The sequence below is a fragment of the Nipponia nippon genome, unplaced genomic scaffold, assembly GCF_047370975.1.
Source record: "Nipponia nippon isolate SJK-2023a ecotype South Korea unplaced genomic scaffold, ASM4737097v1 scaffold_8, whole genome shotgun sequence".
NCBI lineage: Eukaryota > Metazoa > Chordata > Aves > Pelecaniformes > Threskiornithidae > Nipponia > Nipponia nippon.
In genome coordinates this window covers 3,090,726-3,379,083 of record NW_028262402.1, presented here as the reverse complement: position 1 = coordinate 3,379,083, position 288,358 = coordinate 3,090,726, and the positions used below count along the sequence as shown (strand labels likewise).

The 288,358-nt window shown below is 39.8% G+C and overlaps 1 protein-coding gene across 13 annotated transcripts; it reads left to right on the top strand.

The window, feature by feature from the left end:
- The first annotated feature begins 120,803 nt into the window (after window positions 1-120,803).
- On the top strand, window positions 120,804-224,027 carry ELAVL2 (ELAV like RNA binding protein 2). Of its 13 annotated transcripts, none has more exons than XM_087742282.1 (8): window positions 120,804-120,850; window positions 167,651-167,741; window positions 170,182-170,422; window positions 193,632-193,735; window positions 214,314-214,467; window positions 216,960-217,185; window positions 220,801-220,839; window positions 221,324-224,027. In XM_087742282.1, the coding sequence occupies exons 2-8, from the start codon at window positions 167,670-167,672 to the stop codon at window positions 221,652-221,654; spliced, it is 1,167 nt and encodes a 388-aa protein (XP_087598408.1). In that variant the 5' UTR covers window positions 120,804-120,850; window positions 167,651-167,669; the 3' UTR covers window positions 221,655-224,027. The 13 variants fall into 13 exon arrangements, with proteins under 13 accessions (XP_087598408.1, XP_087598417.1, XP_087598414.1 ...); XM_087742288.1 differs by lacking the exon at window positions 120,804-120,850 and adding an exon at window positions 120,976-121,614 and having other exon boundaries at window positions 170,185-170,422; window positions 221,327-224,027; XM_087742286.1 differs by lacking the exon at window positions 120,804-120,850 and adding an exon at window positions 120,976-121,614 and having other exon boundaries at window positions 170,185-170,422.
- Window positions 224,028-288,358: the final 64,331 nt, after the last annotated feature.

The following is a 288,358-nucleotide window of genomic DNA, read 5'->3' as shown; positions in this document are numbered from 1 at the left end:
GCAGTTGCTCAGGGCCCCATCCAGCCTGTCCTTGAATGTTTCCAAGGATGGGGCATCTACCACCTCTCTGGGCAACCTGGTCCAGGGTTTCACCACCCTCAGCATAAAGAATTTCTCCCTTATATCCAGTCTGAGTCTACCCTCCTTCACTTTAAAACCATTACCCCTGCTCCTATCACTACAGGCCCTGCTAAAAAGTCTGTCCCCATCTTTCTTATAAGCCCCCTTTAAGTACTGAAAGGCTGCAATAAGATCACCCTGCAGCCTTCTCTTCTCCAGGCTGAACAGCCCCAGGTCTTTCAGCCTTTCCTCATAGCAGAGGTGCTCCATCCCTCTGATCACTTTTGTGGCCCTCCTCTGGACCCGCTCCAACAGGTCCATGCCCTTCCTGTGCTGAGGACCCCAGAGCTGGATGCAGTACTGCAGTTGGGGTCTCACCAGAGCAGAGTAGAGGGGCAGAATCACCTCCCTCGACTTGCTGGCCACACTTGATGCAGCCCAGGATATGGCTGGCTTTCTGGGCTGCAAGAGCACATTGCTGGCTCATGTCCAGCTTTTCATCTATCAGTACCCCCAAGTCCTTCTCAGCAGGGTTGCACACAATCACTTCATCCCCCAGCCTGTACTGATACCAGGAATTGCCCCGACCCAGGTGCAGGACCCTGTACTTGTCCTTGTTGAACCTCATGAGGTTCACCCAGGCCCATTTCTTTACCCTGTCAGATATCACACTGAAAAGCCAAGTCCAGTCAAAAAGAAATACTGTGACATTGAACACAGGTCAGAATACCATTTATTTCCATTTAATCAATTGGCATCACATTAACAGCTTAGAACAAATATAATTATTTAGAGTGACAACTCACAGGTAAAAATTTTAACAAAAATAAAAAAAAAGGCCACCAAAATTTGGTTAAACACAGCCACTCAGGAATTCAAACCACAAGTTATATACTATCCCATTTATACTATACAGCACCTTGAAGCCTCAGCAGATATATAGTCTCAACAGACAGCCCTAACTTTTAACAGCTTTAGAATAATTTTTAAAAGAGATAGAACCAAATATCAGAACAAAGACGCTGCCAAGCATATTGCCCTGCCAGTAGTGACTTTTATTGTGATAGGAGAGAAAAATAGTACTATGTCAATGATAGTATCAAAGACAAGCCCTCAGATTCAACACTATTTAAATGTTTTATAACTCCAACCAAGCATTTAACTCTGCCCAGACATGTGGCAATAGATGAGGCAACAGAAAAAAACTGGTTGCCATCCTGACAGTTCACTAAAGAAGTTGAGTAATACGTTTAGCACCAGCTTCCGCTTCTGGATAAACTCAGGGCACACGCTCAAACAGGGCATATTAAGGTAATTTAATTTTGGGAAAGAAAAGGTCACAGCCTCCTACTCAAGCACAGATGGCCAAACAGCTGACCTTGCTGTTGAAGTAATTCAGTAATGTAAACACAAGTGATGATCTGAAGCCACTCCTAAATTCCAGATTGGGCAACTCCTTGAGTCATTGAACACTTTGATCCTCGTACAACTGTGTTGCGCAGACAGCAGGTAAACTCTGTGTCAGTACCAAAAGAGCATCTGGTTCCACTCACAGCTTAAGGCTTTTGCCTACATCATTTGACTTACATCAGGCAGTCTTGAATTTGGATATCATTTACATGCTAGACATGCTGTACTGTCTTGCCAGCCTAGAGCTTATTCAGTTGTAACAGGAAGGGCAACATGACGTAATGTGATTTCAGGCACTTTTCAGAACTGCTGGGGGTAACTGAACAATATTTGCAAGTCCCCACTATGCTGTACCACTGAAAGAAGTAAAAGACAGTCTTGCCTGCATGAACCAAGGACTGAATGGACATTCTGGATACTAAATCATTATTCATTACTTTCAAAGTGATCTTGCCACAAGTATTTTGAATAGAACTTATTTACATCATCATTGCCTCAGATGGGTTTGATTTTGTACACATGACAATTCAGTTCCCATAATATCAAATTGACACAGCATAAGATTTTATGAATGATAAAATAAATAAGCAAGAAAAATGTTCAACTTACAGTGGAAGAAAGCCACAATTTAGAGCTCACTCAAACCAGGCTCTCCATTGAGACAGGCTCAAACATATAAAAGATTAAACCCACAAACTTGTCCCTCTCCCCATGGTTGCCAAAAGCTCCCTGTTCTCACATGGTAATAAAAGGTGAAGTCTGCAGAAGTGCCCTAAAACATGCAGCTCCATCCAGTGACTTCTGAAATGAAGGGATGCCTGTTCTGGTCTTCGGTAGTTTCGAACTCAACCAATCAAGACAATTCAAACCACACCAGTATGTAAAGAGAGATGCTTAAGTCTACACAGCAGGTTTTGCAGGGTTTTGGAAGCTATCAGCAGCTTCTTTTGAGCTTGCTATTGGAGCAGGATGACAAATGTGAGGAGTTGAGAGCTTGCAGTGCTGTTCAGGTGCCAACTCTGCAAGACTGGGGTATGTAAGAAGTGAAATGTCTGAAAGTTCAGGAGCATAGCAGAAACCAGGAAAGTGCTCTCAGCAGGAGCAAAATTAGCTGAGCAGTTTTATACATTTGTTTATACCCCCAGACAGTTTTGAAAGAGTTGTAATCAGTGTAGGAAGTCATCAGACCAATGTATAGTGAGGCTGATATAATCCAACCTGCATGGGGTGAATGCACAGACTAAAATAATTTTCTGCATCATTGTTGGAGAAATAGATATTTGCATACATACACTATCTGTGTGGAAGTCTATCATGCATATTTTGGGGCCTCTGAGATACTCATGAGAGCAAACAAGAAAGTAACTCCACTCAATTCCATTTGACTGAAGTAAGCCCTTCCTTCATGAAACACAGTTCTTACCACCACTACTGTTTATGTTTGAGAAGCCCAGCAAAGGTCATGAAACTAGTTGTCAATTATTAATGTATCACTAACCGACTAAAGGTTATGTAAAGGTGCTGTTTACCAGCTAAGTATCTCGGAGAAGCCCTCCTGTTGACTGCTGCTGGCAGAAATCCATGCTAAAAGAGCGTTGCCTGCTAAAGACTATCATTGCCTTTGTACTGTGGCTGCCACCAAAAGTGACAGACTGAGCAAGCAAAAGCCGTGTTCACAAAGGACTTTCTGGAAGAAAGAAGATAGGCCATGCAAAGAGTGTGACTGAAGTGCCCTTGCCCGTGTTATATCAACCTTGTCCTTCCTTGGCCTTGGTCTTTTTCTTCTTTCCTCTTTTGTCTTCTTCAGCAAAATATGACTTGACTTCCCATCTGGGACATTCTTCTGGAAGGGAAGATTTTTTTTTTCCATAGTTATGAAGAGACAGATGTTTCTTCCACACATTTCCTCACTGGTTTTCAGAGCTCCTAGAAGAGTAATTTTTTTTTTCCTCATTATTTTTTTACTTGTCTGTGGCTTCTCATTGGCTTTCAATATTTAACACCTGCCAGTTAGCATGGGTGTTCTCTCCTTGAAATACAGGCCAAAGCATGCAGTGTCAGGAAGGTGCCATCAAGAAATGCCAACACGGCCACGTAAGTACCCTCTTGCTCAGAAAATAAATCCTGATCTGGGAGGTTCCAGTGCTACACCCAGGTGGCTTTCAAGAAGAAAGAGACCAAGCCTCTTTTCTGGCACAGCACAACCACCTGGCCTGCCACAAGCCAGTTTTCATCCTACAAATTGCATCAGAGCCCACCTGCACCTACCCACAACAAAAATGGCAGAGCAAACTGGCCACAGGCACCTGGGTCCTTAATAGGGAAGTGCACCTTCTCATTTAGTGTTTCTAATAATTATAAATAAATTCTGATATAAAAAATCTAGAGGTCCTTCAATAGTTTCCATCTGACCCAGTTTTCATAGAGGCCAGTGGTAGATGTCAGGAGCTCAGAAGCTGGATTTATCAGTATATTGTCACAGCACTAAACTAAGAAATGATCAAAACCTCACAGCCCCATTCTCAAAGTTTTTACTATTATCACAATACTTTGTTTCAGCATGCAACTCTTGTCAGTAACAATAGCACTCATAATTATTCAGCTGGCTACAAGCAAGTTCCTCAAGTTCCTAAGCATAATGACACGATTTGCACTCAAGTCAGGTGCCGTGCACTCAAATGAGATGAAGTCCATCACACCAATTTGGTACTCATAGTAAGGAAATCTAAAAGAAAGCAGCAAAGACTGTGGAACAAAAGATAAAGAACAAGTGTAATGGATCAAACCGCTTATGTCATGAAAGAAAATCACAATTGTTTAACAGGTCACATTTAAAACTGTAAACCTCAGTGTGCTACAATTCAGGCCAATTCATAGTACTCCCCTGAGAGATTATTTATAGTCAGAGCTGTCCAGTTAATAAGGTCTCACAACAGCCTTACAACCAGAGCACTACCCTATAATTTAACTTAATTACAAGGATGCAGATGGATCCTGTCCATTCTTTGGTATTTATTTATTTATTGATTTATTTATTGATTGATTGGGATTTCTGATTCAGAAACATGATGCTCAAGTAAACATCAGTAGAATCACAGTTTGATTAGTTACATTATTTGCTTGCTTAATCTGCAGTCTGGTTTCACATTTTCTTTCTAAGATTCATAATGCATATTACAAATCATAAGATTCTCCTCTGGTTACATTAAACAGATATTACAAATGCTGCTTCTCTGCTTCCCTTGTCAAATGGCCTTCAGCAAGCAGACAGGAAGCTTTAGACACGGATAAAGAGCAATTAGAGAGATGTTGGGTATAGAATTTCAGAGACTGCGTCTCTGCTAACAGCTGAAGGGGGATGGTTTTCACTTCAAATATTTCCTGTTCCAGAGAATTCTCTGGAGTCCCATTTACTCCTGATGGTTTGGAAATGGCTCAAAACCAGTAGTTAATAGTCTTCTTCCATTCCTGTGTTAGAAAGAGATTAAATTTTTGCCTTAGTGCAGAACTTTGTGTAATGCCATGTAAACAGACCCATTAGAAAGGGGCTGAGTGAGAAATAACATGCAGTTTTGACACTGCATTTGTATTCCTGCTGTTGCTGGGGATTTCACCAGTGGCTACCAGAGAGGATGCAGAAGAGGGCTGTCAACTGGCTGGCAATGCTGTGTGTCCGTCTGTGAGGCAGTATGGTAGGAAAGTCCTGGCTGGGAGGATACTGGTGACTGCTGAAAGAGGACCATAATGACACAAAGACTAGGGATGGAAACAGAGGCGTGAAACGCTGCTTTGGCAGCCCTACAGATGCATAGAGCTTCACTAAAAGTAATTAAAACCACACCAGAGACTGACAAGGTATTTAAGGAGCTGATTTGTTTCTTCTTTATCCTTTTTCACAATCTTAATGCTATGCTTTTATGACTATTTTCTCTGCGCTCTCGATCTACAACCCATTGGTACTTCCTGACATGCCATCTTTTGATTACACTTACTAAGAAACCTTGTTTTGAGACAAGATCAGATTTAATTTTGAAATAACACAGAAGATGAAGCGGGCAAGGATGCAACACTCAAAATATAATTCTGTATAAACCTCTGCAAAAAGCAGATTTTCATTTGCCTATAATGTGAAGAAAAATAAAAAGAGCAAACAATGTATATTTTTATTGCAAATAGGTCATTTAACTGTAACTATGACTACTACCTGAGTGCTACAACATGAACAGAAGGAAAATCCAGCTGGTCACAACTGCAGAAACACATTTAATCTTATTTTTGTTTCAGAGATCATAAAATCTTCTAGTGACATTACATGGTAGATTTTCAGAAGCATGTGCAGGATTTTAGATAGACAAGTCCTTTTATTTGTTGTGAAGGGAGCTCTGCATATAAGCTCCTATGCACCAGGCAGAAAATAGATCCCTTATGCTTCACAAATCATATCACTCATTTTTAACAGAGGTCACTACCCTGACTACTCATCTATTCTGTGGACCTATCTCAATCAGTTAGTTGCAACACCTGACTGTAGCCCTTTTCATATATTAAGTTTAGCTATTCCCCCTTATGTATGAGCTATTTAAAAGTACAAGAAACAAGCATTATAATGCTAAAACTTAAGAACAGAAAATTATATTTGTTATTTCATAACATCTGTTTCTTGATGTTATCCAACTGTGTCTCAAAAATTTTATCTGATGAGCTTTTGGGTGCAGGGTTTTCCATAAAGACAGTAATAAAAGAGTCCTTTTTAAAAACTGGTTATGTTGAACAGAAAGCAGCCTGAAGGCTCTCTGCTAAAAAATATGTGATTTTTTTTTTTAATCCTGGATGACGAAGAGGAAATTGTTAAAAGCTTGAACGGCAGATAAAATATCAGTTCATTTTCACACTTTGTTTTCATTGCAAAAAAATAACAGATTAGCTAACAAGCAACAATAACATGAATTTGTGACACAAGATTCTGGTGCAGTATCCTTGTCTACACCTGCAAGCCCTAGACTAGTAGCGATGGAAACTACAATGTGCCTGTCCTCAATAGAATTTGGCCTGGTGTCCACTGCCACTTTTCCAAATGAAAGAAGTGCTCAAAATGACTTGAATATCTCACTCGTCTTTGTAATTTGAGAACTAACATGGAATAGGAATGTTTTTGCCTAGAAAAAGTAGTCTTGAAGGTCAGTAAAGGATTAATAGAGAAAAATGTAGTAATTTCTAAGAAAGGCTGGAAGAGTTTGTGTTCTGAGATGCATGAAGTATTTCAATCACAGCTTTCTCAAAGAATGTAACATTTCACTCAAAGGTGAATATTTTTGCCATCTTTAAATGTAAGGTGTCATTAAGACTATAAATACAGAGGTCTTTTCAAATCTGTTCCCCCGGTCCTTCCATTAGACATCCCAGAGAATGCCAAATGACTCTCTAACTGAATCAGTGGCAATTAGATTTGACATTTTCCATTTTCCTAAAGCTAAAATGCAAGCAGTTAAATACTCTAGGGGAAAAAAAAAAAAAGAGAGAAAAACAAAACAGAAAAAAACCCTAAACCTGTATTTCAGTCCTGTATTCATCATAGAATGATGAAAAAGAAGACCTTGGTTATCTGACCATCTTTTGCAGATTGGCTGAAAATTTCATCAGTATTTTTTATTTTTACAAATAACTAGCATGGTAAACATTTTCAATTGGCAAACTTATTTGGAAGAGGAAAGAGTCCTAACAATAGTTGCCTGTTTTTTTCTATAGCAAATATTTTGTCTTCATCCCTTGCCCTTAAGCAGTTACTTAACATTTCCCTGGGGCCTTAAATGCCACTTTCTCTCTACTGTCCTGAAGAGGGATATTTGTCAGTCACAGTTGAAGAAAACCTTTCATGAAGTGTACTAGTTCTCTAAAGACCATCTAACATGTAAATTTCTGTTTTGTCTCTGCACTTAATCTTGATATTTTGATTACTAGCTTAACTGGGCCTATTTTTCCTTCTCCCAGTTAACCCATCTACCCTATTATTAGCCTCATCAGGGGCTGGCCTGTTTGCAATATAACCCCTGTAAGAAAGACACTATTTTGACCATCATTTAGCTAAAAGTTTTCCGTTGACCCTAAGTCAAGCAGCATATCAGCTCTTCCAAAAAAAAATGCAACCACTCATTCCAGCCAACTATGCAGTGTGGTTGACGTGGAACCAAGTGTTTACAGTAAGATACTCTCCTTAGCTATGAATAATTCATTTACATGGCAAACATCCACTTACATCCAGTCTGAACCTCCAAGAATTACAAGAGCAGTTCATTGGAACCATCATCAAAATTGTCTTTAGCAACATAAGCACCACCCTCAGATAATTTAGCTGATTTTTCAAACATTTTTGGATGCAGTTTAAAACTGTTAATTTTTTAAAGAACCCTAGTCCATTCTAGCACATGTCCTTTTTCCATTTCTCTTAATTTTTCACCTTCAGTCCATTGTCCTACACTGGTAATTGTTGGAGCATTGTTCTTCTTTTATAAAATCTTTACCAAATATCCTTTTTTTTTTTTTCCATTGACAGTCTCATTTTAAAAGTTACAATGGAACAGATTTCCTCTGTTCTTTCACACTTACTTATTTTGTTAGTGAGTGGAAGAAAAGATATATAATTTTTAACTCTCACTAAACAGTTTAACCCCGGAACACACAGAACCCTTGAAAATCTTTCTGTGAGTCATATGAAAAGTATTATTTTTTTTTACCATTGTTAATGCAATAAAATTCAAGAAACTATTTCAAACTCACGCATTTTTCAAGGTGAACAGCATGTCTCTGCAAGTGAAGCAAAAGACTTGGAAGAGTGCTATAGAGCTACATTTTTATTTGTCTCTATGCCATTAACATGTCATGTGATTGTGGGTAATTCTCTCATCTTTTCTGTATCTTGCAGTATGACATTTCCTTCCTTGCGTATGACCAACAAAAGAAAATAGATTAAAACAGTTCATTGTTAAATACTTGTTTTTTCTTCATAAAATTGAGAAATGTTACCTCCAATTAAAATTAAGTAGAAAAACTGAAATCACACCAACCTTGTCTATTTAAATTTTCATGAGAAATTTCAAAGTAAGTCCAGGCACATTTTATGAAAATAGAAATTCTTTGTACTGCAAAATATTCTTTATTTGAAGATTTTCACAATTTAGTTCTAGGGAAATCATTAAAAATCCTAAAGTAACTACAAGTTTTCCACAACATGCAGCTGAACATGTTCTCAAAACAAGAAATATATAAAGAGAAAAATGTTGTATGTGATGATCTTGTTATTTCAAATCAGAACTGGGAATTTAATGCAATTTTACAGTAATATGTTTTGTGGCTCTGCTCTATACGTTTTTCTACTGAAGCTAGTCCATGTTTACAACATTTGAAATTCATCATATTATTAACAGACCGCCTATAGCACAGCAATGTAATCAAAGGTGTAAGTCTTCTCATTACATAACTTTCCAGATTATGAATGAATATGAGAAAAGTATTTTATGCACCACTTGGACTTCAGAAAGGAAGACTGTTGTCTAGAAAATAGTAGTTTTTCAGTGGAACATTAAAGTTCTGAGATTCCCACTTTGAGAAGAAGTTATTATATTCCTAAAAATACAAGCAAAACCTGTTCTGTAAAAGAGTTAATTTTACATCCGGCCTTTTTTGAAACATTGAGTCCCTCATTACAAAGAGAGAAAAGGCCAATGGCAGGTGTAGGCTGGCCTTAGACCAAGCTATAAACAGCATTAGATCATCAGCATGAGGAAACCTTATCCTCCTTGGTCGTTAATCTAAATTTTATTAATCTGATTTGGTGCTGCAATTTTGTTTGTCTGTGTCTGGATGGTCAAAAACTCAGCAATAAAGAAGGCAGTAAGCAGATTTTTGAACTGAAAACTATGGAGTCATTATATGGACTTAACCCCTAATAAGGGTGTCTTTAATTAGCTCCTTTTTTCTGCAGGAAACTAAGAATGAGATAATGTTATAATCTTACTAAAAATATGGGTGAGTATAGATGGTTACTGCTTCTTTTAGCAAATACTGCTAAGGTAAAATCTCAGAGCATAGGAAGTTTTATATTTTCATTTTTCTGACACAGTTAGTTAAAAAAGTAAAAGTTATGCAACAACACAGTAAACTGATGTAAAAAGTGTTTCTGTCAATGTGGCTTATGTCATTTTGAAACTGCCACAACATACATCCTTATGAAACACCTTTTTAGTACTATGTAGTTATAGTATAAAATCAATACTAGGCCTTGCGTCAATATGCTATACCAGTAAGAAATGGCACGCTCAACCTGCATGCTTGTACAGAATATGTTTTTATTCATTTCATGAAAAATTTATAAAATCCTCAACGTTATTTTGCACAAATCTGACCACTTAAAATTCAGTGAGTCAAACTACAATAATAGTTTCATCAATGTGAATAAACACACCGCATAATCCTGTCAGAGAATTTTGTTGTTAACACTGTGTTAAATGACAAGGAGTGGAAAAAGACTAACTTACTGACACCATCTTTTTTATACCAATGAGATCAGGCCAATAGTGTTTTTGCACTGTATAATATAGTTACTTAATGTACCAGGAAGAAATCCATTATCAAAGGAGTAATTGAACATAGATGGTAATAAGTGAGTTACCTTAAAGTGTATTTCTACTCCACAAAGACTCTGCAAAAAATGGCATCGTAGTGTCTGCATGTTTACTGATTTCCAGATTTAGCCTGCCTTTGTGAGTTCCCTTGTGAAAGATTTTTTTTTTTTTTGCATTCTTCTGTTACCAGCTCATAAAACTCAAAAATTAATCAGAAAATGTTGTTAAGTGTTGTTGGCTTTGGTTTTGGTTTTTTTTGTTTGTTTCTGGGGAGAGGGGTTGTTCTGTTTCCATGGTCTCAGCACTGGTAGCAATTGTGGGCCAAACTATATTCTCAACAGTTTCATATGAATGCTAATTTGCCTTTAGAAACTGCAGTAAAATAAAAGAATGCATCAAATCCTGTTAAACCAATAAACATGACCCTATATACACAGAGTTACATATGTGTATACAGTTATTTCATTCATATACAGTGATAGCTTGACTCCCATCACAGCTACAGGCAAGGCCCTAAGATATTGAACGTGCCTGTAAGGTAACAGAAAGCTTTCTGAAAAAGCAGGCATATGCCATTGCCTTTTTCATTTCAGCAAGGTGCCAGCTCACTTACCAGTGACTGCCCAAAAGATGTCAGTTCCTATGTCTAACTTAATGGTGCTTCTTTCCATTGGGTATTACCATAACTTTTGAAAGGCTCATCTGGTCATTTTACTATCTTGAGGTTTATCCTGAACATAAGTACCAGACACTGAAAAACTCTAGATCACTACGTGTGTTGCTATAGTGTTAACCTCTCAAAACAATCTGAAGTCTTAGTTTTCTGCTTCCAACAGTTGTCTATTCCATGATATAATACCACCTCCTCTGATCCTTACTTAGATTTTTCTTAATCCACAAGCAAGTTTAACTGCTTATTTTCCTCTGTCAAGAAGGAGTGGTACCCAGTGAGTTCAAGGGAGGTCCAGGGTATGTCAAAGAATAGCTGGACTTGGGAATCTGAGAACACAGACTGCTGCAAACTTGCATTTTGAACTTGCCTAACAGGTATGAGTGACATCTTGCCTTTCTTACTCTTATGAGAAGAAATCATGAGTACCACTTTCTTTTCTGCCTTGCAACTCTGCCCTTTAACTTTCAGGTTACCCTGGTAGGCAGACCATATGGGTAGCTGTGACTGTCACCAGTGCAGCTCCATGTTAGGCTTAATTATCCAAGACTATATTATTCCCTAAATGGGTTTCTTGATTCATGAGCCCAACAAATCACAGCTAAGTTGTAAGTAAGTGAAGCATAAAGAAAAATCATCAACATCAGAAGGCAGACATATTATCTGTGGACAATTCAATGATAAAAAATTCCAGAAAGTCATTTTTGACTAAAGTGACCATGGACATGCTGCCAGATAAAAACTGAAAGCTAATGGAAATGGTAATGAGATTTAAGGACATAAAAGAATTGCAGTTTGGTTTATTCCGTCCTGTGGTCCTTTATAAACTGGACTTCCTGATGTCTCTGTTACTGCCCATCGTGCTGTGATGAAGCATAATCTTGCTTGTGGTAAAAGGAGGCAATTGCAACAAGATATTTTCCAGCCATGGTGCTGCTTGGAAGATGTAATGCAGCTGAGAAATCCAGCTTGCAGAGGGGAAACAAGCAAACAAGCAAACAAAACAACTCCTCTTAGTAGAGTATACAAGAAAACAAATCAAATGAAATTGTTTTAGTTTTCAATACCATTATTTCAGATATGGAAAGCTTGACTTCATCTGAGAAATCAAGTTTTCCTTGCAAAAGCAAACATCTTTCTAAATATTTCACTTAGACTTCAAACCAATTTTTCAGCAAAGTTATGTTCACTAGAAAATTTTCATGATCCTCAGATAACACCTCTTTTTTGCCACTGAACATATATATTTGAATTCATAGGGACTAGCATCTGTTCACTAAGGAAGTTATTTTACTTTATTTCTTAAGGTTCAAAAGAATTACTGTGTAGTCCTGAGGGCACCTCTCTTACCACAGGAAAAAATCTATTTTCTGAATCTCTGAAATGGCCAAGAGTTATATATTTTTGTAGAACAATTTGACATCCAAGGCACCAATTCAACAAGTCACTTGCAGGTACTGGAGCGCTTTTTGAGCACACGCACAATCTCCTTGTCTTTGATGGGATTTGACTGTTCATGTGTCATTTAGGAATATTACCTAGCAAACAGAAGCTTTCTTCTGTAACATTTCCCCAATTCAGGAGTACAATTATAGATTTAATCTTAGATTCATAACAAAGGTTCATAAAATAATGATGCTTACAATTTATTTTCTTTTATTAGAACAAAGTTTGTGAAAATATTAGTCCTTCACCAGTACACACAAATCCTTCGGTCCTTATGATACCCATAGTACCATGAAAGCCAGTTGTGTATAATGGGTTATAGGACTTAAGTTTTTTGCAAAAGTCAGAAAAGCAGCCAGAATTTTCCCACAGCTCTGGACAGAGCTATTTTCTTGGTGGTGATATTCAGAAAAGCAGGTGATTTACCAAAGATTAAGCATTCACACCTCCAGTGTAAAAGTTAGTAATACCCTGCTATTACTGTTATTTAGGGTTCACAGAAACTTTTAATTCTTGAAACACTTGACAGATTATATGCCCTGCTTCAGCACAGCCCAGGACTTCAGTCCCATCCCTGTCCCTGTCCCCAGGTATGTGCCCACCGCCTGGGGCTGGAGCTGCCCTGGCTACCCAGCTTCCTGGGGCAGTGGGATGGTCCTGGCTGCCAGGCCCTGCCTGGCCAGCCCTGTGGGAAGCACCTCACCCTCCTGGTCCCCAGCAGCCCACAGTGTCAAGAGTTTTGTATTTTTGTGTGAGAAATCAATACTATGCGATCATTTGTGATTAAATGGACCATGAGTGAAGACAGTATTTAACTTATTACCATCTGTAGTTCATACCTGAAGCAAAGTTCTGTTGCAGTTTTGCATCTTTCTGTTCATGTGGTCCTTTCACGCTGGAGTCGTCTGACACAAACAAAATACAGTCAAAAGGAATAATATCATCATAGAATATAGTCCCTTAAATCCATGTGGGGTCCAGGTTCAAGTCCTCAAGCAGTATTACATGGAGCTTGGTGAATCTTTCATATCTATGTATAAAGACTTCTCACTGTCTAATTATAATAATATGTGTCCGTTGCAAATTAGCTGAATGCTCTATGTGGCATTATCCTAAGGAGACTGCAAAGGCATCTTCACCTTGTAAATATGTTGAAGGATAAATTCATTGGCTCCAACTGTCTTAGCGAAACTTATGTCCCCCTAATCACCTGACTGTCTTCACAGAGAAATCTACTGTAAATATGGAGGATTCTGGTAACCCTGTAAAACCACTGATACTAACCTAATTATACAAAACAGATTATTCCAATTCGAACAGCTTTCTTTTAGACCTGCTCAGTTCCCATTGTTTGATAACTTGAAATATTATCTGCTAAGTGCAACCCTTAGAGAATGGATACAAAACCCAAAGGAAGGAAAAAAAGGTGCAATATAGTAGAAAAAGGCCCAGATTAACTGTGCATTAAAACTGTGCACCTATAAAGACATCGCGCAGCATGAACAATAGTCTTATATAAACCTGAGATTTGTGCAGCTCTGAGAAGGAGATCCATCTAAGGATTTATGGCCTTGATCAGAGGCAAATCATCATGCAGCCCACTGAATGTAGATTCCTCTGTGTTTACCCTGAGTTTACTCATGCGTGCTTTTATTGAGAACTGTGAGTGTGTTCACCTGATCTACTGCTTCCATGACATTGAAGCACATCTTCAGGTTCATGTGTAATTCATACATTCAGTATTTAGCAAGTTACATACAAGCACAAAGTTGAAAACCCAAATACTGACATCTGAAGGAAGAACATGCCTTGAAGTGAGACAATTTAAATATATATCCCTGAATTATTGTCTAAGAATGCCTTGCTGCTGTGGTGGAAGCTGAGAATGTGTAGAAGATCATGCACAAAGTGCCATCTTATGTTTGCATGTAAAATAACTCAAAGAGGACCAAATAACAATGTCAGAAATACGTCTGCTATTTGGGTCACATCTTTCATTCCACTGTTAGACCATTCGGGGTCTGTAGACATAGCAATACCCTTGTCTAGTCACTGAATAGAATCCATCTCTACTAATATCAGCAAAAGGTAACATTCATCTAGAAATCCCCAGAAATCCAAAGTTTCATGTTGATGCAATACTCTAGGAATCTCTAAATAATACATGTCAATAACTTACATAAAGTCCATTTCTCCATAAGAGAGATATGCAAAAGCCAATAGAAATGAATATATACTGCTGTCTCTTCTTCAGAAATTTTCAGCAATTTTGGGGTACTTAAACAGAAAATTATATTCATACTGCAGGATTTTATAGGCTAGCAAAAAATTAAAGAGCTAATTCTGTCCTAGCATTCCACAGAAATTGCTTTAAAACACCATTAAATTTCTCTACAACCTTTCTTTTTAATTCCCATTCAATTCTACAGAATCTTCTAGAAAGAAATACTGCTTTTGGCAATACAAGCAATGGAAAAGTTCCTGAGAAGGAACTCCTTTGGGGCCAGAGATAGAGAAAATATGTATTCATCTGAATACAAAGAATCAGAACAGAGTTATAAATGTTCAGGATTGCTGTTCCCCTTTCTCAACTGCTAGAATGGAAATGTGAACTATTTCCATAAACTTGCCAGCATCTTATGATCTAAAAAGTTATTTTTGAATTTATTTCTCACAGAAGAAAACCTACATCTTCTAATCTAAAATTAGACTGTGAGCCTATCTTATCCTGCAGCCAGTCATATGTAAGGTAGGTACTTAAGTAAAAATGAGAAATCTGAGAACTCTAAAAACATTAGAAGTAGGTCACAGGGAGCCTTAGCTATACTTAAGAGAAACTTTCAGTAACAAAGGTATTCTTGTTAATGAGCTGTAATGTAATCAGCTTTTTCATGAGGAAAAATCACCTCCACATAAACTGTAAATTGCCACATACAGAGCCAATTAATGAAGCTAGAAGTTTTTTCACATGCCCTATCCAGTGTACTTAGAGGAAAAGTCCTTGCGTGTGGAGCAGTTCCCAGGTGCACATTAGATAGTCACTTATTGCTGGTTCTGTTTAGCTGCATTAGATTTAAAGCAAGGTGTTCCACTTTCATGAGATTAGTAAAGAAACACTGGCTCAGTGAATGACCCGCTTAAGTCGTTTAGAAAAGGAAAAGAATCAGTAACTGGTGTCTTAATTGCACAAGTTTCATTTCTACAAGCCTGAGCCGGGAGACTGTGGCAGCCCGGCTTCTGCTCCCTTTTTTTTTATGAAGAACCAAGTGTGATATGGTGTCTATTTTAAAGTTAAAAGTGCCAGGAACTGCAGAGGTGTGGAGAATGCCCTGTTGGTTTGCAGTAACAGCACAGGATAATGTAACATCTTTTCTTATTCAGTATCTTTTCCAGGTTTGACGAAACAAAAGCTGCCTGCAGGAGCTGAAGAGCTGTTGCACATTCTGGGCCTTAGCAGCTGAACTTCTACATTCAGGGGTCAGTTTGGAGCTCCTATTCTAAAAATATCTGTCAAAATCTCAGGTACATTTGCAAGTACCTTGGTACTACTTCACTAGTCGTCTCTCAATAGCGGGAGATGCTACTTCTGATTCAACTCAGAAACTACAAGTCATGCAGGGACTAAAATGTACTTTTCTACAGAAGGAAAATCTAATCAAGACCTTGAGAACAATGGCTGAGCTACAGACTCATCCTTTCTAAGACATGTACAACTAGAAAAAGAAAATGTTCATGTTTAAACAAATTACACTTCCCAAAATTTTATAGACTCAGGTGAGGCATTCATTTTCTTCAGTACTTTCAAACCACTTAACTAATCTCTTCCATTAATTTCCTGAGTTCTTGGCAGTGTTTCGTAAAAGTTTTTTTAGCCTGCTTAATTCCTGATTAGATTTTTTTTTCAGTTTAAACTAATTCCTGATCTAGACATTTAGTGAACCCATGTCTAATTTGCTATTTATTTTGTCATATTATTTGAAGAACAACATGCATATCACCTATACAAAGCTTATTTTTTTTTTTTATCTAATTACCAGGTATTTTTAAAAGCTTTAATTTTTTGGCAATTCTTATTTTGCAATACGATATTTTGGCTAGTTAAACCAAGAACTTACTGCAACTCTATAAATCTAGCAAAGACCAAAGTGTATCAAGCATTCAATTGTACTTGCACTCAATTTAAAAATTTTGGTGGGACAGACATACGGGTAAAGGAGCTGTTGTATGATTAAACCAAAGTGTTGATATTTCTGTTAGGATACTATGCGGGGGCAAATCTTGCTATTTTTAAAGACTTACAGCATAATTGCATTTTCAATTACATGAACCACTAGGTAAATTTCCTATTTCCAACTGCCTTAGTCTCTTACATTGGCTTTATAAAAACATTCCTTTATTCCTCTTCTACTTTTTATTTCTACACAGTAAAGGCATTGTGCTGCATATTTCAAACACTTTCATTTAAAATTCTTTAGGTAATAATAACACATTTAATGTACAGGTGTGTTTACTGGGCCTTCATAATAGCACTGGGTAGTGCAATTGCACTTATGAAATCTCCACACACCCACTCTTTGGTCATTTCAGAATATTTCTAATAGTCATTTTCTAGCAAAAATATACAATAAATACAATATGAGTATTTCTTGAGAGTCTTTAGGCACTGAATTTCTGAAGAAAATTTCAAAAACATATTCCCTGTAGCTGATCTCTAGAGTACTTCTCATGAGAATTAATATAATGAACATACCACTGTAACCATCATGTGAATATGATAGTTATACCATTATAACCTCTTCAGATATTCATGAGGTCAACAGCTTAGCCATTTTCTTTTAAGAAATATTGAAATTACATATTTTTATAAATAAGATAGTTTAGTATTAGCAGTGATACTCCTCGAATAAGATATTTCAAAGGTTACCAAACCCACGCATTTCAGTGCCTGATAATTTAGATTTTCTATTGCATAACTGGTGAGAAGCATTAGGACAACATTCATCATCTTCACAAGCATCTAGAAAAAATAGCCAACAGAAAAACAAAAGGACACAGGATAATGTGTCCATCTCAGGCTAGGAATTCTTAAGTTCCTACACAACCCTGTCTGCTTGAGATCATAAACTTATTACCCCATTTCAGTTCCAAGAATTTTACAACATTTATCCTTGATTCCCAGTCATTTCTATTTAATTTAAAATATCTTTGAAAGATGTTTTTTCCCCATCAGTCTCCTTTGCACTTCAAATACTGCTTCATCACAGGCAATTAGTTGATGAAACCATAGTATATAGATTCATTCACAGACAGTGCTTGGTTTGTTCGCTTTTTATGTAACAACTAAGTTTCTCTTCTTTCCATCAGCTAGAACAATGGAAAATTTGCTTACAAAGAAACACGCCTCATACTTTAGATTAACCTTTGCATAATTGGATTATGGAAAAAATGGTGAAACAGAACATTTTAGTTCCTGCTGTTTTGCAGCATTAATGGAGCTGTTAGTTTTAGTTTCATGTCTTCATTCGTATTTTGTGGCTTTATCTTCGAAAATATAAAGCACTGATCTTCAGAGAAAGAGCTTAACTATTGGAACTGTCAAACAACTATTCTGTGAATGGTTAATTTTTCAAATGTGAGCATAGATACCAGATGGCACGGGGGAAAAAAAAATCAACTTGTTTCATCGTTCAGTGATAAGGATTTTTCCATCTGCTGGTTCAATACTAACTTAGTTTACATTCACTTACAGCCGACACAATTAAAAGTCTACTTTCAAGTGAAATCTTCCAGAAATGGAAGAAAACGTCTGAGTGGATATACAATGAAGAATTTCCTCTTATGTGGCCAGACCATTCCCGCTGTCTTATACATACAAACACTTATAGCCCTTTTGTAGGGGTGAAAGCCATGTGATAAATTGCACAATCAGGCGATAAATTACAGAGCCGTGTGATAAATGAATTTGTCTTGTACCTTTGACTGCCTTACCTGCCCTCTACCTACTAATCTATTTCCTGGGACTTTCTTTAGCATCCAAAGCCCTGAACAGCTTCAGATATATGCCATCTTAATTTTAAATCAGCTAGACAATGAAAAAAAGTCTTCTTACTTCTTATATCCAGAAAAATGAAACAAATCAACCAAGATTCACTGAGGTTGATGTTAACTTCTGTGGCTGTGACAAATTTTCTTAGACAAAAAAGTCCTCATTTTACAGTCAAATCTCATTTACAGAGACAAAAACATGTGTGCTCTTTTCACTAGAAAAGGGGCACATCTTCAGCTTTTTAATAGCAACCACACAGCAGCTTTCAACCCTAGAAAATTCTGATATACTCTCTAATTGCTCCTTTTTACATAAAAAAAAGCTATTATAGACCAAATTCACAAGCTTTTATGTTTCACTATTCCTGTCTTGTATTTGATAACTAAGGCATCTAATTCTACAGCTGGAAAGAAAAACCTATGTATGTGTGTCCATGTATACATATATATATATAAAACTAATTTTCCAATTTTAAAAACTTCTAAAATTATTTGTTAAAATAGGGTTTTTGTAATATATGTGATATAAACGGAGTCTCTGTTGCTATGTGATCAGTGCAAAGGAGTTATTGCTACAAATTTCAGAAGTGGAGACCTGCAAGTCATCAACACAGTACATCCCTAATGTGTCATACACTTATCCAACTCTATAGGCCCATGTGCATGCTTCCAGACTCACAACATTTCAAAGATGAACAGCTGATGGTGAAATTGGCCTGCACCCGGAAGAAATGCTACTGGAAGACAAGTACTCCTGGCTACCTTAAGATCTTCACGATCAGCTGCCAAATTCTGCAAATGACCAGACGGGCTTTAAAAGATAATTCTCACCTGGAACATTCTCACATAAATACGTAGCCTCAGATTACACTGTGATTACTTCAAATTAAAAGCTATTCTTCTCCTGTCTTTGCATTGCTCTGTAAAAACCCAAATGCAGAGGAATGCTGACATTTTCTTTAACAGCTCTGGAGAGAGACTTCCCTAATAACACACCTGCTGTCAGTGGTCTTCCGCAATTGGTATCTCATCATGTGCATATGCCACAGGGAGAATAAAAGTAATAGCCAAGGTCTTCCAAGGCCATGTTCTCTGACATGACTGATCCATCAACAAAGGCCATTGGATCTTTCTGAGAAGGTGATTGAGCTGGCACTAATGACTACCCATACACCTATCTGGGATTGCAGCTGTCCCAGTGCTTCCATTTATTTCCAGCATTGTGTTTTCTACATGACCATTTATGGACAATTAGAAATGGGTAACTGGCAACCCAGCAGGATAAATTCTAAACCAGTTGTGATGTTGCATCACACAATTCCTGAGGGCCTTGCTTTCCACATCTTCATGGTATAATAATGATAGCTAGCTGAAACAGCTAATGAACACTAACAAAATTCTTCACCTGTGGCACGAGAATAACCAGAGGGCAAGACCTCTGACATTTAATTTAGCTGTTGTTTCATTGCAGAAGGACTGAAAAGTGGGAAAGCAGCATAACACACTGAGATTATTTTATGAAATGTGATTTGCTGATACCACTTGTCTCATGGGCTAACTTTTCTAGATTCAGGAAATGCTGAAAAAAAGAAATTAAAATCCAGATGTCAAAGTTTAGGCAGAAAAAGGTTTGAAGTTTTCCATCAACCGTTGTTGGTCTTTATTATTTGATCTTGCTTTAAAGTTGCTGTATACGTGTCAGTTACTTATAGGTAACTGGCCGTGAATAATTCTCTCTTTAACACAGACTTGGCATTTGGGAAAGTACAGTTCACTGAAAACTGCAATAGTGTAACAGCAACTCATTCACTGTTTTTAGATCAGTCTTCCAAAAGTCTTATTTGCTTTACCAACAGTACAGAAAAGACAGTTTAGCTGATGAACATTCAATAAATACCCTTTTAGTATAGAACCTCCCAGCTGATGATGTTAAAGTACTTTTTAAGTGGCTTATAAAAATCTTGCAAATTTAGCCTGCCTGAACCTCTTTCTTCTGCATATAAATTCATCAGCCCTACCATAGCAATAAAGAAGTGAAGGCAGAACTCTTAAAGGTTTTCCTAAAGATCACACTAAAAGTCTGTAGCAGGAATCATTGATGCTAAATATCTTAAGTTCCATTCCTATATTGGTTTTGGGGTTTTTTGTTTTGTTTTCGTTTGTTTCTTTTCCTGTTGTAAGTCCATCCTTCTGTTGTGTGATAGGTGGAAAGTAACCAGAGAGCCAAAACAGCAGATAACAATTTCAGTGCCAACATTATTTTAATAGTGATTTTGTCGGAGTTTCTGACAAGCTAAAGAATAAGGATCTTGAAACCATTCCCTCTAATTTAAGAATAAGGACTTAGAATAAGGTATTGGGCTTAATTCCCAGTGTATACATAGGGCTGTGCATCAGTGAAGTCTGCTTTATGCCGGGAGTTTCTCAGAGAAATATGAATCAATGGTGTCATTTCTTACAACTTAAAAATGAAAGATGAACAAAAAAATTTGACCAAAAAACATTGGCACAGTATTGGTTCATCTCACCTCTTCTTAGGCTTTGATATGAAGAAGAAACGAAGGTTTTTAGCCATTTTTTATGGAAACATGGAGTACCACTAGTTTCTGTGCAAGGTTTCTTAGTTGGCAGGGGTGAAATAAGAAATCTGCAAGCAAAGGATTTGGAATGACAACTGAACTTTCTAAAATTATTTATAGAAGCCTTTAACATGCAACTCTGGTCACCTATTCCGTCCTGTGCTAGTGTGCTATTTTTTTCCTAACCACACAGTGCTAGCATGTTGAATCAGTTTTTGAATCACAAGAAAAGATTATTCAACACTTGCAATAGCAACAAGGCAAAGGTCCTCAAATTCAACTTCTATTACTTATTTTCATATGTGATGCTCTTTACCAGTTTAATAAGAAGATAATTGTGATGATCCTATCCGAAAACTCTCCATAGCTAAAGTCTATTCAGTTGGCTACTTCCCTGAATTCATTCATGATGCCAAGTCACATGCCTTCGCTTCATTGTGTACCACAGGAGACATTTTCTAAGGCACACAAGCATTTCAAAGAAGAAGCACTATGAGAAAAAGAATACTTTTTCTTCCTTAATCTCCGATACCACCTACATTCTGTCAATGCATAGTGTTATTTATACATGCCTAATGTCTAAAAATTAATTCTAAATTGACTGTAAAAAATCCTTTATTTACTAGCCAAAGCCCAGATAATATGCTTCCTGCTTTAAAAAACGAATCAGTTCAGTTTGATTCCTGGTTTTGCATTGAATTCGTGTACATAGAACACAATAAGAAATTCCATGTTTATGCTTTAAAATATAGTTGGTTCCATTCAAAGAGAATTTAAAGACAATTTATAGTGAGTTAAAACTAATGAGAGACAAATTAAGAAAACCAACTTTTTGGCAAAGCTAAATTGGCTCAAAGTAAATAAAGTACTTAGTGAAGTAAGTGGGAAAATTACACTAAATGATTAAGTGTTGAATCACCATCCTATTTATCTCACACTGTCATTTTTAAAAATACCTTTCAGCATGCATGTTTGCTATCATTCCTACTGTAGGAACACTGTGGCATATATTTTTGAAACACATTCTTTCTATTCAGCAGACAAGAAATGTCACTGTTGATCATAGTTTTGATCCATCTACAAGACTACAGTTCCTTCAACTCAAGGGCCAATAACTCATGTAGTCTCACAATCTATAAAACACTTCAGAGTGTCCCTATCAAAGTAATGTGAACTCTCAATGTATTATCTGTGCTGGACATATTTTAAGATATGGACTAGAAAGGGCTCACTTGACCACCTCTGTTCTATAATAAGTTCAAGTCAATCAATCACCCCACTTTATATGAAAAAAATATTTTTTTTATAAACAACGATTCTCCTTTTTTTTTTAACCTGACAGCTTGTCTTATAACACGTCACCATCATTTATAGAAATATCAGATTAATGCAGCCCGATACCACAGATCCTAAGGTGAGATTACAAATGTTAAATTATCTTCAGTTTATATTTTCCAGCACCACCATGGCAAAAATATTTTATGTCAGTAACACCATAGAGTTAAGTCTATAGGGAAATTTGGTCCAGTTTCTGCTCTTTTGCCTAGTCCCTAAATCATAGAAACACAGAATCACAGAATCACTAAGGTTGGAAAGGACCTCTGAGATCATCGAGTCCAACCTGTTAACCTAACTGCTTCATCCACTTCTAAACCATGCCACTAAGCACCACATCCACACACTTTTTGAATACTTCCAGGGACTGTGATTGTACCACTTCCCTGGGCAGTCTGTTCCAATGCCTAACCACTCTCTCTGTGAGGAAATTTTTCCTAATATTTAATCTAAATCTCCCCTGGCACAACTTGAGGCCGTTTCCTCTTGTCCTATCACTTGTTACTTGGGCGAAGAGACCAACGCCCACCTCACTACAACCTCCTTTCAGGTAGTTGTAGAGAGCAATAAGGTCTCCCCTCAGCTTCCTCTTCTCCAAACTGAACAACCCCAGCTCCCTCAGCCGCTCCTCAGAAGACTTGTGCTCCAGACCCTTCACCAGCCTCGTTGCCCTTCTTTGGACACGCTCCAGCATCTCAATGTCCTTCTTGTAGTGAGGGGCACAAAACTGAACACAGGACTCGAGGTGCGGCCTCACCAGTGCCGAGTACAGGGGCACTAGTACCTCTCTAGTCCTGCTGGCCACACTATTCCTGATGCAAGCCAGGATGCCATTGGCCCTCTTGGCCACCTCGGCACACTGTTGGCTCATATTCAGCTGGCTGTCGACCAACAGCCCCAGGTCCTTTTCCACCAGGCAGCTTTCCAGCCACTCTTCACCAAGCCTGTAGCATTGCATGGGGTTGTTGTGACCCAAGTGCAGGACCCGGCACTTAGCCTTGTTGAACCTCATACAGTTGGCCTTGGCCCATTGATCCAGCCTGTCCAGGTCCCTCTGTAGAGCCTTCCTAGCCTCCAGCAGATCAACACTCCCACCCAACTTGGTGTCATCTGCAGACTTACTCAGGATGTACTCAGTTGCCTCATCGAGATCATTGATAAAAATATTAAACGGGACTGGCCCCAATACTGAGCCCTGGGGAACACCACTTGTGACCGGTCGCCAACTGGATTTGACTCCAAAATGGAGGGAATGATTCATACATCTTCGGCTCAAGTCCCTTAGGCCAAATAGTTAATTTTAGACACAGTCCATCTAGAAAGACCTAACACTCTGGATCATGTTCTATTAGCACAAATGTTTCTGACTTCATGCATTTCACATTCACTCATGCAGGAGTTTTTGAAAAGGAAACATCGCAATCTCATCTAAGAAGGATCTATCATTCTTGAGCACAGGACAGAGGACTACAGAGCAATTGCAAATTAGAATAAAGACCCCTTTGGATAGTTCTTGAAATTTTTGTGTCTGCTATGGCTCTTTCAGGAATATAGAACATCCTACCATCTGTTTAAAAAAAAGTTTTATGTTCAATGAACTACACGATTCTTCATCTGTAAACATAAACTATTTAAAATCTGATATTCAAAAAAAGAAATTAACGGCTTTTTTATGCAAAATTTCTCCTTTTTAGCTAGACATCTTCAAAAGTTTAATCATAGGTAATAAGGATGCAGAGCTGTGTAAGTATCTGGTTAGCAAAAAGTCAACAGAAGTTTGAGTGATGTTATTACTATGCAAAACAAGGACAGTGAAGTGAGTACCTTTCCTATCATGGATGCTGACATTAACTAGGAAATAAATGATTTCCTCTGCTACTTCCCCAAGGGAAAGAAATTTAGAACAAGCTGTTTGCATGGAAAGAAGAGTGTTTGCCAAGAAAGATAAATTATTATGCATAGTACATCAGAAGAAATAGTTTGGTCCAAATTCATTCTAGGAGTAACTTTATTACCTACTAAGGACTCTTACCAAGAATGTATAAAGCCTGCTCACTGTTAATATTTTTAATATATACACTATTAGTATTTTTCATATAAAATAATTAGTTCCATGTGGAAATATTTGTACTTAACAGCTGACTATGAATTTTCCTGCTGCGCAAGATTCAAAATCACGTACCTTATCCCCACACATTCACTGTTGGTAAGTTTGGTTCTGTATGCACTTGCAGGTGCGGTTTTTTGCTTTGTATAAACTACTTCTTGATACTACCTGAAAACAAATGTAAAACAGCTTTTAAAGTTTTGCAATGCTGCAGTGAAAGAGCAAAGCTAATGTTATCTTTATAAAGTGCTCTGTCATTACTGTTGGCACTATCTAGGTATTTTTCAGTTTCATTTAATTTCCAGAGATCTTGTATGATTTTTATATCCGCATATTTACTTATGCTTTAATTGTAAAAAAAACAACGAAACAGAAGAAAATAGTTCACATACAGTGCAAATGGCTACAAAGTACATCAGACAACTCCTCTAGTATATTAAAGTGCTTTACTTCTCTTGCAGTCATAGATCTTGCCTCTTTTTAGGTTTAGCAAATTATAATATACAGCCATCATAACTTGTGTAGAAATTTCTCATGATCCCAGGAATTATTTAATTCAGAGTAAATGTTGTGTATACATTACAGTGACCCAGGTTTGAATCAGTAAAGACCAGTATGGAACTTTGACTTAGCAGTACAGATTGTGCAAGGATAATTTTGGAAAAGGCACTGAGAAGCCTGTTGGCATTCTGCTAGCTAGAAAGGGGACGTCAGCTTTAGCATCTCTCTAAAATATTTCTTAATTAAAACCATTCTATCTCAGAAGCACAGAATGCTTTCTATTTACTACCTGGTGCGTGATACATGAAATAGAGCCATGCACTCACAGAAACACAAGGAGACCAGTCACCCAATAGGAGGGAGGGGGAAGAACAGCTAATTGTAAAAAAATGTGTTTAATAATTAACCAAAATAGCTCATTTCACACACATAGTCAAAACAAGTAAGGGAGAGCCAAGCAGAGTTTTGAGCTCCTGTAATGTTACTCTGTCAAAAATTAAATTACTCTTTTTCAAACGAGAATAAAATCAACATTTTTCTAGCTATGGAAAGAAACAAAGCAAAACAGAGTATGCCAATTTCTGGTTAAATCTCTCTTTGAATTATAGCAACATCAGGGTATGTACCCTGGTCCAAGCCAGGATTCGATTTCCCAATGCACTTAATCAGACACACAGCATTAAGCATGTGAATGGCCCCATTGAATCCAATGGAAGTATTCATAATCTTTAAGTTATGTACATAGTTAAGTATTTTGTAGGTAGAAGTCTAAAGTCCTGCTTCTGTGTTAGGCACTCTGTAGGAGAGAAGTGCTGAGGCACAAATTTAGTATTATAAAGGTCTTCTTGTGCAATTGAGAAGCTTGCTTGACTGGTAGACTCTGTTGACTCTACTGAGGACAATACAGTTTTCCAAAAAATGATTGTTGCATAGACACTCCCCAGATGTCAGAGTTTCATTGTTATGTTAAAGGTAAAGTTTTGTTTTCTGACAAGAGAAATTACATAAATTTAAATAGGTAAGTAAAATAAAAGGTAATAAAATCAATTAAAATGAACTAAAAAAAAATTCAAATGCTAATGGCTTAGAAAACATATATAAAAAACTGAGTTCAAATCTCAGGAATTTCCAGATACATTCAAAATGAATTATTTGTAATAGCTTTAAGAGTTTAGATTTTTTTTTTTTACTTTCATACATATTTAAAGTGACATATATCTAGAAAAGATACCTTGATCTGTAATTGCTGTGTATGAAGATAGACCTATGGGATGAAGGTAAAAGGCATCTTGTATCTTCTGTTGACTAAATGAGAAAGGCAATGGTAGTGCCCATCAAAGCAGCCAAAAATTCAGCAACTGTTAAGATAACAGCATAATGAATTAGTCTTAATAGAGGCACAAAATGAAGCCCAGTGTATCCCAAGGAATTTATTATTTTCACACAAGACTTCTGGCAGAATGACTGTAGAAAGGTGGGCAGTGGTCATGGAAACAATCACTCTACCATTCCTCATTTTCATAGAAATACAAAGGGTTTTCTGCTTTATGCTCTGCCTCTTCCTCCTCCCCAAAAGGAGATCTGAGACCTGAGCTGAGTAACAGAAAGTTTATGCTATCATATGTCTTTATAGTGAATGGGTCAATAAATCTTATATACCCCCCCTTTTCCTTCTTGGAGTCCCTCTAGCCATATTGATGGGTGTTCATTTTTCTCTTGATATTATTGTGACTAACTCCCTAATCAATGCAGTGAGTAATTCCTTCAAAGCTTTGATACTGAACTGTAATTGGAGAAAAAAAGTATATTTTTTACATACATGTGTGGTCTAAAAATATTCAGCATGTCAACATAGACAGCATCAGGCATTGTATTCTACTTACAGCTCAACCTATTACACGCCACAAGTATAAAGAACTGCTGACAGGAAATCTATGACTTAAGATCCAGCATAGAAAACATTAATGCAAACAGCTAGTACCCAAAGGACCTGGCATTTATTGCACTTTCCACTGGAAGCACGAGTTTTGTATACCAAAGCTCAGGGTGGAGGGATTAACTTTTCTCACATGTTTGGGTAAACTGTCTATCATACCACAAATAAGCAACTTTAAATATAGAACAACCTCAATTAACTGTAAAATAACCATCTGCCTCTTTCTTTGTTACTCCACACTTCCATCTGCATATCACCACTACATGTAGTTAAGAATAAAATAAATAACACCACCAGACTTTTTGTAATGTGCAAAATGCAGAATTGATATTCACACCGAAGGTGCTGTAAATGTATTATTTTTCTTAGGATATCTATTGTTTGATTAGTTAGAAGTTATACCGTAATCTCACAGGGACTCTGCAATTAATGCTATTTTCAGGTCATGGGTGTGACAAGACATTTGCTCTCTGCAGAAAACCATAGGAGTGGCTGAATCTCATGGCTAGAGACAATGTCCAAGAGTTAGGATTTCTGATATCCATATCCTTCACTTCCCTTGCCCTCCTCTCCTCCCAGTTTACCTATCTGAAAAATTATCATAAAAATACAGTACATGGGTATATTAGGTTAATATCTTCAAAGTATCACTATAAAGTGTCCTTGAATGAAAGGTCATTAAAAGAGCAAGATATAATAGATATTCTTCTGAATAGGAACATGATTTCACTTGTTTAGGCATAAATCAATCATTTAAATCATACAAAGTACCAATAAACAACACAGTTAATATTTAATCTACTGTAAAAAGGCAAGATGCAGAAATAACGTGTTCAGGAAAAAAGTGAAATCAGAGGAATAAGGGAGCCTGAAAGCTCCAATTATCACCTAGTTTCCATTTTCATTTTCTGCAGAACTATTTTGTGAGTCCCTAGGAAGTATTTAATCATCAGTTGTGAATGATGTCACTCCACTTATGTGTCATCTGCTGTATCAGTACCAGGGCATATGCACTGGGGATGTACAACATCTCCCATAGGGTCAGATGAAAAGAAAAATTTTCTATTGTATTATGTATTTGAATGATGTAAAGCAGGTCATGTTCTTCAAAGATGTCTTCTGTGTAATTCAAAGCAAAAGGAAGAGTTCAAATTGAATCTTTGATAGAAACTGCTTTTTAAAGAAACCCCCTGTCTGAAAAGATTGGTATTCACAAGGCTTTCAAATATATTTTGATGTCAGCTCACCTCAGTATTGACACTGTTTTGACTGCTGCAGGAAAAGAAGAACTATTTGCAGTATTTCAGCTGGATTTTATTGACACATTTGACTGTGCTTGGAGTTTTAAAGAGAAGGAAAAATACTGGAGAGTTAAAAGCATGCTCTCTCCTTGTTGCTTCCTCTCTATATACGCTGCTGATTCACAGCTTTTCTCGTGGTAACATAGCCTATTAAAAAAAGAGGAGGGATCTACTATGTAAATCAGAGCAGCTGCAACATAAATAACTGTGGAACAGTGCAAAAGAAGATTCACTTGCTACACTTGGGTTTACAGCACAGTCTCTGATTCCTTCTACTCTGTGGGGTCTTAGTGGAGCTGAATTCTTAGTAGAGCTATATGGAAGTCTGCAGCACTGAGCGAAAGGAGTCCTGTATTTAATGCTGGCACTTTTATTTTTCACACAAATGCTGCAGTAGGTAGCCGTTTTTCGAAAGCAAGGTCTGATGCAATACAATACAGAGACTGCATTGAACTGATGCCCCTGAAGTTGTATCAATTAGATGAGAAAGCTTGAAGAAACATCAAATAGAAGTGCACTGCCTTCAGAAGCGGCATATGTTTATGTATATACAGTAGAAGAAACTAAACTAAATCGGTGTATATATCTTTTTTGAATCTGTGTTTCCAAAATTCCCAAGCTTAAAATGTGGATTTGTTACCTAATTTGACACACTCTGTGGGATCAATCTTCAGAGAATACTGAGTGCTCTGAAAATCTCTCTGGAAAATCAGGGCATTTTAAGGTACCAGCAGCCATCAACAACATGAAAAATCTATAGATTTCATATGTATCTGTATGTATGTATGCAGATATACATACAAACTGAAAAACATATATGTATGCCCATATATGTAAATACGCACACAATATTTTATGCACACAAATACATAGTTACTGAAATTGATACATGCTCAAGACCAGTATTGCGTTGTTTTCCATGGAAAGTCAGAAAAATTAGTTAACGAATAAATGCTGATATTTCACAGCTATCTACAAGAAGCAAGTACTAGTGCCAACTAATCTCTGGTAGTTAAAAAACACATTACAGAGGTTTTTCAAAGTATTTCTCCAATTTTAGACATAAGAACTTTTGTAATTTTTAATAACAAGTTCTAATTATATGGTTACATATGCATTTTCCACCAATTTATGAGAAGAGACCTGCAGATTTTTTTCAAAATGTACATAAAATTCAACAGAATCAATAGTCTGAACATTAAACACTGCTAAATGAGCAACACAGTAAAAACTGTCACCAGGACAAAAGGTAGAAGGAAATTGTTGCTTGTCATTGTGGAGAAAAAGAAAATGTGTGTGCACTCAAAGTTATTAGGAGAAAATACTGTTATTACACTTTACGTAAGATTCTACAGAGGAATATTTGCAGTAATACTTGTCATGCCAAAAATTAGCTCTTAAGGTTGTGCACATCCCCACACAAACTACAATTTTGTACAAGACCTGTCCATCTGGCCTGATATTCTGTCTCTGATGGTAGCTCATAACACCATATGCTACAGGAAAAGGTGTCATAGCCGTGCAGCAAGCAGATGTGGGATAATCTATTTCCCAGATATACAGTTATAGATCCAGAAGGGCAAACGTTACAAGAATATCTTACATAAATGATCAATTTAAAATTCAAACTTTGGGAGACTGGATGTTTGCCATTTGAATTCTGAATCTTTGCTTCTCTTCTCGTAATGCTGCTAGAAAGGACATTGCCTGATTTTGCAGTATGGCAAAATGTCATTGCATAAAGCCATAGTGAGGCAGCTACGTCACTTTTTTCTTGTGTGCTTGCTTTGGCAGCCCCTGCAGACCATACAGAGCAATGGTTTAAGGTGACTTGTATACTAACATATAAAAGAATAGTATATTTTCTCTCCCTCATCTGTCTATTTTTTCTATTTGAAATTCACCACAATTTATAATCTTCTTTTACTATGTGTATTCAGTAATTATCTGCTGAAGAGAATTTAGTGAGCCCATTCCCCTCATTCCATTTCAAACATCTGCTTTAGAATACAAAAGCCCGTCCTAATCAAGTGAAAACAATACTGTAAAGCTACGTAGTTTGATTTTTTTGCAACTTTCTTCAGACTTTAATAGCATAATTCAATAGCATTATGCAATGCTGGGCTGCAAAAGAAAAAAGAAGACACTGTAAGACTCAGACTATCTTGAAAATTATTAATATTTTTATTAATTTTTGTTAGCATAAAAATAAACAAACTAAATAAACCCAAGCTGACATTGTTCCGATAATGAACCTCACTAGTTCATGCTACTCTAAATAGGAATTCTATGTCATTACTAAGACATTTTGCTGATGTCCGAGTTGAGTCTTCCATCTTGTCCTGACTTAAAATTAAACCCTCTGCTCTTGTAATATGCATAACAAAGATAGGGGTGGGAGGTGCATCCCTTACAGAAAACATAAAAATAACATGCATCATCTGCTAACTTAAAGTGGTTGTGCTGAGAAGTGACAGGGTAATCCCAGACCACTTGCCTCTCAGCCACTCTGCTATAAAAGGGTCAATTCACTGTAAAAACAGATCTTGATTTTTGTGGTCCAGGCATGTATCTTGTAGCAAATTTAATGAAGGAAACAAGTAATAAGCACAGTTTGTGTTTTCTGAAAAAAAAAAAAAAAACAAAAAAAAACAAACCAAAAAACAACCAGGAGACTCTAACAGCTCTAAACCCAAAATGGCCTTTACAAAGAGAGGTAAGGAAAAGCAAATAGCTTTGCATAGACATAAAACTTCACTGTACAGGTGATACACCTTGTTGTAACCATGCTGTCAAGAGATTATTGAACATTCCTGAGGTAATAATGAACTAAGACATCTGTAAATCATTAAGTTATCAATTTATACTATTGTGATCTCAAAAAGATCTTGTGAAGACACACAAAGTAATCCCTGTCACTACAACATAAAGCCATATGTCATTCTCATTTTCCAGAGAATTTGCCATGTAGTTACCACAAAAAAAATTGTTTGTGGAATTCAGTGGAAACTGAGCAAACAGCAATATGAACAAGGCAAAAGAAAGAAATAGTGTGAAAGCACAGACATTTTGTAGAAGACAGTCAAACAAAAGAAAAGTATATTACAGATTCTGATATTGCTTATTCCTAAAAAAAAAGTCACTATTTTAGTATCTTTCTCCCCTTTAAGAGAGTGCCACTGAGCAGGAGTGGGGGAAGTTAAAATTAAAAGTGCATTTGTATGAAAGAATGAATCATGACAAATCTCCCATGAAAATGAAAATCCATCAGCCAGAATTTGCCCCATACACTCCACAGGTTTCACAGGAAATCAATAACTCTACCTGACAATTGTGTTTTGCATTCACTGATGCAAAGAAGACCGAAGATTTTGGCCCTTTGGCTCAGTTGTACTGAGTTGTATTAAGAATATTAAGAATACAACTTGAGTTTATTAAGAATTTTGCTAATTCTCAGGAAAACGGCAGGAGCAGAACACACAAAAACTAACAAGACTTTTAGCAAAAATTATAGGAAAGAACAATTCCTTTTTGAGCAAGCAACACATCTAAATTAATTTTCTTTGGCCCTTTCCCAAGGCAATTCTGTGTTTTTCACCTCCTTCTTCCTACTCATATTTGAATAATCCAGTTTTTCAGGGTTATTAACATATTTGCTCTTCTTTCCCCTTTCCCAGACTCTAAGTGCCTTTTATTTCCTATTTCTTTCTTTGTGGGAATAAGATGGGAAAGAAAGGAATTAATTTCTCAACTTCTAGGATGCTATAATGTAAGAAATGTTACTCTTTTCTAAGTTACAATGAATAAACGTTAGTAATACAATATTTTAAAATACAGTGTTGCTATGAGAAACACTTGCAATTGATTGAATGTTTTCAAAATATGTATATTTCAGTTGATCATGTTTATTGAATTTGGGCTAACATGCAGGCTTAAGACTTGCCAAAGGAAGTCTTTTATTTTTATATTTTAATTTCAGAGCAAATTAGGCAAGAAGTCTCCAGGTAGTAAGAAATCAAAACTCCTATCTATTTGCTCTATTCTGATGCAAAAATATATTTATCTGCCCAGAAAACTAAGATTTTTTTAGAATAATGTGGGGGCTTCTTTAATAAGCAAATATACTTTAGGACTTTTATCATAGAATCACAGAATATCTCAAGTTGGAAGGGACCCATAAGGATCATTGAGTCTAACTTGATGACTTTTGAATTCCATTCAGTGAGTTGTGGGTGTTTTATTTCTCATTTCCTGGTTGCATTACAAACTTTTCTTTATGACCATAAAATCTAGAAACTTAAGACAATAAAAAATGGGAAGCTGAGATTTTCAGACATCCACGTCTTTCCATGTACTTTGGCTAAATCACAATACTCAAAAGTTCTATGACATCTGCTAAGCTTGTGAGTTTTGGTGGTGTTGTCATATCCACTGATGTTCCCTCTGCTCCTTTCTATCCCACCACTTCTACGTGTATTAGTTAATACACATCATGTCTTCCAGGCTGCTGACTTTGGAGGGAAAGGAATGACCTTTGCTTCATACTTGCACTCTGCATATCCTACAAAGGGCTATGCTTCTAGTGTGCTCGTAAACAACAAGCATAAATTTAAACATCCATAATGGTATATAGAAAAAAAAAAGAAATCTTACAGACATTCTATCCTTTGTAACTAAGTATAGCACAAATTTGATGGGGAAAATACATTTTCTTGGCCCCTCTGTGACTGCGCTTTCTCTTTGTACTTGAGGCCTATCTCCTGAAAAGAAATATTTTCAAAAGTTTGAACGAAAATTAAATTTGTTTGAGTGAAAATAGAAGTGGTGAAATTATATACCTTCTTTAACCATATATGGGACAAGAACCTCAGGGTGTAAATGGCACAGCTATGTGGAAAAACACAACTCATGACTTTTTAGTCAGCATGAGCATCTTGAGCACCAAGGAGACAGTGTGGAAGAGCATTGTCTCCCTTGGTTTCATAAACTGTAGGCGAATCTGTTGCTTCGCAGTTTAAACTGGACCAGGCTATAGAAGGATTTTGTTATTTTTTGCCCAGGTGCTGTCGAAGGGCCAGCTTTGCCTGCTCAGCATTTTTCATGCTTTTGCAGTTAAACCACTGCCCATCACTTCATGCTAGCACCAGCTGAATTTTCTTTTTATTTCTAATTGAAAGAAAGTTTAGGTATCGTGCCTCTTTTTGTTGGGTCAGGAGAGAAACAAAAATAACACGCTCAGGTAAGAATTATACCCACAATCATCTGTAACAAGGAAATTGCAGAGGGGACACCCCCTATCTCTGCAGTGGAGAAGTGCTGGCAATTCCCTGTGGCTTACCAGTACCCAGTCTAAAGAGTGGCTTCGCTGGCAGGCCCTCTGCCCTCACAGGACAAGCAAGACAAATTAGGCTGCTTTTTGGGCAGCAGAAGCTGGAAATTGACAGGTAAGAGGGAAAGGGGCTGGGTTTTTGTGAAGGTTTACACTCTTCTATAGATACAGTTTATTACACTAAATAATTGTTTCTGGGAAGAAAAAAAGATCCATTTACACAGCCTTCATCACAACATGAGGATTAATTTAATACTTTCTCTCATATAGAGGAGCCCTGTTGCCTTCTTGCACCCAATAGAGTATCATTTTATTTTCAGCTGGTGAAAGGATGCATTGCTTTGTATAAAACGTAAAAAATCATGACCACATGTGAGAAAAGAAAAATCCTCTAAGGAATGGCTTGGGGAAGTACTTCTGGATAACCAAGCATAATTATTCCCAGGAACACGATGGAGAGCATTGTCTTGCATTAGCTCTGAGAAAGCACTGCACTGAAAATACTGTCTCTTTACCATTCATAGATTCTGCTCTGGTTCCCAAAGTAAACAAATTAAAGGGCACAGGCAACCAAAAAATGAGAGGAAAATGTAAACTTTCTAAATTCTAAAAAAAAAAAATGTGCTGTGGCTTTTGCCTGTGTTTGTTCCACTCTTCAGAGGGATGATTCCAGCTTAAAATTATTCATTGCCAATATTAATTTTGCTTCAAGCCCCCAAAATAAATAAAGCCACCTTTCTATAGGAATCTAGAGACCAGGAGAAATTTATAAGCACAATGTTTTACAAACACACTGTTCCATCTATCAGCTTCAGAAAAACAATCTTATTACATTCAAGATTAGAAACATGGTAGTCATTTACAGTGTACTCCATGATTTCCATACAAACTCTGCCTCTAAAAATTGTCACACTTAACTCAAGGGTTCTGAGCTGTCACTGTTTCTTTTTACTCCAAAGAAAGATTTGGGCTTTCAGAGACCATGGCAAACACACCATTTGGACTGAATTACCCTGCAAAAAGCATCCTGGTATTAAACTTTAGAGCTACACTACTTTCTTTTAGTCTTATGAAAGACAATAGATATCTTATGTTATCTGATTTCAAATCACAGTCAGAGAATCAGTGACATAAGAAAAATCACTGCAAGAAAATTGAAATAATGAGAAGACACATTACTCCTTAAGCCACCTAAATACACTGAGAGGTTTTAGTGAAGAAATAAACAAGTTGGAAGACTTGGAGAACGTTACCAGCAGATCAACTTTTTTACTTAATGGATTTTTCTTATTACTTGCATTAAAGTCATTACTAGTGACTTTTGGAAGTTAGTTTCATTGCATAGTTCAACTATGATAAGCTTGTTATCAACATCAACACCAGTGACAAAGCAGAAAGAAACTGGAATAGAGAAAAAATAGGTTGGACAAGGTTTAAATAAATTATGTTTACAAATTCACTGGCCCCAATGAAGAAAACATTTTCAGGTTATTTAGTGGTTTAGTGATTTTTAAGAAACCATGGAGGCCAAGTCAGATTTCAAAGGGTTGAAAAAGGGCGGATAAAGTGCCTATCATTTTTAATGAATGTAAGAGGGAAAGGCAAGCCAGAAAATTTCAGTTTTACTTTCATTCCTGGAAAATGTTTGAAAGAAATAATCAAACATAAATTTGACTTCAAACAAAGCAACTAGAAGGAAACAAAGGTATGAATAACATCCAATCTGCATTTGCTGAAAACAAATTTTCTCAAATCAGACTAATTTTCTTCTATGATAGGGGAGTATGCTTCATAGATAGAGGAGAACATATGGGTGTTAGCTGTTTAATTCACTAAAGCTCTTGACATGAGACCTTTCTAGGAACAAGCAAGAAAATCATGGTTAGCTTGAAACTATTATAGGACCACGAAAACTTTTAGGCAGACTGGAGATAACAGTCAAAAAAGGTAGGTATCAATGGTACGCTATCAAATGTGAAGGAAGAATTGAATGTTCTGCAGGTGTATATTTGATATTATTCAATTTTTTGACTAAAATGTGCTTATTAAATTCACAGAGCTTGGAAGGACTATGCGCACATTGAAGAAAACAGAATTAGAAATCAAAATGGTCTTGAAAAATTGAAGAACAGATCTGATGGAATAGGACTAACATGAAGTTTACACCTGGACAAGAATAATCAATCCTGCAGCTCCCAGACAGGGAAGAACTGATTAAGCAGATCTGCTGAAGAGGAAGATACGGGAGTTACAGTAAATTGCAAATTGAACAACAGGTCAACAATGATGTGCTGTTTCAAAAAAGGCAAATATGAAAGGAAGATATATAGAAAGACGAGCAGAGTTGACAGGAAGATATGTAAAACAATCTTTCCACTCTACTCAGAAATGGCAGGGTCTCAGCCAGAGTACAACAGAAGACGTTTGTCAAATGGAGATGATTCAGAGAAAACTAATGGCAGTTCTAGAAAACATGAGGTAGGAGAAAATACTGAAGGAAGTAGAAATATTTGGTTTACAGAAGCAAAAAGAAGGAGAGGTGTACATTTCTTAATTAAAATATACTAAAAATAGCTGTAAGAGAAAGAAAGGAAACAAACCTGCTCTCTTCTGTTATGGAGACAAGAAGTAATGGGCTTGGATTGCAATGGAAGATTAAAGTCTGACATCAGGAAAAACTTTTAGTGATAAGAGATATTAAAGCACAGTGCTAGGTGGTCTGGGGATCTGCAACATATATCAGTGGGGTCGCAAGATCCTGCCTTGGATCTGCCTTGCAGAAAAAGATGAACTAAAGCACCTCTCGAGGTCTTTTCCAAAACTATTTTTCTGATTCTATGACAAAATACACATGAAGGCTCCAGCAACAGATATATCTCAAGTAATAGGCACAGACAATTCTAAACAGATCAAACAGTGATTTGGGGAGTCTCTGATGATTTCAGGCTGCAAGCAAAGCTACATACTCTGGAGCCATATCCTTTGCCATCACAAAAAGACTGGCAAAGACCTGAGCTGATAACCATTCTCACAGAGATGGCCATGCCTCCAGCCATCCGTATCAAAGTTTGTGTCAAAAAACCTGGTTATATCTTAATGGCTGAGATTGCCTTCATGTGTATTTGTCTGGACATGTTCCTGGGATGAAGAGCAAATAATCCCACACAGGTAATGGAAGATGATAAAATGTCTATTCTCATACTGCTGGATTTGCCAGCTTCCTTAAATGCAGTTGGTTGTGAAGTACTATTCGTTTGGTTGAAAACCCTACTAGGAGTTAACATAACTGCCTTTCAGTAATTTTATTCTTGTCTCTGCACAGCCTTTCATCCAATTGCTTTTTCACCCTGAGGTCTGTATCATCTACATGAGGATTTATAGGATACCATCTTGTCCATTTCTGAGTCTGTAAGGTCAGTACTATTGTTAATGCAAAAAAAAAAAAAAAAATTGGAAAAAGACCCAAAGTGGTAAGAAACTGAAAAAATTGCTTTTGCAAATGTCCATTTCTCTGGGACACAATGGGGTTTCCATTGCCTCCTATACTTACTCTTCATTGTCTAGTATTAGCCTGAATAGAAGATCCTTAACAAGATTTAGGAAGCAACTGTTTTCCTTATAGCTAAGTTGTTACAGTATAACAGCAATTTAAATATCACTACTTAATTGTCATAGTGCCCTAAAAGCACCAGTATCTGCATCAGGACCTGATGTACTATGTGCTGTACAGAGAAGCACGTAGGAAAAAATCCCTGGTTTCATTACAGTCTGTACACTTTTAACATTCTCCACCCAAAAGTGAACATCCATTTTACAAATACAACTGGACTTAAAAAAAACCCTGTACACTCTGTGAAGCAAAGGAATAAAAATGTCATTCAGAGATGGTCTGGTGATTCAATAGGTTGACACCACTCACTACTTGCTTACAGCTTGTTGGCTTCTTTCAACACACAGCTCCTGCAGTCTTGCAGTCTTTTCACTAAGTCAACTCTCTGACTTTCATGTTTGTGAAGAAAACCTGAAAACAAATAGTAAGTCCGTCTTTCACTAAGACTCCAGGGCTCAGGAGGCAGTAAAAAAGATTTCAGCCTTTTCTTGTACTTTAAATATCATCATTTGTGTAGGTCTTAAGGTCAACAATATGTCAGATGGGAAATGAAAAGATGTCCTGGTTTCAGCTCGGATGGAGTTAATTTTCTTCTTGGTAGCTGGTATGGGGCTGTGTTTTGGGTTTAGGATGAGAACAATGTCGATAATGTTTTGGTTCTTGCTAAGTAGTGCTAAGTAGTTGCTAAGTGGCGCTCACACTGGTCAAGGACTTTTTCAGTTTCCCATGCTCTGCTGGGTGCACAAGAAGATGGGAGGGGGCACAGCCAGGACAGCTGACCCAGACTGGCCAAGGGGCTATTCCATACCACATGATGTCATGCTCAGTATATGAGCAGGGGAGTTGGCCGGGGGAGGGGCAATGATCGCTGCTTGGGGGACGTGTTGGGCATCAGTCGGCAGGTGGTGAGAAATTGTACAGTGTATTGCTTGCTTTGTGTTACTATTGTACTATTATTACTTGGTTTTATTATTATTGTTATTATTACTACTATTTTTATTTTACTTCAGCTATTAAATTGTTCTTATCTCAACCCACAAGTTTTCCCCTTTTGCCCTTCCGATTCTCTCCCCCATCCCACCAGTGGGGGAGTGAGCGAGTGGCTGCGTGGTGCTTAGTTGCTAGCTGGGGTTAAACCACAACAAAAGATTAGGAGCATTTGGAGAAAAACAAAATAAATAGAACACAATCAAGCTTGGGATAGCACCAAGATGTGAATTCTTCATCTTCTGTTTCTTTTCTAGCAATTTACAGTCTCCTGGTCTCCTCTCTGGTGGGGAGCAAAACTGAAGCCTAGTGCTCCCTCTTTTCCTCCAGCCACCACAGGCAAAGGTAATGCATCATGCAGAACCATACTGACCCAATATTTGCTTCTGAAGATACTATGCCAGACGTTTACCAAGAAAATGTACCAATTCCATTCAAACACTACCAGTGTACTAAAGGCAGGAGCACTATGCAATCCATACTTGCTGCCAGCAACCTGTATCACTGGGCAGTGCACAAAGACACAGGCCTGTGATCCCATCTCTTCCCTCCCCATGTTTCAGAGAGGTTAATAGGAACAAGGAAGTAAAAAGGACTTAGCTGTGCTCGGCACTTCTGTGGTATGGCTATATATAAAGCACAAGAAATAAAACAGCACTTTCTAAACATATAACGTGTTGACTCAATACTTTCAGGTAGGTGCCACAACCTTGCAAGTGTTGAACCATCATATATTAAAAGACAATCTAGAGCCTTTGAAGGTCAAGGGCCCAAGACATTGACTTTGTGATAAATGAATGTTACCCAAAAACCCCTGCTAACAATATGAGCAGACCAAACAGCAGCTTCCAGTCCTGCAAGATCTCTATTACAGCTTTCAGATTATTGGAAGGACCATGGAGTACCGTTATTTAAAATACTGGTTTGCAAGTTTTAAGAAACAGAATTTATTCAAACACTGACAGCAGAAAAAAATGCAGATAGGTTATTTGTGGATATCATTTGACCAGCTCTATTTCTAAGCAAGTTTTTGCCATTAAAATATCTGTTGAGTCGTAAAGCTTCTATTCATTTTTCATAAATGCACAGCCAGCTGAAGCTACAATTTCTTCAAATAAACTTGTTCTAAATATAGCTCAGTGTACAGTAGGAAACTGATTTATTCGTGATATTTGGATGCTTAGAAGTGTTGGGACACCCAGGAGTGATGTTTCTATTTAGCTAACAACCGCTGGGCACTAGCAGCATTGAGCATTCCCTAGTCACAACCATTTGCATCAATCTCAGCCAAATGTTTTAAGATACAAAACTATTATGATGTATCAATTATTAATTTTATTATGAGAATTTCACCAGTAATTTTAGGTATAAGGTTTGGAAGGCTGAGCAGTTTGGGCACCTTTCCCACAAGGAAAACATTCACGTTACCAAGCACCTTATTTTAGCTTGATTAGTGTTTTCTGCAATATTGTAAAATGCCTGCGATGGTTCTATTTTTATCAGGATTTTTACTTCTATCTGTATTTAGTTTCATATATTCTTATGAGATTCACTCTTCCTAGGAGGATGATAGTTTCTAGCCTAGGGATAACAATATCAATGCAGGGATAGCAATTTTAATTTTTATTGCTGTGTTTGGGGAAAATCATATTATTGATCCTCCCAATCAATCGAACACAGCATCCTCTGTCCTCCACTCAAACCCAGCCACCCACACGCACTCTATGCCCTCAGCACTGTTCAGCTCTCCCTACTCCCATGCCTCACAGCCTCTCATTGCAGAGCAAGGCTCAGAGCTTCTGGTCCACTGAACAAGTTCGTCTCAATGGCTCTGGAGTTCTTGTCTGGGGAACTGTTATCATCTCTGCTAGGCACATCTCTGTGCACAGGACAACACATTGCTCTGCTAGCACAGATGCCCTGAAAACGCATAAGGAGAGCTACAGCTCTTCCCGCAGCAGACCAGCCCCCCTGGAGATACCTCCCGTGTAGAAAGCCTGAGTAATTCCCTCATCTCAGCCTAACCTGCACCACTCAAGAACCCCTCCAAAACTGCCCAGAACCACTGGCCAGCTCTTATCCAGTTCAGCTTCTCCATGTCTCTGCAAAAGTTAAGGGGAAAAGGAGACTCAGCAGTAAACAACTTACTTTTCAAGAGGAAAAACAGGACTGCAGTGCTCTGTACACCAATGCTTAGCCCTGCTGTAGCTAAGGGAACAGTAAATCTCTAATTATAACATTTGGCTGGTGGCCAGTTAACCAGAAACACTGTTCAGCCAAAGCTAAATGAGAAGCTTCATATCCAATAAAACAATAAATTGCATAGTGGTGCACCTTTTCAGTTGCTTACAGTAAGAAGACAAAAAATCTGGCACTAAAAAGGCTATCTGAGAAGGGGTAGATGCAAATTAGCAACAGGACATAAACTTGTATTCCTCACAGTAAAATACTTTTCCTGAAAGATCACTGCTGTCAGCAGTGTGCCCAGGTGGCCAAAAGGGCCAACAGCATCCTGTCTTACATCAGAAATAGTGTGGCCAGCAGGACTAGGGAAGTGATCGTTCCCTTGTACTCGGCACTGGTGAGGCCGCATCTTGAATACTGTGGTCAGTTTTGGGCCCCTCAATACAAGAAGGACATTGAGGTGCTGGAGCATGTCCAACAAAGGACAAAGAAGCTGATGAAGGGTCTAGAGCACAAGTCCTGTGAGGAGTGGCTGAGGGAGCTGGGGTTGTTCAGTTTGGAGAAGAGGAGGCTGAGGGGCGACCTTATTGCTTTCTACAACTACCTGAAAGGAGGCTGTAACACGGTGGGGATCAGTATCTTCTCCCCAATAACAAGCAATAGGACAAGAGGAAACGGCTCAAGTTGCACCAGGGCAGGTTTAGGCTGGATCTTAGGAAAAGTTTCTTCACCAAAAGGGTAATCAGGCACTGGAACAGGCTGCCCAGGGAAGTGGTTGAGTCCCATCCCTGGAGGTATTTAAAAGACGGGTAGACATGGCACTTAGGGACATGGTCTAGTGGTGGACTTGGCAGTCCTAGGTTAACAGTTGGACTTGATGATCTTGAAGTTCTTTTCCAACCTAGATGATTCTATGATTCTATGATCTTTCCCTTAACATTACTATTCCAGGTTGCTGTCAAATGTTCATTTCCCCATGTTCCCTCCAGTTTCTCTCAAGTCAGATGCCACAGTGAGGGTTGGTCACTGTTGCATGACTGCAGTAACTTACATGAGTTTCTGCCTCCAGAAGGGTCATTGCTGACTTATCCTGAAGGCCTAATTAATCCTGACCCTCACTCTGGAGTCAGGGCTGTGGCATGGCCCTAATGGTGTTCTTGCAGCACTCCATTAATGCCAGCAGGGTATGCTGGTAGCTGCTCTAGTTTTCAGACAACATTTGGGGTACCAGAGTATGGATGGTACTACATTTCAAGTCCCATGATAGCTTATGCTTTTTTTTAATATCCAGCCCATGCCGTTGTGTAATCATATGAGATTCTCTGCTTTCTCTTTCAAAAAGGCAAGCTTTTAACCTTCCTGACTGTGAGGAAAACTTGAACATGTATCTCAAGTGCATCCTAATAGCTCAGAAGCAGGAAGCCTGCATTATGCAATCAATTAAGAGGCTGACCACAGTTTTGGGGCTTATGAGAGACAGGGGTGTACAGAAAATGGGGAAGAGATAAAGCCACCATTTCAAATGCACCTCCATGTTTTCTTGATGGAGCTAAACCAGGGAAGAGCCAATATATCCCCTGTCTTGTTGGCTCCTTACAGACATCATTGTCATGTCATCTAAAAGAGATTTGCAATAACTTGTAGACTCCAAGTCCTCTTGCCACAGGTTTTGTCCCATTGTTTCTTTTACATCCCTCATGACAACCATATTGGAAGACATTTCAGCAGAAAATGGCACAATAAGGCTAACACCTGTGTGCGCCCTCTTTGCCTCTGTGCTTCAGCCTGCTCAAGGGGTCTTTTACAGTTGATTCTGCTAAACAGCTGTCCTGCTTTATTTGATACTTCTGTTTAAATATAGCACACATTATCACAACAAATAATTACAGATATATTACACAATCATGTGCAGTACATAAGCAAAATTGTGTAGTTATGCACAATAATTAAATTCAATGATAAATGGCAATTTCTTAATCTAAGCTAAGCCTATGAAATAGCAATTACTATCTCTAGATTTTGCTTAAAAAATGAAAATATTTTCTATAACAAATAAGGAAGGAGAGAACATTTTTCAATTAAAGGAGTGTGACAGTATCTCCATGTCTAGCTCCTACTGTAATTAAAAGTTCACAATTCCCAATTTTAAGCAATATCAGCAGTTAAATCTATCCTGGGAAGAATGAGGGGTTTGCATTCAAAAAGTTATTTATTTTTCTTCTGAAGTATGGAGTGTGTTTAATGCATATTGGAAAGTTTAAAGACCTTACTGAAAGTGCTCTTTTGCTTACTTTATGGATCTTCCAGGTGAAGTTATTTTTTAAAAGAGTATGTTTGTGGGCCAAATCCTCAGGAGAACTTAATGACATTGTTTCAGGGAAAACAGCTGAACTACATGTAGGTAGATGAGCTGCAGGACAAGGTCCCCTCATCTTGTCATATTTGTAACTATCTCTTCAAAAGAAAGATTTCTGGCAGAAGTGAGACAGTTTAAAATTACAGAACAAAGTATCAGTCAGGAAAAAAGATGGCAGCAGGAGGGCATAAGAACTGTGCATGAACCAGAGGGAACAGTCCGTGGCCAGCTACATGGGGAGCAGTCTGCATCCCTGTCCAGCTTCCCCTTCCTCCCTGGGGCATTTCAGGACACAGCAAAGGCATTTGGGAGCAGAGCAGCTGAAGTGTTGCAGGACTTGTAGTCTGGCCTTGGGAAGGCAATTCTGCTCTGCACACTCCTGCCTCTCTGACTGCAAAGCAAAAGAAATATCAATGGCTGCTTATCTCTTACAGTCGAGCGCTCTGGGGCTGACAAGGAAAAAAACTTTTTCAGAGAACTAGTTATAAAGGCTGCATTCAAACCATGAGGTGTGTTGACTTTTGTGCATGGGTCAGGCCGTCCATAACATTTCATAAAAGAAGGGCACTGCAGCGGGACTTATTTTAAGGCACCTGATTCTATATCTAGGCAACCAAATCATCACGTGGACCTGGAGTAAATGCCACCATGTCCCAGCCTGAATCCAGTGTTGATCATCCAAATGGGAATAAAAGCACAGGATTTGATCCTATGGCCACAAACAGGAGGTGGGCTGAGGAGATGAGTCAGCATTCCCTTCAGGATAAAGTTGAAAAGCTTAAACTGAATGTATTTCCACCTTGTCTGCCAAACCTCAACAAGAGCAAAGCTGCTGGGATGATAACAAAGGGGTGTAAGGGAAGCTCTGTCTGTCAGCAGTAGTATCTTGTGCTAAGCCAGCTAGCCAGGGCTGCAATGTATACCATAAAATGTGTCTCGTTCCTCCTGCTGTGTCAGGTGGGCTAACTGGAGGTACATCTCCCTCCTTGAACTGTGCTTCTCTTGTTCTCTACATTATACTTTTCTGTAATGCCTATCACCATCACACGATCACTGGCAGCAGGCAATGGCCCCACGTATGAGGTCTCCCCTGATTTGAACTTTTTCCTCTGTGCAAGGGAGAGCGACAGGCTCAGCACTGACAGCAGCGACTTCATCCCTTGTATTCTGACAGTGCCCCCATGGAGGGAGAGGGGTACAGGAAATATTGCAGGGGTCATTGCAATATTCAAGTTCCAGATTTGAATGTTCATTTCTAAATGCAAGCCCGCCTCCACCTCTCTGCCTAAAAACTCAGTCCATCTGTCTGTCTTTCCTAATGATTGCTTATATTTTTATTTGTTTTTACTACTAATGTAGCTGGTGGTACAGAAAACAAAATATGTAATGAGAGAGTTGGGTTGGGGATTTTTTTTCTTATTTGTTTCTCCGTCTTCCTTTATGTTCTAGCTGTGAACTTGCTCTAAGGCATTTGTTGAAATTGTTGCTTTTAAGTTTGCTTTGTGGAGAAGGATTTCATGACTCCTAGCCCCCAGAGGGTTATTCTGTGCCCTACCACTTTTCTCTGCCATCTGGCATGCTTACTTGAAGTAAACGTGTAGGGTCAGAGGCCAATACGGACATGTGGAGGGACAGCTTTGTCATAAAAGCTGTAAGGAATGAGTGGGTGCTTCTGAATATAGCACTGTGCATTTCGTTCAGCTGCTGAACACAAAGAGGTGAGGTTAGTCATATGGTTGAAAGAAAATAAAGAAAACCAAATAGACAAGCAGAACAGTAGATTGTACAACACAGGACACTCAGAGCCTTTTACTTGTGTTTTTTTTTTCCCTCAGCTTTTCTGGACACATTTCTAAACAATATGGTAGAGAGGACAATAAAATCTCCCTCCCCCTATTCTTTTGGAGATCTGATTTATACAACAAGTTCAGTAGTGGCCTTGAGACCTCGAATTGCTGCAGGTGCAGATAGGCAGGCTGCAACAAATGCGGATATTTGTTCCAGCTGTCAAGCCATCATTTGTTTAAATGCACAATTCTGATTTTAGCACCTAAGGACAGGAATTAGTTTGACAGAACTTTCAGGAAGGAAGGAACTAAGTGAGAGGGTCATATAAATGTACTTTCTTAAATGAGGGTGACCTTGCAGCATTTGAAGGTTTCGAGGTAGGAGAGAGAGGGCTGGGTGAACCAGAGACTCTTCTGCTTTTTCGCTGCTAGCTTTGCCCAGAGTTGGTCACAGTTTTGTTACACCAATGTGACCATGATAACCTCAAAGACCAGTCCCTCAAAGATTTGCTGCTTTCATGCACACTTGCTTTCCAAACCTCGTAGCATCTCTGCTATGCAATCCAGAGCTGCTTTGTTGTTGCTAAGAGAGTGCCAGTACCCCAAAGACAAAACCTGCTCCACCTTGGGATCTTTTGATGTGGCATTTAATCAGCAGCTCTGAGAGAAAAAGAACTATTCATAAGTGGCCCCCTCTGAGAGGAGAAGTCTTTTCTGTCGCTGCAATGCAGGTTGATGGCAGCAGAGATGAGATGTCTCCCACTCCCAGCAGCAGCGTGGCATAGGGGTTAGATCACAAAACCGGCCCCTCACAGCCCATCCCTGGGTCTGGCACAGAGGTCCAGCCTTCACTAATTGTGGCCACCAGCCTCCTCACGACCTGATGGCAGAGGATAAGCCTGCCTCGAGATCTGCCTTCTTTCATCATGGCGTACGTGCCAGACAAGAGAATCAAAGACGTGCAAGATGGTTTATTCCCCTCCACAAACAGGAGAGCAGAGTCTGACTGTGGTGGCTCCTCTGCACAGAGCCTGTGTACTACAAATAGAGAGGAGACAATCTGTAACCACGGAGAGGATGGCACAAATTATTGCTGTCTGAGAGCAAAGGGGAGCAGGGAAGAACACCACTCAAGCACAACCATGAGCACTGCCCTTTATGGAGAGTACTGGGTGAAGAAAAATTCATGCTGCGGAATTCATTGCACAGCATAATGATAACATGTACCATAAAGGGCCTTCAAAAAGAGCAAAACCATCTGTCTAAAATTACTCCAGCCAATTTCAGATGATATCTAAATCTGACCATATAGCAAATAACACACAGGTTAATACTGACATCTTATTAATGGATCCCTTTTTGCAGCTATGAAATAATGTAATCTCTGAATCAACTTTACTACATGAAGTTCCTTTCATCCATATTTAATACATGAGCTCTATTAAAAGTTTGTGTTAAGCCCAGATGATGAATAATGGAAAATTCCATCTTAGATTCTATCAAATTTTTCTTGGAAATAAATCAACCAAATAAATAAAAAATGCAAACAAACCCAAGAACAGTATGTTTCGTCTTTATCAGCCTTGAATTCTGATTTCACTGGTGAAGAAATAGCTTTTTCTTTTGCCTCCTAGTCAAAACCCTTTGCAGGTTTCAGACTACTCGTCTCCCTGTAATTCCTTTTTCCTCTGTTTCTCAACATGGCTTGGTAACCACAAAAAAACCATGAAGGTCTCTTTTCTTTGAGGAATGATGGAATTAGAAGGGCTAAGTGATTATCCTGATACAAAAAACAGACTTGATGTTCAGACAAGCAAAAGCATGCATCTCTAGAGGCTACTCTACATCTTTGAAGATCTACCATGATGACTCCAGAGACAGATATATCTCTATCACTATAAGGATATTAAAAAAAAAAAAAAAAAGAGAAGGTACTAATATAATTACATCAAATAGGTCTAAATATCAACAAAGGTACACTAGTCCTCTCATGATAAATGTTACATGAAAATCCAGGAATAAAAATTAACAAAGTGACTGGACATTTATAGCAGAGAAAATAAACAGATATACCCCTAGACCAACAAAGTACCAAAGGACTGTTCTGTTTGTGGCTGAAAATAAAAGACTGATTTCAGAAAATTTGCTTCAATCTGATCTGTCTGGGTACTCTTATGAGAGTAATTGCCATAGAACCACCATGAGCAGAAGAAAATGGAAATATCAGTATTCTTCATAACGTAGCCTTAGACATACTACAGGGACCACAGGAGCTCCCTCAGGGAGGTCAGTTCTTAAGAAGCTCTAGGCTACACAGGAATTGCATCACGGGTCCACTCCTGTGAGCGTCATCTCACTCCAGTTATGATCCAAACAAACAATTAGGCATACCAGGACAAAGTGAGATCTGTCAGCCTAACATGCCTGAATTTGGGAATTTGAAGGACAATCCTAAAATAGAACAACTGTTCAAAGCTCCTACAGCAGGGACTTTGAGAGTAGTTTTGCTTGATGTTGGAGCATCAAATCTTGCTTACTATTTCACATGTTTTCTTCTGACATTCCTTCTGTAACCTTTTTCAAAGACTACCAGTAAAAATCTTCATCTTAAAGGTGGATCTTCAGGAATCAGCCACCAGTTTCAAGTTGGGCTAGCTTTAACCTTGCTTCGCATGGCTCCTATCAGTATATGAGCATGAGACAGAAAAAACCTTATCAAGAAGGAGGCTCCTACAGGAGCTTTGGACACCTCTGCCACTATGTCAGTAGCAGAACTGATTCAGTACCATTTGCAACTACAGACACGCATATAACTCTTGAAGTATTTATTCCATTTGCAAGTCTGCGATGAATGGAAAGCAACTGCTTCCTAATTCTATTTAGAATCCTAATTGGGTTGCACTGGCCAGGGATTCCAGTGAGCAAACTTGCACATGTGGGGAAAGAAAGCAGAGCGAATCAAAGTTACCCATCTGAAAGAGTCTCGAGGATAAGATTGTCACAACACCACACTGTATTGACAGTTACTATTTTCTCTCTTGGTGCAGACTAATCCAGATGGATTCCACCAATACAAATGCACAGCATATGCAAATACGAGAATGACTTCTTTAGATATCTACAGAAATCAAATGCACTTTGCATAAACATTCATATCAACATTATGATTTTAAAAATTTAACCCTTCCAGTCAATGACTGAAACAGTATCACAAAGTCAGTAATTGTTGTTAAGTAGTGTTTAATATGGGAAATTCATCCCATATCAACAGACAGTTAGAAATGTGTGCAATTTGTCCACAGACATGAACATAAAAAAAACCACTTAGCTCTATACAATAATTTATTTCGAATTGTTTGCTTAGTTCTGTGCACATGCTCATGTATACACTGAAACACATATGCTCTCACATACACTTACTCCTGCAGAAACAAGCAGGAACTTGCCCAATAATTTATATCAGTATTCTAGAAAGTCATTCAAATGTACAGCATAGCTACTTAGTTCTGGTTTTGAAATGTTCCCATTATCATTTATAGACACTAATGATCACTTAATGATAGTAATTTTTATGTCTTTTTTTTATGTCTTACTTACTCTCCAGTGTCTATTGTAATTTGTGGAAAAATAGGGCTGTCATAGTGCTGTGATATGAAAGAAAAGATAGATCTGGAAACAATGATAATAAAGATTATATCACTATGATAGACAAAATGCTAGATCTTGACATAAACAGGTAGTTCATCCCATTTTGCTGATAGCTTGGGCTATGCATAAGAGTCAAGATTTTCATAAACTGATTTTGGTTAAGTACCACATCTCTGCAATTGCAAAATGAAAATGTAACATGATCCTAAAGCGTGGCTTTGGTTCATTGTCATGATTAATACACACGGAAAGTTATCTACATTAGCACCATGTGGAAATCCAGGTGGCAGGCTAAAGGTACAGGACTAAATTTCTGCTGACAACGGTGTTTACTTATAGTCTTCACAGGTATGTATGCAAATCAGACTTACCCTGTAATGCTGATTCTTACTGCCTGTGATACAAAGTATACAAACTGTGAAAGATACAGACATCTACGGGGCAGAGAATTTCCATTGGAGACTCCATTTTTTAATTTCAGCTGAGCTGGCTGGACAACTCTGATGACCTTGAGCCTTGCCAATACTAAGAAGATTGAAGCAGTTTAATTTTAATTGGTTTTCTAGTCAAATTATATAAATGGATACAAGCTTCTTGGTAAAGAACCCTTTCTTAAAAAAGTTTGCTTCCATTTAGCTTAACTTAATCAGAAAATATTTTTTTGTAACAATAATAAAAAGCTTGGTTTCAACCAGCTAATTCAGCTCTACTCATTAATTAAGAACAGCGTAAAACTATATATAATGATACATTAGAAGTTGAAAGGTTTTCTAAAAATAACAAAAACCTAGTCCAAAGACAAATGCCACAATGCAGACCAAAGAAGTAGTTTACTTTCTTCTGAATCAACAGAAGTGTTTGATAGAGAAGAATACACGTTAACAAAGTTAGGGTTTTGGAACAAAAATTAAAGGCAGGGTTCTATGGAATGTAAGATGTAAACCACCACAAAGACATGCTTGTAAATGGTTATTACTGATCATCCCCTTCTCCACTGCAATTTTATGTTCAGTCCACTAAGTGCATCACAAAATAACAGAATTTTGAGGCTAAAAGACAGAATTATACCCTGTATGTCTGGTTTCTCCATACCCTTAAATGCCAAATGCCACAAGGCAGCAACACCAGCCTCAGGTCTTTACACATACATTCACAACTAGCAACACATGTGCATGAAGTTCAACATAACCATGTACGAGTGTTTTGGAGTATATTTGGTCCTCTAAGTGCCTCGTCATAAAAGTGCAGCACACTACTTTTGCATGAATACTGAGGCAGAGAATCACAGCTGTTAAACCAAAACATCACATCACAAAGCTGATAGATGGCTTTTGTCAGTACTTATTATTGACATGAATGCTAATGACCCGACCACTAAAGTAACTCACTGCAGTTGTATTTACATAAACAGAGTACTTCTCAGCAAATACTCTTCACTAAATACGTTCACAACATTTACACTCTTCCGTAAGGATGTCTCTTTTCACAGAAGGAAAGAAGGAGACAGACACAGCAAAAAATTATGCCATTCAAAAAGTACAGTGAGCCTCTTTCAATTAACAGAATAAAAATAGTTCTTTTGGAAACCTTTATTACCAACAAATCCAAGAGCTCTGTTAATTTGTAAGGGAAGCAATAAAATTACAGGACCGGGCAAGCAATGGACTGAATTATTCTGAGAACAGATTATCAGTTTTCAAATACTGAAACCAGGGATAGATGGGAAGCAAGAATCTTCAACACCAATTTCTAATGAAAAATTATGACATGCTTATTTTTATTTCCTTACATTTCTAGTTATAGTATATGCCCATTAGCTGATTCCTGGGAACATAAGCAACAGATATGCTGCTTGTGGATTAGCCAAATACACTGTTTTACACCGTAAATATGAATAAAACATATCCTGTGTCAAAACTTTCTCCTCAACATTTCACATATAACCTTCTGTCACAAGGCCTAGGAAAGCCTTCAGTGTGAGATCTTGCGGGATTACCCAAAAATCATATTTCAATAATCCCATATCTAAGAATCAGAGACTTTCATCACTCTCCCAAGGATGCCATCTGATGAAAGGCTTGTATACTTGTTTAATAAAAACAGAGAAAATTGCACCTTTTGTTTTACCTTGCTCTGCAAGCAGCTCAAGATTAAACAGATCCCTGGTCCTGGAAGTGGACAAACAAAAGAGACAGAAACTCTTAAACCTAAACAACGACCATCAGGTCTATCACATCTTCCAATTCCATTCCACCAACTAGCACAATTTTTATTTTATCAGGATTCAATTTTAATTATTTAGCTTCCACTCGAACCAGGTTTGAGTGGCCCAGGTACTGGCAAAGTCAAAAAAAACCATAGTAAGGTTAAAAAAAGTAGAGACAGGAATATAATCTTGAAAGTGTCATGGTTTAAAACAATTCTGGAGGTGATAGTGCCCCTGTACTCGGCACTGGTGAGGCCGCATCTTGAATACTGTGGTCAGTTTTGGGCCCCTCAATACAAGAAGGACATTGAGGCGCTGGAGTGTGTCCAAAGAAAGGCAACAAAGTTGGAGAAGGGTCTAGAGCACAAGTCTTATGAGGAGTGGCTGAGGGAGCTGGGGTTGTTCAGTTTGGAAAAGAGGAGGCTGAGAGGAGACCTTATCACTCTCTACAACTACCTGAAAGGAGGTTGTAGTGATGTGGGGGTCGGTCTCTTCTCCCAGGTAGCAAGAAACAGGACAAGAGGAAATGGCCTCAAGTTGTGCCAGGGGAAATTTAGATTAGATATTAGGAAAAATTTCCTCACAGACAGAGTGGTTAGGCATTGGAATAGGCTGCCCAGGGAAGTGGTGCTATCACAGCCCCTGGAAGTACTCAAAAAATGTGTGGAGGTGGTGCTTAGGGACATGGTTTAGAGGTGGACCTGGCAGTTAGGCTAACAGTTGGACTCGATGATCTCAGAGGTCCTTTCCAACCTTAGTGATTCTATGATTCTATTCTGTAATTCGTTTGGTCCCTTTTCTCAATATATACGTTGAGTGAACACATAGTGCAACAGAGTTCTGACATATCTTAGATGAGAGACTCCTTCAGGCAGACGGTCAGCTGTCTATCACTCTATCTTGTGGTCTTTCATTTTAAAAAGTCTAGCATCAGAAAAATAATTCCATCTACCTCTGTCATGATCTGCAAGTACATTCTCAGTACCTTGTAGCAGAAAAGCCTATTGCATTGTCCCTATAATAGGCATTAATGTTCCAAAAGATACGCAAAGAATTGTGCCCCAAAGAATTAATCCCATGGCCAGATACATCCAGATGGACCCTCACTCTCATCCAGACTCAATAGCAAAGACTCAGGCATAAAAGCGTAATTGCCATGATTTTATGCACAGTCACAACAAATTAAGATTGTCACCTGTCATAGTGATTTCTGGCTAAAAATGAATAAATATATTCATAGACTTGCCTTACAAATCCATCTTGTGAATGCTTTTTGCATTTCACAAAGTTCTTCTCTGATGCTAGAAACAGATAATATGAACTATGCCTAACCCGATTTTTTTTTTCAGTTTTAATGATAACTAGCTCCACCCTATTTAAAAGTCCACTGTCTAACAAAGTAAGAATCAACCTCAAAATGATATTGATCCTCTCTGAAGCCAGAACTGGAATTTTCAATGCTTTTAGATGATGTAGCAGTGAGACAGTTAAGTATATTACTCTCTTCTTTAATCTCAAGTGTTTATTAATAGCTATAAAAAAGGAAGATGATGCTTAAAAAGAGCATCAGAAATCTGTTACAGAGGCTGGACCTTCATGTTGCTACAGCTTCAGCTTTCAATAACCCCTTTTTTCTGGTGTTAGGATAAAACCACACAATTTCCTCTTTCCCTCCCCCACTATACTTTACAACCTCAGGTTCTGCATCAGAGACCTGCATTTCTGTTTTGATTCCCCTGCCACACAGGTAAACATTGTACTTTTCATTCGATATAAGTCATTAAAGTCAGTAAACAGCAAAAAAAGAATAAAACAGCAAGTTACGTATTTTTAACACCTCTGAGTTAAAAACACGTTGCAATAGGGAAGAAGAACAGATGCTCATTTCTAAATGCTAAAGCCACCAACTGGGAATATGCCAGTTGTAACTGCTGCCATCTGTTTTCAACTGTTCTTTTTACCTAGCTCTCTGAGATTCATATCTGAATTCACAGCCATACGTTTCTACTAGGAGAGGGGCAGTGGGAATAGTATAAGCAGGAATTTTCCCATGTGCTCTCACCTTCATTAAGTAAGAACTTTCAGTAATTACTGGTCTGCAAGATCTCTATGAAATGATAAATCAGGGGCAGTTTTTGCAAGGATTATATGGTGACAGCAGTTGTTTAATAACCACTTTTCATTACCACTTTCCCACATTTCATTTAACTTGTTTACTTTCCCGCTGCTGCTGTTCATCTTCCTACCCTCTCTCCAGTCAGGTAGAAGTCGAGTAGATAGCTCTAGGTTCCTATAGAGGTAACTCAGCTCCTGCTAGAAACAAAGCACCTTGTGCATACCTAAGTGTCTGCTGCTCAGGGTCAGTTGCAGTATTGAGTTGCATAATGCACTTAATGCCTATTGTGATGTAAACACATTCAGGTATCTCTTATGCCCATGTACTCATAGTTTTTGCGGTGTCTGAGACAGACTGTATAAGATGGCAGTGCTGAACTGACACAAGTACAATATGACATATATAATGTAAAAAAAAAACCTCATTAACACTAGCAAAAATCCTTCTAAATGCCCAAATCCATTTTCTTTAGTTTAGAGAAAATCCATATTTAAATCTTCCATTGACCCCCCTACATATACACTAAAAAGCAACAAAAAGTTCTCCATCCCCTCCATCCTCAACACCATTGATTATCAGATGATTATGTGGGAGATTGTAGATTATTATCTGGGCTGTTTATTGCTGATCTAGAGTGTAACACTACTGGATACTTTATATGTGAGCTTTTGCAACTAGCCTGCAAAAGATGCGTGTCTGCAACAGCCCCAGGAAGGCTTTCTTTTTTTCATGGCAACTGCTGTCTTACCCAACATATGTACTGAATCAGGCTCCTCAAGACTTAACCTCAGGAGATGCTAATAATTGAGCTAAAAAGCCAAGATCTGCAGCTGGCCTCTGTTACACATCACATCTCGGTACCTCAGGCACCTTTTCTGGGGTGTTCCCATGTACAGACAGGCCTAAGGTTCTGGCAGCATCTTCACTTCTCAATAAAGAATACTGCTACAGGACTCTCTATCAATGTTTACTGACCTATGTAGCTTTTGAAAGGTGGGCATTTCACTTTTCAAAGACATGTGAGTACTTTTCAGTAGCATTGGTGGCATGAGCAATACTGAACATTTAATTGCAATCAATCTGATTATTATCCTCCTAGTTCTCTCTCCATCATCGATTTATTGAAGTCTTACTGGTCATTTTCACAAGAAAACTTTGAGCTATAACAAATGCAGCACTCCATCTGAAGGCCTGCCATGCCATCTCTCCCTCTCCATGAATGGATGGGGATAGAGAGGGCTAAAATGGTGTAAGAACAATGGGTCAAAATAAGGCATTACTCAAAATGATCTGAATATAAAGGATGTCATCTCATTTAGTCTTCACTTTCTTATCATTATTTTTTTCCTGAATGTTAAAGACATACAATTGAGAAAAATACTACCTGACTATACTTTTACCTTCCAATATCAGGATCAGCTAAGGATAATAAAATTTAAAATTATCAGAAGAAATACGTATATTTCTCTTGAGCTCTGTTGCTATATTTAGTGTTTTTGACAGCACTTTGTTCCTCATCAGTCAGTGCCCCATATTGGTAAAGGTCCTTGAAGTGGCAATAAAAGAGAACACAATATTTTTCACTTTCCTCTTCCTATTTTTAAAGTACCACAATAAGTAGCAAGAGGAGGGAAGGGCAAGTGTCATTTTTGCTGAGCTAAATGAGAACTGGCAGAAGTCTGGACCATAAGGAACTAAAAAAAAGCAGCAGAAATACTGTAAACAGATAAAGTAAAATGGGGACATACGAAAAGCATACTCTTGCTGTCTTTCCAAGATACACTTTAATGGTCATGTTTTGTAAATAATGTGGCACAACCTCTTAAAGAAATATTTATACGGAAAGCAATATTGGTGTGAACAATTCATATGAGTCAAGTTATTGTGATATAGAGGTTTTGTGGGGTCTAGAAGTCTCTGAAGCTGTGAGTTCAACAGAATAACAGAAAGAGGGTGTTTTTGTAATTCTTCTAGCCTTATATCCCTCTGTAAGAAGGCTGTACTTTGTATCTTTTGCTATCATATTTAATTTCAAATGATAACTTTCAGGGCATAGACAGTTGGTGTGCCCACAATAGCATCCTAAACTTGGCTGGAGCATCCAAACAATGTGTACAATACAAACAATAATTTATTCATGCTTATCTTTCTGATCAAGTCATCCCTTTATTTCAAGGGTCTTTCAGAGGTCATCTATGTTGTACCAAAGAAGATGAAACACAGTGAAAACCAAAAAATCTTTCTCCACAGTCTGGAGAAAAAAAAAGCCCCACATGCTGTGACAGTCTCACCAGCATTGTCAGACTGGTCAGCATGAGGCTGTTCAGCATGAGTCTATCATGGAGTCGGGCATGCTAAAGAAGTGGTCTATCTCAGGGTGTCACTGACAGACTGCAAACTGTATGGCTTGTTTATCCTCCTGACTCTTCCAGGAGAAAGAGATCGAGTGGGGGTGGGGCAGGCAGAGAGAGAGAACAAAGAAGGAAAGAAGGAAAAAGAAAGGAAGAAAGGTAATTTCATAATTTGATTAATAAGTTGGGAGAGAGTTTAAATATTGTTTTGTGCAGTTGCTTTTGGCCACGGCATGACTCTTCTGAAAATTTATATCATACTTAAAGGTTAAGCACCACAAACAAATTTGCCTCATGATGACAGAAATGTCAAGGAAAAGAATTAATTAAATGAGGAGAGATGACCCTCTGTAGCCAAAGTCCTACCTCACACTACCAAACAAGATCTTACAGTCCTTAAATGTCAAATTATTTCTTTTCTTTTTTTCTGTCTTAGAAAAAACACAGAGTAAGACATGTCATGAAAGGGGCAGAATGTACAACGAGAAAAGCTAATAATAAGGAGAACTGTACTGCTATGCAATAGTTCTCTTGAAAAGAAATCAGTGAATATCAAAAACCAGGTACCGAAGAGCATATTTGCAAACTATGTGAAAAACGAGTGCTTAATGCCAATGACATTTTGTCTCTGCAGTATTATACTTAGAAACTGTAGAATTTGAAAATGACAGAATAAAGAGGTAGGGAAGGAGGAGGAAAGAATTACAACTGTGTAAGGTCTTCAAGACCTTTACAGCCTTGAGATGGAGATCATGAAAGCTCCTCAGGGAAACTAAGAACACACTAGTTCACTAGAAAATACAACATTTAAGAAGAAATAGGCTTGACTGATATAAACAAATCATGTTACATTTTCCCTGAAATATTTTAAAAGCTTGCCAGGAAGTTTAAAGCAGAAATTACTTTTTTTGTCTACTAAAACTACATGAAATAGTAGTAGAGATGCACAAACACAATTAATTTCTTTGGTTCTGCAACCTGATTCGTATCTCTGGATGTAACACGTATACTCCATGAGGTTTTCATTACACTGTTAGCTAGAAATGCTGAAAGGTCCAAAGACTTTCTGTAAATATTCTATTGAAAATTAGTGTTGATTCAATTTTAATATGAACCACTTGATCCCTATGAACTGTGTCTCTCAATGACACAGCCCAGCCTTGTAGGTCATTGCACAAACACATGAGGATCATGGCCTCAGTATTAATTTTTACAAAACCACATTCACAGCTGGTCACTGAGCATTAGGTATAGTTAGCCTCAGAGAAAAAGGAATCATTCTTCCATTCATCTGTAATGGAGAGGGTGTGTATCACAGTCCAGGGAAGTATTAAGCAAGACTGATATACACCTAGTTTTTGAAAATTCATAGTGAACATCAAGCTATACATTAAAAAGTACCTATTACTGCTGCCAAATCTAGTGCTTTTTTCTGTATTGGCCTGAATAAATTATTTCTAAAATGATAAACTCTTTAAGATGCAATTTAACTTCATTTTCATTTTTTAAGTAAAAAGGAAGACAGAAAAATTTGTGTATTACAGTATGATAAGAAAATAAATATAGAAGACACATGACTTGAAAAATCAGTTTCTGAAATGGAACTGCCCTATAATTAGTGGTTGCAAAAAAAAAAAAATTTGAAAATACAAAGTTGAGCAGAACTGTAGAGGTGAAAGATGTACTGAGATCAGGGAGGAGCGACTGGCATGGGCTACAAAAAGGGCTACAAGCTAGTGAGCCAATGGAGCTACAAGTAGCAATTTACAGGCAGGGCATCCTAAACATGTGCTATTGCCATCTTCAGGGATAGATACCAATCTATAGATAGACCCCAAAAAATTCTGCCAGATCCCCAGCTAAGAAGCAGGAGTTTTCCTGCTTTTTTTCCCATGAGAAAAAGTGTCAGGACAAGCAGCATGCCTCCTGCACAGCACAGCTGGCAGGTGGAGTGGCAGCACAGTAGTAGCAATACCGCTAACTCCTGCTGCTGCCACTCACACCATGGCACAACACACTTTCCCTCTGATGATAACAGTACCTGAGCAAACTAAGCTGCAGAAATATTTGGGAAAAGGGGCTGAGAACAGGAATCCCTCTTAAAAACTGATTTCTTCTTTCTCTCACTTTTTTGCAGATGGTGATCCTGAGTAGGGTAAAGGAAAATAAAAACAGTTATGTTCTCCCTGGTCTTTCCAAATTGGAAGTTGGATAAAGAATGAAATCAGTAAACAGCAGTGAAAGGGGCAGTGCGATTAAAATCAAGAACAGAACCCAGGAATTGCACAAATGGATCTAGCAGCTCAAGCTGACTCAAATGAATCTGAATGTAGACCTTGATGTTTGCTGAATTCACCTGGATTATGAACGGTGTCTGAAGGATGATCTAAAACGCTTTCAATGGATATTCCTACTGGGCAGGAACTACCTCCTCCTGAAAAGTAGCTGTTCCACCTTCTTCTTTATCTGTTTTTGGTTTAGAATTTCCATAAAATTTTTTTTTAATCTCAGCATCTGTTTATTTGATACATAAAAATAGCACTTTCTGTCTCTTCCTTGTGTCTGAGCACATATACCAGTTTTCACAAGCCAATCTCCAGCTCCATAGGAGAGCAAAACACTTCAGAAAAAAAAAAAAAAAAGAATTTTTTCTTGAAGAGTTTATGTGAGATTGAGGTACCGTTTCTTCAGACTTACCAGGACAACTGTTGTTTAACAGCTCCCCTTTTCAAAGAAATGTTATATTGTTGTTTTCTCAAGCCCTTATTTGTCAAATGGTAGCAAGCCACCAGCCTGATGCTGGTCTAGAGTTGAATAATGCCACTGATGCTTCAGACTTTTATTACAACTATAGAATCTATGGCTAAGGTTTTCAAAAGTTAGTACTTAAATTTAGCATCTTTCATCTGTAATTTATTATTTTAATAAATGGTTAGTTATTGATCACTGTTAACCAGCCAGAATTTCTTCTTTAATCAAGATTCTAAATAGTGAATATTACAAACCTACTCCAAGTATTAAAATAAATATGGTCATTTCAAACTCACAGTGTTAGTTTTTCCTCTTGTAAAAAAAATCCTGTTAAAACTGTCCTGAATTGCATCAGGACTCCACTATACACGTACATTTCACGCTTGTGTATTTCATGAACTATTTACCCGTATACAGTACAAATGTGAATCATTCCTTAATTGCCAATATGTTACTGTTAAGCATACATATGCAGCTGACAGACTGGCCCAACATTTGCTGCAAGGGGAGAGTGTAGAGAAGGCAGCTGTCATAGTGATATCAGTGCTTTGGTCAGGCGGAGCAAGCAGACCAAGCATGCACAAATTCCATTATCTTAGCCTTATCCTTAATCCTGCTGCCATACAGAGAAGGGTTGTTACAGGCTCAGCTAGCAAAGGCCCCAGCTGCAGTCTCCTGTTAGCTACCATCAGCTGTTGGCCACAGTGGCCTCTCTGGGGAACTGCTAGTCCACTGCTTTCATCTACAGATGTTAAATCAAATGGTTTTCAAATCTTTGGCATTTATTCTCCAGGGATCCACTAACTTGATTTTATCATGCTTTTAAAGATTCCTATTCAAAACATGGTTGACTGTACACCTTTTCTGCAGTTAGCTGAAATTCAGGGAAGTTCATAGGATCTATGTGGTCACCGTTGTACATATGTGTGGGGACAGAGGTATTTGGTAGTATTTGTTGAATGTCTTTCATGAGGGAGCCTAGCAGCTTGAGGGATTGCAGGACAAATGGATCAGCTAGACTACTGTGCTTACTTGGTTTATTAAAAATCCCTTTAGGCTCTAGAGCCAACTTATCTAAAGTACTGTTGCAGCTTTCTAGCAGTTATAGATGAAGGAACTGTGTAGCCTCATTTAATCTCTTTACTTCTTCAGACATCTGCATACTTTTATAATCTCCATTACCTTAGGAGCTCTGATTGGATTTAACTTCCTGCACATTAAATTAGGGTCAGCTGTCATTCTTTGTATACATTTGTTAAATTCAATCTGGTCTATATGGGAGTATGAGGCAGAGACACAGTAAGTGTATTAAGGTTTACCACAGGAAGACTGAAGGACCTAAGATCTGAAATTATTGTTCAGATAAAGACAACTAAGTTCACGTTCTTACTGCACTTCTTTTCAAGGCTGATACAATTGATGTAAGCTTCTATAGCCTGCCTCTCCAAGCATTAGGAATACGAAGCAATATAGGACTTTTTCATGTTGAACTGTCTTTTCTTCCCTCCCTGCCCACCCCACCTCCCCCCATATAATATCAGTGAGCTTGTGGGTAATGACAGGTTAACATCCCTGGAAAATTATGTTCTTTATCTACAAAACAGGTATAGCAAGGACAGACAAACTGCAGCATAAACTCTACCATTTAGACTACCTTTTCCAGAGCAATTGTTTCTGCCAAGAGAAGCTGAGGTCCATGCATCATTGGCTTTCCTGGTGGGAATCCTAACAAGGACTTCCACTCTGCTACTGGGCTCTTAAATGGATTTGTCGGCTAGTAAGTGACCAAAGTTCACAAACCCTTTTTGTTCTTTTACTTTTATGACACCTCCAATTATACGAAAAATTCTGTTTTTAAGATAATGAGTATGTTGGATAAAATACTATTTCTGACTAACTTTCCTGAAATTTTTCTGATGCACATCCATCTTCCAGCACAGTTTGTCACCCTTTTTTGCCATGTTATTAGTCTAATTTTCCTTCCCATCCCATGCTTCTGGCTGAGCACCTACGAAGATCATCATCCTAGTCACATCTGGTGGGCCCTAATGGGAGACAGGTGGTATGCAACACTTCCCAAACAGAAATGTGGAATTCCCTTATCTTCTATAGCAAATTAACAGAAATGGGACCTTATCTCACTTTGTGCATAATTACTATTTTAACACATTGATAACATAATTAAAAAGCACACCTCCTAGCCTTTGAGAGCCATCTTAAGAGTATAACAGTCTAGAGCAATATTTTCACTAGCAAGGTTTATTAAGCTCTGAGAATCACGAACTAGAATTCAATTTTTATTGAAAAACTGAAACATGTCATTTGGATTCTCCACCAAATGTGACTTGTTTTGATTTTAAAATGCAGATTTATAAAGGATGTGTTGTGATTGAGAGAGATTCCTGAAAAGTAAGATGACAAAGTCTGCAGATTGCACAAAATTATGTAGGTCACAGGAAACCTTTACGTGGTGTAACAAAGCCTGGCAGTGAGCTAGGACAATGGCAAATGAAGCACAATGCTGAGAAATACAGAGTAGAACATATTAGAAGTAATTTTGACTATACACACATACTGCACAATATGAAATGAGTTTCCACTCTTCAGGAGGATGTATTGGGTGAAACTGAGTTTGCAGTGCACAATACTTCAAGTATACTGTAAAAGTATGGAAATGTTTACCAATTTTGGTGCTTCATTACCTGTTCTGAGTAAAGTGCGGTAGAGGGATGTGTTAATGTTTGGCCATTTATCAGTTAACTCACAAAGGAAGAAATCTCAGTTTATTTTCCCAACACAACTTGTTTCCCTCTTCTGCCACATGGTTGTGCTGGCTGGCCCATTCAGGATTGGCAGAACAAGGAAGCAGTAGTAAGCCCTCTTCTCTGGCTTGTCTGGTGTAACCCTTGTTACAGAGTTCGCAGAGGCTACCATGACGTCTCTACCCATCCAACTCTCAAGTTAACCCCCGCTTCAGAGTATGAATGGCACACACTTTGAAAAGGTTAGCACAGCTCATTCTAGTTGTGGAAATCACACTAGAATAATTTTTTAGTATGTTTCCAGCTTAGGAGGTAAACAACATCATGTATCTTCTACTCTTCCCACGGCCCCTGTACATTAATATATTACACATTTAGATTATATTTCCATTCTTTTTTCATAATGATGTGAAGAAATTAGTTATTTCTGTCATACAACAAAGGTATTTGTAATTATTTCTTTTTGGCACACATGAGAGAATATACCTTGCAGACATTATTTATGTTTGTAGCTGTGAGGTGAGCTGAAAAGGGGTGCTGAATGCTTCTCTTCTTTATTAAAGAGTAAATTGTATTTTAGAACACTTGTTCTGATGGTATGGTATAAAATGGCAAAAGTGGAAGCATTCTGTCGTGGTTTAACCCCAGCCAGCAACTAAGCACCACACAGCCGCTCGCTCACTCCCCCCCGGTGGGATGGGGGAGAGAATCGGAAGAGTAAAAGTGAGAAAACTCATGGGCTGACATAAAGACAGTTTAATGGGTAAAGCAAAAGCTGCGCGCACAAGCAAAGCAAAGCAAGGAATTCATTCACTACTTCCCATCGGCAGGCAGGTGTTGCACCATCCTCAGGAAAGCAGGGGTCCATCACGTATAACGGTTACTTGGGAAGACAAACGCCATCACGCCCAATGTCCCCCCCTTCCTTCTTCTTCCTCCAGCTTATATACTGAGCATGATATCATATGGTATGGAATAGCCCTTCGGCCAGTCTGGGCCAGCTGTGCTAGCTATGCTCTTCCCCAGCTTCCTATGCACCTGGCAGAGCACAAGAAGCTGAAAAGTCCTTGACCAGTATAAACTCTGCTTAGCAAGAACCAAAACATCAGTGTGTTATCAACATTATTCTCATTCTAAACCCAAAGCACAGCGCTCTACCAGCTACTAAGAAGAAACCAACTATCCCAGCTGAAACCAGGACAATTCCCATTTAAAACTGAATGTAGAAGGTAAAGAGGTTTGGTTATGGAGGTTATAATATGTCATCTGTCATACCTCCAAACAGCCCTTTTTTAGTCCTGAATTTCCTGTCCATTTTGGTCAAATGTCCAAGGGTACAAGCACAGCAAACTATTGAAATATTACTTTTTTAATGCAGGGTGGAAAAGAACATATTTCTAGTTATCTATCTCCTTAGCTGCTGCTATACTGATGAACAGGTTAGGGCTACTGATCTGATAAAGGGATCCAGCAATGAGACTGTGATGAGATCCAAGGGGAATTGTTTGTCAGGAAGACTCGTTGTTCCTGAGCCTTGTTAAGATGACTGAGTGAAGACGGGGAGGGAAAAAAAATCATTTTAAGTGAAAACCTGGAGCAACACTATTGGTTTCTAATGATGTTAGTTACATTTGCTGTTGTTGCTGATTCCCAGATGTGGAATGCAACCTATGACAGAGACATCAACATGAGAAATGCACAAAAAATACCAGACAAATAAATGAGGCAAGATGTAAAGAGGCTGAGAGGTCCAATGGAGATAACTCCTGCTCTTACCTCCATGCCTTGATTCATCCTTTCTTACCACTGAGATTACTGTTTGTAAATAGTTCAGCTTAGTCTTCCACTCCTCCCATCCTCACCACTGCAGGGCACACTGTGAGCTCTATCTAGTAACGCAGGCATCTGCAGATGAAAGAAATATCTGCCAAAGGCTTTCCAATGTCCTGACCACTTCTGCTACAACGTCTGCAGAAGATTAAAGACCAGTCAGTCTTGTGATAATCCTGAGACGGCATAAGCAAAAGCAATCATACTCATAGGCTCTTCTGCCTACCTTCCCATCTGTTTCTGCTGCAGGAAATGAGCAGCAGTGAATCCCACCCAAACTTTTCAGCTGAGAGGGATGTAATCAGAGTGCTGGCTGGAGAAAACAGTTCTGCAGTGAAGGATGACATGTTCCCAGATAAGAGCAAATGAAAAGTCAAACAAAAAGGTGCCTGAGCAGCCTTGGTTAATTACTTGCTAAAGAGCATTTACAAAGACTGCTGCCCTGTACTCACTTTCTGGGCCAGGACATCTTGTAGACCTTGAGCAGCTGTGTCTACACTGCAGGGCAGATGTGTTCCCATTTGAGATGTTCCTGTTGTGGTTCTCTGTGTTATACCCCAGCTGCATCCCAAATCCCATCCAGGGAAGAAAGCTGAGTACACACTGGAGGTGAAGCCAGGCTGTACAGGCTTCACAAAGCCACCAGAGCTCCCTGGCCCTGAAGGTCTGGGGATCAGGCTGTGAGTTGCCTCCCACAGCACACATACTGCATAATGCTGATAGCAAAAGCTCCTGACAACTTCTTTTACTTGAATTGAAATAGAGGGGGAAAAAAATGCAAGGACTTAGGTGGGATATAAGTTGTCTGAATTTAAGTTTCAGTGCTTCTGTGTGTGACACCAAAGTCACAACATTTTTTTAAGGCTATATAACATGTCCCACACACACAAACAAATAAAAGATATTGCTTTAAAAAAAAAAGAAAAGCTCATTTTCTGGGATTCTGGGAACATGAACAGTTGCATAAGTTTCTTCTTCTCCTCATCGTGATGTTACCAATGGTCTGAAACAGCACAGGGAGTGGAGAGGCCACTTGCTCACACATTGTTTGTTGGTGTGAGGAGAGATATTCTACAGTTTGATCTTCCTTTAAACTTCACTGTCCTGTCCTCAGACAGAGCAGTGCCAAATATCTTTTTTTTTTTTTTTTTTTTTTTAACCTGCTGCATTTTAAACTTTTGAAGATAAGGATTTTGTAATAAAGAGAGCAGCAATATCTTTTTTAGAGAGAATGGAAGCTGGATCTCTCTAATGTGAATTGTGAATAATTTTAGTTTAAACTGGTCTGTGGGCTTAAATAAATAGCTCTACTGATCCACCTCCTTTCAAAACAAGCTGCATTGTTTCACAATGAGGCATGCCTCACTCTTGTTCTCTTATCTCCTGTCAAAGCTTAGAAGTACACTACTGCAAAACAGAATGTTCAAAACACTGTAGAGAAAAAAATTGGTTATTGATGATATCTTGGGTTTGTTTTGTGGCATCAAATTAGAGAGGACTAAGCTTGAAATTACAACCTTTTTGCAACTTTAGGTAGCATGAAAGAAATCTGTACTTCAGGTACTTCAGGATAAGTATTAACCTTTGGGCAGTCAGACAAGGTCAAACCAATTTGGAAGAAATAGCTAACAATAATAAGAAATATCTAAAGGTCAGCTACGTAACCTTTACATTATTGGGTAAGGTACTAATAACAGTAGCAGTACAGATGTGCTGTTGAAAGGGTTTTATCTGTACCAGAATACAAGACATTTCTGCTGATTGGGCTTACGGCTGCCTGGGACATTAAGGGCAAAAGATACCACACAAACAAGAGACATTAGGCTACAACTCTGAAAGCATTTCCCTTGGTACTGTCTGTGAAGCATTTTTAAAGCATAAATTAAGTCACAAAAGGCTGTGTGGCTTTATGAATCATGCAGTTTTAGGGGAAAAAAAAAAAAACAAAACAAAACACTAAAATTGGGATCCTCACAGTCCTTTCATAGTGCTGTATGCTTTTCATGTTCGTATTTTCAAACTTCTAAAATTTTCAAAAATTTTCACTTTTCTTCAGTACTATTTACTTTAAATGGAAATAGTGCATTTTACACCTTAGGAACTATAGAAATATCAAGAAATATAAAAAGTTTGCAATACGATTCATTTCAGTTCCACTGCAATGAATTGGAAGAAATTACTAAACATAATTTCAAAGTATCCAACAATATGGTCCAGGCGCAATTATTAGATGTAAAAGATCAGCCATGTTTCTAAGGGTTTGAATGACTGGGACTTTGTCACTGTTGTTATTAAATCAACTCCAGGGTATTCAGATCAACATAGTAAGTTTCCTGGACAATAAAGCATTCGTCTCTTTAGGAGGAGAATGGTATTCACAAGTCCACGCTCTGTGTACATGTTTGTATGTTTTTACTACATTTTTTTCTATTGTTTCTCACTTAACCACAAGTGCATCTTCACAGCAGAGGTGAGGTACTATATAGTAGGTTGTGGACTAAGTATAGAATGCTGCTAGAAGCCAGAGGAATATGTCACTGGCTGGACTGCTGTGCTTTGGCCTTTATTTGGGAATTAGTAACTTGCCACCCAATGTCAAGCTGCTATTTGGATCAGTCAGAGATCCATGAGCTACTGCTAAATGTACGGTACTGATTTCAACTTTTTGGCTAGCTATCAATATTCTCTGTTCTGTAATTGTAAACTCAGGTAAACATGACCTTGGGAGAAGAAGCCTGTATGTACATAGCTTAAAGGAGAGACAATAGCTTAGAGACAAAAAAAAAAAAAAAAAGGGAAAATACAATACTTAAAAATTCAATTACACAGTAACACAATTATTCGTTTATGCAAGCTGGAGATGGGGAGGTAGATGGAAAGGCATGTTTTCTCATGAATTGTTGTTCCTTGGCTATCTTTACATGAAAAAAGGCATGATGTTCATCCTGTTCGTCCTAGATCACTTTCAGGTAGGCAATCCTGAAAGACAAAGGCACAGTGAGAGCCTAGGACTCTTAGTACCTGGGAAGCTCCCATGAACCTTGCCCTCAGGCTTCATATTATTGGCAAGACTTCGTTCAGCAGCTAGTTTGTCATTTTGTTGCAGCCACAGTGGTTTATGGTTACATAGATTAAAGAATATGCTGTAATAAATGCATTGTACTGCTTGAGGTAGCAAAGCAATTTTTTCCCTTCCCCACAAGACTTCAAGTATTCCTGCTTTTTTGTGATACAGCATAGCAGGTCTCTCTACCTGCTTGGCATAGCTCAGCCCTTGCCATTACGAAACAGCTTCCAAATTCACATCATTTTTTGACTTGTGGTTGTAATAAAATTAAAATAATCCCTCATGCTCAGTGCAGTCCCAGCGATCTCTGAGGAGTGCAGACCACCCTGCAAGAGGCGATCAGCATGAGTCCATCTCTGATTGTTTCCAGAGCCTGACAGAAACAGCCCCATGAGGATGAATACAGCTGCCTCTCTGCAGCAGCAGGACTTAGACTAAAAAATGAGGGGGAGAAAAGAAAAACATGTCTGGTGTAAGCAGCCAGACTTAACTAGGACAAAAATAGGTTATTTTTTTACTTTTATTTATTGACAAACACTTTATGTCCACACTGCACTGTACAAGGTAGTCAAATGCAAGAGCAAATACAGAAGTTGGTGGCTTTCTATAAGCTGGAGACAAGAAGGAAGTGTTTTCCTCAGCACAGGCATGATTTTGCACCAGCATCCTATGAACCCTCTATCAGATCAGCACTGTCTCACAGGATGACGCAGAGGGACGTGTGGAAGCACAGAAATGTTAGAGGTCTGTCAACACTATTAGAAAGAATAGTTAGGGTCACATCTGGGTGTCTGTACTAGCAGCCAGACTCAGCAATCAGTCAGCAAGAGCAAGGGATAGAGATTTCATATCAGCCTTCAGCTAATGCAGATAGGAACCCAAAGCATTTAATATTCATTTGAATAGGAATAGGAACAGGTCTACAGAAACAGCTACAAAATCACCTTATGTCTTCCTGGGATGAAAAAAGCTTAAATCTGGTATTTCAGGAAGATAAAGGAAAGTCACTATCCTTTACTTGACTATAGAAGAATGACTCATTTCTAACTCAATTAAAATAATCAATAATGTTACAGTTGACTAAAATTAGAGGCCAATGGGCTGGTAAGTTACTTACGCCAGTTTTTATGCACTCCATTGAGCTAGCAATGGACAATTCAGAGACTTCAATTCTGTATAATGGCTGGTCTCAAAAGGTACCACAGAATAAAAGGAAATTCTAGTGTAGTTTAGCAGAGGAAATAAGTGATATCTCAATGTCAAACAGGAAACTATTTATAAAATGACTAAATGAAAAAGGATGGCTTAGACATAAAGAGACAGCCAGTTTGGTGCAGTGGTGGCTGTATTGTGTTCTTCCAGATGGAAGACCCTTTCTTGTCTAAACCAGCAGAGGATGCCAGCTTTATGCAATTAGGGTGTCAAAGACGAAAATGGAAGTAGAAAGTATTGAATTAAGAGCAACGCTAACTGTCAAAGAATGAAAGACTACAGACTAATCAGCCAGATTAATTCACATAGTATTTTCTGTCTGTGTGCCAAAGTACAAAGAGTTTTTTCCTCTGTTCCACAGTGAGGGAAACTGAGGCATAAAGAGATCAAGAGATTTGTCCACGGAAATATTATTCCAAAAGACTTGAACACGCATCTCCTACAGAAGGGATAGTCCTGGAAATGGAGGAACAATATGTGAAAAAAATATTTAAAAACAAGGTAGCTGAAAAATTAAAGGTACAGCTGCTTCATTCAGATCTTATATATACAGTTGTTGGATAGGCTAAAGGAAACTGTGCAAAACAACAGATACTGTAGAGCATTGATACATGAACACCTTTCTTTCCTACAATTGTGTTCAGCTGTGTAAATAGTAATGATAGATATTACTGATTCTTTTTGGTAGAGAGGAAGTGACTAAGGCTTTGCCAAAGACTCCTTCTTCTGTAATACCAGATATGTTCGTAAAACATAGCTAGAACCATCTTTTTTGCATCAGAGAAGAAGTCTGCAGACAAATACACCAAAAGCAGTGTTTCTATGTGTATACTGTGGAAATACTGGCCATGAAAAATGACAACTTTTCTCAACGTTGAGCAAGAAAAGAGACATGTTATTTCTCAATACTGTCATGGTGATAGCCATCTTCTGTAGAGGTTCTCATGTAATTATAAGAATTATTGAATGTTTTTCTGGACCTGTTTACTGGCTCCAGCCAACCAGCCACCCTTCTTCCTCTAGCTGGGCACAGTCATGAAAGCCTTGTGCTGGTGTCTTCCTTTGATACTTTACAACCCTCATCCATCTATGTTCTTGTCCAATTATATTGCATGCAGACCTATCTTAGCATAGTAGATTCCTATTTTTCACTTACAAAAATTGTAAATGATTGTACAAGTGGTAATTCTGGTGGTGTCTAAAAATCTCAGCAATTATGCAGAAGCTGATGGAATCATTATATCAACCTCCTGACTGTAAAATCATGACTCTCCTAAGAGAATGAAGAGTCAAACTCATCAGACTTTACAGCTTACAGAAAATGCTACTTGAAAGCATTAGCCTAAAGTTACTGTTATAGAGAAGTGCCTCCAGGTGTCTTCCATAGCCCTGTGCAGAGTCCAGCTAAAGGAGCCTTAAAACTTCCTCCATTTTGTGATTGCATTGATTAGACTGGATTTCAGGAGACTGAAGTAAAAATAAAGGCGGGGGGGGGGGGGGATTTCCACAGCACAAATTCAATTTATTTTAATAACAGTGGAGCCTCTATTACAGGCAGAAATGGTGAAAGATCCCTGAATTAGTGGTCTCACCAGCTGGAGTCTAAATACCAACAATGCAGTGGGAGAATTTCTCTAGTCTTCCCTTCTGCTTGGAGTTTCTCTTCGAATAGCCTGTCTACATAAGCCTTTCACATGCTTTAATCATTTTCACAGCATTCTTATTATCTTTTCATCTCATATTTATCTTTAGTTCACATGGTTCTAGCCAGATATCAGCTCATATTTTGTGTGGAGTAGTACTCCCAGTAAAGTGGCTCAGTGTGCAAGAGAACAGAGAGCAACATAACGTGGACCAGCAGATAATGACAAGCCAAGTGACAGGAAAGCCTCTGCAATCCACAAGGTGTCTCATCATCACAAACACAGTCTGCCCACAATTTGGCTGGCCAGTCCATGTCTAATGGTCAACAACTGAATCATGTCTTCTACTTAAAGCTTTGGCCAACAGCCTCTCTATTGTTTAGAAAGAAAAAAGTATCATTTTAATAGATCTAACAGAAAATAAAATAATTTTCCAGAGTAGAGTCTGCCTCTACTTAACCTGCACGTAACAATGATCAAAAAGACTGTTTTAATCACTTAGATTACAGGATTATAAGAAAAGGGTATAATTTTATTGCACATATTTAGTCATTAACTCTGAAGGAAGGAACTAAGATAGGAAAAATAACAGGAGCTTTAAGAACAGCTTCATGTAACAACGTTAAAGCCACATAGTTATCAGAAACCTTCTAAAATGTGAAAAGCAGATCCAAAAAAACCACTTTAGGATTAGATCTAAATCCTGACCTGCACTTTTTATTATTTATTAGAGCAGGAATTATTAATCACTATAAAAGGGGCACAATCATTTTCTATCCCCTTTTGGCAAAGTCTGGCCTTTCCTGCTGTAGTTGTAGCTACAGAACCCTGAACTAGAAAATAAGCAAGCAAGAAATATTTTGACATTTAAATGTTATTGCACTTATTCTAAATAGACAATATGGACAGGCAGACACCTGTCTTTTGAAGCTGTAACTATTAAAATTATTACAAAGCCTTAAAATACGTCCTATGTCTGGAGTAAATGAACTCCATGCTGCTGTTTCTTAAGAAAAACACTTTTTAAAATGTTAAAGTTTTGAAAAGGACAACATCATTTCCCTCTCTCTGGGTTTTAGTGTGTTGGTTGGTTAGGTTTTATGGTGGCTTATTTTTTCCAGTGAGAAAACCAGTCACCACTAGCTTTCATGAAATGGTCCCCACTTTTTTTCTGCACCTTCTTATTCCCTATGTTAGTGTACAATGTCAAGTTTATATCACCACTCATCATTATGGCAGGTGGCTGAGGCATGTTCCTAACTCTGCCTTATTGCTTGGTACGTCAAAATTGCTGCTGGAAGTCTCAGCGTTAAAACTAAGTATCTGTTTGAGGTTTGAAGGCAAGAGGCCTTGATGGAAAACTATGAAAGTTAATAGAAAAATTCCTTCTCCAGTGTTTTCACAGTAAGTTGAGCCTGTTGGCTATCAGTCCACAGAATGGCTTTGTGCTGCAGTGGAAGGTTATCTGCTCATCTCACGTCCCTCTCTGCACAAGCGCAGAGCAGACCTGCTGGCATGGTCTGTTTCCCAGGCAAGGAGCAGTGGGAGCCCAGACACTTCAGCTTTGCCCTTCTCACAGAATTTCATCAGCTGTTGCTAAATAATGCTTTATACACTTTATTCCTACACTTTTCTATATATATACTTAATTTACATATATCTATATATGTACAAATACACTGTATATAAGCATTAATAAATACACACATAATGTATATCTATGTACAAAGGAAAAAATATATATTTGTATAGTCCTTTATACATATAAAGTATACGTATACACAAATATATATATAAAAATATGTATATATTTTTATACATAAGCACTTCCTACTCCAGAGGAAATGGGCAGCCCATAAGAAAGTGCTCTGAAGTCACACAGGTATGAAAGCACATGGGGGTATCACAGAATCATGGAATGGTTTGGATTGGGAGGGACCTTCAAAGATCATCTAGTCCAGCGCCCCTGTCACGGACAGGGATGTCTTGTACTAGATCAGGGTGCTCAAAGCCCCATCCAACCTGACCTTGAACTCTTCCAGTGGTGGGGCATCCACAGCTTCTCTGGGCAACCTGTTCCAGTGTGTCACCACCTCATAATAAAATATTCTTCCTTATGTCTAGTCTAAATCTATCCTCTTTCAGTTTAAAACCGCTGCCCCTTTTCCTGTCACTACAGGCCCTGGTAAAAGTCTTTCACCTTTCTTATATGCCCTCTTTAAGCATTGAAAGGTGCAGGAGCAGGCCATCCCCATGTGCCAAAAGATGAGCTGGTAGGGAAGAAGACCGGCCTGGCTGAACAGAGAGCTTTGACCAGAACTCAGGAAAAAAGGGAGAGTTTATGAAAAATTTCTTCACCGAATGGGTTGTCAAGCATTGGAACAGGCTGCCCAGGGAAGTGGCTGAGTCCCCATCCCTGGAGGCATTTGAAAGACATGTGGATGTGGTGCTTGGGGACATGGTTTAGTGGCAGACTTGGCAGTGCCACATTAACGGTTGGACTTGATGATCTTAAAGACCTTTTCCAACCTAAAAGATTCTATGATTCTGTGAAACGCTGCAATAAGGTCCCACCAGAGTCTCCTCTTCTCCAGGCTGAACAAACCCAACTCAGCCTCTCTCACAGGAAAGGTGTTCCATCCCTCTGATCATTTTTGTGGCCCTCCTCTAGACTCGGTCCAACACGTCCATGTTTTCCTTGGGGACCCCAGAACTGGACACTGTACTCCAGGTGGGGTCTCATGAGAGTGGAGTAGAGAGGGGGTATGGTATGGAGTAGAGGGGGTATGGTATTTTACAAAATGGTGACACACACACACAGAAGGGAAAAAAAAAGTGGGTAAACAGATCAGGTGACAGGAGGGAGCAGGGTACTTCTGGGGCAGATGGGACATGTGACTGCTGGGGAAGGGAGGGTGGAGCTTCCTGCCACCTCTTCCCTTAGATACACGCTGTCCTTATACTACTGATTTTCACTGAAATCATCAGTTTCACTGTTCACATGCTTTGTGGGCATTCTTGGCCTCCAGTAAGAAGTTGCACATTAGGACTCTTAGGGTCTTACTACCTACAAATTAATCTTAAAATATCATCTGTGCTCTAAACTGCTCTTATAATTTCATCTTGATATCACCATTTACAGCTATGCAAAATTGCTTGTTAAAAGGCTTCTAAGTCTGAATTCTTCACTGGTTCTCCCCAGTGATAATGCTGTACTTTTAATTCAGATAGCTCCCTCCAGCTGCATACCCTCCACCACCTCATTCCCTTTGGAAGGTTAAAACTCCCCTTAGCCTCAGTGAGCACCGGGATACATCAACATGGACACTTGTCTCCATGGGAGAAAGAACAGCCCAGAATCTCAGAAGACGGTAGCCCTAAAGATACCTTGCATTAAGCCCTATCAAATATTTCTAGAAAGCAATGTAGAAGGGCTATCAAACATTGTACCATGGTAGCTTGAACTGCAGAGGAAGGGAAGCCACTTTCATTAGAACACATGGGTAGTGAATTCAGTGAAACAAAATCTACACAAATTATTTTTGTCTTAAATTATCATGTTATATTATTATCTATGTTATGACTAAAATGTCATATTTCTGACTAGTAATGCAAAAAATAGTATGGTTGAAGTTGTAGCACACAAAATTCATAGAAACATGTTAATAGTTCTAATGTAATTGTTCTGAGCAGTATACTGCCTGGTAAAATCTAGATGCAAACTGTTCAGTTTAAGAAGTTAAAAACAATTATTAGAATTATGTGCTATCATGTGTTACCTTTTATTCTTACAGTACCCATTGGATTACTACTATGATCAGTACTGCATAACACAATCCCTGCTCAGAAGAACTCACAATTTTACAATGAAACTGGAACCTCTAGAGAAATTAGTCATTTTAGGTATTGGTCTAGCTATATTTACCTAATTAATTATACAAAAAGTATATATATGTATCTAGGTATGTGTATATACAACTGTATGTATACATTTTATAACTTTTTTATTCACCAAGTAAACCTGTGCAAATAGCTATTACTACTAATAATTTATTATGGTTTACTGAAAGTGGTACATTTCAGGAGATTTGAAAGATTATGTTTATATGGATTAACATCACATAGGCAACTCAGTGTACTCCCTATATGTGTTACTTCAATATCAATAGCATGTCTTTAAAAACAAATTAGTTGGATTTGAAAAATACTCTACGAACAGATTTTGCAGTATATTTCTAACTTGTACATCTAATGCAAAAATAGAAGTTTTACGTTCACCAAATAATTCTGAAATCATAATATATATTGACTTAAAATGTTAGAAAAGTTTCAGAATACATCTCGTGCAAGTGTAAATTATCTAAACTTCCACGTGTGACAAAACCATGAACTGTTAAAAATACTACATTAAATATAATTGGACTATTAGACAGTTTCTCTGAAATGCAGCTTACAAAATACAGCAATAAAAACTGTTGAGTGTTCCTTCCCAAAGAAATATTTACCCTGACTCAAGATACAGTTGTTCATGGTTGCAAATACTACAGCAAAATATAATGGAGAGAGAGTAGTTAATAGAAGTGTGAGGCTCTGTGACACTTCTCACTTGCAACAAAGGCAGCAGGACTGCACTGCACAGAATCAGAGAAGGGCTGAGGCTGGCAGACACCATGCTCTCCTCTCAGGAACCCGGGCTTCCCCAAGGCCAATCTTAGCAGAAAAAACTAAGGTAAAGAAAGAGTTGAGTTCATCAGCCTTTTCCATATCCATTATCACCATGATCCCTGCCCCATTCAGCAGTGAACCCACATTTTCCATGGTCTTCATTTTGCTGTTTATGTACTTGTAGAAACCTTTCTTGTTGTCCTCACCAGTTTCAACTCCAGGTTGGCCTTGGCTTTCTTAACCCCATCCCCGCATGACTGGACACCATCTTTAAATTCCTCCTTGGTCACCTGCCCTTGTTTTCACCTCCTATACATTGAGCTCTTTCTCATCCATTCAGGCCTCCCGCTGCCTGTGCTTGATTTCCTGCTTGTCAGGATGGACCTTTCTTGAGGTGGGAGAAGGTGATCCTTGAATAGCAATGAACTCTCCTGGACCCCTCTTTTCTCCAGGACTGTATGCCAAAGTATTCTTCCAAGCTGATCCGTGAACAGGCCAAAGACTGATCTCTTGAAGCCCAGGGTTGTGGTCATTCTTTTTGCCCTGTTCGCTCCTCTCAAGGAACCTGAACTTCACCATCCCATGGCTGCTGCAGATTGCATGGTTGCCCCAGCCGTCACATTACCAAACAGGTCTTCATTGTTTATAAGCATGAGGTCCAGCAGAGCGTCTTTCCTTTTTGAATCCCTGATGACTTGCATCAGGAAGTTGTTGTCAACGTACTCCAGAAACCTCCTGGATTGCTTGTGCCCAGCTGTGTTGTCACTCCAGGAGACACTGGAGTGGTTCAGGTCCTCCAGGAGAACCAGAGCCTGAGGTTCTTCCAGGATGAGTCTGAAGAAGGTCTCATCCATTTTCTTCTTGATCAGGTGGTCTGCAGCACAGGCCCATGACAACATCACTCATGTTGATCTGCCCACTAATCCTCATGCACAAGCTCTCAGCTGGTTCATCGCCCATCCTAAGGTAGAGGTCCATACATCCCTGCTGCTTTCTCACATGAAGGGCAACTCCCCCTCCTCACAGTCCCGGCCTGTCCTTCCTAAAGCACCTGTATCCATGTATGGCAGTCCTCCACTTGTGCAAGCTATCCCACCACATCTCCATGATCCCAATGAGTTCATAGCCCTGCATCTGCATGCAGACTTATAATTCCTCCTGCCTTTTCCCTATGCTGCATCTATTAGTAAAGGCACTTCAGACAGGGACCCAACCATGCTGCTTCCCCAGAAAGAGCATAAGCATTTTCCACATGAGGCTATCGCTTGGGCACTTCCCTATCTACATGTCTATGCTCAAAGGGATTCCACTTCTGCTCTCTTTCATTGATTGCTGTCTCTTCTTTTCCCATGACTGTGTCTCACCTTCCTTATCCTTACTTGTTTGTTGAAGAATGTCTCCTTCCTTCATCATTCCCACTGTAAAGCTCTCCTTACCAGGTTACCCAACCTGTTGGAAAAGGTATTTTTGTTCCACTTATTCAGGTAGGTCCTGTCTCTTCCAAGCAGCTGTTGATCCTCAAAGATCATGCTCATAGAAGCCAAAACTCTGCTGCAAACAGCAGGTGCACAGCCAATGTTGACCCACAAGGTCTACCCAGTCCTCCTGAGGCCCTTCCCCCTCACCAGCAGGATCAAGGAGACACCACCTGGTCCACCATACCCATGACCACAGCCCCTAGACCCCTGTAGTCACACTTGATACTTCCCAGGTTACCCCTGGTAGTATCATTGGTGAAAAAGCAGAAGAGGGTAATAGCCTGAGAGCTGCACCATTCCCAGGAGCATCTTCACAATGTCCTAAAAGCAAGCCCACAGCAAGCAGCAAATCTCCCTAGATGATAAATCGGGTTGGCAGATGGGGACCTCTGTCCCCTGCAGCAAGGAGTTTCCTGCCACTATCACTTGGAGCTCCCTCTTGGTGCTCCTGAGCAGCTCAGGCTCAGCCACTGGAGATGCTCCATTGGATGGCACTTCCAGCTCCTCATCAGTTACAAGAGTACTGAACCTTTCTGTAACTGCAAGTCTTCAGAGGGAGCAGAAGCCTTCTTCTTGATGTGAGAAGTCATCAGCTTTCAACTTTCATCATGGTTGCAGTTTCCACTTTCCAACATCATAGGCAGAAACTCTTCCTGCCCTTCCACTACAGCTGGCAATTTGGGCTCTTGAAGCTGTGGGGACCTGGAGGAGACCTAGTCAATCTCTTCCTCATCCTTTCTGATGCTCTGCAGTCTGCTGACCTCATCCCACAGTTCTTTCACTTGGTGGCAGAGCTCCTCAGCAGCTTCACACTTCTGCAGGCCAGAATACCATGTGTCCCGGTCTCTCAGCAAGACGTCCCAGGCACTTCCAGCAGCCTCAGACTTGCAGAGCTGCACCCTTCTTCTGAAGGTCTCTCTGGGTCCAGGAGTCCAGTAGTGAAGGAACAGTTACTCCAGAGGCTGCTGGGGACCTTGCCCTGGGGCATGTGACCACCATAGCTAGGGATGGGTATGCAGGACAGAGCAGGTTTGCTGGCCTCTGCATTGTGCCCTGCTGTGCAAAGTGCTGCCTCTGCCAGCTGTGATTTAGTCTCGGTCTTACTGCGCTATTGAGGCCATTTAATGCTTAATCAAGAGTTATGATCATTCAGATCAGTGAAGACACCCCACAACCAAGAAATACTCCCCTTAGATCCACCTGGTGGGCAGTGGTACAATGCCTGCAACCATGTCTCTCTGCACTTAGCTTACCCAGTCATTTCCTTGATTCTGAATGAAACACTTTCTTTACGGTATCTCGAAAAATGGACTTCCTGTATTCAAAGCAAAGTAAGCAATACATTTACAATAACCAGCGCAAAAAGGTGGGGAGCAAGGCAAAGAAGCAGACAGGAAAAAGAAGGGTGAGGATACGCTCTGTGTTTAGCCAAAAAAATTGGTTGCGGGTTAAAAGATACACAACATATCAGTGTAAAAAAACAGCAGAGTTCCCAGGTGTCACCTCTGTGTTCTTAAAATGTGATGTTGACTGACATTTAGGAGTAGGATGTGTTCCTATAGGGCTATTTTGAATTGGGTGTATGGAAAAAGGTAGTTAATATACACTTGAAACCTTGTCTGTATATTTGTAACTATTATTGGGAACTAATAGCCCTTTCTGTAATTTACCCAGTTTAATCTTCAGTAGTCATGACAAAAAGCAGCTTATACACAAAAAAATCTTTAATGCTATTCAAATTCTAGTCCTCTCTTCCTTGATACACAAAATCTGAATTTCACACTGTGTGTGAATTACAAGGACTGTTATTATACTCTTTCGTCACAAGGCTCAGTCCTGCAATAATGGATAGTAAAAGGCTTAATGTCCACTGTCTTCATGACCCCATTTAAGTCAAATCAATGGGATTGTTCATGGTAGCAAACACTGCTGCACCTAGCAAATGGTTTTGCTTACATAGGTCCAATTCCAAGACCTAACCCTGAACATTTGCATGGTCAGGATTATATTCTATATTTTCACCTTCTGCACTATTTCCCCACTACAGCTGGAAATAAAAGATCTATGGCAAGGCTATGGCATTGTCTGTAAATTGACATCGCAAATTCAGGAGTAGCTCAGGGGTTCCAAGCACAGAAGGGTAAACAGGGGTACCCATGTGGAGACAGCACAGCAGGTTTTGATCATCTTTTTATTCACTTCCAATATCTGTCAGGTTTAATTTATTTCATTTATTGGTGGGGATAGTTATTTTTTGAAAAGTCTTCTAATTTTACCATGGCTTTATGTGATAGATGCAGTGTGCAAGAGGCACATGGTGCTGTATCTTTTTCAGTTGTGGTTCCTTGCTCTCAGATTAATGATACTACTCCTGAAATGGCGGAGATCAGCCAGAGCTCCTGCATCTCCACCTCTCAATTCGTTCAACACCATCACACAACATGGACAACAGACTCCCAAAGACTCTCTTTAGCTGCTGTGACTCCAGTGGCTTAGCAGTACAGAAGTTAAAAATATCAGACAAAGGCAGGCAGCATTCTTTTAGGTGGGAAAGCAAAAGGTATGCAGAAACATCATGTACCACATTGTAAAAAACTGGAATTCCTTATAAAGTGTTTCTGTAATTTGTACCTACTGTTTGAAATCCTAATGAGAAATTGAATGTAATACATTGGAGAACAGATCACCAGGCTCACAGAAACCTGGAATTATGTCCTGCTGGGTTTGGATGTGATATAAATCCTGCCAACTACCCTGAAATTTTTAGTTTAAACAATTGATGGCTTTTGACTTTTCACTCTCCTTCTGCCAACATTTGGTTATTTGTCTAATCACACGGCCCTACTCTTTGACCCGAAGTCAATGAAGAATTTATTTATTCATTAGATTTTGTGGAGCTAGAATGATATATTGAAAAATTACACTTTTACTGAAAAATAACAGCACCTTTGGCAATAAAGGTCATGCACCCTATTTGTGGTTTTAGTACCTGTTACAAAAGTAAAATTTTTAAACTCACAGATAAAGGTTGAAGAGGAACCTGGGTAAGGTGTATTGTTTTCTTTCTTGAGGTTTTGGTTATATTTGACCAATGAAGGACTTTCTGTTGTTGAAAATTTCTAACTATGTAATGTGGCCAGGCATTACTCTTAAAATCTGAATTAAGTCTTTGTCTTGGTTTTGTCTGGGACAGAGTTAATTTTCTTCCTAGTAGCTGGTATAGTGCTGTTTTGGATTTAGGATGAGAATAATGTTGATAACACACTGATGTTTTAGTTGTTGCTAAGCAGTAAAGGACTTTTCAGCTTCTTATACTGACCTGCCAACAAGATGGCTGGAGGTGCACAAGAAGCTGGGAGGGGGCACAGCCAGGAAAACTGACCCAAACTGGCCAAAGGGATATTCCATACCATATGACGTGATGTTCAGCATATAAACCAGGGGGAGTTGGCTGGGGGCAGCAGCTGCTCAGGGACAAGCTGGGCTTCAGCCGGTTGGTGGTGACCAATTGTTTTTCATTTGCATCACTTGTCTTTCTTGGGCTTTATTTCTCTCTCTTTTTTGTTATTTTCCTTTTCATTACTCTTATTACTATTACTATTACTATTATTACATTTTATTTCAATTATTAAACTGTTCTTATCTCAACCCACAATTGTTCTCACTTTTGCTCTTCTGATTCTCTCTACCCCACCGAGGGGAAGGGGATTTGGTGAGTGAGTGGCTGTGTGGTGCCTAGTTGCCAGCTGGGGCTAACCACAACAGTCTTGTTCTGAATAAACAATAAGAATGAACATCCATATTCTGAACAAGAGCAATGAAACAGAAATGTATTACTGCACTAAACATGGAATTAAATAAAGTTATCTTTCAAATACAATTGGCTCCTACAGGCAAGAGCTTATTCCTCTATGAGACAAGAGCAAATAAGTGAAGATTTAATTGTTGGTTTACTTTTATGCTAATGTAGTATTTACACACATATGTGCATTTATGTATATTTATTACAAGGATATTTGTTTATTTGTATAGGTGAAATTAAAAACAACATCACTACTTGTTTGGTGAACATCCCTCAGTCCGTCTGAAATGTGTCCAGAATGGCTTCATAGATTTGTGATTAATACATACATTATAGTATCTGTCTTTGTGAAGTGAGAAGTTAACTCATGGCAGGAGTTTTCCATCTCTGTTTGGAAGATGGCCATAGGGATATACACTGGAATCCAGGCAGCACTGGTTTTAATCTTTGATTTTCTGTCAACATACAGAGTGGCCTCCTGCAAACCATAACACTTCTACCTCAGCCTTCCTCTAAAATCTGGGAATAATGATAATTAGCTCTTTTATGCACATCATTTTAGCAAGGAAAATATGTAAAAATGTTAGTACTTATGTAATGCCACTTACAAAATAAACTATGGCAAGAAAATATACTCCCATATCTTTCTTGATTTATCTCTCAGGCAAACATTGGGAAAACAAAGATGAGGTTACAGGCTCCACAAATTTAAAATAGCACAGCCTCTCTTTTGCAGTCTGTATTTCGCTCAGTTCTTTTGCCTTTTTTAATAAGAAGAAATTCATTTCTGTATTAAGATTGACATTTTGAATCAGGAGATTATAAGAGTTTCACTGTATGGGAAAAATTAAGTGATTGACTATCTCAACATTTTCATTTTACAAATACAAAATGCAGATTTCACAGATAAAGCACTAAAAGCACTGTTGAATCTAAATAGTATTTTCTTTCCACATTTTCAAAACAGGCAGGAAAATTAAGTGCAGGTTTGTGTGGCATAGAAGCGAGCACAATTAAGGAATCTTGTATTGTTGTCTCCTGAATAGACTTGTCACATTACTATGCTGAGCTTTTTTCTAGTGACAGTGGAATATCAAAAAGATACTGAATAATATAGCAAAAATCTATTGTGCCATGAGATCTAATCTTTGTTTGCATGTAATTGCCTTATTAAAAGATTTGCAAGCTTACTCTTTCTGTGATTCTGAAGTAAGCCAAGAAACCCATGTTGTTTAAAAAAAGTAGTTAAAGCTTCTGAAACTCTAGTCCCTGTGATACGACAATAGTGTGTAACTTAAACTGGAAATTAAAACTACAGCCCTCTAGTACTACAGCAATGGTAAAGATGCTTCCAGTGCTGCAATTATCATCGGAGGTATGAACGGTATTTTTTAGGTACTTTCTTTCCCGCCCCTGCCCCGTCACCTCCTCTGTGAGTCTTGTGGGCAGTGCCACAGGAATTGTGTATGTAAACATGAGAATCCCATTTATTCGGTAACATGTGATATGTGGCACCTCATCTTCTGTCTGCTGTTTTGTACCTGTCGGCAACAGCCAGCAGAGTGTGGATAGGACAGTACCTCCCAGCTCCCCAAGCCTCACTGCTCCCAGGATCCCTGCAGGCAGAGCAATGCCACAACCCAGCAGCAGGAGAAAAGTAATTGCACCTTGCTGTTGCCAACACCCATTACAAATTATCAGCTTTCATAAATAGTATGTCTGGATGAAACATTTCTTTCAGCCCTTCAACCCATTTCCTTTTATTTATTGTGATGATTTACTTTTTGATTGTATGGAAGGCATGGGATTGCTACCCTTAGCAACCAAAACAATTGCTTTTTTATCTGCAGATAAGGTAGGGAGACATAATGCAAGCTTCTCTACACAGAGCTGCGTTAATTCACTTCATGCTTGGCCTGGGCACACCATTCTCTTTAGCTGAAAGAGTAAAAGCCGATTTTGTTGTCCTGTCTGTCCTAGGTGTCATTTCAGAAACAACGGTTGTTTTAAAGCTTTGTCTTCTGCACTTATTTTCACCTTCAGAACTTAAAAACATTGGTTTTGCCATGGTCACACACAAAAATTGTGGGATTATTACAGATTCTAGACTGAGAACATTTTACTCCTTGATAATTATATTTTCCCTTCAAGATAACCAAGACTAATTAGGTAAAGATTCGCTAGTAGTGCATTCCATGCTTTAACAGTACAGTGCATATCTACTTCCAGAATCAGAAATGGGTACCCATAATTCAAACACAATGAGATCTCAAAATTAAACATAAATGTATGTGGGTTATTCATTTAAACTTCTTGACAACTCATACAAACTAAAATGATGTAGGTGTTTTGTTTTTATCTAGGTCTTTCTTAGAGTTCCAAATTTTTTTCTGTCTTTGTAATATAACCAAAAGTAATTGAGCCAAAAGTCTACTTCACACAATGAGAATCAGATAAACACAAGAGATTAAATGTAGGAGCAATGAAACACCTTATTGGACACAGATGGCATATGAAGTTTGAAGTGACTGAATAAATAACTGATAATCTTACTTTAAATTGGATACCTATAATCTACTTTTAATTAGTATCATTAAGAGTAGGTTGAATAAAATGTAATCATAGATGTTATTTACAACTCATATAACCTACACTTGCAAGGGTGCATTTTTATGGCAAGAAACTGAATAAACTGTAATGAAAAGTTCATATATATACTTTTCTTAATTTTAATTTCATGTGACTTTGTGCCATTTGTAGACTACCACGACATACAAAAGTCTACAAACAGCAACCAGCAGCTATGTAAGGTGCACAGAGTAGAATGGGTCCTCTGAAGTAAAGTTTTCATGTACAATGCAGTTGTCCTGTGTCAAGCTACTGGCAGATGATGAAGAAACATTCCTGGGGAAAACAGTTTGAACGTTTTTGCACCAAAGCTGTCTGGAGGTGATTTTTCCGTGTTCTTTTGAAATATTCGGTATCAGCTGTTGTGAAGAATGTGTGATTGCTCTGCTTCTCAGCCCAGGCCTCTGATATCCAAGTATAAGAAAATACCTCATCAGGGCTCATTTTCTATGTAAAACTGGTAAGAAATTTACCAAACTAAAAGAAGAAAACAAAATTTATCTCTCTTATTCCATCCATGCACCTTCCCATCCTGTGCTTCTCTGACAGAAGTATCAGGTACTGCTTGGGGATCATCATTAGGCACTCAGGTGTTTTGCAGGTTATCAGAAAGAAGGAAGAATTCTGCATATTAAATCCCATCCCCACCTCCACCAACCCCACTGACTGCTCAGCAGAGGCTGTTATCCAGACTCCTATCTCCATGTAAACTAAGCATCAGGAGAAATTCCAGAGATTTTTTTTTTTTTTTGCAAACTTATATGCAAAAGAAATGAGTCATGGATTACCTATAAAATAAAATAGTGAAGCCACTCTTAGGAATCAGACATGGTCACTGAACAAAACAATTTAGAAATTATGCTATTTTGATACACTTTGATATTAGGGTGTTATTATGTATGCTTAATCAAAGCCTGGGCTCTGGTGTATATAACAAAGTGGAGAGTAAATGAATACTGAAGAATCTGTCTTTCTGTCTCTACAAACTCATCATTCACAGTGATAAAGATCAGTTCCAACTACTTTTTTTCAGTTATTTACCAGTCTGCAGAAATAAAAATGTTTACTGAGATCATACCAATTTAACAAATTCTATTAGAAATCACAGAGGTATGACACTACAGCAAACTGCCTCGGACACTGGCAGTAACCAGAGAGTCTAGAAAAATGGGAAGTTCCTAGGGCCTTAGACTGACTGTTCTTCAGGGTGTGCCCCCAAGATGGGGAGACAAATGCAGAATTTCAAAAGTTTGGGATTTTTCTTTAAAGTGGAATACAATCTTCTTTTTTTTCCTTTTTTTGAAAAAAAAAATCATAAACAAACATTCTTCACTCACCTTATTGCACTGACACAATGGAGATATGATAGGAACACAGTAGCCAAAGATCAAAGTGCCAGAGCTGTTAATGAACTTTTTTCCACAGTAAAATTTGCAAGAACTTTGTTTGAGAAAAGCAACCACAACATACACAGGTGGTCTGGGCAAAGCAATTAACTTTTGCTGTACAGTGATGAGGCAGCAAGGTCTAAAAAACCCAAAACTCCAGAGTGCAAAAGTCCTGAATCCTGGTTGGGATTCTGCTCTGTTCTGACCTGGCCAAGTACAAATCGATGTTCATGGTATTGTTCAACAGTTTTGCAGACAGAATCTGCCAAATCTCATGCTGGGGGTCTTAGCTGCCAGAACAGGAAAATTTCACACCAGGAAGCAACTGATTGAATGAAAGGTGCCTTTTTTATTATTATTTTATCATATTCATTCAGCAGCCATCTCTCCAGCAACTATAATTATCACCCAGGCAGATGTGATATGTTTGGGAACAAATAATTGACATTTAAATATTTTGTCCTTCCATCAGAAACTCTTGCTGACTTCGATTATCATTAAAAATAGTAATAGCAAAGTGTTGGCCTTCAGCTCTTACTTAACATTAGAGAGACCACCTCCTTCATTTACAAAATGGTGTTGCTAAATATTCCTTATATGCTTTTGAAAGATCACCCTCTTTTTCCTGCAGCAACAGTTTTCACAGGTGGTTTGTTTTTTTTTTTCTAAATTGGAAAGACTAGATTGAAGTAAGATTGAAGTCCTTCGGTTTGAATTTATTTAATAAAACGCACAGAAATATGTAGCTGCAGAAATGCACAGGCTCCTTTGGCCACCTATGGGACCGGAAGAGCAGAATTCTAAGATTTGCTAAGCCAGAGTCCTAAACAGCAACCACCATAGAAATGGAGTTCTTTTTCAAGTGATAAACAATCACTTTTATGCAGAAAAAGCTGAGGTCTTGACACTTAGCTGGAGTAAACCAGATAGATAACCTTCAATGCATTAGAAAGCCAGGTCCTGATGCAGAAGGTGAGAGTGAGGAAGGGATGGAGGTAAGAAGAGGTGAAAGTGTGGGGCAACCACCGGTACTGAGTACCTTTGAGAAAGCTGGTCCATTTCCATTTACAGGTGGTTTTTGAAGAGAAGGGTGGGGGTGAGTGCCCCTGGTGTCTCCTGGTCACAGAGCTGTGATTCCTACAGTGTCAGCCTAATGATGTGAGCAGGTGGCTGTCCATGTATAAAGACAAAGTATTAAAATAATAAGGACAAGGGTCTTCTTTTTTCCTCGGTGTGGGAAGGCATGAGAAATGCCAACAGCTTGAAGGGTTATACTTAGATGAAAATATTTTTAAACAAGAAAAATGCTCACTTGATTCTAGTATTTAAAAATTGGGAACAGTTCATCATATCCCAGCACCTGAGGAAAGCAACGGCAATTCACTTCCACAAATTTTACATCTGTCACTTTGTTACCCCCTATCAACTCCAAATTTTATTATTTTCCCCACATCCTTTTTATGTCCCTGCAACTTACAGTTTGATGCACCATCTGTTGACTTTAAAAAGACTGCAAACTTTTCAGAGCAGACGTCATTTGTTCCTCTATGTTTAATGTACCCAGCTGACCAGTGCTTCAGCTTCAACTATTAATGGGAACACAAGATAAGTGGTAAAGCAGATCATGTTTTCAAGACAGGTAAACATAATAGAGCTGTGGTCCTCTTCACCATACCACATTACTTCAGCAATTTCAAGTGAAGTTCACTATCACTTCAGTGGCTCAAGCAAACTTTGGTTACTTGAGGTTCAGCTTTGAAGTCTCCCTTTTAATAACTTGATTTAACACCACATCGGACATCACCTTGTGTGTAGTACATGTCATAGCAGCATAAGTATTTCAAAGTACCAACTGGCTCTATAAATACACAGACTTTGCTTTTACAGCTTTAGGATGAATATAACAGCATTGGGGAAGCGGCCTGGAAAGAGTTACTACAAGCTCAGTTCCACAGCAGGTCAGAGTTAAAATTTCCATTTTGGTGGGGGGCAGAGGCATGGCGATTCTCCACATTTCTGGGGTGCAAGCTGTGAAAGTACAGAGCTTATATCAGTGGTATGAATAAAAGCTTAGGTCTGGAAAGTCAGGTAAACCAAATTTTTAGAAGCAGCCACTGCCTAAGTGGGTTTAGAGTCTGGCTTTCAAAGGTCATATAGACCTACAGAGTCTGCAGGCATTCAGTGCTTCAGAAAAGTAATGACCTACAAGCTTCAAGCCTAAGAAATAAACATAAAAGAGAGGACAAACACAGAAGACAGATCAAAAATGTGGGCCTAACATACTAGGTATTTCACAGTTTCAAAGTGAACAAAATACTATGTCTCTCTGGTGCACTGCAACACTTGATTTGTGAAAAATGTGCACCTTTGTGACCCTCTGAGAAAGAAGTAGGACTAATAAATAATGTTGGGGGGATTTCCACACAATTGTATTGCAATCTTCCATAATACAATGATAACTAGAGGATATTTCTAATAGTCAGCAAAGGTTTTTTTGCATCTAGTCAGCTGTGTTAAGAGAGACTACAGGTATGTTTTATTATGCACACTTAGCTTGCTGTGTTCTGCCTCTAGGATGTAATGTCTGACTTTTATATGAATTTGAAACAGCGATATATTACCAGAAGTATTTTACTAATATAGTACATGCTGAGGATACAGTTTTAGTTTTAGTCTTTATTTTTTCCTAGGCTAATGATTTTCACATTAAATATAATTTAATCTATATTTATTCAAAAATATAACCTATCGTTATACTTAAAGTTGTTCAGATTTATGAGGCTGTAACTAAGACAAGAGTGACACTGAATCTTATATAGAAAGTGGTATAAAAAATCTTCTGTCTCTAATGAGAACTTTTCTACAATAATTTTCAAATAAGCGTGGAGTTTTGAATTGACAGAGAGGTCGCTCGCCAACTCTAACTATGGCATAATGTAAATTCAGACACATTTAAATAAATATGCTTTTTAGTAGCTGTTTTGAATTACCACCACCAGTTTGGATGGCAGCAACAATGTACGAGCCAAAATAAAAACAGTGGGTAGAATAAAAGTGGTGCAAACAGGTTGGCATCCACCAACTTGCAGATGCTGTGGTTTGCTAACTATCTGACTATTTTGGTAGAACATGGCATGTATCCCATGAAAACTTTTTTTTTTTTAAACAAACAGAATGCAGAGCATAATGAAACACTAAGAAACATAGAGTCCATATCTCTGTTACTGTTCAGTGGTCTTCTTCTACAGGGACATCAAGACCTTTACCTTTTAGAGATACTAAAAACTCTTCTTTTTTACGTGCACCTGAGGACATTCCCCAAAAGCCCAGAAGCTTTCAAAGATACTGCCAGTTTTGTCGCTATGGTTAATATTAACACAGTATTAAGTGTGGAGAAACAGGAATTTCAGAAGGCATGACTCTTCTTGATTAAGTTATTTGTAAACACAAATATAACCCTTAATTAAGCCTTTTTGAGCTGTTCAGATCTGTTCATTACAAGAGGAGCTCTGAATGGCTTCAGTAAATTAAGCTATTTCATTTAAGAACAGTCATAAATCTACTAAAGTGTACAATCAACACAAGTAAATAAAGAGGGTATCCACACCACTCTTTAACCCTTTATGTCCTTAACCTCCCAGCCTTTGGCAAATTATGACCAAAACCTCACAGAAGAATTTTCCTTGTAATTACTATCCTCAACCAAGTCAGCAAAAACAGCAGCTGATTGATTCCTCACATTGTGTGCACCACCCCTTCTGCAGTGTTGAATGACAGAAGATAAAGTGAACCACTCAGCTGTAATCACATCTCTGCGCTGGCAGATTTTGCACAGCCACAGGGATAAAATCTAAATTTTCGTCGGGCCCTTTGTATAAGGCTGAGTTAAGCTTCGTTGCCCCGGGGAAATAAATGCTGCTATAGAAATCGAGAGGCAACAGTTGTCCACAGTGTACTTGCTCAAATCTGAAGAAGCAAACTATCATTTCTTAAACTTAATAGTAATATTTCATCTTCAGAATACATAAAGTGACATAAGTGATTTAAATGGGATCAGTTCAAGTTTTTTTGTAATCCAACATAACTTTACTTGAAAAGCAGATGGGCTAGGACCATTGTACTGCTTCAACCTCTATTCCAATGCAGGAGAAAGCATAAAAAGCATCAGCTGAAGAGATGGAGTACTAAAGACAACAGAAAAGAAATAAATATTTACTGAGAGACTTCATGATGTATCACAGAAAAAAAAACGCTTTTATTTTTTTCTCCTGACCAGGATGCTCTGACATAAATTCATTTGATTATCATTTATAAAATGCATGCATATTCCAAAGAAATCATAAATAAGCAGGAATCTGTGTAGGATGCAGGAAATCGTCTCAAGTGGAATTATCAAGAACCTCTTCACAGTAATAAAAGAAAGATAAATCTTGAACAGCATACTCAAAACCACCCCCTCAAACTGAACTCTCTGTGAAGAGATATTCTCTGCAGTATACTTTAAACATGCACAAGAACTGGGTCTCTACTGAGGCACAGAGGAAAAAACTGAGGAAGTGACCCACTACACAACTTGTCCTATGCCTGAGTATTCCACACTGAATAGCAAAAGTAACTTTGTAATGTGCTGCTTACTCATGCAGAACACATGCATTTGGTCCTGTTCAGTTTCATTGTAAGATTTCTTAGCAGAACTGAACAATTAAGAGGATTATGAAAATACAACAATTCTAAAATTCAACCTGCATCCTTCCACTCTTTTTGATGTTAAATTCTGAAATAATTTCTGATATTGTTAGTGACTGTTTATTTCAAACTTGTACAAAATCTAGGATTTTTTTTTATTATCTACCTTCCAACCATGTAGTGAAAGAGTATATCAAATACCATTTTGTCAATGTGACGTTATATCATTACATACACAATTAATTACATGAACCAATCTAGAAAAGCAGAGCATACATTCAGATGAAGTAGAAGATCACAAAGGCATTGACTGGTAGTACCCCTGATAATTAATGCATGCTAAAGCCACTAAGATATTCTACCACTGCGAGACAACATTTAGTGTGCTTCCTTCTGAAACATTTTGGGGGGCTTTTTTTCCTGTTTTCATTTTTACGTTTAGCTGAGACCATCTCTTTAAATCATATTCTCAGCTTTCCTGCCAAAATGCACTTTTATCATCCATTATATTCTAATTGAATCTAAGTGAAGAAATATTCAGATATTCAGTCTCTCAGGAATTGAACATTTAGAATGAGTTTCTGCAGCAACAGATACAAACCAAGGCTGGTGTCACTAGCTAAAGCCTAGCATGATCCTTTTAATTTCACCTTGGCAAAACAGGGGAGAAGGAGGCATTCAGATTACTCAGAAAAAATTGAAGTGAATTTCCTGTACATACTTCCCAACAAGGTGAAAAGATAGTGATATCTCTTACCCAGGAGACAGCAGAATCATGGTCAGTAGAGAAGGTAACAAAATTATTTCAATATTATTTGCATATCATTTATGTCAAAACCAAATTCTAACCTTAAGTATTGATTGCAGCAAGTGCCCTAATGGGCACTTAAAAATGACATATTAAAAAAAAAAAAAAAAGGGAACGAAGAAATAACACCTTCTCAGTCCTGGAAAAATAGCCCGTATTACATTTTGAGTCTACCTTTTTTAACAATTAAGTTCATGCCTAGAGATTTTTAAACAGTCTCTGTTGTATTATCCAGCTCTTGCAAAATGCTTGCTTGGAGCATGTCCTTAAAGAAACAAAGTTCTTAGTCTTCTGTTTTGCACACACATGTTTATAGTCCTTACACATGTGGAGGCTCCCACCATCACTATTGGGATCTCAAAACCACCAGCAACAGCTTCATTTGATTTTAATTGAAGTTAGAAAGTGGAACCTCTTACATTTTCTCAAATGGACAGGAGTTGCAATGGTAAATTATAAAATAACTTTATCCATCAGAGAGAACAGATATTATTTCTATGTACAACTGCCAGAATGTTTACAAAATTGCAAAATCTTTCAGGAATAGTGAGGCCAGCAGGACCAGGGAGGTGATAGTGCCCCTGTACTCAACACTGGTGAGGCCACACCTCGAGTACTGCGGTCAGTTTTGGGCCCCTCAATACAAGAAGGACATTGAGGTGCTGGAGTGTGTCCAAAGAAAGGCAACGAAGCTGGAGAAGGGTCTAGAGCACAAGTTTTACAAGGAGCAGCTGAGGGAACTCGGGTTGTTTAGTTTGGAGATGAGGAGGCTGAGGGAGACATTATTGCTCTCTACAACTACCTGAAAGGAGGTTGCAGTGAGGTCGCTGTCGGTCTCTTCTCCCAAGTAACAAGCAATAGAACAATAGGAAATGGCCTCAAGTTGTGCCAGGGGAGATTTAGATTAGATATTAGGAAAAATTTCTTCACAGACAGAGTGGTTAGGCATTGGAATAGACTGCCCAGGGAAGTGGTGCAATCACAGTCCCTGGAAGTATTCAAAAAGTGTGTGGATGTGGTGCTTAGGGACATGGTTTAGAGGTGGACCTGGCAGTTAGGTTAACAGGTTGGGCTCGATGATCTCAGAGGTCCTTTCCAACCTTAGTGATTCTATGATTCTATATCATGTAACATTATTCTTATTGAGCATGTAACTTTATTCTTATTGAGAGCCATAAACATTCATATGTTACGTAAAATTTCTCCACCAAAAATCCGATCAAACAAAATTTATTAGGAAGAGAGAGTTGCAAATTGCCTATATAATATCCACATTAGAAAAGTCAAGAATGTATCATTTTTCTGCAAAATTATATGACTTGCACCACTGAAATTAGCTATTGTTTGATAGTTACTGATTTTTTACCTGTTCTTTCCTTTTACTTTTCATTATTCTTTCCTTTTACTTCTCATTATTTCTGGAACAATATTCAGTATTTAAATCCTGTTATAATGATCTATTGTTTCCATTTCAACACTAGTTCAGTTGTCATTGCCATGTTTGGTGGGATGTTTTGAATAACCAGAATGTTTTCAACACATCATTCATCCTACGTGTTTGTATAGGTGATAACTTAATTGTGCCACCCACATGCAAGGCAACCTTATGGTGTACTAAACAAACACGTAAACCCAAATAATTGCTAGCCAAAGAAATGTCGTTGTCTTTTGCTTTGTTTTTACAAAGTGCATGTGAAGGTGATCAGTTACTTCTTATCTTGGTTTAGGGAAACTTGAACACATTTGTTGTTCCATATGTCTTAGAAAACATGCACAGAAATATTTTCCCTGGTTAAGGTTTTTGCATATCTCTCTCATTTTGAAGACCTTTCGTATGTCTGAAGTGGGAGATGAGGTTATAACTGGTAGCAATGCAAATAGCAGCAGTGGTGCACCTGTCCTCACAAGTCACTGCACAGTAACACCCGCAGTGGTTCTGTTTTCCATGAATCTCACTTGGATTTATAGAAAGATAATGAGGTATTCTCTATCCAACACGTGTATGGGAGGGGGAAATTCGCAGAATAGTAGTGGTTCCATGCAACAACCCATATATGATCCAATGGTCACAATATAACTAAGTTGTACCCTATTTCTGCATTCTTAAGTTTCCTTGGGCATCTGTCTGACTCACTGATATACAGTGAGGCCACCTCGGAGTAAACAGTGATTTCAGTCAGATACCTGTGGACCTTGCAAGGATGGGAACAGCTTGGAAAATGTGATTATTAGAAACCAGTAGTAGGTGAAAAAAAAATTAATCCAAATCCAAGGAGAATGTTAGCGAAAACTACATTTTAGTGCCCATTACAAAGTTAGGTGCTCATACTAAACACTCACAAAAGGTCTGTATCTTTTTAATTGAGTTTTGAATTTAGGCATTACCAATTCCATTACACTTCCCCAATGTAAATCATTCAGAGTATCCATTAATCATTAAAAAACCCGTTTGTTATAAGAAAGAAGGAAAAAAACAGGAACTCTGGATAGAGGAAAATTCATTATTTTAGGAATTCCAAACTATGCAGCCGGAGTGCTGAAGCGTAATTAAGCCATTGAACTGAGGTGGAAAAGAAAAATTTGGTCTAGAGGGAACAGTACAGTATTTATTTATGTTAACACAAAACCACAACAAGTTAGTGAATGGGACCTCCCATGTATGCATGGCAAGCTCATTGTCTTCCAAATTAAGCTACTTTTCCAACCTGCTGTGAAGAGTGCTTTCTGAGTTTTGTTAAGCATTCAGGCTTAGGAGGCGATTCTTGTAGACTATAAAGAAAAAAATGATTTTCCCTCCTTTCTGTTTTACCTGTAAACATGATTTTTGAATTAAATATAATCAAAAACTTCGGGTCTGAGGTGAGAATGGAAATTAATAGCTCTTCTTATTGATCCTTCACACTTTGTAACCATTCACCAGATTACTCTCAACATTATTGCTTGGCTGTAAAGTCCTGCTGCAGCCAGACTTTCACATAAAACCCAGCATTGCCTGTTGTGTGCTGCGTTTCATGCAGGAATTCACTTGTGCTCACAAACCAAGTTTATTGTGATGTGAAATGCGAAGGGAAATCTTGGCCTCATGACAGTCAGCCAGGATTTCACCAACAGCTTGTGAGGCTGTGGGTTCACACAAGCTCTTCCTGTCACCAACCATCTTATATCAACATACAGTGAAACTAAAGCTGAAGGGATATCAGAACAGATTTTCATATGGCATATGACCAGAATTATATTACATGCATTCTTTTGACTCTGTCTGGATGCGTATTCTAACATGAAAACATCCTGCACAGCAAATTAACTATGTATGTCCATACAATCTGTTTATACCCTTCTTAGTTTCCCCCTCCTCAAAAGCTTGGTCAATCAGTGTAGAGTATGTTCAAAAGCCTGACTTCAGCAAAGAGCCCTCTGTCAGACCAAATCATCAAATTAAGTCAAATCATTAATAAATCATAGAAATTTTAAATGCATTTAATTGAAAAGTAATGTTTTCTGACGAATATCAGGAGCTTTTAACTCTAGTAGTAATCTTTTGTGATGCTACATCAGACTTCTTCACACAGTAGAAGTTTATTACTATTATACATAGTTATAAAACATGCATGAGATAGAAAGGTTTGTATACATACAATTTTGCACAGGCGGCCTGATACTTAACTTTGGTAGGAACTTCTGTCATGCAATTCACTAGCTAAATTAACAACTGTACCAATACTGGGTTTTGACTATGTTTTGTTTCTTTCTTTTTCTCTATTTTCTGTGCATATTTCTGAAGCCTTTAAGTACATCCAATACCTATTTTAATCAGTGACAGGAGCTGGCATGGAGGGAAAAGAGAATTTGTGCTTAAAATGCAGTACAGCTGCAAAGACCTGTTGCATCACATTTTTCAAGTATATAGTAAAATCACCCGAAACTCTTTTTTCAAATTTTCAGGTTTTCATTACCGTAATTCTAGTGATGATGGAAATAGAATTTATCATTGGTTTTGACTTGCTTTACCCATTTACAAAATGTATGATAAAAATGCACTTATCTCACAAGACCAAAAAGACACTGAATTAAATTCATTCTAAGATGTTTGAGTGAAAGGCACTTTGAAAGTAAAAAATAGTTTTACATTAGAAACAAATCACTTGAACTCTGTTACCAAAATAAAACAAATGTGTCAGTCTATTTATCTGTCTTTAAATCTTTCTTTGCCTAAAGGCAAAGACTTTTCTTCCAAAAATCCATCTTTCATCAAAATGTTTGAGAGTTTATCTTGTTCAAAAGAAAATAATGGAAGTACATGTTCTCCCTAAGATTACGTCAAGTTAGTGTGAAAAAATTTCCTCCAGCAATCACAGAGTCTCCCGGTGATGACTGCCCATGCATTTATGCACATATCTAACTGTAGTCCTGCAATGAGCCTGCTTCCACTTCTGTTCAGTGGCCAGCCTCCAGAGTGGCTTAAGCAATTGCCGAAAGAGAGAAAAAGCTCTTTGCCATGCAGCTAGATAAAAAGGAGTGAACCACATGCAGATATTTCTCATTAAGATGAAAAGCATTCCCATAAGGTCTTTTTTCTAATGGACCGGGAGTGGAAGGAGGGGAGAAATAAAGGCAAAGTTTTTTATCAGATGTAGTGGTGTGACTCCCATGCTTCTTGTTAACTGTTACAATGGATAAATAATGCAGCCCTTCAAACTGCACACAATTTGGATGTGCCCACATTTTATCAGCCATCAGCTAGATGGTCTCTCATCACAACTCTCAAGTCTGTCTATTCACTTTCTGAGTGAAAATTTCCTTTTGAGTTCATACTCTGTTGATTTTTAAACTACATTTTCATGTTGGTTCATGTTGTCACATTTAGTGCGGTTCTTTTCATTTCCTAACACAAGGGAAAACCTGCAAGAATGGCTGTGGAGGACTAAGCCAGAACAGCAGCTGAAAGGACCAAGTTGAAAGTTAACACACTTCCTACCCAGGTGCTCCCAAGCAAAAATAGGTACAAACTTCTGTAAAGGAGTTGCTGGCATAGCTTTTTCCCCTACACTTCCTTGAATAACTAACTTTGAAGGAGTGGAGGTTCACAACAGTAGCAGTCGTAACATCACAGAACAGAGAGACATCCAATACCTTTGCCAAGAGGACCAAGAGGAAATATGGTATCTCTCTAACCATCCTGAGGACATGAAGTGGGGTGAATCTCTCACTGACTTTTGCAACTGGGCTTGGAGTGGAAGGAGTGGAAACTATGTGACGTTGCATCTGTAGCATTAAACTACATAAGTATGTTACGATGATGACTGATAATGCTGATGCATCATGAGCTATTGACACAAAGATACCACAATGTAATGGTTTTGTGGCTCTCTGTAGTACTGTTTGATGACAAGATCTAACTCCTAATGCTAAAGGCTGAGTACTTCTGTGTTTAGAATAAGGAGACATTACTCTGTTAATAGACAAAATTTACATACTTTATTCTGACCCTGCTTTCCAGATGGTACCTAAATATCTCCAGGCCCCAGGGCAGAAGGGAAAATTTGAAACTGCTTATACAGAATCCCAAAACGAAAGACAGAAAGAAACAAGCCAACGCCTGTCTTTTCAGTTAGGAGACTCCTATTCTTTCCTGCCATATGTGTGGCTATAACTTAAGGAGGCAATTCAGCTACACTGGGGATGGTAGACCAAAGTCACCTCAGGTGCCAAGAGATATATAGAGCAGAAAGCCTAAGCCAGCTCATCTTGGCAGAAAGCCAAGGCCAAACATTTATAATTTTTTAATACGCACTTTCCAGAGTCCAGAATGAAGATATATTTTCACCCAAATCCACACTGAACTATGAAGCTTATATATATATTTTTTTATAATGCTATTAATAAAATAAAACACTTGAGTATTTATGGAACCAGTAGATACTCAGCAAGTTAGATCTAAAAATAAGTTCACATACATGAATTGAAAAGAAAAATATTAGCCATTATCCTAGAGGACATAATAAGAATGTAGCAAATAGATTATATTCTGATGATATTTGCATTGGCTGATTAAAATCTGAGGGCATAACATTTGCCTAACAGGTAATGAGAAACTAATTGTTCTTTGTTTGTCTTATGTTACATAAATAACATTGACCTAAAAACACAGATTGGGAGAGCATAAAATCTGCTGAAACAGTGAAGACAGATATCCAAACAGGAGATGCAGTTTTATTAGAAGAATTTTGGCTTTGAAAAGTCTCATAATCAGACATTGTAATGACACAAGAGCTGAAACCTTACATCCATACTTCACTCAAGTTCAGCTACCTGGAATCTGGTATAAAATCCACCAGAACAGCGGACAAGCAAGAACAACCTCCAGTAAAAAGAACAAAAAAAATCTCAGTCAGAAAGTTTAGTGATCCATGGTTATCAACATGGTGGCACACTATCTGATCAATTTTTATTTTCAAACATATTTCTCAATACATCTGTAGGCTAACCAAAGGGAAAACTTTGCCATCTACTCTAATCTTCTACATTAATTACATTTTTTTCCCATTCATTACATTTTTGGAGGGAAAGAAATCTCATCAGTGTAAAGGACTCCTTTTTTCAAAGATGCAATCATCCTGATCTCCATGAACTCCAGACAATATTGAGGAAATTCACTAATTTTCCAAATGTTTTCAGCAACTTAAAACTGGGTGAACATAGAAAGCAGGATAGAAATACATAGAATAATCTAAAGAGAAAAACTAAAGAAAAGAGGTTATATTCAGTTCACTGCCCACTACAGGGTATGGTAATCTCTCCTTTGTCTTCAATAGATGACAGGATATACCATCAATGAAGCAGAGTGCTTGTAAATACTAAAGAGGGATTAGGGACTTTATGAAATAGGCAGAGAAGGACATGGCTTCCAAAAATCAGTTGTCCTTGCAAGTACTACAGAACTCTTGCCTAGGCAGTCTTTTGGAGCAAACATATCCAGTATACACTTTCTAAATAAGAAAATAAAAAGGGAAGTAGTGCTCAACATAACCTCCATTTTTTCTTACTCTTATAATTCATCACGAACTATTCTCTCCTTTTCCACATCCCTGTACAAACACTGAACACAACAATTTTGTAACTGCCAAATGCTTAGGGACTTTGTTGAGAGCTTTGTTCTTCCTAACAATTAATGACAAGCTACCATCCCTTGTCATTGTGCACTGGGTCTCAAAATGAGCCTTCATGCAGGAGCAGAGCAACATTTCCATGTGGGCTATGGGTGGAATAAGCCTTTCTCCAAACATGAACCTTCACCTCTCTGTCCACAGATATGGGTTCCTGTAGAGGCCAGCGTAATGGATTACCAGGAAAACATTAAACTTGGCTCTCATCTCCCAGTTTCTCTGGCACGACTGGGGTCCAAAACCTGGGTTCGCAGACACAGTTGTCCTACAGTCAGCCTATTGTATATATTTTTATACATGAGAATAGTGCTATTTTTTAAGTATGTGTTCGGTGTATATAATTTTTGGAAACAAAATATTTGAGAATTTTTTGTATATTCTGCTCTTCAGCTCAGGCGTAAGGAAATGCAGCTAATATATGCAGAGTGTCCTTTAGTATTCTTCAGTAGATACAAGCATCTCAGCAATGTTAACAACAGTATATTCATTGTGCTTATCATAGGTGAGGAAATGATAGAGAGAAAATGAGCTAGGACAAATAAAGGACTTCCAAGAATTTTAAAAATTTAAGAATTAGATACTCCAGCATATGCCTTTGCAGCACTGCAGCCAAATGCCTTTGCAGCACAAAACCCAGGGTATCAAGGTCCCTAAACAGCACATACAGAAAAATGCTTCAGTAGAGTAGTTCAGAAATTAATATTGAACTGTTTTCATGGAATCATAGAAAGTCCTGAGTTAGAAGAGACCCACAAGGATCATCGAGTCCAACTCCTGTCCTTGCATAGGACAACCCCAAAAATTACACCACATGTCTGAGGGCATTGTCCAAATGCTGCTTGAATGTTGTCATTCTTGGTGCCATGACTGCCTCCCAGGGGTGCCTGTTCCAATGCTCCACCACCCTTTAGGTGAAGAACCTTTTCCTAATGTCCAACCTAAACCTCCCCTGGCATATCTTCTTGCCATTCCCTCAGGTCCTACCATTGGTCATCAGGGAGAAGAGATCAGCACCTGCCCTTCCTCCTTCCCTTGTGAGGAAGCTGTAGACCACGATGAGGTCTCCCCTCAGTCTCCATTTCTCCAGGCTGAACAGACCAAGTGACTTCAGCTGCTCGTTGTGCGGCTTCCCCTCTAAACCCTTCACCATCTTCATGGCTCTCCTCTGGACACCCTCTGGTAGCTTTGTATCCTATTTGCACTGTGGCGCCCAAAACTGCACACAGTACTCGAGATGAGGCTGCACCAGTGCAGAGTGGAGCGGGACAATCCCCTCCCTCGACCGGCTAGCAATACAGTGCTTGATGCACCCCAGGACACGGTTGGCCCTCTTGGCTGCCAGGGCACACTGTTGGCTCGTGTTCAACTTGCCGTCAACCAGAACCCCCAGATCCCTCTCCGCAGGACTGCTCTCCAGCCTCTCATTCCTCAGTCTGTATGTACATCCAGGGTTGCCATGTCCCAGGTGCAATCTTTAATCTTATGTTAAAAAATTACCCAGAATAATCTTGAGATTAGAGACCAGACATAACTTTAGTCCTATGGGTGTTAACAAAGGTGGAGTTATGCTCTCTCTTCTTTCCCATCTTTTATCCTCTGAATTGTTAAGTCCTTACAACATGCTGGCACAGCCTCAGCAAAAAGGTAGGTAGTTCCTACACCCAGAAACTTTTCTAGCCGTGGCGGGAGTTGGGAAATGTGCCTTTGAGCATCTCAAGATGAAAAATGAGTTCCCAAATTCCTCACATTCCCTACCCAAGTTCTCTGACTAGTACAGCATGATGTATCAGATGGGCAGCATCAACAGCATCAACACCAGCACCACAGCTGCCTGTTGTGAAGGATCAGGTCAAGAAGAGGTTGGATAAAACCAAGGAGCAAGGTTACTGAGCTGTCTATCCTCTGCACCAGGACAGATTAAAAGGAGCCTCTGGGGTGGCCAAGCCACCTCCATCCTGAGAAGCTTTATGCTGAAGGTCCCAGGCAGTATTTGGGCAGCTGAGAAAATGAAATTATCACCTAGGAAATGTTCACTTCAGACAAGGAGGTGAACCTAATAATGCCCAGGCCACCATAGAGCAAAACAAGTTTTAGATCTCCACAGTTCAGGCATTCACAGTCACGATCCCTTGTATGCCCACCTCCTTTTCATTTGATTCACCCAAAGTGTCTCATCCAAACTCACACCACAAAGCAAAGGAAAGAAGTGCTCTCTTGTGCCAGGACAGAGACTAACCATTAGAAAGGAGCTCAGGTCTCCAGTGGACAGCCCAGGGGCATGAAGGGAAGTTGCTGAGTGAAGAAGGAGGAGGCAGCAGTGTGAGCTCGGGACGTGCAGGGAAGACAGATGGGGACGCAGCGCAATATTTTCCAGCCAAAGGTATCTATGGCCATGGGCTCCATAGCTGTATGGCATATGGGCTAACAGACTGGTTGTAATAGAGGGGTGATGCCAGCCTCTGGGAAGGAAAGGAGGAACTGTGTGGGGTGGGGTGGGGTGTGTCAGAGCAGGGTATTTTGCTAACATGACAGTTTATATGTAGATGTGCCTGTTGACTGCCAATACTCCACATGGCATTTGACAACACAAAACCCCTCCTCCCCAACATGTCCAAGTAGCATCTTCCTGGAGAAACATTTTGGACAAGATTTACTGAACTGATGGTGTTACCCCTCCCCACCTCCAGCTGCAGAGGCTGAGGCAGAGGAGCAGCTTTAGGCAAAGGCGAGGGTGCCAGGAGGGTAACACAGGCTGTCCAGGCTAGGGGAGGCTAGTCCCGCTGGGGCAGTGGTGCGGAACGCAGTGCCGCTGGTGATGCGGTTGTACCAGATCAGTTGCATGGGGGAAAATGAGGAGGAGGGGGGAATATCTCGAGAGGAGCTTGAAATAACCGGGGATGTTCAGATCTGGCGAGGTGAGCCGCAGAGCGCCGGCTGGCTGCGCGGCGGGCGGAGCGGCGGGCGGTGGCGGCGACCGGCGGGAGGGTGCCAGCCCCACCCCCGGGGGCCCCCCGGTTTGCAAGCGAGTACGGCTCACTCTGCGTGCCGGCGGGTTTTGCCCTTCTTTTTTTTTTTTCTTTTTTTTCTTTTTTTTTTTTTCTTTTTTTTCAAGGCGGGCTTTTCCTACAGTCGGATGGGAGCGTGGATCCCTCCCCTCTGCCCACGCCTCTCCACCCACCTGCCGTGGTTTTCCTGCGCCGTCTGGAGGGGCGGGGGCAGTGTGTGGTCCGAGCTGCTGAGCTCCCCCTCCTTTTGTGCGGTGATTTCTAGATGTACTTTACAGCGCCGGCAAATCTCCCCCCCTTCCCTCTTTGACCCTAGCACAACTGTTTTGAAAACGCATAAATACGTGTGTGTGTGTGTGTGTGTGTGTGTGTGTGTGTGTGTGGTTTTTTTCCTAAGCCCATGACAAAGCACTATGAGGTCAGAATGGTAAGTGTATTTTTTTTTTAAATTATTGTAATGTCTTCTGGAATCGGGGTAAAAAAAAAAAAAAAAAAAAAAAAGGCAGCAAGCACCGTCGGTGGGGGTGAGTGAAGGAGAAAATACTCGCATATAAACCTCGTGTCTACCCGAGGTGCAAGCGGGGGAGCGCGCCTCGGTGGAGGCGAGGGAGCGGGAAGCTCCGCCGTGGCCCCGCGGGGCCGGGCCTGGCAGCCCTGCGGCGGGGGCGGCCCCGGGGGCGGCCCGGGGGCGGTGGGATGGAGGCATCGGAGGAGGGGAGGAGGCAGCGGGATCGTCCCCTTGTACTCGGCACTGGTGAGACTGCACTTCGAATACTGCAGTCAGTTTTGGGCCCATCACCACAAGAAGGACATCGAGGTGCTGGAGTGTGTCCAAAGAAGGGCAACGAAGCTGGTGAAGGGTCTGGAGCACAAGTCTTATGAGGAGCAGCTGAGGGAGCTGGGGTTGTTTAGTCTGGAGAAGAGGAGGCTGAGGGGAGGTGATAGGACAAGAGGAAATGGCCTCAAGCTGCACCAGGGCAGGTTTAGGTTGGGTATCAGGAAAAACTTCTTCACCGAAAGGGCAGTCAGGCATTGGAACAGGCTGCCCAGGCAAGTGGTTGAGTCCCCATGCCCGGAGGTATTTAAAAGAGGTGCAGATGTGGTGCTTAGGGACATGGTTTAGTGGTGGACTTGGCAGTGCGAGGTTAACGGTTGGACTTGATGCTCTTAAAGGTCTTTTCCAACCTAAACGATTCTATGATTCTGTGTCCGCGAGTGCAGATGGCAGCTGGTCAAAGCCTGCCTTGCGCCTCATGTCTGCCGTTAAATACCGGGAGGGATCCCACCTCCCCGAGGGCACGGCGGGGATCCCTCCCGCTCCTCCGTTCCGCCGGCCTCCCCCCCCAACCCCCCGGCGGTTTTGCAGGGCGGGGCGGGTCTGATGCCATCTGCAAGCGACCTTCACACCGGTCGTCTGTCCTTTACAGACCGCTGCTGTGGGTGATGGGTTTAAAAACAGCACCTTTGCACACTGAAACATGTATTTGTACAGCAAAAAAACCCATCTCACTCCTGAGCAGCGCTAGTTCACAAAAACAAGCTAGGCAGTGCAATTTGCCGTTTATTTTATTTTATTTTATTTTATTTTATTTTATTTTATTTTATTTTATTTAGCATATCAGTTTGATTTTATTTATTTTTTAAGGGATGGATACTTAGAGCTGCTGGAGCCAGCTAAAGGAATAATGATTTCCTCACTTCACTATTACTTGAGGTAACTTTCCTCATTGTAACATTTAGCAATAGGTTAGATTTGATGTCGTATGGTAGACAGTAATAATTAACTTGCACTGACTTCTTTCCGTAGATATCAGAATCATTTCTATAGAAAGTAGCTGTAAGTCAGTATTACTTAACTTCACCATTATTTAAAGCAATACAGATAATTGTCAGCAGTGGTAAATCTAGTCACTGTTCTGATAACGCTTTCAGGCTATTGTCTGTTATTGAAAGTGACCAGAACTTACATGTAGTCTAAACTGTATAAATGGGGGGGGGGAGAAAAAAAAAATAATTGAAGTCTGCAATGGGTAAGAAGAAGCTATAGACTTCTACCTGTCACTACAGGCAGGTGGTTTTTTTTCCTAAGATCGTTTAATCTTTAATAAACAAGTTTTTGTTTTGTTTTGGTTTGGTTTTTTTTAATATTGTCTGTCCAAAGGCAGTAATGTTTAGGTTAATATTTCCCACAAATAAAGCTAGATGAACATGCAGGTATTCCAGCATTAGCTTGCCTCAGTCTGTCTTTTCTTTTCAAAAATATTATTCTTGCTCTGACGAAGTCAGTAATTGATGAAATATAAGTATATGAGTACATTCAGTTTTTATACTCGTTAGGGACAGTAACTTCAGCAGAGTTTGACCCTGCACTGGCTTCCGCTAGTTGAACCATTCTAATAAACTGCAGGTGGTAAACTGTACACATACTTCTGTAGCCATTTTTTTTTCTGTCAGAAAGGCTGTTTCTCCAAGGAAACTGCATCCACTACATGTATTAATATTTTCCTCTTATAGCAACCACATAGAATATAAGTGCTAGAAGTATTTACAGTTTTGAAGTCTCTTTCACTAACGGCTCACTTACCCTTTATTTCTATTATATTTTAGGCACTATGCAGGAGAAAAGTGGTGAGCATGGAGAGCAAAAGATGTTGAATTTGTCAGGAAACTTCCCTAACTAGAAGGGAACTTGTTTTTCTTGCAGATATTCTCCACAAATGCCATTAACGTCATGAGTGGGGAGCAGAGAGATTTACCTGTGCCCATCAGTCAGTTTTCTCATCGCCTCTCAAAAAGATGCCCTCGGCCTCAGTGCCAGCAACCACCCACCTGTTACGCAGCCCTTTCGTGCTCCTTGCCTGGAGCCCGCCCGTCCTGCCGCCCTGTGGTGGTACAGAGGGTACCTTCATTTACCCTCACCTGCGTCTGGTTGTGGAGGTATCATAGGTTATGCATTAGTGACACTGGACATTAAAAAAAAAAAAAATTAAAAAGCTAAGAATGCAATAGATCCCAAACTATTTAACCCAAACTGCTGATAAAAGGCTTTGACAACCAAGAAAACTGGAAGATTTGGGGATGCAAGATTTGATAGAGTTATCTTTCTTGACAGTGGCTAAGAATTTAGTAGTCTGGATAGATGACAGTAGAGGAAAGGCTTTATGTTCCTCTGTGATTAGAAATACCTAGGAAAAAAGTCTGTGTGCTCATGCAAACACATTGTGTATGTTACCTTCCTGAAGAATATATGGATGGATTTTCTGATGGAAGTGTTACTGAAAGTTAGAGCAGTGACTGTGAGCAAAATATACACAGAGACTTCTGTGTGAAATCACAAGGGGTGGAGTGGGAAACCCATGTACACACCTTACAGCAGATGAGTAGGAAATGAATTGAAATTTTTCTGATCCATATGAGTATCATGTTTTCTTACTTCGAAGTCCAACCTTAGTGTGAAAAATGAGAATTCAAATTGAAGGGCAACACCAAAAGTACCTGAACTGCATCAAATAATAAAGATTTTCTTGAAAATTTAGAGTAAAAGTGATTGTCTGGAGCTTCCTGGGCACCCTCTTCTGCCTCCTCATGAGTTTCTAAATAATGCTTTGAGATTGTTTCCTTATGAAACCAACTAAAAGGTGTGAAAGTCCCTGTCCGTTCCTAGATATAAAGTGCCAAAATGCACAGAAGGCACGGGATATTTATTCTGTTAGAAGAAGAAAGTTAATTAGAGAAATAGTTTTATACTTGAGACACTTACAAAACAAGGTAGAAAGCACCTCTTGTTTTAGCACCTTAATATAATTGGTCATTTGTTTTATCTTGAAGGGTTATTACTGTAAAATTATTGTACAGAAAGATGTTCAAATAAGCACAGTTCAAATGCTTTCATATCTGCCAAAGTATTTGTGTGACTTTATTAGGTCTTGATTTGTGATACTTTTCAAGTTTATGTTTTGCAGACTAATGGATAATCAAAGCATGATTTCATATCGAACTACTTACTGGTTCAACTACTAATTTTCAGTAATGATTCTTCTCCTCAGAAGAGAGTTTTAATTTTGGGGAATCAAAGTTCTAAATGAGACTCCTTTGCCCATTTTTACAGAACAGATTGTAAGTCATGGAAAAATAAGATCTCAGTTGTTGCAGGGTTTCCATCTTCAAATAATGCAGATGTCTATTAGTCAGAAGTGTGAGAAACATTTAAGAATGATCTCAGCCTGATTCAGGAAGTCACTGCAGCACCTTACAAATTTTAAGCCTAGTTAATTGCATGCTAAAGGCTTCTGCCTTCTAAGATTTTATGTGTGGAAAAATGAAAAAGTCACACTGCTTTGTTTACAAGCTATCTGGGTCTTTTTGGACAAATATTATTATAGCCAGTTAACTTTCCTAACTTGAATGTTTGATAATTCATGTAAGGAAAGCTGTTGACCCAAATACTGCAAATAATTCTTCATGCCTGTAAGTCAACAAAACTTTAGAAATGCTCTTCGAGAAATGCATATATCTTTGATGCTCCCAACAATGCTGTTAGGCGTCCTGAATCTGCTTACATTCTATATTTCTAACAGGGTATTGGCAGATATACTTGCATGGTTACACATGCCTCATATTACAGAGAACTAAACATTTGTAATTTTGCCTAGTCCTTAGAATTACATTTTTTTAAGCATCACAGAAGTGCAAAACACATTAAAATACATACTTTAGGAATTATCCTTTAAGTCACTAAGTCTTTTAAAGCCTCAATGCTTAAAACAAACTTTTGCTTTTTTATGTATTGGTGATATTAAGATCAGTACTTCAGATTTCAGGCCTTCAGAGACCTCTGGCATTAGAATAAAATGTACACAACTATCTGGGAAGAAGAATCTGTATTGAAACTGAACCATTTAGGCAGCAGAGAGTGTCATTCATCAAAGCTGTGTTTTTCTTGAAAGTTGGCTTCACAAGTTGTGTTGCTTGCCCTGGGTGTTTTTTGGTGACCCGGTGACAAAAATGTCAGCCTAGTCTACCTTAGCAGAAATAGAGCTGTATTTGTTAGAAATTACAGGTATAAAAATCAGGGTTAGCATGACCAGGGTGTTATTCAACTGAGTGGACAGTAAGTGGTTTTTATGACTAGACAGGTTGTTTCTGTGAAATGCACAAGGTATTGCTCAGTCTTTTGGTAGTGTTGTGATGTTGGTCCCTATGCTTTTCTCAGGGTTTTGAGGAGGAGACTCCCTTCCCCTGTTCAGCTGATCCTTATGTTCAGTCTGGGAGTTAAGACACATTTCTTTCCCAGAAATGAAATTTACGCAGTCATCTATGGCCACAGAAACGCAAAATTAGCACATTTCTGAGAACTCTTTTTTTATTTTTTTAAGTGTAAGGTCTGAATACTTACTGTCATTAACAATGTCAAGAGGTATGGCCACATACAGCCTCAGCATAGGGACAAATCTACAAATCTTCCAATTTAATACACTTTTTTTTTTCCCTCCAGCAGCACAGTTTAATGTGAATAAAGTATTTCCAGCTTCAGTGACTACTTTTTCTACATTGTGTCTTAGCTGCTGGGGTCAGCATGGTCTGAAGGAAAGCTGGTTATTCCCTCTAGGCATGACTTCATACTTTCTTGTTCCTGTAGACCTACTGACCATTCAGACAATCTGCAGAAGTGGGAATTTTTGAACAGAGTGGCAGGAGTGGGCATTGAGGCCCAGGGAGTACAGGAGGCTTAGTTTTAGCCAATATTTACCAATAAGTCAAAGTTTTGATTCTTCTGAGCTATATGAAGATCTTAATGCCTGTTGAGTTCATTTTGTCTCTCTAGTTATGAAATGTTGATTAAAGCAGGCTGGAATACTAAATCCAGATGCTGTAAAATGTTTTAATATATGTATTGAAAGATAACATTTAAAAAATGTATATAAACCAAGGCAAAAAAAAAAAAAATTATAGGGCCAGTTTTTTGGGGGGGGGGGAGGGTGGGGAGAAACAAGAGCAAAACCAGTTCCCTGACTGGTGTCCCACCTTCAGTTATGATTTCTTTAAAAAGTGACCATTGGATTGCACATTAAGCTGAATGTGCTGTGATGTTTTTTTACATCCCATGGTACACTATGTTGTTCAAAGCATGCAGAATATGAAACAGATGGCTTGGGAAGACTGTCAAAAGGACCTGCTGGGCCTTCTCTGATATTACCTTAAAGCAAGAAAGAGGATGAGTAAGTGCACTGTAATTTTTGGCCTTAACACAGCATTCAGGAAGTTCAGGCTTCTGAAGAAATGCTTACTCAATCACAGTAACACATATAAAACCAAGTGTCTATTTGAGGATAACAGAACAATAAAAATTATTTGAAATTGAGATTGACGATGAAAGGAAGAAAATGGAAAATCGTAGTGGAGGAGGGGGGAAAGGCAGACATTTGCTTGAAGATGCTCATCACAGAGCTGAGCAATGCAGAAAAATAAAATTTATTCAGGAGTTTCACAGGTCATCTTTAAATATTTTTGTGTACAATGTAGTAGAAGCTAAATCTGGCAATCTTCAGCTTTGATTTTTTGAATTATTATTTCAGAGGTCTCCTTGTGAAAATAACAGTTATGCCTTCAAGACCTGCTTGGGTTTGGTATCAAAGACTCTAGGCATGTAGTATATTCTAACCAAAGGCAAACAATGTATTTTATACTAGAGAACTTTAGGCACGAAAATCGGACCCTACTGTATAAACCGGAGTTTGCAAGACACTGTCTTTTTAGGAGATGTTTAATATACTAGAATATATGCTTGCACTTTTTTGGTATTATAAATAGTAAGCAATCCAAATTCCTCATGTTCTTGTCCACAAAAAAATTTTGGAAGGAGTTGGTGTTTTTGGAATCTCTTCCTGTCTTATTTAGCCTTAACTGAGAATAAGTAGACCTAGTATTTCAAGTAAAAATTACTAAAAGGACTACATATTCAGTAGTATTAAAAAAAGTAATTCCTTCTTTGAGTTCACAGTTTACTGAAATGAAAGTTTATTTCCAGAAGCTTAATTTGTTAGGTAACAGTTCGAAATGTGGACATTGCAGTGTAAGGAAAACAATTTTCTTTACTCATTGCTGAACTTGTGTTAGCTATAAAAATGACCATCTAAAGTGATCACGGAAAGCTTCGATTTTTTAATGCTACATAGGTAGTGTCAGTGTTCGCAACTTATTTTATTGTCTGTTGTTAGTTTCCTATAGGTATTATCATTGCTCAGTTGTCTGATAAAGCTGAAATGTGTAACTCTCTGTCTTGGCAATATTTTTATTTTTCAGGTCTGCATGATGACTTTGCAATACAGTTATGTCAGAGCTTTGGGACATTAATACCTGCTAAAGATGGTGTTACAATACCTAAGTTTAGCTATTATTTTGAAAATACACCTTTAGCATACTTTTGCTTAGTCTCTTTCTTGGCATTGGGTTTTCATTTCCATGTTTTAGGAAAATCCTATAAATGTTGTTATGTTACTACTTTGAAAAGCAAGAGAAAGGAAGAAACATGTAAAATACTCTTGAACTCATTTTGCTTGTGATTTTGAATAGCTTTCAAATTAGAATGATTTTCCCAGATTTTTATAGGCTTGCCCAATCCAGCTGTATATTTTATATGCTAATCTAAGTTCTATTTTTGTTCCCCTTGGGATTTTAAGTGATTATAATTGTTGCTCTTCAAAAGCCAAACAGATGATGATTGCTGCTTCAGGAATATACCAAAAGAAACTGTCTTTCATTAAACCTGCTTATCCACTTCATAATTATCTCCATTTTATCTCACTAAGAAGCAGGAAAATGGCAACTACAGTTCACTGAAGCCAGTTCAGTTATTTAAACATCACTTCACTGAGATAACAGGAGGTGTTAAAGCGGGGAGGTTTTTTCCTTTCAAACACTAAAATGTAGCCAGTACATAGGGTTGCCAACTGGGAGACCAGACCCTTCATGTCAGCTTGAAATACAATGCTAAAGGCCAGAGACAGCAGAAGATACTGAGGTCTCTGCTGTAGTTGGGGCCGCTTCTGGAGGACAAAACGTAAAGTAGATTGACAGCTATTTTGCAAGGCATCTGCTGGTCTGACCTCTCTGCAAGAAATGAGAAATCAGAGTAAGCAGAAACATGGGAGAGGAGGAAAGGAGGTTAGAGCAGGCACAAACGTAGAGACTAAAGAAGATAATAAATAGGCAAATGATACAAGCTTTGATCATAGGTTCACTCTTCATATATGTCAGGCCTAGTGATGTTTGCAATGAGCTGGGCTAGACCGGAAGGTTACTCCAGAATTTGTTTCGGTAATAAATATCAGTTTAATTCCATTTGAAGAATATTAATGGAGAAATTTTGCAGTGAAGATCAATGTCGGAGAGGAACAGGTCCCTGTGAATTGCACCAAGATGCTGCAGTGTCTGGCAGTCCACGAACACTGGCATAAACAGTAGTAAAAAGGCACAAAGGTTTCTCAAGACCTAGAAATATGTAGCCAGTTCTTTAGTTCACGTAAGTAGTTAAAAAACTCACACGTTCGAAATTCTGCAGGTATCTTCTAATGTTTTCCTTATCTTACAAATGCAAATATTTTAGTTTTTTCTACCTGTTCTCTGAAGTGAGGCTCCTGCAATTTACAGGAAGAAGTCGGACCATATGTGTTGCCATTTGTCCTCTGCTGCTTTCTTCATGCTGGCAATCAGTGCAACGTTTTTGTATAAATCACGGCTTATGACTCAAGGGGACCTGTAAAAAAACAGTACCATCAACAGTTTCTTCTTCAAAGACAGACTGCAGCAGCTGTCTGAAAACCTGGTTCTTTCATCAAAGAAAGCAAGAATCTTTCACAGCTTTAGTCTCCTACATGACACGTTTACGCCAAAGAGGTGACCAGGAAAAAAGTAGGAATTCAAAAGGGGATGAATGTGGAGTTTTATTTCTTAAATTTAAATACCTATCTGAGACCAGAGGTTAAACCTGGCCAACCATCAGAAACTCCTTTCCATCAATTATAGAAGCAAAACTTCTGTCAGCTTGTGTCTTTCTAGCTTGTCCAGAATGTTACTGAGTTTTGGCTATAGCAGTGTAAGCTGAGAGAAAAATTGCACGGCCTACAGACTGGAGAAAAAAAAAAAGGTCTGTTTCAAATAGAGCAAACAGAGCTGAAACATCCACTGGTCGCAGTGTTGTTGGTACAGCATTGGGAGTCAGGTACTCACTGTTGTAAACTAACGAGGCCTTGTAAGTATCAGCAGTATGCTCAACACCTCTTTGAGACCAAAAGACAGACGGTGCAAATCCCAGAGCACAGGTAGCAGGCTGCCAGGAACACGGCTTGCTCAATTCCCAAGCAGCTGTATGCAGTACCACGAACAGTTTTGAGTCAGTTTCACCTCCAGCTAGAGTGTCCCTTACTACCAAGTCGAGTCTCCTGTGTAATGCAGGAGCCACAGCAGGCAAGGTCTGCTCGTGGGAGGAAAGATCGTTGTGCCCCTGTCACAGGCAGACCTGGATTAGGTTTTACAGTAGCAGTATGGCTGAGCGATAGCAGAGGTGCTTTTCCTTTTGAAAACTGCTTTCAGATAAAAACATTTACTTCCTCCAAAGGCTTGATACTGCATCTACATTCTTCTCCATTTCCCTTGTTTCAGCACAAGTTCCTCAGTTTTGTCCAAACCAAGCTGCGTTTTCCTGCCTCCCTCGCTCCACTGGGGCAGGAGGATGCCGGAGGCTGCAGCAGCGCTCTTCCTTGTGCAGCTGCTCAGGAAAATGAAATCGCTTGCTGAAAGGAGAATGATGACACTGAGATCAGTCCTATCCATAAAGGAAGTAAAGAATAGGTGACTGATGATAAAAGCAGCTAATGTAAGAGTTTATCAGAGCTATCACCTACTTTTCATTCATTATCAAGAAATGATTCATCATGTCACTGCTGCCTAAAAATCAGAGCTCAGCCCAGAGCAACAGGGGTCAGGAAATCCTGAGCTGTGAATCCTATCTCAGAGTTTTACTTCTTTGCTTTGCTTTCCATCCTCTCTCATCTCATATGAATTTATATTAAATCAAACTCTAAATATGTTTACGACTCAGTTTTCCCATTGCTGGGAATGCAAATTTGTATTTGCAAAATGTCATGCACTTAACAAAGAAGGAAGCGGGACGTAGCTTTAGGAAAGCAGACCGTAGAAAGAGAATTTTGTATCGATTCTTTTTATAAGTGGTTTATTAAATGAACCACTTTATCTAAGTTCTAAATTTATTACCTTTTCTAAGGTAGCTTGATTGCATATCTGCTTCCTAAACTATTCAAGATGTGCTTCTGCACTAGTGAGTTTATAGCATAACAGTGTGCATTCTGCCATATCACTCTCAGACCAAACTCTTTGTAGACAGTGCATTTTCACAATGGCAAATGGTACTTCATAGTCCTCATTACAAACTGTCCTCACTACATACTTTTAGCAACAAACTGCTCTTAGATTCTACAGCTGGAGAAGTATTTATGCAGCTTCTGTAATTACTTGCTTACATTTACTTCTTGTTACATTATCATTCAGAATAAGCATCTTAAGCCAAATTAACATGGAAGGTGTTGAAAATATATGCAAAATAAGCACTGGAAGAAAACTGTGCAAAAGTAGAATATTTTGTAATGAATTGCAAAATATGATTTTCCACATTACGAGTACCTCATTAAAATGGAAAACAACTATAGTTTGTATTTGGCTTTCTTTTTATTAGTTTTCAGGTTTTGCTTTATTCATGGTAGATACCTGATGTTAACCCTACATTGTCTGCTTCTGTGTGATTGCCTTGTTTAATTTAGAGCTGAAATTTGCAGAATTAGAAAGTACTCTTACAGAACCAGTAAACACTAATAAATTAGCTCTGATGTTACAAAGACATTGATGAAGATGATGCCTCAGTACTTACAGCTATGAATGTAAATAGACTATATACATTGTTGAGGAGGGTTTATTTTAACAATATGGTATCTTTATTCTCAAGTCTTTTTTGCAGAGTTCTATGAATTGTAAAAAAAAAAAAACCAACAAAAAATTAAAATCTAGTATACATAATGGTAATAAAACTAAGGCAAGAAAAAAGAAAAGGCTTAACTGAAAATTACTGGTACAATAGGAGTTAAACAATGTAAGTATAGAAAGGATTCTTCTTTCCTCTGAAACCTAAGGGAAGCATAGTAAGAATAAAAAGAGATCTTTCACAGTACATAATGTCAGAATAATTCATGAAAATGTCTGTTGCTACTCAAACAATTCAAAAACATCTTTATTACAATTTACATTAAGACATTTGACTTATGATTACTAAAGCAGTTCCTAAAGCAACAATAATATTTTATTTCTCATGTGAAACTGCGAAATGAAGGAGGTGGTGCTTTTGGTGTACGTTGTTATTCCATTTGAGCTTCTACATACAGTACAAAAATTATCTCATGCAAAATGATACATGTATAGTGTTAAGTAATACGAGTTCTTGGCAGTTAAATAGATGCACATTTGACTTCACACACTATAAATATTTCCATTTATCTCAGTAAGATTAGCATAACAAGGAGGGCAAAGTATGTGTTGAAGTTTCTGCAGTGTTACAGCTCTACAACACTACCCCTAAGCCTTATGCAAATAGAAATTGCAGATGTCATTCTCCACAACAGCAGCAAAACTTATAAGCAAGAAAGAAAACATTCTGTCCACTTATTGGGAATATGCAAACATTTTCTGGGTTTGTATCTTTGTTTTTAAGGAAAAATAGAAAAGCATAAAATCCTGTAGTTATCTCTTCTTTTTGTGCAAAGCATTTTGACTACTCAAGACAATACTTGGGTATGGCTGAATCAGGACTTCACAATGTTGAGTTGGGGGAGGGAATAGATAGGAGGGAAAGTCAGAGAAGCAGCAGTTGTGTAGACTAACCCCAGCTTTCTTATTTCAAATAACCACATTTCTCCTTGTCTCAATATTATCAAGAACCAGGAAAGCCATAGCACTGTGGACTGATGGGAGATGTTAGAAGATGTCTCCAAACAGCAGAACTTGATTAATTATTTTCATGTGCTCTGGAGATGCAAGAAGGGCTGAGCCTCCTCTCCCTCTTTTATTAGTTTGGGGATGAAGTTCCAGGGGAAGATTTCGGTTCTAAGGAATGAAAAAGTTCTATTCTGAATTCAGTCTACACTTCTGCACCTCCCTGGTGTAAATCAGTTCCACCCCAAGCTTAACCGGGGTAACAGCTCTCTTTTTTTATTTTGTTATGTGGCTCCTTACATGTCCAGAGTCTCTGTTTCTTGCTGAGTTCTCTCTTGTGTGTAAACAAGGCAGTCTCTTCCAACTCAAATACCTACAGCCCAAAATACTTTCTTCACTCATTTATTTTCTTGTTCTTGAATACCTTGATTTTCTCTCTATAGAGAAGACATTGCAAGACCTCACACTCATAGCCCATCCAGTTGGTGGTATTGCTTGTTTTCTGCCCACGCCTTCCAGACACTGGGTGACGCAGCATTGCCACAAGTTAGCACCAAGTTATGGCAAAGTAGGGGGTGATGCTGTATAACAGGCTGTAATGAGAAACTCTTCTGCTTGTGACTTTAATAGCCTTTTTATCCCATGTTGTGGAAGTGGGCAGCACGCTAATAAACCATCTTCATCAAAGTATGCATTTAAGTACTGATTCTCGTAAGATGTTCATTATATCAAAACTATGGTGACTCTACATAGATACAAGCTATAAATACTTCATCCCTCTGTCTAAGTCTCCCACAGAAAACACAATTATTCCAAACAGAAAATGCTGCAGAATAAGTGACTGCCTGAACACCACATTACACAATGTATTTTCATGACACAAAATGCTCATTTGCATAGTTATTGCATAGTAGGCTTTTCAGACTTGAACCACCCAGTCAAAATAGAAAAATACAAGAATGTATTAGCCTTTTTGAAAATGCTAAAGAAACGGGGATCTGAATACATAAAGACTAGGAGAGCCAATAAGATCCCATTTAAAGGCAAATAAATATCACACATCTGAGTGGTATAAAGTGAGAAGATGGATGTAACTTTCACAGTTCAATTATTATACTCTTGTTCTGAATGCTCCATGACAGTTATAGGGATGTTTTACGATGATTAAGGAGGAACTGTAGCCAACAAGTATTAAATAATTATTTGGAGAGTAACCTGATATTTACCTTTTGTCTTACTGTAGCAGCTAGGAGCACTGATTAAGTGCTAGCTAGAATAAATACATCTGGTATAAATCTTGTCAATTTCAAGATTTGCGATGTGGGGAAAAAGTGGAAAAGGACTGTGCATGGAAAGCCTAAGTAAGCCTTTTTACAGGATTTTTAATAATTGTGGCTTAATTGTTTTTGTTGCTTATATCCTCTTTCATGCACATTGGAAATGTGAATCTCACCTTATGTCTTTGGGAAGGAGCAATATGTTTTCAGAATCTAAAAGGCAATATCCTGTAATGCTAATTCTCTCCCTTTTTTCCCTGTCAACACATTAAAAAAAAAAAAAAAAAAAAAAAAGAAAAAAGGAAGTTAAGTTCTGTACGGTTAAAGGTGACCTGAAGGGGAAGGCAGGTCTTAGGTGTGGAATGCAAATTTGAGTAGCAAGACAGATGTTTCACAGCTTCTTGACACATGACGTGACTTCACTTTCTGTTTTGTGTTAAATATCACATGATTTAAATCAGCTTTACGTCTCATAAGGTATCTTCCATTTCCCGTAAAGGATGAAGAAAATAACCTAAGTATGATTGCGGAAACATTTGGGAGAAAAATCTGGTAGAGTTTTGCACTATCAAGAAAGTACCGTTGAAAACCAGTTCCCATCATTAGGACCTATTTCTAGACCATGAAAATTGAATCCCGGCCCTTAATCACATATATTTCACGATTTTGTTATTTGAAGGTAAAAAGCAGATCTCTCATTGTAGTTTCACTTTCTACAGATTACAGGTGAATCCCTAGCATTGTTGATCGTGTCTGATAATGATGTCTAAAATGTAGAAATATTTCCTTCCGACATAGAGATGGAATTTGGTAGGTATGTGCATTTATGCTACTGATACAGTGGTTTTTAGCCCAAAGTTTTGATTAGTAAGTTAACATGTCACCATTTTTAAGTGCCGAAATGGGAATTACGAAAGGACACATGATTTTTCAGAATACAGATTGTCTGCAGCTAGCTTAATTCTGGATTCTCATGTCTCAAGTGGACCAAAAAAAGGCAAATTAAAAATCAACAGCCAAACGCTGAAAGGTACTTTGAAGATAGAGGTCTGGGAGATCAAAAAAACAATCAGTCTTTGAATTCATCTGGAAAAAATGCTAGAATGCAAATAGCTTTGTTCATCAGATTTGTGTTTGCTTGGTTTCAGTGCTTATTGACAAAAGAGAAAAAATGTGTGGAGAACTTATTTAGTACTTTACAGCTTTTTTTACTCAGCCTATCAGATCTATTTATTTCTTGGGGGTTTTTTGTGTTGTGTTTCTTTTTTTTTTTTTACTCAGGCATTCAACTGATTATAAAAGACAAAAAGGGAAAAGCACTGTTCAGATGTTCAGACATTTTGGTGGTGGGGAGTGTTATCAGTCAGAAGTGTAAATCCCTGTGGAGCTTGAAAAGATCAAATAATCTGTCCTAATTCTCTGAGGAAACATAAAGTATGTATCTGACTTTGAATCTCAGCAACTTGCTTAAGTAATGTGGTCCAGTACTTAACTACTCTTAGAGAATGTTTTCCAGTTGTTAATCTAGATTGTATGTGTTGTTAATTAAGCCATTTTAATTTTTTTGCTAACTTATAATGCACATGAAGACTATTTGACCATAGTCTGCCAATAATGATCACTTCTAAAAGTAATTTCATATATCCTTTGTTTCTGTTCCTGTTTCTAAACAATTTTTCTCTGAAAATATATTCATAGGTCGTGTTTTCTAAAACTTTTACTTTAAACACCCTTTTGTGGGCTTTCTCCAATTTTCTTAAAACATGGAAAGACTGGATACAGCATTCTGTTTTCGGCTCATCAAAGTCAAATATGAAACATATTCATGTATGTCTTTTCAAGTCACGCTCTTGTTTATACATCTCAGAGTGATATCTCTTTCTTGCAACATCATATTCCCACGACTCTTTTAGTGTGATGCAGTAGTATCCTACAACCTCTTCTTCAGTACTGCTGTTATTCTCTGGGGTTTTTTTGCACATTTGATTATGATCTTACATTTCTAAAAAGCACAATCACTTGCCACTTATCCTTATTGAGCTTCATCTTACTGTAAGTCTCTCTGTTCTGAAAAGATCATTTTGTATGCAGCACTTAACCACCAAATGTTTATAACCATTCTGCTTGCTGCAGTCCACAGTTTTCACAACTGTGCACTATGTTCCATCTTCCAAAACATGGACAGAAATACTATCTTGACCTCAAAAGATATACTCCAGTAGGTCCTTATTTTATACAGCCATTCATTTGGCAATGAACTATCACTAAGTATTCTCCAGCTATATTTTTGTATACGCTTTTTACAGTAATTTAATTAACACAATGCTTCTTTTTTATCCCATGAGAATGCAACGCAGGTTGGCAACGAACTTTCAAAAATCAACGCATATTACTTCTCTGTCTTATGCAACATGCTATGATTATAGAAGAAAATAGGATTTGCCCAACAATTTGTTCCTGGCAGATCTATGTTTCTTACTGTTGTAATTTTGGGGGCTTCTTTTGAATTAAGAAGCAGAAATAAGACTGAGTAGTCCCCCTTTTCCTGAATCTCTATTTTAAAAAAGGAAAGAATATAATACCTTTAAACCCATTCTGCAGTGTGTATATGTATTATCTAATGACCAGATATACAGCAGAACTTTCAGCAATGAGTAAATGTCCATGACATCATCAGAATCATTTGATGTATTTTATCACATATTTTATTCCACTAAATCATATTACAGTGCAGTACGTTACTATTAGTTTGAATAACCTTTTAGATATTTGCAGCTACATGATCATTTACGGTCTGGATTTTGCTGATAACTCATTTCCAGCAGAATCAAAGTAGTACAGAGCTATGCATAATACTTCTGATGCAAAAAACTGAGTTGTATAAGCAGCAGAAACAAAACCTCCAGCATTTAAAGACAAGAAAAGTAGGCCAGCACCAATGGTAGACCACTAAGTTATCCACAAGTGAGTAATTTTGACATTAAAAGGAAGAAAAAGTAGTTACTTGAATAATATTTAGCCTGACCCTTCGAAGTAAAATCTTGATGATCAGTGTAAGTAAGATAAGGGAAGTGCTTTTTGGAAGTGAGATTTGATCTTCATAGCTAGTAATTGCAAGGAGTAAGCAGCAAAGTCTAATTCTACTGCTTTTGAATATTGAGCCACTTCCTTATAAAAGAATTGTAACATATGTGACATATAAAAGTAACAGAAAAGTTTGAAGAACTGGGTGAAGTTATGTGACAAGCATGAAGGGGTACATACGAAAAAGGAGGTAACTGCCTTTAACATAATGCTAAGAAAAAGCATTTTTAATATCTCTTCTCAAGAGTGTATGGATAGTCATCCACTCCCCACCACTGAGCACTTATAGTAGGTGCATGTTCAAAAAAGACAAATTTTATTTGGAGGAGAAGGAAAATATACTACTTTCATACAGCTTCTAAACTCCTACCCTCACACGTTAGAACAGAACACCATGTGTACCCCTACTGAATTGTAATTGCCAGCTGGATTCTTATTATCTTAATTGAATAAAACAAAAGGTTCAAGTTGATACTTAAAATAATGTGGAATGTATTTAAAGAATAGCTTTACAAGGTCAAAAAAAAAAATCCATCTACTACGCATGTGATCTGATTATCTGAAAATGATCTAATTACATATTATACAAACACTCTGGAATTTATAAGGACTTTTTCAACAAAATACTAGTAGCAACAGCCACTATTTTGCTCCACTATGCTGTCAGCAGGAAATACGCTGGCACACTAATAAAGCTATCTTTGTGTAATACGTGCGTTTCCCTCAACAAATGAAAACAAATACAGGCTTTTGAAAAAGTAAAATCCATCTTTTAAGTCAATACTCCTATAGCTTTAATACCGTGAGTGGATATACTAATTACAGTAAGTTTATAACCATACATCTCTTTCCTGGAGAAACTTATTGTTATGGTGGAAGTCTAATCTAACTGAATTGACAGTATGTGGGATGATTCACTGGAGAACTTAAAAATACTTGTTATTTTTGGGTAACAAACAGCATTAAAAGTATTGATTACATTTTTGCTTTTGATTGTCTCTTTTACACAAGGTTATTTCTCCTCACATCTACACAGTGCTTCACTGGCAAGGGTGTCAATCACTTCAGGCTCTGGTTACATATTCCCCGCAAATGAGAAGGGTCAAGGGCAAATCCTTATAGTTGAGGTCTCTGACTTGTGACCTTCATTGAACTACCTACCTACTTGTGAACTACTTAAATGCATCTTAAAAAACAAGTGTTTTCCTGCTTTTGGAATAGCCACTTTGCACTAATTTGCATGTGTTAAAATCGTACAGTCCTCCTAAGTTGCTAAACAAATTTGACCTTATCCACATCTGTCTTCTCCTCTCTCCCAGTCATCTTGTTGTTTTACTCTCTGCCACACCATTAGAAAGGCCCCCAAATTTCAGGGACAAGCAAAGAGGTGTTTCCAACAAAGTGCATGTGCCAAAGACGCCTCCCTTCCCACCCCACCTGCTTCTGCCTTTTGTCTTGACTCTGAGAAAGCTTACTGTCTTAAAACAGGAAAGAAATGCGTCATCTTCTGGGTCCTTATTACTCCTCTTCCTCTTCTTCGTTCATAGCTCCTGCTGTCAGATATGTTTAAGTGACAGGCTAGGGCCAAATATATGTGGTTAGATTATCAGGAGGATAGAACTGGTCTCACGTCTCTGCCCTCCATTTAACAAGTCTGAGTGGTAAATCTTTATGTTTCTGTTCAGGTTTCAAGTTCCTCTTGGCACAAGTACCTAGCAACTTGTCTTTTGTTAAGAAATAAAGTTAACCTTGTCTTAAATTATTACCCAAAGAAGATGGAAGGTTACCCTTAATGGCCAAAATTAGATAACATAATGGCTTACAAGCCCATACACTTAGTCCAGCTCTTCACGAATCAATCACAAGGAGTTAAGTGAATGCAGCCAACCCTTCTTTACAAAAGAATGCTCTGTGACCTTAGGTTACATGCTCCATCTACATTCCTTTCAATTGCATTTTCCACAAAGCTTTCTTCAAAAAAAACCCAGATCAAGGGTAAGCTGAACTCAAGACTAAACAAAGTATTTCTGCTGGTAAAAAAGGTGGAGCTACTGTATTCTAATCTGATGCCATTAGTGAATCAAAACCCACAGTTTTAAACAGGATTTTCTGCTCCTATAAAATGTCTTCGTGTGTCTTATGTTTTGTCAGGTGAATAATTCCAAAGGTCATTATAGATCCTTCTCACATCAGCAATTACTTTTTATTTATCTGTGCTCACAAACACATGCTTCTATTGTCTGTTACAGAATTGAGCTTGTGTGCTTTAATGTGAGCTTGACTGTTGTTTATTAAAAATCACAGTGCAGTTCCTTCTCCTGCAGAGGAAATGGGGAATTGAAAATAAGCTACTGCAGTTTCAAAGTGGAAGTGTTTTGTCCTTTGTAAAGAACTTGACAGCCAAACGGACAGTTTGTTCCAGGACTCAAAGACATGTCACAACAGTGAAACCAACGAGTAACCCCCACCCCAGTTCAGGTACCGCTGGGACGCCGATTTGGGATGGGGATGTTAAGGTGTTATTATTAAACCAGCATCAAGTAAGAGAAACCTATTTCTCTTTGCTGAAAACATCCTAATGACAGTTTACTTCGCTGGATTATCAGCAACATGCTGGCTGTGCCACCTGAATTTCAATTTCTTAATTTACAGCACAGATAAAATAGAATAGAGCTGGATCTCTGCTGCTCTCTACACTGGGCTGGTCTTATCAAGCGTGAAGTTTGGCGCATTGCAAACCTATTCAAGTCATTATCTGTTGAGGACCTCTTGAGCCATCTCCATCTCTGCAATGTGCTGATAAGACAGCTGTTCCTGTAGCTGCAGTGTCTCTCTGGGCCTCGGTCTTCTTTTGGTGCAATCTACAGCTTTGTCACTGTGCCCTGATGCTGTCACTTCGTCTGTTGTGCAAGCGTTCGATCCAACCACAAAAGAGGTTGATGGCAGCAATTGACTGGCAGGTGATGAAGTCTTATTATTTTACAATTAAACGTGCATTACACACTACTGGAAATACAAATCCTCAATAAAAGAAGCTACCTAAGCTCTGGTGCAGCAGAAATCCGCCTTTGCCTGGTCACAGTTGGAAACAAGCAAAGATATACAATAATTTGAATAAATAGACAGCTTCTTTCAGGTATTACATTTATCTGGACTAAGGTTCCACAGTTGTCTGTAGAAAATCTGAGCAGTTGTTGTTACCTTGTGCGGAACTGCGTTTTAAGATACCTTTTTAGTCTCAACTGGAAAAAATGAAACAACCTCTGTCCTCTCCCCATCCAAATGCTAACCTCTTTTTGAAAAATAGTGTTTATTAATATTCAGACATTGCTATGTAATAGAATAGAGAAGAATATAGCAGTCTCAGTTGCAGTGTTCATACTACTGTAGTTTTATACAATATCCGTATCTTATGACCACACAAAGGCTCAGAGAAGAGGAGGTAAAGCAATCACGCACCTATACTGAAGTGCAGGGTCCATGTGGGTATTTTTTGTACCAGGAAGTGTCTGTCTGAAGACTTGATCTGAAGCTTTCACGCCTATTACCATTTATTTGTTGAAGTAATGGGAACAAACAGAAGCTTGCGCTGTAAAAATGACCCGTGGAGTCCCCAGGGGTGCAGTAACGCACAGACACAGACACAGAGTCACACACACAGAGAGTCACAGGCACACAGAGTCACACACACGTACCCGTGTGAGCGTACAGTTTCGCACATGAACACCTGCAGCCAGGAACCATTTGTCTGAAACGCTTTCGCGACAGCCAAGCCCACAGCGACATCACATACCTTACCGCGATTTTTTCCCGGAGGGAGGGAAGGGGGGTGGGGTGGGAAATTCCCATTTGCCGCGATGCTCTCGGTGGCTGCAGTGTCGGCAAGCAGGCCGGCCAGGCGCCGGCCCCGGGATCGAGCCCTTGCCGCCGCCGGGCAGCGCCCGCCACCGCCGGCAGCCGCGGGCCGGGCCGGGCCGGGCCGGGCCGGGCCGCGCCGTCGGGGCGCGCCGCTGTCCGTGGTGCTGAGGCGGCGGCGGCGGCTCCCCGCGGCCGCGCCCTTCGCTCTCCCGGCCCACGCCCTCCCGCGGGGAGCCGCGGCGAAGCGGCGCTTTGCTTGCCTGGTTTCTTCCTTTTTTTTTTTTTTTTTTTTTTTTTAACTGCTAGTTGTTAAACCTCTTTCCGCCAGCGCCTTGCAATTGCCGCTTTCACTGCCGTTCCCCGACCTCCCGCTCCCGGTCGGAGGGTTCAGCATGCCTAAACAAGCAGTCCCCTTCCCTCCTCCTGCAGCTTTCCCATGTCCAAAGACTATTTAGTAAGCCGTACACGTTTTAGCTTAAGGCTATGTCCAGACAGCCAGCTACCGCTAATCATAACGACTTCTTTCCAGACATATTACCTAAGCAAAGGGGAACTTCGCAAAAAAATGTGTTTTTCCCGGGAGAGGAGAGAATTCAGCTTTCCTTCTTCTACCATTGCCGGCATCAAGGGCCTCTGAAAACACACCAGAGACGAGCAGGGCCGATGACAAGACAATTCACTTTAACAGCTATTTTCTGCCTAATTTCACTTCAGCACCATGTATCGACAAACGTGACAGACCTGAGTGCATATTGGTAGAGATATTAAGCCTCGAAAGAAAATGCATAAAGTTTGGCTTTTGTTGCTAAAAGCTGGTCACTAATTACAGCTGGAGGATTGTTCCTTTTGGGGTGGGGGGAGCAGGGGAGGAAATGAAATCAGAATCTTGAGTACCAGACCTGACAGGGAAGCTGCTGAGAGCAGAGTCCTTTAATTTCCTGAAAGTTCAGAAAGACACACTTCTGGTTTCTAATATCATACATTTTGGCTTCCCCCTTAAGCCAAGTTTCTTCAGTTCTAAGAACAGCTGTGTATTCATACCTTTTTTTTTTGGGGGGGGGGGTGTCAATGCACTGAATTGCTTAGGAATTTCAGAGAGCTTATTTATTTTCTTGCTTTCTTCCTTTTTATTTTTTTCTTCTCATACATTGCTGACATTCTGCTAAGGAACATTGTCATTTGCTTAAACACATTCAGGACAAACGGGATGAGGAGAGAAGGCAACCAGCAACTAAATCTAGTAGTTCCAAAGACAGCAACAGAGTGCACAGGTTTTGCAGATGTTTTTTACTTGGTCTCTGCTCTAACCCACGCTTCAAAACTCAGCCTAGAACAAATAATCACTTTTTTTTTTTTGAAAGATGTATACAAAACTTGTTGATGTATGCACCCACAGCACAAAGAAAATGAGCAAGTTCATTGTTAACTATGGTATCACTAGGAGACTTTCAAAAGCAGTTTTGCTGTATGAAAGGGTAAAAGTTGCCATAATTAGACAAGAGTGAGCATCAGACATAAGCTGAACAACAGTGTGAACTCAGAGGACCTTCTCAAATACTAACAGGCACTGCTGAGAGCACAATTTACACATGCAGATCCACAGACTGTGTGTGAATAGACATCACTTCATGTAGGACTTTTGTAGAAGCAGCTTTGAGGGAGTAGCCATCCCCACCCCATTCTTTATTCAGTCCTTAAAGACGCTAGCTTGGCACTTGTTCGACCAGGGAGTTATTCCCTTTTTTGGAGTGCTGCTGATTCAAAACATTGGTGATAGATTGTAAATAATCGGCTAACAACTGCATGTTCTAGAAAAACATCAGACGCATTCAGCATATAACTAATTACATAAAATGTAAAATCAGGCCCTGTATAACACTAAGTTATTGTCACAGTGGTTGGATAGTGAGATTACAGGAAAGACGATACATAAACAAGGATGTTTTCTCTTTTATTGTATTAATCATTTATAAACACTCAAGGACACTCTCAAGAAACACTACTTTATGTCTCTATTTGAAATCGCATGCCTCTTTATTTTTGCACCTTGCTACATGCAAATACCAGAATATTCTAAATAAGCATTGCCTTTCTGCAGGGTTTAAGTACTTTGCTATTGGAAATACATTATATACACTTGTGTGTTCAGTGTCAGAAAAGACACAAAAGAAAAGCCATGCCTAGGAAGCACTTTGGTTTCTGAAAAGAAATTACAATCAAGTGCAATGAAGGTCAAGCAGTAAAAGGAATAAAAGGCAAGTTTCTGAATACCATGCAGAATTTTTTTTCTTCCATTAAACACAACCTTTTTCTCCGCAAACACTTCTTGTTTGTGCAAGACATAGGAATCAATCGCATGATGAGTAAAAGCTTTTTTTCCTCCTTCCTTCCCTCCTCTCTCCTTTCTCTCCTTCCTTCCTTTTTCCCTTTCTTCCTCCCTCCCCTCTTTCCCTTCCTTCTTTCCACGCAGAACGTTTGTTACAAGAAGTATTGCTCATTAATACGTCCACTCTCAGAAAGGCAAATCCCAAGAGCATTCCCTGGGCAGTGATACCAACTTTACAGGCGCGGTGCCGACAGAAGTACAGCCAGAACTGTGTGGAGCAGGGGTGAAAAAAAGGGAAAAAAGAAAAAAAAAAAAAGGAAAAAAAGAAAACGGGGAAAAAAAAAAAAAAAAAGGCCGGTTTCCTGGCAGCTCTTCACGCCCAGGAATGGCGCACCGAGAGCCGGCCGCCCCGGGCCGCGCCGCGCCGCGCCGCGCCGCCCCGCTCCCACGTGGCCGGCCGCGCAGGCAGGGCCGCCGCTTCCCCACGCAGCTGCCGGCGCGGAGCAGCGCCCCGCCCGCCGCCCCGCGGCGCGGCCTGGCCAGGGCGCGCGGGTCCGCCGCGCCGCGCCGAGGAGACGCGCGTGGCCGCGGGCCCCGCCCGCCCGCCGGGCCCACCCGCGCCCGCGGAGGCGGCCCCGCGCGCCGCAACGCGGCCTGAAACGCGGCGCCATGGGGCCTGCCGGAGTGGCGGCGCGCGCGACCAATGGCCGGCCGCCTCCTCGCCGGGGGCGGGGCGAGTGGGCGGCGGTCGGGCCAATAGGAGCGCGCGGCGGCGGCGGCGCCGCCAGCAGCTTGCGTTGCGCCGGGGTGCGGAGCCGCTGCCGCGCGTGGCGCCGGGGTAGGCGCGGGGCGGCCGCCGGGCGGGGCAGGGGGGTGGGGGGGGGCGCAGCCGCCCGTGGACACCCGCCCCCCGCGCGCACCCCACGGCCGCGCCGCCGGGCGCGGCACGCAGACGCACGCACCCCGGCGCGGCGCGGCGCGGCGGCAGGCAGGGAGCCGGGCGGCGGGGCTGCTATAAATCTGCCGAGCGGTCCGCCTCCCTGCACGGCACGGCACGGCGCGGCACCGCACCGCACCGCACCGCACCGCAGCGCAGGGCACCGCACGGCGTCCTCCTCCCCCCGCGGCCCCGCGCGCGCTCCGCGATGCAGCAGCTGACTCCGGCGGCGAGCCGCTAGGAAGGGACCGGCAGGCAGGCAGGGAGGGAGAGAGACCGACCGACCGACCGTCTTTTAAATCGCCCTTCCATCCCTCTTTTCTTTGTTCCTTTATTTCTCCCTCCCTCCCCGCTTTTTGTTCGATTGGGTTGCGAAAGGAGGGTAGTCCTGTCACTCTCTTTTTCAGTTCTCCCTTTTTTATTTTTTAATTTTCCTTTTTTTTTTTCTTTTTGATTTTTTTTTTCCCCAGTGGTGGGCTGGTGGGGGAGGGGGCGGAGAGGATTTTTTGGTTTGTTTTTTTGTTTTGTTTTTTTTTTCTTCCTTTTAGAACTGTCCCCAATTTAGCTCTTGTGTGTTGTCTTGAGAGAACTATCCATCTGCCTCTTACTCCTCTTTATTGGGAGAACTGCACCGTTACTTTTTTTTTTAAGCCGAGGAGAGGAAGGTAAGTTGTGGCTTGATTCTTTCCACGGTTGTACGGGTGCGGTAGGGTCCACGCGAACGCCCGAGGTGCATGCCGTGTAGAATTGCGTTGATTACCTGTGCTTGCTCCGTATTCACACCGTCCGTGCCGGTGGCACCGAATAAGGCAGTTCGTGCCTATCGCGGGGTGCCTGCGGAGCCGAGTTGCTGGAAGTGTTTGCAGCGCGGGGAGGGCAGCTGCTGAAGCCGGGGGAACCACACCGCGCCCACGCAGGAGGGCGTGCGCATCCCTACCTGTCCTGGCCCAGCTGCAAAGTTCCCAACGCCACCCCGCCCGTCCAGCTCCGGATACGTCGCTTTTGCGGGGAGCGTCCGAGGAGCCCGCGGGGAAAGGGAGGCGTATCGCTTTGAGGAGATAAACCTGCATTTGGAGATTAGCCGGGATAAGACCCCCCGCGCCTAATTGCATTAGCCGCACGGCGCTTCGTGGCTTTGCTGTGGGGCCGGGAGGCGGCTGCCTGTCACGGCGCACAAAGACGCGGCCGGCCGGAGGAAGAGCGGGCAGGGCGGGCTGTCAGGAGAGCGGGCGGCGGGGCGAGGAAAGCCGGTGAGCTCTCCCGGGGAGAAGTTGATTACCGTCGAGGGCCGTGTCTTTTCGTGGAGATGATTAACCCGCTGCCCGGGGGGGGGACGCGTCCCTTTGTTCGGGGCGTCGGGGCGCTGCGCGGTGCTGCGCGGCCGCGCAGGGGCGAGGTAGGCGCGGCGGCGTGCGCGGTATTTGCGCGGCGGCCCCGATCTCTGTCCGTGGTCCTACCGGCGGGGCACGGGGAGCGGTCCCCGGTGTCCCCGGGGGAAGTTTGCATCCGGCAGCCGCGGCGGGGATCCGAGCGGGGCTGCGGGCAAAGGGACGGACGGGGCGTCCCGTCCTCGGGCGCGTCTCCCGTCCTCTCGCCCTCCGTCCCCGCGGCGGTGGGAGGGCCTGGGCAGGAGGAGGAGGAAGAGGAGGAGGAAGAGGAGGCGATGGTAAACGCCGGCACTGCAGCGTGTGCTCCCGGCAAGGACCGGCCCCGAGCACTGCCATTGTTGTTTAATTTATGCCCAGCACGTTGCTCCGTACCCACCTATTTCACATACGAAAATAATCGATGTGAGAGCGATACAAGCGGGGCACGTTGGTAGTTGGACGTGTTCCGTCGACTCGTTTCCAAGGACCGGTGGTGATACCGGCTTTAAGACGGTTTATTTTGACTAGTCCTTGCGCCTTGCAGCGCCGGGAGGGCGGAGGGCACACCGAGCCGGGCGGCCCCCCGGGGTCGGGACCCCCTTCTCCCAGTGACACTCGGCAGCCGCGCTTTCCCAGGGGCGGAGGGCGGGGGGTGGGGATGTCGGACGTCACCGGGAAACGGGACGGTGCTGTGGCAGCGGCTAGTGCCCGCCGCGGGGGCTCCGACCGGAGGACCGGGGACCACCGGGGACCCGACGCGTGAACACCGAGGGGAAGGGGAAAGGCAAGCTCCCGCCCCATCTTGCTTACGGCAGCCCGCTGCCGCGCTCTCCCTCCCCGCCGCCCGCAGGTGCTCGGCAGCGGCGGGGCGGGGCGGGGCGGGGCGGGGCCCTCCCGGCCGTAGCGCTGCGGGGGGGAGCGGGGCGGCCGCCGCGGGGTGTCCGCTGGGCCCGGGGGCGCGGCCCCGCGGGCGCGGGGCTTCTTGAGTGGCCGCCGGCGGCGTCACTCAGTCGGCGGCCGCGGGGGCGGGGGCCTTTATCAGCTCCGCCACCGCCCCGATCCTCCCCTTCTTGCGGCGGGGTGGCTCCTGCTGACGGGGGCAGCAGCAGTACCGGCACCACCGCCACCTCCAGAGCCAGCGGGTGAGGCGGCCGCGGGGCGCTGCGCAGCCCCCTCGGGACAGCAGGGTCTCCTCCGCTCCCTTCCTCGGCCGGCAGCGGCAGCAGCCGCGCTCCGCGGGACCTGCCGCCGGCGCACCCCGCTCACCCGGGGCAGCGGGCAGGGCCGGCGCGGGGTCCTGGGTTGCTAAAAGGGGGGGTGGTGGGGGGGGTGGGCTTGCGGGGAGCCGTCGGTGCGGCCCCGGCAAAGGGACGGTGGGGCGCCGGGCCTCCCCCCACGGGGCACGCGTGGAGGAGAAGCGGATCCGGAGCGCGGCTGCAGCCCGCGCGGAGTACGGCGGGAGGAGGGGCGGCCCGGGCGGGGGGGGCTGAGCTAGGGGCCGCCGGTGCCTGATCAGGGCCCCCCTGGAAAAGGGGTGAAAACCCGGCGTGTGCGCCGACCCTCCCCGTCTGTGGTAGGTGACCGGTGGCTTTCCGCCGGTATCGGCTTGTTGTACTCCCAGTTGCAAACTCCAAGGTATTTGCGGCGTTACACCAAGAGGGTCTTCCGTTGCTCACAGTGTTTTTTTCTGCGAACGGCTGTTCTCTCTTCCCCCTGTCTCGTGCTAGATGGGCTTCATCGCTTTTTGTTTTACCCTTCAGGATTTTCTGCAAGTCTCTCTTTCCCTCCCCCCATGTGGTGCTAATTGAGCGAGTTTAACACCTGTTCTCCTGACAAAATATTGTTCAATAAACCCCTTTGTTGTGTCTGCAACATCGCTCCGAGTGACTTCTCCCCCACCACCTATTTCCGTAGCGTGGCCTTATCACTTGAGCGCAGCTCCCATTCTTCCCGCAAGCTGCACGCCTTTTTCCCTCTTGTTTGGGCCTGACCCTGCTCTAACCGGATTGCTTATGTCCACAATAGTGCATCTGCCGTCTACTGCCCGCGCCGTCTTGTCTGGCGGAGGAGCTGCTGCCGCCGCCTGAGCCCCGGGGCAGCAGTCGGGCGCGGGTAAAACCGGGCGGGGGCTGTCGCTTTGCTGCAAAGGGGAGCTGCAGCCGCAGGGGTGTTGCGGCTGCCCGCAGCTCCCGGCGCACCTGTGCGGCTGCAGAGCTCCCGCCGCAGGGTCCCGCCGTGCTGGACGGGGCTGCCGGGGCTGGAGAAGGGAGCCCGGCGGGGAGGGGTGGGGGGCGGCTGGGGGCTCAGCGAGGTGCACGGCTCCTGTGTCACCTATGCTGTCTTATTCCGGGGGTTGCTTCGTGCCTAAGGTGCAGGGCCTCACGCCGTCTTGGTGCGGCCACCCTGGGTCAGGCTGCGGGATCACCTCTTCTCTTCGCAGGGGGCTTTACCTGGGTTGCATATAGTGCCTGCCTTTTCACAGTTTGTCTTGCCCCGGAAAAATGAAGTCTCCTGGTTCTTGTGTTGTGTGCGTGGGGAGTTTGTTGTGTGGCTTTGTTTCATCTGCATAGCGCCGCTGACAAGATAGCTAGTCCGAGCAGCCACACAAGCCGGTATCCCTTTCACCTCTATAATCCCCTATGTACATCCGTTTAAATACAACTATAATTTGTTAGAATAGTAAAACTGACCTTTATTAAAAAGCAAAACACAAAACAATACCCAACAAAACCTAAATAAAGTAGTCTTATTGTAGTTGATTTAATAGAAGTCTGTAAGACTAAAAAGTGTTGCTGTATTTATGGAGTTTTGAAGACAACTTTGCTAATATGGTTTAGTAGCTACATAGGGCTTCAGTGATATTCAATAAAGTAGCAATGCCTGATGAATTGAGTAATTCACAACATACGTGTGCGTTTTTTTCTTGAAAGTTAAAAGGTTCCTGGTTTTTTTGTGCTAAAAGAACTCCATGCCATTTGACTTTGTTATTTATCTCTGCCTTGATGGTCAATGTTAAATTAAACTGAGGGAGTCCAGAAAACACTCCAGTAAGTGGGAACCTGTTCTGTTGAGGAAACAGACACCAGGGTATTACCTAGAGCTTCAATTTTGCATTTTTCCTTTTAATCCTTTGGATTCTGAATCCTGAAATTGCATTCAGTTTCCCTCTCTTTCCTGGCCTTTTGGAAATGTTGTATTGGGGGTGGGAGTTTTAAGAGTGGACTTCGAATCTGTTTTATAGCTATTATACGTTAATCACCTTGTTTGCAAATACAGATTTGGTAGTTCTACACACTGTTTAAAATGCGATATTACTTAATCAGAGAGAAATGTAGATATTTGAAGTTTTTTGCTGTGATGTATTGAGAGCATTTGCAACTATAGACACATACAAATGACCTTGAAACTGCTAAGGAATTTTATCACACTTATTAAATCTGACAAAGCACATCTTTAATGCCCCCTTCACGTGTCTTATGGCTGTACCTGAACTGATACTTCCGCTCACCAATAGCTGTCTTAATTTTGTATGTTTTTATTCTGGTGGAGTGGTTGATTCTTTCTGTATGCAGTAAAGATTTTTAATTGCTTTAGTCTTTGCGGCAGGTACTTCTTCAATGTGTTCATATTTACGTAAATCTCTTCCTGTTATCGCCTTAATCATACTAGTATAATATTTCTGCATGTAAATTTATTGTGACTTTCCCATAGTAATGTGAACATTAATTTTCATTCTTCTCCCTGGATTCATTTTAAATGCTGTTTTTCAGTGAAAGGCGAAGATCTTTTTATCAGTGTGTTTTTTGTTGTCATTGATTTATTTATTGTGTCTTCAAAAATGGTGAACTACCACACTTAAGATTGAGCTGGGTGATCCAGGTGTAGTGAGTTGAAATTGTTCTGAACAGCTGCTAGATCAGGAGTATCTGCTTTGAAAAAAAGACAAAAAGGCTTTCAGATTATTTCCCAGGTTTCTGGATGGCAATATTCAAATTACAGTGAAGCCCCAGGCTGAATTACATTAAAGCCCCTGTAATGGTAAGCTAGATTTTTGGGGGGACAAAGCTAAGTTTGCTTTATTTGGGGACTGAGGAGGAAATAGATGACATGTGATCTAGTGTTCTAAAAGCCCAAGGAATAAATGCTTCAGCTTTCCTGTGCTTCTTAAAATAAGTCAATGCCATTGCAGACGTGGACTTTGCAGGTAAAAATAGTACAAGGATGCAAGCGCAAGCTCCCTCCTAGTAACAGTGATGTTCAAATGCTGCTTTTGTAAGTAAAACTCTTGCTGTCTTACAGCATAATGGGTTTTCATTATATTTGTTGCCACTGATGTTCTTCATAGCAATAAAAACGATTGTTAGCTAATGGATAAACTCAATTTGTGATGAATATACATTTCAATCTTGCTTTAAAGCCATCTTTGCGTTTGCTGTAATGGTTTTCTAATAGATGCTAGTGTCTACAGAGGGCAGTGATTGTTACCAGCTGTTGCTAAGACTTTAAAAGTGAGAGAATGTTGCCTTTGTGCACAGAGCTTTCTTTTCCTGACAGCCCCCAAACCAATTGAAAAAATCACAATACTATCCAGCAGGATTAGCTGATGGTGCTTTGGGTTTTGACATTGGTAGTTCCAATTCTGAAGGAAGCTACTACATGTTTTTTGATTTGTTGGCTGTGTAAATCTACCTAATTTGACTTACTCCGAAGGATTAGGTCTGGAGAAGCTGGTATAACAGAGTTAGAATTCATAGCTTTTAGGTATTACAACTGGTGGGCCAGATCAAGATGTTTCATTGTCTAATCCTTGTTGAAATCGAAAAAGTCATCCTGAGTTTCTGGTGGCAAAATAACGCAAAGAGGCAGGCTCCTTAATTGATTCCCGCTGAAACTCGGAGAAACTGCCAGTATTGAGCAAGCTGCTTTTGCCCAGTAGGCATTGCTGTTGATTTGTAGGGACTCCTAGCATCTAAAATTTTGCCACTGAGCAACTAAATATCACACTAAATTTGACAGGAGCTGTGGTTAGAGAACAGCTAATTGTTGGTCTTCCTTATATTTGGAAATGCTTACTGTTTCTGTAGACTTTTTGGCATACAGCTCTGCAGAAGGTACACCTTGGAAAGATGACCTCAGTGAACCACTTAGCTTTAGTAGTCAGTGTTGTTGTAGGGAGTGTAGTTTTTTAGCTTTAAAACTAAGTGAAATAGTTAGAAACAGCTTATGGCAGAAATCTTAAGAAAAGTGTACTTTCTCAGAAACTTATTTGAAAATTCTAAACCCACATCAAGTTTTTGAAATAGCTTGCAGTCTAAATCTGACGTTGCTGGCAAAATATCTGGAGTTTTAGGAGCTGTAATTATATAATGACAAAAATTGTAATGGGAAGGTCTTTCTTGCATACATTTGAAAAATGTAGATTGGGAACAAGCTGAAGCTTTCCAGATGGAGCTTAAACTAGTGTCACACTGTTTTCTATTCTGTTTGAGCCACTACTCCTCATGGTACTCCAGTACTTAAGTAACAGGGGTTTTCATTTGTTTTGATAGTCACGGTAAGCCTGGACATAATGAAGGTTTGGAAAAAGCTATAGCTTCCTGACAGAAAGCTGGGATCAGTGTTAGGTGTTTAAGCGTCTTAGCAATGGCTCACTATTGTGAGTGCACCAGCCTGGGATCAGAGTGAGAATCATTCTAGTCGTAGGCTTCACTTCATAGAACATTAGTGATAATGATTCTGCATTCCCTCATAGGGTCCTGACATTGCTGGTGACTCAAATGGTGGTGCTGCTGATCAGAAACTGCGCAAACAGATGCTTAGACTAGATGAGGCTGTAAGACATTTCAAGAATGAGTATCTTGGTTTGCTGTGTTTCACAAAAAACAGATATATCCCCGTATACCTGCAATGGTTGACCAAATGATGCGGAAGCTAGAAAATAGTCAAGTGCTGAGGACACTGTAGGATGGTCGTAAGGACTCCAGACATTTTCTCTGGTCTTCAGCTGCGCACAGAGTAGATTTAGAAAACATTATACGCTGGACAGTTACTGAATTGCTAGAATGTAATGTGAAGTGTGCATATGCAGCTTCATGAATACTTAATACCTGAGTGCTGGTAAAATAGGGAAAACATAAACATTCAAATGCTTTGTAAAACAGTCTACACAGAGGTAGGAAAGGCTGTTCAAGGTGTCCTGGAATATTCACTGTGATGTATTGAACAGCCTTTCTGTAGGTCTGTGCTAGCTGCATTTGCTTTCAGACTCCTCAGGGTGAGTTTGTTTAACCAAGTACTTATTCAGATTTAACTGAATAAACTCCATGTATTTTTATGGAATGAAACTGCCATTGCATGATTGCTGGTGTTCTTCTGTACTTTAAATCTTAATGACAGAAATGAAATTAGTAGGATTGTTTTACAGAATGGATGAACAGAGTTAATTTCTAGGAAATTAAAATAAATATTTGTAGACAAATGCCTTAGTCACTTTGACTTATAAGGGTTGAGAGAAGGAGATTCAGCTATGGAAAAGCAAAAGTAAAGTGAATTCAACTTCTCTACCAGTAGTGTCCCCGCTTCTTATCCTGCTGATGATATTTTTCAATACTATTCTTATATATTTTTTCAGAAGAATAATTACGGTCAGAAGGGGTACTTAGAGTCAGCTTCCCTGTGGCTTTTCTTCAGTTGCCTGTTGTTTCTTATTATATTGATTTGCTGAAGATTTCTGCCATATTACCTGGAGTGAGGTAGGGGGAGGAGGCAGGGCAGAAGAAAACAGGTGCATACTTTTTATGCCATTTCCACCTGGCTGAATTGCCAGGATGAGGTAGTGGTTCCAGTGAGTTTTGCAGATATTCAAACTACCTGCATGCCAGTGAAGATGTGAAAGGGGCCCCTTAGGCTGGCCTTCTCTTTAATTTCAAGGTGAGCAGTGGATACATTCCAAGCATTAAAGTTCATGGTATCTAAATTGAGTTTGGTAGGAGAAGATGTGTGGTTTTGAGAGTACTGAATCTAGAGCTGTGTCTCTCTGTATAGAGATTTGGACAGTCAATCTTTGTGTGCAGGGGACTCCAAGGTTTTTTTTTTCTATGTGATGATGTTGGAAGCTTACTGTTAATATACCTTAATGTAGATAACCATGAAATCCTTAGCTGATTTTATCTCTGTTGTTAATAATGGAACTATAAAGTGACTTCAGGAAATGGAGTTCCCTATTCTAGGCTTGCTGCAATGGATATCAAAAGTGAAAAATTAAATACCTAAACACTAGAGAAAGGGCAAGGGTTTGTCTACCTAGTGTTTGTTTATACTTGGCCTTGTGAGCTTGGCACTTTTTGTTTTGTAAATGTTTGTGGCATGGGATTTTAGCTTCAGTACCGAAGCAGAGTGCTCCTTGACGTCTTATCTGTGATTAACTTCAATATTTTCAGGGTATTTGTAAATGCATTCTTGAAGTTATGGTCTTTTTCCCTGACATGCTGCAGAAACAGCTGTGCCTGGTCTTTAGCAGTACCTTTGGAGAAGAGTATGCTGAATGGCCAAATAGCTTTTGATAGCTCATGGAGTCAGTGGGGCACAAATGCACTTATTTACCTACAGAAATAGTTAAAGTTCCTGCAACACTGCTCTAGGTGACCTGGTGAGGAGTGCATGCAAGGTGGGGAGGAGGAGGTCCCTTGGAGCTCTGGTCTAGTAAAGGGGTGTTTCTGATGAGGAAGCTGGATGCAGGAGTGGGTAGGTATTGTGGTCGTCATGGCAGAGGGAAAGAATGTTAGGGGGTATTTGGACTTTGAATTTGCTTTGAGCATATACATGCATAGCCATTGCACTGAAATGGGTAATATATCACAAGAATGCTAGCAGGAAACATGCTTTCACTGTGTTCCCATGTTATTTTTGTAACAGAGTCCTTGTTTCGGTGCCATACATTTTGTTTGTCCTTTTGAAATGCCAGAGAACTAATGCTGTGACCTCTGTTTTTATTTATCCATTAGAATTAAATTTCATACTCATCAACCCAGTTTAAAGGCAGAGGAAGATCTTGGCATTTACTTACTTTTTCTATATCTACTGTTCATCTCCAGTCTTGAACCAGAAAACATAACTAGTTAAAGGTAAGAGATGAACACTATTGCTTGCATATCGCAGTTGATTTAAGAAGGGCTTTTAAATCTTCTAAATTTAAATCTTAAAATTCTAATACCTGTGGTAATTGTAATTAAGGATATTATTTTTATCTCTAGTAACATGCTTAGAAATCTTGTCAGACTTCCTGCTGTGGTTCCTTTCTACCCAAATATGCATTAGAAGCAGCTTTCTGTTTCCAAAAGAGGGACAACGAAAGTCATAATTCTAAAACACCATATGCTTCTTGTAACAAGCTATGCATATACTGCATGCATGCAGTAGTGAAGAAATTAGTTTATTAATGAGTTTAACTTTTTCATTTTGATGTGCTTACATCTTGAGCTATAACCCAAAATTAAGTTCCTGACTTAAAACTGCTGTTGCTAATCTGGCCAGAGCACCTATTTTGGAGGGTACTGGAAAATTGCTGACAAAGTGAACTGCATAAAGTGAGGAAGACTTTAGAAGCTGCTTTTGCACTCAGATAGCAAAACTGTGAAACTTGGCATAGCAATAGCACTTGCCTTGGACTGCATCCATGGTTGAGAAGTTGGTAGGCAAGATGAGAGTTACAGCCTCATTAACCAACTGAGTAGCTGAATTTTTTTTTTCTGTAACAGTTGAGCAAACTGAAAGAAAATTAAATGGAGTCATGCTTGTCTTTTGATAAAAGCTATTTTTACAAGGAGAGTGGTTCTTGTAGTGAAATTCCTCTGAGCCAGTGCAGCTGAGGGATATAAAACTAGCCATCCTGATGGAGACCAAGGCTTTCTTTGGATATAGCTCTGATCAAGGATTTCTTCTCTGCTGAAATTATAACTGGGCTATACGGTTACTTTTTTTTTGTGTGGAAGGTTTCTTGCACAGCTCAATGTTTATGAGATGGTGACTGCTTCCACATCGAGTGTTATAACACAGATGACACATAGAAGGGTTTGAGCAACCTGGTCTAGTGGAAGATGTCCTTGCCCATGGCAGGGGCATTGGAACTAGATGATATTTAAAGGTCACTTCCAACCCAAACCATTCTGTGACTCTTACAAAGTGTCTGTGAGGGGGACTTTCTGTCCAAGTTGGGTAACATTAGGAGAAATGTAGATTCCGTTATTAATTTGGGGGTTTGATAATCTAGTCTTTCAGAACTAGCTGTTACAAAAGAAGTAGATACTGCAGACTTCTGCTGTGGTAAAAGTACAACCTGTTTTTCTTTTGTGCGTATGGCCTTTTTTGATCTTTAGAAATACTGCATGTGTATAACCAGGTAGGGTAAGGATTACCTGTTTTGAAAGAAGGAATGTCAATGTTACTGAAGAAATGCTAAGTCAAATTGCCTGTCTTTGGTGTGAATTGCATAGAATGATCAAATGCATGAGGTTTCCTGTTCGAAGCAATGCGTGAGAACAGAAAATGAGTTGATAGTTTCAGTAGGAACAGTTTCCTTTTCTGATTTAAATTAACTGTGCAGTATCAGATTTAACTTAGTTCTGCATGTCAGTCTCACATAGTCTTCGTAGGTACTGTCAGAGTGCCCAAGATCAGGAACCTAATTTTAGTGGCTGTTGCTAGTGCTTGCTCAAATATTCTACTACTGAAAATTAATGGTCATCTAGTTGTAACTGTCCTCCTGTTTGTTAAATTGGGTTAACTTGCCCTTTTAAAACCTGGTTTGTATATCTTTTCATGACTTGCTTACCTAAGAAGGCTGTGCTTCTTTTATCTGTATACATCTGAAAAATCTGGCTGTTAGGCTACTAGGAAGAGCTGTAGGCATGTGATTTTAATCATATGTTTAGTCCAAATTAAGATAACTATGAATAAATTCCCATCAAATGCAATATACGTATGCAGGACTTTCCATTGACCTACATAAATGGATATGAAATGGTACACTCGGGTACCGTGTGATGTACACAACATCTAATACTAGCTGGGCAGCTTTGAACACTTGAATGTGGATGGTAGGTGTTTGTCATGTGTAATGTGTATGGACTGAACGGTTAGTTAATCCTCAGTGGAAAAACATTGAAGTTGTACAACAGGATTAAATGGGAATAGGAGCATGAATTTCTTGAAACTTGAATACTTGAATACAAAACTTGAAGTATTTGAAGTATTGTGGATGTAGCAAAGAGGTGAAGATGCCTTTTGTATTTGAATGCAAGATGAATAGTTTGAGCAGTGTCTGTGACCCGAACTTGAGAACTTGTAAAGCCCATCAGTCTCTTGGGACATCTGTTAAGGTATGCCTGACTCCATGTAACTTGTAATGCTCTTTGAAAACTCAGCAAACAGTGGGTATAGGTTATGAGTCCTCAGCTTCCAGATGTGCCCTTCCTTCTGGTACATCTCAGTTTGTTTTTTTTCTTTCCTGACCTCAGGAAAATGATGAGCTTAATTGCATGCATACAACACTACAGTCTTAAGTAAGTGACAGCCTCCAAGTCGAAACTTTCGTGGCATCATCATGCTCTCATGTCAAACATTTTAAAAAGTTTGGTTGAAGGCTTATGCTATTTGATGATCTACAACCTACAGATGTTCTGCCCTGCCTTGACTTGAACATGGATGGGCAATTGAAGTCTTTTTTTCTTAATCCTAGATGGTAAATTTTTGTAGGTCTTAAGTTTGGCCAGGGAAGTTACGCACTATGTCTCCTAACTTGAAGAGTCATTTTCCACACCTTCTTGAACCAAAAAAAGTATCAAACCAGGCTTTTAGCTACTGGGTCAAGAAAAGCGTTCCCTGAGGAGCAGTTTCGCACAGGTGGCTCCTCTGTACCAGGGAGCCTTAGTTGAGAGCCTAAGCCTTTCTTGCTGCTGCTAGCTGTTCAAAAATGGATGCTTTGTATGTAGCACAAAACTAGATGGGACTAAGTTGTGAGAAGCTATTGCCGTAGCACAGGGACCTCTATGCCCAGCTGCCTTGCTTAATCTTCTACGAGGATTTCTAAAAGTAGTTTTTCTCCTCCCCTTAGTCTTCCCCCACTCCAGCAAAACAAGTCCTCTATACATCTCCACCTGAAGCTTGAGGGGTGAGGTTGGTTTTGGTCAAGCTTGGACATGGCTGGATTTTAAGCAGCTGATGTCGATTCCCATAGAGACTGGTGAAGCCAGTGTCTTGCAGGAACGGAGGCAGATGGCAGGCCCCCTGGGACCTGCCGTGGTGGTGTGGGAGATGCTGAAGGAGAGGAGATGTTCCTCTCCACCAGGAGGAAGCTCACTGGGTTTGTCTGGGCTTGAGGAGGCAGGGAGGAGAAAACCCCATACCAGGGGCAACAGATCTTGCTTCCCTGAGGGTTTGAGGGCAAAGTGACCTATTTCAGTCTCTATATCAGGAGTTTGAAGCTTGGAGCCAAAGTAGCATGGTGAAAATGAACTTTGTCCAGTAGCTTGTCCTGTGGCATGTCAGTGGAGGACTTCATATGGTGGTAGGCACCCAGATGGGGTGCTTCACCCCAGAAAAATATTTGTTACTACTTGTGTAGCCTTGTGCTGGCTGAGAAATAGGAGCTTTGTCTGAAGCCTCAGCACTTTTCATAAATTGTTGTGTTCTGAACTCCCATGATTTTACCAGGAAAGCAGCAACCAAGGAAACCTGGAGTAAGATACTGAGGAGGGCTCCCTCCTCTTTCTCCACCTAGGAACTTCCTAGTCGGGTAATGCTGATCTGTGTATGGACTTGGGTAAGAGCTGGCTGCCTAACTTTCCCTCTGCAGAGTAGTAGCTTACTGCGTTGGGAGTCCAAGGCAGGGTTTTGTGGCAGGGCGAGCTCTCTGGGAGGAGGCCTGGGGCTGCCCATACCGGACACGGCCGGTTCCAGCTGGATCCACAACGGCCTTACTGCTGCAGGACCCAGCCAAGCCTGTGGGGGGAGTCTGTGGTGCCTCCATGAAAACCTACTTAAGACAAGACAAAATAACACACAGCTGGAGAAGAATGAGGGGAAAAAAGCATGAGGAAACAGCCCTGCGAGCATCGAGGTCAGAGGAGGGGAGGAGAAGGTGGTGCGGCTGGCCAGGGGCAGCCATGGCCCTGCAGCCTGGGGAGGAGACTGTGGTGGAGCAGGCCTTTCCCAGCAGCCCATGGAGAGGACCGTGCTGGAGCAGATACATGCACGGCAGCCTGTGGAGGACCCCGTGCCATAGCAGGTGGATGTTTCCTGAAGGAGCTGCTGGCTGTGGAGGGCCCTTGCTGGAGCAGGGGGAAAGTGTGTCCGTAAATGCTCGTGCTCTTTGACCTCACTGGGGGGTGGTGGGGAGGAGGCAGAGGAGTTGGGAGTGATGGATTGAAATTGAGCCAGGGAGGATGAGGGTGGAGGTGAGGGCAAGGTGGTTTAATTTTGTTTTTCTCACTAGCTAAATCCATTTTAATTGGCAATAGACTAAACTAATTTTCTTCAACTTGAGTCCATTTTGCCCGTAACGCTGATGAATAAGTGATTTCCTTGCCTTTTTATTGACCCATGAGCTTTCTCATCCTGTTTTCTCCCCCTGTCCTGTTGGAGGCTGGGAGGGTGTCTGGCAAGCCCACCACACAGGTCACTGGTCAGTGGCTTAGTCTGTGTCAGAGGGCAGTGAATCTCTGAAAAATGGGCAGTGTATTGATGGCCAGACATAGTTGGCTAAGCAGAACGATACGTGAGGGTGAAGATGGGTGTGCTGTGTGTTAAAAGGCTTCTGAATTTAGGTATGTCTGCTCTAATATTTGTGTGCCTGTGAGAGGTGGCTTCTCCAAACTCTGTCACCTAGTTAACAAGGAATAACCAGGCTTTAAAGTGGCCAAGGAATGCTCATCCAGGGTGTTACTAGTGAAAGGCTTTGTTTTTTCTTCTGTACTCCCCAAGTTGTGCCTGCAGGAAGAGATGGTTGCTCTGTGTAAGTGTTGGAGATCCCCAGGCAGGGTAGCTGCTAGTTGCATTTTTGTGTGAGGACCTGACAACAGATTTTTGTCTTCATTCATACTGGCATTTGATTATGTTTTTAAATGTTTGTATTCCTGTCAGAATAGGTGTTCCCGATGGGCACAGATCCTTCCCAACAGGGAGTCAGAAGTTGGAGGTTTTCTTAATTTTTAGGTAGGGAATAGTTCCATGGCATATGACTTGCTCCAGTCTTCTTTTCTTTGGTAAACAAAGAAATCAGCTGTTGAAGTTGGTCCTACCACCTGTCTGTGGTCTAGGCAACTGTTGTTAATGTCTTGTGTTCAGTGCCACAACTGAAAATATGCAGTCATCCTTCCCCAGCGGTGACAGACCTTAAATCGTCTCTCTGCTAGGTCTTTGTCCCTTCTTTTGAGCAGTGGATGAGTTAGGGTATTGGTGTTGGTATTAGGTAGCTTACTCAGATGCATAGTAATTGCAACTTCAGTTTGCGGGTCAGTCCCCCTTAACAAGTGGCTGGGTACTAAAACTTGCCTACTCAATTGTCTTTGTTTTTTAGCCAGTGATAAACTGATGGTCAGTCCCCACTGCTATTCTGTGTCCTGTTTTTCAGTATTCATAGCAAATGAGTGAACAATGATCTGAATCTACAGTGTCAGTGCAGAACCATAATAACCACAAATGTATAGAAGTAGGGGCTGATGGTAGTGGTCAGAGATTGATTTTAGTGAGATGCAGGGGCATCTGTGTTACAGACATGCTGTTGTGGGAGGGTCGTTGCTGTCAGATATCTGTGGTTCAGGATGCTCTAGAGGGCTCGTCCAGCTCCTGGACAATTGCTCACTATTTGCCGCTTATCCCTGTGGGTGGCAGTGACAGCTAAGGGAAGACTGAAGTAAATCAAGTGGGCCACAGAGCTCTGGGAGTTGCAAGTTGCAAGCAAAGGACATGGGAGTTCTGGAGGAGGTTTTCTCAGTCCTGCAGTTGAAAGGTAAGAGTTTTGGTTCAAGCAAACACTATTGGACAGTTAATAAATGGCTTTGGCTAGTGTTGTGTACAGTGCTTTGCCTCTTAGGACAGTGTGTCCCTCTTCGAGGAACGAGGACTGAGAGATGTGCAACAGCTGACAAAGTAAGGCAAGAGCATCTTTGCCAAAGGGTTTGCCAGCCTGGGGAAAAGGACTTTAAACTAGGTATGGTGGGTGGGATGGGTGGGTGTGGGCAGTAGTAATAGCTTGCAGTTAAGTGGGGAGAATGGAGGTTGGGGCTCTAAATATGGGCGGTGTTACAGCAATGAGTGTGCCCTCAGGAAGGATTAGACAGGCCAAAAGAAAGCCCGCTTTGAGCGCCTGTACATAAGTGTGTGCAGCCCAGGTGACAAGCAGTGGGAGGCAGGGGTCTTTGGTCACAGCTGTGGGACTGCTGGAGGAACTGAGATGTGGTGGGACTGCTCATGTGGCTGCTCTCCAGTGATGGAGGTATACAGATCCTCTTGGAAAGAGACGGAAGAACAGTCTGTCCTTTGTCTGGAAGAGCAGCTCAGATGCACAGAGCTCTTCTAGCACTTAGGAAAATGAATAGTCATATGAGGCTTGGTTGTACAGGAAAGTCATGACTGAGTTCCAGTGCAAAAACAGGTCTACAGGGGATGGCAGTGAGGACAAGACCTAAGAGGAGCATTGCCAGCGAATAAAGGGATGGTGTTAGAAAAGCTAGAGCTCAGCTGCAGTTGAAGTATGTCAAGGGCAAAAAGGTGGGTTCATACCAATAACGTAGCAGCAGAAGAATAAAAAAAGGAGACTGTGGGATTGCTGCTGAATGGGATGGATGATTTAGTGACAGGTGCCCAGTGCTTTTATTGTCTCAGTCTTCACTGACAGGGTCTCCTGAGCTCTTTTTGCACAGGGAGAGGGTGCAAGGAGGAGAAGAGCTGCTGGTGTAGAAGAGGATCAGGCCTGGAATCTCTTGAGAAATCTCAACTGTTTCAGGTCCATGGGTCTGAGAGTATAGAGAGAATTGTCTGTTGTCATGGTGAGGCCACTAGTATTTTTGGCAAATCAAGAAGATCAGAAAGGTTGCTGATGACTGGAGAAAAGCAAGTTTTGCTGCTATTGAAAGAGAACGAAGTAAGGATTGTATGGGGAGCCTCACTGTAGTCCCTGAGTAAATCATTGTGTGAGCTGTCTTTGAAGTCATTTCTGAGCAAATTAAAACAAAGGTGATTGGATGTAGCCAGCGTTGATTTACCAAGGGTAAATTGTAGTGGAACAGACTATCTTTGAAATTAACAGGTCTGTGGATGAGGAGAAGAGTGATAATGTCATCTACGTTTAGTTGAGCATGACTCTTATTGTGGTTTCCCACAGAATCTTTGTAACAACTTTGGGATATGAAGGTTTAGGTGGGTAGACAAATAGGTAGGTGGAAAACTGGTAGGATTTTGGAACTTGAAGTTCAGTGGTTAAAACTTAATGATCTTCTTGGAGGCCTGTTATAAGTGGAGGTCTTGGGGACTCTGTGCCATTTATTGTGTTTACAGTTTTCCTCAGTGACCTGAGGAAAGCGAGAAAGCTGACCCTCATCAAGTTTGCAGACAGCAGCTGAGCGGTGTAGTTGATCCTCTCAGGGGCAGGGCTGCTGTCCAGAGGGACCAGGACCGGTGAGAGGAAGGGGCTACCAGGGACCCTGTGCAGTTCAGGCAGGAGCAATGTGCAGCCCTGTGCTGGGTGGGTGGAGACCCGGCAGGGATGCCAGTGGGACTAGGGGAAGGAGGCCCTGTGCCCTGGCAGGCAGTGAGCTGAGTAGGGCCAGAGAGGCTGGAGATACAGGAAAGCTTTTACCCCACAAGAACAGCTGGGCAGTGGGCCTGGGGTCCAGGGAGCTGGTGCTGTCTCCCTCCTTGGAGAGTTTCTAGCCCACACATGGTAAAGCCCTGAGCAACCTGGTCTGACCACTTGGCTGAGCCTGCTCTGGGCGGGGAGACAGACTGGAGACCTCCTGAAGTTCCTGCTGGTCTGCATGACTCTGATCCTCTTTTGCCTTTGAAATGCATTTTTTGTACAGAGAACTGAGGCATGGCAAGGTCTTTTGGTTTGAGTCTTATAGAAAGAAGAAACAAACTCAACTCAGGTAAACAAAGCCCTTGTTTCATGGCATGGTTGAAGGGTCTTTTTTTGACTTGCTGTATCTGACCTAAAAAAATAGAATTGTATTGGAGGGACAGGCTGGTGTAGGTCAAAGATATCAAGATCAGATTCTGCTTTGTCATCTGTGCTCTTTAAGAGGTCATTGGTTTGGAAGATGTGCTGTAGCTTTGTTTCATGTGAGGTAACCTTTATGTAGAGAAGAAGCTGACGAACCCAAGCTGGAGTATTTTAATAACCAGAAATGCCAGCACAGTATGAAGCTACTGGCTGTTCTTATATGAGTGCCTTTCATGGTGAAATTCAGTCCCTTGCACTGTTTAACAGTTGTAATACTACTTTGACACTTTCTGTTCTCTCCTTCAGGCTGTAGGTATTTGGGATAGCAATTAGACACCTAGTATCGTTACCCCCTATGTGGGCAGCTGCTCTTACAAGTCTGCTTTATGCTTAACGCATATAATCAGTTAACAGTTTTTCCTGGTCACAACTTGTTTGTATGAACAGTGCCTTACTTGCTGTCCATTTTTCTGTGTGATATAATACTAGTTGATCTCAGGAGGATTTGTATGCAGAGATACAGTGAAGAGCTCCCCTAAGCATGAAAGGCCGTGGTGGCAGAGGGGGAGGGAGGGATCGTAAGTAGTCGAGGTATTGCCTCTGGCTCAGCTATTCTAACAATAGCTAGCTGTCCTTGTTCTGCGTTTACTTCACTTTGTTGCAAAGAATATTTGACTTGCAATATGATGCAGACAATTTTCTTGGGACTTGGAGGTAGGAAGGAATGGAATATGTGTTTAACCAGGCTTTTCCATTGTCTTCTGTGGGACAAACAGTAGTAGTCATGAAAACCAGGTAACTACCTGGAGGATTATGGAGAATTGAAAAACATGACTATTTTAGAGTGAATGGCTAAGGGTTGTGCTTCAGCTTCTTTGCCTTGATACTGATGTGTTCTTCACTGCCTGCAGTCCTTCGAGTGCAATTCGTACCTCACGTGAGTGGGCTTTAAAGGCACTTAAAAATAAGGATCCTGAACTGTGCTTCTTGTGCATTCCAGCTCATGGCCATTCATTCCAATTAGCAGTTGGGATTGTCTATGCAGATCAAAACCAAAATGGTTGCTATCTTCTACAGTCATGTTACGTCTTCAAACCCAAAAGATGGTTTCTTGTTCATCTTTTAAGAGCTGTGCCCCTTAAATGGGAGGAGATAAGTGGATCTAAAACTGCTCCTGTGGGACTGCTAGTAACTAGCCATTGTGGTGTTGAAATGTGGCACTTTTTGTCTTGGGCTTTATAAAACCAGAACATTAATGGAAGTTAATGTTTCGGTTCGATAAAATAGGATTAGTGATAAAGTCTTGATTCCCACTTTTCTCAGGAGAAGCCCATTGCTCAGGATTTCATCCTGAGAATAGTTTTGATGCATTGGAGTTGAGTGAGGTAAACTGAATAGATTGTGGTGGGGCTAGCACAGGTCCAGCCATGCAACCAAAATGTAGGAGTGATGACGTCAGAAAACTTGCTCTGTCCAAGCTGCTGAATCTGGTCATGTGAATGGGTGCAATGGAAACTGGAGAAGCCTGGAAATAGACTGATATCATAGGGAGCTATAGTAGTCAGATGAAACTCTTGGATGTCCTTACTTAATCCTCGTTGTATGACTAGATGTTCATAGGTTGTTCAGCCACAATAGCTGCTCTCTAATATCTAGGCAAGACATTCAAACTCATCCTTTCCAAGTGATGTCAAGAAGGAATCATATAAAAGGAATGCTTGATCACCCTCTTGTAAAGAAGACGGCCTGAATTTTTGTACATCTTTTCAGTCCAGTGAATTGTAACAACCTTTCAACTTAATAATAAAAAATAGCCTCTCCTCAAGGTCAGGTTCTGGAGTGAACCACGGTGATGTCATCAGTTTATTAAGGAGAGTGGCATTTGGAATACTCTTAACAGTGAGCAGCTGGCAATCTCTGTGGCTCTTCCTCTAAAAGCACACTTCACAACAGTTACCTGCAGTATATTTTCCTTGAACTGCTTTGCTCTTCCTTGATTAGGAAGTGCTTACGACTTACTGTGCTCTGTGGGTCTAGCCGGAGCACAGCTTCTTGCTGGCTAATCAACGTTTCCTGGGTTTTTTTTGCATTATGAAACTAATCTTGCTCAAGCTAAATGTAGTCACCCTTAAAACCTGCATAACTACTGCTGTGTATCAGTAAAACATCCTTGGAAATGGTACAAGAACACAGATCGGTGCTTGTTTTCTTCCCTCCTTCCTCAACCCCACAGATAATTGGGAGAGAAAGGATTGTGCTAACATCTGGATTGTAAGTGACCTGGGATTTACATATTTTCCACTGTCTTTTGTAATATTCTATGAATAGCTTGCATGTAATATTGTCTGATTTGGAAAAGGTGAGTGGAACTCCTGAGGACTTCAGGTAGGGGGGGGCCTCCTGCCAATGAGCAAAGAACTGATACTGCAGTTGTGTACTTTCAAGTCCAGCAGCAATACGCTACTGTTGTTCATATTAAGCTGTCAGCTGTCCTCTCCTTTTTTTCATGTAAATCTTACGCTAAATTTATGTAAGGTGAGTCAAGAAGTGAAATATGCAGCTGTGCTGGAGTTCTTACCTGTCTGATGCTCTATGTGGAGTTCCTGGAAGCAGAAGTGGCCATTTCTGAATAGCTGTGGCTGGTTCTGGTACATGCCATTTCTGATGGCAGTTTTCTCCCTCAGCATGAGCCAAGACACTGGTAAGACTAAGAAAGCCAGGGCCACTGATTATGCAGCACTGGGATTGTTCATCAGTTTAGTGTTTCTACTCTGCTCTTAATGCCTCTTTGTGCATCATGTGCATGGCATTTGAAAACCTTGTTCTACATGAAAAAAAATGAGTGTATTGAATAACCAGCAGAGTTAAGAAAAGTGTTTGCTCTGTTCAACTTCAGTTAGTTGTTTCTAGTTATGGTTCTGCTAAATAGGCAGATGCTTGTGTTTTGGGGTAGGTATTTGGTGAAAGTCAGGTTGAGCCAGAAGTAATTAGAAGATGGCTAACTTGAGTGGTATCACTGAAATGTTGTCCAGCGATTTTGTCCTTCAGCATTTTGAAACAGTGTCTTGAAATTTCTCATTGTGGCATCCATCAGCATGGAGGGTGATAGGTGGGAAGCAAAACCACTGTCAACAGTTAACTGAAGTTGGAGGTGGTTGGTAGCTACAGCACTGCAAAGGCTGTGGTAACAGAAGAACACAGGTATACCCAATCTAACAAGTGCTCCAGGCAAGAAAAGATTAAACAGATGGGGGGAGGGGTGGAATTATTTCAGTATAACACAGCTGTAAAACTTAGTGCTTTCAGGACATGTCAGTGGAGAGTCTGCTTGATCAAGAATTCCATAGGCAGGATTGGATTTGTGGAGGGAAAAAATCCCAGAAAGCCAGAGCAGTGGTGATGAACTTGCACAATGGATCAAGCAACAGTTGCTGTTCAAGGCAATTTCCTTCTGCTTCAGTTCATTCCCAAGTATGTTTTTTTCTTTTCTTTTTATAGCTTGCATAAAACCATTCCTTAACATTGAAGAATTCAGTTCTGAAGCCTCTGTAAAGGCATGACGCATCTTGTCTGTCTCCAGTTGATAAGGAAGCTGTCACCAACAGCCTTGAGGAGGTAGACTGTGCAGTAGAAATATCAGAACAGCACTGGGGGGGATATACCAATTTGATATATCAGGAGTTGTATCTTTATCAAAAAATTTTGAAACATAAAGTTTTATTTCTCAAACTTCCTCATTAAGTCTGTTAATTCATTGAGTGCATTGACTTAGATGGCGAGGGTAGTGTTGGCAGGACTTGTTTGAAAGAGACATTGTTTTGACAGGTCTTGCTTTTACTTACCTATTTATGCTGGTAACAGTGGCAGGGCTATAACCTTGCATGAAAAATGGTGCTTATTAGACAAAATGGGCTATTCTTCTGAGCGTAGATGGAATGCTTTGATGTATTCTTGAGAACACTGTTGTCCTGGGCCATGTTGTAGAGTGTATTTGATCTAATAAACTGGAGAATGGAATTGGCATGGTAAGCAGAGGACTGCGTAAAGAGTTGTAATCTAATGAGTGCATAATAAGCAGTATTGAGCTAATATTTTAAAAATGGCTGCTTTGCCAAATAATTTTTCTAGAGTCTTGTGTGTGTGAATTCTTTCTCTATTTATGCTGGTTAATTGAATAACACAAGTATATCTTCTGCTTTACTGTTGGTACTTTCTGTAAGGGACACCTTAAAGGTATCGGTCCATCCACAGGACGTATGGGTGATTTGCCATCTTATTTTTCCCCAACATTCATGTCTATTATAACACAGTAATAGTTAGAAACTTTACTAATAGTATGACCTTGGGCTGGGAATTTAGGTCTCAGATACTCCTTAAGTCTCTCTTCCCCTCTTTCTCATTGCCTTATCTTGCCTGTTAGGCATTGTTGCTGTTGACACAATTGTGGAAGGTAAAAGTTGATGTGTAGATTTACCATAATGTATTCCTGTACCTGCAAGTGCATTTGAATATTAATGAAATATAGTATAAATGAACTCTATTTGCTATTGCAGATAGAATAGTAGGATGTTAGATCTGTAAGTTTCCACCACTTATGGATAGTGGAAACTTCTCAATACCTCTTTTTCCGGTTGCAGGAAAACAGAAGGACACAGACTTAATGTATTCTAGAATCATAGAATCATTTAGGTTGGAAAAGACCTTTAAGATCATCAAATCCAACCATTAACCTAGCACTGCCAAGTTCACCACTAAACTATGTCCCTAACCACCACATCTACACCTCTTTTAAATACTTCCAGGGATGGGGACTCAATCACTTCCCTGGGCAGGCTGTTCCAGTGCCTGACCACCCTTTCAGTAAAGAAATTTTTCCTAATATCCAACCTAAACCTTCCCTGGTGCAACTTGAGGCCATTTCCTCTTGTCCTATGGCTTGTTACCTGGGAGAAGAGACCGACCTGCACCTCGCTACAACTTCCCTTCAGGTAGTTGTAGAGAGCAATAAGGTCTCTATATAGATAACCCCTCAGCTTCCTCTTACCCAGACTAAACAACCCCAGCTCCCTCACTTACTCCTGGTAAGACTTGTGCTCTAGACCCTTCACCAGCTTCGTTGCCCTTCTTTGGACACACTCTAGCACCGCAATGTCCTTCTTGTAGTGAGGGACCCAAAACTGACTACAGTATTCGAGGTGCAGTTTCACCACTGCTGAGTACAGGGGGACAATCCCACTGTCAACCAACATCCCCAGGTCCTTTTCAGCTGGGCAGCTCTCCAGACATTCTTCTCCAAGCCTGTAGCATTCCCTGGCATTGTTGTGGTCCAAGTGCAGGACCTGGTTCAAGAAGGTCAAGTACCTCATACAGCTGGCCTGTCCAGATCCCTCTGTAGAGCTTTCCTATCTTCCAGCAGATCAACACTCCCGCCCAACTTGGTGTCATCTGCAAACTTACTGAGGGTGCACTCGATCCCCTCATCAACATCATTGATGAAGATATTAAACAGAGCTGGCCCCAATACTGAGCCCTGGGGATCACCACTTGTGGCTGGCCACCAACTGGATTTAATTCCAGCCACCACAACTCTTTGGGCTCGGCTACCCAGCCAGTTTTTTACCCGGCAAAGCGTACGCCTGTCCAAGCTATGAGCAGCCAGTTTCTCCAGGAGAATGCTGTGGGAAATGGTTTCAAAAGCCTTACTAAAGTCCAGGTAGACAACACGCACAGCCTTTCCCTCATCCACTAAGTGGGTCACCTTGTCATAGAATGAGATCAGGTTAGTCAAGCAGGACCTGCCTTTCATAAACCCATGCTGACTGGGCCTGATCACATGGTTTTACCATACATGCCACATGATGGCATGTACATTCTGCTTGTGTTCCATGCTGTTTTAATGACTAGAGCTGGTGCTAGTGGTTAACAGCCCTCTACTGTGTACTTTAGCTGTTTTAGTCCATTAAAAACTATGAAAGGTATACTAATGAGTTAATTGGTTATATTAATGACTGAAATGATTTAGAATTGCAGAGGTTGGGAGACATCTCTGGAGATTTTCTGGTTCAACCCCCAGTTTAAAGCAGGGTCAACCTAGAGCAGGCTGCCCAGGACAATGTCCAGTTGGGGTTTGGATGTCTCCTGCTCTGCCCAGAGAGAGTCTGCATCCTCTATGGGCAAGCTGTTCAGTGCTTGTCCATGTTCACTGTGGGAAGAAGTTTTTGTATGTTTAAACATAATATATTGGCCTGACACTGGACACTTCTGAAAAGAGTCTGGCTTAGTGTTCTTTACTCCACTGCACCTGCTATTTGTACTGGTCTTACCAGTAAAGATCAAGGTGAAGAAGGCAGCCTCTTCCATGTCCATTGTCACCAGGTTTCCTGCCCCAGTCAGCAGCAGGCTCGCATTTTCTGTGGTCTGCCTTCTGCCTTTTTCCAGATGTCTTTAAGTTGACCTAAGTCTCTAGCAATGCTGCTAAGTTGAATTAGCTTCCACAGTTTTAAAGTACACATTGTGTAATGGGCCAGCTTGCTAACACTTCAAAAAAAATGCTCAGAATGCTTTTTCCTCCCTCTATATTAAGAGGTAAGTGCTTCATTTTTAAAAGCTTGTTTTCACTGGCTGTTTTTAGTTCTGCTTTTTACACTTACCATCATCAACAAAAAGCTATGAAGTAAAGATCTGCAAACTACTTTTTTCTGACTGAGAAGTTCCATGCTTTCCATCTTATCTATGACCAGTTAATATCCTTGCGTTTAAAGATGCAACTTGTCCAGTAGTTCAGAATCCTGTGTTACACCATGGGTATTTACTCTTTTTTGTTTCCTTTTCAGGCTGTTAGGCTATAGTTGGAGACTTGCTATGTTACAGAGTGCATGATTGAGTGTTCTTTATGAAATTACTGTTTTACTCGTAATCTACTCTCCATATTGTGAGTTGCGTGAGAAGAAGCAGTAGTTACTGGAGATCTGGTTTTGCAAAAGCTCTGGATGTGCAATAGCAGCTAAGTTCTTGTTTTGAGGACTTGCCTAAAAATGTGTGTGGTAGGAGGTCTAGATGAAGGTCTTTTTGACTTTGTCAGAATACCAATAACAATCAACTATGTCTAGAGTTTGCTTTTCATCTCTAACCTTTAGGGGAGGAACCTTGCACTATCTAAACAATTGTTTACATTGGTGTTACATGGGGGAAAAAAATCGACTCTAGTGTTGCAGAAGAGGAGTAAAGTGCATTATTTATCAGCAGCAGCATCTAATGAACTGGTGAAGACTGAAGACAATTGATGGCTGAGTAAATGCATACTAAGCTTGTTGTCTTTGAGTGTGTAGAGGCTAGTGCTAAATCTCAAGATAGACCTTTGCCACAGCTGTCTCCACATAATTTCTGCAACCTTTGACTGAAAGTGTTTTGGGGGTAGGAGGTCTTTCATCTGCATAGTACTTTATGGACTTGTTAGAGGAACTCTTGTTTCCTCTGTGTCTGGGCTTTACTGCTAACAAGTAATCCTCAGAGTTCTAATTTGCATGCAGGACCACTTGGATTCTAGTGGAACCTGAAATTGTTGTAGGCACTTCTTGTTTAGAAAGATGGTTGTTTCTTTTAGTAGGTTGTGTTTTAGTTGAGAGCTGATGGAAGAAATCTCATTTGTAATGTTCCTTGAAAATTTCATTTGCATGCTGGCATTTACCTTTTCTGTTTGTGGTGTTTGCTCTTCTTTTTGCTTGTGTTTTGCATCAAGGGTGCTACATGATGGCTTTCTGTCTATAAACTGATGTACCAACAAAAATCACAGATAATGTTAAAGGTAAAAATAATTTTCGTGTTACAGAAATAGCTAAATATTTTACTTTTCTGAGCCAGTTCTCTAGCATCACTTTCCTATTTTTGACAAACTCAAGCATTTCCTCATCTTAATTGGAATGATTTCTAAATAAAGGACAAATACTAATGATGAAACTGGAAATAAACTGTTATAAGTCTTTGAGCGCAGCAAGAAGATTTTGTAGTACTTCTCCATGTCATTTCTGTAAAAGGGCTCTATTTTGACAAGTTTAGCCGTTGATAAGATCTGTGGTAGAAAATGTTATAGCATACCAAAGGCATGATGGTTAGAAGTATCTCTTTGTATCTCTGGGAGGACTTTATAGAAAATACCATAGATTCTGGACTGGTTTTGTGTGTGAGAGAAATCCCAAGAGTTAAAAACCCCTTCAATTATCTTTGTCCGTAGTCGACCAAAGTTTGAACTGGAGCTATTGTTTTTATGGTGTGAGCAAGGCTGAAATACCTTGGACAGAAACTCTTGTGTTGGCTGTCTTGATGGATGTTGGCCAGCTTAGCTTTTGTAGCACAAATAGGAACTCCTGTGCTTTAACAGGTTTTGACTCAAATTGTTTCTTTTGAGTAGAAGAAACAGCAGATGTCTGGCATCTATTTATGGTGATGAAAAGGCAGAAGACAGGCTGAATCTGTGTAGGGTAACTTAGTTTCTGAGTAAGTCTACTAGACCTATAACTTCAGAGCAGTAACTACAGTTGGCAGGTTCATTAAGTTCCCTGGCTTATTAGAAAAACAGGCCTGATGAGCACATCCAGGCTTGCATGGCTCTTAAGCCTTAAACTCACAGGAGAACTGGCCATCTGTTTTAGGTTGTGTATAACTGTCAGTGTTTAAATAACTTCATTCTGTGCCAAAACTTTGTGTCCTGTGTACCAGTTGAGCTGAGCTGGTGCACAGAATAGAAAATAGAATTAAAAGCACTTTGGCAATCTGTACAAAAATGAAGTGTGTTATATGCTAAGGAAAAGTTACTATTTTGTGCCTCATGCCCATTAACACTCCCAGTAAGCTTGAATCATTCATTATGTGAGATTTCCTGGTTGTGAGACAGTGTTACCCCTGTATGACAGATTGTGCTGAGGAGGAAGGTAAGGGTTTAACTCACTGAGTTAATAGATTGAAAGAAATTCAGTATAAACAAATTTGAATGGCAGTGGAACACTTGATGCATGAAAATTACTCTAAAAACTGATCTAATAAAGGGATTGGGTAGGGTGGTAATTTGGGAAGAGTGGAGTTGATGTAGCATGTTGACAAAGCCTGGTACAGTTTCATTTTTGCTTTTTTTTTTGGAGGTCAAGTTTCTCTTCAGAAGCCAGGTGGTATAGTACACAGTGTGCTGGATAAGTATCTGGTCTGTCAAAACTTTATATTGAATGCACACAATTCCTGAAGAGAAGCAGGTAGTCTGAAAATATTTGTTTTAAAAGCTAGAATAAATATGGGGCTGGACTTCCTTATTTTTGAACTCCTGTTGTCTCCTGATGAAAGCAACTGTTCTTAAGGTGAGATTTTTTTCACAGAGAATATAAAGGGAAACTTTTAGAAGTCTCTTGTCTGACAATTTATCTGCTAGAACTGGGTGAGATTCTTGGTACTGGTATATGAAAGATTAAAGGAAACCTGCTTGAAGAAATAGCTTGTCTGTTGCAGCATTTCTTGTGCTGCAGGTTTATTGGAGCAGTGGCAGGAAGCAAATGGTTTGCCTTAGATTTGACATAAACTGATGATGCTGGTAATTATTCGTAACTTTTTAATGCCTATATATGGCTACTGCTTATCACTGTCAAACTTGGGATTTCCCATTTTTATGCAAACACTGCGTGGTTTGGACTTCTGAAACTTCAAATGTAAAAAAAGTAGCCTTTTGAGTGTGTTTAGAGTTGCAGGTGAAACTTCAGGGATTATTGGTATGAAAAAGCAGAAGAGAACTGCAAGATTGTTGGATGCTTCACCTGATAGTGCCCTGTGTAATTAGCCACAGGGTTATGGGGCTTTTTCTGTCTTCATGATTTGTATCTTTTTGTGTACTTGTACTGCTCGTAAAGATGCAAGGGGTCATTGCCAAGCTCTGAGACTTAGAATCATAGAATTGTTAACGTTGGAAAAGACCCTTAAGGTCATCGAGTCCAACCATTAACCTATCACTGCCAAGTCCACCACTAAACCATGTCCTCAAGCACCACATCTACCTGTCTTTTAAATACATCCAGGGATGGAGACTCAACCACTTGCCTGGGCAGCCTGTTCTAGTGCTTGACTACCCTTTCAGCGAAGAAGTTTTTCCTAATATCCAACCTGAACCTCCCCTGGTGCAACTTGAGGCCGTTTCCTCTTGTCCTATCGCTTGTTACTAGGGAGAAGAGACCGACCCCCACCTCGCTACAACCTCCTTTCAGGTAGTTGCAGAGAGCAATAAGGTCTCCCCTCAGCCTCCTCTTCTCCAGACTAAACAACCCCAGCTCCGTCAGCTGCTTCTCCTAAGACTTGTTCTCTAGACCCTTCACCAGCCTTTTTGCCCTTCTCTGGACACGCTCCAGCACCTCAATGTCCTTCTTGTAGTGAGGGGCCCAAAACTGAACACAGTACTCGAGGTGTGGCCTCTCCAGTGTTGAGTGCAGAGGCACTAGCACCTCCCTGGTCCTGCTGGCCACACTATTCCTGATACAAGCCAGGATGCCATTGGCCTTCTTGGCCACCTGAGCACACTGCTGGCTCATGTTCAGGTGGCTGTTGACCAGCCCCGTCAGGTCCTTTTCCACCAGGCAGCTCTCCAGCCACTAAGCTTAGCACAGTGCCCTAGGTACATGTGGATCTCTTGTGTGGCATCAGTGAAAGAAGTGCTTTCACAGCATCCCAGAAGTGGGAGAAATGAGATTTTAGCTTAATGTCTTAACAAACTTGAACATAACCTCCTGGGTCATGATATCCAGGGTTTGCATCATTAACAACTGAAATCAAGTATCTCTGTATTCTACCCATCTTTCAAGGAAACCCTTTGCAAGTATATCATGGGGACTGCTCTTTTCTTATTGCAGGTCTTCTGGATTTTTGGTTCCTTGTCAAGCCAACGAAATGGGAAATACTCTAGCTGTCATGACAGGGGAGGGCTTCAAATGACTTTTGTTCACAGTAGAAAGTTAGAAAATTACTCGTCCTTAGAAACAACAATAGTGCCTTAAGTTAATAACTCTTAAGAACTTAACCAAAAAGCTCTGATCATGAAATTGTTGGGGAGTGATAGTGGAGGATTGAGTCTGTTTCATCTCATTCTTACAATGGTGTAATTTTATTAATGTACTAAGTTAGCAGCCAGTGGTATCTTACATGGATAGGGTTTCACATCCATTGATATACTTCCAGCTATTTTCACTCTTGTTCAAATTCTTGAGGTAGGCTTCTGTGTTTAGGTATTGGGAATGAAACAAATTTAACTTTCTATTTAACAAAACCTCTGCCTGGCTTATGCCAAGAGGTGGACCCTCTTCTTCTGGTCTCCTGAGTTCAGGAGAGACATGGGCATACTGGAGAGTCCAATGAAGGATGACGAAGATGACAAAGGGACTGGAGCATCTCTCCTGTGAGGAAAGGTTGAGAGAGCTGGGACTGTTTAGCCTAGAGAAGAGAAGGCTCAGGGGGATCTCATTAATGTATATAAATACCTGCAGAGAGGGTGTGTAGAGGATGGAGCCAGGCTGTTTCCAGTGGTGCCCAGTGACAGGACCAGTGGCAGTGGGCACAAACTGAAACACAGGAGACTGAAAATCAGGAAACTCTTTTCATTGTGAGGGTGACTGAGCACTGACACAGGTTTCCCAGAGAGGTGGTGGAGTGTCCTACCTTGGAGATGCTTGGAAACTGTCTGGACGTGGTCCTGGGCAACAGCTCTAGGTAACCCTGTTCAAGCAGGGAAGTTGGACCAGATGATCTCCAGAGGTCACTTCCAGCCTCAGAAACTCTGATTCTGTGATTTAGTTGGTCAGGTATTCTAAGAATACTGTATATGCTGCTTTATTGAGCTGAACTCCAACTTTGGAAAACCTCTGGGAAACAGAAGATGTTACTGCTGGAGCAGCTGTGGGAATTGAAACATGGCAGGGCCTGCAAAATCAGGCTTGCTGGTGAAAGGTCTCTTTTGTCTGTGTTCTGTGCCTAGATTCTGAAGTCGTCTCTAATAATTCAAATTCAGCTAACATATTTGTGGTTTTCTTTGTTGTTGAATTCTGCTTTTTGCAGGTGACTCTACATTTGATGAACACTGGGATTAAGCACTAATGTCCCTTACTAGGACTTTAGTCTTTTTTCACTTAGTAACAAGACGAAGTTGATGTGCTAAGTTTAGAAAGGCCCCGAAAGCCCTCTAGCTAGAGGAAAAATACGGTGTGGACAGTCTGGGTTTCCAGACAGTATGGAGGCATGCTTTTTCTAGGAGCAGTGATGTGATTGGCCACTCAGTACCACTTACAGTCTTGGGATGGCTAGCATATGTCTAAAAGTCATTTCCTAAAAGCTGTTGGGACACATCTGGCTATAGCAGGCTGTAAGGATTGATAATGGTAGGTTTTTTAAAGGGGTAAACGAAACATTCAAATATGCAAGGCTTGGAAATAAAGATTCTGTGTAATGGATGGCTCCCAGCATCTTAGAGCTTACCTGATGAAGATTTTGTTCATTTCTCACTGTCATCACTTACCTTGTACTGATATGGCTTACTGTTTTATGTCAGTTTTGACTTGGGATATCCTCTTCTTGAAGATTCTTCTTGTAAATATTAATAGTAAAATGCAAAGGTGTTGAGTTTTTTTTTTTTAAAGCTTTCAGGAGCACCTGTTTTTAGCTAGAAAAACTTGACTAATACTCTTTTCTGTTTTGCATCTTGTGCAGCACCAGTGCTTGGGGAATACAGCTTCATGGGGTGAAGGAGTTTGCTTCATGGAGGTGGTAGTAAGAGTGTTTCCCTAAATAATGGACTCCTGAGATCCCATGATTATGGGCTGTTGAATCACTGAATCACAAACACTTTGCTGAAAACCAGAAGGGACAAGCAGTCCCAGGAGCAGATTGTTCCCTGAGGTGAACAGAATCTGCTAGGTCAGTTTACACTGGTGCAGTTTATTCTGGGTCAGATAGTCCAATTGTGATAGGCCTGCAAAACAATTGATGTTAGTTTTCTCCACTTCCTTGTCAAGTGGGCTGTCTCAGCCAGCTGAATCACTTCTACCACTTACTCCTTTCTGAGGTCTGTTGAAAGATTCCTGCTGCTTCTTTTCTGCCACCTGTCTCAATAAATGCAAAAATCCACCCCCGGAGTCATACCTCTTCTTAGTGCTTCAGAGAAGAGTCTTGCTAATAATGTTAGTCTGTGTAGCTAATCCACTTACTGTAGTGGATTCTGTAGAGAAATATAACAATCTGTACTTTGCATAAGCAAATTAGAATGTAACAGACTGGTGTGACAGTTGGGAAACTGCACCACTTAATGTTTTTTAAAATATTGGAACTAAGGATAGTTTTTGGGTTTTGTTTTTTTTTCTCTACCTCTTTATATTAGTTACTCGTTTACTGTTTAAAGACTGTTCCACATCCAACACTGTTTCTGCTGGTTTTGGGAGCCTATGGAGGTGGTAGGGGGAGAAATACTTGGTACCTGTGTTATAAGTCAGCTATGAGGAAGCGCTTCACTGAACAGATAGTGCTCATGGATTATTTTTTTCAATTCTGGATGAATAGAACATAAAATGTTTTTGGTGCCATGTGAAAAATCAAAAGGGAAGAGAAATACAAGAGCAATTCTGGGGGAAACAATCCTCCTAATTTTAGGCTGTAGTGCTTCAGCGTACTAACATACTTCGGAAATACCTGCTAGTGTCTCTTCAGCTGGAAGACTGTTTAAAGGCACTGCTGCTGTGTGTTACAGCTTGATGTATGGTTGGTCTACCTCTCTTCCTTGAAATTTACCTGACTTCTTTCTGAAGGGTTTATTTAAGGATGCTGACTTGTGTATTTTCTTTGACTAATGAAGTAGAAAGCTCAAAGCCCTCTGTAACACAAGCAAAAAAGTAGTTTATTGTTAAACATCCTGGAACAAAATGCTTTTTCTCTCTCCCTCATTCTGTCTCTCCCCAGTGGATTTGTGAATCTTTCCATGGGAGGCAGTCCTGAAGGGCAAAGGAGTCCAGGAAGGCTGGACATCCTTCAAGAAGGAAATCTTAAAGGTGCAGGGCAGGCTGTCCTTGTGTGCTGAAAGAGGAGCTGGTGAGGGAGAAGATGGGCCTGGCTGAACAGAGAGCTTTGGCTGGAACTCGGGGAAAGAAAGGAGAGTTTATGACCTTTGGAAGAAAGGGCAGGCAACTGAGGAGGACTACAAGGATGTTGTGAGGTTATGCAGGGAGAAAATTAGAAGGGCCAAAGCCCAACTGGAACTTAATCTAGCTACTGCTGTAAAAGACAAAAAATGTTTCTGTAAATACATTAACAACAAAAGGAGGGCTAAGGAGAATCTCCATCCTTTATTGGATGCGGGGGGGGAAACATAGTGACAAAGGATGAGGGAAAGGCTGAGGTACTTAATGCCTTCTTTGCCTCAGTCTTTAATAGTCAGACCAGTTGTTCTCAGGGTACCCAGCCTGCTGGGCTGGGAGACAGAGATGGGGAGCAGAATGAAGACCCCATAATCCAAGGGGAAATGGTTACTGACCTGCTACACCACTGAGACATACAAGTCTATGGGGCTGGATGGGATCCACCCAAGGGTACTGAGGGAGCTGGCAGAAGTGCTCACCAAGCCACTTTCCCTCATCTATCAGCAGTCCTGGCTAACCAGGGAGGTCCCAGTTGACTGGAAGTTAGCAAATGTGACACCCATCTACAAGAAGGGCCAGAAGGAGGATCTGGGGAACTACAGGCCTGTCAGTCTGATGTCAGTGCTGGGGAAGGTGATGGAGCAGCTCATTCTGAGTGCCATCACGTGGCACGTACGGGACAACACACAGGCCTAGTCAGCCTGGGTTTATGAAAGGGAGGTCCTGCTTGACTAACCTGATCTCATTCTGTGACAAGGTGACCTGCTTAGTGGATGAGGGAAAGGCTGCAAAAGCTGTCTATCTAGACTTTAGTAAGGCCTTTGACACCATTTCCCCCAGCATTCTCCTGGAGAAACTGACTGCTCATGGCTTGGATGAGTGTATTCTTTGCTGGCTAAAAAACTGGCTGCGTGGCTGGGCCCAAAGAGTTGTGGTGAATGGAGTTAAATCCAGTTGGTGGCCGGTCACAAGTGGTGTTCCCCAGGGCTGAGTATTGGGGCCAGTTCTGCTTAGTATCTTTATCAATGATCCGGACAAGAGGATTGAGTGCGCCCTCAGTAAGTTTGCAGACGACACCAAGTTGGGTGGGAGTGTTGATCTGCTGGAGGGTAGGAAGGCTCTACAGAGGGACCTGGACAGGCTGGATCGATGGGCTGAGGCCAAGTGTATGAGGTTCAACAAGGCCAAGTGCTGGGTCCTGCGCTTGGGTCACAACCACCCCATGCAACGCTACAGGCTTGGTGAAGAGTGGCTGGAAAGCTGCCTGGTGGAAAAGGACCTTGGGGTGTTGGTTGACAGCCAGCTGAACATGAGCCAGCAGTGTGCCGAGGTGGCCAAAAGGGCCAAGAGCATCCTGGCTTGTATCAGGAATAGTGTGGCCAGCAGGACCAGGGAGGTGTTCGTCCCCTTGTACTTGGCATTGGTGAGGCTGCACCTGTAATCCTGTGTTCAGTTTTGGGCCCCTCACTGTCCAAAGAAGGGCAGTGAAGCTGGTGAAGGGTCTAGAGCACAAGTCTTAGGAGGAGCGGCTGAGGGAGCTGGGGTTGTTTGGCCTGGAGAAGAGGAGGCTGAGGGGAGACCTTATTGCTCTCTACAGCTACCTGAAAGGAGGTTGCAGCGAGGTGGGGATTCATATCTTCTCCCAAGTAACAAGTGATAGGACAAGAGGAAATGGCCTCAAGCTGTGCCAGGGGAAGTTTAGGTTGGATATTAGGAAAAATTTCTTCACTGGAAAGGTAGTCAAGCATTGGAACAGACTCCCCAGGGAAGTGCTTGAGTCTCCATCCCTGGAGGTATTTAAAAGACCTTAGATGTGCTTAAGGACATGGTTTAGTGGTGGACTTGGCAGTGCTAGGTTAATGGTTAGACTTCATCTTAAAGGTCTTTCTGACACAACCCTGTTCTTAAACAATGATCTTCATAAAAGCATACTGGTATATCAGAGGCCAGTTGATGACTCCCACTTGTTACCAATAAACTCCTTCAAGCTCAGGTTTGAGAAGTTCTTGGTGGAGAGAACTGACAGTATTCCGAAGTCTTGAGTTTGAGTTTAGTAATCTGTCACTGAGGCTTGGTGTTCGCTGTACACTTCTGTTCATTTTAAGAAAACTTTTACGTAATTCTGTGTGGAAATCGCTGAATTTTTTTTGGTGTAGAACTAATGCATGGGTCTGTTCTTAACCAATATTTGTCCAAGTTGCATCAAGACCTGATATTTTTAGAGCACCCATAGTCATCTGTTGGAAGGATGAGCTTGAAAATCCTGCAAGCAGCTTGGGTTGTTCACCTGATTTCAGTGTGCCTGATCACAAGCTCCTGTGTCAAAGTCTGTGTATGAGTTATCTTTACAAAAAGAACTTATGTTTTTCAGTGTTTAAAGCAGGTGAGTACTTCAAGGATTGAGGAATGCAGACATTCTCTGCTAGTAACCATCTGAACACATCAGATAGCATACCCTGTTTGATACCCCCTTGATAATGTGTCCAAGAGATTACAAATGGGGGGTGTTGTTGTCTGTTGGTTTTACATGCTTAGCTATGGTAGAGATCATTCAGTAGCTGATGCTGAGTACAGCCAACTGAAGGAGGCTTGAAACTTGGAGAGCATTCAACCACTGAGTTCTGAGCTATGTAGCTTTTATTGTAGTAATAAGCTTTTCTTTGTGGTTCATTAGATGCAGCTGCAGTGAATGAGAACCAGTTTAAATATAACTCAGCTGATCTGCTTTGAATGCTCTAGGTATTTTTGTTAAAAGTTACAGGCTTGCTTTCCGTTCAGGTCCTTACTAGAAAGAATGTTTAGTTGTGGAAGCTAAATGCATTTTGAAGGGGACACAGTTTTTGAGTTTGAGCTGTGTTCTAAAAATTATCCCAACTTGCCTTTTCTTTATGCAAAGGATAAAAATCATCTGAGGAGCCGGTAGTTTGGAGACACCCATGTGATTTCTCTAACCTCTGATACTTAACAGTCTAAAAATAGTTACCATATGGGATGTCTTTATTGTCAGGACAGCCTCTGCTACTTGAGAACCTTTCTGTGTTTAAGCACTTTCTGTGCCTAAACATTTTTAGCTATTTCTTCAACTAGATGAAGTTGTCATATGGCTTTGAATGAGAGCTGCTGTCATTGTCCACAGATCTAGGAGGAAAGGGAGTTATTTTCTCTGAATTTAGTAGGGATGGTTATGGCAGCATTCGGTGTTTGATCTTTTTTTCTACTGGGTCTGGTTTAGAGCTCAGTTAAAAACAAAATGTAAAAAACTTGGATCTTACACAAGTGGAAAATGCAACAAATCTTAATCTCAACACCTGACTTGTATCTGTTTCAAGCTTGTCTGTTACAGTTGTTTAACCTTCTAGCAACCTACTGAGAATTTGTAGCTTCAATGGAGGTTATTCAGAGATGTGCCTGACCAGACCCTGCTTCAGAACTTGTTCTTGCTGCTGTAGGGAGTTCATAGACTGCTGACAAGTAAGAAAACATTTGATACTTGACCTATGCTGAGTCCATTTTCCAGTAAGCTATTATATACAAACAGAATAATCCTTACAGAGCAGTTGCATGACCTTTCAAGATGCACAGTAAAGAAACCAAAATGTAAACTTGCACACAATTGTGTGGCACAGGTTATAGTTAGTGTATGTAATCTATCTGGTATTTTTCTGCTGGCAGTTTGTGGTAGGTTTAGGAGGTAAGTTACCAATGGTCTACTTTTTGCAAATTTGAAATAATTACTGTACTACAAGCGTTTTCATCATCAGTCAAATGATGCTTGATGACAGGTCCTCGGTGTCAGGATGCTGCTCTTCATGTTCTACTTGGGTGAGATCAGGATACCACACTCCTTATGTCCCTGTCTCTCCTGATGGCATGGACTTTCTCTGAAGTGACTTGTAGGTTTGTGACTTTTAACTTTTACAGCCTTCCCATGCACTAGGTTTTTAAAAGTCTTTGCAACATGAGGCTCTAGAGCTTTGGTATGGTCAAATAAACTTCTGCAGTCATGAGTCTCAAACCAGTGTTCTTTTAATATTTTTTTGCTTTAAATTAACAGGTTTCCTGCAGATGCAGCTACTGCTGGCCTTAGGCAGCTAGTCTTGATGTGCTCTCTGCCTGGAGTAAGAGAGTGTAAAGCCTTTGCTTTAGCGATTATGCACAGGCTGAGCACTTACAGATCCTCCAGCTGAGGCACTGTCTTGCAGAACTGACTTGCAGGTAACTTGTAGTGACCATGCATTTTGTACAATATTTATGCAGGATTTGCAGTGAGAAAGGTTTGAATTCCTTTTTTCCTTACTGCTGTTGCTAGGAAGCATACTTGAACCTATTTTTCTATTACTTTCCCCAAAAACTTTAGAAAGCGGTGAATAAACTTCTGAAGGTTAAAAGTTGAGCATTGACTGAAAGGTCCATTTAATGCAGAATGGTATAACATGCCTGCAGAGTGAAAATGAACATCCTTTTTGACTTCTGAGTTGGTTTAAAAATAACCCTATGTTCTTGTTCTTTTTTGTTGTACCTGTATAATGGGTCAATGAAATACAGTTTTGATCTTTCAGACAGAGATGTGTGGATCATTGATGTAAGGGCTTCAGGATTTAGAAGTGCTGGTTGGTGTATTAGGAAATAGGTGGAAGACAATTCCAATACATTTTTTGCTTCTTTTTGGTAGCAGGAAAGGAGGTGGAATGATGGCACTACTACTAGGAAAATGTAATGTCTTTAAGTAGTTAACTACAGTGCAAAAAAGGAAAAATGCTTGCTTTCTGGCTGTGAGACAATATAGCACTGTGTATAACTGACTCCTTTCAAATTTTGGCTATCCTGAATATGAGTTCATTTCCAGAAGTGGATGATTGTCTTATGCTTATGTCCTTATGTTCTTAGTTATGCTGTTCTTTTAAATGCCCACATTTAAAATGTGGGCAGCAGAGCTTAAATGAGCAGCCTGTCCAAATGAATTGTGTGGAGTAAATAGTTTTCTTCCTGATAGGCTTTCTTTTAAAGCAAGATCGTACTGACACCTAATGAAACAGACTTTTTCAAACTCAGAGCTGCTTCTGTTATAGTTTGTTGAAGAATCTGTTCTGACTAATCTGTAATATGGATGGCACTTTTTGGAAAATGGGATCTATGGAAGTTCAACTCCTAACACTACTTAAGTAGTGTAACTTCTGTGTTTTTAACTCTTTGGGACTCGTGTGTATTTAGTGGGAATGTATGATTATATAGGACAGTGAGGAGACATATCTAATACCAGCAAGTACTTTAATACTGACAATAGCAGTTTGTTCACACTTCTCTGATGCCTTTAGACCTGTGGTCAGCATGTCTCCAGTGCTTAATTTTGATTTTTATTTTCTGCTGTAGTAAAACACATTCTTTACTTGATGCTGGTAAAGTGTATGTGTAAGTACCCTGAACTTTAGGAGACGGTATAAACCACTGTCATCTTTTTTGCAAGATAAAAGTGCCAGGAAGGAAGATGCATACTGTTTCTGAACAGCCTTTATTAATTTATTGATGCCTTTGCTTCACAAGACATCCCCTTCCCTCCCCAAGCGTAATGTTCACCCCATGAAAGTGGACTTGTTGCTGTTTTGGAAGTAATTCATTATTGAAACAGAGACAAAAACTTCCAAACTCAGATTCCTCTCTCCATGTCAGAGGGATGTCACAGTATAAAATGAACCATCTGGTTTATTTTGAGGTATTCTTCAGCACTTGAGAGGTCAGGCTTTGGGTACCATGACAAACAATGTGATTTGTCAGGTCTGATATAAAGGGTGCTAGAGGTAACCAAGGGCTTAACTTCCTGATCTCAAACTTGGGTGCTGCGTGAAAGCAGTTGCCCTTCTCCCATGCCTCAGAATCAGTTCATTGCTGTAGTGAAATGGCAATAAAAATATGCAGGTTAGCCCATATAGGAAGCAAGGGTATCTTACGTCAGGTAGCGTCAGCACCATATCTTCCCCCTGTTGATGTTCTCAAAGTAAATTTTTGGTTGCTGCTGTATGTCCGATTTCTCTGTCCAGGTTCTTTTTTGTCCTATAGTGTGTGTTACAGGGAGATTTTTGGGGAGAAAGGGACTTTATAGTGCTTGATGTGCATTGATACAGATCAGGAAAGTATAAGTTTATTCAGAGCTGTGTGCTGTTGGACTGACTTTGTTCTTGCTATCATGCTGTCTTGAGCCTTCTCACCAACTTTTTTTGTAAGCAATTCTCTTGATTTTTTCCTTTGATATTAAAGTTTGAAAATGCGCACAGGAGAATAAAATAAATTGGGAAAGATATGATTCTGAGTGTTTGGGAGCTCTGTTGCAGTGGTGTGCTTCTGTGACTGCTGTTTCTCTCGCTATTGAATTAGGCATATAATTAGTTTTACTATGAAATGGGGTATTACTTCAGTTTTTTGATGCAATGATAAGTCTCCTAATATGGTGAAGTCAGCTTTTCAAAACTAATTTGAAAGAAAATTACCTGATCTAGAATTTGCTATAACAAGGTCTAGATTTCAGTAATATGTATATACAATGTTTAGTGCGTTAGACATAGAATAGGAGTCTACTGCATGAGTAGATCAAGTTGAAGTTTTCATAGGTTTGGGTATAATGCTCAGCATAGCGTAATACATGAAATAATATAGCATGAGAATCAAACAAAAACATGTAGGTTAGCCCATGTAAGGAACAAGGGTGTCTTAAGTCAACTTAGTGATACTTTAGTTTAATGGAAATTGGAGTACAGGAAAACACTAGAGGTGGAAGACAAATTAGATATGGCTTTCCATGAACAAAAGGTTAGGAGAAAGATCTAGCCAAATGGCCCCAGAAACTTCATATTTTCTGGACAGAATGATAGGAAAATATGATTTGCAGTATTAATTATAATGTATCCAGTTATTAGAGATTTAACAAAGGGTTCTGGCATCTTGGCTGCTGTGTTTCTCTGTTCTTGAAATTGTTTGTGCAGGGATTCCCATCCACAGAGGTCAAAAACCTTAAGACGTAGGTAAGACTTTCGTGCTGGCTGAAATCAAGAGCAAGATTATTTTAAAATAGGAAAACTTCATAAGTATCCATCTCTCTGCATTTTTAGTTTGATTATACAAATAAAGATTTCTGCACATAAGTCATCTCAGTACCGCATATGGATCTGTATGTTATTCATTAGTCATGGTATAGCAGGATTAAGAAATGAAGTTCTCTTCATCAGCTACTGAAGTCTGTGCTGCACTCGTGGAACTGCAGTGACTTCCTACTCCTGGGGGGGCAGGCAGGGTGGAGTCATAGCTGTCTTTAAGCTTGTTGTTTTTTCTAAAAGATGTGGTTATTAACTTCAGACTGTTAAGAATGCCACTTACAGACTGAATAGTCAATCTTTATCTGTAATAGATGTGCAGAGTAAACTGGCTTTGGCCATATTTTTTCATATTAGTTCATTACGAATTGTCAGACAAGAATGGCTCGCTGATGTCTTCACTCTTCCTGGGTGATCTTAAATTGTTTTTAAGAAGTGAAGTAATGGAAGCCTCCTAAGGCTGTGAGTGAAGTGTGAGCTGCTCTTGACTGAAGAGGGCAGAAAATGCTGACTGGAAATGTTTTGGTTTGAAAAGTGTTCCTCTGCTCTTCCAACTCCTCATGCCCAGCTGTGAAAAAAATGGTGTAGCTCAAGTCAGTTGGTGCCACAAATCCCTATTTTCTGCCTTAAGCACTACTTTGAGGCCTTTCACCAATGAGGGAAGGCATGTATTTAGTATTTGAATGGTGTTCAACATCTGTAAGATGCGATCCTAGGCCACTGAAGCAGTTTTGGACAATGTCATGTCTCAGTCTGTTCAGGTAGTTTGTTTGCTGTCATATCTGCTGTGATGTGGAGTTCATGGCAAACTCCAGTGCCTCTTGCCCTAGTCTTGCTAGCTGAGCTCTTTTCTTACTGAAGATCTCTTCTTTCCCAGAAAGGCTAATGGAAGGTTTAACTTTTCCTGTGCAAAAATGACTTGATTCTATGTGTATGTAATGGTGCGTGTTTCAGTTTGGTTTGAATACTTTTTTGTGGTGCACAGAAGCTTTGCTTGTCACTGGTTCTAGAACTAAAAGAAGGATGCTGTCTCCAGCTTGTGACGTGGCTCGTTGTCAGGCCACTGGTGATCTGGGCTAATGGAGGCATATGAGTGCGCAGGCTTTGTGTTGCTGTCGTGGCCTGACACCACTTTGAAAGGACTTGTGAAGAAGGGTATGGAGGAAAGGAGAGGAGTGGAGGCTGCTGGTTTTTGACTTCAGCTGCTTGCCTTTTTTGCCTTTTAGTATGGGGCTGAGGATGTCGGTTGCTTAGCTAACTATCTGTGTATGCAAGGGTTTAAGGGGCAGGGGTATTCAGTCACGCAACTTCTTCCTTGCCTCCTCTACATTTGAGATCAAAGTTTACTGCGAGAGAACAAAAACTTCCCTGAAGGGAGGAAATCAATGTGATTCATCCTGTGGTTTGAAGGGTTGGGCTGTGCCTGATACCAAGTTCTCAAAATCTGGGTCTGGCTCTGGATCTGCTGGGGCACACCTCTGGTGGAGTGTCTGCAGTACTGCTGGGTTTTGGGCCCAACCATCTCTCCAGTTTACGAGGGAGCTGTGAGCAAGAGGAGTGCTGCCATGAAAAATGAGCAGAGCCGAAGTGTTCCTCTAACCTTGTCGTCTTCAGCCTGGAAGATGAATCCTGTCATCCATTGCTGGGCCCTGTATTGCACTGAGGGAAGTTGAGTGCATAAGGGACAAAACCTTATAGCTATGTTCTCCTTCAGGGAGAGGAATGTGAGAGTAAATGGAGCAGTGGGTGGCCTTGAAGTTGGCACATGCTTTCTTCATCAGGAAGAAGCTGTTTTTCTAACTTTTGTTTTTAAATTTGGGCATTTCTTCAGTCAGACTGACCTGGTTTGCTTCCTTTTCCTGGCTATTGGTAAAACTTCAGCTTTTGAAATTGCCAGTGGGGCAGAAGGATGTAACTGCAGTGTGAAAGAGGAGAAAGTTTTACACAGCCCAACTGGCATAGTCAGGTAAATGCTGAAAAATTGAAGTAGGCACCCTAACCAATCCAAGTCAAGCAGGTGCCGTATGTCTAAAAGTGGATGTTGACTTTGAAACCCTTCAAGCTATCAAGGTGCTGTATTTGAAGAATCCTCAAGTTGTCTCCTTTCACCCCATTGAATCTGTTTTCTTCTGTTATTCTCAGTAGACTCAAGAGGACTGCAGATGTACAAGGCTGAAGGGAAATGTCTGCAGTAAGATACTGTTATTTCTTGCAGGATACATCCGCATTTTGACAGAATTGTATTACCTTGGAGAGCACTTTGCTCGAAGGCTGGGAGGTAGCACATCAGACTGGGACAGCATGTGCAAGTGGTTAAATGAATAAGAGCAAAAACTGCAGATGGCAAGATTTTGTGAATGGTAGGGTGCAGTTGAAAAGTCTGAGCACATCCTTTCCTTTAAACAATGGTCTTATTTGAAGTATTGTTTAAGTCTGGAATTGTTCACAACTTGTTTGAGGCTTGCTATTTGTTTCAGGCCTGAACAGCTGTCTGCATGACCCAGTGATAGTTCTGGTGGAACTCTTGCTGAACATCATCAATATTGGCTGTGTTCAGACAGGCTCAACTCGACATTTAGTTAGTTATACTTCAAATATAACAAAAGTAATGGTTTTCCCTCAGCTGGCTTTAAACTTTTTTAAAATAAAGAGGGCGATGAAAAGGAACAATATAATTTTGTGCAGAGTTCTTTCATTCTGTGCATAAGCTAATTAATGCTACATGTTGATGTTGTCTTGCTTACGGAATAAGTTATGTTGGTAGAAGTAGTTATGTGTCTAAATTGACCTGACTAATTAGGAACATAAAAATGATTTTACTTTATTGCAGTCGCACTTGAACTGATCACTTAACAGAATGCAGGTGTTTGTTTTCTTTACAGAGGACTATCAGAGTTGGTATTTCTAGTATGGTTTCTAAGATCACTTAAATTACCCTGCACATCTCCTTCCCCCAGCTGACAAGGTAGTCAGTAATTGCAGTCAGACAGAAGAGCTCCTGCATGGTGTCTAGATTGCTCCATTGTCAAGCAATGTCCTCACCTTGTTCATGCATTATTTTTTCAGAACTGCTTGCAAATCTTTATGCTGGCTTCTTTCCTAATACACTAGTAGCATTAGTGCGGCATTGTTTAGAGCATCCCGTAGGTTCTTAGGTGTTGTACAGCGAATGCCAAGAGTTTCCAAAAGCGTTGCATACTGTGTGGAGACATTTTTTAATCAGTGTATACATTTTTAGTGTTCCCTATAAATTTTTACATTCAGTAGATAACTTGCCTTTTCTTCCTTCTGTCCTTCTAGTGCAGTCATCAGGACTGTCAAGCTCTTTTCCTGATAGCAGAATTCATGCCTGTACTGATGTCTTTCTTGTTCAGCTGCCTGCAGTTGTCTGCTTGTTTTCTCGTTGCCTACCTGGAATGGGCAAGTCTGTCTAGCTGTCTCTTCATCCTTGCTGAAAGATTCTGCAGATTAACTTTTGCAGCACCAATCACAAGGATGAATTAAAATCCTTTTGCTTACATCCCATGTGATTTTTTTCATATCTGTCTTCCATCTCTTCACTCACTTTCTCACCGTGCCTTTGAGGCCAAGGTACAGAAGTGTTAGTGGTATATTACTTGTTTAGTGATTCATACAAGAGCCAGTGTGAAAAGGTTTACCTTCTAACCTGTCACCTTAGAGAGGCTATGTAGTTGGGTTTTTTGTTGCATAGAACTCCTCTGCTTTCTGATCTTACAGTTGCCTGTGCTTAACATTAGTAACTTTGTAAGTTACTTTGAAAATTTTGAGACCACCTTATTATCAGAAGCTAATTCTAAGTTTTCTGTGAGTTTTTTTTTGTCTTTGATCAGTATTGTATCACAAAGTTCTTCCTCATAACTTTGCATAAATCAAGAGATACTCTACTGGTTGGTTCTCTTGGGCCGAGTGAGTTTTCTCTTGGAGCAGTACCCTAATCGAGTTTGTGCTACAGATTTTTTCAGTAGTATAATAGAGGAAATGACACAAATGAACAGACGTGCAAGTGGGGAGGGCTGCTAATGGAGAAATGTTGGTTTATGCTGTTTTAAAATAACAGTAAAAACACAGACTAAGAAATTAGCATTGTTGAGTCTGTTTGTGCAGACTTACCAAGCTCAATATGTGCTGTTAACGTATGGACATCAGGGTAACCATCTAGCTCTCCTCGACAACTATCCTTCCTACAGGGAAACTGAAAGAGTCACTAGTGTTTTGTTCTGACAAGCAAGGTTGTTGACTGAAGAAATGCCCTCTGGCTTGTATGTGCCTTTATCCATAAAGAAGTTTGGGATGTTCTAGCAGCCTATGTAATAGTTTTTGCATGTGCTGGATTCAACAGACTCCATTATCTTTTATTTTACAGCTTTGAGCATGCAGGAATAAATGCTGTGCTTTCATGCAGGGTAACTTTATTACAATCTGAGACTAAGGTTCTGGTTTAGACCTTCATATCTGAAAGATATAAAGGACATTGTACTCCGCCGGGGGGTTCTGCTTGTTCTGCTATGTGGTGTTATGAAAACAAAATCTGTAACATCTGCTTATCCAAATAGCAACATATGATAATTTTTGTGTGCTTCCATTGCACTATCTGTATGCAAGAGGAGCAAGGGCAAATACTGAATTCTAAAGCATGTTCTGAAAGTCTCTGTTGTATAACTCTACAGGAGCATGTTTAAGATCTCTCTGGATTTTATCAAGAGCATTGTATCACCTGTGACCCTTCAGGCTGGAAGCATCTCATGGTGCACCTTCAGTTGCCTCTGAACAGTGGTAAACTGTTGGAGGAGGCAGATCTGTTTAACATCTGGTGTCTGGCCATTGAGATTCAAGGTGCTGGTTTTTCTGTAATCGCCTTTATGTAATAATACCATTCGGAAGTATGTAGCTTAACCAGGACAGACATCTGCGCAGTGATTTTCGGTGTGGCGCCTATAAAGAGAAGTAAATTCTGTATATAGAACCTATGTGAAATATTTTTTCTCAATGATGGGCATGCACAGGTGTGAATCAAAACAGGTGATAGAAAGGCTTTGGCCAGAAGTGTCATGCACTAAAGGTGTCTCCCTGGAATATGCACCTGAGGTGGTAACAGTGGTTGAAGGCTTTTCTGTTTTGTCACCTCACCTTGGTTCTGTCTCAACACTGCCAGGATCCAGCCTCAGCTTCCATTTTCAGCTGAACATAAGCAGTTGAGTATGTTATATACTGAAGTACCTGTTTTGCAGGGAAAATTAGTAGACCACTGTGACTATTGTTTTGCTGGTCTTCATCTTGCTAGCTCTGCTTTATTTTCTAAAGCTCTCATATAAAAATCTACTGTTGATATAATTGGAGCTGTTCTATGGCAACCAGAACTAATTGTGTAAACCATATGGCTTTTTAACTCCTGATGTCTTTGGTCTTTAAAAAAAAAAAAACCTAGTTGCTTCTCTGCTAGGCAGACCTTACTCCTGACTTACTTGAATTGCAACTAATTAGAAACTGGGATCCACCAACAGTGTTAAGAGTGTTTGGATCTAAAATCTTAACTGTGCTTGGTGAATTTAAAGTAAGTTTATTGAAAGGTAGATGGCTCTCATGCACTCTGTTAGCAAAGAGAACCACTCACAGTTGGCTGAAATGAACAGCTTTGTCTTCAGTTCTGCTTCCTTGCAGGCCTGTAAAGAAAGAGCAGATTTCCTTTTCCAACTTCACTTAACTGTTCTCCTCTTAATCTGAATGTATTTTAAGACAAACTTACATTTCTTTAGTAGGCATAGAGCCCAGTTTCTTGGACTTAACTGATTTCTTAGGTTTTGAATGCCGTAATTGTTGAGCTATTTTAATAATCCTAAGTGTAAGACTCTCTTTGAGGCCAATAGTCAAAAACTGTATTAACTTTTTTAATGGTACTAGTGATTCTTCAATAGCTCAGTATTTTAAAACTTTTTTGGAGATGATTCACAGCTCAAATTCTATTTTAATGTGCCATTTTAATCTTAAAGTACAGTGTTTAGGCTGGAAAAGGATTTTAAATTTTTTTTTTCTCCAGCGTAATTAGCTATATCCCTTTTTTTTCAGTTCAGGTAGAAGCATAAGTAAAAGGGTAAGAACTCTAGTGTTTCAAACTAGATGTAAAAGAGCATTCTGTGCAGCTTTGAAAGTAATAAAAATGGTAAAGGAATTGGTAGAGCAAAACTGGCTTTTGAGACATAACAGTGTGGTAGTTAAGAGAACGGACATGTTTATTGATGTGAGTATCTTGTGGAACACTTCAGTGAAGATAGATGTGTTATGTACACTGGAAGTACTTCAAATGAGAGGTGCTCTTTGCTTTTTTGAGAAGTGCTGCGATGCTCAAGGGCACTGTGAAAAGTACACTGAAGTCCTGTGCACACAGGTAAGCTCTCCTGTTGGAGTTTTCCATCTTCAGCCCAGGGCTCACAGGAAGCAAATAATCTATCAGGTCATGCTGTTCTGTTGAGAGCCATAGAGATCCAAATATATCATCTCATGCACATCCCTACAGTCTCTGTAGGACAGAGAATTTTGTAGACTGATACTTTAATACTTAATAAAGCTTGTCTGGACTTAAAAGAAGTCAGTTGAGACTTTCAGTTTTTCTTTGTGTAATAAGCAGTTAATCAAACATACTTGCCTGTATACAATGGTGAGCTTCAGAAGTGCAGTTGTTAGGATTGTTTTTGGGTTGAGACCAGAGAGAATGGCTTGCAAGCTTGCAGCTGATACCAAAGCCTCAGTATTTTGCATAAAAAGAGATGATTAAAGGTCTTATCATCCTAAGTTAGAAATAAAGACAGACATGAAGTCAGCTGACCATATGGACTTTGGTAGCAAACTGAAATGAAGACTAATTTACACTGTTTTAGAACAGGAGAAGTTGTTTTGAAGTACATGTTTATAAACCCTGGATGCAGCAGCCTTCCAAAATCGGGGTGTTTTTTATCAACTGTAGACTTACCTCATCTGCTAACCAGGGGCAAGAAGGATCTCTTGTATTTACACCAGTCTCAAGCTGTGGCAACAGTCAGGAGTATTCCTGTTTGTGCCAGTATTGTGGTTATATTTAACATCTGGACTACTTGTAATCATCTGCAAATGGCCCATTAGCTTTTGTGGTATCCTCCTAGCACTGTTCAATTCAAATCCAGCTGGGTTTGCAGTGATGTTTTATTTAAAAAAGAACAACGAAGTGCTTGGGGACAAAAATACCCTTATGAAGAACTCTCTCTTGCATATATTGCTCTGGTTGTTCCACTTGAGAAATCCATGACTCTACTGCCACTTGTATATCCAGTGGTACTCTTAAACAGCTATTGCAAGGAAACATACTGAATACCATCTATGCAAGATTTTAATTTACGTCATTTTTAAAACCTAGGATTTTAAGAACAGACTGGATTCTAGCAAAGGAGTTTGTCATCTTGTTTATTTTTTTGTGGGCTGGGAAAGGCACGTAAGGGGAGCTGGTTTTCAGTGGTGTGCGGTCATCTTATGTGCTAATGGAAAATTGACTCACTGTGTTTTCTTTCTTTCCTCTTCCTTCAGTCTTGAAGTTTTAAAAATTTGTTTTGTGGTATAGTTCCTTTTAGACATGGTGTGGTTCTGGAGGTAGTTTCTAGGGTAGATGCAGGGGTAACTAGACTGCATTATCTTAAATCTTCTTAAAAATAAGCTTCTTATTTCATGTAAGAAAAATAACTTTAGAACTGAATTTGGAAAGATTAGATTGGAATTGCCTCAAATCCAATTAAGCCACACTGCATGGACGTGCTGGGAATATAAATGCAATTACTGTAAATTTGTACAAACTGATTTGTTGCATTATCTTGCTAATCTAACATACGGTACTTTTTGTGTCCATATTGCAGACGGCAACTCCAAACTAACATGGCAGTCAGACTGTGTGATGTGGCTTCTCTGCTTAGAAGTGGTTCGTGGGCAGCAGAGCCTTGGACTGGGGTCTGTGGGATTTTTCTTAAATTCTGTAGGCTACTTTTTTACATGTTAATAGTGCTGAGGCCATACCAAACTCTTTAATCTCCCATTTGGAACATTAACTGTCTTCTACGTTTCATTATAGGCTGTAGGTTGTGTCCCTATTCTGTGAGAGCCTAGAGCGCACTGGCGTACCATGACAACTTCTTCTATAATATGGTGATCTCCTGTAGAAATTATACTGCAGTGGCTTGCCTTTCTTCTAATGTCAATTAGATTTTAGTACTAATTCAAAATACCTGGTGTGGATAATTGAAGAGTAGTATTGTACTAAAATGGTTTTGGTATGGTCTGAATACTAAATTGCAGTAACTTTAAAAACGTGTATACTGTGTATTTATGATTACTATTTTAAAAGTATATTTGCAAGTCTTTATTCTAAGAAATTGTTTGAAAACTGTAAATTTATCTCTTAAACTATTTTTCTGGGTGGAAAATATTTAGTAACTGCTGAAGTGCTTTGTGTTTTATGAACAGTTGTATTCAACCTATCAATGGAATATGCATTATTTGTAAAATATATTAGTATCACTTTATTCAGAGCAGATGGTTCTATAGCTGAGGAATGCTGTAATTTCAGCACACGCAGGCTACTGCAGCTGTTCACTTGAATGTTGGCTTAGGATCTCATTCTTGCCACCTGAACATGAAAATAAATGTGCAATTAAGTGAGGATTGTTTGTTGTCCTTGCTGAATCCTGCTAATTTTGATCAATGAACACTAAATTTGAGAAAAAAGAAAATGAGGAGAAAAAAAAGTAATCCTAGAGAGCCTCAGTCAGAGCACAGCATTTGTGGCTACTAGCTCTGCCAGATAACACTAGTGTTTTGAAAAGTAATTTATCTTAATTGGGATCATCTACTTTCTCATCTTTTCAGCAGAATTGTTTCATTATAGTGCCAGGAGCTGGTTACCCCTTGGAGTTTGTCACAAGGGAAGAAAGTGTTGTTCCAGTTGTAGCTCTTCAGGAAAACTAGATCACGTTTTTGTAAATGTTCTTAATAGATGCATCTTCCCTTTTCTGTGTTACGCTGAAGTAACCTCTTCGAAAATACTTCTGTATGCAGAACACAGAAATGTGTTCCTAGGAATATCTGAATTGTAGTTTAAGGCACTCAACTTACCCCCTCTCATGTTTTTAGAAAATGCAAATTTGCATTCCCTGAGTACAGTTGACCTAATCAGCTGTTTGGGTATGCATTGATTGCATATGCTGGTTTGAACAGGACAGTTAGGACAGATAACCTCCGGAGGTTCTGACGTTACACTGCAATTTTACAGGAGGCTTTTTTGTGTGAGAATTCCTAGAAATTTAAGTATGAGGTTGGATTTCAATGATTGCTGGGTTTTTTAGTGAAAATTCTTGATGAGCCTTGCTTCTGTGTTGAAATGTTTATTACTGGAGAATTAGTTTATAGAATTTTCTGTTGGATGTTGTCCTATATAGTTGGTCTCAATGTAGGCTGCCTAAGTCTTGGATATTAGGCTGCCATGAAAAATGCACTGTATTTACCATTCAGTGACTGACTTGAGATGGCAGAGAGCCTTTTGTACATGTGGTAGCTTGTGGGCAAGTACTGACACTTCTTCAAATGATTGCTGCTGTATCTGCCAATCATACAGTCAGTTACTTTGAGGTGAAACACAGTAGTTCCTGGAGTGGTGATCACTCCCTTATTTTGACGTCTAAAAGTAAATCAAGTTGAAGTATCAAATTTAACTGTTTTCAGGGTGCAGGGGAGGGAAGAAGTGAGAACCAGGAATTGTCAGTTTAATCAAATAAAAGCATTTAGAAATTGACTTCCAACCTCTGGAGACAGAAGGTTGACCTAGAGGTTATCAAGGAAGAGTTTGTTTTCCATCCCAGCACATTCATATATCTCTAAGTATCTCTTTAAATTACTAATCTTGCTTTCTGCTATTGCTTATGAGAAATAGGCTCAGGATACAGTTAACACCCACCTCTTTTTGAAAATAACCAAATACTATCAGTTTAGAAGCTACATTTCATATAATTTCAGTTATCAGTTGTAAGTTAATAGAACTGATTACGCTTGCAACAGGCCAATTCTGCTTGGTAACTTCTATAACAGAAAGGCTGTGATGCCCCTAAGTGAAGGGAATGGGGGAGGATGGAAACTAAGCTTTGTGTTGACTTCATTGAGAGAGCTCCTGGAAGATTTTAGTGACAACTTTATTTGCCTGTAAGTTTTTAAAGTATTGCCTTGACTAGCAGTTAAAATACTTCTGTAGTGGTGGGGGTTTTTTTTGCATATAGAGGCAGTATATGGCCCTGGCAATACCACTTCTGCACAGTGACAGGTCTTTTAGATTCTTGTCTGGACTCTCCTAATAGATGGTGAAATATGAATTTTGATGGTTCTTGTTTTCTGTGTTTTTCAGCAGGTAATTGCTGCCATGGAAACACAACTGTCTAATGGACCAACTTGCAATAACACAGCCCATGGTTCAACCACCATAAACAACTGCTCATCACCAGTTGATTCTGGGAATACAGAAGACAGCAAGACCAATTTAATAGTCAACTACCTTCCACAGAACATGACACAAGAGGAACTGAAGAGTCTGTTTGGCAGCATTGGTGAAATAGAATCCTGCAAGCTTGTTAGGGACAAAATAACAGGTATGTTGATTTTGGGATTTTCTGCATCTCTTCATTTTCCAAGCAGTGAGCTGTCAGATGGTGTTTTGCAATTCTCTTAGATCATGAAATAAAGGCAGAAGAAACGAATACTGATGTTGCTAGTCAGAAGGAACTTAGGTTTATCGTTATCTAGATTGTACACCCAAAAATTAAGTGTCTATATTGGCATTTCATCCAGGTTTGTATAAGTGCTGTAAATGCTGACAGGGCATTTAAATCTTTTGAGCTTTAGAGTCTTTGGAAGGAAGATTCAGATGTGGAAAAGCAGATATCTATATAAGGTTTACTTGAGGTTTTATTTGACTCCAGCGGAGTCATGACTTCATAAGCCCTAGTTGATGCAAAACTTCCTTTTTCAGGGATGCGGGTAATTAAACTTGCACCTTGGGAAAAGGGTGTACTTCATTTATTCAGCTTTGTAGGTAGATCTGCTTTTGCATTGCAGCACTTGAGCAGTTTCTTTAGGATGCACCCTTGAATCAATATGTGCTGTCTGAGAGGGCAAGTATGAACTGCAGTGTGATGTATTCTGTTAGTACTTTATTTCAGCAGCAGCTGCTGCACAGGTTGCATATATTTAGACCAGTTGTTTAGCTTTGAAAGAACTACCAGATGGATGCTTGCACTTTAAAACAAAAATGAAAGGATGGTTGGCAAAGTTCAGTTTGTCTCATCTCCATTTTTCAACTCTAAGCTCTCTCAAATTAAAAAACATTGATGTACCACTTATGTCGATGTTTCTTCAGTTTTGTTCAGAAATGTTGACTTTGGTACTTTATTTCCTGGCTTTTTTTTTTGCAGAGTCCTCAAATACCCAGTTTTCAAGAACACATCTTTAACTTATGTTCTTGGTTACAACTCTTGAATGTGCTAGTTAGCTTTTGTGTGTTTAAAACTACACCCCTTCAAGGCTGCATGTTTTCTGTGCTTTGGTTTAAGGGATGGAAGCCAATACTTTACTGTTACCAAAAGGTAGAGGCAGAACATGGACACTTTTCTCACACTAAATAAAAACTTTTTTGTGACTCAGTGTTCCCCTAGCAGCAACAGTGGGAAATGGGAAGACAAAAGCTTTAGTTGATGACAATTGTGTGTGGCTTCAGCCCATACTACACGTTTTTGTTGATGGCTTGGGTATGCTGGAGAGATGTGTTCTCCAACTGTGTACATGAATAGTGGAGGACAAGACCTAAAAACCTTCAGGCAGCTCCAGCACCAACCCCAGGACTTGTCTTTGGCATGCAGCACATGCTTTCTTCTTTTGTCCTGATGACGTATTTGCTCTAGCATGGCAGAAAGAAGTTATGCCACCTTTTCCAACATTGATACAGACAGTGCTGTGTCACCGGTATGAGGACAATGCTTAAACAAGAATCTGGCAGCAGAAAGGTCGAAGGGGGAATATTTCCCAAGTGTTTAGTTCAGCTACATCTGCACCTGCTGAGGGTGAGCAGATTGAGCTAAGTTAGGGATCTCTTCTAAATTTAAGCAGGTAGTCTGCTGCACAGTGAGACTGATTTTAGCCCAAGCCTGTACGTTTTTTGAATAATACAAAGTAGTTTAATTGCCAGTGCTCATACCTGCATTCTGCTAATACACAGTTAGTGAAAATACTGATACGACAGTGAATAATCACCATCTTTTTTGAGGATGCTTTTTTCTGTCATCATTCACTGCATGCTGGAGACAGCATTTGTGACTGTGTCTAAGCTTTTTACTTGTGCGTGGTGTGAGAATAATCTCTTACATATAACGGGATGTTTTTGGCATTGGTCACTTTTGATTATAAGTCTTAGCTATTGTCCTCTAAAGCCCTACTTCTTGGTCTTCCTGCAGTTCAACTCTGTACAGTATCAGTCAACTTTATGCTTGACTTCATGTACCTTACAAAGGGGAAACTAAAGAGAAGGGGAAATGTCCATACTCAGGCCTAGAGAGGTGATGCTGTCCTTCTAAGGCTGCAAGAATGGGATTTTTCTAAGGCTTGATCTTTTCTACTGACTATTCTACACACAATTCATTAATTTGAAAACAAATTCCCCCTAAACAGGGGAATCCTGCCTGAAGAGTATGACTTTTAAAAGACGACTGCCAGAACATGTACCTCTGTCTTTGTGAATTCACTAGGCCATGCTTCATGGCTGTTGCTCATTTCAGTTAGTGATTGCTGACCACTTACCCTCCCTGAGGTAGGCACCATCTAGTGGCACAAAATGAGTCAAGCTAAGAGGCTGCTTAAAGCTCAACACTGATCCTTTGGCTTCCTTCTTATTTAATAGTCTCTGGCTGACTTCTGTGCCTTTGAATGGAGATTGCTTTGCCTCCCCTTTGGATCTGAATGACCACCACTTCTTCCCATAGCAGGTGGCTTGCTCTTAAGACATTAGGTAGTGGAATAGTTAAATCTGTGAAGCACCCTGCTTCAGTATGCTAGCCTTGGCTACTGAAACTACTGCTTTTAGTCCTTCTGGGCTGACCAACCCTCAAAGCAATCTCTGCTCTTCACTAAAGAACACTGAATGTGCTTGGGGATGCCAAAGAAACTAGACTGGGCTGATGCCACACCTTGTCTTCAGCTGAAGGCTGGTTGATGCAGGAAACAAGCCTGTCTTCTCTATAGGTAGTGACTTCAGTGCTTTGAAGCAAAAACTCCTTCACTTAGCTGTTTCCACTCCTGGAACAAAAGGTCAAGAAAGATATAACTGGTACTTGGTCAGTTAGTGGGATGACTATTCAGAGTGTTTGTCTTGCAGATCTGAGTTCACATATTTAGCATTCCTTATTAAAGTTGCTTGAGGATTACATGGTTCTTCCAATTAAGAGGCTGCTGCAGGCACACAGAAGTGAGCCTCAAGGTCTTAAAGATGGATATGCAAATTGCCCACATCCTTAAATGATGTTTTTGATATTTTGTATGCCAGAAGCTCAAATTACTGCTACTTAGTGTCAAAAGACTCCTTGCCTGGGAATGGAATGGAGCAAGACTTAATTGCAGACCTCTTGTTTGAAGGTGTGATGTCTTCTGTAGAGCATAAAGTGATGCCTAAGAAGGGTTCTGAATTTCAGTTACATTCTTAGTAGATGAGAATGCCAGGGTTGGAACTATTGGAGATATAGTTGGTGTTTCTCCTTTATCAGAGAACAGCGCCTCAGCTTTGAGGCATACTTTCACCTGCCAGCAAAAACATTTCATTACTCTTGTTCCAAAAGGTTTTAGTATAACTGAGCTTGAGAAATGTGGTGTCTGACCTTTATAACTGCATTGGGAGCAATACTTCTGATTTTGAGTAGCCTGGAGGAAGATTACCTTGTGTTTGTGGATGGTGGGGAGAGAATGCTCTAGCTCCAGTCCTGTTCTTACTGATTTTCAAGCTTTCTATAGAGTTCTTGAAAAGCAAATTTTCCTTTTCTTTCTACAATTCAGAACAGAGATTGTTACAAGGTGTCTGTGAAGGAAGAGATTTGGCATGAATTTCAGAATTATATTGGTTTAATTCCTGTGTTAAAACAGTAATTTTTTTTCATCTTAAATGAACTGTTATGAGTACTAGATACTTGGTGAATACCTCTAATTGATGAGAAGTTTAGGGGAGCATAGAAATGGAAATATGTTTTCATACAGGCTAAACTGCAAATGAGAATTGATAAGGGGTAAAGCTTTGGTCAGCCTTTGACTGTCTAACTCAGATTGGTCCATATCAGTATTGGATGCATTCTCTGGCTGCTACTGCTCTACAGAGAGACCCTGGCTCTCTTCACCTGCTTCATGAGGTGAAACTTCATTTATGACATGCTGGAACCAAGAGCTGTTTGCCAAGCAGATGAGACAGCTCCAGTATAGAAATGCGAAAAGATCTGGTAATACCTGCATGGGTGAATGAAACGAAACATGCAGGTGAACCATTTCTCAGCAGCGAAACATTATTTGATGAAGAAAACAAGAAATTCTAACCTATCTGGCCATATTAGCAGGCAGTGTCAAAATCCCAGACAATACCCTACTGATGTGATCCACTACTACGTTTTAAGACATGAAGAAGCCTGCTACATACTGGGTCACCAATGCCACATGTTGAAATTCAGAGGGATCAAGGATAGCTACTGTCATCTTGACCCGCATACTTGTGAGAGTATCCTGTGGATTTGAACCAAATTATCTCCCATGCTATTATTTAATATTCAGTCTGCGGTTACATCTGTAATGCTGGAGTGCATTTAAGACTGCATTATATCAGTGCCCTAGTTCCTTGAAGCTGTCTGCACACGTTAGGGTTGAGATGAATTGAGCTTTAGGGCTTCCCTGCCTCTAGAAAGCCTATTGGAGGGAAGGGAGGCACTCTGGAGTTCTTAATTTCATGTGAGCAGTCTGAAGCCCTGTTTCTAAAGGGCTGTTCTAGTAGTTTCAGTAATGCTTTTTCCATGGAGTGGAATTTGTTAAAATGTCTTAATTGTTTCAACCAATGGTTATAGTTCCTTGCACTGTACTGTCAACAAACTTTTTGTCTGTTGTTGGTTTTTATCTAAGGGTTTAGTTGTGAGCGAGGTAGGGAACCGAAAGGTGAATTGCAGAAGGTTCCTGCTGGTTATCTCCAGGCATGCGGTTCATGGGCACAACTTGCTGTTGGGGGCAACACTGGTAGCTGAAGCAAAGTTTATTTGCTCAGCTAATGGAAAAACACTGAAAGTGTTCTCAGCAAGAATTAAAATAGCTGATTGTTGTTGTATTGTTTCACTGAAGGTAGAGAAATTAAACCTTGATACTAATGAAGATTTTAAAGGCTGCTGAACAAGAGTCTCTTCATGTGAGAATCCCATCAGTGAGAGCAGCATCTGAGAAGTGGGGCTTGAATGTCACTTATCTTCACTTGCTAACCAGAAAATCTGTCTGGAATGAGTCATTGTGCCCAGATATTTTGGAATCTATACTAACTCTTATATGCTTTTGACTAATGCAGATGTATGTATGTACCAGGTACAAAACTACCACATGAACATAATTGTACATATAATTGTACAATAGGTGTGAGATCTCGGTCTCAACAAAGCATCATAACTGACTTCTTAGCAGCTGCTCTAGATAGCTGTTTAATTTAGCTTCTTAAGTGCTTTTACATATTTAAAAGCAGCAGATAACATTTTACTTAATCTAATGTTAAGTGTGTGTAATTATAAAAATTAAGCTAAAAATACTTTACATGTATGGGATGAAGTCTAATCATCGAACTGCCCCTGTTCAAGCACTTAAAAGCACAAGCTTTCTGCGTGTGCAAGACAGATGGAATTAGCAGCTGTTCACAAAATGCAAGGGACAGTAGTAACTACTGCTTAAAAATGAACACTTTCGTTAGTATGGCAAACTGCATTTTCTAGACCTACTTCTCTGAAACTTGAATATAGGTAAAAATTACAATGAATATGATGTCCTTACAAAACAGAAGACTGCACTTCTTTTTAATGCTTGCTGTCTTTAGTGCAAATTCACATGGAAGATACATGCTTAGTCTTAAGTCATGGAATTTGTGAAATCCATGATTTCAGGCCTTTTTCTTTATCGTTTGCCCAGGAGTGCTTGTGGAGTTGTTAGCTAAACTGAAACTTTGTGGATTCAGACTTCCATTTCAGAGAGCAGCTGAAATCAGATGTCATAAATTAGGAAGAATTTCTTAGTTTGCTTAGCTTCAAAGCTCCTGCACTCTTCTCCTATTATAATAATCATATGCTCATGAAATTCACAACATATTCTCTAAAAGAGAACCTTTTTGTTGATAGGTCAGTTTTTCTTATCTTTTTGACACGGGTGTGTTTGAACTAGTAATAATGCATATATGTAGACTGATTGCGGTTTAGCATGCCTGCTTGTACTACTAGAAAAGGAGGTAGGATGTGTTTAGAGATGTAGCCTGGAACAGTATTTCACATTTATAGACTTGTGTAGCTGTGAAGCCCTGGTAATAGACTGTTCCATTTAGTACAAGGAGCCAGGTGCTCCCCACTTGAAGGTTTCTTTTTGCATCGCTTCCTGCTGTCAGACTTCTGCCTTCTAAACCTGAAGACAAAGAGAAAGTCTATTTCAGATCATTATTGTTGATCACTGTTATATGGGCCTGTTTTTCAAACTTGATCCAACTGCCTTTCTGTGAAGCTTACATGTTAGTTGAAAGCCTGATCCTTTTGCACACCTTTTTCCAAAAATCTGTGTTCCCATTTGCCCTGTGGCTGGTAACAATCTGTCACATTGTGGTGGAGTTTCTTTATGGTCAATATTATAGGCTCTTGGAGTAAAATTCTTCAGGTTTTATTGTGTGACCCTTAAATTCGTAGACTTTTACAATCTAGAAATAGTACAGTGTGATGGACAGGCATGTAGAGGAGGGGTCGCATTTCTTTCTCCTCCTGTCCTGTCAACTTTAGTCTTATGGAAACAGGCGTATCTATCTTGTTTAACTGTGGATATTTCATCTTGCCCTCTGCAGATACTAATTTCTCAGATACTTGAAGTATTGTCCCATGACTGTCTTGCACATAGTGCAGATGCAAAATGCAGCACACAACTCCTCAGGTATCTATAACTACAGTTCTAAAAAAATTGCCTAGAAGTTTAACATTTCCAGAAAATTGTTGATGCAGCTGTAGTCAGTATGTTTGCAATTAATGTTTGTACAGAAATAGTTTTTAGTTGTTAATACTGAACTTTCTCATGCATGTTCTCTGTTTTCATTGAAGAACCATGGTAGTAAATGCAAAGGATTCTGGGTTGGTCACAGAAGAAAATAAAAAACATGTATGGAGTTGGACATGATGTCATCAGAGTTGAGCTTATGTTGTTAACAGCAGTAATCATTCTAGTAACATGGTCATAATTTAGTGTATGCAATGTATATGCATACAGTCAGTGCAGTGTTAGGAGCGACTCTGCTGTCAGATCCTTGGTTATACAGTACTCTCCTCTGGTGCGGAGCCTGAGGAAACACCTGGTGACAATGCTGAATTGTAGTCTGCTCAAACAACTGAGGCTGTGAGATGGAGAAGGGGTAGGTGCTTTCTTCCTGTGGGGTAGATGCTGTGTCTCAGCAGAGCATGGGTGAAACACATGTATTAGTGATGGCTCTTATGCTTGCTGCGACTTCTACAACAATCTTCTAGTAATCAAGGGAAAGACAGTGTGTCCTCAGTGGAAGCAGTAGAAAGTGTGTTGTCTGGCTGCTTGAATCTAGAACATGTGAAACTCGTACACCTCTAGTTTTCTCTACTTCCATCATACCAATGCAAAAACTGCTAGCCCATGTTAATGTCTGGCAAGAGCAGGACTGTTGAGAACCTTATCCCTTGTCAGTGCTACTGCAAAGCTCCTGACTTTTTCTGCATGTGAACTTCTAAGTTTCAGAGTGATCTCATTGTTCAGTTGAGCCTAGGCTGGCAGTTTCTTTCAAGTCTCTTACCACTGTTGCTTTGAACAGTGTTAGCTTACTCTTCAACCCTAAGTTTTTCACTTGCCTGAATGTAAGACTAATTCTAGGGCATCTAAACTAACCTTACAGGAATATGGGAAGAAAGTATGGTCATATACTTACGCCTTAAGCTGAGGCTCTAGACTTGTTGCTGCCTTGAAGTATTGTATGTGGAGATGAGGTAGGAAACAGACTAGGCAAGTTGTTCTCCTTTCTTCGTGTCCCAGAGGAAGCAAGAGGAGACAAATAGTATGGCATATCTGTGGAGTGGTTTAGTCTGCAAAGTGACTATTTATCTACAGTGTAGAAAGTTTTAAATATTCCCATGACAAAAAATGAAAATTTTGAGGATGGTAGGGCAGTGAGTAGCTGAAATTCCAGGTATTTGCTTATATAGCACAAGTGCCTGATACAGGGAGGACCATATGACTGAACAACTACAACTTTGTCACTCTCCAAAAGAGGTTTGCTATTTTTGTGAAATTCCCCAGCTGTTTCTCCTTCTCAGCCTTTACTCTGTGCATGATGTTTGCAGTCCTGTACCACTCTAATCTGTCAGATGTTTCTGCAAGGTTTTGAGTGCACTCGTGGTGGGAGAGTAGTTTGGCAGCTAAAGCAGGAGCTAGCTGAAGCTGGATGCTCTTTCATTGTGTGCTGAGTCTGTGAGAGGCAGGGGTTCTTGCTAGCTGCTCCTTAATGGTGTGCTGAGATAAGGAATGAGTTCTGGCAGCCTGATGATTTCTGATTTGGGCAGGGATGTGGACAAAAAGTATTGCCTGGCAAACTGCATCTTGCCAGCAGGATGACTTCTGCATACCTTGACTAAAATGTGAAATCAAGAATAAAAACCCAATGGGATTGCAGGCAAATTTGTATTTCTGTATCGTGACTGTTTGATCGCTTCTTTGGAGCAACTTGCGTAAGACTTTGAGACATAGATTTTCTAGGGGTGGGTGTGAAGGGGAGAGTTGTTCTTAACATCAGATTTTTAATTTTCAAGATAGTCCATGTTTTGAACCCTGCAGCTGTTACAATGCAGTCTCTGATGTGGCCTAGGGACTTGGTGTGTTGTAGCACAGAGGTAAAAGTAATTTTGAACTTCTGTGTGCTTGCTGGAAGAAAGTGCAACAGCATAGAGTCGGCCTGCTTAGCTGGTGGGTGGAGTACTGTCCTGTTGTCTGGACTGCAGGAATAATCCTGAAGGAGTTACACTTTCAAACAAGTCTTATGTGTGGATCCAGAGCACTACTAATGGAGACTTGTCTTAAGCCTGTTAATATTGTATCCTATAGTTACTCTTCTCTGGTTCTGGATATTGCTATTTAATGTTATTGAAAAGGACTTAGCAGCATTTACTGTGCTTTTTCATAGTAAACTGCATAATTTATTGCATTTTGCATGTCTCCTGGAAGTGAGTCATGCAAGCAAGTGGAAATCAAGGAACCTGTTTCATCTTATGTTAAGCAAGATAGCACTTGATTGTCTTCGCACTTCTATGCACTTGCTTTTTGCTCTTATGCAGGCAGAGCAGTGTTTTGACCTTTCAGAAGTTTATAGGCTTTGCTTTTACAAAGGTAGCAAAAAACTGTTTGACTAAACCTGCATAGTCTGTTACAGGGATTCAAGGAAGTTGCCCAGTTAGTCAACTCTTACTACTGACATTGTGGAAACAAGCTATTTTTAAAATGGTTGAACAGGTTATTCATCCATATATTAACCTGAATTAATGAGCTGAACTCAATATACAGCATAAGCAAGGACTTAATGTTTTAAAACTGGAACTCTTTTTATAAGGCTAAATATGATTAGGGGCATCTCTGAATGTAGTGAATCAGAACATCATTAAATCACTGCTTTTCAGAAAGTGCTGTGTTTTTTGATGGGGATTAATGCAATATGCATTCTCTTGCAATCTTCTGCAGACAAATTAAAATTCACTCTTGTCAGTGATTGCAGTAACTTACAAGAAGCCCATGAAAGTGTTGGGTCTTGCAAATTTGCACTGGTCCTCCAGTGATGTGGGATATCTTGTGTGCTTTTAGCAGAGGTAGTGCTCTTTGCTTTCACCTTGGGAGTCCCCAGGCTGCCTGTTTGGTGTATCTTACCACTGCTTACTCTTTCATAGGTGCTTGTAGGTATATATTACTGTTATGTCCTAGTGATTCGAGGCAAGCTGTTTGAATAAATGTTAATTCTAGTGGAAACTAGCATGTGTTAAAAGACCTTGAGTGATCTGAAGGTTTTTGTATGCATCACTGCCTTTCAGGGTAACTGTGCTGTGAGATTAGTGCAATGTATTTATAAGAATCAAGGTGTGTTTCAGTGAAGTCTACCTCAGTTTGGGTAGCAGTGTTACTGACCTGCACACCCTGAAGCCAAGGATGTCATGTGGATTATAAGCACCTGGGTATCCCTGCAGAAAGTGGGTACTTCCTTTCAGCCACCACAAGCAAAGTGGTAACTAATAAGACTTTAAGCTGCAGATGGTCCTAACTGGTTCATGGTTGGTCCATTATATATTGAAGCAGCTAGTATATTGCATTATAGAAGCAAGACTTTAAATATGTGCAAGGAACTTTCTTTAGCTTCATGTATTTATACTTACCTTGCTGTATGAAAGCACTTTATTTCTACATTTTATTTTCTTTCATCATGGTACACTTCAACTGGCAGTTCTTACAATACAGATTTGCCAGGCTGACATCATGTTTCTTTGCACAGCTGCAGAAAAGGACTTATTATACTACTTTCTATGGATTTTTTGTCATTTCCTATGGATTTTTAAATTTTTTTTGGCATGGTATGCCAAGCATGAGTAGGTAGAAAGTTGTAGAAGGCAACAGAAGAAAAATGTGCAAGCCTCTAGTTTTAGTGACATAATACTTTAATCCACATGAAAAGGGAAAATAACTGACAAATACAGCTCAGATCCTGTATTTCACTTTATGATTCCTTTAAGAATTTTTGTAAATCTATCAACTCCCAGTTATCAAAGGCATAGCTATGTTATCTTCAAGCTTTCCACACTATTGACCAGTTGTTTCAGTTACTTTGTTTTTACCTTTTCTTATTTGAGGCATTTGGTAGAATTGACTAAAACAGAAGGATACTTGTAGTCTGAATTCTTTCCTGTCTTCTGAGTTTCTGGAGCTATTGAAGGTAAAAGTTGCTTTTTTTTCTCTTGGTCTTTCTGGTACCTAATGCTTTATGCAGGTTAAGCCACAGCCCTTTTTGAAATGCATTTGAAGCCTAATGCTGCTGCACAATGGTTATGAAGTTCTTGCATCTGTAGCAAGATGCATTGATTATTCCCCACCACCACACTTTTTTTTAAATTAAAAAAGCTTCCTTCCAGAGGAATTTTGCTGTGTTCCTATAAGAATTACTTTGTGGAGACATATTTCGGTTTCAAGTAATGAAAATGTCAGCTTTTCTCGGCATGTCCTTCTCCTGTGTGTATTTACCATCTACAGTGAGAAATATCTTGTTTTCTACTACTTGGTATTGCAGATTAGTAGTTGTTCTTGTTTGTTAATCACAGCTATTAAAACTGAAAGACCTGTCCCCTTTGCCATACTTGCAAGGACGTATTTTTTGAGTTGACAGTTAACACTTAAGGTATGGAAAGAATTTCTTTTGACAAGGATTTATCATTTTGTTACTGTTTTCCAGTCATCAGTAAAGACCAGAAAAAAAGCCACATGATTGAAAGCAACACTGCAAGTTAACTTTTGCGAAATGTGCCTTGGGGGGGGAAATAGTTTTCAAACTTTTCATTGCAGCACATTTCAGGTTGTCTTTCAAAACTCTCAGATTAAGTAGCAGATAGAGTCTGAAAGAAAAACAAAACCAAACCCCAACAGTAGTATGTGTTAATGTGAAGTCTGGGAAAAGAATTTATGTTCAAGTGTCATGCTAGTTTTTTACTTGGATGCACAAATTACTGCATGCTTCTAAACACCCCAGCGGTAGAACAAGATGCTTTATCCACCTGCTTATTATTTAAGGTGACTAGGTGGTACAAAATGACAGAATATTTAACACTGCTAGCTGTATTCCTGGCAAGGAGCAAATTGACTGCGAAAGACAAAACTTCTCAGCTGCATAGAACATGTTACTACTAATTGAGGTAAAAATTAAAGGGTAAAGCCAGCTTTCAAAAAAGTAACTGATATAGCAATTTTCGTGGTACACTTTCGCCTTAGCATAGAAGGAGCTTCTACTTGTAATATGACAACCTCCTATAGTGTCCATAAGCAAATGCCCTGTTACTTTTGCTTGTGCGAAAGCATACACCTTCCCATGCTGTCCCTTCTTCCAGATGTGTTATTTGGCATTGAGATTTCCTGTTTGGACATGGTGTATCTGTTAGTAACCCTCTGTTAATCTCTTCTGGCTTACTGAATGTCTTTGATCAGTTCATGTAAATCTTAGCATCCACAATACCCCCTATCCTTGACTTTTTCTGCGTGCTGTGGAGAAGAACCAGAGCTGCACCCTCACTTTTGTATGGCATCAACAAGCTTATGTTGATGAAGCAGCAGATGATGTTCCTCACATGTGGAGAAGCATGCAAGATGTAAGGCAAGAGGGTGGCACTAAGTTAATAAGAGGATACAGTACAGTTGAACGTGGCTGAGATGAAACTGCAGTTTCTCTTCCTGAAAAAGATCTGATTTTTAAGATAACTTACAGCCGTGTTAATAGCTGTTTAATTACAGACGTAATCTTCTTACTGTATGGGAGGAGAAACTGTCAAGTACTTTGATCAGTGTTTGATGCTTTTCGTTCAGTCTTCAGCTTCTGTTTTTGCAGATTGAGAGCAATAGTTGAGAAACTGGGTTTGGGAGAAAGAGGCATCCAAGTATCAAATCTAGTAGTGATCATGGTTTACAGGTGTTTCCTTGCAAGCTGCTTAGCTTGCTAGCTCAGTGGTGTATGAGTTATGAGTGTTCAGTAAATAGAATCCATCTACTGGAACTATGAGCAAACTGCAGTCAAATTGGAAATTGCTCAGTGGCTCATGTGGTTTCCCTCATTTTGCTTAAGCTGCTTTTAAAATGCAGTTTAAGCCTAAATGCAAACTTCAAAGAACTGTGGAACTTGAACAGTAACTTATGATAAAAGTAAATGAGAAAAAAGCAACACTGATGGTTTTCTGTGCTATTCTTTTAGCCCTTCTTGTTAGAGAGACCTTAGCTATGGAGGTAGTTTTAGGTGCAGTTCTGCAGTTAAGTGAATTGCATGTCTGGCTGTGTGCTTCTACCCTTAATCAGTGTCAAAATAAGAAAGTGGTAATCTCGGTGGCTTAAATCAGACACAGTTGACAATGGTGATTTATGAAGATGCAGTAACTTTGTTGAAAAAGAGCTGGTACCAGCTGAACAATCCCCCTGTCTTGGCACATGAGTGCTCTGTGGGCTTGTCTCTCAGGAGGGTCACCCTAACATATTGCAGAGCATTCAAGTATCTTGAATTGCAAATCCAGACAAATAAAAGCTTCAAGTGTTCCTTCATCCTATATCTGAAACTCTTTATCAAACTTCTCATGCTCCTGAAGTTGGACTACAGGCCAGAAGTGCTGTTGATCTTTCCCATGGCTGCACTGGCTTGCCTTCAGGACATCATAGGCTGTGACTACTTGCAGTTTTAAATTGGTCTTAACATAATGCTGTCTCTTATGCAGTGCCATTTCTGCTTTTGTGTGCTGATCAGGGAACACATGTCCACTCAAATTCTAGGAGAGTTATGAAAAATTATATGGGTCCATGAGATGAATTCAAATGAGAGCCTTTGTATATAATTCCACCAGTGTTTGCAACTTTAGGAGTGATGAAAGGCAGAATAAAGCCTAATGTCAAGTTGCTGTGAACTTGACTTGGTCCTGTTTACAAAGATATGAGGCTGACTTGGTCTTATGGTACTTTAGTGGATCTTCACCAATTAACTTCATACACAGAGACAGAAATTCACAGCTTTAAACAAAGTTACGCTTAGTTTTTGAAAATAGCGTTTATAAAATGAACCACTTGCATGTCTGGTGGCAGAAAATGTATTAATGTTCACTAGAAAATGGACTATTCCATTTCAATCAAGGACTGACTGACAGATCTTCAAGGAGTAAAGCACTGAAGGCAGCATACATAGCTGAAATTAAATTATAAAAAAACAGAGTCCCCAGCCTGCTAGAAGTCTTATGGGTTTTTTTCTGTAGACTTACAGAGATTGAGTTTCAGCCCCTAGACTTTATGACTTAACCTCAGAAGTATGTTATTCACTGTCATACATTGATGTAAATAGTATGTAGGTTTTTTTGGAAGATAGGCTTTTTTTAGCATTTCTTCTGTGTGATATTGTAGTTCTTGCTGGTTATATTCCTTTAATTCATTATTTTGCAAGAAGATCTTTTTTGCAGAAGTTGAAATAGCCTGAAATGTCACTATACTGAAATCAATGACTATATTGTAGAAAAATCCTATTTTTTTTAAAAATGCCTGCTTATCTTAAATTTTTTTTTATTGCCCTCTGTGGAAGGTAAATGCATGAATATGTATTATTTGCTATTGAGATTTTTAATTTTCCGGAGTACAATTATCATATGCTTGTGGTAAATTTTTGTACTGGAGCATGAAGCTAGTTTTATAGCTTAGTGGTATGTATTAGTTTTCAGATGTATTATTAACCAAATGTAAGTGGTGTTCTGCGTTGTTTTTTTTTGCTTTTTATATGTGTATCAGGATGATAATTTTAATAATAGATTTGGGTTCTTTGTTTTCTAAGAATTAGCCCCACTAATTGAGTGCTATCAATGCTACTTCTCTTACATTACTTTTACATGTTAAGGAGATCAGTAAGTGGAGGAGGGGAGATGGAACTTACAAACCTAGCTCTGCTTGCTCCTTAAAATGAACCAGTTTGTTTGAAGGAATTCATTCAGTCTTACCTTTTAAGAAGTTGAGTACATACTGGAGAGGTTTGAGAGCTCAGCTGATTGTAGTATTCGTTTTGGCTCTAATTATTTTTTCTGTGGAAAAAATGATTGCCTGAAATTGTTGATTCTGTTTGGTCTGCAGACCTTACAGGAATGTTTAAGCATTCCAGAAAAGGTGCAGGATTAGCTGGGTACTCTGGTAATTTAATCAACAATTACTTCCAAAAGGTAACTTGCTCAGCCCTTGCATTGGGTATTTGATAGCTCTGATGGGAAACAGCAGCCAAGGACTCCCTCGTGTGGCAGGTGTGCCAAGCTTTCAAAGGCATCTTGCTGCATTCCTAAAACGCGAGTGTTTTGGTTCATGCGAGTAGGGAGAGCATGTTGAAATAATGCAAGTAGTTGACTGCAGGAAGAAATGCAGCAGTAGAAACTCTTCTAGTACTGAAGTCGCTGTTTTTTTCAGCACCTGTTAGTCATCTGGTGATAATACCATTGTATACTAATGGAGCAGTGCTGAAAAAAATACCAGCTGTGTTCTCAAGCAAAGATGAAGTTCTACAGTATTGGCTCTGGATTTTGTCAGCAGTAGCTATTTAGAGAGGAGAATCATGCGAACACAGACTCAGTAGACAACTGGACAGCAGGAGGCTTCAAGAGCAGAAGATAAGCAGGCTTGATATTGGCCAGAAATTTCTGGGGTCAGACTTCATGTTTCTGCCCAAAAAACATTTAGAGAAGATGTAGTAATTTACCAAGATGCTTTAATCAGTCATGAAATAACACTACCATACTAATCAGCTGCTCTCTGATCATGATGCTATGCAGAAAACAACATGCATTCTTTTTTAGGAGTGATAAAATGTTGCGAGATTACTGAAAATGCAGCACTTGAGTTCACTGTGCATTTGTAATCTCACAGGGACTTTTCCTCTGTGATACAGCTCTGACAGTATTTCAGACGTACCTTTTTAAGGGGCTTACTTAACATCTGTTAAGTTAAAGCTCACTTGTCTACCTTTCAAGCCTTTCTTTTAAGGTGTAACAGATTGTAAATGACACTTGAGTACTTTCAGGCAAACTCTTGTTAACAGGACTGCATAGTTCTGATGACTGAACTCTCTCTTACTATGCATCCAACCCAGCAACACCGAGTAGAAAGAGCTGTTGAAGATGCTGCCTTTGGTAGTTGTGTCTGAAATAGTATTTCTTCTTGACTGTGAGGTGCCTACAGACTTCAGGGAATGTTCCTCCTGAAACTGAGTGGTAGCTCGTAGGTTGAAAACATAACAGAAGCATTTTGCAGCCATTTTGTGCTCCAAGGTCTGTTATAAAATAGACTGTCATCCTTTGGCTGCTGTAGAAGGGAGCAGCTACACAGAGACATTCCTGCAGAATCTGTCTCATTACAGAAGTTTTCTCTTATGTGCTGTGGTCCCACTTTATTTCACCTATTTTCCAGGTTTACAAGTAGAGTAGTCAAAAGGGAGAGGATCTCTTTAACTTGGCCTTCAAGGAAGCTGTCTGATCTGAAGGCTCTTGTCCTTTCTCTCCTTCTTTTTGGAAGTGCAGCATGGAGGAATTTAGCTGTTATGTGGCAGGTATATTAAAGCTTTAGAAGACAAGCAACTGTCTGTGGCTGTTGCAGTTGCTTCCAAAAAGAAAAAGGAAGGAAATAAAGGTTGGTGAGTGTACTTTTTCTTGCAAGAAAAGTTGTCAGGCAGGCCACTTCCCAGGGAGGTTGATAGGAGAGGCTGTAAAACATCTTAATTGCTGGCCTGGTGTGGTTGGGCTAAATGGTCTGGTTCAGCTGTTTGTGTAACTCCTTAACATAACAGTAGAATCTTAATGCAGGTTTGTTGGAAAGAAGAAAACAGGCTTGGTGGGGATAGATAATTTAGTTTGGCCCGTCTTCCAGTTTTTCTTACATTCCAGTGTAGTTGAATTATTGTTTAGAAATAAGTTCTGGATTTCCCAGAGAAACAGGAAGCTTAGAAGACACAGTAAAAATTACTTGCAAACTGCTAAGAGGTGGTAATTATGTATAGATTATCTAGGAAGAGTAAAACCTTTGTCATGTTATCCTTCACTTGCCTAACTGTTCATTACTATTTACAGGTGCTGCCCTCAGTCCAGTTGAGGCATAAATTGCTGCCTTGGACAGGCAGTCACTGCTAGCCGTCCAGCCTTTAAAACTGTCTGTCAGTAGACAGATGGTAGAAGGGAGATACCACCAGCTGTTAGAGTGCAAACACTTCATTTAAATCTAGTAAAAGAATTGTGCCTTATCTTAATAATCAGAATATATGATCTCTAAATTGATAACAAAGTAGAGGGGGGTGTGTATGCAACTGATGGATGGCAGCAGACACTGCAAGAAACAAGTGATGTCAGGTTCCCCCTTCAAAACGAGATGACCTGTATTTACTGTGAAAGTGGCCTTCAAGTGAAACCTTTAGACTACACCAACCAGCAGGAAAATAGGTGACCTGTTGCTCCGTACTCTTACTTGATAATGCCCTATGAATTGTCCTGTCTAGAACAATCGCTATTCTTATATGACAGGTCTCACTAACTAGTCTCCCAACACTGAACTGGGGAATGCCTCAGGACACCTAGGCTGTTTTATGCAACCAAGTGTTTCATGCACAAACGCTTCTCCAGCAGAGGACTTTTCTAGGTAGTAAGATGCATCAGTGTTCAGACAGCTTCAGGACTTCTTTTTCTTTCTTTCATGTCACCAACTCTCTTACCTCTCCATTATGAATAATTCAGATAGTAACAGAGCAATAGCAAAAATTGCCTTGTCTCTAGATCTGCTATGCCTCCCCAAGTTCATGAAAGAGCTTTGCATAAGTAATTAATGGTGATCAAGTGAAGTGAGCTGGCTTGTAATTGCTTTTGAGCATGCAGTAATTCAGCAGTAACCTCTTTTAGCTGGTGTAAGTAGCTGTGCCTCATGGAAATGTACAGTTCAGTGTAGAAATGTTTTTAAGCCCATGATCCTTCAGAGTTACCTTAAGGAATAATTAGACTTGGCTTGGATTTTGCTAGACAACCAGTTAAGTTTCCTGATCGTTTTGTCATTTCTTCACTTGTGTCGCATCTCCAGTAGTCCAACCTAAGTCTTCATCATTATTTTCACGTCTAGAATTCAGTTCTTGCAACAGAACTTTGCTGTGATATGTCTATAATCTGTCTCCTTAAAAATCTTAAAGCAGTTGCTGGAAATAACCAAGACATCCTTTCACATAACTAGAGTTCTAGAATAAGATTATTCCTATTCAGAAAGTTGAACATTTTTGTTGTCAGAAGGAGGAAAATGTTATTGTTTTACCAATTATTAAAAGGGCTCTATTCTGCTTTAAGGAATATTGCTGCTACTTTTAGAAGGAAAACATTAAGAATGAACAACAGGCATCACTTCTATCACATCTACATTGTATGACCATTTCCTCTGTGGATAGCATTCATTTGGGACAGTCTCTGAATGTTATATAGCAGAGGATTTTCTTTGGGCTTTTACAGCTGTATGCAGTACTTAAATAGGCTTTGTGTATAGTAAACAAGTAAACACTTGCGAAACAACTTGGGCAGGATAGAACTAGTTTATTGGTGATTACTTCTCTGATAAGTATTGTGAATTAGAGCCTGTGCGTTTTTAAAGCAAAAAAAAAAAGGTGACGTTTTTCAAGGCACAGTAGTAAATTCAGGAGCACTGTGACCATGGCTATACCTTCCTACTTGGTTTATATCCCACTTCCTACTTTAAACTTTTTTTTGGTCTTTTGCTGACTGTGAAGTCTGTCTACTTTTCTTTCCTAAATACTGGATCACTGTGTTCTTTACTTGCTTCTTATTGAACGTTAAATTACTTTGTCTACACTTTTCTAGTGTGCACATGGATCTCCACTCAGTGTCTTGAGTAGTCCTTTCAAAGACTGATTAGAATTGAGTTGTTTGAAATTACTTTTTGCCCTTCTCTCAAAATCCATTCTGTATATTGACTATAATGCCAAAAACTAACTTCACATTATCTAATAAATTACTCTTTAATTTGCATCATCGTCATACATGGTGGTCAAGTGATATTTACAGAGCTCAAACTTAAAACATAAATGGAACAGTTTCCCCCTATTAAAGTGAGTAGCATAGTGCTTTCCAGTTCTCATTTTCTCATAGGCCACATACTTACAGGTTGAACATTTGTCAGTGACCCACTTAGTGGTGGATATAGCATGCCTAGGTTCAAAGAGAAGCCTGACTGAAAGGATTTTTTGCCACTTCCTGGAATTTGACTTTGTTACAAGTGTCAGCTACATAAAACATAAAATGTAATTAATGAATATGAACTTCCAAATCATAACTTTTGCTTTAAGTCCTTTGCTGTCTTAGAGGCTTGAGATGCACTTTTACTGCTACGTGGGTTTTTGTGTTTTATCAGATTTTGTTGAAGCAAAATTAAAGTTAAACTGATTTTCCTCCATTCATTTCCTCATGCCTTCCAGATCATTTTGACTTTTTCTACTTCAAGTGGTTTCTTCTTTTACCAATCATTTAACTAACTGTTGTTTATTATACACCACATTGTCTAATATTCATAGTGTCCCGAGCATAAAATCTAGTAGAAAGTGTACAGAAACAGCTTTAAACAGTGCTGTGAAATAGCCACAAGAACTATTGATGAGAAGAAGCCCAACTGATAGTTTGTGCATATAACTTCTGAAGTATTGCTCACTTCTGCAAATGAGCAGAGTATTCCCCTTGAAGGTGATGAATGTTTTCTTCTTACTGGCACAAGTGATAACTCACAAAAATAAGAAACTCAGTCATTCCTTTCTTTAGGATAAGCTAAACTTATTACTGTTTATAGGTCTGAATTATGGAATAAATAGTCGATGTGCATGGATAGTCTCTTGTCTGTATTGAGGTTGAGTAGGCCGTAATTTTGAAGATCTAGGAAAGGCTAAACTGGATATTCAGAATACCTATACACATAATAGTAGACAGAGCACCAGGACAGCTCACTTGGAGAGGTGTCAGAGGTTTTTTAGGCTAATGTGTCATTAAGTGCAAGCTGGAAAAACAGAAGCTGGGGTAAAAGCCAGATGGAGCTGACCCTGTATGAAAACAGTAGGAAACTAAGCTGCTTTTTGATACACATTTAAAACTGAGGCTTATTTAACTTGTGGACAACTGTAGATTTACCTTCTGTCTTCCAGTACCCTGTTGTGGACTCAGACACATAATCTACTTCAACTGTGTTACTAGACTTGGAAGCAAGGATGTGTTCTGCAGATTTCTGTCTTGCTGAATGGAGTTTGGTGTAGAAGAGGCACAGATGGAAGAGTCCAGAGCTGTTTTCTGTCAGTGTTCATTTTAATCTCTGGCTTCAGGCAATACAAATGAGTCATTACAGTTATTAAATAATGAAGTTTCTCTTTTTTGATATTCTAAGTGGTGGCTGATTTGGATTAAGTGCATCTAGCTTCTACTTAAACCAAGTAGAAAGTGTTTTGTCTAAACTTTTGTCTTGAAAGCAAAAAGTTTAGACATTGAGGAGGGGGAAAAAGCTGCACAGAAGGAGAACTTGTTTTAATTATACTGGCCAGATATCTCTAATTTGATTTTAGTAAAATTTGTGTGCAGTGGGTATACTGCTCTTTCTCCCTCTGAAATCTACAGTCAGATGGAACTTCTCTCTGGCTTGTACAGCTGCAGTGGTACTAGCATAAGTTTGGACTGAAGTCCTGTACATCAGTGAAATCCTTAGGAAGAACTGAGCTTTTGAGTTCTTGTAACCCAGTTGGCACTTTCCCACCAAGTGAGAAATACCACCAGCTGTCATACTTTGCAATAATTGGGATATCTGATGGGTCGTTTGAAATAGCTACTTCTACTGCATTTTGTGAAATGCTTGTCTGGATTTTTAAAACTCAGCCATCTGTATTATGAATTGGCAAACCTCTTAAACAAGCATCTTCCCTTAACACAAGCAGGGAGACTTAAGAGTGGTCCCTCAGGCATCTGATTCCAGAAATTGGATTCAATTTGCCATTACATGTATTGCTTGTTGAGAGCTGAGATTCGTCTTTCTTATGTGCTTCTGTGAAGAAAGTGATTTTTTGACTGTGAATTATTGATAATGTGTAATCGAACCACTAATCTTCAGGCAAAATTTCGATTTCTTTAAGAAGTTTTACCTTTTCTTAACCTTTTCAGTTTAAGGCCTTTGGAATGTCAGATCTGAACACCTTTGAATTTTAGATGGTAACCCAAATTAAACAAAACTGAATTAAATAAAATCATTCACAGAATTATTGAGGGTGGAAGGGACTTCTGGAGATAATCTAGTCAACTCCTCCTCCTCAAGCAGATTCTCCCTGAGCAGGTTGCCCAGGACCATGTTGAGTCTAGCTTTGAGTACCTCCAGGAACGCAGACTTCACAACCCCTCTGGGTAGCCTGTTTCAGTGTTTCATCACCCTCACAGTGAAATCTTTTTTAATTGTAAAATTGCAGGATAAACGTGCAGAAATTAGTTCAAGCTTGTCCTGAATAAATTACTGGATTTTGTTTGTGCAGCTCCCTAGGTTAGTCTACTAATATTCATGAAGCTTAACTAATAGAATGTCTGCAGAAGAACTGATCATGAATGATATCCTTTGTAATAATTGGGTATGTTCTTTGCCTGCAGTCATCTGGGTGTGTTTAATGTGAAAAATAGATCACATGAACAAAGGGGTAGTAGAAATAACTTCTGCACATCTTTGTGTTCACTCTGGAATTAGAGAGTAGTGCATTCGGAATGTCTTACATGAAATAGCTTTCTCTTAAAGATTTTAATGTCTTTTAAGGTTGTAGTTTAAATGGGTTCCTTCCTAGGAGATTAATAATAACACCAAAAATCATCATTTCTGTATTAGGAGATAAGACTAAAATAAAAGCCGTGCATGAAGAGAGACATTCCTTTAAGTTGCTCTTTTATGGGGACACTGCTGGGAAGACTTTCTACAGACAGTGGGAGTGATGGAGGTGACAGGTATAGAAATTGCTCTACTGTAAGCAAACTGATAAGGAAGAAGGCACTTCTAGGATAAAGAACTTAGCTATATCTAGGTAGAGCTGTAAATGAATACAGAAATGCTTCTGCATGTTTCCATATTGTTTGTTACAGAAACACCAAATTGCTGAGGTTGGAGGCACTTCTGGAGATTGTGTAGTCCAATCTCCTGCTCAGAGCAGGGTTGTCTAGAGCAGGTTGCTCAGGACCTTGTCCAGTTGGGTTTTGGGTGTGTTTTGTTAATAACTTCGCATACATTAACCTGTTCAAGGCTTCATCTAGCCAATTTATTTGTTTGTGTGTACTGTTTTGGGGAGGAGATTGGGAAGAATGGGGGTAGCTTGGGGGCGGGGGATAGTGGTGGTGTCTTCTAACTTTTGGTGCTATGGTAGACTAATTTGTACAAAATTACGAATGCCAGCAGTGGTGGGCTTGTTACTAAACCCTCTCTTGTCCTATTTAATCAACTACAAACTTCCCATCCGTTTTTTGCACTATGTACTATTTAATGCATGCTGTATAGATACTATACAAGAACTTGATACAGCATAGGTTCCTTAATATCTTTGCTGGCAATAAATGAATTTGCTATTTGTGCTTTATGCAGTATTATTTATCCTTTTATATTGTTATATCTCCAAGCTAATCTTTCAAACTAGCATTTTGTGAATTAGATATATTGGATGCTTCCCTTTTGGCTTGTTGACTGGTTTTTGGACCTTGTTGTTTCAGTTTCTAAAAAAGAATGGTCAAGGAGTATGGGAGAGTGTTTCTGAAAAGGTCTGTGCTAATATACTATAGTATAAATATACTGAAGGATAGTATTCTTACTAAGTGGTATCCTATTGCTATGTTAAATTCTTCCATTATTTGCATTCTTATGCACTAAAACTGTTTTTAAACGGGTATGCTGAAGGCAGCTAGTTAAGGATGGTATACTTCAGGTTTTGAAGTTGTCATGAGATGACTACTGCTAAACTGCCAAGTTTTTAATACGAAATGTTTAGACAGAATACGCTGTTAGAAATGGGCTGTGGTTCAGTGATTAAGAGCTAATTTAAAATGCTTTATGTCCATCTGTCATCTGAATTACCAATGCTAAAAGAACATGAAAATGTTGCGTCTTTGTTGGATGATACTTACCTCATGACCAGTTATTTGTACCAGTTGTTTTGAATATAGGAACAAAATAAGCCTTTAAACCCCTTGTTACTGAGAGGTTCTATTAGTGTATGAATAACATCTGTAGAAATGTTCGGCTTCAAATCTGGTTCAAATTGGATATTGAAGTAATCTGAAACACACTCATTTTCAAGCACGGGTTCACAATTTTGCCTTTATACTTTTTATGTTCAATTAAAAAGTTCAAAAGTGAGTGAGTAGTGGACTTTTTATGTCATCTTAACCTTGAAGCTCCTTCACTTCCTCTAGTCTGTAATGGATCATAACAAACTCCTGAACCTATTTTGCATAGCAATTTTGAATTCTTTCATTAAACTGACTGTAGCCATTTCTGTGTTGATCTTAGGGCAGTCCTTGGGAACAGAAGATAGTTAAAAAAACACTACTAACCTTACTGGAAAAATTAGGTGTTGTGATCCTTCAGAACTTTGTTATTTGGGGTAGATACTGTTTTTAATATAAGCAATTTTTGCTCAGTGTGTCGATATAGGTTTTAAACACTGTTAGTTCTCCATTGCGTAGCACTACAGTAATAATGATCACTCTTCTTCCTCTTTTTAATCAGGACAGAGCTTGGGTTATGGTTTTGTGAACTACGTTGACCCCAAGGATGCCGAAAAAGCTATCAACACTCTGAATGGATTGAGACTTCAGACTAAAACCATAAAAGTATGTAGTGTTAATTATGATTTAAAGAAAATGAAGTGTCTTGACTTCTTGTTGATCATATGCATTATTTGTTTTCCCTTTCCAAGTGTAACTTAAGCATTCTGCTAATGGCAATAGAATAGACCAGGACTTTACTATGTAGCAGATGGTTAGTCCTCTCTAGTCGGTTTAGATCTGGAGAGGTAGATTATGATTAAGTACAGAAAATGTCATTTTTTTTTATGGACTTGATAACATTTTAGATGTGTGCTTGAATTGTTTTAACTGAGAAATTATTATATGCTTTAGTTGCAGCAATGCAATATTGCATATAGTGTGAACACTGCACTGTGTGCTCTCTCCTTACTTTCTCAAAGAAGATGGTATAACTTCCTTATTAATACTGCCTTTTTTTAGGTTGCTAGTGTCTTGTTTCTTACAAATCCTTAAAATGAAATGCTGAGATAACTATTTTGGTTATCTATGAATTACTGGACTCCTAGGGCTCTAGCCTGTAGGTCTCTAATGTTTGGGATTCCTGGTTTTTTGTTTGTGTTGTAATGCCTGCATCTCTTGTTTACTAAATCCAGTTTCTTCAATTTCTAGAAGCAGAAATCTTAAAAGTTACTTTTTCTCATCTACTGTCTTATTTCATTATCAGAAGAGTGAGGATACTCATTTGAGGAATTGTTTGGGCTCTGAAATCTTGAGAGAGCGGAGACAAATTTTATCAGGGATTGCAGATTTTTGAACATACTTCATAGGTGTTGGTGCCTGAAGGTAATCCGTGTTCCAACCAGCCCATTCTTTCTCATTAAATAGCAGGGTTTGCTAGCTGATCACTTGAATAGTGACTGTCCTCTAACTAGGATCATGTTTGAGCCATAAGTTAAAGCTCACTTCTAAAAAGTTAGAACTTAAAAAGCAATGCAGAGCCACATAAAGATGGCTGAGACAAAAATAAGATGGCGGTAATAATGGTTAGAGTGCCCGACCTGTTCTGGATTCATAAGATTTAATAAAGTGGATTACATTATTTGAAACTTAAATACTGCTGTTTAACAAATGGTGAATCATGACTCACAATAACAGTGGATGAAAGACATGGATAGGTGCTTTGCTGCAGAAGGCTCCCTACGTGCTTCTGGACGACTTCTTGCCCACAGGCGGACTCTCCCACTTTCTGCTTTGGGGGAAAACTGAGGAAAGTAATTTCATGTTCCAGGTTTTTTGAAGCTGTCTTTTGGGTGGTAGTGAGAAAGGAAATGGGTTTGCATTCCAATCGTATTGCAGGTACACTGTATCTTTGCATTTAATGTCTTGGATTGGACACATAAAAAATGCATCTGTCCAGGGTGATAAGCTGGAAGTTCTGATGACTGTATAGCCAGACAAAAAACAATGTTGTCATAGAGATTCAAGCCAGGTCTCCCAAATCAAAACTGATCCCTGAAGGGGGTTTCCAGTGACTTACTTTATACTTCCAGTATATGAATTCTTAATCCTCTTTCACCTTGATAAGTGATTACTGTATTTCTGTAACTAAAAATTGATTGTAAAAAAAGTCAGGGGAAAAAAGTGAAAATGGAGTAGACAGATGTGGGTGATGACACTGGTGCTTTTCCTTTCCTGCCTTCCTAGGATGTGAAAGTAGAATTGTAGATTGTAAACAATACCAGACAGTGACCCTTACAGTGAGACTGAAGCCTATGTGTAAATTTTCAGGGATTTATGCCTTAGATGTCCTTAGCTGAAGAATATCTGAAACATTTGAGTTGTCACAAGCTGAAATGACCTCTTCACCAAAATAAAGAAAAATCTTTGTTTAGTTAGAAAAAAGTATCTGTAAATGTTGCTTGTTCATGTTGCAGGTAAAATTCTGGCTCTAGCTAACCACATTCAGCCCTGTTTAACTTCAACAGCATCTTTCAGTGTTAGTGTGCATGACTTGAGGGGAAAAACTGCTTTACTCCTTTCTCCTTTACTCTTCCTTCTTGGACACAAGCTGGGTTTCGGGCCATGTTTTCATGACTGGATTCTCCCAAGATGCTGTTTAAAGAGGCTGGGTTTACTTTCTTCCACACTGCAGAAGGGGCAGAGACTAGGGGGATCCCTAGTATGTTTTAAGACTAAGGCACTTGTATATTGCACAGTTGCTTCTCACAGCCTACTGTGAAGCACTTAGTAATTCACATATTCATCAGATCAACTGGGAGGCAATACTGAGCAGAGGTAAAGCTGACGTCCTGGGGCAACAACTGGGGTGGAGGGAATCGCTTATGAGATCTCAGTGCCAAGACCTTTGCAGAGGCTACTTACAGTTTATAGACCACAGTGTTCCTATTTGTCCAGAGTTGCTACTTCAATTAAAAAAAAAAAATCTGTTTGGCAAACTCAGAATCCAACCCTTAGATTTACTTTCAGCTTTAAAGAATGGCTATCACTGAGATTTTTATGCATACCTTCATATGAAAAATGATGGAATAGGATAGTGTTAGTGGATATTTTGACTTCAAAAGAAAAAAAATAGATGCTTGTTCTCTCTGTACATTTTTAGGACTTCTGTAGAAATGTTTTGGTAGTTCACTAGATTGATGGTTGAAAGTGTTTTCTCTTAGTCTACAAAACTGGAAGGAACCTCATTGGTTAGGTGATGGACCCTCACATTGTGGCTGAACTGAGAGCATTCCCACTTGGAGGGAATTGTCCTGATCCTGATGTGTGATGTTCTAGATAGGGGCCATGACACATACCTCTGACCCACTGTTTCTTACTAGCCTGTTAATCGTTAGATGTATTTCTCTGATCCCTGAAAGAGGATGCCACCTACTGTTTTTTCTTGAAATAAAATATACTGAAAAGGTGGATTTGCAAAATGCTGGTTTAAGTTTTTCTGTATGAGTAGTGATATTAAAACCTATTACCTGACACCTTTTTAAAAAGAACATCTTGTGGAATACTTTATGGAATACTTTATTGAACTATTTGCAAAGTATCTTAACCAAATTTCAGATCCATACCTCCAAAGCAAGTCATAGCAGTCTTAGTCTTGTCTAACCTGGTAACAGTTGTGTTGCCTTCTGATTTGACCTGAACATTAAAACTGTGGGGTGGGTATGCATTCATGTTGATGGCACATCTTAGGTGTGTTAGATACCTGAACTAGAACTCTGCTAGACAAAATACCTACACATATTAGATGGTGCTCTGTGGCATTATTTATGGTTTATTTGCAATGTAAACAGGCTTATTTGTATTGCAGGTAGCCTGGGAAGTTTGGGCTTCATTTCATTATGCAACTTTAGCATGAACAACAGTCATATCTTAGAAGAGGTAAAGCATTTTCTGTGGCTTCTCTTTTGGAAGAAGCTGCTGCTGGGAAGCACCTCTGCTCTGTTCTATTTAAGAGCCAGTGAAAATGTGGATTTCTGTGCCTGGAGTGATTTTTCTGCTTACCCACTTGCTTGTCCATGACTTTTTTTATTTAGGTGGTCCTGGAAAGATCAGTTCTTTGCAAATGTGGAAAACTCAGAGGAGCAAACAGCATATAAGAGTCACTGACTTGCACATAGTGATAAGAAAATTTGGCGCATGTTTTGTTGGCTTGGCTTCTGCTTGGGAGAGGGGAAATCCTCAGTGGCTTCCTCTCCCCTTGCTCCTGGGAAAACTCCTTCAAAAAAAAAATAAAGTTGAATTTATTGCGGGATTATCTGAACAGGAATATCTTTCAATGTGGTGTAAAAGACTTCTACATGAACAAGAAAGTGTAGTAAGGTCCTCTGTCTAAAGAGGAGTGGGCAAATAAATGGCCTATCTTTGAACTGGCATAGAACTGTTTAAGATGCCGAATAGGAGGCAGCTTTTTACCTGAATTATTAGGGGTAGCAGGAGGACACAAGAAAATCTTTGGCTTTTCTCCATGGATGCTAGACTGCTTGAATGATCGGCATGGTCTTTTGTGGATCGTAGCTGCCAAAAGGACACTGCAGATGGCAGCAATGCAGTACTTGTTCCTCCCTCGCCAGGTGAACTGGGGCTGAGGAGCTTCCTGCTGTCCTGTCCCCAGCTCTCCAGTGTGAGAGGGCCTGAAGTAGCAGAGCCTCTGCATGTGGGAGCAGGCAGATGGTTTTCTAACTCATTAGTGCTGATGATACATGCATAGACATGTATGTAAATATGCTTTGGAAAGGGGGAAGAAAATAGTTTGTCCAGGCTAGAGACCTAGGAGTTGTCCTTTTTTATAAGATGGCATTGATTATATAGCTGTATTTTACCTAGCTAGTGCTTCTTAAAATTCAGAATTGGTAAGGTTTCTTCCTCTTTTAAATTCTTTAGATTATTAGGGTGTTTACATGGGTAATTATCACCTGTCAGGGGAATGGAGATTTAAGAAATATTTTATCTAAAGTATTAAATGTGTAGGTTTTCTTCCCACTCCTTTATAGCTTTGCATATATTAAAAAAAAAAAAAATCAGGCTTAACATGTAACATTCTGCCAGCTTCCTGTTGGAATGAAGTTTGACAAATTCTTTGGCTACAGGCACAGATGTCCTACTTTGCCATCATCACCTAGTTAACTGCCCTGCTGTAGAAAGCTGTGTAATGAGAAGAGCTAGTTATGACTTCAGTTAAAGAGTTAATACTGAACTATCAGCTTTACAAATGCCCAAAGAAGTGCAGTACAGCAAAGGAAGACTTGAAGTGACAGATGTGCCACAACTCTGTTAGTGTCCTCTGAGGCAGAGCGTCCTGAAAACTTGTCATCATGCAATGCAATTTCACTGGTGCCTTGCACCATTACTTAGATTTACAACAAGATGCATTTTAAAGGAATTATCCTCTAACTTAAGTACTCAAGTTCTCTACCTTTATGAACTTCTACCTATTACAGTACTCTTGAAAATGCTGTGTACACTTAATGGAAAAATAACAAAATGCTGAAAAAGAAAACATGCTAGTTTGATTTCCAAGTTAGTGCAGCAGGTAAAAGATTGAGATTGTTCCTATCTTCACCATTGGTACTTGTAGAGGAAAATCTTGGTAGTGTCACTTTCTGTAGTAATTTTTTCATTAACTAATGTCCCTGGGGAGCAATGAAATATGAGTTGTGTAAAAAGTCTATTAAAATACCAGAGGCAAGTGAGCTGTGAAGGTGAGAGAAACCCTCCTTACCTTCTCGGTTTTTTTTGTTCCAGCACTAAGGAACATTGATCTAGTGAGTAGCAAAAAGGGATCCTATCTGGAGGTTTAATTAAAGCTAGTGAGTTTTACTGATGCTATCAATCAGCAAAGATTGAGAGGGGGCATGGTGCCAGACCATTTAGTGGTCTTGACAGGGTAATTAAATACCTCAGGACTGTATTCTCAAGGTAAAATTGAAGTGCTCTAGCAGATCTGAAGCAGAAGAACAATTTGTCTTGGAACAAAGGTAAAGGTGTGTTTTTTCCCCTTAAATTTCTGCAGGAGTTATATAAATGGTAATTATACAATCTTTTAGCTATGTTACTGCTAAAGCTTTGACAGCATTTCCATTTTAAACCCCCTCCCCACCCCACACATGCCTCTTCACCCCCAGGTAAAATTTGTTCTTCACTGAAATTCAAATCCCCTCAGACTTTGAATGTTACTTAACCAGCTTAAGCTGGCTGCTTGTTTTTCATGTTGCTGAATAATATTGAGAGGAGGATTCACTTCTGAATGCATATTGCTGTCACTTCCTGTAAACCATGTTACGGTCACACAGTTGTTCATTAATGCCTAACCACTCTGAGAAAAATATCAGTGTCAGACTGAACTACAAAATGTGTTAATCTCACCTTCAGCAACTACATAGCTTGTTTTCTGTTTGGACCCCAAGTGCTGTGTTGCAGCTGATTAGAGTTTCTTGCAGGAGTCTGTCCCTGCTTTCCCTGCGGCAGAGGATCCTTAGACCAATGCAGCTCGCCCTAAGGCTGCTGAGCAGGTTTACAGCCAAAAACCTCAGTAGTGCAGTAAGATGCTTTATGAGCCTGCACAGCAGGTTTCTGACACAGAAATGGAGATGTTAGAAGGGGCCAACGGTACTGTATGGAGCTGAAGGAAGACTACAAGCATTGCTCAAAAGCCAGGCTTCAAGGAAGCAAAAAAAGCCAACAAAGCCAACAAAAAACTGCTTGTTACTACTGAGATCGATGATGCATCTTCTGGTCCTCTGCCCTCCCCATGCTATGCAAAGTCCTTTAAATAGGATATGACTTCATGCATGAGTCCGAAATGCTGCAAATGCCAGGCATGGAGATCTGTCTGGGTGTTTTTTTTTTTTAAATCTGCATAATTGTTTCTCCGTAAGAATGCTTTTACTATTGTGAAATATGGCTGCACTTATTTTTGAAATTATGGAAGTCTTCAGACAAATTGACCTCTATTAAGCTAGCGGCTTTCAAGTTTTTTGACATATTAATTAAATATTGACTCTGGGTGTCTTTCATCCATGCAGTAATAGTTTTTCCTGAAAGGTTGTTAAGATATTCCAGTGAAGTAATGACTGTAAGTGGCAATGGATATGTGTTTTGTGCATTTCTATAAGGTGTATCTGTGGAATGGATAATGCAAGAGAGACCCAAGGGATGTGCTTGCCAGGGTCTCTGACAGCAGCGGCAGCTCCCTAGACACAAACACGGAGAAGTTGAAGTATACTTGTTTTCTTCAGAAGAAGGGAAAACTTGTGAACAGATTCACCTCAACTCTGAAAACAGAAGGAGAATCGGGGTCTGCTGGTTTTGAGATTTTTGTTCTTGTTCATATTATTGCTGTGGAGGGCTGGATATTATCCTGTGTACTCTTGTCCTCTAATGAAATGGTATGGGGTTTTTTGTTGGAAGTGTCTGAAATTCATGGTGCTCATACTGACTGGTTGGGTGTGAGTGGGGAGGGAGTGTTCATCAGATCAGAATCAGGAATGCAAAGCATGGAGGAAGGATTTTGAGAGTATCAGACAGTGAGAAGTAAGAAACTGAAAATGTTTGGGGACTGGATCTCCTTGTGTTTCTTAACTTTTCTTTGTACTTAAATTCTAAGTTCAGTATTTCTTATTTTTAAAGAGACAATGATAATTACGACTGCAAATTTTAAAGCGTTTTTCTATATTAGTCCTTTTAAAGACAAAACAGCAGAATTGCTATTCTGTGATTGTAGTGCATAATTCCCATCTCCTGTTTTAGTGTAGAAAGAAGTCAGTGAACTTAATTATTGTCTTTCTCCTAAAGCAGTATGATAAACTTCTGATAATATAGGTAAACTGTTGTACTATCTCGAGCACTTCTGGGAAAACCTCTGGTTCTGTTTTCATCTGTAGCAGGATTTCCAGTTGATTTCTGTTGTTAATGTGTGTGTAGTATTACATTTGCTTCTGTTCACCAAATGGCATTTTGGGTCTCGTGTCTGCTTCAGACCAAGTCTTGTGAAAGACTATTTCTGGTGTTCTTTTGTGGTATGTACAGCAGCAGTTTTACAAGGTCTTCCTCTTTGAGCAGTATGCTGTCCTTAACCAGTTACATCCTAAGGAAGATTCCTGGTACTCTTCCTCTCAGCCATAGAAAGACTGGTCTTAAGTCTAAATTCATCCTGGAAGAAGGCTATTATAAGAGAATGCTAGCATAATGGAAATGTGTAGACCTTGAATCTAGTAAAGAGAAACAGAAGAGGAAAAAAAACACACAAAAACTAGAAACAAAACACAAAAAAGGAACACAGTCAAGAGCTAGGAACTGAAGCTGCCAACTTGAGATGAAGTGCAATATCAAATTAAAGTTGGAGAAGAACTAACCAACAAATGTAGTGAATTCTGTATTGCAGTTCTTCTCCTCATTCACTCTTTTCTTACAGTAGAATACATGTGTTTAGAATTACCTGAAGACTACAGAATTAATTTAAATTCTAATAGAAACAATGCAGTTTAGAGCCCATCCAACCTAGTCATCGTACCTGTGCTTTCTGATCTTAACCTTTGCAGCAAACAGCCCCTTTTGTCTTCATCAGTTCTTATAGCACTAAACAGAAGGAAAGCCAATTCACCTTTGCAAGGTCAATCTCTGTGGACGCTTAATCTAAAATTCATTGAGCCATCCTCACAGAACATGGCAACCATTGCTCAGAGGTCTCCTCTACCTTGATTGCTCTTTCTGTGTCTCACACTGTCTTTCTGAGAACACAAATGCAGTTTTTACATAAGATAACCGTATTCAAAATACATTGTGCTGCCATATTACACTTGGCTCTTAGCGTAAGCAAGGCCAAAAACAAATATAGGAAGACTGCTTTTTTTCTGTTACGTTGGAGAGTCCTCATCTGGTATTGTCACATCCTCTGTAAAGATCCTCTTGCTAACTTTGGTCATGGCATTGACTTTTTTCAAAGTCTAGCCATGAAAAATTGTAAGGACTTCAGAATTTTTGTGTTTAAGAATATGCCTTAAGCATCTTAAATCTATGTCACTGTTTCTAAGAAATGTTTTCAGAGAGCTGGTAGAACCATATGAACATGCAAGATACCAGAATAGTGCATTTCTTAAGAGCAAGATCAACTTGATCTGTCCTTGCTTGGTGAGTCACAAATTTGTCACTCTTACATGAAGTAAATGCAGATACCTTTAAAATAGTTGCCTGCAGAAAATTCTCTTACAAATTGGAAGAAGCTTCTGTTAGAAGCCATGCTCCTCCTCAGAACTGTGGAACAAGGGATTGTTATCTGGTAGCTACTGAAGGTCAGAACAGGCCTGCTGATCTAATTGAAGCACCTCCGCTACCCAAAGAAACCTTCTGTTGCTTGCAGACAGCCTTGTCCGACACACACTGAACTAGTTGCTAGTTTTCTCTGGCTTGTAAGAGAACCAAGGGTGTAAATACTTCTGGAGCAGGTTTAGCTGCTGAGAACTGCTACACAGAGTGACACCTGAAATCCCATAAGGATGTCACTTTCCAGTGTCATGGCTGCTGCTTTTCCAAATGAAAGTTAGTTCTCTTGGATAATGCAGTGTTATGTAAGGAAGTGAAACTGAGCTTGAATCAAGGCTCCTTGAATCCAAAGCAAAGGGCATCCATCTAGCTGGGTACTCTCAGCATAGGGTGGAGGGGGGGAAGGGCCCATTAAAGTCTCTTTTGAAACTGTAGCTCTGATCAAGCCTGTTATTGCTATGTGTATTGAATTTGATACCATTATTGATCAGTACTGCTCCTGCCTAGTGATGAGAACTGGCCATATTTTATTAGAAAACTCATGACATAATGACTGGCTTGATGATGAGAGGGAAGACAAGTTGATGACTTGATGAAAGACCAACGGTTCATCTTACCTATGTCAACATGAGTGCTCAGGCACTTTACATAGTGAGTCTTCAGCATATGGGAAAATATCTTGGCTTTACAAGGAGGTATTTCGGTACTTCATTTCAAGATAACCTTGGGAATAGTACTGGGAAAAAATGCTTCCCAGACTGGAGAATCCCATGCTTTCTTACAAAACATATCATAGAATGATAGTGTCCTGAGTTGGACGGGACCCACAAGGATCATCAAGTCCAACTCCTGTCCCTGCATAGGACAACCCCAAAATTCACACCGTGTGTCTGAGGATGTTGTCCAATAGCTTCTTGAATATTGTCAGGCTTGGCACCGTGACTGCCTCCCAGGGGAGCCTGTTCCAGTGCTCCACCACCCTCGAGAATCAATTCAAGAGTACTTAATTATGGGCTTTCTGAGCTTCTCAGTCTAGTTATCTTTAATGTCTCACTGCTGTCTTAGGCCTTCATTAGTCTTTTCATCCAGACAAGACCGGGTCATGGTCCGAGTTCCTCTTTAAACTTCTTTTGCTGTCCTGAACTTGCTGCTTCCTATGCTTTAATGATGACTAAATCATGTCCCATTCTGAGGAAATCGCAAAGGTGAGAGGGAGGAGTGGATTAAAATGCTGAGCTGGGACTTGGAGCCAGAATTGAAACCAGATTTTTCCTTAGATTTAATGCTGACCCAAATAACCTGAGCAGCTAGCTCAGTTTCCTGGCTTTGTTGTGGAGCTAGGATTTTTGACCTGCTGTCCGATGAAAAGTGAAGTGAGCATGGGCTGTGCTGCAGGCGAGTAGCACAAGTGGCTATCGTGGTTCTTTCCTGACTACAAGAGTCAAAGAAACATTGTCAAAGAGGAATGAAATTAAAAAAAAAAAAAACAAAACAACAAAAAAAAACTTTGAGCTCCAGTACTTGTCTCAGCAATGCTCCACTCTTCCACCAATTTTCAGATTAGTTACTGGACAGCCTCGGATGCTGGAGACCTTATATTCAGTGTCCGTACTGTGCACTACATGCTTAAGAGTGAAGGTGATAAATACATAAAGGTGGAAGACTTTTCTGTGAGCAGATCAAACACTGCAAGAGACTACATCTGACCTGCAGAGAGGTCATTCCTTAGTTTTGAAAAACAGATCCCTGTGTTATTTTTTTTTTCCCCAACTGAAAAACCATGTTGGGTTTGTATTTGTGAGTCTTAGTAGATGTGGTGTGGTATTTTTAGCCTACAGCTCTTTGGCAAATTCCTATTATCTAGGTAAAATTATTCTAGTTCAAAGAAAGAGCTTTATAAAACACAGGTGCTCCTATGTTGGGTAGTCATGCTCATGTGAACTACTAAGTCCATTAGTAATCACTTCATATTTTAGGCCTGCTTGTATAAGAAGCTTGTAAAGGAACTGGACCTTCAACACTGTTCTAATGGAGCTGTTGATTTGGACGTAGAAATGGCTGCCCTGGTCAGTGTAGCTCTCCGTGTGAGCCAGGGTTGTAGGGGATCCTTCGTCAAGAGTGCGTCTAGCAATTGACATACTCTGCACTGCAATATCCTCAGAAAATTAACAATCTTTTACAGATACGTTATAAATATACGCTGTTCCATGCAGTCCTTGAAGAGATAGCTCTGATATCAGGGCAGTGTATTGATGAGCCATTTGTCTCTGAAGTGTAGCCCATCATGATCCCCCACCAGTTACTACTTCATGGCCAGATCGGGTTCTAATTGCGTCTGTTTTGTGGAGGAACAACCTGCCAGATTGGTCCATTCATGCCCTCAGCTTCGTGTGCACAGAACAGACATGGATCCCATGGCTGACTTCAGGGTTGCAACTCTGGCGCTGGTTGTAGCTGTCAGAGCTGGTACTTTCCATGAGATGTGGACTAAAACAGCAAAACCTCTTCTGATGGTAGTGCTGAAAGGCTGTTACTTCCACGTCCATTTTTTGAATGTGTTACCTATCTCAGGGCAGGCTGTAAAAGCAAAACCTGTATGGGATATGGTTATATTTACTAGCTTAATCTACACACACAAGTGAAGCTGTCATAAGTAGTATGTTTTTGTAGTTCCACGGGATGGAGTCTAAACTGCTGTTACAGAGAGAAGCCTCTTGTGTTTCCAGTTTGCTTTGCTCACAAAAACAAATGCTGCTGCAAGCTTGCACCACAAACTTAAACTCAGCACAGCATGTACGGGTTTAACAAGGCAGTCTTATGTATACTGGGAAAAGTGGCCTTTCAGCTTTGTTTGGAATGGAACTATCTTTCATTTGAGGCGAGACAGAAAATAAACATGATGAATATATAGCAATGTACTCTCCTGTTCCAGACAACCTATCACTGGCTAGTGACAGCTGAGACCCGGTCTCTGCTGTGTGCTGTAGCATCTTGTTACTAGAAATGAAATTAAGAAGAGTTCTTGAGTCATAGCATCTCATATTTAAGTGCAAGTTAAATTTAAGTGCAAGTTAAGAACACTTGCCTGGCACAATGGTCTCTGAGAACATTACTGTAACAAAACCAAAGAAATATGTCCTTGTTTTTATTGTGCTTGCCAAGGGGGCTTATATATTCCTAATGTATTCCTCTTCCCAATATAAATCTGTCTGGTTTGCAGGAAGGTTTAACCCATTTTCATCTGCACAGAGTGGGTGGTAATTTATTTGGATTTTTTGTTGGATTTTTTTTTTCCACTGAAACATGCGTTTTTAAAAGAACCAGATGCTATCCATAAGGCAAACAGTGTTCCACTCTGAAAGTTTACACTGGAAGCTATTGAATGCAAACATTTACTGAAATCCTCGTTTTAACATTTAAAGATTTCAGATTTAAACACTTGCAAGAATACCTGAAGTAGAGGTGTTTAGAATTCAATATCGTGTTTTCCTAAAGTTCTTGCAGGTAATACAAACACTCTGTTTGCACCCTATACTACTAATAAGCTATAAGATAGAAAAGATGGAAGTATGGTGCTGACATCTCCAAAGGTAGTAGCAGATAGTAATAAAGTGAAACATTGATTTGTAGGGACTGAGTCTCTTTATTCTTTTTGGCAACTTCTTTAACCTGTTAACTTTCACAGTTTCGACTTGTAATTGTAAGTCGTAAATCAGTTCATCTTGATGTCGAGAAATTAAATATTAAAGCAGTGGAAATACTTGGATGTGGTGTTGTAATGTTTGCATTTCTAGAAACAAGTGTCTTTCCTACTAATCGCAGTGGAATATTCCAGTACAACTGTTTTTAAATTGGTGTTTCCAGAGTAGCTGTGTTCAGTGTTGTACAGTGTGTGTCATCATTAAATATTTAAAACTGTAGGCTTCCTGACTGCTTCTTGACTTCCATTGTGTTCAATGGTTTTGACACTGCATAACCTTAACGTTTATCTATTAAATATTCACCTGTTGAAGTAGCTGTGGAAGTAATATTTTAGCACAGCTATTAATTCAGTGCATATGTATATTGTTTGAAGGGACTGAATCTAGAAGTATCAGCAAGTAATTACTGAATGAGCAAACTGAGAGGATACAAGTAGGGAGATGAATCTGGAGAGTCTCTGCTTTCAATCTGTATCACAAGTGAAATAGCTGGACTTCGACATCAATAATGAATAGAAGCTGTGTATCCCATACTCCAGGCAAGCTTCTTTTGCATGGGAATTAGTTGCCTTATGCCAGTAACATTTTGCGGTGTCCTTGTTTTTCTTTAGTGATGCTGACTTGGCAGTAATTACAGATCACTAGTAATGTTTCAGAAAAGAAAGTCAAACTTCAGTTACATTGGGTTTCTGGAGTTCTGACCAGGCAAGTATCTAAAAGAAACGTAGAGCTTCAGGTGCTTAGCAAAATAACTGGAGATAGTGTTTGGATATTGGTAATGAAGCACTCATTTCAGTTTCTGTGTTATTACTGTGACTCACGTGCCCAGATTCCAATATGCATCAGTCAGAATACAGGAGTAGTCGCTGGGATACTTTCCATGTAGGGTAATCTGTGATCCGCATATGTTCTTAGATGTAAAAAATACCTTGTAAACACACTTCAAGAATTTAAAGGAAATGACACTGAAACTGAACTTGCAATGGTAGTATTTACTGGTTAGAGCTTATTGCTTTCATTTACTTTCTTTAAATTGCATTCAGTATAGGCCTTGACTGCTATCTCAAGCTCTATTCCAAATAGCATTTACCAGCTAGGGCATGGGCAATAAACATCACCGGATCAACTGTCACCATGAAAGAATTCATACTCATTTGACAGAGGAAAAGTGAGAGGAGTTTTGCAGACACGGTTTTATATCTTGACAGATACCAGTTCTGTAGCATAAGGTAAACTTGCAGTAAGTTAGCGAACATTTTTTTGTGTGTGTGTGGATTTCCCTTCTTCTGAGGGGCTCAGAGTGAGTTTGTCCTTGATATGTGACAGTACGTGTCCAGCAGTGTGAATTCCCCTTTGGAAAACAGTGTCTCTATTTTGAATTCCTCTTGGAAGGAATAGGGGGAAAATTACTGTATCACTGGTTTTATACAAAGAGCTGAGTGGGAATCCTCTGTTTTGGCTTTGTTACCTTCACTTGATTAACGTTACTTCCAGAGCCTGCGTAGAAGTGTATTTCAAAGAACTTTCTTAAGATTTGTTATGTGTTGTTGCAGAATCACAGAATGGCTGAGGTTGGAGGCACCTCTGGAGGCCTCTAGTCCAACCCCCTGCTCAGAGCAGGTTCACTGTAAGCACATGGCTCAGGCTGGTGTCCAGTTGGGTTTTGAACATCTGCAGGGTTAGACTCTACAATCTGAGTAACTTCTTGATAGAATCATAGAATTGTTTGGGTTGGAAGGGACCTTAAAGATCATCTGGTTCCAATCCCCCTGCCATGGGCAGAGACACCTTCCACTAGACCAGGTTGCTCAAAGCCCCATCCAGCATGGCCTTGAACACTTCCAGGGATGGGGCAAGCATTCTTCCAATGCCTTCACCATGAAAGGGTGTTTTCTTATGGAGTGAAATTTATGTGGAATTTCCAAATGAACTTTTTTGTGTTTCAGTTTGTGCCCATTGCCAGACAGAGAAGAGTGGCTCCATCTTCTTTACTCCCTTCATCAGATTTTTAAGGCAAAGATCCTGCTGAGCTGCCTTTTCTCCACACTGAGCAATCCCTGCTCTCTCAGCCTTCCCTTTCATCAGAGATGCTCCAGTCCCTTTATCACTTTGTGGCCTTTTACTGGACTCGCTCTAGTTGTAAATATCTGTCTTGTCTTGGGGAGCCCAGAGTTGGAGACAGCCCTCCAGAACTCTCTCACCAATGGTGAGTAGAGAGGAAGGATCACCTCCCTTGACCTGCTGATAATGCTTCTGCTAATGCATCCTGGGTGGCTGTTGGCCATCTTTATTGCAAGGGTACATTCTGCTGGCTCAGGATCTGCTTGGTGTCTACCAGGACTCCAAGGTTCTCTGCCAAGCTGCTTTTCAGCCAGTTGGCTCCCAGCATGTACTGGTACATGAGATTATTTCTCTGCAGGGGAAGGACTCTGCTTTTCCTGTTGTTTAGTTTCTTTGAGGTTTCTGTTTGCCCAATTCTCCAGTCTGTTGAGGTCCCTGTGGATGGCAGCATAACCCTCTAGCCTATTAGCCACTCCCCCAAATGTTGTATCATCTGTGACATTTCTGAGGGTACACTCTGCCCTATCATCCAGGTCACTAGTGAAGATGTTAACCAATATTGGATCCAGTATTGATGGAGGCCAGTGACTTGCCTCCAACTGGACTTCATGCCACTGATCATAACCCATTGAGCCTGGCAGTTCAGACAGTTTTCAGTCTACGTCACTGTCCCGCTTATCTAGTATGTACTTAAGTGCACATAGGTGTACTTAATGTACACTTTGATATTATGGGAGAGAGTGTCAAGTCTTACTAAAGTTGAGATAAACAACACGTACTGCTCTGCCCTTTTCCACCAAGGCTGTTGTGTCATTGTAAAAGACTACTAGGTTGGTCAGGCATGATTTGCCCTTATAAATCCATGCTGACTACTTCCAGTCACCTTCTTGTCATTCATGTGACTGGAGAAGATTTTCATGGTTAGTTGCTCAGTCACCTTCCCAGGGATTCAGTTGAGATTGACTTAATTGCAGTTGCCCAGAGAGCAAGAGAGTTTCTTGCCGCTTTTGAAGATGGGTGATACTTGCTTCTTCCCACTCACCAGAAACCTTTCCTGTTCCCCATGACCTTTCAAAGACAACCAGGAGTTGCCTTGTAATGACATCCATCAGCTCCCTCAGCACTTGTGGGTGCAACCTTTCAGGCTCCATGGTCTGTGCAGTTTAAATATTCCTCAGTGTGATTCTCCTCCACTGAGGGTGGTAAGTATTGCTTGTTCCAGACTTTCTACTCTCTCGTGAGCCTGGGATCCCTGAAGGACAGTTGTACTGGTAGACTGAGGCAAGGAAAGTACTAAGAATCCTGTCCTTTTCTGTGTCCCTGGTCAGCAGTTTCCCTGCCCTGTTCAGCAGCGGGTTCCTGTTTTCCCCAGTCTTTCTTTTGCCACCAGTATGTTTGTACAGATCTGTTTTGTTGCCCTTCAAATCTCTCACCAAATTCAAATCCAGGCTTTCCTAACCTCATCCATGCATGATTGGACACCGTTTATATATTCCTGCTTTCACATCCTGTACGTGTTGTTTTTATGTTGGAATTTAATCCCTTGTTCAACCAAGCAGGCCCCCAGACACCTTTGCTTGATTTTCTACTTGCTAGGATGGACCTTTGGCTTGGAGGTGATCGATCAATCACTGGAGATGGTGAGCAGGGACATAAACATGGTTTCCAGACTTACAAAGCTGTTCTAGCACCTTTTTTTATAAGAACTGTGGTATCCACACCTGTGCTGCTGGGCTGTAGTAATCACCAGGTAGGTCCATCAGCACAGTCTATGGGTAAGAAGGGAAAATTTTAATTTTATTCTCAGCACTACTGAACTCAAACTGCGGATCAGGCAGACTTTGTGAATGAGTTATTTGTTTCTAGCCTACCTTAGCATCACTATCCAGGAGGGAAAGAAGTTTTAGGTATTAAGCATGGCCTCACAGGTCACTTACTGACTTTTAAGTGTGTGTCCTTCTCTCTTTATAAAAAGAACACAACTCTCTTATTTCTGCTTACGTTGTACTTCCTCAGTTTTATTCTATCTAATGTGTCGAATCAGAATGACTTTGACAGTTGGTGGTGGGCGGCTGGAGGGAAGGTCCAGTTACTGCATTAGATTGCTTAGAAAATGGAGCTATTTAATCTATTGCCATCTATAGAATTACTTCTAGAGCAAAGCCCAGATAGTTTGGAGACTAGGAAAAGAGTAGCACCATGAAGTATGGTTTAGGGGTTTTGGCAGGCCTTTGGTATCTTCTATTCATACAGACTTCTTTAATCCTGTTTGAAAGGAGTTTGTGAGGCTTACATTCTGCAGTCTCTGTCCAGAGTGCTTGTAAGCATGCATGCTTAGAAAACAGCTTAGTAACAGGTATTTATCTGAGTTCAAAGCTAACATAAAGTCCACAATACCTCCTTAATCTTCAGCAAACCGTGGGGGTTTTTTTGGTTTCTCAGTTTGACCAGTGGTTGCATAGCTTTCTTGTTAAATATAAAGATAAGTCACATCTCAATTCCAGAGAGAATTAAAAACTGACAGATAAAATTGAGATGTGCCAGTGATGCAGGCAGCAATACATCTAGTTTATCTGTAGATAGTGCCTGTCCTCCCCTGCTTCCATTGGTGTTGAAGTTTACATTAATAACAGTTCATTGTGTTCAGTTATAAAATGGACTTTGTTGCTGTGCCCTCCTACCAGGTAGAGTTAAATGTGGGGGGCTGGAAGGGTTTCTTTTGAAAACAAACATCTACTTAGCTGTTCAGAACTGTTTGGTTTTGATAATTCAGTATTTTATTGTGTCCAGTCCTGTCACCCAGGCAGTCTGTCTCCATTCTCTGGCCTTGGGTCTCCTAAAGGTGAGGAGTGTGGCATGGAGCTTTATTTCTTCAAGAAGCTCATAGCCAAGTGGGCAAGTTGGGCAAGTTCTTTCATTCCTTACTTGTTTTATTTTTCTGTCTCTTGGGTAGCCATCACTGCCCTTGCTGCTTCTTTTGCTAAATGAAGGCAAGCTTTACTCTCTGTTTTGCTGTCGCTGGTGTAGCTTGCCCCTCAGACTCTCTGCACACCTGGGAACATCATAGGTGTATACTTTTGCCTGTGGAAAAGTAGGAAAATGACTCAAGATCTAGAAACTGTTCTTTCAAATATGTGTGTATGTAGTGTGAGGGTTGAATATACAGAATGAAAAAATAATTTGATTTCAAACACAACTTGCAAGTATTGGGCTTTGGCTTCACTGCTGTATAATGGTAGCAGATTTAGCACTTCAAGAAAAAAATTGGTTTTAAAAAACTTTGGTGTTAAACCCTTCAGTACAGAACCAGCAAAATCAGTCACTTGACCCAGCTGTGTCGGAATCTGCCATACAGCTGGTAGCTGAGGTCTGATTCCTCTTCTCTTAGCCCTCCAAGACTGCTTTACCCTCATCTTTATTGCTGTAGTTCCACTGGTACTTCTTGTCCTTGGCTTTGCAAATACTCATCTAAAGAAAGGGCATGGTTAGTTAAACAAAACCAGCAAAATGATACAATAGTAGTGTCTCTCCTTTCCTTTCTTCCTTCTGAAAGAGCTAATGTTGCTGATGAGATTTGGACTTGAGTATTGAATGTACTCTAGCAAGTTTTAAGAGATCAGAATTATGTATTTGCCTTTCCTGAAGGACCTGTTAAATTTCTCATCTGCCTTGTGAAAGGCTCTTGAGAATCAAGTATCCTGTCATGTGCAGGAACACGACTGCTGTTCTTGTAACATCTATTATCTGGTGTCTTGTTTCCAGTAGATTACAAGATTCCATCATTGCTGTAATTCAAAGTGGTGCTGCATAGTATATGGATAAACTGCTTATGATACTGCAGAATGGCCATAATCACTTTTTACTATTACAGTTTTGATTGAGAGGCTTCCTATGGCAGGTTACAGGCACTTAATCCTGAACACTCCTGCTGTGTCAATCTGACTCTAGCTAGTAGTTGATATTGTCTTCTAGGAATAATCCTATGTTGACTCTCTTAAATGGCAAGAATCAAGTCAAAATAGAAAATCTAATATATCAATTCCCAGCTAGTCTACAAAATGTACTACTACTTTCTCTTCGCATTGTATCTTGAAAAAAATCACAAGAGATACCAGTCTTTTTTTAAAGGGAAAAAAAAAAAAAGAACTTGTAACTTATTGGAGAATACCCATTGCCAGTGTATGTGACTGGATTATAGAAGAGGTCCCTGTGACATGGGAAGCTGAGGTGGAAAGATTTGTCCAGAGTCAAATAGCAGATTCCTGCTATGACCAGATGTCAGGAATATTTTTTAAGTATGTGCTGGGGTCTTTTTTTGGTTTGTTGGTTTTTTACACTTAGCATCATAGACACTGAGTCCATTTTTGCTAAAGGGTCTGTGTCTTTCTATCTGGCACCTTGATGGTGGTAATTTTCATGAGCTCTTCTGTGGACAGTTCCCTAGTGCATATTTCTAAGAATACGAAAAAGTGAGGGGGCATGCAGAAGAAAGAGGACTAAGTAATCTTTAGTTCAGTGGGCTCCCCTCCAATGGAAAATAAACTGTTCTTCAGTGCAGCTTTACTGGAGTTGAAACAAACTGTATGGAAACTGGGAAATTCTGTCATTCCTGCTGTAAAACTGGACACTGGCAGCTTTTCTATTATGATTAAACTTGCACATCTTCACCAAAAAAAAGTAAATTAGGAGAAAAGGCTGAGGTTATTCCCAGCTGCCTGTCTGGGAGATCAGAAGACAAGCACTTTGAACACAGGTCTTTAGCTCTTTTGTGGCTGTCATGTTAAAAGAGCAAGGCACCGTGGCTCGCAGGGCTCGGTTGGATAGTGTGTTATCCTGGACAGCTACAGGTTTTGTCGGTCAGCCCTGTTCAGCCAGCTTTGGAAGATATGTTGCACAAATCCTCTGGGTAGAATGTGTAACGATCACAGCAGTGTTCAGGGCACTGCTTGGTTAGCCTCCAGAGTGCTCTGTCTCAATTGCCTTTTTTGCTTTGCTTCCATAGGAGTCTTAAGAGTCTGCTGATCTGCATGGAAATGAGACAGGGGTGGATTTGAAAATAAATGTCAAAGGATTAGGCAAAAGATACATTACAGAGTTTAAGTTCCAGCTGCCCAGAGTTGACTGATCCTGCATTGCAGGGAGGGAAGGAAAGGAGATAAATCTGACCACCTCTTCAGGCTCCTTTTTACCTTTACATTTTGTACAGTTAAAACCCCAAATAAAGTATTTTGTCCTGTCCTGTTTCACAGGCAGGGATGTTCTGTTATAATCTTTCCTGTAATAAGGATAAAACACTTCTACAGACTTCAGTGGGAAGTACTGAACTCTTCAACTTGCTATTTTTGTAGCATGTGTCTAAGGGTTGAAGAATCTAATGGAAAATTTTAATAAAATATTTCTGATCGACACCTTGAGGCAACAGGTAAAAACTGCTGTCCAAAAGGACCTGAGAAACTCACGGTTACTTGGCGTTTGGTTGTAAGACCTCTGTGTTGTAGAAATTGCTGCTGAACAGCCAAAATGTGAGTTGCATTTCTACTTCTACCACTCATTCTTTGGCCTATAAAAGTGATGTAGCAGAGTTTATCTTGACCTCATGAATGATTGTGTGTCGTTTGATAGCAAGCTTAACACACGTACAAAGAGCACTGCACTTGAAAAACACTTCCAAACCTCTAAGTGCTTTGGACTGTCTTTCTGTGGTTTTGACCTAGATATCAAAGTGAAATCTCTATTCCTTGTATTTTTTTAATGCTTTTTAATGATAATTAAAAGGAAAACATTATTGGATGTTCTTAAATTTGTCTTTTTAATCTTATAGTATGCTAACTGAGAACACTTTCTCCACCAAGGCTTGCTGGAGTGTCTACCTAGGTTTTCTCCTTTGAAAGTATTCCTTAAATTATGTATGAGTTCATATAGTCAGCCTCTGCTGTGTGGTTTATGTTGTCTATGTTCAGTGTTTTCACAGAAGCCAGCACCAAAAAAAACCCTTAACTGGCTTTGCAAGGTAACTTTTCTGGCTGCCCTTAAAAATATATCAATGTGTCAGAAAAAATGACACTGTCCTATTTCAGCTGTTTTTAAAGTGTTCTATTTCTAGCTTTTTTACTTTTTTTCCTAAGGTTTCCTATGCGCGACCAAGTTCGGCTTCTATCAGAGATGCAAATTTGTATGTTAGTGGACTTCCAAAAACAATGACCCAGAAAGAACTGGAACAGCTCTTTTCCCAATACGGACGCATTATTACTTCTCGTATTTTAGTTGACCAAGTCACTGGTAAGTAGGCAGTTTTGCACTTCCTCTCATTTTTGGACTGGCAGTTTAAGAAATATATCACCTTTTAGTATGATTGTCTTGTCTCTAGAATGTACGAAAGGTGTATGTAGGCCAGAAAATGCAATTTTCTGCTGGAATTGTTCATAAATATGCATGGACAAAAATAGATTGTGGAGTGTACTGAGCCAGCTTGAGTCATTTCCACCCTGAAGGTGCAGGTTTGAAGCCTGTTTTATGGCTTGTAATAAATTTACAGCTGCTATAATCTTCCTTTCCAAGCTGCTGCGTGAAAATAGTCCCTATGCGCCTTATGAAATGCTATTAAACACTTCTTTTTTTATAAAAATAAAATTTTATGCAGAAATGTACAGCTGGTTCTCTGAGGCTAGGCTTACAAAAGACCCAGACTGGTAATTGCTGTTAAGACCATTTTCAAGGCTGCTTCATTAACTTTGGGCATACTGAATAACAGGAACTTTGTGTTCCTCGGGAGAAGACCTAAACTCTAGCAGGTTAGTTGCGTTGTTACAGTATGCATCTTAACCAGTGAGTGGGTGTCAGTGGCACTTTGTGGTTACTCTTCAGACTTGGACAGTAATGCATCTGTTTTTGCTGACTCAAATGGCTGATCTTGAGAAGCTTTATAATTTGCTGCCTCACCTGCTTCCATCAGGGCTGTTCCAAAAATAAGCAATCAAATGAGTTGCCAAGTACATGACAGAAGTATTGAGTGTGCAAAGCAACATACAAAGGAGCAGGGCTCTCCGAATTCTCATCTTTCTAAAAAAACTAGAGGTGTTGGGCGGAAGAATTCATTTACTCACATAATTATTCACTGAATAATAAGATAGCTTTCATTTTTTGTATAGTTGTACCTTGTCAAAGGCACATGTTATCATGGGTGACAAACAGCTTTCAGCTGTAGGAGTTTTCAAATGGTCTTAGTCTGAAAGGGTTGTGCATGCCAGTGTTTGACACTTGGCTGACCTATAGATGGCCTCATATATACTACTTTGCAATTCCATTATGTTAACAGAAATCACAATATTGACACATAATACTTATGGAGTGTTTTAACAGTGTGAGTTGGTGAGAGTGTAGAGAAGCAGGGAAAGGAAAGCTAAAGGTCAAATAGTGACTTGTGGAAGCAACAGATTTGCAGGTCAAATTTCCAGTCTTTGTGCAATAAATAGGTGTTTACAGTATGTTCCTGTATGTTCATGCATAGAAACAGTGGGATTTGACAAATGGGCCAAATAAGTAAATGTAATCAAACTTCTAAATGTGTTCTGTAATTCCAAGTACTTATAAATCCCAGTTATGTGCACAGTAGTTCTCTGGCATAGACTGTTGTTCAGGTTTAAGCTTTCTTGCCTCCTTCTTAGTAATTTGGAAGAGGTAGACTCAAAATGATATGAATAATGAGGTTGTGACACAAACTGACAGATGAAAAATGCAAAGTTGAAGCTGTGACATTTGCCTCTTTAAAGCTTTCTTACTCCTGCTCATTGTCACTTTGATGGTTTGAATTATCGTTGTTTATGAACAGAATACATTTCTTGTTGCTGACGTCTTTCTCAAGTGAGGACAAGTGTCTAAACTGTTTATTCATGAACCAAAATATAAGGGACCTCTAAACAGATGTAGGAATATTACAACAAAGCATGCAACTAAACAGTGTTGGCTAGTTGGTTAATTGGTTCAACTATTGACCCTTCAATGTGTTTATATTTAAGCCACACTATAAATGATTGAGGTGCAGTGTTCCTGAGACCTTCTATATATAAACACTTACTGATCCCATTGCATGTTGTCTTTGACTTTCCTATACCAAGGAAGAATCCATGGCCCAAGAAAAATTTCCTTCCAAAATAACACCTACAAAAGTATGGTGGTATGCTGAAACGGAATCTTTTACTTGGAGGTAACCATGGACTGTTAAAACAGGGCTATAATTCCCATTCCCAATCTAGAACCTGCACTCCATTCTTCGTCCTCACAGCATATTTGCTCTAAAGTGAACTTCAAATGGGTGCTGCAGGAGAGCATAAGCTATTTCTTGCTGCTAGGGAGCAGATGACTAAGCTATTTACAGAATTTCTGTGAATTTAGATACTGCAGAGCAGCATGAACTGAACAGAGGTTACAGTGCAGCTGGTTCTGGGTTCACCTCCAGCCCCCCTGAAATTGCTTTGTTTCAGAATTATCATTTGACTCACTATGTTTAAGTTGTCTGCACTGTGTTTTCCTTCAACCTTCCAAGCCTTCTACACAATGTATCTTATGTCAGTTAAATTTAAAAAAAAAAAAAAAATTACAGTAGAAAAGTCTTATATCTTTGAGCAAAAGCTCAGTTCTAATAAGCTCAAAATTATCATGTGTTCACAGCAATTGGCCATTAACATAGCAATTGGCTGTGAAAATCAAACATTAACATCTAATACTCCAGAGTCTCTGAATTAATTATTATATGCTTCCTTCACCATGTGCAGGGGTATCAAGGGGCGTGGGGTTTATCCGGTTTGACAAGCGAATTGAAGCAGAAGAAGCTATCAAGGGCTTGAATGGCCAGAAACCTCCAGGTGCCACAGAGCCCATCACTGTAAAGTTTGCTAACAATCCAAGCCAAAAAACCAATCAGGCCATCCTTTCACAGCTGTACCATTCTCCAAACAGAAGGTATCCAGCACCTCTAGCTCAGCAGGCTCAACGTTTTAGGTAAGTCAGATACATATTTGTGTGCAACTGTGCCAGAAGCCACATGTTCCCATGGCTCTGTTTGTTTCCCTCCAGTCTTTCCCTTCCCTGCTTCTCTGATTTCTGTGTGTGAAGGAAACACGTGAAAATGTTGAACTTCAGCTATGGTCCTACAGTACAGCTAAAAGCAAAAATGTGTGCCATCCTATTGATAGAATTTCAGCATCTAATAAACCTACTTAATTAGAGTTAAACTGAGATCACGTCTTTCTTGTACACAGTCACTAAAAAATTCTCTTTCTAAAGGTTATTTTTAATTTCCTAGATTATTGCTGATTAATGTGCAAGTTGATTCAGTTAACATTGACCTAGGCAATTCAATTTTCTTCTTAGCCATATGGCATGCTGCAGCCAGCCTCCTCTTCCCCACCCCCTATCTTTCCTTCCCATTCTGGCGTTCAGTTTTTTGTCTAGTCAGTTGTCTAAATCCTGCATGCCACACTTTGTCTTCTCCTATTACAAAGTTTTGTAATGAAGATTATTCAGATATTTTCTGCATGTGTTTTTTGCGAATATATGTTCCCATTGTGTTGAAACTACAGCCATACAATTCCCTATGATACTTAGTATATTGAAAAGGACAGATGGTGAGAACAAAGTGAAACAAGTATTGTATTATCTACATTCATGAGTACCTCGCGTTTTTTTCAGTGGTTTTGATCATTTCTTCCCACCCTCTGCCCTTGGGCTGTGTGACTGGAATGTGTTAAACTGTAATATACACAAATAGTTTCTATTTTATTTTTCAAGAAATAGAATGAGCTGGCAGTTGTCTTCAAAGAGAATATACCAGACTTCAAAAGCTCTGCATTGGCTACCCTTGCTTTTAGGCTGAACGTTCAGAGTTCATAGACTGCGATTCTGACAGAACTTCTGAATTCTTCTTTTTCTCAGTTTTTCAGCCTTATGTGCTCCAAGTGCCTCATAGGTGTGAAGGTCAGCACTAGGCTAGGCTTTCTGCCCTAAGGGCAGAGAGAACCAATTTTATTCACTATTTGGTGGATTTTTTTTAATATTTCTTAGGGAATAAAAAGGTTAATTTAAACAGTCTGCTGAATGTTGACTAAAAGTAGCCTTGCCATTGTTCCATAGGCAGGGCAGAGGGGCAGAAGTTGCACATGCAGGATGGACCCATGTGCATTATATGACATAAGATCATGAGGGAGCTGTTGTACAGCCTGTGTGTTATAGCATTCAACATATTCTGGCAAGTCTGGCCTGCTGACTCCTTGAGTTCTCCTGAGTGTACTTTTTCCCTGATGCTTGCTTGGCTGTGTTCGGTATTACTCTGATACTGGCTGGGATAGCATCCATATTTAACCGGTACTGCAGGTAGATCTATCATGATTTGTAAAAATTCTCCAACTTTGGGAGTTTTTTCTTTGGATAGGACCTAAAGTTCTTTGCATTCAATAGACTATCGCTGTCCTGCAACATTAGGCTTTGAACCTTAAAAATTTTATTTGATTGTGATTTATTTTTGTGTAAAAAGGAAGTGTACTTATATGAATACTCATTTAAACTTCACTGGAAAGTTTTTTGGTTTGTTTTTTTTTTTTTTTCCTGAGATACTAAGTGTAAAGTAATGCCTGAAACAACCATAGTAGATACTGTGATTTGCTCCACTTAAAAGTATAATGGTAATAAAAAGCACTGCATAGGTACCAAGTCCATAGTGAAGAAGAGGAACAGTAAAATCTTTATCACTTTTATCAGTGTGGAAGGAAGAACAAGGTTGAACTGCCTGGTCAAAAGGTAAACTGGGATTGCAGACAAAACTAGATTTTATTTTTTTTATTTTTTTTAGAATTTTTCTGGGAAAGTCTTCAGGCTTCTGTTTCTTTTCTGAAAGAGACAGCCTTGCCAAATTTTAGATTTTTATAACTGTAAAGGAAAATCTGTCTTTTGGTTTTTAGGTCTTTGCTTTGCTGTTGTTGCAGCATTCCAGCTCTGTTGCTGGCTACATAGTTCAGATTGCACCAGTGCTTCAGATCTTTCATGTCTTTTGCATGCAAGAAATTTAGCTGTTGACATTTCAGACAGGATTACGTGATACAGTTGCCCTGTCTGTCTTAATGGTTGACAGAGGCCTGAAAAAAAGTCAGCATAAACTTTAGTAGTAAAGAACAATAGGATCACTGCAATGCTTCTGTTAAGAAAAATCTTGAGCTGGACTTTCAAAAGCAGCTATATGTAATTGTTCCTCAGTTTCTGTAGGATGTATAACTTAAAGAATCTTTAAAAATTGTCCAGTGAATGCCCCTGAAAATTTTTCCAGAATATATTCAAGTCATCCAGGTAATTGATGAAAACTGTTACAGTGATACCATTACTGTATGAAGTCCTCAGCCAACTGCTCTACAGCAAGGACCTGTAAGTGGTGGTGCTTCTGGGACTGTTCACCTTCCTCTCCACCCCCAAAATGTTAAGGACAGTAGACCTTTGTCGTCCACACTAAGTCTTCTGATAGTAGTCAGGCATTTTTTTTTCTCTTTTTTGCTTTTTTAGGGATTCAGTGGCTTGCTTTCTTGTCAGTGCATACCACAAACCGTGCTCACAGCAGAATCATAATGCTCTGTAGCTTAAGACCTTTATTTAGCTGCAAACAAGACCAAATATTTTTTCAAGTTTTTTTTACTGCAGCACTTGAGTTTAGATTCTGTATACTAGTAATGGTTCTTAAATCCTATAGCTCATTACTGGAGAGAAATCACAATAAGGTACAGATCTGTAAGGTAGCTGTAAGCTAAAAACTAAATCAAGTGCACTTTTTTTACCGAAGCTCATATTGTGTGGAGTCCTGAAGAGAACCTTTAACAAGACTTTCTCTTCACATGTCTGGGCTTTACCAGAAAGAAACCAGAGCTTCTTTAGGGCGGAAATTTTCTTAGAGAAGCACTGTAAGGAACTTCGGGAATAAGATTGATAGGACTGGTAGGCACTGCATGTTCTGGGTATTGGCTAGATAATTCCATAGGGTTTAGAGTTGCAGTTGCATACTACAGTTTAGCAGCTTGGGGGAAGGTGAGGGAAGAAATACATGGAGAAGGCTTACAGTCTAATACATATATGTGTGTGTGTGTGTGTGTATATATCCTAAAAACACTTTATTCTGGAAAAGATTAGGAAGATGGAAAATCTTTTTTGCAGTTCATGTTCTAACATTTGTTACTGCTCCAAAACCCTGCATCTGTCCGGGTATTCATGTCAGCAAACTGTCAGAAGCCTCAGTAGAGTCTTCGTCCAAAACAAGTTAGTAATGTGGAAAATTTCACTGAGGTGGTCACTGACTTTGTAACTTTATGCTAACAGTATTTGACTTAGGGCAAACTTGTGGTAATGGTGCACTTTCTGAACTGAACTATTTATGGCTGTGGATACTACACAATAACATCTATTTTGTATTCACTAACTATATCAGGTGTAATAAGGTGCCACAGCTCTTTCCATGGTGATGCTTTAACTTTGCATGAAGTTCTGTACAGTGCAAGGGACATGGCAGTACTATACCAAGTTTCCTTAAGATTAAAGAGTGGAAAAGTCTGAAGACTGAACACTTTGCTAAATGTTTTGCAGGTTGGACAATCTGCTTAACATGGCTTATGGAGTAAAGAGGTAATAAAGGACTGTTAGGTTCATACTAACCAAATTATTGTTAATTTTTTTTGCATACTCTTTCAGTAAGACTTATGTTGGATTTTTGCATGTTGAGACTTCAGCTGAAATCATTATTTTTTTGTGCATTATGTGTGAAAGAGACAAACCTTTTGTAGCAGTTCCATGGAATTCCTGTTTCAAATGACTTACTAATCCTCACTGGTTTTATAGCATGCTTTTCTTTTGTTTTTCTATGTTACTTCATTTCAAACAGACCTAGTACTGTTCCCATTACTTGTGTATGTATTGTACATAGTATTTGTGCAAATATATATATTTTTTTTTTTCCCCCCTAACTGCAATGTTACCTTATTAGTCTGGCCACCATGCTCATGCTGCGAAAGGCCTTGTATCACTTTCTTTTTTTATTTTGAAATTTCTTTGCTGGGATTTTCTGTGAATAGCTACTATATGATTCCATTTTGTTTCCCCCATTTTTTAGTAGGTTTCCTCCAATGACCATTGATGGAATGACCAGTTTGGCCGGAATTAATATCCCTGGACATGCAGGAACTGGATGGTGCATTTTTGTGTACAACTTAGCCCCGGATGCTGATGAGAGTATCCTCTGGCAAATGTTTGGACCCTTCGGAGCAGTAACCAATGTGAAGGTCATCCGTGACTTTAACACCAACAAGTGCAAAGGTTTTGGATTTGTGACTATGACAAACTATGATGAGGCAGCGATGGCAATAGCCAGCCTGAATGGATACCGCCTTGGGGACAGAGTATTGCAGGTCTCCTTCAAAACAAACAAAACGCACAAAGCCTAACAAGTTATTCTCAGTGCATTAATACATGAAAACTATACAACAAAGGCAATTTACAAGAAGCTTTATGCATTAGTAAATGCCTTTGTTGTATGCCAGTGTGGAAATGGGGATAAAATGACTACTTAGCATCCTAAGAATATGTGAGATTTTTTTATTGCTAATATTTGAATTAAAACTTCTTAAATATCTTTTGTGTTTGAATATTGACAAGAGGTACAGGGTTTTTACCTGTCACAATGCATATTCTATTGCCTTCTTTGAAGAAGGTGGACCTTTTAAAATGTTTCAGCTAAGGGAAGAAGTTTTTTCTTTTTACATGACTGCCTTTAACCTATGAGTAAATATTGAGGCTTTGTGTTACATTTTTAAGTTGGTTTTTTGTTATTTCTTGATTTGCCTTGTGTTTAATTTACATTTTAATGCATTGCTGTTTTGTTGTTCAAGAAAAGTATTTGAAGTTTACATTTTATTTATAAAAGTTATAAGCAGTATTTATTTTATAATTATCATTTGGGTTGGGGAATGGGAACACATTATAAAAGCTTATTGTAAGAATACTGGAGAACTTTTCGTAAAGCAGTACCTTGCCAAAGAGATAAGAGCCTCTTTGATGTGGGTTTAAAAAAGCATCTATTTTTATAAAAAAAAAAAAAAAAAAATTTGGAGAAACTTTTTACTGGTCCTGGAACAAATATTTTGACTTGAATACTTTGAGAAATCTCTTCATATGACACCTAGTGAGCTTTTAAATCTTACCAGGAAATTTGCAATTGTTGGGGAAAATTTAGAAAGATTTATGATGTAGAAATACTTTTGAGACCTTTGTATTAAGAAGTAGAGTCAATGGGATGCACTGTTGGTTTCATTTTTGTAATCATCAGTGGAGTCTTTGATCATCCTGGTTATTAAGTGATAGGTGGCTCACATTAATTTGTGATTTTGAAACAAATGAAAATTTAAAAAAAGAATATAAGAGCAAGCAGGAAACTTAAAATACTGAGAGATGGGGGAAAAAAATCTGTTCTTCCTAAAGAATTCCCTTCAGATAGAGCTCATGGTGTTTAGTGATGTACTTGCTATTGTTTGAAGAATTGTTTTGTCTTAAGAAAAGACATAGAGTATGGTTTGCGCAGTAGCAAATCAGCAGAAGTGGCCTGAGTTGGGTATATTTGGAGGTATTTTGAAAGTTATGTTCAAGGCTAACACCTGAGCTTTGTGTAATGTAAATAAGACCTTGAGTTATGAACCTTTCAGCTAATTTTGATTTTAGTTTATTTTTTAAGTTACATGCCAAGTGATGTTCAATTCTGAATGTTTTTGTATGAGTTTTTTCTTTGTAAATGGCATTAACATTGTTACTTGAGGTCTGCTTATTCATTTTTGTTGTCCTGAGGACTTGAATTTACAGTGCATCAGATCTGTTGCTATTTTTGTCTGTAGATAGTCTAGCTTCAGCTGTTTATGGTGATGCTACATTTTTGTTTATAAATATGTTTGTGGTAAAAAACAAGTATATCATAGGTTTTGAACAAATTTCCTTACATTTTTCATACAAAAACCATAAATACCTGTATGCTATTGAAATTTAACTTTGTATGATGCTTAAATCACTATTTGGGGAAATAGAAAAAGTCTTTACCATGTATTGAAGAAATTTAAGAAAAAAAAATACAGAATATTTTCTGATTAGCATCTAGCTTATAATTAAATTTTTAAAAAAAAGCTGAGGGTTTGATGCCTTCACCAGGATGCACTGACAACTATGTAGTTACGTCCTGCTTTTTGTATAAACTGAGATGCTCATATGCTTCCCCTTAGAAAAAGCAATGTTCTATGCATAACATAGTTGTACACTATCTTTGCAGTTGCGTTTGGTTCTTATTCTTTTAAATTGTAGTTATAAATTTTTCAGTATAGTACAGTACATATACTGTGAAGCGCGTGCTAAAGTGAATAAGCGAGTTTTCATGCTGACCCACTCAATGCTATTCAAAAATCAATTGGCTTCCTGAGCACTTCCTCATTCTTAGGTGCATTTAGGTTGTTAAAGCTAATCCTCTGCATTAAAGAATTGTATATACTATAGGAATCACAAACTTTCCAATGTGGGGAAAACAGTAGCTACATGCTTCTTTCCTATACTACTGTAGCAACTAACGGCATTGATGAGAAGGCATGTAAATTGGGCTTCACTTTACAGTGTTTATCAGAGCACTTAGTAAAATATAAGGCTGGTATTTATTTGAAGTTGTATAGTATGACTTAATTCACATCTGTTGGAATAGAAAATATATTCTGTTGAGTATTTAAGAGGTTGTACATGTTTTCTTTTGTGTTTGGATCCTTTGTACTTTTTCATGTTCAGTACATCAATAAACAAAGTTGAAGGGAAAACAGTGTCATGAGCAGGTCCTTTACCATATTGTCCTCTGCTTTAATGGCTAAGCAATGTGAGTGAAAGGTTTCTGCAAAGCTCTTAAGCTCCTTTTAACTTAACTTGGAATCCTAGTTATCAACAAGGTGGTAAGACAGTGGAGCTGTGTAGCAGTACTGTTATGTTAGAATTAGTGTTGAATCTTTTCACTTTGGTTTTATAGGAACCACTCAATACTCAGGGTGATGTAAGAAATGAAGGTCATTAAACACATTCAGTAAAAATTAATTTGCTGTTTGTCTAGCAGACTGCTATTCAGTGTAGCTAAGTTAATGCCCTAGTGTGTTAGGATAAATACAGAGGAGAGGGAAAGATTTATTCTTTATTGCAATGTCCATTTGCTGTTTAATTGCTGCATTAATTTCTGGGGTCCATTAATTGAGTGGATATTCAGTTAACCTTAGTTTGCTGTTCTTTTCCGTTCCCAGCTTTTGAAGAAATTCCTTAAAAATTAGTCAGCTGTCTCTTGCCCTTTTAAAGTACATATACTCCTAAATTCATTTGCTTTGCTCAATTGAATGAATGTCCACCAGTGAGAATACAATTCCAAAAGTGGCTTATGCAGTATAGCTTTTATTTTCAACTGTTTTCTTTCACCTTCTCTTTTAGATCTTTACTGTGAGATTTTTTGATACAAAACCTTGTAGCATGTGTTGTGGTGTGGAGCATCTCCCATCAGTACAGTGTGATGGAGTCAAGTTTACTTGGATGATGGGGTCATAAGTCTGTGAACAACACATGCAGATAATAATGCCTTAAGATGTCAGTCATAACCAGTGTTAACAAACTGACTCTATATTTACATATAGAAATAGTGTGTACTGATGACTTATTATGTGGTTATGTTGTTTGGTGCTGGAGTAATGAAAGGATGCAAGACAGTGCTTGGCAGCAAATGAGGAGCTATATTTGGAGTTCATATTCCAGCAGGAACATCTGTGTGTTCAGCTTGCACTCTTTCACAGAAGGATAGTTTTAGTTCTCAACTTACACCAGTTTAAGTACAGTGTAACTAGCCATGGTTGAATTATTTTGTTACATGGAAATGAGGACACAATGTGTTTATGTAATTGCCTTCAGTTTAAAATCAAAACTGCTTATATTTTGAGGGTTAGCTGCAGATAAGCAGGCAGTCAAGGAGCAACACTAAAAATTATCAGTTATAAGTGTAGATGCCCAGAGGAAAGGTCAGTGCTGAAAAATACAAATTTGATGCTATGTAGCTGAGCACCTCTGGGTAGTCAGGGCTCATGAGTAAGGGAACCTGGTGCAAATTTATACAGAGGTAGTACTTTTCTTACTCTATTAAAGTTTTATGATAAAGCTAAGGAAGAAAATGTGAAACTGCTTCATGTGATATGGTGGAGGAGGAACTACTTCCTTTTGTAACTCAATAAGAGTTCCAGAAATGTCTATAAACATCTGCGTGGGACTAACAGTGGTACGAGCTGGAAGCATGACCGTGGCAGAGGGTGAGCTGTCACTGGGGGACATGAGTGTTAGCTGGAGCACTTGTGGAAGGGCTTTGTTACTGCAGAAACATGCTTGTGGCTTGTGTGGCCTCTTTTGCTAAAGATGTATGCAATGAAATCAACTGCAACAGGTGAACTTCCCACCTGTGTCTAGAAGAGCCTTTCTCTGGCAAGAGAGTATTTTCCCAGTCTGAATGAAAAAGGTTCATTTTTTTTTTAAGGCAGACAGCTGTCCGTTGGGGTTGTACATGGTGTGTATTTGTTGCATAACACCCAGAGGTCATCAAGTACTAGTAAATCTGGGATACTCTTACCTGTGGTGCTGAGCAGGCTTGACTGTTTAAAATCTATTTCCCTTTGTATTGTCACTTCAAACACACTGCATGAAGGTGACTAAATGTATAGGAATGGTGACTTAAGTTAAATCTTGAAAAGCAGCAACTAGTTAGGACTTGCTATCAAAAAATTTGTAGCTTTATTTTATGACTAGCAGAGAGTATCTCAGGATTTTCTACTATAACAGTTTGAGAAATGAACACAATTTGAGATATGCTCCATCATGGGTAAAATGATAGCCTGGGATTGCGCTATTTCAACCCTGTCAACACTGTTGATCCAGCTGTGCTTGCACCTTCTTTAACATTGGGCTTTGTCTGCCTGGTTGTGGCATTTGGACTTCAACATTTCAATGTGGGCATCTCAAAACCAAGAAAAACACATATATTTTTACACTGAAATTTTCCTAATTAAACATTGCTGTAGAGGCACCTGTCTACAAAACTACTACTGTGATGACTAATGTTTTAGGCCAGCAGATGTGCTAGCACATCAGAGGTCATCTGGGCCAAGCAGCTTAAAGCAAAGCTAGGGGAGAGATTGGGTCTTATTGGTGGGAGGAGGTGGAACAGGTACCCTATGGTAATATGGGATGTCTGCTGTTGGAGTAAAGAGCGGTTTTAATCTGAAAAGCATAACTTGTTGCCCACACTTTAAGTAACTATGACAAAAACTGAGGAAGCAATGTAAACTTTCAGGTACCTTCAGAGCAACATGAAGGGTTCAGTTCAGTGGGTTAAGAGGTTGTCTACCTCTATACTATCAAGTTTGATGCATTACTATCTTATCTTGTAACTGCTCTCCTATTTTCTGGTTTTGACCAGCATTCTGCTCCGAGTCATAAATGGGAACAAGGAAAACTTACTAATTTTTTTTATACTTGTAAGGCCACTCTAAAAACCAAGCATAACTGCAGAAAGTTAATAAAACATCTGATTTCTTATTTTATGTACTATATCATGTGAGTCCTATACATAAGGGAATTTAAGTCAACATGGTGTTTTTAGTGACCCTGTTGTACTGCAAGGAAAGTTGCTACAACTGCTGGCAGAGTATTGATTATAAACATTGCATACTTTACACAAAACATAAGATGACCTGAATTTTAATTTGAAGCAACTCTTATTAATAAATTATTCTCATTCACGCAGTAGGACCCTTGCTTAGTACAGCATGTGTATTTGTTGCTTTGAGTGCAAGGATGTTCTTAGTTTCAAGTGTTTAAATGAATGTTCTGCTGATAAAAGCTTCTGCAGGTCACCCAGCTGCTGATACAACAGGGCTATTTGCCAAGACTTATGAAAGACAATATTCCCTAATGAAAAAATAAACAGCCCTGAAAGCTTGTCCACCACTTCTTGATGTCTACCTGTCTCAAAAGTTTGCTATTAAATTTTAGAAATGCAAGGTGGTGTTCTTCTGTCAGAAGGAAGGCGGAGTTAGGTCAAAACGAAACACTTCTTTCCTACTACTATCTGTGCTTTGTGCCATCATACAGAATACAACAAGCAAAAGTATGGTGGCTGACTTAATTTTTTCTGTCTTTGACTAACATTGGCACTATTCTGATGGATCCAAAACAGCTCAGTTGTACCCTTCACTTCAAGCTGCCTGTCTTCCCTGTTCAACAGTTCAAGTTTTTTGAGAAGTTATGACTCCAGAGACTTTCTGGTTGAATTGCTTTCTTGAAGTGGTGTGTTGCATATTCATTGCAAGCAGCTGCAGTATCCATTTTACTGCCACAAACTCAGATATGTTATAAATCTGAATTTTGAAAGTAACTGTAACGCTTGCTATAAATGATGCCCACTGATGGTGGGCTTTTTTTGTATAGGCAAAATATTTAGTAGAGCAAGTTTAGGCTTCCTCAGATTCCTGTTTGTGGTGTAACACTCAACAGCCACACAACATGTATGTTGTGCCCCATCCCACCTCTCTGATCTATTATTAACCAACCCATTCATTGTGCTTCCAAGCCATGCAAATAGATTTGTGCAAGTAACAGGAAAACCTTAAGAACAGGAACATAGGCTATGTGTTTTACAGACTTCAGGGAAGACCAGAAAGGGCAAAATTAATCTTCAAATGAGCTCCATTAGGTTGCCTGTACAGGACTTAATAAACTGATCCACACCTGATTAACAACTTCCTTTCTAGTAAGATCTCATTCCTGGATGCTACTCCTTACTTTCCTGATTGAAAACAGTGTCTTCCCCATTCTAGGTAGCTTAATATTTGCCATAACCCTGAAGCTGATGTCTTAGCCATTTATATGGCCGTCCCTCAGAACAACTGGGGGAAGAGAGGAGGGAACCCTAAAAGGGTCAAGTCTGGACCGGAAAGGAAAGTTAAAGTTGTTGAAAAGTGAGGTTGTCTGAGGCTCATCAGGACTTCTCTTGTTTCAAAGGCAAGCCTCTTTAGTCCTTTGGCTTGTTCTTGCTTTCCCTGGGAAAATGAGTATTTCATTTCCTGCTACCAAGATAGCTTCTCCAGAAAAGCATAAGCAAGGCAAAAATGTATGTGGAAAAAAAATAAAAGCAAAGGCAGCAGAAGCCTGAAAAAGAGCTTTCAAATTGTGATACCAAATTTCAGCAGTTCTGTCAGTTGATAGTGGGCTTCTTTGAAATCTATGCAAAGCATGGGGAGCAGAAAAAATTAAAAAATAAGAAGTGAACTTCTAATAAAATAATATTCTAATAAAATAAGTGAACTTCTTCCTGGGTGGACTGAATTGCCACCTGTGAAGTGTTGTATATTTCTTGAGTACCTCACCTGGTCATGGTAAATCTTTGAGACTTTGAGAGCCCCTGCTTTAAGCCTTTGGTCACAATAAAATTCTGTAGCTATTACCTAGAAAGGGAAATGAAGACTTGAGCAAATTTCCTTCCTCATTACAGAATTTGAAGTAATTACTAGATGTATCAAAATAACTTACTTTGTTCTCTGTTCCACACAGACATTTTTCCTTAGCAGCAGCTCTAGATGAGGATTTCTGTGAAGGAACTGGTCCATACCAGGCACTTAAAGGTGAACTCTGTTTTCTTGGAAAAACTTAATACTTCTCCAGCTATGTAAAGTTCCTAAAGATGCTGCCACAAAGTCTTTCTTAGGCCTCTTGTCTCTCAGAACTAGCAGGTACTTTCTTCCATTGATGAAGATCAATCTTGTAAAATATTCCAGGTGGGAATGTTTTTGTTTTGCTTCAGGGTACTAAGGCTGAGATCATCTTATAGCATTGTCTAGTTCTTAAACTTTTACTTTTATAAACTTTGAACTGTAAACAAACCTTACAAGGTCTAATCCAGGGAATACATGGTATATGATTTCAAGGAGTCTTGTTAAGGTGTTATGTGATCATGGTTGCTGATATTTGACAGCATTTTCTTCTTAGATGATACCTAAACATGAAAGGTCCTTCAGTAATATGGCAGTATTGTGACAGATGTCACAAAGTATTCTTCCTCAAATTCTGATCTTTAGCTTTTTCCAAATATCCTGTTTAGAAAACCCTATAATGTGGTGAGTCTACCCCATGTCAAGTATCCCTTCAGCAGAAAGGGCTTTGAAGAGTTGGGTAGATTTGCAAATTGAAAGCTATTTGGCAGAATCCAGCAGTAGTCACAGTAACAGGTACTAGCAGGGTTTTGGACTGGAAGCTCATTTGGGATTTTGTGTGGTTTTGAGCAAAGCAGACTTCTCCGAGTGTCTACACATTGGGAGAAAACAGTGTCTGGCTCTGGGAGAGACCCCATTCCTGTCATTATCTGGTGTCACTTAGCCACTAAGACAGGTGGAAAATTAAGAGTTGAGACTTTGGGTTCAGAAAGTTCTGAACAACTTTAGTGTTTCTCCAAGAATGCATGCACTATGCAGTGGAAGTCACCAAAATGACAGTAACCAATGGGATGAAGTGATCTTAAACAGCTCAACCTGGCTGTGGAGGAGAGGAGACGAAGGCATCCAGTGTGAATCTTCCATCAGACTTGCTGACATGCTGTTCTTTGCCTAAAATGAACCTGCTTGCACACCAGAGCTTTGGGAAGATAGCTGCATTTTTCTTCATGTTGGTATTGTCATCTCTCCACCTTGAGAAACTCCAGGCTGACATAGAAATACCATCTGGGATCTACCTAGTTCAGTTCTTGCTGTCTGTTCAGGCTCTTTGCCTATAGATGAGCAGGTGTGTCATGTTCACAGTGAATGGCACTTCACTTTGCAGGCAATGGAGTTTTTGTTTCTCATTAGGTCCCCTTAAATGTCTTCGTATATTGGCAAACCTTACAGATTCTGAACTGTTCTTTCTAAATCCAGACAGCTGCTCACCAGCTGAGCTCTATCAACCCTCTTAAGAATCTGATTTTCTTAGTGAAGGAAGCAAAGCTGGTTTGGGGGAGGGTTTTATTTTTTTTTCATCTCTCAGCCTTAGCTGCCCATGTGTTGTCACTTCCAGCTTCGGCCTGATATTTTATGCATAGTGCTTTATGGAGGGAGTGATGCTTCATATTCAGATTTATTAATATTAGTATATCAGTATGCCAGTATGATGTTTTCAGTCTCTGGGGAAAAGAAGGAAGCAGAAGGATATGACAGTGTCATTTCATTTTGAACACTGGTATGCTTTTCTCTCCTTTCGGCTACTAACATGAGCTTGCAAGCTAAGCGTTTTTCACCAAGGTGGAGTGCTTTCCTACTGTGTGGATTGAAATGCAGCACTCAGCTCAAACAAGTCTGTATTCTTAATTCCTTTCTGTCCTAAAATTACAGCAGTTTCCTAATGCTTGTATTACTGATGCAGTTAGAAGATCATAAATTCTCATTACTACAAATTAAGTTATGAAAGAAATCAGGTGCTCTGGAGCTATAACAACTGCAGTAGATATGCAAAATAAAAAGAAATCTCCCCAAATGTGAGGGAGCAATTCATGGGGGGAAGGTTTAGGAGGGAATGAGAGTTACCTTGAGGCATAATTACTAACTTTTTTTTTCCTTTACTTTAGACTGCACATGCTTTTTCAATTGCTGCAAGATGTATGGGTGCAGTTGACAAGATACATCTGTTCAAGGTGCTGGTAGGGAGAAGACCCAAAGAAAGAAAATCCAACCACCTTGTTGATCAGGGAAGGTGGAAAGACACTTTCTTAAGCCATTGGAAGCTCATCTGGATTCCCCTGCCAGCAGAGGTCTTGACAGGTAAGAAAAGATTGCATTGTTCACGACTTCAGTGTAATCTTTTTCTTTCTGTGTGCTTAAGCACAATCTTTTCACTACTCCAGAGTTGAAAGGAAGATTTGGGAGGAGTGTAGGACCAACAACCCAAGTAGTTTTAAATATCAAACGTAACATTGATGTTTCCCCATGGTTAGCTTACAGAGGCAGAGATCCCTCATAAGGCAGGCAAACCCACTGTGTACTTTTGCATGTGTGAACAGCACTTATATTCCCATGTAAACATGGCATTTTTCATGCTGCTCTTTCCTGAAAATGTATTTCTGGCGTGCGTGCTCTTGTAAATAACATAGTGAATTTTTAACAGGAGTAGGTTTCAAACATGCTAAATTGTTCACAGCTATAACAGCTCCCTAAAAGCACACGTCAGGAAATCATAAACTGTCGTACAGTGCTAAAGATATACAAGAATAGCTACATGGGAAAAGTGAAACAGGGCTCTTGATCTTTGCGTATGAGAGCTAGGATGTTGTGTAGGGTATCTCCTGTGCCAGGCCTGGCAGGCTTGTTTAAGGAACCCATCACCCCTTGTCCCTGCCTTTCCTCAGAGCCGAAGTGGAGGCAAGACAAAACGTGACTTCAGATGTAGCGTGGGAGCATGGGCATCTCTGGTTGATGTGTGGTCCAGAGTTTGCTTGATCTCTTCATTGCAAGGACTGCATGTACAGGGTCAAGGTGGTGTTGGAAGACACAGTGTACCCTGGTATGGCTTCTCTCTGTCCACAGGGCTATTGCACTTGTGGTAGTTCGCTATCCAGTGCATCCCTTGGCAATAAGGCAGGCCTAGCCTTAAATGTTTATGTACAGCTACTCCTTCAGAAATCTGTTGAAGTTTTTTTGGGAAACTGACATTTAAATAGATGATAAATGTTAATACAACTTACTGAGATAGTCTTTTTTTTTTTTTTTAGGAGTCTTTGTCCTAGGAAATTCAGAAATTCACTGTGAAAAGTAGAAAATTATGCTATAATGATGAGTTCAAAAAGAGAAAAATGGCACTGAGATAGAATAGAGATAGAATTGCTTTATTTCTTCTAGAACAGAAGTAATTCTAATAATGGTCATTTTTCACTGTGATCTTGTTAACCCTTTTTTCTGTAGCTATTCTTATTCCTCTCTACATTTCAAATTGAGTTCGTAAATATATTGAAATTTTTAGAAGCTGCTAGGTGATTATTTTTCCTGAAAGTAGGCCACTTACTGTGTTTCAGTGAAGGTGTTAAAAATTGTATCTGAAAGGGTAAGGTCAAATCTCTGATTAATGAAACTTACTAGCCTGTGTGGTGGTGTGTTCTCTTGGTGTTCAAGATTTTTCTAAGAGGTTAATGAAGCATAGAGCCCATTGTGAAATCAAGAAGCTGATTTTCATGAAAAAACATATATAGAAAAATGCTTAAGGTTAAACTAGTCTTTAAAGGCCTGTATCTATGAAAATGCTTTCTCTTTCCCCAAGACCCTGGATCAAGTGGAGCTGCATTTCTTCAGCATTTAGGTATTTGGAAATACTAATAATTCGTTGCCCTTCAGTAAGAATGGTTATCAATTGTTCTATTCAGTAGAGGTAGGAGGATTCACTTTTTCCCAGCATAGTCAAGGAAAAAAATATTTTGACCCTGTCTACTGCAGGAAAATAAACTGTGCAAAAACAAACCACCATTTAGTTTGATCTCTGTTATGCAAATTCCACTGCTAATGATTTCTTTATTGCACATTGTCACTGTGGAGAGGAAAACCAGACTTCACACTAATTTCTGCTGTACCACTGGCAGGTGAATCTATATGCAGTTTTGCTGGAATTGCAAGATGAAAGGCAAAATGAGCCTTCTAGTTCTATGCTGTCAAAACAGTAGTTTTGTGCATGGCAAGAGATGTTATATGATGAGCTGGGTAATCATCTCAGACAATCAATTGAGTTTGCTGAATTCGGTAGTCTGGGAACACTGCAGCAAATATTCTGTGTAAAAGCAACAGGAGGGATAAGAAAAGAAACAAAGAGGTTAAGAAAATGAACACTTTATCCAGGTATATGCTATTCCAAACAGATTAGTTTTTTCCAGAATTTGCTGGAAAATGGAGTTACTGCATGAAACACAAGCAGATTGGTAAAAGCAACTAGAGGCCTACCCATTAGTGGAAGTGATGCTTGAAAACAAAGGGATATTCGAGGTTTTCTGGAAAACTTTGTTCTGAGAAATCTGTCTGTCTCCATTTCCTGATCAAGACTAAGAAAATCAAGTACTGAGGGAGCTGGCAGAAGCGCTCACCAAGCCACTTTCCCTCATCTATCAGCAGTCCTGGTCAACCGGGGAGGTCCCAGTTGACTGGAAGTTAGCAAATGTGACACCCATCTACAAGAAGGGCCAGAAGGAGGATCTGGGGAACTACGGCCTGTCAGTCTGATGTCAGTGCTGGGGAAGGTGATGGAGCAGCTCCTCCTGAGTGCCATCACGTGGCATGTACGGGACAACACACAGGCCTAGTCAGCCTGGGTTTATGAAAAGGAGGTCCTGCTTGACTAACCTGATCTCATTCTGTGACAAGGTGACCTGCTTAGTGGATGAGGGAAAGGCTGCAAAAGCTGTCTATCTAGACTTTAGTAAGGCCTTTGACACCATTTCCCCCAGCATTCTCCTGGAGAAACTGACTGCTCATGGCTTGGATGAGTGTATTCTTTGCTGGCTAAAAAACTGGCTGCGTGGCTGGGCCCAAAGAGTTGTGGTGAATGGAGTTAAATCCAGTTGGTGGCCGGTCACAAGTGGTGTTCCCCAGGGCTCAGTATTGGGGCCAGTTCTGCTTAGTATCTTTATCAATGATCCGGACAAGAGGATTGAGTGCGCCCTCAGTAAGTTTGCAGATGACACCAAGTTGGGTGGGAGTGTTGATCTGCTGGAGGGTAGGAAGGCTCTACAGAGGGACCTGGACAGGCTGGATCGATGGGCCGAGGCCAAGTGTATGAGGTTCAACAAGGCCAAGTGCTGGGTCCTGCGCTTGGGTCACAACCACCCCATGCAACGCTACAGGCTTGGTGAAGAGTGGCTGGAGAGCTGCCTGTCGGAAAAGTACCTGGGGGTGTTGGTCAACAGCTGACTGAATATAAGCCAGCAGTGTGCCCAGGTGGCCAAGAAGGCCAAGAGCATCCTGGCTTGCATCAGGAATAGTGTGGCCAGCAGGACTAGAGAAGTGATTGTCCCCCTGTACTCAGCACTGGTGAGGCCGCACCTTGAGTACTGTGTTCAGTTTTGGGCCTCTCACTACAAGAAGGACATTGAGGTGCTGGAGCGTATCCAGAGAAGGGCAATGAAGCTGGTGAAGGGTCTGGAGCACAAGTCCTATGAGGAGCGGCTGAGGGAACTGGGGTTGTTTAGCCTGGAGAAAAGAGGCTGAGGGGAGACCTTATTGCTCTCTACAACCACCTGAAAGGAGGCTGTAGCGAGGTGGGAGTCAGTCTCTTCTCCCAAGTAACAAGTGATAGGACAAGAGGAAATGGCCTCAAGTTGCACCAGGGCAAGTTTAGGTTGGATATTAGGAAAAATATATTTGCCAAAAGAGTTGTGAAGCACTGGAACGGGCTGCCCAGGGAAGTGTTGAATCCGCATCCCTGGAGGTATTTAAAAGATGTGTAAATGTGGTGCTTGAGGACATGGTTTAGTGGTGGACTTGGCAGTGTTAGGTTAATGGTTGGACTTGATGATCTTAAAGGTCTTTTCCAACTTAAACAATTCTATGATTCTAAGATATCCAGGCTTCACAGTGTAACACTGATCAGCCATGATAGTTCGGATAATGCCACAGCACAGCACTGACCTCAGTGGCATCCCGTGGACGTGGTCACAAACAAAGGCTCCATGCATGTGAGAGTGGATTCCTGCTGCTTTTTTTTTTTTTTTTGAGGGGGGGGCGGGGGGGGTGGCTCATGAAGCTCTATCGTATTTGCAGAACAGAGCCTCTGAAATGCTGAGCCTTGTAATCACTCCTCTCCAGCGGAAGAGCTGATTTTCCCTGACCTTCATGTGTATTAATCACTGGAGGATCTTATTACAACCATTATTTTTAGTACACTTGCCATACCATGACTGTGGCTAGGTCCATCACATTTTATCATTGATTATGCTGTAAGTGCTGCTGCTTTGAAAGGCTGCTTTGAAACAGTTCTTAAGTGAAGTGTGTTCGGTTCAATTTGAACTCAAGCAGTACTATAGTAAATGTTGGTCAAAAGGAAAATGTGTTTGAAGAATTTGCTGCTGTTGGTAGGAATAATCCCTACTTAAAAAGCTCTTAACGTTAGAACTGATTCATTGAAGTGGCATGAAAAATCTAAAAATACTACCTTAAACTTGCTTTCAGATACTTTGTCCAGTCTGTAAACAAGGGCCTGGCTACGGTGATTTCATATTTGCTTCACTTCTGGGCTACAGCCCTGTATTCACTTAGCTGGAGACATACAATAATGTATGATTTTATGCATAATTGTGTGCTGTTCTTCATGGCTTGTACTGCTAAAACTGCAGGGAGCATCTTTGCTAGTGCCTTCAGATGGCTGTACCAGTTTGTGTGATGCTAGATGCCTCTGTTTTGAAATGCCTAATCAGTGACTGCTAAAGAGCAAATCTGTGCTGAAGAATCACTAAAGCAGCTGCATTCATCTGGGATGAGGCACACCATGATGTCACGGAAAATGAAGCTCAATGAAGAGCAATTCCGAAGAAGTTAGAGTTATTAACAGACTTCTGTAGGAAACGAGAATGCAAAGTTTAACCATGTTTAGGGTATGCTGTAAAATATTTCTGTGAACAGGTGGTCTACAAGAGTAAATAGTCTTAGGTAAGCTATACTCCCTGAAACAGGAAAAACATAAAGCTATTTTCTAAGAAGAACTTTGACTGAAAAAGTAAGTGCTGAAGTTTTCCTGAAATCTTTTCTAGACCATGCTACCCTTTTTGCTAACCTGTAAAAACAGGTAGAGGAACAGCAACTTACAGAAGGAGTTTTACCTTTGAGAAAACTTGAACCAAGATTCAGGGCAAGCAGCAGCTGCCTAAAAATGCATTAATATTTCACTGGCAGAGAGCCTTCTTCCTGTAGTGATTGTTTATTCTTTTTGTTGCTGGGAGTAATTAGCTAGAGCAGTCACTTGCAGCTGTTAGATACTCTGAGCTCCAGCGGAGATCATCAAGCCTTTGTGTGTGTTTAGGTTCTGTTTGGAAACCAGTGAGTCTCCAGAGTAATTTACATCAGGGAGTACTTTTGGCAATTGGTGGGTCCACTGAAAGAAATGAGATAAACTTATGCTTTCAATTTCAGTTGGGCAGCTGGGGTCTTACTGCATAATCCAATTTGATGTGTGTTTTAAAAAAAAAAAAAATACAGATCGACCTGTGTGAATTTTCTAGGTTTTATTGTCTGTACATCTGGAGGATGTACGGTTTTGACAGAAAAAACCCTACATGCCCACCAGGCCAGGGGAACGGTTGTATCGCAGCATCTCCTTTTTCTCTTGCGTGTATAGAAAGATATTTGTGTAGAAAACTCTTTTCTGCAGTGATGGATGTGGCTATTTCTCACCTGGAGTGAGACAAATATGAGCATCAATTGGTGTGGGTTTTTTTTTTCCCTTCCTGCAGGGTTGGAAAACAGAGATAATAGAAAGCCAAGGTTTAGTTTTAGTCCCTGACCTCTGGTATCAGTGGGCGTACATCTGATTCAGAAAACAGGCAAACTTGTTTACTGTTCATAACCCTATGTTTTGCAGCAGGTAACTGCAACAAGATACCATGTAGGAAACTGAGTTTCCCTGGCAGGTTATTCACACAAGCAACACGCAAGTTCTACTTTGAAGTTCTATAGTTTGCTTCATATTGAGTAATCTTTGAGGAAATACTGTATTATGTGAATCCATAATAACTTCTTTAGCTATTCAGATGTAATGTAACTGACAGCTACTTTTAAAAAGTGGAAGAACACCAAAGTTGAGAAGTCTTCATGCTCTTCAAGTATTTGAAAAGAGCTGGTGGCATGGCACCATTGATTATTTTCGTACTTTCTTTTTTACTCCTGTCTAGGAAAGGAACCTCGTTAACTCACTAGCAAAACAGTTTAACAACCAATTTAACCAATTTAAACATTTGGTTGATACATGCTGATTTCATTTTTTTTTTTTTTTTCCAAATAGGGCAGTTACAGGAGCTTTCCTATCCTGATGTCTGGTCAAAGAACTTAAAATTCTAAAATATTTGTCTTGATGGAGATGATGTTAAATCTTATCAGTATGAAAGTTCTTTAAAGCATAATATTTTAAATTTTGTGAGAGATGGGTTTTTCCAGAAAAGCTCTCATTTGTATTTCTGTTGACATAATACTTAAAATCATTTCAAAAAGAAAGACAGACAATGAATGTGGAATCATCTTGGAGAAAATATTAACCTTTTGCGTTTTGTAACTGAAGAATACTAAGGAGAAAGTACAGAGGAGTTCACAAAATTATTAATTTCTGATGTCCTGGTTTAAAATGTGTAATAATTTATATAGAAATGGGAAGCTAGTGGGTGATTTTCTTCTGGCTTTTAAAAAGTCTGTTGGTTACAAAACCATGGCTATGCTAAGTCATTGCATGCACAGTAATGTTTTGTAATTCATCTCTCCTTTCTGCCTTGAAATTGTGACAGTTGCAATAGCTAAATGTTTAAAAATTTAGAAGGTCTAGTTTTAATAAGCTCTGGAAATATTAATATATACTTTAAAAAGGTCTGCAATCTCAGCAAGGAGTGGTTTGTCTTCATTAAAGAAACATTTGGAAGATGATGCATAAAGAGCAGAAACTATCTGCTCACTCAGTCTATAATTGTTTATGCATATCTGCTTGCTCTACATAACAAAAATATCTACAGAGAGTACAATGTAAATGAAAGTATGGATTAGCCTTGAAAGTGGTGTTACCATAGGTGAGCATGTTGTGTTATTCTGTAAAATACAAAGCAAACTTTACTGTGCTGTAAAATAGAGCATTTTATACAGATTCCAGTTTTTGGAAGGAGTGACTTTTTCTCATCAAGATGAGGAAAGCAATGTCACTTGTTTGAGGTCTCTACAAGCATTTCACAATATACAAGAAAAAGCTGCAGCTGATTACTTCAAAATTTATTGCATTTTAATTTTGGCGATGACCTTTTCTTTCAAGTTACATGCTGATCAGTAACACTGAAAGGGATCATGATTCTAGAGCTTGCATATCTCTTCTGATCACAACAGTTTACATTCCCAATCACTTAACCAGAGTGTATATAGGAGCTAATGAGCATGGGAGAATAAATGCCAAAAAGTCCTTTCCTGGTGAGCCACAGGTATGGCTTCTACTTTCCATTTCATGTACAGTTTGTTACTCAGGACATCTCCTATACGGCCACATGCACTAGTAACTAGCAAGCATATGAGTTGTTTAAGATTGTAGAAGAGTCTACTCTTGAGAACCAAAGTCAGAGTCCAAGAAATTTCTTCATCTTTTTGTTCAATGAGTGTACTTTGGACAAGACATTGGTCCAAGCTAAAGACTTGGTTTAGTAGTATTCTTTGCTTCTGGCAAGTGAATTACCACTTAAAGGTGAGTAGCTCATATTCCACTAAGGTTTTCCAGGAACTGTCCCTGGACTTCCAGGATGCCTGTTCCCCTGTTTTGCTCATGCAAAATGCTGTATGGATTTTTACTGGGGGATTGGTATTTTTTCCTTACTTTGCATGTCTGTTCTGCACTTCGTCTTCTTAAATGTAACTCTTTAGTGCTTCTGATTTTTATTTCTAATGTTAAATCTTCTAAGGAAAATCCATGAGGAGACATTGTTAATTTCACAGAGAATGAAAAAAGGGAGTTTCATTTATCTCAAATTTCCTTCTTGAGGCTTCTGAGGCCAAAGTAATTTCATGTCCACCAGTACTGTGTGGTTAACTCAAATTCCCTGCATCTGATATTTTTCCAAAGAATAAGCCGTATTCATGCAGCACTAGTGCTAATTCAGCTTCATGTATTCTGTATTAGACACTTCTAGAATAGAACCAGTTAGTGGCTGTGAAATATTTTTCTCTCTACATGAGAAATAAATAAAAAACATAAATCCTGTTAGTATCAGGATTGTACATGGTATGTGTGAAAATCTATCCAACAAAGCATGATTGAAAATTTTTAATTGCTAAGCAATTATTGTAATCTAGATGTAAATTAAATATAATCAGTAGTAAAGTGTTGTCCCCTTTAAAGCTAAATATTTTCTTTAACACTGGGCTAAATATGCTCATTACAAAACCAAAATCAAATGTGACCTGCTCACATCAATTTTACATTTTCAAGCTTTTATAACTGCAATACAATCAAAGTTAAGTGTTCCAAGTTAAGTGTTCAGGCCTCCCAAGATTCCTTGCATCTATGTAGCGCTGCATCATTAACTTACCTGGTTTGTGAAAATGTGTCTTATGCCAGCCAAAATTGTCATTGCAGGGACCTTAGGGGTTGGGGGAAAAGTAGGGAGGGAGATTGTGGGTGTTCTGTGAACCATTCAGTGAGCACTTCAAAGTCTACTTGACTTGACCTCTTATGTCCAAGTGCTCTTTTTCCGGGGGTTTTCTTTTTTTTCTCCCCTCAGGAGGTTTAATTTATCAGAAGCTGCATCTACCCCCTCTGTAAACAGTAGCTTCTTTGCTTGGATCATAGCAAAACCTACAATAAGCTGTCAGATACTTGACCACCACTTGTAGCAATGCAGTCACTCCCCCTACATGCACACAGGACACCATTGGTCATGGTAGGGGTGAGTGAGGGGACCTTTTCAGAAGTATAGCACCAAATTCAGATCCATAACAAAATTGAGGTCCTTCCTTTTTTCCTCCTGTGCAGAAGCTTGTCTCTTACAGTATAGCATGAAACCCAATGGTAATCTGTTGCGACTGATCCCTATTGCAAGCGTGAACTGTGGCTACTTGCCATGAGTAGGCAAGTGAGTCTGTGTTGTTTATGAAGACAAAAACTGATGCTGCAATGCGACAGGGAGGTGTGACTGCAATTTGCACCTCTACTTCATTTGCCCAAAGGATCTGTGTTTTCTTTGTTGGTATTTCAGAAAAGTGACAAGGGGACACTAGCCAAATGCACTGGTAACAGATGTAGCAGTGGCACTCAGAGTCAGACACAGAGCCTATCATTCATGCTTAAAGCTTTCTTCTAAACATATGCATTGCAGGGGGCCCACTACCAGCAGAAAGTATTTGCTAATTGTCAGCCAAACGCTGGGTTGTTGCACTTGCTGTAGCACTTTTAAATCAGAGCTGCTGTGCTATGGAGGGAAGGGTTAGCATTTATCCTCAACAGTCTTCTGCCAGAAATACTGGGTGCCAACGGGCGCACTTCTAACGCAAATAGGGTGATACCATCAGCCCTTGCTGAACAGCAGATCTAATTTTGCTAATGAGTCTCTCTCATTAATACATCAGTCAGCTTTTGTTAAAGTGACACCATAGACTCTGCCTCTATGAGGGCCTATGTTTAATAGAGAGATTTAAGCAGGAGCCTATTAATGGCATTGTCATTGTTCATCACCGTAACTGTCAATTTTGCTCACATAAAGACAATCACAGTTTAAACAAGGAAAACGGTCTGTGGCTGAAGTGAGGGACAGATCTGCGGACCCAGTTTGCTATGTTCTGCTACAATGGAGCAGATGCAGAGAGGGATGTTCTGGCTGCTGGCGCTCTTCAGTGGCAGGCGTTATTAGGGTGCCTAACAATCTGGGTGCTTTCGCACTTAAATACTTCACAAACATCCACACCTGTACGGACTCAAATTGGGCAGTCACCCTGGTTTTTGTGCCTGCCATGCAGGTGACCTGGAGAGCTCCCATGTGGCATCTGGGTGTCCCTGGTCAGGCTGTGAGCTGGAGTGGAGCAGAGCAGACCTGCTTCATCAGTGGCTCAGTTCAAGGAAGGTGATTTCTGTTTCATTTCTTAAAAGGAATCTCCAATCTTTTACTTAATTCAAAGTTACTCTGGTGTGGATTGTTAAGGTTTTTCCAGCTGGTACTGTATAGTGGGAGAAGTCCTGATGGAAGGAGGTAACCTGGTAAAGTGGTGTTCTCTGTTTAACAAGTATCCCAGAGGCTGTAGCAACTTGTCTGTCTAGCAGCCTGTGTGTTGATTGGCACACACGTAAGCTGTACAAAGTGCTGTTTTTCACACACTTGTCCAGCTGTGCAAAGTATGTAAATTATTCACTCACCCCTGGAGTGGGGAAAAAAGCTTGTTTCTTAATAGAGCCAATATATCACACACATGCTGTTGCAGAAATCGTGCGAACCAAAATATTTTTTACAGTTGGTGTATGCACATGTGTGTATGTGAAGTTTCATGTCACCAAATGTTTTGACCTTGTTGTATTAAAGCTAAGTAACCGACGGGTTTCTGAAAATTGGGAGCACCTCTGGCATTTCTCAGATCAGAAGCTTACACTATTCTTAAAGGGTAATCAAACTCAGTCCTGTCCGTTCTCCTTCAACATGTCTATGCTGATCATAGAATCATAGTGTCCTGAGTTGGAAGGGACCCACAAGGATCATTGAGTCCAACTCCTGTCCCTGCATAGGACAACCCCAAAATTCACACCATATGTCTGAGGGCATTGTCCAAATGCTTCTTGAATGTTGTTATTCTTGGTGCTGTGACTACCTCCTGGGGGAGCCTGTTCCAGTGCTCCACTAGTCTCTGGGTGAAGAACCTTTTCCTATGTCCAACCTAAACCTCCCCTGGCATATCTTCCTGCTGTTCCCTCGGGTCCTATCACTGGTCATTAGGGAGAAGAGATCAGCACCTGCCCTTCCTCCTTCCCTTGTGAGGAAGCTGTAGACCGCGATGAGGTCTCCCCTCAGTCTCCTCTTCTCCAGGCTGAACAGGCCAAGTGACTTCAGCTGCTCGTTGTGCAGCTTCCCCTCTAAACCCTTCACCATCTTCATGGCTCTCCTCTGGACACCCTCTGGTAGCTTTGTATCCTATTTGCACTGTGGCGCCCAAAACTGCACACAGTACTCGAGATGAGGCTGCACCAGTGCAGAGTGGAGCGGGACAATCCCCTCCCTCGACCGGCTAGCAATACAGTGCTTGATGCACCCCAGGACACAGTTGGCCCTCTTGGCTGCCAGGGCACACTGTTGGCTCGTGTTCAACTTGCCGTCGACCAGAACCCCCAGATCCCTCTCCGCAGGACTGCTCTCCAGCCTCTCATTCCTCAGTCTGTATGTACATCCAGGGTTGCCATGTCCCAGGTGATTGTGTATTCTGTGGAAGTTTGCCTTTGCATGATCATTTGAAGACATTTTTTGTAGTTGTACTGAATACATCTTTAAATCCATAACACCAAAGGTTTTGTTTATGAACAACTGAATAATTTTTTGTGCAAAACTTAAGCAGTAACTTATGAGAAATTTGATTGCTATGGGATCATATCTGACCACTGTAATGCAAGAGTACAGTACCATCTACCAATACAGCTTTCTTCTGGTGTCCTGAAATGCCAGTGCTTCCTTTTGCATGCTGGTGTCTAAGAAGATACTTAAATCCAGGGCATCTACTTCTCACATAATTAGTTAACGTGTATATGTGAGGGTGGAGAAGTGGGAGAAGGAATACTCACTCCCATAGTTATATGTAAATAAGACCAATAAATCATGTCTGAAACAATCCCTTAAACTGAAGTCCATAAATTCACAAAGAAGTTTTGCTATACAGAAATAAGGCTGAAGGGAATCCTATATACCTATGTATGTACATACTTATGTATCCTGTTGTAGGTTCTCCAAATTATTTTATTACTTTCTAGAGGAATAACTTGGAGGTTTTGTGTATATGGTGGGTAAAGTGTCATTTGAATCTATTGAAATTCTTCAGATAACCTCAGTGAAGCTCCTCCAAGAAAAAGAATGGCCGAAAAAGCCACTGCTTCTCTGGATAATAACATTTTTATTAGCAATATTACGTGTAGCCAGTGTTGGTATTTCTGCAGACAACAGGCTTGACTTTAATAAGTGTTATCCTGTTCCTGCTGTTGCACTAATAAAAGAGCATAGTATTACTCTTGGCCTGTCAGTCCTTTTGTCCAGGGAATCCAACTGTCCAAAAGCCGGTCGTGATGGGTTTCAGTCTTTAGTACAGAAAACTTCTGATTTGGCTTTTCTGTTAATTGTTTAATATTACCAATAAAAATACAAGGGACCAAGCAGGATTCCCACAGATAACAGCCTTTAAGCAAAGTTAGTTTTCAGGAAAAATCACTCAGTGGAATGGCACAAATTGCCCAGCCCTGGCATTTCGTACCCTGACCGGTTTGAGAAAACTTAGCCATCTTTTCATAAATCAGAGCACTGTAATATTGTGCATCCTCTGGTTTGCATATACGTAGTCAGAAAACAGTCATTATTTGAGCACTTCCTGCATTTTCCATGGTTGTCTGTGCAGATTAGAGTGTCTAGGCCAACTTCTGAAAACTTAGACTTATTGAAATATGTTTTCAAACATGAAATCTGGCACTTTTGCCTTAAAATAAAAAAAATCTTTCCATAAAAAAACAATTTAGATACCTTTAAAGTAATTCACCTAAAAATATAACATTTGTCTAGAAGCAAATCAGTTGTTGCACTTGCTGCTTAAAGAAAAAAGACATTTTGGTGAATACGGTACTGTGGTACATACTACCTTTAAGTTTTAGTTTTTTCAGCCATTAAGTGGCTTGAAATAGAATATACATTAATGTTTTTAGGTAGGAAATATATGAATCTCTTTGTGAACTACTTCTTGAAGATAAGTGTCCTCCAGATACAAGGTCTTTAGAAAGTCATGAAATATGGGCTATGTTCCGGTTTTCTTACCACAGTGTTCACGAAGCAATTGCAGTTCTGTTGCCAGGGGCTGTTTTCCCTTGTGCAGTCAAAACAAGAAGCCTTGCTAGCATTTGTGAAAGCCTCACCTACAAAAATGACAGAGGGAAGAAAATGTATATATGAATGTCTTAGCCAAGCTCGTACTGTCTTTCTCTGTGGAAAGACCATTTTAATGTAGAAATACCTCTGAAAGACAGTGACTTTTAAAAGATGATGAGGGGGAAAAAGAAAAAACAAACAAAACAACAAACCCTGAATCTGACTTTTTTAGGTATTATACTTTCTACGGTAGGTGCTGGAACCCCAGGGACACAGCCCATGACTCATTTAGAGGCTTGTAACCCTGCTCATGATCTGTGACTTGTAAACATCTGTCTGCAGTGGATTTCTGCTGTTTCTCTGGTTGTCCTGTGCAAATAAAACTTGTAACATTAAGGTGGGAATCATTGGCTTCTGTTTCAGGAATTGCTCCACTCCAGGAACGGTGATGTTGCCTGATTTCTACTCTTTCCCTGGACAGGCTGTTTGGGAGCCAACAAAACATGCCAATGTTAATGGCACAGTCTTTTTCTCAGCTCTCAACTAGAAAAGTTGAATTTTTGTGGTGCTCCATAATCGGCATCTGATGACATGGTTTGAGGGTCTGGGATGGGTGTGGTAGGACCCGTGAGGGCCTTGTGGGGAGCAGCTCCATCCACGGAGAGCTGCTGGCAGCATGAGGGCTTCACACACCTTTTCTTAGCATTTACTCCAGTTGCCAAAATATTCCCATAGGGGAGGAATAAAGAAGAGAAGTGCTTTTGACCGGGAATAGTTGCTGACTTTTCTAAATTAAACCATTACTGCAACTTATTTCATACATTAGTGAAATAAGCCTTTTGAAATGTTATAAATAGTTTGCAGCTTAGTCAAGAAATTTGCCATTTTGTCTTCCTACATCCCGTGTTGGTCTCTGTACGGTTTGAGATGTAATTTATTGATGTCTCTGAACTCTTGCCCTTCTGATGACTCTCAAAGATGAATTCCAAGGGAGGCTAATTTCCTGTGTATGGCAATGAGCATGTGTGACACAAATTGTATTTACATTTAGATAGGAAAGGGAAGGGAAGAGAAGATAAGATGGCATCAGGTCTTTTTTCAAGATTTTGTGAAATTACTTTTGGCCCTCTTGATCACCTTATGTTAAAGCAGAATTTAGGGCACAGGACTACAGAAATGCTTTCTTTTTATCTGAAGTGGAACTTACTGATTTGTTTGCATGTATGCTCCTGTGTTGCAAGCAATGCAGCCTTTACAGAAAATGAAGCAATGAGATTATCAGAATTTTTGTGGGTTTTTTTTTTCTGTCGTCAACAGGGGCTAACTGTATGGAGGGAAATTGAAAGGTTCCTTAAGGAATATATATGCAAGGTATATTTTTAGAAACTTTTTGTCTTTATGTTAGTAGAAAGTAATTAAAGATGCGCTAAAATTGTTTATAGAATTTAAAGTTCTTGAAACTAAAATTTATATTAAAATTCACTGAAATTATATACATGTGGTGTATATATAAAACAAAGTTTGAGCAGTGTTGGTACTCTTAATAGTACTTGGAATTTAAAAGTATCAGTTCAGCGTAAGTACAAAATTAAAACAACCCGTGTGATCAACTTTTGCTGATTTTATTTTTATTTTTCACCCTTACACTATTTGTACAAGCCAGCTAACCCTTGAGGGCCAAGGGGGCAAGTGTCTAGCTTACTAGCTCAAGCGAATGTTTTAAAGCAGTATACAATAGTCAATCACATATGCTGAAATTAATGATGTGAGTGCTTATTTTGCATTGACTTAAAGCCTCTTTAAGAGGCTTTTTTTTTTGTTGTTCTCTTTAAGAACAAATAGGCAATGTCATATATGTTCAGGTGACTGGAGAAGCTGTTTCAGAAAATATTGCATATGCAGTTGTTAACTGGCAGTAAATCACCAGCAGTAGGTGATATAGGAGGTGTAGGAAGGACCTAACTCCTATACTCTCTTCTATACCTAGATCTGATTTTAAGCTTGGGGGGTTCCGAGGAGGAAATAAGCATTACTGCTGGAAGAGGCTTAAGATGCAAATACAAAATGTCTTTGCCTAAGAGTGTTTACAAGGTGCCTCATTTTATGAATAAAATCAGCCAAGTAGGCCATTTATTTTGTCAAGCATTAAAGGTGGCAGGGACTACACAAAGAAAAGGCATAGACGAGAATATATGACTGCTGTCACTTGTGTTGAAGGAATGCTTTCCATTCAGTGTCTCAGCTGAGCTGGTATAGCTTTTTGTTCATTCTGCCTTCTCTGTGTGGCAGGAAACTGAGGCACAGATGAGGTGACAACAGTTGTTCAAGGTCATGCAGGGAAAACAACATCTGAAAATCTTCTTCTTCCAGTGCTTTAGCCCTTGGAATGGCTGAGAACCCTCCAAGAAGACAGATTGTGCTTCAAGTGGCAATTTAAAACCATTTCTGTCTACTCCATTGCTCTGCTTTACAGACCAATTTGTTATTTCTTCACTTTAAGAATGTAAATTGGAAGAAGTTTGCAGATGAAAATTTCTTCACAGTGATATTTCAATTGCCTTGTTGGTGTAAGGCTGTTGATCCTTATAATTTAATTGGTAAATGTTCCCTGCAAATATGTGAGGTAAACCGGTAAATTAGCAGTGCATGGTATATTTGCTTTTAATCTCCAGGAGAGTTGTCATGTTTGTGCTTTTGCTGCAATATTCATTCCTTAAATGCTTACCAAGTTTCAGCTGCTGCTTTGATTTCTTTTTTTTTTTAAAAGATGTTGTAGAACATTTCCGTACAGATGATGGACAGCTTTATATCTGCATTCATAGACTGATGAAGAGGCCATACCAGAAATACAGATCAGGGAGTGAGTAATGCTTTTTGTTAATGATGGTGTAGGATTAGATACAAGAAATCTTTAAAGCTCCGTTCCTGTTCTGTTTCCAAATGGACTTGAAACTCTTAAGGGTTTTTATTCATAAATCATGAAGCCCACAGGTTCCATTACTTGTCTTACTGTGCTTTGTAATAGCAGAGCAGTTCTATTGTTAGCTATAACTATAATTATTTATACACCAAGACATTTATTGTTCTTTTTCCAGTACCTAGGGGATAAATAAAAATATTCCCCTCGAAAAGGGATGTATATGGATGCACTTTACTCCAAAACAAGTAGATAACATTCCAATTTATTTAATTCTTTAAAATTCTTTGGAGTGGTTTTATTCAGCTTGGAAGGAATAACTGGATGTTGAAGACAGACTTAGTCTTCGCACTTAAGATATATTTATTCTGTATTTGGATTAAATACACTGAGAGGAGACTCCAGCTCAGTATTGGCTAAAAGACCATGAGGATTCAAGTGTAGGTGCTGTGGATTTTCTCTTGAATAAGAGGAAGGAGATCATTGCCGATCTTGTAGTATTTCAACATTTAGTCATTGTATCATTTCCCATTGCTGACATTCATGCAATCAGTCTTGTCCTCTCAGTGCTCTCTAGATTTTGTACCATGTTCTTGAGGAAAATATGGGATGGCATTTTGCATTGTGTGAGATATTCAAATCATCTTTTTCCAGCTTATGTTGGTACAGTAGGATATGGAAGTTGCGGTATGAAGCTGTAAATAATCAAAGCTGTCTGGCAGCAATTTGAAAAAAAAGTGACATTTGAGTCATTGCATCTCATCCTTTGTAATCAAAAAGCATCTGTAAACCAGAAGGATTTACAGAATTTCTGTTTGTGCAGCAGAGACAATAAGTGCTTCCTATTGCATCCTGATTGTGAAATACTACAAACCTATCACAAGAACAGAACAGGAGACATCAAGACGATAGCCAGTGTCTGAAAATCGCTGTCATTGCAAGGATTTTATAAGATATTGTGGAAGTGGTGTTTAAGTGGACTGCAAGCAGCTTTGTGAAGCACTACAGAGTAGTGTGTAAGAAACAGACAACAGCAGACCAGTCTTTGAAGCCTGCAACAGAATTCCCTTATATATGCCTTTTAGCTGTTCAAAACACAATAGCTTCTTATACGATTACACAATTTTCCTAGACTACAGAAATGTGTTGAATCAACTTGCATGGTTTATACTTCTGTTGCTAAAATTAATTGTGATGTCAGTCTACAGTCATTCAGGAAGATAACATGTAAGTTGAGTGGTTGTATGTGTTCATGTGTACTATATATTCATATCTTTATATATTTTGCACTCTTAATTTTCACCTTGGATGGAATTGGAGTTTCTTCCTGTCTGAGTAGTAAGCCTGATGAGAGGATTTTAAGAATCCAGAGGTTTGCACATCAGTTTGAAATAGAAATCCTATCCCTTGACCTTAAAGTTCTTGTGGCCATTCAAATATGGTCATGCTGGGGACCCTCCTCAAAGGATGAAGACTGCTTGACAGAAATGGGATACATCTGACAATGTGGGGCAGGAGCCTCCTTGGAAAGAGGCTTGCTAATTCTGTGAAGAGGCCTGCAAACTAGAGGGAGGTTTCCCATAACCTGAGGGAAGTGAGGGCTCCATGGGCAGAATGGAGGTGTCCAGGGGACTGCAAGACTCAGGGGAGTCACAAATGCATAAAGGAAATGGAAGACAAGCTAGAAAGAAGGAAGAGCTACCAGGAGGGTACCCATTGCCTGAGTGTGGAGGGTGGGGTGAGGAAAGTCAACACTCAGCTGCAGCTGAAACTGGTGAGGCAATGAAGGGCATAGAGAAGCTTTCCTGTTGCACATCAACAGTAAAAGGAAAGGCTAAGGAAAATGTAGCCCTTCTGCTCTGTGGGGGCAGGAGACCTTATGACAAAGAAAAAGATCAAAGTGCTCAACTGTTTTTTTTATTATTGTTGGTTTTCTTTGTTTTCACTGATGGAGCCTGCCCTCGTATCCCTGAGCCTCCTAGCAGAGTCTGGGGGAATGACACTACCCAAGGGGAAAAAGGGATGGAGTTAAGGAGCATTTCACCCACTGGGACACAGACAAGTCTGTGGCACCTTGGATTCACCCAGGGGTGCTATGGGAGCTGACTCATGTCCCTGGAGGCAGCTCTGTACCATCTCTGAAAGGTCACGACACCTGGGGAAGTTTCTGATGAAGGAGAAAATGGCAAATGTTGCACCCATCTTCAAGAAGGCTGAAGACAGGATCCCAGGTAATGACAGGCTGGTCTGCCCCTCTGCATCCCTGGGAAGGCCATGGAGCAAATCCTCCTGGAAACCACTTCCAGCCACAGGAAGGAGGAGAAAGTGACTAGGAGCTGTCAGCACAGATTTACCAACAGCAAATCCTGTGCAGCCCGTGTACCCAGCTTCTTCTGTGATGAAGTGACTGACACTGTGGATGCAGTGGGTGTTGTATACTTGAACTTTAGCAAGGCCCTTGTCACAGTCTTCCATTGTTTTCTTCTCACCAAATTGGTGAGGTAGGTGAATGTGACAGTAAGTGGAAATTTGGGTGGGACTGATGGGCTTAGAGAGAGGCCATGAGTTAATTTTTTCTGGGATGTCTCTACTTGGAGATATTCAAGCCTCAACTGGACAAGTTCCTGAGGAGCCTGATCTAGATGAACCTGGTTTGAGCAACATGTTGAACCAGATGATTTCCAGAGGTCGCTTCTAACATGTGTGTTCCTATGCTTCCTATTCCATGAAGTACCAGTAAGATTGTCTCTTTTTTACCTTGCCCTCAAAGTCAGAGGCATTTGTAACCATCCAAGTCTGATTTTTATCTGCCTAGACAAGCTGAGCGCTTCATTGCCACTGTACACGCACAGCTGTGGATAGTATGTTGTTGTAGTTTCTGATGCCATAAGCTACCACTTCTAGGTTTATAGTAGCTTCCAAATCAGAGCAGTAGTACTGCTTGAAAGGCTTTTGCAGACCACTGTGTCCTTAGTTTTTACATACTTTGTAACAGTTACTATATTTGAACAAGGAAACTACCCTTGTAGTCTGTTCCCAACAGTCTTTCCTTTGACCCTCCTGTGCCTTTTTCAGGTATACACTTGTATGTTACTGCATGCATACTGTCTTTGAATGGTTGTAATAAGATTGGTATTGCCTACAAGCATCTGATTTCCATGTGTGTTGTGCTTTAAGGCACCACATCTGCAATGAACTGGTTAGCTGGGAGCCTAGTGTGTGTGCCACCTCATCTGTTAGGTGCTCAGAAGGGGTCTGTGGTGCACTGTACTGCTAACTCTGATATAGGAAAGTGATCTTCACAGTCAGAAAGGGGACTGTGCTGCTCTACACCATGTGTCATGGAAGAAAGTCCTAGAAATGATGTGAGAAGAGGGATAATTGTGTGGAAATGGCTTTTGTCTTGCAGAAAACTGCTGATAATTCAACATGGGTATCTAATCTTGCCATTAAAATATTGTGTGGAAAGTGCCAATTGTAAGCTATTCTTATTTTTTTGGCACAAGTCTTGAGTGTCTGACATCAAGATGATTACACCCTTTTAAAAAATACGCATGTGTCAATTACAGAATTGTAATTTAAATGTCTTAAGTTAATTCTTCTTCCATGAGCAACTAGAAAGCCTCTTTCAACAATTTCATTTAATTATTTAAATCAATTTTCCCCTAGTTATTTTGCTAATGCTAATCTAGGTTTCGACACACTTTGCATGGCAGTTCTGCTTGCATAGGGAATGAGCCCCAAAAGGAGGTTTCGCCACAGACAACTGCCCTGTACTTGTGTTCCAGCACTCCCTTCTGCAGCCCTTGTGGCATGCCTCCAGATCTCCTCCGCACAACTAATCCTTTCCTTGGTATCATCAGTGTCCCATACCTCCATTAAACTTTTATGGGAAGGGCTGGTGCATGGTCTATAATAGAAAAATCAGCTTACCCTAGGGTTGCAGCAGATGACTTACTGTAGCAGAAAGTAGTAGCATGTTTCTTGCTTCTTCAGGGCAGGGGTGAGGGAAGATGGAGAAGGGAGAACAAGTATTTCATCAGGAAAGGGTGTAGGGACTTGCTGGTTTTTGGATTCCACCTATAGTGGAATAGGTGGAAACCATAGTGCAGGCTGTTGAAAGGTCTGGATTCAAAGGAAGCTGTTAAAAGAAATAACCTTTCTTTCTGAGTGTTGTAGAACATGTAGACAACAGAGCTGTTAAATGGAATGAATTTTATTTACAAGTACAGCAATTCTTTTTCAATTGCTGGTGTTTTCCGCTGTGGGTGTCTTTACTCATCTCAAATTTGAATAAATAACAACAGTAGGTAAAATGGCTCATTCTCTGTTGGCCTGACAGGTTGAAAGGTTTCTAATGTGTATGTCCTTTTTCTTTAGTCTGTTACTGTCCCTTTGAAGAGAGAATGGCAGATATGCTGGACAACTCACTGCTTTTAGTAGGATGCCTTTATAAGTTATGTATGTGACACCTGAAAGAAGTGCTGACCTTATCTGTTTTCAGATAATTTGTTTAATGGCTAGAAACTGAGGAAACTAGTTGTAATGTAAGTAAGTTTGGGGTGAGAAGAGAACGTTTTATATGTGTGAAACAGAAGAGGAGGGGACTGAGTTAGTCTGCTAGATGATGGACTGCCAGGTAACAAAGTGAATGCTCCCTCTTCTTTTTTGTTGGCTTAAACACGTGGCACTCAGGTTGAATTGTATTTCTTTAAGGGGTTATAGTTTTTCCTGTTTCAGTTGCTTCCTTGATATCTGTTTATATTCATGTTAAAGGGAGATACAATATTCAACCTCTTCTTGAAGATGCAGGTTATTACACACATCTTAAAATTCATAACAAATGTTCAGTTGCTTTGAGTGTTGTATGTTTTGCTATGAAATGAAGCGCCTGTAGTTCCTTTTGAAAACGCTAAGTGCTTTATGTTGCTGTATCTTTGCTAAGTGAAAACTGGGGTTTGTTTCAGAAAGAACACCTTGTTTATTTCCTCCGGCTCTAGTTGTGAGGATCCCTTAGTGCCAAGGCACTCTGATTTCAGATGGTAGAATATTTCAAGCAACTCAAAAGAGCTGGACAACATAGAAATTCCTGTTTTAAAAGCAACAGAAAACATGACGTTTAAATTCTGCATTGTATATGAAGCTGGACTTTTAAAAAAAATCAAATGCCACTGAATGACTAGATTACTTCATAGTTTGTATGAAAACATAAATGTGTTTGTATATGGTCAAGGCTTGTTCTTGTACTAAGTGAGTCCAATATTACTGTAACCAGTCTGATCTCCGTGGGGCTGCTCCTGACCTAGAATAAAGGACACTTGCACTGTTGCCAGATTGGTAGGGTATTGTTAAGCGATGGTGATATCTACTTCTCATCTTAAAATAGTTGTAGAAAATAGGTCAGTGCTGGTTCTGGAAACTATCAGCTCCAACTTTTCCCTGCCATCGCCCAGAAAAATGCAAGGTATAGTTGGAAGAGAAGTTTGGCTAGCCTTTACTATTTTTCAAAGGCTTCATTTATGAACACAGGGTAGAAAGGATGAGCACAACTGAAAGAATTTACCAGCAGACACAGAAGGCAGCCTAGCCCTGAAAGAGCTGAGTTTCTTTGCTACAAGGTCTTGCTTAAGCAGGGCTCTCTAGCCTAAATGCTGCCTCCTGCTGTGTTCCAGAAAATAGGACGTAGTGCCGCCTTTGTGGCAAAATGGAACTCTGTCATAAAGGCATTGCCCTCATTGGTCCCATGATCTGACAGGAGCAATCTGCAAGAGACCTTGTTTTCAGCTAGCCTTGATTCAAACAGTTGGCAGAACTTACAAACTTAAGGCTTCTATCACTAAGACAGATAAGGGCTCTGTGACCTGCTATAGATTTGTATCCTGAAAAAGAAAAGCAGTGGGCTTCCCACAACTACCTGAAAGCAGAATTATGTAATGCAACTATTTATGATACATGTTAATTATAGCCATAAGACAACCGTCTTGTAAAACAGCCTCCCAAACTATCAGAGAGGTATGATGCTCAAAACCTATGGTTCTTGATGTTAGCTCTCTAGGCCTATATCTGAATAAATTACATTGTGGGCAAATTTTGTGTTTGTTGTTGGGGACATCTTTTAAGAATGTCCTTTTAGGTGCAATATTTTAAAAATTTGAGGAAGAATAACCTCTCTGGAATGCAAAGTAAAGCATTGTGCACTGCAATCTTCCCCACGTTATTTCTCCATGGATCACCATTTTTGCCTTTTAAAGTTTCTGTGTTCCCATATCAAGTGTAGTCTGGCCTCAGCATGAGTTGTGTGCACCTCAGATTAAATTAGGTGCTGTTTCTGCAGCCTGTAATATACCAAGAGTAGAATTAAGGAAGTATTAAAACCTGGAGATCAGTATCGGTAGGAAATAGCTTCTTTTGAAAAGGGAGCAATTAACATTTCCTCTTATTTGCATATAAACTTTTCAACCTTCAGAATTATTCATAAGTGTTTATGGTTTACAGTATTTATACTGTGATTTTTTTTAATTGATGTGTTGTAGCTGCATGTTAACGGTGAAAGATTTTTCTCCCTCATGCAGATTACCAAGCAGTTTGTAAAGGGGAGGCTTTGTACATGACATGTAAAGCACATCTAAGAATGATGGTTAATACTGAAGCTTTTACATTAGATTAGTCCAATTTTAAGCCACATCTAGACTGGGATTTTCCAGTTCCTGTCTCCCACTAGTTCTTCGTTGCTCTTCTGAAGCTGTCTTTTTTTAAAAAAGATGTTCAAGTTAGATTCATCCTTAAAGCAGTAACTGTCCTAGAATCATAGAATGGTTTGGGTTGGAAGGGACCTTTAAAGGTCATCTAGTCCATCCCCCCTGCGATTGGCAGGGACATCTACAACTAGATCGGGTTGCTCAGAGCTGCATCCAGCCTGTTTTTGAATGTTTCCAAGGATGGGGCATCTACCACCTCTCTGGGCAACCTGCTCCAGGGTTTCACCACCCTCCATGTAAAACATTTCTTCCTTATATCTAGTCTGAATCCACCCTCTTTTAGTTTAAAACCATTACCCCTTGTACTCTCACAACAGGCCCTACTAAAAAGTTTGTCTCCATCTTTCTTATAAGCCCCCTTTAAGTATTGAAAGGCTGCAATAAGGCCTCTCTGGAGCTGCCTTTTCTCCAGGCTGAACAACCCCAACTCTCTCAGCCTTTCCTCATAGCAGAGGTGTTCCATCCCTCTGATCATTTTGGTGGCCCTCCTCTGGACCCACTCCAACAGGTCCATGTCCTTCCTGTGCTGAGGACCCCAGAGCTGGACGCAGTACTGCAGGTGGGGTCTCACCAGAGCAGAGTAGAGGGGCAGAACCACCTCCCTCGACCAGCTGGCCACACTTCTTTTGATGTAGCCCAGGATACGGTTGGCCTTCTGGGCTGCGAGAGCACATTGCTGGCTCATGTCGAGCTTTTCATCTACCAGTACCCCCAGATCCTTCTCCTCACGGTTGCTCTCAATCCCTTTGACCCTCAGACAGTATTGCTACCGGCGGTTGCCCCGACCGAGGTGCAGGACCTTGCACTTGTCCTTGTTGAAACTCATAAGGTTCACATGGGCCCACTTCTTGAGCTTTTCCAGGTCCCTCTGGATGGCATCCCATCCTTCAGACGTGTCAACTGCACCACTCAGCTTGGTGTCATCTGCAAATTTGCTGAGGGTACACTCGATCCCACTATGTCATTGATGAAGATATTAAACAGTACTGGTCCTAGCATGGACCCCTGAGGGACACCAGTCATCACTGATCTCCATCCAGATATCGAGCCATTGACCACTACTCTCTGGATGTGACCATCCAGCCAATTCCTTATCCACCGAACAGTCCATCCACCAAATTCATATCTCTCCAATTTAGAGAGAAGGATGTTGTGGGGGACTGTGTCAAAGGCCTTACGGAAGTCCAGATAGATGACATCCGTAGCTCTTCCCTGTCCAAAGGGCAATAACAACAGAATATTCTGTGAAGTTAATTCCCAAATAGCCTAATATTAGTCTTTTAGACCCAGAGCAGAAGTTACTGTTTTGATAATTCTGGGAGAACTCAAGGGAGGGGAATAGTGTAGTTTAACAAATTTGTTTTTCAGATGGTACGTTTTTAGAATATTTTTGGTATAGTCATGTATATGGACTGGAGTTATGGTCAAAGCAGGAACGGTTTGAATAAAGGGACCTTATATAACTGTTGTGACCAAGTTTGTAAAGACAATTCTGTCAAATCCTACTTTTCAAAGAGCTGCCAACAGTGTCAATGTTAACAATGCCCATACAGATTCACAAGTTTAGTCTCTTTGTACCTGTGACTGTGCATGGAAACTGTCTCACTTTACCATGAATATTTATGGTCTGTAATAATCTGATTAACCATAAAATTTAACAATATGTTAGCTCCATGACCTGATAATTCTTCATCCTTGCAGGGTCAATGATGCATTTTAATTGATATGAAATGATCAGGATTTATCAGAGGTTTTCCATGGTTGCTCCGTGACAGAAATATAACTAGCTAAATATAATGTAATATGAAATACGTAAGGCAGTGGATTTATCTAGCCAGTCACTTTCAATTTTTTGATAACTTACAAAGAAAAATGTGAAACCTTCAGTAAGTACATCCTTGTGGATTGCTACATAGCATATGCAAAGTCATTTTTCTAAATCATGCCTCATTTGACACCCTTAAAATTGTATTATTAAACCTTCAGAATTCTGAAGGCCACAAACTAAAAATGTACTTGTATTAGTCAATTGTTTGCATGGATTATTTTTTTCTTTTCCTAAGCTTCAATTATCACTAACTGATTCTAGAGGGACAGATATTTTAGTTGTTTATCAACAGGTATTCAGCACAGCCATCTGGCTACATTATGAAGAGCACTGCATTTTGTCAAGTGGTTTTGCAGTTGTCAGGGCACAGTCCTTTGGAGATGACTGTCTTCTGCCTCTGCTACACATGGAGAATGGCATTACTGGCCCTGTACAGGGTCAGAAGGTTTATATGACCAGTTCTCAAGTTAAAGAGAATAGAGGAAACATGCAGAAGCAAGAAAATTAATTTAACTCAGTCTAGATTTTCTTTAACAGAGGCAAATGGGTTTAGGAAACCAAATAGTAATGGAGATGCATTTTTTCTAAATTTCAAAGAGAAGGGATGATTTTAAATAATCTGTAATATCTGTCATTCTCAGAGAATTAGCATGAAATGGCATGACGAGAAAGTCTCTGTTCTGTGTCTTAAATGAAGAAACTTAGCAGGTAACTACACTTTTTATAATTATTTTGGTCTTAGTAATCGAAGTTAATAGCTTTAACCCTCTGTAGTTTTTGGACCTTCATCATCCTGCACAGAACTTCCGATGGTGCTTTTCTTTTAATGACTTTCTCCAAGCCATGATGGATAAATGCTTTTTAAGCATTCCCTATAATCTCCATTTGTGGAGTAGGGGGATTGCCAAACAACCAAACTTGGAAAATTTCTTCAGAAGACTTCAGTTGTAAGCATAGTTTCAATTATACATCGTAAGTAGGGCATTTTTCTGGTAGTTCTGTATTGTACAGCATGTATTATTACGTCCAGATGAACTATAAAACTTACTTTTAAAAATAACTAGGGGATCTAGTGTTACTTTATTTTTCCTGTATAATGTGATTTAAATTTAAAATTAAAAACTAAAACTTCCCTCTTGATCTTTCTTAGTGTGCTGGTAGAATTCCTGTGCAGCACACAAGATAGTGGTTCTTCTACTTACATTATTTTTTCTGAATATAAAAGAATAGCAACTTGTTAATACAATAGTCATTGTGGCCCTTTATGGGCTCCCAGAAAAACAACTTGCAAAGAAATTCTTAAACTGTATTGAATACATAAAAACTCAGGAAATTTCAAATGTGCTGTGAACAGCAAAAATAAGTCACAGATTTGACGGATTCTAAATTTTCTTCAGAAGCAGTTTTTTATCAGCACAGGACCTTCATTAGAGAGTAGTGGTTAATCTTGTTCCAATTGCTAGTGTTTTTGTAAAAGATGTGTGGCACAGAAAAATGAATAGGCACAAATGAAGGTTTAAAGTGAGAGACTAATGCCATTTTCCATTCTTTTATGAAGATACCTGAAAGTCAGTGGGATTGCACACTTGCATGTGCTTAGAAACACGAGTGAACCTCAGCTGGCCACAGCGTAGACTCTCCACTAAGCAGGAATGTGGCCTTGGCTCTCATAAGACTACCTTTCCTCCCAGATGAAGTGCATTGAAAAGAGACAGGAGTAGCAGTTCGAGTACTACTTCTGATGGACTTCACATGCCATTTAAAACACCAGGAAAACTGAAAACAACTTTTCTTCTCCCCAGGTAGTCAGAGAGCACCCGACTCTATTTGGATGCCTTTCTATCATAGTTTTTTTGAAGGCTGCTGAGACAAAATCAATGCCACTTTCAACAGATGCTCCATGAGTAATATTAGGAGTCATATTAGCATGTAGCAGTTGTTGCTAACCTCTTACATGAGTGACCTCCCAGCTGCATGTGAGGAGGGAGTTTGAGGCCAAAGCTATCTGGAAAGGGCTACACAGCCAGGAGGTGGCAGGCAGGGTTAATCTGCTGTGCAGTGCCCTGCCTACGCCTGGGAAGTCTGAAGACCTTTTTATTTACGTGTTTTTGAAGTTGAGTGAAAAGTGCAGTGAGAATTCACAAATCGGGAAGAATATGAAAAGCATAGCTTGTATTTGATCTGCAGCATCAAGCTTTTGCTTTTGATTTCTCTGGAGGTTGTGACAAAGTACTCTGGTCCCACTTGATCAAGCCAGCAAGAAATCATTTTCTTCTTACTAAATGGTTGTAAACTTTACAAGATTTTATGAACTTAGCCTAGCAAAGGCAAGACAATAATTGGAAGTATAAGAACAAATTACTCAAGTCCCTGAAGATAGTCTTCTAGGTCCTCATTGAAAAAAGAAATTTGAAGAAAATAAAAAAAAGGAATCAAAATTTAACATCGTTATCTAACATGTAGTGAGCTAAATGTAGTTGGAAGGCAAGACAACTCTGACAGAAGACTAATATAAACTGTATTAACTAGAAAGATAAAATTTTCTTTTTAAATGAGAATTCATTCTACTAACCTCAGCAAGAAGGAAGCTGCATCTTGTTGACTTTTTTTTTTTTTTTTTTCCCGGACAGCTAGTTGAAGCTCTGTCACTTCCCAGGAGATATTTTTGTAGGTTTAAAAAGTACATTTATTTAATACCATTGTGATGTTTATTTAATAACATTGAGATGTTATTTATTCACTAGTGAGAAGGCTTGAAAGAGGACCTACTAACATGCAAAACTAAATTTTGCTGTTAAAAAGCAGAATGTGAGTCTTCTTTCAAACAAAATCAATCTGCATATGGCATTCTGAATACAAGTTAAATTCAAGGGTAGAGAGGATTGCAAAAACTTTACAGTGCAACATAGGGTTGTTCCACACTGCATTTGACTTTATATCTAAATTTGTGTATTACGTTTGACTACACAAAAAGGAAAAAAGCTACTGGGTAAACTGGGTCTCTAAAGGTGATTTCAAATAGCGCACATCCCACCTTATACCTTCATGTAGACTGAGCGCTATTAATGGAAACAATGTGGCTGCATTAGCTCTACATTACACCCATGCTAATTGCCAGCTTCTTAACAGAAGTGATTAACTAGGAATAGAAGCCTGTGTTAAAGTATAGTACTTGTCCTTAATCTAGCTTGCGTATCTCTGCACAATTTTATTGTGCTGCATAGGCATGCCCTTAAGAATGTCATTATGTTCAAGTCTGTTATCTTTGGCCTATTATGTGCTCTGTTAAGGAAGGTAAAAATCTCAACTTTACCATGACCGAAGTCACTATTTTTGGCCCTGCAGAGGCAGTAAAAAATATTTTCTGTTAAATTGGTGTACACATATGCAGAGAGAGGCTGTCACTTGCTTGTAATTACATGTGTTTTGTTCCTGGCTTAAGGTATTTTTAAGGAAGGAATTTTCAGAGTTAGTGTGGAAGAAAATTGAAGAAACTGTCTTCCTAATGACAGCTCTTCAGAGTGTTGGGAAGTTAAAGGTAAATCTGTGGTAACTGGATGTTGGGCTGCCTGCAGCTGGCCAGGATGCATTACACATTCCTGCATTATAGGCATGAAAGAGAACCTACAAGGAGACAAAGAAGATCATATTTTTTACATGTAGAAATGACAGCTGGTCTACAGAGGCCAACTTATGCATCCACTTAAGATCCTACCTTGACTATATACTGACACAAAGTCAAAGGAGAGAACTGCTTCTCTAAAAACAGTGTATCTTCTTAGTATTAACCTCTACTCTCTTTGTAGCCTACAAAACAAGCAATAAAAGGTAGATGGTGGCAAATGTTTTACTCTCTATCTGCTAGTGTTATAAAACTTCATCCGATAAGTCAATTTTAAAACCTAAACAGAAATACCAGCTTCTGTGTATGGAGCTAAGGTACTCATGGCAAACACAAAGGAGCATGAATACTTGCTTAACTAATTTAATACACTATTATTTTGATGTGCTTAAAACACCTGCTTTGTAGACAAAGGCAGTGTATTCTTCATGGGGCATTTCCTAGTTTGAGACAGTATTTGGCTAAGGAAACGGAGAGCTTTATTGATGCCAGGTTGACTGGCTTTGACTGACTCCGGTGTTGTGTAGCTTTTGGTGTTTCTATGCGTCAGACTCCAGGGCAATTAGGAAGTTTGCAGACTGCTTTTGGATGCTCTGCTGAGTATGTAACGGTACAGCCATGAAAGACACTACTTATCTGAAATTACTAGGAACATATAGACAGCAAACTGTATTCACAAATATAAGGTCACACTGTTTTCTGATATCACAATGTCCATCATAGTAGCTTCTATATGGTGCCTTGATTCTCTCCTGTGATCTGGTCTATAAATGCTTTAGGTTCAGATATTTCTTGTAGTGTATATAGCATTTAGTATAAGCAGGCCATTATCTCAATGCGTCTCTGTAACTACTGCTTTAAACCAAGCAATTAAGAATGAAATACCAGTTATAGAGTTACAAGGAAATTTATTATTAAATGTAGGCTTGAATAGATAATTATATAATAATGGAGCACAGTAGCTGGATTTAAAGGTAGAAACACTATGAGTTGGTGTAGGATTCTTTAGTGATAAATGGGAGTTGGAGTTAACTTTCATAGGGATGGCTGGATTTGTGCTTTTGATCAGGAATGCTACATGTTCCACTTCCTCTGCAACAGATATTAAAAATATTCATTAGAATCTAGCATCAGTTAAGCAGTTCTGGGAGAATGGATAAGATTGTGTACACTAAATAAAGTTTAAACACATTAATTTTAACAGTTTAACAAGCACAGATGTGTCTACCTCCCTTCACATTATGCAATTTCCTTGAAGCCAGAGAGTTGGTATAATGGGTATTTAAGTTAGGCATGCCTCTTTGCCATTAAATTAGAATGAAATTGCCTCCTACAACTAAAATGCTACCCACGAGTGTAAAATAATATGATTTGTTTTGTAAACAGATCAAACGACCTTTATTAGATGATGGTGACTGTGGGAGAAGCAGCATTTTATTAACATTTGAGTGTGTATATCTTCCATTCGTTATATTTAATCAATGTATGCATTTGACAGCAACCTAGGGACTAGAGTTAAACTTTCCTGCTTTCATGTGCATTAGACACTGCCAACTTTTAACTGCAAAAAATAGCTTTTTGTCTTCCTGTTGCTGATGTGTAATATTAAGGAGCTAAAAGAATAAAGAAGTGGAAGGGTGTGAAGATCAGGGGAGCTCAGCAGCTGTGTAGTCTCAGGTAGAAATTTCAGGAGCTACCTGGTGCTAAGGATTTTCTTGGGGGAAAACCTGTGTGTGAAGAGGAAGACTGCATTGGGGTGCACTATGAGGAGGGGCTGGTGTCTCCTAGAATTTCTGCAGGGTTTCTTTAAGGGTTGAATATTGCATTTGTGGTTGTAAAGTTGTGTGTTTAAGAGCAGAAATTTCATTCCCACATCCATGCCGAATTCAGATAATACCATTCTGTCTCCAGTAAACTATACTCTTTTATTAGTTTTCCTTTCCAAACTCTGGAAAAATAATGCTGTACCCTTACACGTGAGGCACAGGCCATGACTGTAATTGCAAATAGCCTAGCATTTTAATTCTAAGTAAGTCTGGTAACAACCCTATGGGGTGCGCTCCAGTTGATATCTGAATTGCTTATCTATACTCTAAACATTCCATGGGCTGAGAATAAGAGTCAATTGTGACTAGATTTTAGCCTTTTTGGCAGATGTCTGTCTGTTACTGTCTCCTAGTTGGCTCAATTGAGCCCCCGGGTCAATGCTGAGCTTTCAAGATACTCCACTAGCTTAAATACCACATTTCTTACTGCAGCAGCCTTGAGGACATTTTGATGTTCAGGGACACATGCAAGTTGAAATAAGCAACATATCAGGTCTATAATGGCTTCATACAAAATTTCTCCAATTTCAACTGGGCAAAAGAGGTGACTGGAGGTGAGAGCTAGATGAAACTGACTTTCCATGGCTGATTTCCTCACCCATCTGCAGGATCTTTGGGGTGTGATCAGAGACTTTAGGAGCGTTGTGTCCTCTTTGTGGACTGTTACTGAATTATAACACATTTGTGTGCGTTTCAGCCAGTTGGATTTCTTTTCTCTTGGCTGATCCTGTAGCCAAATGAAGGTCATTTTTGCTAGGACAATGAGCCTGTTTGTCTCTCTTCTCCAGGAGTTGCTTCCTCTGTGAGTGCTTCTCAGTTCTCCAGTCCCTTCTGTCCTGAGCTTGGAGGGAATAATCCTATCCTTTCACTGCTCTGCAGAAACAGGGGGAACACCCCTTACCCTGCTTCCAGTTATTTCATTCTCTGTGGCTTGGTTGCCTCTCAAATTACAGTGTAGTCATGGATAAAGAAATCTGCTTCTTATGCCCTTGGCAGGTATATGAGGCAGAGGGCAGAAAAAAGGTAGTTGTAAGGCATAGGAATATGGAATTTCTTAAGTCAAGTTAATATTCTTAGCTTGAATATAAGTTCACAAGGTTTTCACAGCTTCTCAAACTGCAAAAAGGTCTTATCAGTTTAGCCAATTTGCATTTGAAAACTGGAATAAAATTTCCAAGGTTGCTATCAGCCCAGCACGTCTTACTTTCTTGTGAGGCAAAGGCAGATTGAGCCATATTGTTAACAACAACAACATCAAAATAGGGCACTGGAGGCAACTGTGTATAATTACAGGATAAATAGGACGTTGTCATTCGGGTACTTCAATTTGCGATCTTCACACTTTCTCAGTGTGAAGATTTACTTTTATGGAGTAATGTTGTGTAGATTGATGCCTTCCAGTGGTGAATACACTGAGATAGGAATAAACATGGGGGCAACTGGCAATGATCTCTCTATTTGTTTCCTGGCACACTGCATTATAAAAGCAAAAGAAATCTTAATAGAAATATATCTAGTGACTGCTTCATGAAGACTTTTACGAAATGCCATAGTTTGCAGGAAGAACAGCTGTGGAACAGAGAATTATTATCTTATGGTGTTTCTATCGGAGAGTTCAGTTTCACTGGACTTTGAACACTTCAGAGGTGAGAAATGTTAACTTGTGCTTCCATTCTTCCTCCAAAGTTCGGCAACATCTCAGAGCATCAGAGTGTTTGAATACTGAGACTGAGCTGGTGCCACCACCGATGCAGGCTCCAGAGGTCCTGTGCTGCAAACACCTGGAGTCCTCCGGCAGCAGTCACGAGGCCCCAGGGACTCTGCGTTTCCAGACATTGCCAAGTCCAAGTAATCCGGTCCCTGTCTGGAGCTGCAACTGTTTTATGGCCAGGTTCAATATGTAGTGCTTGCTACAATCAATTATTTTTCCTTTGCATAAAAAGCATGTAGGGTACAGCACATATTTGAAAAAGAAATTTAAGGCTGCACAATCCAGGTCGTAACAGTGGGGAAACGCATCCTTGTAGCTTTATTAGATCCCTGATAAGTACTCAGTCCCACAGTACTCAGAGGCACACAGGATCATAAACAGTGTTAAATAAATGTTGTTTCCTGATTTTAAATAAACTCTTCTGTATGGTTTTAAAATTTTCATATGTAGGTTTACTGTCCAGGCATGTAATCTTTATATGCTAATATATAAAACACCAACATACTACAAAATAACCCTCACATTAGCACCCAAATTTCCTTGATCAGGCAATTAATAATATGAAAATTTAGATAGATCTAATTCTGTGGGGTTTATCTGCATGTTTTAATCCAGTGGTTCTGAGCTGCTTTCTGAAGTGCAGAGTATTAAAAAAAAAAAAGAAAAACACTAAAATTAAACTGTTATGCTTAATTTAGTAGATTTTTCTTGTCTGGAAGCATTACCTATATACCAGGCCTGTACTGTTTTCCATCTCACCTTAAAAAATGTTTGCTTTGAACAGGAACAAAACTGTGCTTTAGTAGTAAATTGGAAATTAGCCAACTGAGTATTTATCAAAGGGATGTGCAAGGGGTTGTTTTTGCCTTAGGTTGCATGAGTTGTACTGAATTTTTCTATTACACTAGTGAGAATAGACTCAGACAAAAAAAACCAACCAAACAAACAAGAAAAAACCCAAACAAACAAACAAACAAAAAAAACAGCCAAAACACTTTTGACTAAAACGAACAAGATTGTGCCTTGTGTAAGAGAGGCTTCTGCAGTTTGTGGTGTTGAATCCTCCATGCACACAAACAAGCTAGGCAGCAAAGCTGAATGTGGTGTTTGCGTGCAGGGAAGAGGCCAGACAAAGTGAGTAAATGATGCACTCTGGAAGTGCAGAGCCTACAGCGTCCATCATTTCATTTCCTCTCCTCCCCTGTGCTTCCGAAGGTCTATACCCACCTTCACTTTGTTAATCATTGCTTTATTTCAGCTCAATACTTACTGTAAATTGACTGCTGTAGGAGTAGGGACTTTTAGACACTATTGAGCTAATCAGATTAGGGACACAAATACTGCTGTGACCAACTATTGTGTGTGTGAAAGACAAACGGAAAAATGCTCCCTTAACAGTGCTTGTAATGAGCTGCTGCAGTAAATGTGTGACTTGTCAAGACTCTGGCAAGAGACTGATCTTTATTTCCTGTCTCCAGCCGCACACCATCATTCAGGGTTACAAAAGGCTCCAACTGTCACATGGCAGGAACCACTGTTTTGGGGGTTACTACTACAGGTGTTTAAATAAGCAGCTTTATACCAGGCCTGCTGTGTTGTTTTTGCTGCTGATGGCTCTTTGGTTGGAGATTTTTACTGGGGAGACTTTTAAGAAATGAATATCTTTCAAAGGGCATCATCAGACTAAGATACATTTAAATCCTATGCATGCTGTTCCTTGAAAATTCAATTAATTTAATGAAAGTGCCCTTGCAACTGTCAGTTACCTAAACTGGTTCATTTTGTAAAGTGGGCTTGTTAAGGCTAATGAATTCGAATGGCTGGACTGTCAGGGAGCAGGTGAGTGAAACTGCAGTATCCTGGCCTGCAATGTTCTGATTTGTACAGCATGGTGTTGAAGACCGTGTCAGCAGTTCAGGTTTTATTCTCCTGTGCTTCCTTGACTGCTTCAGTTGTTGCTACCTTTAAATGCAAAAAGGATTAGAATTAAAAAAAAAAAAAAATAGTGTGAGTTGCTTTCTAGGACTTCAGACCTGGTTTGGAACAGAGTATGGATCCTTCCTGTCCTAACATTGCTGTAATTTGTAGTATTTAGCTTATTTAAAAGGCATTGCCATCTGTGTGCAACGCAAGAGTAGTGGTACTTCCTGTGCAAAACATTCCCTGCGATTATCTTGGTCAGTCATATGCTTGATATGTTGACGCTATTACTGCTAATGATATAGGAATTCAGAAAACACATATCAATAATAAACCAGTAGATTCTCTATATCAATGGTCAGTGTCCTACCTTCTCAACAAAACTACTGTCCCAGTCTAAGGCAATTGCTTTTTCACTTCTTCGTTACTGAAAAAAAAACTGTATGAGGAGAAGGAGGTAATTAATTTGTTTTCATAGACTGTAACATATTCCTTTCCAGTAGTGACTCTTTCAAACAACTGAAACCTGAAGACAAAAATAGAAAAAAATCAAAATTTATTGTTAACCAACATTGTGATACAGTCCTAAGCTGCTAAATACTTCTGTTGAGCTGATTCAAGGACAACAATTCTTGAGACTTCAAGGTTAGATTTTTAGTTATTAGGACTGTTTCCCACAATAGCCCAATAACAGACAAATTATGAAACACCAAATAACATCTTCTATCTCTATTTTGGCCAGCAGTCAAATAGCAGAGAATACAAAGGAGCTTTACAACATGTCAGCTTATCCATGGTCTTCCAACTTGGGACTAGAAGAAGCACTTAATACCAGAGCCAAGATGATAAGTAAGATGAGAACACAAGTTCAGCATCCCCTTGCCTTCTAAACTATGTGTTGCCTGGAATATGTTTTCAGGATGGTTTTCTGACTGCAGATACTGATATTTCCTGGAAGAGAGGAAACAGCCGTGGCAGTAGGTAGCTCTTGGGTTGTTTGGGGTTTGCAGATCTAAAGCTCACCCCTTTTTCATACCTAAAGCTCATGAAAGATGAAGAGTTTTGCTCTTTCTGTGTGGAAGGGGAGGTTGAGCCTAAAACAATTTGACAAAAGATGCAAGAAAATTTAAAAGGATTATATCACTTTTGCAAGGTTTTGCTGGAACAAGCATGCTATCAACATGAGCAAATGCAATCAGAAGCAAAATGGGAGCAATGAGATCTGTGCTGTGGTCTGGAAGCAAATGCTATGTTTAAGCTGATCCATCAAATTAATTTGTTGTTGGAAATACTAGTACTAAAAGTGAAGTAAAATTTAGTAGTAGGTAAAGTAATTCATGGGTTTACTGAGGTGAACTTATTCCTGCAAGGAATCTAGATCATCAGAATGTATAAAAATATGGCAAATAAGAAAAAAGCTATGGTTTGTAATATTGGCCTTAAAAATACCCAGTACCAGGTGAAAAAGTCAAAGCTCTTGTCTTGTTGAAAGGGATGATGAGTCCCCAGGACGCCCATGGCACCAACAGGGAAGACCTCTTTCAGAGAATATGAAGGCTGTTTTGGGTAATGCAGAGTTGTAAATGCCAAACTGTCCCAGCAATTTTACCTGTAGGAAGAGCTTGGAAGAGGTGTGTGTTAGGCTAATGGCTTGCAGTGTCGTAAGTGAAGTAGGAAGACATGGCAACAAGTCTTTGCCTGCACAAGGAGCAAAGATGAAACCTCTTCTTTATGTACTTCCAAAATTATTAATAGAACGTTGATCTCTGCTAAATGGAGAGGATATCTGAAAAAGAAGAACTGGTGTTGAACCATTTTCTACTTGAATTGTCATCAGAGATTCTGGTAGGTGCACTAGAAAATGTGCATGTGTGAACAATCACACTTGGGAGAGACAGCTTTCTTAGAAACATGGCACCAGTGGCAACCTTGCCTGATGTGTTACAGCAGAAAATAGTTAATATTGTTTTGATAAGTTGTTCTGTTTATTTCTAGCCTCTACTTATATGAGGGCCCCTGTCTTGGTGCTGACAGCAGTTTTGTTTAGAAAGCACCATCCTGGTTCATGGACACTACTGCAAAAAAATGTTAAACACCACCTGTAATCAGATACAGGAAGACTGCAAGGCAGCTATGTTTTATGTTGTCCTGAAATGGACAGTGACTCTGAGGATGCTACTACTGCTTGTCGTGTATACCAAAAGTTCCAACCAAATCAAGGAAAAGTGCCTACGCAGAATTTGGGAGACACTTTTGTCCTACTTGGAGAAAACTGTGTACTTGTTAGAGACTATTAGAAACTATTAGAGACTATTACTCTCCTTCCCCCTGACAATCTTACTAAACAAAATATTATGGTCAAAAAGGTGACATGAATGAGTGATCAGATGCCAGAGCTTAGTGGGCATGAGTTCAAGGGCCTTGTGGTGGAATGCACTTTTAGCTGCATTTTAGTTGCCATCCCCTCTAAGCCCCAGTCCCACAGAATGGAGCAATGCTGTAATTTAGAGCTGTCAAATCTGCAGAAGGGCACTGATGAGGCATGAGTCATTCAAACAAACATTGATGCCAGTAAAAACAACTTTGAGAACATTTATGATAACAAAATACAAAGGGACATAAATGCTGTACAAGTAAATGAGCTGGAGATGGCAGGGAGGGGAAGACACCAGAACGCCAGTTACTGGTCTGGTCGGTGTCATCAGTCATTTTGTTATGTACTTTCTTTTGTTCCTACTACTCATGAATGACCTTGATGCTGCTACAGAGAGAACTTGAGCTTTCTATGCTATTAAAGTATCTTAGCCAAGGTGTTCTGGAATTCCAAGACTATACTTGAGCATATTCTACCTCACATCTGTTTTTGTGGTCCCATTTCTGCAAGCAAAAAGAGATCCAAGAGGTACAAATGTTCATCTGTTGACCAAAAAAAATTGCCCATGTAGCTTATTTATTTGCTCACAACATGGCAACAACAAACACAGTTTTTGTAGCAATGAATCCCAGAATATGGGAAATTATCTAGAGATTACATTTCTCTACAGGATTATTTGCTTTTGCAACATTTTTTGCAGCACGTTTGATAAAAGCAGTAAGTAGATCGCATTTGGTAATTTTATCTTCCATCCTCATTTCACCCCAAAACTATTCGTGGCTGCCTCTCACTGTAAAAAATAAGAAAGAAAAGTCTCACTTCAAATATAATCTTCAGGCTTAGAACTCCTTGTTGAGGCAAAGGTTACTGATTTCCATCGTGGCATTGTTTTAAAATAGTTGAGATTGTCATTTACGTACATTTCCTGGGCTTACATAAAACATTATGTATTAAAGTTTCTAAATATTATTGTCCACCTAGTTCTTTTGAGTGTATTGTTCTGCAGTGGAAGGGTGATAGTTTCACTTGCTAGCATCTTCTCTATGGCCCTTGTTTCTTTTCCTTCTGTTCCCAGGTTTTTGCCACTTTTTTGATGGTATAGGTAGTAAAGGGAAAAACTGAGTCTGTGTCCTGCAAGCCAAAAGTCTATTTAAAGCATACAAAAAAGTTAGGGTTTTGCTGATTTTTTTTTTTTTTAATTTCTGCTAAATAGGATGTGAGATAAAACCTATAAGCATAATACACTGGTGCAGCTCTGTTTTGTTGGCTGGTGTTCTTATTGAAATAAAACTAATAAGAGGGAGTAGAAATCGGCTTTAATTATAAGGTTGAGGTTTTAGGGGAAAAAAAAAATCTGATGGTCTCATTTTAAATGCGTGATCACAAATTTTAGTGCTGGGAATTGTATTCAGTTGTCCATTAAAGTATATCGTACTGATTTTATGAGTATTTTTAAAAAGTCTGTTTCTTTCTTACAGAAAAACTGAAGATAAAAAGCATTCTCTGAGTACATTTTCTGTAATTCTTTTTTATTATTGAATCAAAAATTCTTGGCTTTGTTAAGCTTATAATCTTTCTTAGAAAGACAGAAACTACATGTCCTACCTTTACTGTTCCATTTACTCTGCTATTGTATATATGCTCTTTATATCCTCTGGCTTTTTTTAATTAAAACAGAAAATTTTGATCATATACACTGTTACATCAATTATCCCTCTGCAAATGAGCTTTTCATTACCTGTTTTGCAGGCCAGTCTGTCCCTGGGCTCACTTTGTGTGACCTCTTGGTTTTTTGATCTCATTATACTCTTTGAACAGTTTCTTGATATCTGCTGTCTCAGTAACATGAGGATTGAACACTTTTTATTTATCAACATTTTCTAATATCCTCCTGTTTTATGCTAGATGTTGTAGGTATCCTGCTGGATACCTTTCAAAAGATGCCAGGGTCCCCACATCTGCTAGTAAACTTGGGGAAGATGGTGTTTGAGCTGTAGCAGGGATAAACAGTATATTTGTTTTTTTCTTCTTTTAGATTGTAGTTGCATAAATAATATTCTTAATACGTAAAACTGAGCCAAATTTTCCTGGCTTCAGGTTTTGTAACAAATTGACATTGTCTTTTTTAACAGTTGCTGGAACACGAGACAATTTTGTATGCATGTAGGTAGGTTGGTATTTTAAAGATGTGCAAAATTAAATGTTTCTTTGTTACCTAGGCTTAGCTAAGGCATACCTGTGTTTGCAGATGCAGATTCCACAGTCTTGTAGTGATGTGTGTTTACCATGTTTTTAAGTCTCTGTCACCACTATGTACAAGTGAATCAAGTGCTTTCGATAGGAATGTCTAACTAACTGTGTTGGAAAGAAGGGGTCCCATTTTCTTGGGAACAGAGAAGTGTCTACATACCAATACTTTTTGCTCTGGATGTACCAAACAATTGCTATGGTGTGAGGGGAGGTGGTGTTGGACGTTGGTGCTTCCAGTTAAGTGGTGGAGAGCCTACCTATACCCACCTACACTGGTCTAGTGCTCTCTGGGATAGGGCAACTTCATTGCTGAGCTGTTTGGTTTTGAATATGAACATGAGTAAGTATGTGTTACGCTCCAGCAAGCAACCTGTAAGTTATGATTATTAATACTTTCACCTTGGCAAATATGTAATACCCTGCTGAACTGAGATTTAGACAGGTAGAAAAGTTTGCTTCTTGCAAACTTTACAGCTTGGATGCTGTAGCACGTCAACGTTTATCCCACTGAACACATCTTTTGAACTCTTTTAGGAAATCCTAACAAATCCAAGTCAAATGGTAGTCTGGCTATACTAACCATGCACCACTTTCCAGTTATCAGATAGTTTTACGACACATTAGAGACGTGTTTAGGATTAGGATAGCTGTTGACCTAGCAAGATCCCTACATGGACATTACGTCACATCTTACTGGTTGCGTTAACTAACTGTAACTTTTAAGTCTTCCTTTAATTGGTGATATCTTAGCCATACAAATACTAGTTATGCCCCAATAGCTAGTATTTGATTTTGAAATAGGAATGATGTTTACGATTAAGCACCAAATTTCAGCACTTACAAAGCCAGGACTACATTATTGGCTGAAGTGCAGCTTTAAAATCCTGTCTCTTATCCCTGCAGTGCTTGTGATCTGCTGATTTCAGTTAGCTGTGATTCTGTACCTAAAACTGTGTAACAAGGAGAACTGGTACACTAGCAAACTCTGTTGTGATTTTTATTTGGCTGCCTAGGTGACTGCTACTGCCTTCAACCAATTATATACACACAAACCAATCCTATTTTTAACTCCAAAAGAATGGAGAAATAATAACTTGTCTTACAATTCTTTTTTCTACTAAGCATTAAAAAGCTGACTTCTCGTTAGCAGAAAGTTGTCAGGTACTTGGTATGAAGTATTGGAGGTAAATCAACACACAATGCAAAGATGTTAAGTTTATTACAAGCAGCTGAATAATTACATTTGTAAATTTGAATAAGTATTTCTTTACCTAATGGCAGACCAATGTGTTATCACTTATGTTATGTTCTCCCATATAAAAAGAGCATTTCATTTTCCTTTAATTTGAAAACATGTGTCTTTAGACTGTATTTATATAGTTATTTTTCTATATTTAATATGCATTTGTCATATACTTATGTAAATAAAAGCTTCTACTCCAAATCTGTATGTTTGGTAGCAATGACTAATTGCATTGGAGCTGAACATAAACTGACAGCTCTCTTTCAGAAAGCAGGTCAATAGAAATATTTTGAAAATGCATTTAAAGGAACCAAAATCTTTGTCCTAAAACCTGGGGTATTTTTACTGAAAAAGCATGAAATCTTCTTTTGAGAATTCTTAAAAGCTGCATGTTAATTTTGCAATTTAAAGTTTCCAGATTAATTTGTCCACAATGATTGATTTTAATTTTTGTCTATTATGTCTAGTTATAGTCTTTCTTTTTAAAAGCATACTACGTATCTTATCTCAGATTTCCTGAAACGCAATACCCAATAGCTATTGCAAGTCACCAAACTGAAACAGAGGATACCTCAGCCCAAGAGAGGATGGAGTAGGCAGATACTGAAAACAGACCTAGGAAGAGGTTCTCTGTTGCCTCCATTTGGGAGACAGGAAAATTATTAAATGCATTTTGGAATTAAAGCCTATGTTTGAACCTGGGAAACATTCCAGACCTCTTCTGGCTATATTATTTTAAAAAGAGTGTTTTGGGGAAAGGCAGTATAGTGTGTTTGTGTAGTGTTACCCTTTCTGTAACACCCTGATGACCTGATGCAATTTCAGTCTATTTGTACCCTCTGCCACATTTACGAAACTAGCCCTATTTCTTTCTTTGATCACTGCAGGATTGTTGTTTCATTCACCTTTTTCGGCATCCATTTGTCTTTAGTTTTCTTAATCCTCATCTCTTTTCTTTCTGTATCATATGGAAATGTTTATCTTCTGTGCCCTGGATTTTTGCAATGGGTTAACTTACTTTCATCTCTCTAAATTTCTGTCAATTATGACTTGGTGAGAAGTGTACTTACTGAGGAGCATCCTCATTTTTTAAGGAAAATGTATTTAAGGCAGCTTATTTTAGGAGAAACAAAACTTTATATTTTCTGATGGGGGTTGGACTAGATGACCTTTAAAGGTCCCTTCCATCCCAAAGCATTCTATGACTCTATGATTCTGATCATCCTGAAAGTGTCATATTCATATTTACTAAATGCATTCTGGGAAAATTAATTAGGTAGCCTTTACCAGAACAAATTATGGTGTTTCTGTAGGTTTTGCTTCATTCTTAGCAAACATGTTTATTCTTGTGCAAATGTTCCTACTTGTTTCTGGAAGTGAAGGACTGTGAAACATGCAGACACAGAAATAGAAAAGTGGAGGAGAGCTCACTGCACATCGTGTTGCTGTAAACTCTGCTCCGCCTACTACAGAATGGGATGTGCCATTGGGCAGAGCTAGTCTGAAGGATATCTTGGGGCTGCCTCCACCTTTTTTGGTCCAGTGATCTTCATGATGCCAACTTAATGTTGATGACAGTCTAAATTAATGCCCTACCTTTGCCATATTGCTATTTCCCTGAAGATTTAGTAATTCTGTGATGAGTATCTCTGGATGATTTTTAATGTTATGTATTCTTTGCTGTTGAAGAATGAAGTTTCATATGTGTACAGTGAAGGGTGCAAGTCCTCAAGGAGCTCTGCCATTACAAACATGTTTTGTCCAATAAAACTAAAAAAAAAGAACATATTTATTTAATCAGCTATGCAAGGGCTTGAGGATCCTTTGTTAGGAATAACAGATTGTGATGGTTGCAGCTACTCTTTTATATTCCTTGAGGTCTCATAAACCCAGTACGTAGGTTTTTTTTCTCTGTGTCATTTCTTCTCAATGATCTGATTATAAATCTACAGTATTTTTGAAAGGAAAAAAAAAACCAAATATCTGATATTGGAATGAAATATGTAGTTATCACACTAATAGGATATGGGTGGATGAGAAGTGTGAAAGTCGCTCTGAGGTGCAAGCAGGATTCCTCAAGTAAATCTCTGCAAAAATAATGACACTATCACAAAAGAGGCATAGGTGAGGATCTTGCAAAACTGGTCCTATTGAGCTTTCTCAGGATTATGGGCTAAATTGGCCCTGCTAAACTTAAAGAATTTAGGTAAGGAATTTACAGGTTGCAACTTAATCTTCTCAACCCATTTGCCACCGTTTGCTCCTGAAGCTGTCCTACTTACCTTGTCCCACAATTAACACATCGTGCCCTCTTCCCCCAGGATACTGTGTCACAAAATCTGGAAACAGTGACTCCCAGGTACATGATACAGCGAGGCAGTGTTTCAGTGGAGCGAAGGCCAATTCTCACAATGCAGAACGTCTTGTAAGTTAGTCATTGTCCATTTGTAGAACATAATTGGTGCATGAAGGAAGTCAGCAGAAGTCTACATCTAGGGTAATTTCCAGCTGCCTTCTGTAAATGGCAATGCTTTTCCTTTCTGCTTGCCAAATCCATGTGTCTCAGAACCGTTTGTTTCCAAACATTATCTTTGATAACAGGACAAAGTCTTCAAGTTCACTTGTTAATAGGAACTTCAGAAACTTTTCTCATTTTCATGCATGAGCTGGGAGCTGAATTCTGTTTGAGCACTTTGTATATATCAGATTAACCTCAGAGTGCTAGTGAAGCTGCGTTAGATTTATGGCATCATTACTGAAAGATAATTTGGTCTCTGGCCACCAAGACTGCAATGTATCATGAAACAAAGCCAGCAGGGAGATTCTCTAGAATCCATCTCTGGTTGAAGCAGAAATTCATGTAGAAGGAGGCAAATGCCAAGTGAAGTTTAGGGTCTTTCTAAAATATTTTGGCTTTGGGTCATATTTATATTCTTAATTTCCAAGTAGTACATGTAGTGAGAAAATAATTTGCCCACATATTTACAAATAAATTGTTCTGTCCTTTGTATGTGCTTAATACTTCAAGGCGACTGCTATATAAAGTATCCTGGCTTTCTAGTGATGTTAACACAAGAACAATATAACACTCTTTTCTGTGTTCTCAGGTAGATCCTGTTCTACCAATATGGAAATACTTGTTGTACTGAAGTAGATCTACTAGTGCACAGAATAATTGGTAACATCACCCTCTGTTTCAGTATAATCATGCCATCTTTAGGGCTTTTTGCTTATTGGTATAAAAGCACAATTAAAACCCCAAATTAAATAATTACTTGTGTCCTGGTATAACTTCCAAATTGTAGATGAAGCCTTGAAAGTTTAGGAGGCTTGTTCACTGTAATTTCCATGTCATTGTAAACAAACGTGTAAGGTAAGGTCAACTATTTGCCTTTTCATGCTTTATTGCACCAGCTAAATGAAGGAGCATATAAGTTTTTCGAGTGAACATTTCTCATGTGCAGAACGTTGCATACCATACTCTGGTTACTAGTTAATGAAGGGAAAATAGTAAATCAGCAGATTTTTTTTTTCCTTATTGAGTACCTTTGAAGTACATGAATACTCAGGAGGGTTCTGAAACAAAATTTTCCAGTAGATTCCATTTCAAAACTTCACATTGTCATCTTATAGTCAATATCCAAATTTTTTCTTGTCTCTTTTTTTGTTAAATATTCTGAACCAACAAAGTAGATGACATTCTGACTTAATAGTCTCAAGGCCTGGTTTTATTTTCCTGCAGATTTGAAAGGAAATCTTGTAAAATCATGAACTTCCACAATGTAGTACTGCACTGTTAGTTTATTGAAGTTTCAGTCCTCTGCACCAAAGCTTCACTGGCTGTAAGACTGCGTACAGAACCTGAGCTATCTCACTGTATGGAATTGCAATTCTGTTCTTAAGAAAAGGGATTGCATGTTAAGTGAGTGGGAAGTATGCACTCCATATCCATTTTCTGGGGAGTGAATACTCGTTTTAGGAGAGAGCTGGATGGCATCTTCAAGCAGGTTGATGAACTGGAAAAAGAGAGGTAAGGTGTCAGCTGAGAAGAGCAGTGTCTTCTGTCAAGTTTAAAATGACAATTCTGAAAGCTGTTTAGGACATCTTCTGCTTTGCTTTCTGTAATGGAAATAAAAAGTTACAGGGTGGATCTGTGGCTGATTTTTCTGTAATCTAGCCTGGCTTGTGAGTTTTCTCACTGGTTCTGCAAACTGATTCCCTTGTCTTTATGAATCTGGGCCTAGAATAAAGTGTGTCACTGCCTTGTGTCCTGTCAAATGTTTATGCAATGCCTGTGTAAACTTCCTCATGAAGCAGTGTTAATATATGTAAGCATGCATCCACAAAACCAAAAAGCCATACATGCAGTCTCTATATCTCTCTGGGTGATGTTTCTTTCATGACATTTTTCTTCAGTGACCTTCTGCTGCCACCTACCTCTGAAGAATTTCCATAAAATCTGCAACTGAAGAATGAAGATTACCCTACAGTGTGAGCAGAGCTGGCACTGGAGATTTGCTGGTCAATCTTTCAAGCTTTGTGCAATAGAAAAATAAATGTTGCACCTGTAGAGTATAGAACTTCTACCTGTATCAGAGATGAAATGCGAATTATGATGTGATAGAATGACTACACAACATGGGTTTGAGTTTTGCATGGCTATTTTTCTGTGAATTTGTGTAAGCTGTGAACATGCAGCTGTGGAAGCAGATAACCCAGTAGATACTAGTGTTTAAAAGCTGAAGTTAATGTTCTCATTGTAATGGAGGCTGCATTATATGTGGAAAGCTGATTGATCAAGACTTTCATGTGTAGCAGGTGCAAAGTACTTCTAGTCTAACCTTGCATTTCATACAGACAGAAACAATTGTGCAGAAGTGGTGAAGGCGCAAAGCAGTGGTGAATTAGCGCAGGGCAGCGTGCCATGTGCCTACCCCAGGTGTTTAAGTCCCCTGCACTGTTGGTAGCCAATGTTTTCTTTGTCACTTACTAATCTGCCCTTGCAACACTTATTCTGGGCTTGACTATGCAAAGAAATTATACATGTAAGATTCATTATGGGTGTAATTGCAGTTACAGGCACATTAGTTCAGCAATAAGACTGTTCCTGCAAAGAGTTAGTGCATTTGAATTTGTCTGCGATAGGTGGATGTGTAGGGACAACAGACATGATATAAAGAGGTCTGTGTAGTTACATCAAAAAATGCCGCAGTACAGGAATACTGAAAGTCAGTGCTTCTCCAGTGATGAAATTATAAGAATGAGCAATGTGGTATAAAATAGATGTGCACACGCACACACACACAGATGCTCACACAGCTCTCGAGGATGGTTTGTTAACTGATCAATGGATTAACATGCCTGAGAGGTGCTGCCACAACTTCTTCAAGGTCAAGTTGCTACACTGGATAGAAATGCAAGATATAGACAGAAAACTCAGCTCTTGCAATCTTGGTTTAATGGCAGAATCACTAGATTTCACAAAATGTTGGAGCGCATAGATATATCTTTTACCAAGCCCTGAATGCATTTTGCCTGCAGGCATCCTAAATAACATACCTAGGAGTTTTCTGGAAGTAATTTTGCGATAAATTTTCTTCCTTCTGCTATGTATAACATCCAGATAAACTTGTCTACATTCTCCTTTTTTTTTCTTTGTTGCTGGGCACACTGTTTAGCAGCAAGTAATAATGTTTTGTAGTTTGATATTTTGAATGACTTTATAACCTGAACACTTAATGCCTGTCTGTAACCTGGGGTGGATGAATGTAAGTTAATATAACTATGATATATTAATATGTGTGAGGCATATATGGATGCCCCTGGAAAAGTGCCTGTAAAATTTCTTTCTATGAGATTGCAGGACAGGCTAATAAAAGAATAATGCGGAACATCACGGTAATGACAAACCAAAATGGCTTTCTCTTGAATGAGGCAATCCCTGCCTCAGTGTAAGTTCTAACTATTGTATGATTGTCAAAATTTGCCACATGACTTTTCAAAAAGATACTTTCCCATCATTGCTTTTATATTTTCACGTGGCTGAGAAGACCATCTGCCTGAATCTGTTAGCATACAGTTAAAAGTGCACATTTCAACTGACAGTTGGGTCTTCTGAGTTTCATCAAAAACTGGATAAATGCCTGAAATGAGTGTCACCTAGTGTGGTAAGAAGCTGTGATGAAATCATAAGGGAGCCCCGTGACCAGCTTAGCAATTTTATCATAACAAGACCTGTACACTCTAAGTGATACCATAGCATAGCCCATTGCTGCAAGATCTGCTGTTGCACAGCCAAATGCACCTTTCAGTATAGTTTACATTTTGCTCTTTCTGTCACTGTGATGAAGGCCCATCATTGGTGAGCTTATGCACCGAATTTTTGTCTCCCTAGAGTAATTTTATGGAGGTTTGCCTTCCATTTTCTGATCACAGTGTAAAAATATTCATTTCATGCCTTTCTTATCTCAGTTACTGAAACAGCTTCCTGTCCTACTTCCTCCACTCCCACCACCTCTGATACCCCTTTAGACTGAAGTGTCTGCAATCATCTTTACCCATTGCCCTACTTGTTTTGACTCCTCCTATGTGAGGTTCATTATTTCTCCTCTTTTCTCACTGCATCATGTTCAGGTGGTTGCTTCCAGCTCTTGCTCCTTTCGCAACTTTGCCTTCTCTTTCTTTCTCTTACTGTGTTTCTCCCCATCTGACAAATCTGCTGCTGCAGGATGACCCCTACCTTATCTGCCTGAAAATCAGTTTCTTGCTCAAACATCTCTGTCCTGCATCTTATAATGACTTCTTTAATGACTAAAAAGTCCTCTTCTTCAGAATGACCAGCCGTTCCAGGTATTTTGGGTTGAAGGGAAAATCATATGGTCACATGTGCTGCAAGAGCAACTGGCCTGACAGTTGCAGCAGTATGGTGGTTTTGGAGGCCGCTGTGATAGATGGGTCATTTATTGCTGGGGGCAGGGCTTGTCACAAATGCGGCAACAGAAGAAAATTAAAGGAAGTAGTGGCAGATGCTGTACATGGCTCACTTGTTAGCAGCTGCTGCTTCAGATAAAACAGGCAGGTGCTGAAATGTTTTCATATGAGGATGACAGAGGATTGACTAAGTCTAGCCTTTGCACAGCCCAGGCCATCAAGTTTATATATTTGCCAGCACTTTGTCTGTTAGCAATTTCTTCTGGATTTGAAGAAATCCATAAAATGATCTTTGCAGATCAACGTGTAACTATTTTTTCCCCGCTTTGGAAGAGGGTAAATTCCTGCGATAAATTCCTTCAGTGTGCTGTTCTTCTACTGATGCCTAGAAAGAGATCAATTTGGCAGCTGGTCTAGAGAATGCTGATTCTTTATTGCAAGATTGGAAGATCAGGAACAAAGCAACTTATTTCCCTTTCTTGCCCTCCCTGTCTATGTGTTGCTTTGCTTTTTGAGCTGTATGTTATTCGGGAGGCAGGGAGAAAGGAAGAATGTGAATTCTAGCTTTTTTGGATATCTATCAATCAAGGTGCACTTACGTTCTCACTAGAGACTCTCAGTTCCATGGCCTTTGACTCTGTGAGCTTCAGCTTTCTCAGTTTCTCTTGTTTTCTTCCATGACTAAACCACTGTACAAGTATCAGTATGTCTTCCTACTTTTGCTTAAGAAAGTTCTACAAAATATTTTATTACAAGTTAGGTTGAGACGTTTTCCCTGGAGATGTTATTTATGTTTTATTACTGGGGTTTCAATCCATTCTGTTTAGTGGCTTAGGGATTTTTTTTTTGTGCATGTGTGTTTTCTTGCATCTCAAGAAAAAAAACACATATTTAAGTCTTCTGCACAAAAGTAAGCTTTTGTCATGTTTATGCCCAAAAAAACAGTGACTCTTCAGAACAGTTGAGAATAGGATGAAAATGGTGTCTTTCTACCTTTGTAGAATATCCCTGTAAATATAAATACAAAATAGTAGTTTCAGTGGTTTTATATACAAGCTTTGGCAGCTTAATAGAAAGAAAAGTATCTCTTCCCCACTTAAAAGCTGTGGAGGAAGGACGCTTAAAAATACAAAGTGGGTTGTTTTCCATTTAAAATCTGTACTGCCCAAAAGGTAATTTCCAGACACCCCTTTTAGTTTTGTTCACATTGAAATTCTACAGGGTTTTTTGTCCTCTCTGCCAATAAAAGTCTGACTGCCAGTCCAGACCATGAAATAATAAGGAAAGGAAGGGATTTCCTATAAAACCAGCATGGAAGGCCTCTTTATCTTCCGTGAGCATCCATTTGTATCAATCATGCAGAGTGCTGTTCAAATTGGTGGGATAAAAGCAAAGGTCCTTGGAAGGGAATATCTGAAGGATGTGTTTTTGTGGATGGCCCATTCCCACCAGACACTTTCCATTTAGCTATAATGACATGAACATTGATAGCTCTTTGCCAGAAACCCACAAACCTATGTCATTTGACTTTCATTAATAGCATTAAATGTTTCCAAGACTGATACAGCCCCTTCTGGGCTATATCACCAATTTTCTACATAAATAGCAGTCTGAACCAGTAGCAGCCACATACAGATAGTTAGAGGTCTGATTCTTTCCATGCCATTTTCTCCTCTTCCATCTGAGAGATGGATTGCTTAGGAATTTCTTAAAACCACAGGAGTGTCTTTCCTTAGCTCTCTGAACTACGCTCCAGGTTTAGACTGGACTAGCACATTAGACTGATATTTTGCTACCCCTAGACAAGAAAAATTGATGTGGAGAGGCTGGTTCCCTGTATTGCTCCTAGACCTTTCTGTTAGGGGCATGAATGTAAACTTTACTTTACATCTTCAGCCTTATTTTTTCTTTGCAAAACAATACTACCTAGATAACAGCAATGTCAAAGCAAATTAATACCCCAGATATTTTCCAATTCTGAACTTGCACAGAGTGCATTTGGTGAGAGAACATAAGTAGGGAGAGTATCAAGGACTAATACTTATGTCTGTACAGCAGGATGTGCGGTTGCCATAGCAGCAATCAATCCGCTAAATAGGAAGTAACATAAACTGATTCAATGGCAAAGACTGATTTGGGTCAGGGAATAACACTTAATAAAAAGAGAGACTTCTCTGTGACTTTTGGTGGTTGTTTTGCTTTTGTGAATGTACTTGCAATGCATATTGAGAAAAAGCCCAACTGCCACAAGTGTGTTAAGACTCAAGAGCCCTTGAATACAGTGAAGAACCAACCCACTTACAGCACTCCTGGCAGCTCCAGTGCCAGCTGTAGAAAAGTATAGATAAGGTGATGAGATCTTGCTTGTTTTATGTTATTTATGGGTTCCTTCCTCTCTAACTGATGAAAAAAACTTTCCCAAGATGTTATGTGAGTGCTGTCCTCTGCTAGAGGTTGGATGATCTCACACTGAAATGTTTGTCTGCCCTGCATTGTGGGAGTGCCTGCTTGCTGCTTGGAAATGTCAGTGGTATTTTTGGTAGGTATGCACATACACGTGTGTGTGTGTATGTACACATATTTTTAAGGAGATAATGTACTTCTGGATAAAATAAGTTGAGTCATAGGGAAATCAAAATGGCACTGATTAATTAAAAAAACGCCACTTGTTCAGGTAAGTCTAGGGATGCAAGTACTGAGTTGTTGTTGATTGTCTTCATTTTCACTGTGGTTTGGAGTGCGGGGATTAGTTCTAGCTTCATGCTACTAAGCAGTTGTGAATGAGCAGGAGGATGTTCACTAGAAAAGACTGCAGTTCCTGAGGATTTGGCTGTGGTGTGACAGCCACTGCATTGTAATGTGAAGTTCTGGTGCTCACAGTTCAAGTCAGATGTCAATAAATGGGACTGGTGACTGGTGACGAGTGACTGGTTAAGGAATTAGGTAACATCCTTTACAGGGAAAGAATAAAGTCAATCCATTTAGATTATTAAAGGGAAGACTAATGAGTGTCTTGGTCAGTCTTTTAGGTTAGTATTTACATGGGGAACAGAAAATTAATAAGAAGGGCTCCTCACTGTAGTAACCAAAACTATAGCAGTAATTGGTGGAAGTTGAAGCTAGACGAATTCTGATTAAAACAGGACACACAGTTTGGGCAATGACGATAATTAGTCACAGGAATAATTTGTAAATTCCTCCATGAGATGCTCCATCATTGGAGAGTTTTACATAGAGACTGTAGAGTCATCTAGAACACATACTTCAGATTAAGCCCTTGTTACAGAAATCAAGGTGGTAGGACTCAAAACCATGGCATGCTGTCTACAGAGGTAGGGTTAGACTTTTCTCAGCCCATGTGCCCAAGATCTCCCTGTTTATACTGCTCTACAAAACCAAACACAGCCAGCACTGCAAAGATGGGCACATCCAGCAGCTTGCCTGGAAACTCCTGCTGTTTCTGGGATCTAATTCAGCTTCCTTGCCAACTTAACCTCTGCAAAAGGCAAAAGGAAGGACACCCATTATGATGATGTTTTTCCTTTTTATTTAAGCTAAGAATATCTGCCCAGTAGAGTTGAGGCTGCAGCTACTGACTTGGGTCACAATGACTGAAGAGCAGCTGACAAACAGCAGTGACTTTAGGCCTGGTTGGCCTGGCCTGGTATCAAACCATTGACCTATTGTGAAAGCTTGCTGTCTATGTCTTCTTAACTGCTCCCACAACCATCAGTGCCACATGTTGTTTTCTTTAGGAATTATCCCTCATTTCGTTTTCATATCGTAACGTGACTGTGGTGCACCTTTCCATGTACATACATAACAGCAATACAGTAAAATGAAGATTTATCTCCTAGGTAATATATTTTCATAAGAGCAGTATTATTTGGTACTATTCTTTCTGGTAGCCTGATTACAGATTTAACCCAGAGATTCAACTGAGAGCAGAGCATGCTATTTGAGAGCGCCTCCAATTCAGTTATTCACCTGTCCCTATAAACTGCCCTCCACAAAATTTATATCTGAGTGCTCTGGTAAGGTGATGAATTTTGTGGGATAATAAAATTACCTGGGCTGCAAAGTTATTGACATCAGTCTTCCTGGACACAGACTGCTTTCTCCCACAGTGCAAGGAGCATGAAAGAACAGTGCCTTCTCCCAGCATCTGTGGTGGTAGCTGAAATTTGAGATTACTGTATGACATGTCAGCCTGTACTTTTCACCCTGTGATCAGTTCTGGTGCTGAGGTTCTTTTTTTTACTCCCTCATTTATGTGTACCAGCTCCTCATTGTGTTTATTAATTTTCACTTTGTCAAACAAAAATAAAATGCTCTTAAGAAGAAAATAAAATGAAAGGCAGGGTGAGGGTAAATAAGTGGCAGAAAAACTAGAGCTAGGACATGATATTGCTCTTCACTGCTGTTTCCACCTCCTTTTTCCCAGATTTAAGCATCAGTACAGGAAGAAGGCATGTTTTATGCTAAGGCCCTTTCCTAACTTTAAATCATACTGTGGAGCCAAATATTCATCCATATTTTCTGATCTTAGAGCTAAGATACCACTCACCCCCCCTGCCCCCGGACCAATGTCATGCCTATTCCTTTAGAATGAACATGTTCACTATTCTAAAAAATTTCTGACACACATGCCCTTGACAGGTGAGGGAAATGGCTATGGAGGAACGACACTGAGCTCTGCAGCCTCTCTGGGGAACATAATCCCTTTTTTAGTTTGCTCAGCATTCCTTCTCTATCCCCCTTTAAAAAAGTAATATTTTGCAACAGCTTGGGGTAGAAAGGTTTGGGATTAGCATCCTCTGCCTCTGGTGGGGAGATCAGTTTTGTGAGAGCTCTCACTGCTCTCATCACTGTGTCCCATATCCTGTGTTTCAAACATTTTCCTTGCCCTTGCTGCCTCAAGTCACTCTTTCAAAAATGTTTATTATAGCTATTAATGAAAGAGCTGACACTGAGCTACTGGCTCTGTGAACAATAGAGACATCCTTTTGGGGGATGATTTTACTTGTATTACATAGCCTACAGGGATCAAATATTGGTTGCTCTTGAGATTCACAAGCCATCTCCCTGTCATTGCAGTGTCTAAGGTGTATGAACAATAATTTTTCTCTTTACCTGGACCTGGTCAGTCCTTGTCTCCTTACCCTGCCATTTTGCTGATTACCCCTTCCTTTGTTATGATAGGTGACAGAAACAACATTGCAAAAAATTTGTTTCAGCTCTGTGATCAGAGTTTCCGGAAGGCAACAGGTGTTTATCACTTGATTACAGTCATCGTTCTGGTAATTGAAGAGCCACCCTTAATCCTGACAGTGAATAATTCTGGTCTTCTTTTTTAACATGCTATTTGCTTACCTCTGTCTCTCCCCCGTCTCTTGGGAAAAAAAATGCTTGACTGGCTGCCTATAAAGCAGGAAGAATCAATGGCAGTTTACCAAAACTCCTGAAGAACTTGTAAGCAAAATGCCTCTTAACAGCAAGTTTTCAGCCATAACCCTGGGTGGTTGTGAGGGGATGGGTTGGAAAGCTTCCAGGAAGCTCTGGCAAACTGAGGGGAAAAAAAACTCGTTTCTTCTAATATATAGGTCGGTCACCCAAGCATGAGATTTTCTCACTGTGGAGAAAATTACCTGTCCACAAAAGCAGTATTCTGATATTTGAAATTGAAGAATGGGCAGGGATTTAAACCTTTATCACTGGGATCATTTGCTCTGTGCTGTTAAGCTTGAAAGACTCTTAACATAACTCAAGTTTATATAATACTCTTGAGCTGGTGATGTTTTAGGCAATCCCATCATTTGAATTCAGATGCAGCTTGTACATTGTGTTATGCAAATTGCATGTGTGTGATGCTGAGTGTTGGCAATCCATCTCACATCCCATGTAGCCACATCAATGATGCCAAACAACCACCCCCAGCTGAGAAACCCAAAAAAAGCAGTTTACGCTCTCTTGGGAACAATCCGTCCTGCAATATCGAGTTTTTTCTAAATATGTGTAAAAATGATACAATGCTAAACCTACGATTGAATTTTTTCCTTGCTTTCATGCTTTGATGATGTGTTTTCTGTATGATGCTACTTCCAAAGTTAAGAAGACTCATTAGTTATAGTTTCCCAATATAGTAAGTTCCTCAAAGTGGATGTGCTGTTGAGTACAGCCAAAATGTTCTACTAATATTAAGCAACATATCACTATACTTACTTGCAGCAGTTTTAGCCTTTATTAAAATTTCTTATTGCATAAACGAAACATAGTAGGTTCAGTGCTAACTGAACTGATTGAACTAATTGAAAATTTTTCCTGCCAATCTTTGTGCTTTGGAGAAGGCAGGGCTTGATAGTGCTGGCTTTTCCCAGTAGTATGCTGCAAATTTAAGAGAAATAAAATTTCTAAATTTCGGATTGTTGTTTCTGTTTCCTCTAATGCTAAGAAAAATAATTTTAGTCATAACTTGGTGTAGTTTGGAATGGAATTAAAAACAATATAATGTTGGAGGTACAGGGGTCTCAGTCACTGCAGCAAAGCCATAGTTTTGTGGCTGCATGTGAAGCTCCAGTCCTTCCTGGTTGTTTCCCATCTGTGTGCAATTGTGTGCACCCCATATCCTGGGGTGGGAGCCTTCCACGTGTGATACCCTGCCTGGGGTCTCTCACTCCTGCTGCCCTGCACCCTATGCTTTCCAAGCAAATTGCTTTGTGATTTTTTACGTACTTTGTGACCAGAACTTACACACCAGTCACTTCTCTAACCCTAGAACAGTTTTGTAGGGAGGCTTAGTTTGGTTATCTGTATGTCAGCGTTATAGTGCTGGCTTGAGCGCAGGAGAATACATACCTGTAACTTGACTATTGGGCCTTTTGTTTTCTGTCAGTTGCTCATCTCTCGCAAGCATCCTTTTGTCTAGCCTTGGGGAGCTTGCAGTTTACTAAACTCAGTGGTGCAGCCTGGGCATTCATGTTCACCCCTATGATATGGCCAACCATGGCACAAATTGTGTCAAGTTTTGCAACAATGCTCTTCAGCAGACCAGGAAAAGGGATGAAGTTGATATGTCCATATATTACTTTAGAAGAGAGCAGTTTATCAGTGACACTGAGTCTTGAGGCTAAATAAAGACGACTGCAGTGGAAGAGGTGAGTAACAGTGAAGTGACAGAATAAATCACAAACATGGCTCTCTGTGTAAATGCGTCTCTTTTAAAAGAAAGAGATTGTGCCCTGGGGTTTGGTTTGTGCCAGAGGAGCAGCTGATACCCTGCTGGCTGCCAGACACTGCTGCAGCACCAGACACACCCAGCCTCCAGCTCACACCTGATCCTGGCGCTGCATCCCTTGCACTTGGCTGTCCCATGCACCACACAGCTATGCTAAGTTGCTCTTCCTGTTCAGTAAAACCAGCTGTGTCAATTTCAGCTCCTTCCAGAACACAAGCTAAAAAACCCCCAAAACCTACCACCTGAAGGGGCAATGTGGTTAGGGGAAAAGAGTATTTTCAGATTTCTAAAGAGATAACACAAAGAATTGGAACTACAGAAATGCACATAAAAATAAAACAGTATAGTATCTTTTAGTGGGTTTGGCTTTGGGTTGGTTGTTTTTTTTTAATAAAACTACCAAAAATAGGGCTAACAAAGCTCATTTGCAATACTGATATTTAACCTGAAATGTAATCTTCCCACTTCTCGTTTCGTGACTTTCACAAAGTAGGAAGTAGCACTCTATATGGTTGCTTTTCACCAGTATGACTAAGTAAAAAAACATAAGAGAAACTAATAAGACTGTTTGTGTGGGCATACATGTACCAGCAAACACTTTTTATCCAGAAGAGGAGCCATTTAGAAAACTGCTGTTGTGAATTGAAGTGGTATTGAAGTTATTTCTCTTTCTCAGGTAGAAGGAAAAATATCTGCTATTGTATCAAAATGGTATTGAAAATTGCTATTTCTGATCAATGTTCTTTTTTTTACGTTATCTTTTTTACTATAGAAGTATGTAGTGGGCAACTTTTAAAATTCACTCCAAGCAGTATAACCAAAACAAAAAAGTGCTTTATTTTGCTGGCTCATAATTTCATTATTATTGCAATGGTGTGTTTGTACATTCACATGATGGCAATGCACACAGCCCCAGAACAGTCTGGAGTCAAAGGCTGAATGTTGTAAAATCAGGACACAGAGAATTCATGCCCTGTAGAGAAAATGGCCATTCTCACTGCTCTCATCCAGACAAAATAATGCAGTGCCGTTGAGTAGAATGAAGTTGTTTCCATAGGTCTAGTTCAGATCTCACAGTGGTAGAAGAAACAAAAGCAAACAGAAGAAATTATACTATTTCCACACACTGCTCTGTACCTGTGATTTGCTCACCAAGGACATTGTAAATCTCTAATTAATTTGTATTCCCGGTGATATGAAAAAGGCAATAGAAATCTGGTCCTGGTAAAGAGAAACACTGTTACAGGGAACTACAATGCAGTTATCCTGCAAGAAATACAAAGAGTGTTCATTTGGTGTGCTTCTGGATTCCTGGTAGTGGTAAGTTAGCGTATACCAATAATACCATGGTGATAGCTATGAATTATATCAACCTGGTTTTCTTTTAATATGAATTTGAAAAATACTGAATTAAAGGAAAATCAGCTACTTTTAGCATTTCAAAAGGTTTCTCTTTAATTTGCCTGTGACTGAAGTAATGCTGCCAGTTGAGGTTTTCATTCATTTTTTTTTCTTCTGCTGCTTTTTTATTGTGTTGCATTCTTTTCTGTAAAAGAGCCATACAGCTTGTTGAAAAGTGAAATTTTACACACTGTAAGTGAGCACAGTACACATGGAGGAGTTATACTGCAAATGTGAGTTAAAAGTTAGTGCTCACAGCTTTCAGTAAATATTGCAGAGGCAGCAGCTATATTGAGAGCTGGACACTCCTGTTGAAGTCCATATCATCCAAACTACCTGCTGCCTATTACTTTAAAGCAAATAAAAATAAGCTTACACATTGGTTTTCTGATGCCTACGCTTTGATGGCAGGGGGTGTCTGGTCCTGGTTCCAGTGGCTTCAAAGAGAGGTTTATGCCATATTGATAATTCAGTCAGACAGTGATAATTTATTCCTAGAAAGTAGCTGTGTGGTTAGAAGTTGGGGTGGGAAATTTATCTTTTAACAACGTATTTTAGTTTGTCAGGGAAGTGGTTTTTCTTCTTCTTGGTTCCTGCTAGCAGGTAATAAGATACCTGCTCTGCTTTTCAGGCCTATTCAGTTATTTTGCATCTCAGCATACCTGTCAAATGGCTCTTCAAGCACCTTTTCTATTCTTCTGAGAAGCATAAACATTACCTTCAGTTCTGTCAGCAAATGAAAAGAAGTGTCTGGAGCTCTGTTGTACAGCTACTTCTTGTGCTTCTGCCCTAGACCTGTATTTTCAATTTTCTCAGACCTCTACACTTTGCAGCCTGTATATTTGAGATCTGGGAAAAGCAGTTTTAGAATACATGATGAATGGCAGAGTGACAACAAACTTTAGAAAGCTCCTACTTGTCCTTTCATTGTCTCATCTGTAATATGAGAAATTAGCAGTTTGATTGTGATGGATCAGAAAAAATGACCAAGCAGAAAGAAAGATGTAGAAGATTGTGAAGTATTTCTAGTAAAACATATGAAGAACAATCTGCAGAGCTTAGTTTGATCCCATAGAGCTGGGTCTAGTTTCCTCCTCCATGTGCACAATGAGTGCATTTGATGTCAAAAGTGGAGCCTATGTTTCCCAGTAGATTCTGAATGATTATTAATTTATAGAAAGGTGAAAGCTGGTGATTGCTAAATTATGCTAGCCAGAATAATCACATATAGGGGTAGAAAGGAAGAGGTCTGAAAATCATAGACATGTTTTGATGACTGAGGTGCCATTTCTATTCTCATTTCAGATATGTAACTTTTTTCTTGTTTACAACTGATAGGACAATGTGTCATTGCTGGAGAGCTAAGCTTTCCTTTATCTGTGCTTTGACCCTAGAGAGTTTTTTTGTTGTTTAGCTTTCATTATTATTTTGTATCCCTCTCTAGGATATCCATTGTTTCTTATCTCTGTTCACAGTAGTATGCAATCTAATTAGCAAGCATTCATTAATTGTAATTCTTTGGTAATCTTACAATACATTGAGACCAGTTTTCTTCCTTATTGGCCAAGGTTTTCATCCACCAGCTGACCAGAATTTCTCTGGCCAGCAAGCACTGCAATCACATTCTTGGTGTTGCACTTAACACCATCTCCCTGTAAATGCTGTTTCTCCATTTGACTTTGTTCTCTTGATCATTTTTTTCCCTTCTATTGACATTTTCCAGGAATGTTTCTTTAAACTACACTCAAGTATTTGGTAAAACACAGGATTGCTACCTCTATACATACAACATATTCTACATGTGTAAGGCAGGTAATAAGAGCTGAATCTGTAGCACAGAGTCTCAAGATATTGTGCTCATGAAGTTCATTGAAAATAAATTTGTTCTCTGCAGTGACATACACAACTGGCTGTTGTTTTCTGTATTAATTGTTCTCTTCTGTTTTTGCTAATGAGTCTGTTTTATTGGGCATCAGATGGTGATGTTGCCCAGCAGGAATTAGTACAAGCAACATAATGTTTCTGGAGAATTTAATGTAAAAATCTGTTCATTTTAATATGTTTTGCCTTTCTGCCTCAAAATTTTCTTCCACTAAATTTCACCTGAATTGTTTTTGACTGTCGAGTAAAATTTGATAAATCTTTCACTTTTTAGTGTACAGATTTACTTATTTGCTTGGTTATCCTCTGCAGCTGTTGGTGATATTTTAAGAAGGGAATGTGGATTAAAAGGAATAGGAATGAATTTAAATTCACCTGAACATTTCTTGGCAATTAATTA

What these genes read in the sequence shown, in the direction of transcription:
- ELAVL2 (XM_087742282.1), top strand. Translation starts at nt 167,670, where the DNA reads ATGGCAGTCAGACTGTGTGATGTGGCTTCTCTGCTTAGAAGTGGTTCG. An exon ending in TTCAGACTAAAACCATAAAA is followed by an intron (nt 193,736 to 214,313) that starts GTATGTAGTGTT and finishes TTTTTTCCTAAG; the next exon opens with GTTTCCTATGCGCGACCAAG. An exon ending in ATGGCTTATGGAGTAAAGAG is followed by an intron (nt 220,840 to 221,323) that starts GTAATAAAGGAC and finishes CCCATTTTTTAG; the next exon opens with TAGGTTTCCTCCAATGACCA.